The sequence below is a fragment of the Scyliorhinus torazame genome, chromosome 17 (genome assembly GCF_047496885.1).
Source record: "Scyliorhinus torazame isolate Kashiwa2021f chromosome 17, sScyTor2.1, whole genome shotgun sequence".
Lineage (NCBI taxonomy): Eukaryota > Metazoa > Chordata > Chondrichthyes > Carcharhiniformes > Scyliorhinidae > Scyliorhinus > Scyliorhinus torazame.
In genome coordinates, this window is record NC_092723.1 from 18,067,002 (window position 1) to 18,355,359 (window position 288,358).

A 288,358-nucleotide genomic window follows, 5' to 3' on the forward strand; every position below is an offset into this window, starting at 1 on the left:
GGAGGGCCCCCTCTGCCACTGAAAAACACGCGGCGGGTTGCGCAGAAAATCCCACCCCCCCGGTTTTCAAATCCCCCTATGGTCTCCCCCTGCCCCCATCTCTGTGAATTCCCCCAGCCCGACATCCCTGCAAGATCCCTGAACTCCTCCAATTCTAGCTTGCACATTCTCCATTCTAATTGCTCCATCGTTGATGGTCATACATTCAGCCGCCTGGACCCGAAGCTTTGAAATAGGCTGTATATAAATGTAAGTTGTCATTGCTGAATCAGCTTAATTATATCAGTTCAGATCAAAAAACATCTTGGCATTTGCAGGTAGAATTTCAAATCTGAAGCTGAGGTCAGGAATTTCCAGCTTTGGAAAGAAAGATCTTGCATTTATATAGTGCCTTCCACGTCCTCAAGCCATTCCAAAGCATTTCATTGCCACTCGTTATATTTTAAAGTTGTCACTCTTGCCACAGATGCAACGCAGCATTGAATTAGCACACAGCGAGACCCTGAAACTGCCAACAGATACATTGTCAGTTAATCTGATTTTTGTTGATGTTGGCCGAAGGGTGAATGTTGGCCAGCGCTTCAGCAGCTCTTTTGCGAATAGCACCGTGTGGACATTTATGTGCACACGGTCATGTTGATAGGACCTTGGTTTAATGTCTCACCTGAAACGCCTAATGGTGGGAATGCTGCACCCAATGATTCTGGGTCCAGAAAATTTTAACCTCAAGCGTTCTCTTAAAATGGCCTATTGTTAAAAATAGCCGCCTCTGGGCTGACTGTCTTGGCTCCAAATTTAACCAGCGACCCTCGGAGGTTCTTCCATGTGTACATCACATGATTGGCAGTATGTCGCTATTTCTCTGCTTCACCTCAACCATTTTCTACAGACCTATTATTATGGCACACTGACATTTCGCAACTGTTTTCCATGCTGATCGCAATATATCAACACCTCTCAAACGTACAACCCCCCCCCACCCTGAGAACGACAAGGGCAGCAGTTGTATGGGAACAACCACTACTGAATTCTCCCCTCAAAGTCACACGCCATCCTGACTTAGAACTATCTCACTGCTCCTTCATCATTATTGGGTCAAAATGTTGGAACTCGACTCGTTTTGCTCCCACTTTCCCCAATACTATGGCGAATAGGCTCTATGGGAGCACCATCTCCTCCCGAATTGTAACGGATCTGCAGATAAGGCCCTTCATCACCTTCTCAAGGGCAACTAATGACGGGCAATAAATATTTACTTTGCCAGAACAAACATTTTTGTAAACAAAAGTGACTTCCACCAATCACTTTGAGGGTGATGAGCATCTGGTTAAAAAGAAATCCTTCCAAACACTGGAGGCACATGAATGCCTCAGGAACATCAAGGAGTGGCGGAAACTATGATATTCATCAGGAATATAAATCATGAAGAGGTTGGGTCTGTTTTCTTGAGAAAGGCGTCTCCGGAGGAAATCACTGAGTATTCCAAGGTTATGAATGAAAACCAACAATTCATCGTCTTGTTGCATTGTTTGTGGCAATGAAAGGCTTTGAATTACAGGGAAATTAGAAACTACGAGTAAGGAGGTAAATATCAAGTGGATCAATTTCATCCAGGACAATTAGTTTGTTTAAATTGCTACGAGCGAGGGCTATTAAAGTGGGAAATTACATGTGGGTTAAAGGGCTAATTAGATGAAGAATAGGGTTGCCAACTCTGATTGGAAAACTAAAGGTTTCATCATAAGACCCTCCAACTACTCCGTCCTCACATAGACTCTACAATAAATACGTCGACCCTCATTGCTCCCACTTTCCCCATACCTATGGTGAATAAACTTCACTGTAAATGACTGGATGATTATTGACAATCAAACTGCCCCCCATCTCTAATTTTTGTTATGTCTATTTGCCGATGATTATTTCCCCCTTTTTTTCCTCACAGAGCCAATTAATCTTTTATCCCTGGGTCAGAATCCAAGATGAGCCAGGAGGGTTGACAACCTAGATAGGCAATGGGGAGATGATGGTTAGAGTTCAAGCTTATCAAAAAGTCTTATTTGAACCTAATGGCCTTCTCTTGCTCTGAAAAATAATTTAATCCTTCGCAAACAGCTGTACCAGCTTCAAATGTACTGCTGTGCGCTACCTCAGGTTGTCTCATTCTTTACATCCAATGACGTTCTTTTGCAGTGCAGTGGCCTGCTGTAATTTTCAGAAGCTCTGCAACCAATTTGCACATCACAAAATATCACAAACAGAAAAGACCAGGTACCTTTAAAAGCAATATTGGGTAAATAATAAATATTGCCCAGAAAGAACATCCCTGATCCTCTTTGAAATAATGCCTTGGGATCTTTAATACCTGCCTGGCAGGACAGCCGGGGTTTAATGTTTGATCTGAAAGACGGCGCATCTGAACAATGCAGCACTCCCTCAGTACTGCTTTGGAAGTGCCAGCCTCGATTAAAGTGGGATGTACACAAGTCGAGGGAGGAGCGCCACCCACTGACCAACAGCTGACACTGGTGTTAAAAAGAAGTTCAAATCGTGGGGTGGGGGGAAAATCGCAGTGCTATGTAACTCCCGGGTGAGTAATATTTAAATAATGGTTCAAATGAACTACCTGAAACAATTCCTCAAAAGGTCTGTGGATAATGTCTCGATCACCCTGACTTTCGAGGGAACTGAGAGGCAGAAACCACTGAATAATTGAAGTCAAATCTCCCTGGTATCAACATAAATAAAAAGGATTTTCCACCTTTCACTATCCCAAGTATAATCAGGTCAGAATACAGCAGGATTCTGGAAATTGAGAAAGAAAGGGGAACCTCAAAAACACCACAACCACCACAAGGTGTAGTAAGCAGAACAGGAGTTTAAATATAATCCATTCAATTTTTTTTTTAAAACCTCAATTTTTGTGAGTTTAAAAACTTTGTATTACACTGTGCAGGATTTGGGTTAACTTGTTACCGTCAGTTCCCTCAGGCAAAAAGGGACATATTAATTAAAAATTAATTATCAGGTGGTGCAAAAATAATACAACCAGAGCTTCAAGTACTTCACACAATTCATTTGAACAGCATTAATTGATACAAGTAGGGATCAAAACCTATCCCAAGGTAGGCAGTGTATAAGCCATTAACTACACCTTCCTTTTAACCATTTTGCTATCTTATCAGGAGTGGAGAGGGAGAATTTACTGCTCACCACGGTTAGCTCTAGAAATGGAGTATTTTTGTATATATATATATAAGCCTACTCTCAGTTAAAATGCAGCACAGTCACAAAGTGGAACTCCCTCTTCTTTACCCCCACTTCCCTCTAAGTGCTAAGTGCCCTCCATTATGCCAACGTGGCATGTTTTACCATGTGGAGAAGCATTTTCTTTAACGTCCTTCAGGAGCTCAGGACATCCCAGAGAGAAAAAGGCCAGAATTCTCTGGCCGCTGCCATTCACTTTCCCCGCCATCAGCGCATCCCCTCCTCCTTCCAGCCTACGGATTTCCCTGCAGCACAGGGTGGTTTCAATAGGAAATCCAATTGGCAAGTGGCGAGAGTATAGGATCCTGCCATCAGCGAGCGGTGCGCCGCTGAGAAGCAGGTGACTGGGGAACCGGAGAAACCAGCCCAAAGTAACTGTTGTAATGTCACCAGCTGATTGGCACACAGGAAGGTGCCAAAAAACAATGAGATAATGACCAGATCATTGGAGTTTTTTATAAAGCAATATTGGTTGAGAGATGAATATTTGCCAGGACACCATGGAGAACTCCCATTCCCTGTTTCAAAACTGTATCATCAGGATTTTTATGTACATCCAAGAAGGCAGCTGGGATCTTGCACTATCTAGCTCTTGACGCGTACGTCAGATTATCCACATAGGGACACAAGTGTCTTGTTATATCACAGAGACCATATGGTGTCATTAACTGGAGCTCCTTCAAAATTAATGATTTGTCGCCAATGCCTAGTTAATGTTAACTTATAAACGGCCAATTCCAGCTCGTTACATTCATATTTTTGATGACTTAAAGAAAAATAAATGGATACAGACCGTTTGAAACAAAATCCTTTGCCAATTTGGACTGTTCTATCAATGGAAGGTCAACAAATAACACTGGGAGCTTTAACTTCTTTGTTCTTTCAATATGCCAGATGACCTGACGTGTTCTCAGCTGGTTAGCATAAAGTCACACTGCACATAACCAATTATTGTGTTGCTGTTGGTAAAGTGTTCTAACGGTCAGAAGAATATTTTTCCTTTCCAGTGCATGGCAGCATTATTAATCATTCCAGGAAATAATGCAGGGTTGATGCTCTACCTTAACAATGTGACTTGACTCTCAGAGCATCCTTAAGAAATCAGTGTGACATTTCTTTTACCCCAAACCAGAATTTCTTGAAATGACTAGATATGCAATTGCTAATTTGTGCGCTCTAGACGTGCACCGGATAGGAAACGGTGTCTCAGATCCATTAGAGTTAGAGAAGATATCAGGAGAAAGATCATTGCATTAAGCTAGATTGGATTCCAACCTTGAACCAGAAAGGTGAGAGGGTAGTGTTCCAATTAACTACAGCACCCATACCAGATAAAAGTTATTTTAACTACACAATCCAGATCTCTGTTAAGTAAATGTTGGTCCATTGATTCTGGTGCATGTTATTTTCTCCTAGTCTCAGACGGTGATCAGAAACCTTAGTCCACAAGCAATGGAAACCAAAAAGAGGTTGAACTCAATGTGTCATTAGTAACAAACAAATGCAGGGACTTCAGTTATGTGGCAAGATCGGGCAAGCTGGGATTGTTCTCTTTAGAAGAGAGAAAGTCAAGTGGGGATTCAATAGAGTTCATAGAGTCATGGAGTTTTACACAAAGATGCCCTTCGGTCCATCGTGTCTATGCCGGCCATCAAACAACTATCTATTCTAATCCCATTTGCCAGCACTTGGTCTATAGCAGATGATCGAAAGCTCAACGCTTTTGAAAGGGCAGATGGGAAAAACTGTTTCGGCTGGCAGGAGATTCAGCAACCAGAGGACACAGATTGTAGAGGATTGGGAAAAGAACCAGAGGGAAGATGAGAAGATTTTTTAAAAAACAACAAGTTCTTATGATCTGGGAAGAACTGTCTGTAAGGTTGGAGGAAGCAGAATCTGAGTTAGCTATCAAAGAAAATTCGATATATTTTTGAAAAATAAACAACTTTGGAGGGCAATGGGAAAAGACAGCAGGAGAAGGGATGGGGAGTGCATGGAAAATTAATTGGTTAGCTATTTCAGGGAGTCAGTATAGGCACTATGGACCGAATGGCCTCCTGTGACATAGAATTCCAACAAATGAACCTGCTAAAAGGATAGGCCTTTGCCTTTGATAAGCAAAAATGAGTTTCAAGTGAATGAATTATGTATTACATACTAATATCACACAGTATAATTTCAACCCCTAAGTTCTTTGTCTGGCAGAGATGTAAATGCAATTTATGACCAAACACATTACACCTTTACATTGACTATGTAGTTAAACAGCACCTATATACACAATCCCTATAAATCACTAGTCAACCTGAAGGTATAAAGCATTAACAACTGTAGTGTCAACATGCTTTGACCGCTTAAAAATCCACAGATAGGTTTTCAGTAAATGGAGGTCAAACCATAATGAATGAGCCCTGTTTGATCAGTTAACTGTTCAGTAAAACATAGACGTCATAATGCATGGCTTTTTACACTGTACATATTAAAAAAAGATCAATAAACATGAACTTAAGACGTTTCCCTTTAGAAACTCAAGTGCCATAGATACATTAAATAAGAATGCCACTGTTGATGCTGATATTCAGTTTGCTCAATTACATCCAAGGAAAGAACATCCAAAGTGCTTTCCTTCCTGGTTTAAGGCTATCGAAGGCCACCCATCTTGGGTCAAGAAGATGGGAGATACCCAATACCCTGTCTTGCTAATGCTACCGGTTTACTGGCTGTTAGGAGGGATGGCATCAATGCTTGCATCAGATTAAGAGGAACTCTCCTTGGATATAAGGGTACCAACTCTGATTGGACAAAATTGCTGGAGGTTTCATCCTCACCTCCGATCTTGCTGCCCAGACAAACAACTCTTTGTTTTTAAAAAAAATGCATCTCCAATAGTTTTGGAACTAATAAACGAGTGTTTGAAGAAAACAATAAAAAATGATTTTTTTAAATAAAAACACTCCTAATTATTTTTGTATCCTCCCAAGCAGTGTTCAGAAGAATAATCTTTCATTCCTGAAGGCACCGGGACATTCCTGGAGGGTTGACAATCCCAGCTGGGTGGCAGCATCGATGAGTAGGAGGAACTTGACATAAAGCTGTTTTGGAGCTCTCAATTATCAACGACACCCAATTTCACACCATCGCAATTACATCTTTTGGTTTCCCGATCAATCTTTCAGTTCCATCCTGCGCTGCCTTCCATACTACATCCAAAAATATCTCCACAAAGCTCTCAGTGACGATGGTGACTAATTTTAACAACACTCTCTCATTACAGACTGCGGGGTCACCACCAGCATATTTATTTTCCCGTTGGTAGACAGCCACCCAGACGTGTCTTTCAGAGAGACATTTCTTTTAGAAATTTCCAAAATGTAAACGAGACACAAAGAAGTCTTTTTTTTTTTTAAAAGCTTGACTGCATTTTTCCTCCTCTGCTAGTGAGGCATTTGTTTTTAAGGATTCCGATGAGCTTCCACCTTAATTAAAGCGAATGGGCATTCATCGTCCTGTTCACATCCCGATGAAGTTTTGGAATTGGCTAAGAGGACAACCCTTGTCATGTGTTTCAGAGCTCTCCCCAAAGTTCTCTCCGCTTGTGCCGTGCTTTCACCTTCAGGAAAGATCCTGAATTCCTGGTCTATGGGATTGGGAAGTCAATATCTTGATCGACTCATTGTTGTACGCTTGCACGAACCGATGGAGACATTTATGCTTAACTGCGAAACAATGACCACCAATCAGAACAGGAATCAGCTTATAGAGGATTGAATGATTCTTTAAAAACGTGCCCAACTCACTTGCATTTGTTGAAAGTTAAGGAAGAGCTCTACGTTCGCTTAGGTTCAACTTCATTGCATTTATATTTCGGCAACTTGTTTCACTCTTAAATTCACTTGCCGCTGGTTTATGCTTGGCCATCTCGAATGCCCACATTGCCTTGCTCTATGCAACTTCACATGCTGCCAGATCTGTTCCACTGGCGAGAAACAGATGCAGCAATAATTCAAATCAAAAGATCTAACCACATCATTATCGTCGGAAAGTGCTTGAGTCCTTAAAACCTGTTTGATTAGGAATTATCAATTCCCACCAACGCCATTGTGCTGGCATCACCAGGTCCTGACTGTCTCTGGCCCGAGTTTGATTTTAGTTTGGTTGAGAATTGGGACAGAGCAGAATCTTCAATATTGATGGCACTTGCTTTGATATAGTGCTGGAACATCGCAAAAGTGCTTTTACACCATCAATTTCTTTATGAAGTGCAGCCACAGAACCTGTACAGGCAGATGAGGCAATTATTCCACATTTGTAGCATCTCACAAATGCCAATGAAAAAATGACCCGTTAATCCCTTTCTATTTGTAGCTGCTGTTCCTTGAGGGAGGAATGTTGGCCAGGAGACTGGACCAACAACATTCTCTTCTCCACACCATACCAACCTTTATGCCCATTTGAACCCCAATGTGCAGTCAGCACCTTGGTATATCATCCAGTTCCAAAACATAGTGACACTATCCCTATCAACAAGAATAATGATGTGGAGACGCCGGCGTTGGACTGGGGTGAGCACAGTAAGAAGTCTTACAACACCAGGTCAAAGTCAACAGGTTTGTTTCAAACACGAGCTTTCGGAGCACTGCTCCTTCCTCAGGTGACAAGAATAAGAACAAGAATAAGAAAGCAATCTTCAGCATATTAATCAAAGATTTAGATGGGAACAAGGCCTGGTTGTACGGATTGAGCCACTTGGGGGTTGAGGCTGGTGAGATGCTAGGATGCTGACCACTAAAAATGGAAAGTATTTACTTCTGTCAGCATGCACAATCCTTTTGATTGCAATGTGGCTAGGATTCAGAAAACGAACACAGTACCCAAATTGATCATGTACCATTAATAAATTTACAAAAAAAACACATTTCCTCTTTTAACTTTTAAAGCACCAGCCATGTATCTAACATGCAGTCATGACCCATTCAAGGTCCCACCTTGGTGGAAAGAGGTCTGGCGTGACATAACCATCTCCTCAACAAGAATAAAAGCAAATTACTGCGGATGCTGGAATCTGAAACCAAAGAGAGAATGCTGGAAAATCGCAGCAGGTCTGGCAGCATCTGTAGGGCGAGAAAAGAGCAAAAGTGTCCGAGTCCAGGTGGCCCTTTGTCAAAGCTATAAGACAGAGAAAGTAGGAAATATTTTACTGTGGAGTGAGAATGAAAGATGAATCATAGCCACAGAAACCCAGGGAAACCGGGTGCTAATGACCACAGAAACCAAGGGGGAAAGAGTGCTAATGGCAGTCCCCAGAGAGAACATTTGTTTCCCTGGGTTTCTGTGGCTATGGCTCATCTTTCATTCTCACTCCACAGTATAAATATTTCCCACTTTCTCTGTATTATGGCTTTGACAAAGGGTCCTCTGGACTCGAAACGTTAGCTCTTTTCTCTCCCTACAGATGCTGCCAGACCTGCTGAGATTTTCCAGCATTCTCTCTTTGGCCCCCAACAAGAAGACGGTTTGCTTTATCATCCCGCTGAGAATAGTTATATTGTGTGTGCAAAAGTCACACAAGATCCGTCTTTCTGTCAGTTAATAAATCAGCCCACACCCTATGAGAAAAACACAGACCAACAAAAGGAGATTCCACCCACCTAGTGTCAAATACAGCAACAGAAACGGTTGCTGAATTTCAAAGAGTGCTTCTTCCCTTTGTGGAAGAAATAAATGATTTCAATCGTTTTCATTGTTCACTTGCGCAAAAATTAACTTACCATCTCTTTTCAAAACATTGAACCTAAAATCTTGAACTCAAGGCATTTAAAATTCGTCTCATGATCAAGTGATTAGTCAGTGATTAAAGAGCGGCAGTGGGAATGACACCCTGGATATGGCGCAGTCGAACACAGAAGAAATGGCGAAGAACTACAGATAATTATTTGCTGATTTGAGATGGAGGGTTAAATAGACCGGAACTTCCTACATGGAAGGAAAGGTGCACTGACTCAGAGGTGGAAATAGGGTGATAGAGCAGAGGTACCTTTAAGCCTTTGGCCCTTTAAGCCTCCTCCTCCACCATTCGATAAGAACATGGCTGATTTGGCTGTGGTCTCAATTCCATCTTCCTGTCCGTCCCTCATAATCCTTGAATTGGAATTGGAGGGGTAGACGTAATGAAGAGGAGAGGAGGGATAAAAAAGATTGAATGGTGGGAGATGGAGGGCTAGGCAAAATTGGAGATGAAGTTAATGATGGCTACTGGAAAATAGATGAGGATTTCTTGATCAAAGCTACAATATCATGGGTTCAGTTGATAAATCGAATCCTTCAGCCTTGGCACAGCATCTTTACCCATCCGTTCTGAAGAGGCATTCATGAATTGCCCACACAGGCACAAGTACAGCACAGCCTGAAGCAATGGGCAGAAGGAACTCAGAGTGTGGTTCTACAAATGCATATCACAGACTTTGGGCAGGCCCCTTGTTGTCAGTTATAATTTGCAAGGGCAGACAATCCAAATAATGGAGAGGAGGCAGGTCCACACAGAGAAAGGGGAGGAGCAGACTGCACCAATGATTTGAAGTCTGGATGTATGGGTCCAACCTCCTGAAGTCGTTTGTGTGTCTGACCCTAGTTGAGCCTCAAGAATGATCATTTAGTGAGAAGCCGCTTTGAAAATTGTTGTTCACCACCTACAGAGGAGTTAAATCTGATAAGATTGATAAGAGTACACTGCGGTGTGACGTGAACTGTTCTTGGCCTTCCAGTTATCTGTAACCTTCAACCCTAAAACCCATTAATCAGTGAGTGTACAGAAGATAAAGGCAGCAACGCAGATCTAAACACAGGTCATCAGTGGCCCTGGAGATCATTTTTTCTGGCCAAACAGTAAGGTCCGTGTGGGTGCAGGGGCCCCAAACAACATGGAAATTCTGAGATGTGCAACAAGTTGTCCATCTTTTGTCACTTGCATTGATATCGCATTCAACCTTGTCAACAGTTTCTCGATTAAGCAAATTTAGTAAAATAAGTGGATTCCAAAAAAACCCAAATTTGGATCCTATTGTTGCTCTCCCATTCTCCAGCACCCCATGTTCTGGGCAGGACACTCGATCACTGCGACCAGAGATTAGACTCAACGACTTGGGGAGCAAAGATTTTGAATTAGACTGGTTGTCATTGCCACCGGTCTTCTTTATCTCTCTGATAGGAGCTCCCTTCGTAGCCTTGTTATGCAGCTATGGCCTTTTTGATACGTTAGGCCTTCTGAAGGTCTGGTGACAAGGAGGTTGGAGTCGATGAGCCATCCACACTTGACAATGGGATCTGCATGTGACTGTTGGCGATATTAGGGAACTGCGGGAAAAAAAAACAGTTTTCTTTTTAATTGAAACATATTTTGCTGCAACTCCTTTCTTAACTTTTCATCTTCTACTTACATTCATTTGGCACCTTGAACACAATAAAACAATCGCTTCACAAGAGCATAATTTGACACTGACTCGCATGATATGGAAACCATCTGTAAATGGATATTCTGTGAGTTAAAGGATCCTGGCATATTGACTGTCAGGGAAGTGACCTTCACACCTGAATCTGCACTCCAGGCAAGGGCAAATGGGATCTGGGACTCGCCTGACAGTGCTGCATTCCACTCAGTACTGCAAAGTTCAGGCTGATATCTCAATGCTGTACTGTGGGAGTTTTATGCTTATTCATTTTTGGGATGTGTGCATTGCTGGTAAGGCCAGCATTTACTGCTGATTGTCCTTGAGAAAGTTGCGATGAGCTAGCTTCCTGGGGCTTGCTAGGCCATTTCAGAGGCGGGTATGGGTCAACTCCATTGCTGTAGGCCGAGAGTCACATGTGGGCCAGAGGGTCGGGTAAATGCAACAAATCGTCTTTCCAGGTGAGTTTTTACAACAATGTGGTAATTTCATGGCCTCCATTACCAATACCATCTTTTTTTATTCCAGGTTTTGTTTAGTTAATTAATTAAAGTTAAATCCTCCAGCTCCCAGGAGAACTGAGCTGTGTCTCTGGATTACAAGTCCAGTAACATAACCACGATGCCCCACTGGAGCGTCAGTCTGGAATATATACTCAAGTCTCAGGGGTGGTTGGGCAGCACGGTGGCACAGCGGGTTAGCACTGCTGCCTCACGGCATCGAGGTCCCAGGTTCGATCCCGGCCCCGGGTCACTGTCCATGTGGAATTTGCACATTCTCCCCGTGTTTGCATGGGCTTCACCGCCACAACCCAAAGATGTGCAGGATAGGTGGATTGAACACGCTAAATTGCCCCATTATTGGTAAAAATGAATTGGGTACTCTAAATTTTGAAAAAAAGTCTCAGGAGTGCGACTTTAAAGCACAACTGAGTCGGAGGCAATAGTAAACCACAGCTAGCACCTTAGTCCAGCACTTTACACTCCACAGTTGATGCTACAAATTCCGGCTTTAATTGCTACCTCAGGTTCCGTGATGAAATGAAATGAAAATCGCTTATTGTCACAAGTAGGCTTCAAATGAAGTTACTGTGAAAAGCCCCCAGTCGCCAAATTCCGGCGCCTGTTCGGGGAATCGAACCGTGCTGCTGGCCTGCCTTGGTCAACTTTCAAAGCCAGCGATTTAGCCCTGTGCTAAACAGCACTCGGGTGAACAACTGACAAAACAACCAGAGATGAATGAAAGAGATTTACGCAAAGATGTGCCGTGATCCGGAATACACTCCCTGAACGGGTGGTGGAAGCAGATTCAATAATAACTTTCGAAAGGGAATTGCATAAATCCTTGAGAAGCAAAATTATTGCAGGGATATGGGGGCAGAGCTGACTGGCTAGTTCCCTCAGAGAGCCGGCACAGATATGATGAGTCAAATGGGCTCTTTCTGCGCTGCATTCTCCACATTGTGGTGTTCTTTGTGGTTCAGACCTGAGGATGGCTGGCGTAGTGTTCAGAAAGACTAGCTTTTATATTAAACAAAGCTATAGATTTATTGACACTACTTAATTGGATTCAACACTTACTCCTATATAATGAACAGCTGATAATAAACATACAATCTGCTCTCATCTACTTCTGATCTCTACACTCATACAATAACTATGATCTGCTCTCACTCACACCATCTTTCCTACAGTCTGTCTTCTATCCTTCAATACTCTCCCAGAAGGCATGGCATCAATGTCTTATATAGTTCTGCATCTAGCTCTCTCTAGTGGTTGATTTGGACACAACATTAACCCTTACATTTCTGTGTATTTATCAGAATGTCACACACATCAGCAGTTCAAATGCCTTATTTTCACACAAACCGAGTGCACGTTTGTTCAGCTCTCTTCTTTGTCAATAGATAGTGTGTTCAGCCTGTGTCGAAAGCTCTTGAGGCCCCTTGGTTTCTTCAAGCTTCAGAAGCTTTCAGAAAATACTTTGCCAAAAACAGAAACAGTTGTTGCCGCAGATTCATTCAGGCACTGATGCAATGTGTGGGTAGGAGTGGCACAATCCCCCAGTTTATGTGTGCCACCACCAAGTCCTCTAGTGTGGCTTAAAGTATTCAGACACCACACAAACCCAATTTCGAGAAGCAAAAGGGAAACATTCTAATTCACTGTGCCATCCCCCCTTGGCAACAGTTGGGGTCTCCTTCCCCCCCAGTAAACGGCCAATACTTACTTGAAATAAAGTGCTGGTTCCAGGAATTCGGGCAGGACTGAGCGAAGCCACAGGACTAAGGGTGCTCCAAAAATGGATGCTGGATAGTAATGGACTAGGAGTCAGTAAGAATGGAGTCTGAAACAGAAACAAAATCCACAAGATTAGAACTGGCTTTAACTACAGATAAAAGGACAAATTCACTGATCGAGCACTCCACAGGAGATGTCAGAAAGTACTTCTTCATACATAGGGACCTGGTAATCTGAAATTCTTTCTCTCAAAGACCCGAGGAGGGGAGAGGAGGGGGTGCAATTGAAAGTTTTCACGGCTGCGATTGATGGATTTTTATTGGATGAAGGGTTGGAAAGGGATACAGAGTAAATGTAGAGTCAGGCTGCAGATCGGCTATGTCAGGGTGATTAGAAATGATTTGTTTCCAGCGATTGACAGACCTAGATTAGGAGGAAACACAGAAATGTTACAGCACTGACGGAGGCCATTCAACCCATCTTTTCTACACCGGTCTCCCAATGAGCAATGCCCTTCGTGCTATTCGCCTGCCTTCTCCCCGTAACATTGCACATTCTTCCCTTTTAGCGAAATGACTAATTCCCTTTTGAATGCTTCAATTGAACCTGCCTCGACCACACTCTCAGGCAGTGCATCCCAGACCGTAACCACTCTCTGCTTGGAAAAACTTTTCTTTCTTTTAACAATTAATTTAAATCTGTGCCCTCGTCTCGATCCTTTAATGAGTGAGAACAATTCCTCTCTAATTATTCTCTATGGATCGTTCATGATTTTGAATACCTCTATCAAATCTCTTCTCCGCCTTCTTTGCTTCAAAGAATACAGTCTTAACGTCTCCAATCCACCGTCACAACTGAATTTTCTCATTCCTGGAACCATTCTCTGAATCTTTTCTGCGCTCTCTCCAATGCCTTCACATCCATCCTCATGTGTGGAACCCAGAACTGGATTCAATACCGCAGCTGAGGCCAAATGAGTGTCCGCTACAACTCCAATGCAACCTCCTTGCTTTGTATCCTATGTCCCTGTTGATAAAGCCCAGGATACTATGGCCATGATTCTCCAAGCCTGCGCCGGCTCGGAGAATCGGAGTTGCCGGCGAGACGGCCCGCGACATGATTCTCCGGCGAGCGGAGAATCGCCGCGCGCACGCGATTGATGCGGCGCCGGTTAGCAGCCGTTGAAAGACGCCCCTGCAGCGAAACTCCGCAGTCGGCCGGCCGAGTTTCCGCTGGCGTGGGTCACATATAGTTCCACCCGGCGGGAGCTCGGCGACGCGGCTGCAGTGGCCGTCCTGGTGGGGTGGGCGGGGATCAGTCTCCGGGGGAGGGGGTCTCCACGATGGCCAGGCCCACGATTGGGGGCCACCGATCGGTGGCCGCGCGCGATCTAGGGGGGGGGTGGCCTACCTTCTTCCACGCCACCCGCTGTGTGGCTCCGCCATGTTGCGCGGCGTCGGCGCGCAAGCAGTCGCCGCGTGCATGCGCGAACCCGTGGCTGGGCGCCTGCATGAACCCGCGGCGAGCAGTGCAGGGCCCCGTACGGCAGCTGGAGCAGCGCGGAGCACTCCAGCTGCCGTACGGGGCCCCCTGTGGGCAACAGAATCGCTGGGCCAGGCCCGTTGACGCTGCCGTGACACATTCCGGTGTTTACGCCGGCGTTAACACTTAGCCGCGTTTTCAGAGAATCCCAGCCTATATGTTCTATCAACTGCCCTCTCAACCTGTCCTGTCACCTTCAATGACTTATGTTCGTATACACCCATGTCCTTCTGCACCTACTTAAATTGTACCCTTTAATTTTTTTAATTTATTTGTTCATGGGATGTGGCTAGGCCAGCATTTATTTTCCATCCCTAATTGCCCTTGAGAAGGTGCCGGTGTGCCAATTCCGCTGCAGCCCATGCACTGTAGGTACATCCACAGTGCTGTCAGAGAGTTCCAGGGTGTTGATCCTGTGATATAGTTCCAATTGAGGATGGTGTGTGACTTTGAGGGGAATGTTCAGGTGATGGTGTTCCCATACATCTGCTGCCCTTGCCCTTGAGGTCATAAGAACATACACACAAACTAGGTCCAGGAGTAGGACACTTGGCCCCTCATGCCTGCTCTGCCATCACTGATCTGATTCTGGCCTCAACTTCCCATTCCATCTACCTTTGGCTCCCTCGTTAATCAGGAATCTATTTACCTCTGCCTTCAATATATTCAATGATCCTACTTTCGCTGCTTCCTGGGGAAGGGACCCCCAAAGATTCATACCCCTCTGACAGAAAAAAAACCCTTCATCTTAAATGGGAGATGCCTTATTTTTAAACTGTGTGCGCGAGTTCTAGTCTTTCCCACAAGGGGAAACATCGGGCCTGATCTTCCGGCCACACTGTGCTGGAAAAGGAGCTTGCCGTGGCGCAGCGCAGCCGATGAAAGCCAGGAGATCCCGCTCCCAGGATCAACCTGGTTCACAACGCCTCGAACAAATTCAACGCAATCTCGCACAACATCGCCTGGGGAATCCCACCCACAATGGGGGGGGGGGATCAGTATTTGGCAAATCTGCATTCAATCCCTTTGCTTCAGAGACCTCGGGCGAGTGCCGTTTGGTACTAGTCCCCGCAGAACAGCACATGTGGAGGTCTCTAAGGGGGTGGGAGGCCCCCAGCTGCATGCCCTTTGGGCAGGGTGGTGCCCTGGCACTGCTGGTGCCTCCTGGGTGCCCTGGCAGTGCCCTTTCCAGCTGGCAGTGCTACATGGATGCCACCCTGGTACGGCCAAGGTGCCCAGGTGGCATTGCCAGCTGTCAGGGGCACTGCCAGAATGCCAAGCTGGCGTTTTTTATGCACGCACCATCGGACCAGGATTGCCTGCTGTGGGTGCGAGGAGGGCTGGGGGGCCCTCCCATGTTGCAGTTTTGCAGTTGGGCTGTGGGGGGGGGGGGGGGGGGGGGGGGAAGGTCAGGATTTATTTTGTGGGCCTTGGAGATTGGGACGGCATTTAAAAATGGCATCCCGATCTCTCACTACAACGGGAAGCTCTCCGTTATAAAAAATGGGGCTATGTGTCACCTCGGCCATTCAGGCTCCTTATTCAAAGTGGGTTGGATAGCCATGTGTTTCCTGGTCCTGCGAGTGCCAGGAAACACGCGGCTAAAACAGCTCGCTCGGGGACTTGTTCCCTTTCTGTAAGATCCCCTCTCAATCTTCTAAACTCCAGTGGATATAGGCCCAACCTGTCCATCCTTTCCATGTGAGATAAACCCCACTCCCCCCCCATCCCAGCCCGACAATCCCAGGTTTCAGTTGAGTGAACCTTCTCTGGACTGCTTCTAACACATGTGTATCCTTTCTTAAATAAGGGGATGAAATCTGGACACAGTTTTCTAGTTGTGGTCTCGCCAACGCCCTATACAACAGGAGCAAAACATCTCTACTTTCCATTCCCCATGCAGTAAACAACAACATTCCATTTGCTGCACTAATCACTTGTCGTACCTGCATACTAGCCTTTTGTGATTCATGTACCAGGAGATCCCTCTGTACCTCAGAATTCTGCAATCTCTCTTCAATTAAATAATATGCTGCCTTCCTATTTCTCCTGCCAAATATGTCTTCCGTTACACTGTGGACTCTTATTTTGTGTAGTAGCCTTTGATGTGGCACCTTACTAAATGCCTTCTGGAAATCTAAGTACAGCACATCCACAGGTTCTTCTTTATCTATGTTGCTTGTCACTTCCTCAAAGAACTCCCATCAATTAGTCAACATGACTTCCCTTTCACAAAACCATGTTGGCTCTGCTTGATTGCATTGAGATTTTTTAAGTGCCCAACTATAACCTCTTTAATAATAGATTCCAGCAATCTAGGTAGGACAGATGATAGGTTTACTGGCTTGCAGTCTCCTGCTTTCTGTCTGCTTCCTTTCTTGAATAGAGGAGTCAGATTCGCTATTGTCCAATCTGCTGGGACCTTTCCAGAATCCAGGGAATTTAGGAAATTCTGATTGTAGGTTTGGTAGGTGCTGAGGAAAGAGTCATGATGAGTTGCTGTGGTGCATCATGTAGATGGTCCACACTACTGCCACTGTGTGTGTCAATGGTAGAGGGAGTGAATATTGAAGATGGTGTATCAGGTGCCAATCAAGAGGGCTGCTTTGTCTTGGATGGTGTTGAGCTTGAGTGTTGTTGGAACTGCACTCATCCAGGCAAGGGGAGAGTAGCATTTTTGCTAATTAGATTTTTACTAATGAGCTGTTTTTTATCGATGGTGAGAGGCTGCTCCCCCTAGCCGGGGAATTAAGAGTGGGCGACAATTTCAGAATAAGGGGTTGCGAATTTAGGACTGAGAGGAGGAGAAATCTCGGCAGGAATTCTCCGGCCATTTGCTGGTGGCGGGATTCTCTGGTCCCGTCAGAAGGTCCAGTCCGCCGGTTTCCCGCCAAAGAATGCGCAGCTGGGAGGCTGAAGAATCCCACTCATCTTCACTCAAAGGGTTGTGAATCTATTCTAATTGCCTACTCCAGGGGACTATGGATGTTCAGTCACTAAGTAGGCCGAATGGCCTCCTTCTGCACTGTATGTTCTATGTTCTAAGTAGATTCAAGACAGAGATTGATAATATTTTGGGATTAAGGGATATGGTAATCATGCAGGAACGTTGAGTTGGGATGTATGGAATCAGCCATGAGATGCATTGAATGAAGGACCAGGCTGAAGGGCAGTTTGGTTTACTCTTGCTCCTATTTCTTATATTCAATTAACAATGCTATCCTAATTAGAACTTTTAGGAGTTGGATCAGAAATTCCATTAAACTCAACAGGAAATAAACACTGTGGCTGAAGAAAGTTTTGGATGGCTGACCTGGGTTAAGTAGGCTGGTGTTAGTGATGTGGTTGGGAGGGAGGGACTTGGTAAAGCCAGAGGGCTTGGATCGCTGTTGGTAATGACCAATGCCGGAGTCAGTTCCAGCCCCTTCGGCTTCTTTGACCGACCCTTTTGATGCCTGGCTTCTGGATTATCCAACGACAGATCTTCTCCATCCGAGGACAGTTCCGGGGGCCGCGTCAGGTCGTCCGATGGGCTGGCGGCCAGCTCAGTCTCGACGATTAAGGTAGCGGGTGGATCCAAGGAGGAGGCTAAAATGGGCGAGCCAGGGCTCAAGGGTAGAGCTGTGGAGGGTGAGACAGAGGAGAGGGGCGGAGTGGCGGTAAAAGATGCTACGATGCTTGGCACAGACAGGGACTCTTCCATTAACTCCGGGTTGGGCGAGGTCACTGAGACTGAGGGCACCATTGCAGGTTCTATCACAGAGACTGGCGAGAGCCTTTTAGGTGGGTTGGTTACGAATTTAATGACGGTCACTGGTTCCTGATAAGGTGGCTTCTTCTTCTCCTCTGGCAACTTCTCGGCAGGGTTCTCGATTTTAATGGACTTAAAGATGTTCGGGTTGGTTTGCAATGAGTTCAAGGTGAAGGATGAGTAGAGCCCTGAGTGGATGTAATCGTTGCGGCTGGAGATCTTGGAGGATGATGCTGCTTTCTCCTGGCTGTGGTTCTCCTTATCCTTCTGTGGCCTATTCATTTCAGGGGAGCTGGTTTCCACCCCATTCTCAGCCGTGGCCACCATGTTGAGGTCCACGTTTAATATCTCCGGGTAGCACACAAACTTATACACAAATTTCTGGCCATTCACCTTTTTGATAATGTTCTGTGGATTGAACAAACAAAAAAAGCGGAATGAAAGAAAGAAATACGCACTCCTTAAACTCTCCCTCACCTTTCTAAGATGCATGCCTTTTCTTTTTGCATTACACCAGGACTCTGGATATAACTCAATCATTTGTAGAGTTTGGACGTTCTCCCCGTGTCAGCGTGGGTTTCCTCCGGGTGCTCGGGTTTCCTCCCACAGTCCAAAAATGTGCAGGTTAGGTGGATTGCCATGATCAATGCGCGGTTTATGGCGATCAGGCAGGGGAGTGGGCCTAGATAGAGTGCTCTTTCCGAGGGTCTGTGCAGACTTGATGGGCTGAATGGCCCTTCTTATGCACTGCAGGGATTCTATGGAACATTTGCATAGGAATTCCCAAGAGTAATTCTAGGGATATAAAACCTATGCACATAGGTGCAGGAGGAACCCCTCGAGTTATTTGTGCTTTCACAGAGATCGTGGCTGATCTGTATCTTAACTCCATCTATCAACCTTGGATCCCTGTCCTTTTATGCCCTTGGCTAAGAAAAAACTCACTTGGTCTCAGACCCACTTTTTGTGGGCTGAGAAATCTTACATTTCTGTCATGTTGTTACAATGATAGAGATACTGATCGCTGATAAGGGATTGTATAAACACTTTGCGGGCTCATTTATTTGCACTGGGCACGTGAGAACACTTGAATAAAGGCAGAAAACCTGAAGACATCAGGGCTGTGCTGTGCTCTGCTCCCAGGCAAAAGTGAAACTAAAACTGGATCAAACGACACACTTCCCTCCGCATGATGACCTGCTGCTGTGCCCTAAGTGCAATATTACAACAACCTGTACCATTTTTACCAACACTTGCAAAAAGAAAATGCTGTCTAACTTCTTTCCTGAGTGAAAACGGAAAGTGCTGGAAATACCCAGTAGGGTCACGCAGTGTCTGTGGAGAGAGTTAATGTGTCGAGCTGAATGTGACCCTTTTTCCAAAGAAGAGCTTCTACTGAGAACACTTCTTCTCATGAAGGGCTCATATTCAACCCAAAATGTTAACTCACGGATGCTGTCAGACCTGCTAAGCATTTCCTGCACTTTCTATCTTTATTTCAAATTTCCACACTATTTTGCTTTTATTCCCCCTTGAGTACTGATCTCTGACTTTAAGACTATCATCCTTTGTCTTAGAGTCTACCCAACTACAAAAATGTATCTCTATCTACGATCAAAAAACTTCAATCAAATCATCCCTTTGCTTCTATATTCGATGGAATACATGCCTAGTTTCTGAAATCTCTTCTCATAATCCGAGCCTTGGAGCCATGGCAACATCCAGTTCCATTGGAGGGATTAGGAACAGAATTTCATGGTTGTGGTGGGAGGACCTATCCAGCAACTGGAAAACCTATGCCATCCCTGCCGGGCCCAATATCGGGATGCCCGCTGGGATTAGGTCCTGGCCAGGCACTTAATTCCCTGTCATGGGGCTTCTTGGCTCCTATAAGGGAAACTTACCCACAGAATTCCTGGTGCGGGATGGTTGTCCTGCTCCTGAGAGCTGCCAGATAACCAGAGCCCATCAGCTCTCCGGTACCACAAGCATCGCCAGGAGTGGTGGTCACTGTTGGCATTGCAGCTTGGCATTGGCAGAGGACCAGAGATGAAGACCCAGTAATAAGGTGGGTGGGGTGGGAGTGCCGTGGCCAGACAGGGAGGCCCTTTGGTCTGGGGAGGGGGTTCAGTTTGAAAGGCAGTGGGGGTCTTATAGAAACATAGAATTTACAATGCAGGAGGTCATTCGGCCCGTCGAGTCTGCGCCGGTTCTTGGAAAGAGCACCCTACTTAAGCCCACGCATCCACCCTATCCTCGTAACCCAGTAACCCCACTGTGCTAAACCACACCATGGAGGTGTGGGCTTAAGTGCGGTGCTCTTTCCAAGAGCCGGTGCAGACTCGATGGGCCGAATGGCCTCCTTCTGCACTGTAAATTCTTTGATTCTATCCATCTAACCCGCACATCTTTGGACCGTGGGAGGAAACCGGAGCACTCGGAGGAAACCCACGCAGGTATGGGGAGAACGTGCAGACTCCGCACAGACAGTGACCCAAGCCAGCAATCGAACTCGGGACCCTGGAGCTGTGAAGCAACTGTGCTAACCACTATGCTACCGTGCTTCCCTGGGTTCCTCCATTCCCACAGGCTGTAAGGCGCAGAATGCCTGGCACAGAAGGACCCTCCTATCAGGCACCTACTCTACATGCCAGAGTAGTGCCAGAATGCTCTGGGTGCTTAGTTGTTGAGCATTTTCAGGACTGAGATCATTACATTTTTGGACACTAAGGGAATTAAAGGATGTGGGAATTGGGCAGGGAAGTGTAGTTGAAGTTGATCAGCCATTTTGAATGGCAGAGCATGTCGGAGGGACTGAATGGTCTACCGCTGTCCCTATTTGTTCACATGGTTTTAAGGAGAAGGGGGGGGGGGCATTTGTCTCGGACATTTGTAACACAGCAGCCAGTTTAAATAATAACCCGTACCTTGTCGTAATAGTATCGGAGCGCTCTACTCAGCTTATCATAATTCATGTTGGGTTTATTTTTGCGAAATCCCCACAGTTTGGCCACATCCTCAGCCTTGAGCAGCTTGAACTCGCCGTCATTCGATGTCCAACAGATCAGGTGGTCGTTCTTGGGCTCAAGAAGAAGTTGCAGCAGGAACTGCCACAGCGTGATGGTGCTGTCCATGCTTGACACTGCCACCTGCGGAGCAGGCAGGAGAGCTGGTTAAAGAGAAAGCTCTGACTCTAAGCACTATATCCTCTTAACATAGACTCCTCCCCCGCTTTTTCAGGACTGGGAGCTAAGAAGCAGCAACTGCATCTCCCATCTCAGTGCGAATGAGGGAGACCTGGCCAATGCAAGCAAAGAAGGTGGGCTGTAATTAACAATAATCAGAGTAAAATTTCGCCAGTTACATCTTCAGGTTCATTTATTAGTCCCCAGCCAGCACACTCAGCAATATGGCCTTTGAGATTTGTGCGTCTCCAGCCCAATGTGGAAATCTGCAGCCAGCAAACGTTCCCAAGGGTAAGAGAATGATCTCGTATTTATATTTCCACACGCTCAGGACATCGCAAAGCGTACACAGTCAATAAAGTACATTTGAAGTTGTGATGTAAGAAATGCAACAGCTGGGGGGATCCAGATAGCCAGGAGTTGGGGGACCCTACCTAAACTGAATCTGACGAGGTTGGTGGAGCAAATGGAGGAGGATTTCAAAAGATGGGACATGTTACCGCCCTCGCTGGCGGGTAGAGTGCAGTCGGTCAAAATGGTGGTCCTTCCGAGGTTTCTGTTTCAGTGCCTTCCCATCGTGATCACTAAGGCCTTTTTTAAGAGAGTAGGCAGGAGTATTATGGGGTTTGTGTGGGCGAAGAAGACCCCGAGAGTAAGGAGAGGGTTCCTGGAACACAGCAGGGACCGAGGAGGGTTGGCGCTGCCAAACCTGAGGAGCTACTACTGGGCAGCAAATGTGGCGAGTGGGTTATGGAGGGAGAGGGGGCGGCATGGAAGAGGATGGAGATGGCGTCCTGTAAAGGAACGGGCCTGGGGGCATTGGTGACGGCACCGCTGCAGCTCTCGCCGACAAAGTATACCACGGGCCCGGTGGTGGCGGCAACGCTAAGGATCTGGGGCCAGTGGAGATGGCACCGGGGTGCAATGGGAGCATCGGTGTGGTCCCCGATCAGGGGTAACCACCGGTTTGTCCCGGGGAAGATGGACGGGGGTTCCAGAGCTGGCATCGGGCGGGGATTGGAAGAATGGGGGACCTGTTCATCGACGGGACGTTTGCGAGCCTAGGGGCACTGGAGGAGAAGTTCGAGAGTTACCCCCGGGAAATGCCTTTAGATATATGCAGGTGAGGGCTTTTGTGAGGCGACAGGTGAGGGAATTCCCATTGCTCCCGGCACAAGAAGTTCAAGATAGGGTGATCTTGGGTGTATGGGTCGGGGAGGGCAAAGGTGTCGGAAATACACCAGGAGTTGAAAGAAGAGGGGGAAGCACTGGTAGAAGAGTTGAAGGTTAAATGGGAGGAGGAGCTGGGGGAGGAGATCGAGGAAGGTCTGTGGGCTGATGCCCTAGGTAGGGTTAATTCCTCCTCGTGTGCCAGGCTCAGCCTGATACAATTTAAGGTGGTCCACAGAGCTCACTTGACGGGGGCGAGGTTGAGTAGGTTCTTTGGGGTAGAGGACAGATGTGGAAGGTGTTCAGGGAGCCCGGCGAACCATGTCCATATGTTTTGGTCATGCCCGGCACTGGAAGGGTTCTGGAGAGGAGTGGCGGGAGCAATATCTCAGGTGGTGAAAGTCCGGGTCAAGCCAAGCTGGGGGCTAGCAATATTTGGAGTAGTGGACGAACCGGGAGTGCAGGAGGCGAAAGAGGCCGGCATTCTGGCCTTTGCGTCCCTAGTAGCCCGGCGAAGGATCTTGCTAATGTGGAAGGAGGCGAAGCCCCCCAGCCTGGAGGCCTGGATAAATGATATGGCTGGGTTCATAAAGTTGGAGAGGATTAAGTTCGCCTTGAGAGGGTCTGCGCAGGGGTTCTACAGGCGGTGGCAACCGTTCCTAGACTATCTCGCGGAGCGTTAAGAGGAAGGTCGGTCAGCAGCAGCAGCAACCTTGGGGGGCGGGGGGAGGGGTGGAGGGGACATCCTGGGAGCGGGGAGGGGAGGGGGGGGGGAAAGGGGGGACTGCCTGGGAGGGTGGATGAGCAAGAGATAACATGAAGGGTTGGGGAAACTGGCACGTACGGGTGAGGGCCAGTGTACAAAGCTGTGTAAATATATCATTTTGCCATGTACATATCTTGCTCTGCACGATTTCTCGGGTTTTTTTGTTACGGGGGTGGGGGGGTTGGTTCTTGTTTGTAAGGGAGAAAGATTGTGTTAAAAAACTTTAATAAATATATTTTTAAAAAACGAAATGCAACAGCTAATTTACGCACATCAAATAATGATAAGACCTGGGACGTCATTCTCCGACCCCCCACCGGGTCGGAGAATCGCCGGGGGCTGCCGTGAATCCCGCCCCTGCCGGTTGCTGAAGTCTCAGGTACCGGATATTCGGCGGGGGCGGGAATCGGGCCGCGCCGATTGGCGGGCCCCCCCCCGTTGGATTCTCCGGCCCGGATGGGCCGAAGTCCCGCCGATAAATTGCCTGTCCCGCCGGCGTGGATTAAACCACCTTTTGAACGGCGGAACCCTGGGGGGGGGGGGGGCGGCGCGGGGCGATCTGGCCCCGGGGGGTGCCCCCACGGTGGCCTGGCCCGCGATCGGGGCTCACCGATCCGCGGGCGGGCCTGTGACGTGGGGGCACTCTTTCCCTTCCGCCTCCGCCACGGTCTCCACCATGGCGGAGGCGGAAGAGACTCCCTCCACTGCGCATGCGTGGAAAACTGTCAGTGGCCGCTGACGCTCCCGCGCATGCGCTGCCCGGGGATGTCATTTCCGCGCCAGCTGGCGCGGCAACAAAGGCCGTTTCCGCCAGCTGGCGGGGCGGAAATTCCTCCGGCGCCGGCCTAGCCCCTCAATGTTGGGGCTCGGCCCCCAAAGATGCGGAGCATTCTGCACCTTTGGGGCGGCGCGATGCCCGTCTGATTGGCGCCGTTTTGGGCGCCAGTCGGTGGACATCGCGCCGTTTCGGGGGAATTTCGCACCAGATTCTTTTTTTAACGTTGTTGAATGAGGGAGTAATATTGGTGACTACACCGGGTGTACTCCCTGCTTTTCTTTGAATTCATGCCACAGGATCTTTCATTTCCCCCTGGGGCAAGAAAGGGGTAAACACAGAAGGTGCTGGAAAAAAAATCAGCAAGTCTGGCAGCATCTGTGGAGAGAGAAGGAGGGTTAACGTTTTGAAACAAGTATGGCTTTTCTTGACAATGCCTCGGGGGGCCTGCCTGAGAACCACAGCTTGCCCTTGCTGCCAACCCCACCCTCCCCCATGACCTTGCACCCATGAGCCTCCCCCTAGCATCATCCTCCTGTGGCCTGGGATCTAGCAACAATACCTCCTCGGTGGCTCTGCCGTTCAATGGAGCTGCCTGCTTCTAATTGGCTGGAAGCTCTCGGAAGGCGGGACAACCACTGACAGCATCCCGACAGGAAAGGTCCTCCGCTGTCCGGTTAAATGCCCGAGTGGCACTTAACTAAGGAAAGATAAACTAGCATTTCCAGCAGAGGCTGCGTTGTTAAGTATGTTCAAGGCCGAGATCGACAGATTTTTAATCAGTAAAGGAATTGAGGGTTAATGGGATAAGGTGGTAAAGTGGAGTTGAGGATTATTACCACAGAACCATAGAAAAGATACAGCACAGAACAGGGCCAATTGCCCCATTTTGTCCACGCTGACCCAAAGACACAGAGATGCCCTTTCTAATCCCATAATTGCATCCACTGCAATTCGCATACCGCTGCAACCGGTCCACATCAGACACCATTTCCCTGGCCCTACACTCATCCCGAGAGCATCTCGAAAACAAGGACTCCTACATCAGACTCCTATTTATTGACTACAGCTCCGCCTTCAACACCATAATCCCAGCCAAGCTCATATCAAAGCTCCAAAATATAGGACTTGGCTCCCCACTCTGCAACTGGATCCTCGATTTTCTGACCAACAGACCACAATCAGTAAGAATGAACAACAACACCTCCTCCACAATAGTCCTCAACACCGGCGCCCTGCAAGGCTGCATACTTAGCCCCCTACTCTACTCGCTGTACACACACGACTGCGTGGCAAAACTTGGTTCCAACTCCATCTACAAGTTTGCTGACGATACGACCACAGTGGGCCGGATCTCGAATAACGATGAGTCCGAATACAGGAGGGAGATAGAGAACCTAGTGGAGTGGTGTAGCGACAACAATCTCTCCCTCAATGCCAGCAAAACTAAAGAGCTGGTAATTGACTTCAGGAAGCAAAGTACTGTACATACCCCTGTCAGCATCAACGGGGCCGAGGTGGAGATGGTTAGCAGTTTCAAATTCCTAGGGGTGCACATCTCCAAAAGTCTGTCCTGGTCCACCCACGTCGACACTACCACCAAGAAAGCACAACAGCGCCTATACTTCCTCAGGAAAGTAAGGAAATTCGGCATGTCCACATTGACACTTACCAACTTTTACAGATGCACCATAGAAAGCATCCTATCTGGCTGCATCACAGCCTGGTATGGCAACTGCTTGGCCCAGGACCGCAAGAAACTTCAGAGAGTCGTGAACACCGCCCAGTCCATCACACAAACCTGCCTCCCATCCATTGACGCCATCTACACCTCCCGCTGCCTGGGGAAAGCGGGCAGCATAATCAAAGATCCCTCCCACCCGGCTTACTTGCTCTTCCAACTTCTTCCATCGGGCAGGAGATACAGAAGTCTGAGAACACGCACGAACAGACTCAAAAACAGCTTCTTCCCCACTGTCACCAGACTCCTAAATGACCCTCCTATGGACTGATTTCATTAACACTACACCCTGTATGCTTCATCCGATGCCAGTGCTTTTGTAGTTACATTGTATATGTTGTGTTGCCCTATTATGTATTTTCTTTTATTCCCTTTTCTTCTCATGTACTGAATGATCTGTTGAGTTGCTCGCAGAAAAATACTTTTCACTGTACCTCGGTACACGTGACAATAAACAAATCCAATCCAATCTTCCTGCACGACCCACATCCCTCCAGCTCACAGCACTTAAGCTGCAGATCCAGGTATGTTTTAAAAGAGTTTAGGGTCCCTGCCTCCACCTTCAACTCAGCAAATCCCAGGCACTCACCACCTTCTGCATAAAAAGATTTTTCCTCATGTCCTCTCTAATCTTCTGCCACTTAGCTTGAATCTATGACCCCTTGATTTTGAATTCTCTGCCAAAGGAAACAGGGCCGAGATTCTCCGACCCCCCGCCGGGTCGGAGAATCGCCGGGGGCTGGCGTGAATCCCGCCCCCGCTAGTTGCCGAATTCTCCGGCACCGGATATTCGGCGGGGGCAGGAATCGCGCCGCGCCAGTTGGCGGGCCCCCCCTCGCAATTCTCTGGCCCGGATGGGCCGAAGTCCCGCTGCTAAAACGCCTGTCCCGCCGGCGTAGATTAAACCACCTACCTTACCAGCGGGACAAGGCGGCGCGGGCGGGCTCCGGGGTCCTGGGGGGGGGGCGCGGGGCGATCTGGCCCCGGGGCCCACCGATCCGCGGGCGGGCCTGTGCCGTGGGGGCACTCTTTTCCTTCCGCCTTCGCCACGGCCTCCACCATGGCGGAGGCGGAAGAGACTCCCTCCACTGCGCATGCGCGGGAATGCCATCAGCGGCCGCTAACGCTCCCGTCCATGCACCCCCCGAAGATATCATTTCCGCGCCAGCTGGCAGGGCACCAAAGGCCTTTTCCGCCAGCTGGCGGGGCGGAAATTCGTCCGCCGCGGGCCTGGCCCCACAAGGTTAGGGCTCGGCCCCCCAAGTTGCGGAGCATTCCGCACCTTTGGGGCGGCGCGATGCCCGACTGATTTGCGCCGTTTTGGGCGCCAGTCGGCGGACATTGCGCCGATACCGGAGAATTCCGCCCATGTTCCCTCCTGTCGACTCTATCTACACCCCTCACAATTTGGTACACCTCAATCATGTCGCCTCTTAGCTTTCTCTGTTCCAAGGGGAAAAAAATCAGATGGGCATGATCGCATTGAATGGCAGAGCAGACACGATGGGCCGAATGGCCAGCTTGTGCTCCTATGCCTTCTGGTTTTAATTCAACGGGTCTTTCCTAAAAGAGGTGTCACAGGACTCTAGCTGGCTCTCTAGCCAGCAGACAAGAGCGCCGTTTCCTCCGTTCAATGCCACCTCACATGGACTGACTCATACCATTCGCCATGTCAAACCCTCCTGTTCAAGCCAAAATCCAAAGGGGAAAATACTGCTAACATTGGGAAGGTCAGGCAGCATCTGGTGGAGAAAGGAGAGTTCAGTCTATGTTGCAGGAGGAATTGAGCGAGACACAGCGGGCAGTGAAAAGAAAGGAGAATGCTTGTGGCAGAGGCAAAGAGAAAAGGCCATTGGAAAAAAGGTAAGAGTGATGGAGCTGGGAGATACACAGGATAGTGCGAGGGAGATGAAGTAAAGGAGGGAAACGGATTACGACAAAGAGAACGTGGTATTAGAGTACCTAGGTTGTTGTTTTTGACTGGCGCAGAGATGTTAGGCTGAAGGGCCTGCACTGAAGGCCTCTGTGACTATGCGGCTCGATATAAACAGAAAGTAACTGGAAAGAGAAAGTGCACTGGGGCCAAAAGAAAATTTAAAAATCACTGCTTGTTGCAAATCTGAAGCTCAAATAATAAACACTGGTAACAAAGATCAAGTCAGTCTGGGTCAGGAAGCGAAAAGACCAGTTGACATGTCATGTGGGACCTTTCGACAGATGCTATTTTAATTTAGGTTGCATTTCTTTGTGCTGCAAAATAGGGGAAGCCCTTCATGAAATGAAAAAAATGAAAATCGCTTATTGTCACAAGTAGGCTTCAAATGAAGTTACTGTGAAAAGCCCCTAGTCGCCACATTCCGGCACCTGTTCGGGGAGGCTGTTACGGGAATTGAACCGTGCTGCTGGCCTGCCTTGGTCTGCTTTCAAAGCCAGCAATTTAGCCCTGTGCTAAACAGCACATATGTCGATGCATTACAATGACAGTGCTGCACCTACAGCATGTTCCGTCCTAAATGCATGTGTGAAAATGAAGACCAGGATACTAAAACGATGATAGTGCAAAAGGGAATATGCCAATGAGAAAGTATAAATAAATAGTTCCCTCGCTGCTAAATCCAGATGCTTCCTTTAATAAGGACACGGGGAGTCCACACCGGGTCAAATAAGAAACAAAGTTTTATTTATATACAAGATAGATCCCTACCGGCTTCCTATTCTGGTCGGTGCAGTGCTAGCCGACCTATTATACATTGGCTAATTGAGGTACAGGGTCGATTTGCGTCCAGTCACAAACACACGGGGCAGTGATGGGCAAGGAGTCCATGAAATTCAGGACAGCAATAAATTTGTCTGCCGTAGGCGGCTTCGTGGATTCCATCTGCAGGGGAAGGCAGCTCAATGCATCAGCATGCGCAATCTAGGTCCCTGGGCGACGTTTGAAAGAGTATTCGTAAGCAACCCAGCGCTGAATCCACGCAGACGCGATTGGTGGAATCACCTCGTCTTCGCGGGAGAGGCCTAGAAGTGGCATGTGATCGGTGATGATAAAAAAATGGCGGCCATAGACATATTGATGAAATCGTTTACATGGAATATGACCGCCAGACCTTGTTTTTCGAACTAGGCACATATTCTCTTGGCAGCAGCCAGCCTCCTGGAGGCAAAAGTGATTGGATGGTCAGGGCCATCACTCATCTGATGGGACAGAACTTCTCCAATACCATACCGTGAAGCATCGAACGTGACGTATAGTGGCTTTAAAGAATCAAAATGTGTCAGCACTCTGGAAGAGAACAACCGCCACTTCACCTTTTTAAATACCGTATCCTGGACCTTGCCCCAAGCTCAAGGCTGCCGCTTCTTCAAGAGCAAACGGAGGGGGGGCTCGGACGGTAGCCAAATTTGGAATAAATCGGCCATAGTAATTTACTAGTCAAAGGAAAGGGTGAAGTTCCGTGGTGTGTCACGGAGCGCGGGCCAGTTTGATTGTCAGTACCTTCTCGGTGGCTCGCTCTGCACCCAGAGGCCATAGTCACAGCAACTTCGGTCAGGGCCACAGCGATACCACGTGAGGGGCGATGCCCCCAAACGTTCACTTCCAACCCTGGTATTTCTTCAATACCACGTTCCGTGCTTTGTTAGGACAGGGAGATCTGTGGCGCCTGCTGAAAAGTTAGGGGGACTTCACCCAAAAGCTGTTCCTGACTTTCCGTATTATTGATATCGCAGACCTAACAATCGCGGAACATATCAGACAAGACAGTTCCATACCCATAAAACTCGGCTATCTTCCATAGCTGAGATACAAACTCAGTGATGGACTCAGTGGTGGACCTCACTGCCGTATTAATCCGATATCTTTGAATGATTATTGACAGGGTTGGGTTAAACTGTTGCACCACAAGTGTTACGAGCTGGTTGAATGATTGCTTATCCGGCTTCTCTGGTACTTGAGACTCCGGATCACCCTGAAAGTAAGCGGTCAACAGTATGACTGCCTGGCGCTCGTTCTCTGTGATATTGTTGCCGTATTGGTTTCGGCGTAGATCCCGACTGGGCTCCTATCTGGTCGCTGCCTTACTGGCCAACCTTTTATAAATTGGTTAATTGAGATTCCCGCCCCTATCGGGGGAGCTAGTACTCTGCAAGGAGCACAGGAAAAATAAACATTCTCACCCCGTAGGTCCCGTGCTGGATATTACACCATCCAATGAATGTGCCAACTATAATGTATCATCATGGAGCAAACCATATCTGCCAAAGAACTGTGCGCAAACTACCTTGTCCAAACGTTTCTTGTTCAGTTAATTGATTTATTAGTTCCTTAATAATAATCTTTATAATAATAAACTTTATTGTCACAAGTAGGCTTACATTAACACTGCAATGAAGGTACTGTGAAAAGCCCCTCGTCGCCACATTCTGGCGTCTGTTTGGGTACACAGAGGGAGAATTCAGAATGTCCAATTCACCTAACAGCACGTCTGTCGGGGCTTGTGGGAGGAAACCGGAGCAGCCGGAGGAAACCCACACAGACGCGGGGAGAACGTGCAGACTCCACACAGACAGTGACCCAAGCCGGGAATTGAACCTGGGACCCTGGAGCTGTGAAGCAACAGTGCTAACCACTGTGCTACTGTGCCACCCCAGTAAATATTCTAAAATATTAGAACCTTCGGCTAATGTGGGGCTGGGCCATGGCGCTGGGTCTAAGAGTTAAATTAACTACTGACTGAGACGCATTTAGGCTGTGCGGAAACTTGGTCGATGAAACCTTTGACAGCTCCCAACTCACCACCTGAAACTTCCCAAACTTTTCCCCGCCAGTCTGATCAAGAAACCTTTGTGCAAGGTTGTTTCTTCAGAGCTTTTAAATAAACTTTTTTTAAAAATTCACCGAAGCTTCTGCTCGCCGCCGACCAGAAAGGGGTCAGGAATATTCGGGAACGCACCAGCAGGAAGTTGCAGAGTTTTATTTAATGCAGGTGGCTGCAATGCTGCCGTTCAGTCTCTAGATGGCGTTCAGTCATAATTCACAGAACCATAGAATGATGCAGCGGCAAGGAGGCCACTTAATCCAGCTTGCCTGTGCTGACTCTGTGAAAGAGTTGCTCAATTAACCCCTCTGCTCTTTTCCATAGTCATGCAAATTTTGTTCCCTTCAAGTAGTTCTCTTTGGAACGCTACTATCGAATCTGCTTCCACCACCCTTATGGGCAGCAAATTCTAGATCTCTCTCAGTAAAATTTCTCATGCCACCTCTGATTCTTTCACAAAGCATCTTAAATCTGTATCCTCTGGCTACCAACCCTTCTGCCTTTGGAAACAGGCAGAACTTGTGTGAAAGCCATTCACGATTTTGACCACCTCCATCAAATCATCTCCTAGCCTTCTCCGCTCCCGGCTCCCTCAATCTCTAATCTTGACTCGGACTGCGTTTTAACGCAAGCCAGCAGTTCTCCCCTGAGCTCACCATCAGTCAAAGGCCAGAGACAGAGGGTGGAATCTTCCGGAACCGCCAGGAATGGGAAGCATGGCAGGTGGGGAAACTTAGTTTAGAGAGGCCCAAAAAAAACAATCAGATTCCTGACAATGAGATGAACTTTAAATTCCTGAGAAATTAATTCTGAAAGGTGGGTCGAACTTGCCAACAAACAAAATTGGGAAGCCTTTGTGCACATATTTGCAAATCGTGCATGTTTGCTAAAAGGCCACCTCACCGGAATTAAGCTCCCCCTTCAAGTTTCCCGCCAGCCAGAGATGAGAACATTCACCGCTGCACATAAGTGGTTCGCATCTGGAGGGTTTGATTTCTTCCATGACTTTGACATGCTTAGCCCTTCTTGGGGACCTTCTTGAGTCTCTTGACTCAGACACGCTGCACGAAGGCTGGACACGGGGAGGCAGGGGAAGGACGGGGGACAGTTCGGGGAAGAAAGAGACTATCCGGAGCAGGGAAGAAGACAGCGAGGGAATGCAAGAGTGCAGCGACATGAGATGGAGGGTTGTTGGGTCCAGGGTCCCTGTGGTTGGGTGGAGGAGGGGGTAAGGGGAGGTGGGAGATAGATAGATCCCACAGGGCAGGGTCAGTGCATTCGACAGTGGATGCCCCCTGGGGCTGAACTGAGGGTACCGGGCAGTGGAGGGAATAGTGACAGTGAGCGAGGGAGTGGGATGAGGTGGGGTGGCAGGATGACCATCTGTTACGTTAATGAGTTACCATCACGAGTGTGGAGGGGGGGGGGGGGCGTTGTAAACAGATCTAACAGGTGTCCTGGATAACAGAAGGGGTCAGGGCGGGTTTGGGGATGGTATTGGGTGCAGACTCATAGAGGAGGGAAAGCATGTGAAGGTTGATGGTAACGGAAACGGGGGAGATTCAAGGGTGACGGACAGGAGAGGAATGATTTTATTGGGTGGATCAAGGGTGATGGAGAGAAGTTGATCAGTGAAAGGGAGAGGGTAGAATGTGGTGGAGTGAGTCTCGAGTTTCATGTGCATCATTCTCACCAATAAATGCAGTCACCATAAAGCTGTGACACCGAGTGGGAAATCTTTCTTGGCGGGTGGAGTTCAAGGTCAGCACAATTGGCGGACTAAAGGGAAACCCAAATAATTATGAGGCAACTGGATGAGAACCATGTTCAGTTGTGTTCTCCTCTCCATGGTGAAGCCCAGGTGGCAGCAGGTTTGTTCCAGACTCATGGGTCTTATAACATGGAGATCCCAACAAGGTCTGGAGCTGCTGTCCATTCTGTGCCATTTACATTAACTGCTTTCAGGGGCAGGGATGAAGTGGGGGGTGGGGGGGGGGGGGGGGGGGTGGAGGTGGAGGGCGGATACCTCCAAGGGGCATGACTGGAGGACGGTGGAAAACCTCTGACTTAAAACATCAAAGCTCCTGGGTAAATGGTCATGGCTGAAAAGGGTTCATGTGGTTAGTTTTGCCAAGGCAATGGTCCCTTTCTCGAGTCTCGAGGGTGGTGGAGGTATGGGGAATCGTGACAGAGGACGAGTTTGCACATGTGGCTATCATCAGCCCAGTCAAAGAGCAATGTCTTCATGTGCAGTCATGTATGAAGAAGAGGAATATACCTCTGGTCCTCCAGGATATCGTTCACCTGGAATTGGTGGGTTGGGGATGTCAAGTCGTAACAGAGGCCTAGGGTAGGCTTAGCAGTGGTATGGTGGCACGGAGATCGAGACAAACCAGACATTATTTTGTCTATTCTTTCATGGAATGTGGGTGTTGCTGGCTATGCTGGCATTTATTACCCATCCCTAATTTCCCTTGAGAACGTGCTGGTGAGTCGCCTCCTTGAACAGCTGCAGTCCATCTGGTGTAGGTACATCCACAGTGCTGTCAGGGAGGGAGTTCCAGGATTTTGACCCAGTGACAATGAAGGAACAGCGATATATTTCCAAGTCAGGATGGTGAGTGGCTTGGAGGGAAACTTGTAGGTGATGGTGTTCCCACTGTGTCTGCTGCCCTTGTCCTTCCAAATGGTTAAGGCCAAGCATTTGGAAGATGCTGTCGAAGGAAACTTGGTGAGTTTCTGCAGTGTATCTTGCAGATGGTACACATGGCTGCCACTGTGCATCAGTGGTGGAGAGAGTGAATGTCGAAGGTGGTGGATGGAGAGCTGGTCAAATGGACTGCTTTGTCCTGATGGTGTTGAGCTTCTGGAGTGTTAGGCCACACTTGGAGTATAGTGTTCAATTCTGGTCGCCACACTACCAGAAGGATGTGGAGGCTTTAGAGAGGGTGCAGAAGAGATTTACCAGGATGTTGCCTGGTATGGAGGGCATTAGCTATGAGGAGCGGTTGAATAAACTCGGTTTGTTCTCACTGGAACGACGGAGGTTAAGGGGCGACCTGATAGAGGTCTACAAAATTATGAGGGGCATAGACAGAGTGGATAGTCAGAGGCATTTCCCCAGGGTAGAGGGGTTGATTACTAGGGGGCATAGGTTTAAGGTGAGAGGGGCAAGGTTTAGAGTAGATGTACGAGGCAAGTTTTTTACACAGAGGGTAGTGGGTGCCTGGAACTCGCTACCGGAGGAGGTGGTGGAAGCAGGGACGATAGTGACACTTAAGGTGCATCTTGACAAATACATGAATAGGATGGGAATAGAGGGATACGGACCCAGGAAGTGTGGAAGATTTTAGTTTAGTCGGGCAGCATGGTCAGCACGGGCTTGGAGGGCCGAAGGGCCTGTTCCTGTGCTGTACTTTTCTTTGTTCTTTGTTGTTCTTTGTTTTTTTGGAGCTGCACTTATCCAGACAAGTGGTGAGTATTTCATCACACTCTTGACATGTTTTGGAGAATCAGGAGGTGAGTTACTCGCTGCAGGATTCTCTGACCTACTCTGGTAGGTACTGTATTGATATGGCTGGTCAAGTTCTGTTTCTGTCCAATGGTAACCGCCAGGATGTTGCTAGTGGGCAATTCAGTGATGGTAATGCCACTGAATGTCAAGGGGCATTGAATTCTTTCTTGTTGGAGATGGTCATTGTCTGGCACCTGTATAGCATGACTGCTACGTACCACTTATCAGCCCGAGCCTAAATGTTGTCCAGGTTTTGTTGCATAGGGGCATGGACTGCTTCAGTACCTGAGGAGTCGGGAATAGTGTTGAACATTTTGCAGTCATCAGCAAACATCCCCACTTCTGACCTTATGATGAAGGGAAGGCCATTGATGAAGCAGTTTGAAGATGGTTTGGCCTAGGACAAATGTCAAAGCCATATACAATGGTTTTACACCCAAGCCACCCATGTGCCTTGAAAGCATCTTTATCTTTCTTTGTCCACCACCACATCTAGAAGCAACCCTGACATTCACAGCTGAGCCAGAGGCAGCCTGCTGCCTGCTATGCCCTGTTGGCCGTGACCATTTTCATGGGCGTCCTCTCGTGGACCAAAGTCGAGAGGACTCTGCTCTGCTATGGGTCTTCTACTTAGGTGTGGATGCACCTCCCTCAGCCTGACTTGCTCTTACCAGGTGTAAACTGCACGCTTCATGTCTCTCACGCCCGAGTTACTGAAATTTGACATAAGTGGAGGCAGCTGCTGATTTATACGGGCGGAAGCCTCTCCAAAACACGCATGCACAAAACACGCCCCGCCTCAATTCCCATCCCTGTGAAAATGGTAGGTCCCATATTCCGGGTGGGATTTCTGTTTTTTTTGGCCTCCTCTGCCATTTTTGTAATGAAGGAGAGGCTCTCCATCATTGTAAGAATACAGGTACGGTCACAAAAGCACTGGAGGAAGAGTATCTTTCAATCAATTCAAAAATTCTCAGAAGACATTTGGCACTTGAAGAGTTAGAAGCCGGAATCCTCCGGCCGTTCGCCGGCAGCGGGATTCTCTGGTCCTGGCGGCAGCTCACCCCCGCCCGCGGGTTTGCCGGCTTCAGTGGGAATTCCCATTGACAGCGGCGGGAGCGGAAAATCCCGTCGCCAGCGAGCGTCGGGCCGCCAATAAGCACGCGGCTGGGAGGCCGGAGAATCTCGCCCAGTGTCTCAAAGGCACAATACAACATCCAAGCTAGGGCAGCAAAGGCAGCTGGTAGACATGACGAGCAAGCAAATTTACTGAAAGGTTCCTCACAATGGGATTAAGCAGGAAGGCTGCAGCGGATTTACAAGGCTATATCGAACAATAAAATAATCTCGGCTCCATTGTGTGACAAATCACAAGCAAACCCTGCAGGTGGCCTTTCGACTGAGAATGGCTTGAAGCATCTATGATTCATGGCCACAGACAAGGACTGATCGGTATCTAAACACACAGAAAGAACCTGCAATGATATAGCACCTTGCACGACTGCAGAATATCCCAAACTCTTTACAGCCAGTGAAGCATTTATTGAAATATAGCCATTGTATTGTAGGAAATCTGGCAGTGAATCTGAAGCTCCCGCAAGCAGCTGTGAGATACTAACCAGATAGCCCATCTATATTGATGTTGGCTGAGGGCTGAATATAGGTCCGGACACTGGGCAGAACTCCCCTTCAAAACAGAGCCGAGAGATATTTTACAGCTATCGAAGAGGCCAGATGGGGTCTCGGTTTAACATCTCATTCAAAAGGTTGGAGCTTTAAATAGGGCAGCTCTCCCTCTGTAGTGCCCTGTGCTTTCTGAATGTCTCTGCCCTTGAACCCACAATTTCCTGGCTGAGAGGTGCCTTCACTGAGCCTCAGCTAACAGCAAAACAATGTCAACAAACCAGGAAGGAGAGATTAGAGGCGAGATACTGTACATGCTCATCAGAATCAGCAGCATTCAGAAAAACTAGAATTTACCGTAAAAGCGAAACCAATGGTTGACCAAGGAAATTGAAGGTTTTTACAATAACCTCTTTTAGTGTTCCAACACACTGCACGGTCAATTCCAGCCCCACTTGCCCCTGAGACGCAACAAAAGTGAATTAACCAATAATTCTTAGAATAATGTCCCAACTATTTGGTCCTTGGCCGCCTACTAATTTACAGTCACCAGGTTTGTAAATGTATTAATAACAAGAACTGCAATGAAACATGCAGAAAATGCAACTGGTTAACTGTGATTTAATTCCTAATTCCCCATTTTAACTTGCCCCCCCACCCTCTACACATACACACCAGGCAGACAAACACAGAAGGGAGGAAAGGGATAAAAAAAACATAAATAAAAAGAGTGTCTTGTGTTCTGATGGTGGTTTTTACCACCTTATTCCTCTTCAAACCTTTCTTTCAGTTCTAGCCTTTTACCGTAGATTCATTCAGGTTTGTAGTTTCAGAAATACAACACTCACAGCCTTTCCGTAGAGAATACGGGGAGAGAGTAGGTTGTGTCTTTCTTTGCAGCCTGTAATGATTTCCCTGTAGATTCATTCATTCAGGTTCTCTGCAGCTTCAGAAATAAAACACTCACAACCTTTCTGGAAAGGGAGAGAAAGTATATCCTTGTATTTATGTGCCTAGGACTCAACTGCTCCCTCAGGTCTCTGAGAACTATCCCATTGGGATAAGATCCAATCACCACCTGTTACTGGGCAGAGTACGACCCTTTGGCCAATTCATTGGCCACCAGCCAATCAATCAAACTGAGTCCCACCCCATCTCCATCTCTGGTGTTGAAAAATCTGAAGCTCCTGTTCAAACTAGCAGGGACTGGCAGAGTGTTCGCTCCTGTAATTTCTCAATTCCTCATTCTCTTTGCTGCTTGACTTAAAGATGCATATCCCTTGGATCAAAAATGATAATGGCAAAATAAAAGAAAGGGGAAATAATGGAATAAACGAAGGGCCCTTACATAGGATACAGACTTTGACGTGGTTTCGGCTTGTTACTCAACTATAAAACTGATTAAAAAGCAAACATTGCCAAGGTTCAAAGTTAAAACCTTATTGCCAAGTTTGACTGCACAGGGCAAGAGCATTGCAACTCAGAGCAGGTTATAATTCACTAAGTCTAATGTAATTACTACTATCATCACCATTCTGAAACAAATTATCTGGTCTAATATGCTGGCGCAGTACCTGAGACTGTGCAGCACTGTTAAGGATGGCATTTTTTTGATGAAACGATCAACTAAAGCCTTGTCTGCCCACTTCAGGTGGATGCAGGAGGTCCCTTTGGTGCTCTTTTGAGGAAGAGCAGGGAGGTCCTCCTCAGAGTTGTAGCCAATAACCATCAACCAACCTTACAAAAGAAAGGTAATTTAGTCATTATCAGATGGCTGTTTGTGGGAGCTTGCTGTGCACAGGTTGCTGCTATGTCTTCCGACATTACAACAGTGTCAGCGTTTTAAAAGCACTTCACTGGCCATGCAAGATGTGACGTTGCGCTACCGCAGTGCAAATTCTTTGTACCGTTCGGTTCCAGATGACCATTATGGAAATGGTGGGCAAAGTTTTACGTCCTTTCTGTCCCCGGGGCGGGGCTGGAAATTGCAGCCAGCTGTTGAAACACCCATTGGCTTCCGCAGGACCGCAAAATGCCACTGGCGGGAGGGGCCGTAAAATTCAGCCCAGTGTAATAACACATTGGCGTGTGAAACATACCGGGTAAATTCTCCGTCTGTCTCCCTCGCCACGGGTTTCTCAGCGGTGCGCTGTCGCTGGCAGCGGGATTTTCCGTTTCAGCGGCCGGCCAATGGGATTTCCCATTGTAGCCACCCCACACCGCTGGGAAACCCGCGGGGCGGGGCATGCTGCCAGCGGAACAGAGAAGCCCGCCGGCAGAGAATTCACCCCACTGTGTCCACAATATCATTCAGTCTTTGCTCTGCTAGGTTTCTGCTAGCGATTGAGTGATGGCTGGATCCTATCAATTAATTGGCTTGGTTTATGCCAGGCGATTCACAAATCGGGCATCACACATTAAAAACAACCACAAATCCTGACCCAACACAGTATCCCTCCATTGCCTCTCTCCCCTCAAGAGAAGCTTCTAAAACCCCAACAAGGTTAAGGTTTCCTAGACTGACAGCTGAGTTGCATGATCAAATCCAGTCCCTATTTTCTGACTTACAAATGATCCTTTCTGTAAAAGTGTAAATAAAGAATAAAGGAGAGTTGAACAACCAATAGTTAAGTGCTTGGCTGGCACTCAAACATTCCTGTGCCTAAGGACAAATATCTGGCAACTGGTGGCTGTGAGCGTCACGCTGGTAACTTTGGTGTAAACATGACGAGACTAAATATAGAATGGGTACAAACCATCATGCTGTGGCATGCCAGGGAGAGTGTTGTGCCCTTGATCTTTGCCGTGCGTAAGATGGAACAAAGACGCTGAACCTTTCAGCAAATTTCTCAAATTAAAGTTTGATCGCACTGCTCCTGAAAGGAGTAACTCTGGGACTGTGTGTCCAGCCTCCCCCTTCCCCAGGGTTGTCAACTCCTCCAGGATTTTCCTGGAGTCCTCAGGAATTAAAGATTAATCTCCCAGTCACTGCTCACCCAAAATCCACAAAGATAAAATCAGGGGACATTTTTTAAAAGTGGTGCGTCCTTGAACACTTTTTTAAAAAAAAATTGAGATTTGGAAAACAAAGCTGTTTGAACGGTGGGACAGACATGCGAGAAATTTGCAGATATTTATAACCAATCCGAGTTGGCAACTCCACTCCTCCCTGATGGGGTGATTTCTGTTGTCCGTCTCATCTCACAAGAGGAAGAGCGCTCAACGCGGCTGCATGTTAACAATGCCCAGCAGGTGGAGTTTGTATGAGATCACTGCAAGGTGAGTCTTGTTTTAATTCATCGAATCATTGAAGTTTACAGCATAGAAAGATTGGGATTTGGATTTGTTTATTGTGACGTGTACCGAGGTACAGTGAAAAGTATTTTTCTGCGCGCAGTTCAAACAGATCATTTAGTACATGAAAAAACCCAACGTGATAGGGCAACACAATGTAAATACATAGACACTTTGCTACTATACGTGGCGGACCAGGCGGAGGGGATGCCAGAAATAATGCGGATACTTGGGGAGTTTGGGGATTTTTCAGGGTATAAATTGAACATGGGGAAAAGTGAGTTGTTTGTGGTGCATCCAGGGGAGCAGAGTAGAGAAATAGAGGACCTACCGTTGAGGAAGGTAACAAGGGACTTTCGTTACCTGGGGATCCAGATAGCTAAGAATTGGGGCACATTGCATAGGTTAAATTTAACGCGGTTGGTGGAACAGATGGAGGAGGATTTCAAGAGATGGGATATGGTATCCCTGTCAATGGCAGGGAGGGTGCAGGCGGTTAAGATGGTGGTCCTCCCGAGATTCCTCTTTGTGTTTCAGTGCCTCCCGGTGGTGATCACGAAGGCTTTTTTTAAAAGGATTGAAAAGAGCATCATGGGTTTTGTGTGGGCCGGGAAGACCCCGAGAGTGAGGAAGGGATTCTTACAGCGTAGCAGGGATAGGGGGGGGGCTGGCACTACCGAGCCTAAGTGAGTATTATTGGGCCGCTAATATTTCAATGGTGAGTAAGTGGATGGGAGAGGAGGAGGGAGCGGCGTGGAAGAGATTAGAGAGGGCGTCCTGTAGGGGGACTAGCCTACAGGCTATGGTGACAGCCCCATTGCCGAGGAACTACACCACAAGCCCGGTGGTGGTGGCTACACTGAAGATTTGGGGACAGTGGAGACGGCATAGGGGAAAGACTGGAGCCTTGGGGGGGTCCCCGATAAGAAACAACCATAGGTTTGCCCCGGGGGGAATGGATGGGGGATATGGAATGTGGCAAAGAGCAGGAATAACGCAACTGAAAGATCTGTTTGTGGATGGGAAGTTCACGAGTCTGGGAGCACTGACCGAGAAATATGGGTTGCCCCAAGGGAATGCATTCAGGTATGTGCAACTGAGGGCTTTTGCGAGGTAACAGGTGAGGGAATTCCCGCAGCTCCCGACACAAGAGGTGCAGGACAGAGTGATCTCAAAGACATGGGTGGGGGATGGTAAGGTGTCAGATATATATAGGGAAATGAGGGACGAAGGGGAGACTATGGTAGATGAACTAAAAGGGAAATGGGAAGAAGAGCTGGGGGAGGAGATCGAGGAGGGGCTGTGGGCAGATGCCCTAAGCAGGGTAAACTCGTCGTCCTCGTGTGCCAGGCTAAGCCTGATTCACTTTAAGGTATTACACAGGGCACATATGACTGGAGCACGGCTCAGTAAATTTTTTGGGGTGGAGGATAGGTGTGCGAGGTGCTCGAGAAGCCCAGCGAATCATACCCATATGTTTTGGTCATGCCCGGCACTACAGGGGTTTTGGATGGGGGTGACAAAGGTGCTTTCAAAAGTAGTAGGAGTCCGGGTCGAACCAAGCTGGGGGTTGGCTATATTTGGGGTTGCACAAGAGCCGGGAGTGCAGGAGGCGAGAGAGGCCGATGTTTTGTCCTTTGCGTCCCTAGTAGCCCGGCGCAGGATATTGCTAATGTGGAAAGAAGCCAAGCCCCCGGGGGTGGAGACCTGGATAAATGACATGGCGGGGTTTATAAAGCTAGAGCGGATTAAGTTCGTCCTAAGGGGGTCGGCTCAAGGGTTCACCAGGCGGTGGCAACCGTTCGTCGAATACCTCGCAGAAAGATAGACGGAATGGGAAAAAGAAGGCAGCAGCAGCAGCCCAGGATCGGGGGGGGGGGGGAGGAGGAACCAGAAGGACTCTCAGGGTTGTTAATATATACTGTATAGTATGTATAGGTCGTTGCTACAGATAATTATATATTGGACTGTTAAATTATATTTTTGGAGAGTGTTACTTGTGACAAGGCAGTTACCAATTAGGGCTAGTTTTCATTTTTGTTATTTATTATTTATTCATTTTTTGTTTATAAAATAGGTCATTGTTATTTGTGTTGTTATAATATTGTGTAAAGGATGCACAATGTACTGTGTTGGTTGACCAAAAATTTTCAATAAAATATTTAATTAAAAAAAAGTAAATACATAGACACAGAAATCAGATGAAGCCTGCAGGAGTGTAGTATCAGTCAGATCAAATATAAGAGGGTTATTTAGGAGTCTGCTAACAGCGGGGAAGAAGCTGTTTTTGAATCTGTTTGTGCGTATTCTCAGACTTTTCTCTCTCCTGCCCGATGGAAGAAGTTGGAAGAGTGAGTAAACCGGGTGGGAGGGGTCTTTGATTATGCTGCCCGCTTTCCCCAAGGCAGCGGGAGGTGTAGACAGAGTCAATCGATGGGAGGCAGGTTTGTGTGATCGACTGGGTGGTGTTTACGACTCTCTGAAGTTTCTTGCGGTCTTGGGCCGAGCAGTTGCCATACCAGGCTGTGATGCAACCAGATAGGATGCTTTCTATGGTGCACCTGTAAAAGTTGGTAAGAGTCAATGTGGACATGCCGAATTTCCTTAGTTTCCTGAGGAAGTACAAGCATTGTTGTGCTTTCTTGGCTGTAGCGTCGACGCGGGTGGACCAGGACAGATTGTTGGTGATGTGCACGCCTAGGAATTTGAAGCTGTCAACCATCTCCACCTCGGTCCTGTTGATGCAGACAGGGATGTGTACGATAATTTGCTTCCTGAAGTTAATGGCCAGCTCTTTAGTTTTGCTGGCATTGAGGGATAGATTGTTGTCGCTGCACCACTCCACTAGGTTCTCTATCTCCCTCCTGTATTCGGACTCGTCGATGTTTGAGGTCCGACCCACTACGGTCGTATCGTCAGCAAACATGTAGATGGAGTTGGAGTTCGGCCCATCGAGTCTGCACCTACCCTTGTAGGGAGCACCCTACTTAAGCCCACCCCTCCGCCCTATCCCCGTAACCTAGTACCCAGACCAACCCTTTTTGGACACTAAAGGCAATTTAGCATGGTCAATCCACCTAACCTGCACATCCTCTGGGCTGTGGGAGGAAACCGGAGCACCCGGAGGAAACCCCCGCACACACGGGGAGAACGTGCAGACTCCGCACAGACAGTGACCCAAGCCGGGAAAAGAACCTGGGACCCTGGAGCTTTGAAGCAACCGTGGTAACCAGTGTGCTATCGTGCCACCCTTGAATTGTAGTGGGTCTATGCATTCTGGAGTTGATGTGCCTCATGACCAACCTCTTGAAGCACCATTGTGTCCATCATTCCTGTCGACAAATTCAGCCTAATTGCACTTCTCCAGCTTTTGCTCCACTGCAGTGTAGGTTACGGCACTTCAGGTGCATATCGAAGTAACTTGCTAAATGTTATCAGGGTTTCTACCTCTATCACCCTTTCAGACAGTGTGTTCCACATCCCCACTATCCTCTAGATCAAAACAATTTCCCTCAAATCCCCCCTTACCCCAAATTTACTCCCCTTCGTTATGGATGCCTCGCACAAAGGGGAGCCAGCCTTCCTTTCCACTCTATCTAGACTCCTCATATACATAAACACGGACGTACAGGGAGCTTGATGTCAGTGTATGTGTCGTGTGTGTGACCTGCTCTCTGTCACCGCTTCTGGAGGAAAGACTCCATCGTTCATATTTAAAGGCTTTACTTCCAATACCTGGGGTGAAATTCTCCGGTATCGGCACGATGTCCGCCGGCTGCAGCCCAAAACGGCGCAAATGAGTCGGGCATCGCGCCGCCCCAAAGGTGCGGAATGCTCCGCATCTTGGGGGGCCGAGCCCCAATCTTAAGGGGCTCGGCCCGCGCCAGACTAATTTCCGCCCCACCAGCTGGCTGAAAAGGCCTTTGGTGCCCCGCCAGCTGGCGCGGAAATGACATCTCCGGGCGACGCATGCGCGGGAGCGTTAGCGACCGCTGACGGCATTCCCGCGCATGCACAGTGGAGGGAGTCTCTTCTGCCTCCGCCATGGTGGAGACCATGGCGAAGGCGGAAGGAAAAGAGTGCCCCCACGGCACAGGCCCGCTCGCGGATCGGTGGGCCCTGATCGCGGGCCAGGCCACCGTGGGGGTTCCCCCGGGGCCAGATCGCCTCCGCCCCCCCGCCAGGACCCCAGAGCCCGCCCGCGCCGCCTTGTCCCACCGGTAAGGTAGGTGGTTTAATCTACGCCGGCGGGACAGGCATTTTAGCAGCGGGACTTCGGCCCATCTGGCCCGGAGAATCGCGGGGGGGGTGGTGGGGGGCCCGCCAACCGGCGCGGAGCGATTCCCGCCCCACCGAATATCAGGTGCCGGAGAATTCGGCAACCGGCGGGGCGGGATTCACGCCAGCCCCCGGCGATTCTCCGACCCGGCGGGGGTCGGAGAATCTTTCCAAGCTTATGATGTTTTACTGCCTGAAAATTAAAGCAATTTCTGTTGAACATGCGCATCCTTACATTTACAAACAAACTTTGTGTTAAATATATTCCCAATTCTTTAGAAATTTATACAAGTAGAGAGAAAAGTACAATCTTGTTTTTACGTTACAAACTAAGGGCTGGATTCTCTGCAGCCCTGAGCCGAAATCGCTTTGGCGCAGGGCGGATAATCAACGTTCCCGCGATTCTCCGGTCCCTGTCACTAACCCTTACTGACGATTTCAGGGGCTCTGAGTCCCTCCACACTAATAAGATCCATCTCCAGGCTACCAAGAAGGCAAAACATCAGCCTCTCTCGCGCCCCCTGGACTCCTGGGTCTTCTGACACTCCAAAGATCGCCACCTCCGGACTAGGCGTCACCCTCGTTTTTAGCACCGTGGACATGACATCCGCAAATCCCTGCCAGAATCCCCTTAGCTTTGGACATGCCCAAAACATTTGGACATGATTTGCGGGCCCTCCTGCACACTTCACACACCTGTGCTCTATCCCAAAAAACCTGCTCATCCGGGCCACCGTCGGGTGTGCCCGGTGAACCTCCTTGAATTGTATCAGGCTGAGCCCGACACATGATGAGGACGTGTTGGCTCCGCTCAGAGTATCCTCCCACAGACCCGCCTCTAACTCCTTACCCAACTCATCCTCCCATTTACGCTTTAACTCCCGTATCTGAGTTCCCCCCCACTCCATAAGTTCTTTATAAGTTTCAGCTGTATTGACTGGCCTTGTTTGATCAGTATTCCTGGCTGACAAACCTGGCCCGGCCTCTCTCTCACTATCCAGGAGCAGCATCCACCCCAGTCACAGACGGCTGACCACTTCCCGACCCGTACTTCATGTGGTGGGAGTGCAAGCAGACGTCGGGCCGGCCTTTGAGCAGTTTGACCACGGAGCCGCAGGTCACATAGAGTTTTTTTTTCTCTACAGTGCAGAAGGAGGACATTCGGCCCATCGAGTCTGCGCCGGCTCTTGGAAAGAACACCCTACCCAAGGTCAACACCTCCACCCTATCCCCATAACCCAGTAACCCCACCCAACATTAAGGGCAATTTTGGACACTAAGGGCAATCTATCATGGCCAATCCACCTAACCTGCACATCGTTGGACTGTGGGAGGAAACCGGAACACCCGGAGGAAACCCACGCACACACGGGGAGGATGTACAGACTCCGCACAGACAGTGACCCAAGCCGGGAATCGAACCTGGGACCCTGGAGCTGTGAAGCATTTGTGCTATCCACAATGCTACCGTGCTGCCCACATACTGTCGATCGGTGGCGGGGGACGAGTCGAACATCGTGCAGAGGGTGAGACCAGAGTGGAGCTCCAAGCTGGGGCCACCACAGTTCGCACCACATTCCCACCTGGCCGCCCATCGGCTCTGTCACCAACCCCACACCACGAGTGCACGTGCGCTGACCAACATGCAGCCCAGCCTCGTGCCTCCCCCTCCCCTTGAATGCTGCAGCCAATCGGGGACTGACCACGGCCGGTATTCTTAAAAGTCGGTTGCGGCCGTTGGGAATTTCTTCCCACGATAGGAGATGCTGCGATCGAATGCTCCACCACCCTCCTGACACCCACCTGTGGGTCGCGACCCGGAGTTTGAAAAATCTAAATAATTTCATGATCATTATTATTAATAACAGTTTATTGTAAAGCAGAATTTAAAATCTCAAATTGCCTGGTGGGGATTTCATGTTTCTGAATTCATGTTTCTAGATTATTATTATGGGTCACTAGATTACAAATCTGTACTTAATTATACAGATTAGATTTAATTTAATACACTAAATTAGCTGGACTCAATTATGTAAAATTTAGAGGCCCGATGATGAGTGTTAACATGCCAGGCCTAGGGAAGGGGAAAAGATAAATCAGCCAGGGTTCCTGCTCCAAATCACAATCCAATAGTTTCCCTTGGAAAGCAAGATGGCTGGCCAGCCATTGACAACAGGCCCGGGCTGTGCTGCTGTATGTCCTCTCCGCTACGGTCTTGCTGACTTGCTGATGGCCACTTACTAGCGGAGTGGCTGAGAGCAACAGTGGCGGAGAATCCCCGCAGGAGTCAGCCACCTTCAGGGAGAAAGCTGAAAGTACAGGAAGGATATCGGAAGATTAAATAAGCAGAAGGTGTTGCCGCTGGCAAACGGGTCAGTAACCAGAGGAGACAGATGGAACATAATTGACAAAAGAACAAGAGGGACGATGAAGAAACATAATTTGAAACATTGATTGCACTGACTGAAAGATGATGAAAGTAGATTCACTAGTAATTTTCAAAAGACGACTGGATATATATTTGGAGTATTTATAGCACAAAAGGAGACCACCTGGCCCGTCGGTCAATGGAAACATTTGCAGGACCATGGGTAATGAGCAAAGGCTGATTTCTTATAAATGTTATACTTGGGACGCTGGTCAGGTCAACATTTATTGCCCATCCCTAAGTGCTCTCAAGAAGGTGCTGACGAGCCACTTCCTTGAACTACTGCGGTCCATATGGTGTAGGTACACCCACAGTGCAGTTAGGAAGGACAGTAAAGGTACGGTGTTACAGATACAAGTCAGAGCGGCAAGGTTGGTTAGAAAAGTTTGATCAGAGGGCTGGCACATGCCCGATGGACCGAGTGGCCTTGTTCTGTGCTGCAAGATTCTAGGATAGAACACAGAACGTACAGTGCAGAAGGAGGCCATTCGAGTCTGCAGCGGCCCACTTAAGCACTCATTTCCACCCTATCCCTGTAACCCAATGACCCCATCTAACCTTTTTGGACACTGAGGGCAATTTAGCGTGACCATTCCACCTAACCTGCGCATCTTTGGACTGTGGGAGGAAACTGGAGCACCCGGAGGAAACCCACGCAGACCCGGGGAGAACATGCAGACTCCGCACAGACAGTGACCCAGCGGGGAATCGAACCTGGGACCCTGGCGCTGTGAAGCCACAGTGCTAGCCACTTGTGCTACCGTGCTGCCCCACGGGGCATCTTGGCCCATCTGAAGCTGTACTGCACAGCAAGCTGCTCGGATTTTACTTTTTCTGGGGTCGGTGTATATTGATGGATGGATGCTGCACATCAAACTAACTCAACTCGCCATCCCTTTCCCTGCCTGCTCATCTCCCCATCCCTGAGGCAGCACATATCATGGACCAGTGCCAGAGCAGTTTCATATGCAAATACATGGAATGTTGGACAAAAGCAGATGGGACTTGTACAGACGAGCCTCTATATGAACTGGCAGCAGTTCAAGGTGAGAGAGAAGAAATCCTGTAGAGACAGGAACCAGTCGCTGTGTACTCACACTAAGCAATCTTGTTTGCAACACAAGAAAGTTAGGCCAGGAGAGGCAAGCCTCAACATAGGTTGCTACTACCCCAACGAATTGCATTTTCTCATTGTAGTTCCTTATTTTAATTAATAAACGCAAAACAGTGCAGGAAAAGAATAACTTGTTCACTGAGACACAGATCAATTGTGGTCTCCCCATTACCTTCTCCTTTTCCCAATCCTGCACCCCATTTGAAACAAAACAAAGAGATAAAGAGCGCAATTGAAAGGCCACGCAGCGCCCGAAAAGCTGCTTGCAGCAGGGGGGGCGTGGCTGATAGAAGCCGGGAGATCCCGCTCCCGAGATCTACCCAGCTCGCAATGTCTCGCAAGATCTAGCGAGACGTTGCGATGTAAATCCCGCCCTAAACGCGCTCGCCATGGGACCTTGTTCCCATTTAGTTAAATCCCACCCAAAATGTGATAGGGTCTTACAACATAGGAAGAGGCCATTCAACATATCATGCCTGTGCCAACCTTTTGAAAGAGCTATCTAATTAGTCCCACTCTCCCTTCTCTTTCCCCATAGCCCTGAAATTGTTTCCTTTTCAAGTACCGATCCGATTCCCTTTCCAAATGTAATACGGAATCACATTTGAATCCCTTTGTTATTGATGGCCATGCCTTCAGCTGCCTGAGCTCTGGAATTTCCTCCCTAAAACTCTCTGTCTCTTTCTCTTTCTTCAAAATGTTCCACAAAGTCCAAGCTTTTGGCCACCTATACAAACTTCTGCTTATAGGGCTCAATGTCAAATTGTGTTCGATAACACTCCTGTAAGATGTGAAATAAATGCAAATTGTTGTTGTTGAATCTGGCTTCACCTTTCAAGCATTGTAGCCCAGATCACAACTACTTAGCTCAACTTAGGAAAATGGTCTTGGAAATTTCTGTTCAATATCCCCTCCCTCCTTTCCCCAGTCACACAGCGAGTGGTTCGCGTCTGGAAGGCACTGCCTGCAAGTGTGATGGAAGCAGGTTCCATTGAGACATTCAAGAAGACATTAGATGATTATCAGAGTTGAAAAAAAATGTGCAGGGTTCCAGTGGAAGGGCAGGAGAATGCTCATTCAGAGAGCCGGTGCAGACCCGACGGGCCGAATGGCCTCCTTCTGCACCGTAACAAGTCTGTGAATCTGGGAGCTCCGAGCCCGCATCGACTGTGAGCCACAAACCCAGTGGCCCACCAATCTTTCACTTACAAACGCCTTTGCCAGTAAGATATGATTGAGATACTTGGGTGAAGGCCAATACTCACAGCACAAAACAGCAACAGACAAAAGATAAAAAGAGATTGGAATCTGACTGAATAAAGAAGTAATACTTGGCACAACGGCAAGTTTCCAATTTGAGAATATTGTTGGGGGAAGGGAAGCTGGAGTGGAATGAAGGGGGATGAGACTTAAGCTCTTGCAAAAGAAGAGTACCCAGAAAGTGAGACTGATCCTGACATCCATGATGAAAGTCCACAGGCTGGGATGAGAGCAGCAACAGTTTGGAGACAAGGAGAAACATTTTCATAGTATTACACAGTATTTCCAGCATAGCAACAGGCCATTTGGCCCAACTACTTTATGCCAGTACTTGTACTCAACGTGAACTTCTACTCATCCACCTTCATCGATGTATCCTTTCAAGAAACACTGGCCATAATCTTATTACTGGAATTGCAATCATACAATTGCCAAAATTTCCATCAGTGGTGGAACTACTTGCTTTCATATGTTAAATGATTTTTGTTCATCCATTCATGGAATGTGAGTTTCACTGGCAAGGCCAATATTTCCCTAGTTGTCCTGAAGAAGGTGGTGATGAGATTCTTTCTCGAATTGCTGAATTCTTGGGAACGCACAGTGCTGTTAAGGAAGGAGCTCCAAGGTTTTTACCCGGCGACCATGAACAAACAGCCAACGTACTTCCAAGTCAGGATGGTATGTGCCTAGAGGTGTTAGAGCGGCACGGTAGCATAGTGGGTCAGCACTGTTGCTTCACAGCGCCAGGTTCGATTCCCGGCTTGGGTCACTGTCTGTGTGGAGTCTGCACGTTCTCCCCGTGTCTGCGTGGGTTTCCTCCGGGTGCTCCGGTTTCCTCCCACAAGTCCCGAAAGACGTGCTGTTAGGTGAATTGGACATTCTGAATTCTCCCTCTGTACCCGAACAGGCTCCGGAGTGTGGCGACTAGGGGATTTTCACAGTAACTTCATTGCAGTGTTAATGTAAGCCTACTTATGACACTATTAAAGATTATAAAAACCAGAGGTGGAGGGATTTTGCATGTGGCACATTTTGTGTCTGTGAGAAATGATGGGGAGATGGATGGGGTACAGTGTGTGTGTGAGGGTGGGGAGTTGGATGGGGTACAGTGTGTGTGTGAGGGTGGGGAGTTGGATGGGGTACAGTGTGTGTGTGAGGGTGGCGAGTTGGATGGGGTACAGTGGGCGGGATTCTCCACTCGCGCGCCGAAGTGCCCACGCTGTCGTGAACGCCGTCAAGGTTCACGACGGCGCGAAACGGCCACGATCCCGACCGATTCAGGCCCCGACAATGGGCTAGGATCGGGGCCACGTCATCTACACGCGCCAGGCCTTGTCGCCGCGTAAAGGCAGCGCCGCATAGATGACGCGGCCGGCGCCGCATAACAGACGTCATCCGCGCATGCGCGGTTGCCGTCCTCTCTACGTCCGCCCCGCAAGATGATGGGGGACGGATCTTGCGGGACCGCGGAAGGAAGGAGGTCCTCCTTCAGAGAGGACGGCCCGACGATCGGTGGGCACCGATCGCGGGCCATGCCACATTTGAGGTACCCCCCCATGCAGGGTCCCCCCTCCCCCTCCCGCAGGCCGCCCCCCCCAGCGTTCCCACGCTGTTCCCGATGGCAGCGACCAGGTGTGGACGGCGCCGGGGGGAACCCGCCGTTTTGGCCTGGCCGCTCGGCCCATCCGGGCCTGAGAATAGCGGGGGTGCCGGAGAATCGCCATTTTGGGTGTCTCCGGCGATTCTCTGGCCTGCGGCCCGCGGAACCCGACCGGCCCTTCCCGCAGCTTGGGAGAATCGCAGGAGGGCGTCGGACCGGCGTCCCGGGAAATTTTGGCGGCCCAGGCGATTCTCCCAACCAGCGCGGGAGTGGAGACTCTCGCCCCCCGTGTGTGAGGGTGGGGAGTTGGATGGGGCACAGTGTGTGTGTGTGTGTGGGTGGGGAGGTGGATGGGGTACAGTGTGTGTGTGGGGGGGGGGGGAGTTGGATGGGGTACAGTGTGTGTGAGGGTGGGGAGTTGGATGGGGCACAGTGTGTGTGTGTGTGGGGGGGGGGGAGTTGGATGGGATACAGTGTGTGTGTGACAGTGGGGATTTAGATGGGAAACAGTGTGTGTGTGAGGGTGGGGAGCTGGATGGAGTACAGTGTGTGTGGGGGGGGGAGTTGGATGGGGTACAGTGTGTGTGAGGGTGGGGAGTTGGATGGGGTACAGTGTGTGTGTGACGGTGGGGATTTGGATGGGGAACAGTGTGTGTGTGAGGGTGGGGAGCTGGATGGAGTACAGTGTGTGTGGGGGGGGGAGTTGGATGGGGTACAGTGTGTGTGAGGGTGGGGAGTTGGATGGGGTACAGTGTGTGTGTGAGGGTGGGGATTTGGATGGGGTACAGTGTGTGTGTGAGGGTGGGGAGTTGGATGGGGTACAGTGTGTGTGAGGGTGGGGATTTGGATGGGGTACAGTGTGTGTGTGAGGGTGGGGAGTTGGATGGGGTACAGTGTGTGTGTGAGGGTGGGGATTTGGATGGGGTACAGTGTGTGTGTGAGGGTGGGGAGTTGGATGGGGTACAGTGTGTGTGAGGGTGGGGAGTTGGGTGGGGTACAGTGTGTGTGAGGGTGGGGAGTTGGATGGGGTACAGTGTGTGTGTGAGGGTGGGGAGGTGGATGGGCTACAGTGTGTGTGTGAGGGTGAGGAGTTGGACGGGGTACAGTGTGTGTGTGAGGGTGGGGAGTGGGATGGTGTACAGTGTGTATGTGAGGGTGGGGAGTGGGATGGGGTACAGTGTGTGTGTGAGGGTGGGGAGCTGGATGTGGTACAGTGTGTGTGAGGGTGGGGAGTTGGATGGGGTACAGTTTGTGTGTGAGGGTGGGGAGTTGGATGGGGCACAGTGTGTGTGAGGGTGGGGAGTTGGATGGGGTACAGTGTGTGTGTGAGGGTGGGGAGTTGGATGGGGCACAGTGTGTGTGAGGGTGGGGAGTTGGATGGGGCACAGTGTGTGTGTGAGGGTGGGGAGTTGGATGGGGCACAGTGTTTGTGAGGGTGGGGAGTTGGATGGGGTACAGTGTGTGTGTGGGGAGTTGGATGGGGTACAGTGTGTGTGAGGGTGGGGAGTGGGATGGGGTACAGTGTGTGTGAGGGTGGGGTGTTGGATGGGGCACAGTGTGTGTGTGAGGGTGGGGAGTTGGATGGGGTACAGTGTGTGTGTGAGGGTGGGGAGTGGGATGGGGTACAGTGTGTGTGTGAGGGTGGGGAGTTGGATGGGGTACAGTGTGTGTGTGAGGGTGGGGAGTGGGATGGGGTACAGTGTGTGTGTGAGGGTGGGGAGCGGGATGGGGCACATTGTGTGTGTGAGGGTGGGGAGTTGGATGGGGCACAGTGTGAGTGTGAGGGTGGGAGTTGGATGGGGTACAGTGTGTGTGAGGGTGGGGAGTTGGATGGGGTACAGTGTGTGTGTGAGGGTGGGGAGTGGGATTGGGTACAGTGTGTGTGTGAGGGTGGGGAGTGGGATGGGGCACAGTGTGTGTGAGGGTGGGAGTTGGATGGGGTACAGTGTGTGTGAGGGTGGGGAGTTGGATGGGGTACAGTGTGTGTGTGAGGGTGGGGAGTGGGATGGGGTACAGTATATGTGTGTGGGGGGGAGTTGGATGTGGTACAGTGTGTGTGTGGGTGGGGAGTGGGATGGGGTACAGTGTGTGTGTGGGGGGAGTTGGATGGGGTACAGTGTGTGTGAGGGTGGGGAGTTGGATGGGGTACAGTGTGAGTGTGAGGGTGGGAGTTGGATGGGGTACAGTGTGTGTGAGGGTGGGGAGTTGGATGGGGTACAGTGTGTGTGTGAGGGTGGGGAGTGGGATGGGGTACAGTATATGTGTGTGGGGGGGAGTTGGATGTGGTACAGTGTGTGTGTGGGTGGGGAGTGGGATGGGGTACAGTGTGTGTGTGGGGGGAGTTGGATGGGGTACAGTGTGTGTGTGAGGGTGGGGAGTTGGATGGGGTACAGTGTGAGTGTGAGGGTGGGAGTTGGATGGGGTACAGTGTGTGTGAGGGTGGGGAGTTGGATGGGGTACAGTGTGTGTGTGAGGGTGGGGAGTGGGATGGGGTACAGTATATGTGTGTGGGGGGGAGTTGGATGTGGTACAGTGTGTGTGTGGGTGGGGAGTGGGATGGGGTACAGTGTGTGTGTGGGGGGAGTTGGATGGGGTACAGTGTGTGTGTGAGCGTGGGGAGTTTGATGGGGTACAGTGTGTGCGAGGGTGGGTTGTTGGATGGGGTACAGTGTGTATGTGAGGGTGGGGAGTTGATGGGATACAGTGTGTGTGTGGGTGTGGGGAGTGGGATGGGGTACAGTGTGTGTGTGAGGGTGGGGAGGTGGATGGGGTACAATGTGTGTGTGCGGCTGTGGAGGTGGATGGGGTACAGTGTGAGTGTGAGGGTGGGGAGTTGAATGGGGTACAGTGTGAGTGTGAGGGTGGGGAGTTGGATGGGGTACAGTGTGTGTGTGAGGGTGGGGAGTTGGATGGGGTACAGTGTGTGTGTGAGGGTGGGGAGTTGGATGGGGTACAGTGTGTGTGTGAGGGTGGGGAGTTGGATGGGGTACAGTGTGTGTGAGGGTGGGGAGGTGGATGGGGTACAGTGTGTGCGTGAGGGTCGGGTGTTGGATGGGGTACAGTGTGAGTGTAAGTGTGGGGAGGTGGATGGGGTACAGTGTGTGTGTGCGTGTGGGGAGGTGGATGGGGTACAGTGTGAGTGTGAGGGTGGGGAGTTGGATGGGGTACAGTGTGAGTGTGGGGGTGGGGAGTTGGATGGGGTACAGTGTGTGTGTGAGGGTGGGGAGGCGGATGGGGTACAGTGTTTGCGTGAGGGTGGGGAGTTGTTTGGGGTACAGTGTGTGTGTGAGGGTGGGGAGTTGGATGGGGTACAGTGTGTGTGTGAGGGTGGGGAGGTGGATGGGGTACAGTGTGAGTGTGAGGGTGGGGAGTTGGATGGGGTACAGTGTGAGTGTGAGGGTGGGGAGGTGGATGGGGTACAGTGTGTGCGTGAGGGTGGGGAGGTGGATGGGGTACAGTGTGAGTGTGAGGGTGGGGAGTTGGATGGGGTACAGTGTGTGTGTGAGGGTGGGGAGGTGGATGGGGTACAGTGTGAGTGTGAGGGTGGGGAGGTGGATGGGGTACAGTGTGAGTGTGAGGGTGGGGAGTTGGATGGGGTACAGTGTGAGTGTGAGGGTGGGGAGGTGGATGGGGTACAGTGTGTGTGTGAGGGTGGGGTGGTGGATGGGGTACAGTGTGAGTGTGAGGGTGGGGAGTTGGATGGGGTACAGTGTGTGTGTGAGGGTGGGGAGGTGGATGGGGTACAGTGTGTGTGTGAGGGTGGGGAGTTGGATGGGGTACAGTGTGTGTGTGAGGGTGGGGAGGTGGATGGGGTACAGTGTGTGCGTGAGGGTGGGGAGGTGGATGGGGTACAGTGTCTCCCTCGAGTGATTCGAGTGCCTTTTGTAATGGAGGAGTAGTTTATTCTTGTTGAAGAATATTTTTCAGGTATCAGTGGTCTGTTGAAAATCCAAATATCATTTTGCTTGCTCTTTTTTTATAGGTTAAAATTCTGTCAACTGTGAATATAAAACTACTGAAAATGAACCAGGCTAACACAACCTTAATGTAAAAATACAACAGTTCTGTCGGTGCGTGCCACAGACCCTGTTAATTCTACACCCTCTAGTTGATTGTTTTTGCCTACAGCCCTTCATGTTCCTCTGTTTATTGTCTACAAGCAAAGGAATCTCTGTGTCTCAACATCAAAGTACTGAGGAACAACTTGTTCATACATGTAGGCCATGTCATGTAATCTACATCAGCATATCATGGTGCAATCACACAGACACTGATGGACAGGCAGTTGGACCAACCAGCACACACGTAACATCGCAGCCAATCACCAGTGAGAGCACACGCACTATAAAACAGGGAACACCACAGTTCCTGCTCATTCTACCAGGAGATAGCTCAGAGCACGGAGCTCACAGCGCGCCACTCAGATATAGACCATGTGCTGAGTGCCTCACTAAGATAGTGCTAGGGCTGGGTCCACAGGTTAGCTGGTGAAGCACGTACCCAAGCCAGTAGTTAGTTGTTACCGTTGGTTAGACAATAAAACAGAGTTGTACCATCTACAGCCGTGTTGGATCATTTGTGCATCAGAACACCCAACACGACAGGCCAGTCTTGTGATTCTGTTTTTTTTTAAAGAAGCTGCTGCTAATTTTCTAGATTACAACGTAGGGAATAGAGAATCCACCAATGTGGGTTAAAAGTTTGGCAGCTCAGGCTAGAGATTCCAGATAGCCCCATGGGCCGGTGAGCCATTGAAATGTCCATTCACATCAGCGGGACCAGAATATCCCGTTGGCGCAAAGGGCTGGAGAATTCCGGCCTTAAGAGTTCAGAGACAGATTACCTTGGGTGCCTCCGACCCTGGAAGGCACTGCGGATACGGAGCAAAGGCAAACAAATTGAGTTGAGATGCAGATTAACTGTAATTGAATTGAATTGCCAAGCACCTACCAAACATGCAACCTCCACCATCTAGACGTTACCTCCGCTGAGTTCCCCTCCTGATTTGGGTATCAATTGGTCATTCCTTCAGCGCCACTGAGTGAAACTTGGAACCCCCTCTATCTTTTAAAAAAAATATTTTTATTCAAAGTATTTCCAGGTTACAAAACACAAAGCGCCCATTTAAGACAAAACATACAAAAAATTGCCACAGTACAATAAAAACATCAATCCCCACCCCTCCCATCCCCGCTGAGTATTACCATTCCTTAAAGAAGGCCGTGAACAGCCTCCATCGCAAAAAGAACCCCTCCTCTAATCCTCTCATGGCAAATTCAATTTTCTCCAAATGAAGGAATTCTGCCAAGTCACTCGCCCACGCCCTGCCGCTTTAGACGGCTCCGGATCCCGTCCCATCCTAACAAGATCCGCCTCCGGGCTAACAGGGAGGCAAAGGCCAACACATCGGCTTCTCTCCCCGTCTGCACTCTCGGTCTTCTGACACACCGAATAATGCCACCCAGGGGCTCTGAACCGCCCTCAGCCCCCAGAACCTCCGACACAGACCCTGCAAATGGCTTCCAGAACTCCTCTGACTTCAGGGCCGGGATTCTCCCCTCCCCGGCGGGGCGGGGGGGTGCCGGCGGGATGGAGTGGCGGGAACCACTCTGGCGTCGGGCCGCCCCAAAGGTGCGGATTTCTCCGCACCTTTAGGGGCCAAGCCCTCACCGTGAGGGGCTAGGCTCGCGCCGGAGTGGTTTCCGCTCCACGGGCTGGCGTGGAAGGCCTTTGGTGCCACGCCAGCCGGGGCCCAAAGGACTTTGCTGGCCGGCGGAAGTCCGCACATGCATGGGAGCGTCAGCGGCTGCTGACGTCATCCCCGCGCATGCGCAGAGGGGGTGTCTCTTACGCGTCGGCCATGGTGAAGGCTGTGGCCGAGGTGGAGGGAAAAGAGTGACCCCACGGCACAGGCCCGCCCGCGGATCGGTGGGCCCCGATCACGGGCCAGGCCACGGTGGGGGCACCCCCCCGGGGGCAAGATCACGCCGTGCCCCACCCAGGAGCCCGGAGCCCGCCCCCGCCGCCTAGTCCCGCCGGTAAGAGAGGTGGTTTGATTCTCGCCAGTGGGACAGTCATTCCAGCAGTGGGACTTCGGCCCATCGTGGGCCGGAGAATCGCCGGGGGGGGGGGGGGGGGGGGCGCGCCGACCAGCGCGGCGCGATTCCCGCCCCCGCCGAATATCCGGCGCCAGAGAATTCGGCAACCGGCAGGGGCGGGATTCACGCTAGCCCCCGGCAATTCTCCGACCCGGCGGGGGGTCGGAGAATCCCGCCCCAGGCAAGCCCAAAACATATGGGTGTGATTGGCCGGACCCCTTAAGCACCGTCCGTATCGATCTTCTCCCCCGTCATGTGCGCTCTGTGCACCACTTTAAACTGAATGAGGCTGAGCCTCGCACACGAGGAGGTTGAATTTACCCAACGCAGGCCCTCACTCCATAACCCAGCCCCAAATATCCTAGCTCCTCCTCCCATTTCCACCTTATATCTTCCACTGATGACCACCCTTTCCATTAGATCCAATCCTCCCCCATCTCCTCCTCAGACAGAACATTTTCTGCAATAGCGGGGTGGCAACCTCAGAAACATAGCCACCTCCTTTCTGACAAAGGCCCGAATCTGCAGATATCGGAATCCGTTACCCCTTGGCAACTGGAACTCCTCCTCCTCTTCTCCCAACCCCGCAAACCTTCCCCACACGAACAAGTCCTAAAATACTCCATCCCCGCCTGCTCCCAGACCCTAGGGCATCGAGCCCGCCCTGCTGGGCCACAAATTGGTGTCCACAACAACCCAGCCTCCATCTTAAAATGTTGCCTGCACTGATTCCACGCTCTGAGTGATGAAACCACCACCGGGCTCGTGAATAGAAGAGGTGCCAATAACAGTGCCCTCAAACTCGGTCCCCTACATGAAGCCTCCTCCGTCTGCTCCCAGACTGACCTCTCTTCCACCACCCATCTCCTGACCTTCTCAACTTTTGCTGCCCAGTAAAAATTTAACAAGCTCGACAACGCCAACCCCCTTCTCTGCCTGTCTCTCTCCAAGAACCCCCTCCTATCCCGGGGCACCTTACCCGCCCATATAAACTCAGAAATCAGGGCTGCATGGTGGCACTGGCAGTGGTTAGTGCTGCCGCCTCACGGCACCGAGGTCCCAGGGTCGATCCCGGCTCTGGGCCACTGTCCGTGTGGAGTTTGCACATTCTCCCCGTATTTGTGTGGGTTTCGCCCCCACAACCCAAAGATGTGCAGGCTAGGTGGATTGATCACGCTAAATTGCCCCTTAATTGGAAAAAATGAATTGGGTACTCTTAAATTTTAAAAAAACCAAAACAAACAAACTCAGAAATCATCCTATTCATCCTTCCAAAAAAAGACTTGGGCACAAAAATCAGGAGATTCTGAAAAACAAACAAAAATTTAGGCAAGACCATCATCTTTACTATCTGGATCCTCCCCATCAGCAAAAGCAGTAGGACATCCCACCTCTTAAAGTCCTCCATCACCCCCCCATCAAGTTAGCCAAATTTAGTTACTGCAGTTGGGCCCAACTATGCGCCACCCATATACCCAAATGTCGAAAGCTCGACTTGACCAGCCGAAACGGCAACTTCTCTAAGCCCCTCTTCTGCACCGGAGCAATCACCAGGAACACCACGCTCTTTCCTACACTGAGCTCATCCTCTGAGAATGATCCAAACTCTGCCAATGCCCCCATAATCCTCTCCATACTCTTCACCAACACCACAGGTACACCCTCCAACCTCTCACTCACCATCACACACCTAGCTCCTGGATCCTCCACTCTACTGCGAGCTAAAAAGGTCACCTTTTTACTAATCACCACCACAACCCCCCCCCTCATCAACATACCTAACCCTGAATGAAACACATGCCCCAACCACCCTTTCCTCAACCCAGTCTGAACCGCCACCCTCAAGTGCATCTCTTGCATAAACACCACACCTGCCTTTAATCTTTTTAGGGGCGAAAACACGGGCCCACTTGAACGGCCCATTTAGTCCCCCAATATTCCAGGAGACTAGCCTGGTTGGATTGCTCCACACCACGCCCCCCACCCCACCCCCCCGCCACCCAGTTCAGCCATAGTCACCTTTCAATGGACTCCTGCAGGCCCCAGTCTCGCCACATCCCAGGCCCCCTCAAGATGGCAGCCGCTACCCCCCCTAACCAACTAAGCCACACCAATCCCTTCAACGCCAGCAACTCACCCTTCTCCCCAATCTCTCCCCATCCCAAACACAAAAACAAAATGTCCCATCCCCCCAGCCCACCCTCCACCCCCGAGCCATTAACAAAGAAAACCAATATCACCCAACACCTCAATCCCCCCTCCGTCTGCGACTCTTCCCCCCACCTCACGTCTGTTAACTAGCCTCCCTGCTAGCAGGATAGCCCTGACCCAAGGCAACTGACCCACTCCCCTTGCATAAAAGCATCCTTGCACCCCCCTTGCCCCACCCAATCCCAACGCCAATCCAAGATCTGCTTCCCCCCTCCCGCATTGCCCACCAAGTCAATGCATTATTTATTAGTAACCACAGTACCACCAACATGGGGAGGCGAGAAAGGTACAAAACTCTGCATGTACACAATTAATTGCACAGAGTAGGTAGCAAAAGCCAAACCAAACCAAACCACCTACATGAAAACATACAATTCTCCCTCCCTGAGTCTAACACCTCCAGTCCGTAGCGCAGATGAACCCAACCAACATTTAATTGCCTCAAACGTCCCCCAATCAGAGGTCCCTCAAAAAGCTGCTTGCCTCCTTCGGTGTGTTGAAACAATGCTCCTGTCCCCCACGCCTGACCCACAAACGAGCTGGGTACAGCACCCCAAACCACACCTTGTTCCTGTAGAGGGACGCCTTGACCCTGTTAAACCCCGCCCGCTGCTTGGACAGCTCCACTCCCAAGTCCTCGTAGATACGAACCGAAGGGCCTTCCCAGGTGAACTCCCATGTCTCCTTCGCCAACTTCAGAATCTTCTCCTTATCCAAGTACTGATGCAGCCTCACCATGATCACTCTCGGTAGCTCTCCCGCTTTCGGCCTCCTCCTATGTGCCGATCCACTTTAGGAGGGCAGTCAAAGACCTCCTCCCTCACCAACTGCCCAAACATCTTGGCCACATACATTGTGGCCCGTGTTCCCGATCCCTTCAGTCAGCCCGACGATCCTCAGATTCTGCCTCCTCGAACGATTCTCCAGGTCATCGACCTCCCTCAACCTTTTCTGACCCTCGGTAATCATCAGCATATCTGCCTCCAAAGAGACTCAAGGGTCCTCGTGGTCAGCCACCGCCTCCTCCCCCTTCTGAATCAACTCATTCTGTGCCTCCAGCCTCTGCTCCACTCTCTCCGGGGCAGCCCGAATCGGCTCTGCCACCTGGGCCAGATCGACTGAGGCGGCCTCCCTTTGCTGCTTGAACTCAGCCCCCAGGAATGCCACCAACTGCTCTGTTGACCATTGAGCAGGCACTGGCGCCATCTTTCCCCCAGCTGTCCCTTGGTCCGAATGTTGCCCCTTATTTGTCGCACTCCTTGTTTGGTAACTGCTCGACATCACCCACCAAAGGAGAATACCTTAATTGTTTAGATTCTCACTTTTTTCACCCACCAAAGCCCCGTCAACATGCACAAAGGATCAAATGATTCAACCTCAAGCAGGGGCTACCTTTTGTACGATCACTCACTCCATGGCCCCCCACCGGGAGCCGGAACTCCCTGTCTAACAGCACTCGGGTTGTACTTTCACCACATGAGCCTCAGCTAGTCAAGAAATTGGTCCACCACCACCTTCTGAAGGGCAACTTAGGGTGGGCAACAAATGAGACGTTTATGAGTGATGTCCTGTTTTGTATATGAGTAAAAAGAAAAGCAGGCTTGAGAGGCTGAATGCCCAGCATCAATTCAAAATATTTTAATGCTTGAGTGCTTCTTTCTTTTATTGATTCCAGGACTGTGTGAAATACACTAAGATCCTCCCACAAATGGGGGTAGTATTTGACTGTAGAAGTTTACTTGTTACTGTAATGTAGGGAACATGGCTGCCAATTTGAACATTCCCGGAGCAATTCATCAACCGTTAATGGGCTAGCACCGCGCCATGTGGGATATGGGCTGTTCCAATGAGAAATGGTGTTGGATATGCCGGGGTCGGGATTGACACTCGGGAGGCTGACAAGCTGCAGCCACATATTAGCACTGCGCTCCCCACACGCACTCACCCCAGCAAACAAGATGGCACTGGTTGCGCTGGAGCACGCTCATCCCGTTGATGGGTCGGCTGGGGCCAGAGGATACAGAGGGAGGTGGCCTGGGGGGCACCCATACCACCCATGGCACTAAGTTCACAGTAGGCAGTCAGCGGCGTGCGCAGCCGCATGGCTGCCTTGCCGGCTCCGGTGACCATGCTCGTCCACTCCGACCCCACCACCTGGCCGCTCCACGCTACTCCCCCGGCCCTGGCAGAAGCCCCCTGGCCAGCGTCACAACTGTCAGCACACTGTAGCGATGTCGGACACTTTTTGTATCCTCTCACTCAGAGGTCGTGGCGCCTATTTCCCGATTTTTGAAACCACAAGTGAAACCCGCCGCCGGTAATTCCTCCTGGTGGAGACAGAACATCGCAAAAGCCGCGGAGAATACCGGGTCAGGCCTGGTAATAATATGTGGAAGGCATTTACTGTACATGCGGAGTAGAACGTATTGACGCTTCTGTCGAAGCACCGGAGCATGGCATTCTGGCGGGTGCCCAACGCTGGCCATGATTTTGGCCTCACGGCCGATTCTCCATCCAAATGCCTTTCCCGATTTTGGAGCCAGCTGTTAGAGAATCCCACCCCAGATATTATACATCTGCATGAGAAGGCGCGCAATTTAACGTATCAACCAGAAGATGGCACCTCCAACAATGCACCGCTCTCTCGGTGCTCCACTGGAGGGTCAGCCTAGATTTTGCATCAAAATATCTGGAATGGGAGTTGAATCCACAACTTTTTTGTTATATTACAACAATGACAGCCCTGCCAAAGAACTTTATTGGCTGCAAACCACTTTAGGAGATCCCAAGGTCATGAAAGGTGCTACAGAAATACAAGTCTTTCCTTTTTTTCTGAACCAGAGGCAAGTGCGTTTCAACTAAGCCACAGATACATCTTGCATGAAAATCTAGTCCAACATGTGAGATCGAGAACTAGGCAGGCAAACATAGAGGCATGTGCTTGGGTAGTGTGACAGAGAGAGAGAGCGAGAGAGAGAGACACAGAGTGACTGAATGGGAGAGACAGACATAGAGGGTGTTACGTGCTGACAACGAGAGACAAATAGAGTGAGAGAGTGAGATATGCAAAAATAGAGAGCAAGAGAGATACTCAGATAGAGAGATACACACAAATAGACAGCACAGAAATCATAGAATCCCGACAATGCAGAAAGAGGCCATTCGGCCCATCGAATCTGCACCGACCCTTCGAAAGAGCACCCTACTTAGGCCAATTTCCCCGCCTCATCCCAGTAAACCCACTTAACCTTTGGACACTTAGGGGCAATTTAGCATGGCCAATCCACCAAATCGGCCCATCTTTGGGCTTGTGGGGGGGAAACCGGAGCACCCGGAGGAGACCCACGCAGACAAGGGGAGAACATGCAAGCTCCACACAGTCACCCGAGGTTGGAATTCGAACCCTGGCACCTGGTGCTGTGAGGCTGCAGTGCCAACTACTGTGCCACCATGCCGCCCCTATATGTGGCAGAGATTCACTATAGATAGTGAACTATATTTACGCGGATAGAGATACACAGAGATATAGTGAGAAATAGAGAGAGACAGACAGAAAATAAGAGTTGGGGCAGACAGTGTCACCCAGATTGGTGCTGTAATGTTTGTTATCGAGTCTAAATAGTTACCACACCTGCCTCTCTTGTTAATGACTGCTCATGTAAGCAGATTTATTTACGCAGCTGTATTGCTATTTATATATATTACCTACCATAGCTGAGCAAAATGCTATTCAATATTTTCCAGGAAATGCCATTCATTTGGAACATCCCTGTTGTTTATGAAGAGAAGCCAAGAGCCAGCAGTGTGTATTTTATTGTTTAGCTCTCATTCCTGGCCCGTTAACTAAGGGAATTGGGACCAGGTTGAGCGGATTAAAAAGGAAGAGCTCAGCGTTTTTGGGTTGTCAATGCTCCAGAACTGATGATCAATCTCTTGGACACTGCTATGAGCAGCGAAAACTGGAAGAGGCATTGAAAGAGATTGTGTTTTTCTTTCATTTTATTTGACGACCTTCGTTTATGTCACAAAACTATTGGAAATATTGGAAAATCCACTGTCTGGTTGGTCTGAGAAGGTGGGTATGCCTCAAGGGTGGTCAGGACCAATGGTTTTGATGGATCTGTGAGAGCATCTCCAGAAATACACTCGACCAGAGTTGGCAACCCTATCATAGAAGTAAATTTAACTTTTATCAGCTTAAATCAATATTGAGTCATGGTGAGTTGTGTACCCAAGTTACACTCAGCCTGAGTTTTTGCCTGGCTAGTAAAGATAAATCGACTCTTTTTCACTGTACCCACCCCAAAGTTCCTCACTTCCGCAGGTCAAAACTGATTGTTTTAACAGTTAAATGGTGCTGGAAAGTAATGCTAGTTATAAAACCTGGAGCTAACCATATAAATCACAATTGATGCAAACCACATTCAAAGACAACGGGCTGAATTTGCAGTCTTCCCACCAGCGGTGGGCAAACAAATGCTGTAGATATCAGGTGGACGGAGGATCCCATCGCTGACCAATGGCGAGATTGGGCAGCATGGTAGCACAGTGGTTATCACAGTTGCTTCACAGCTCCAGGGTCCCAGGTTTGATTCTTGGCTTGGGTACACCTTCTCCCCGTGTCTGCGTGGGTTTCCTCCGGGTGCTCCGGTTTCCTCCCACAGTCCAAAGATGTGCAGGTTAGGTGGATTGGCCATGATAAATTGCCCCTTAGTGTCCAAAACCATTGGGTGGGGTTACTGGGTTACGGGGATAGGGTGCTCTTTCCAAGGGCTGGGGCAGACTCGATGGGCCGAACGGCCTCCTTCTGCACTGTAAATTCTATGATCTCCACCGCCAGCAAACAAGCCGCAGGGAACAACATCTTTATTCAGAGCGGTAGAGGTGTTGAAAATCCCTCCAGGGTTCTCAAGAAAGAAGCCTATCCATGGAGGCCACATTAATCATCACATAACTCTAGGCATACCTGGCTCTGACTAAGAGTCACCCGGACTCGAAACGTTAGCTCCCCTCTCTCTTCACAGATGCTGCCAGACCTACTGAGATTGTTTCTGTTATTGTTTCAGGTTAAAGCAACCGTAGTAATTTGCGTTTATATAGGCATACCTGTAGGTCAATTAGAACCTAATCGCCCATGAGAATTTTCTTTAAATTAGAGGTTGCTGGTAAATCCTTGGATTCAGCTTAAATCATCAAAATCAGGAAAAACACCAGGGAATTATCGCCTTTCCATTTTGATAATTTTTGTTAACACTGAAGTGTTTTAAAGTATTATGGGTACCGTACATACTCTTGCACAATGTATAAATAGTTTAGTAGTAATACACTGTGTATGATGCTCTTAATGCATGGTCTTAGACTATTACTCTGACCCCTTCAGTGATCGACCTGGACTCACTTCCACTAATATATAACTCTGAATGCTCTCTGATGCATAACTGAATTTTAGAAGAGCAGATTGATTAAATTGGACTGCCGTATGTTCCCCACAGCTCAAGTGGAGGTACAACAGCAACAGTCACACACCCAGTATGTTTTGTCCAATGTCCGTAAGTGACATATTATTCATTAGGACGTACCTGGAAATTAAACCCCAGCTCCTCTGCTCATCACACGCCTTATTCTGCTCTTTGTGATCAACCATCAACAACAACAACAACTTACATTTATATAGCAAAATGTCTCAAGTCACTTTATGAGAGCTTTATCAAACAAAATTGACACTGAGCCTCATAAGGAGACAGTCTGATGACCCAAGATTTGGTCAGAGGTTGGCTTAGAGGGAGAGAGCGATAGAGAGGCAGAGCAATAGAGAGAGATAGAGAGGCAGAGCGATAGAAAGAGATAGAGAGGCAGAGAGATAGAGAGGAGGAGAGATAGAGAGGCGGAGAGATAGAGAGGCAGAGAGATAGAGAGGCAGAGAGATAGAGAGGCAGAGAGAGATAGAGAGGCAGAGAGAGATAGAAAGAGATAGAGGCAGAGGGGTGTAGGGAGGGAATTCCAGAGCTTCATTAACTAAAAGCATGGTTGCCAATTGTCAAGCGATTAAAATCTGAGATGGTCCAGAGGTCAAAATTGGAGGAGCGTCGAGATCTTGGGGGTTGTAGGGCTGGAAGGGGTCAAGAGATAGGGGGCGCATAGCCATGGTGGGATTTGAAAACAAAGATGAGAATTTTAAAATTGAGGCATTGCCGAACTGAAGATGGTCAGTAGACGCAGGAGTGATGAGTGAATGGGAACTCTGTGGAAGTTAGGATATAGGCAGCACGGTTTGAATGAGTTCAAGTTTACAGAGGGTAGAAGATGTGAAGTCGGGCAGGTGAGCGTTGAAGTAACCAAGGATAGAGATAACAGAGGTATGCATGAGAGTTTCAGCAGCATCCTCTGCCACGCAACACACACAAGCACAGACATATACGCATCGAGAGCAAATGAAGACGAACAGTGCTAGATTTGAGTGAATTCTTCCCTGCTAGCCGATATACAAGAATTGGCACAGAAACCTATGCTGGTGCAATCAATGCCAGATGTCGATACATTTTCAGATTGCGGATTGCACTGCATCCCGTTCCTATCAAAGCTTCACAGGGCAGCCAACTGGGCAATCACGGAAATCTGAAGGAATGGAGAGCAGCTGTAAATTTCCAAACTTTCCCCAAGATGACTTTATCCATTGAAAAGACCGGAGATGTTTTGAAATGATATCCCACTGACAGGATGCAAAACCCTCATCCTTGTGTACAGGCCTGGATTCAATGAAATACTGTATTTTTCCAAGTACACTCGGCAAAGACACACAGATCTGGAAAGTCCCAAGTACTGTGCCATTTCTGGGAGAGTTAATTCAGTGTTGTCCAATAGTAATTACTGGCTAGCCACAAGCATTAATTTTAGCAGATGTCTCACACAATGAAGGTAAATGTACTTCCCATGTGCATATTTACTGGATTTGACATGTGTATAATTTACTGAGCAAACATCTACCACAGTCAGAATCCAACGACATAATGCTCTCACGCACACACAAACACACACTTTTCGCACATTTGTTCAAATCCCCAACTAGCCACATGTGGCTAATTGGACCATGCTGAATTAATTAGGGTGGCATTAAAGACACTGCAATTAGCCTCAGGACATGTGATTCTTTTTTCAATTCATTCTCGGGGTGTGGACTCTCGTTGGCCGAGTGGCACAATTCAGAATCAACCAATGCTCCCATGGGACTGGAGTGGGGTCTGGGCCAGGCAGGGCAAGAATGGAGGATTTCCTAGCCCATTGGATAAAAGTGAAGCAGTTAGATTTCTATGACAATCCGAGAGTTTCATGTTTACTTTTACTGATACAACAACAATTTGCATTTGTAAGAGGGGATTCATGTAATAAACATTTCCAAAATGGTTCATGGGAGCCACGGTTAGACAGGATTCGACACCAAGCCACATAAATGAATATTACTGCATGTGACCAAAAAGCTTGGTCAGAGAGGTAGATTTTTACCAGAGGTATCATTTTTCGGACGGCTGAGGCCTTGCCTCCCCTCTCAGGGGGATATAAAAGTGGTCATGTCACTATTTTCAGAAAGAGCAGGGGAGCAATCAGGTTTCCTAGTGTCCAGGCCAATATTTGTCACTCAGTCAACATTAATAAAAGGGATAATTCGAGAGCTCGCTGTGTACAAATTGCCTTTTGGATTTTGAACGTTGCGACAGTTTCTACACTTCAAAATGTTCTTCATTGGATGTGAACGCCTCAGGAAGTCTCAAGGTGGTGAATGGTTCTATAGGTAAATGCAAGTCTTTCTGTTTTTATATCTCATGTCACTCCACTGTAGTAACGAGGTTGAATCCATTCCACACCAATTCCTCACATGATTTCCATATCTCAGCCCTGACATGGGGCACATTGGTCAAATGGGCTTTTCTACATGATAAGGGTTTCCGCCAATGTTCTCCCCCTCATGCACCAATGCCGTAAAGGTGAGAATTTTTTTTCTTAAGGTTCAGCCATCAAATTTTCTCGCCTATGTGCATGAGTCTTAAGAGTACAACCAGGATATTCAACCGTGTGAGCCTGGTTCTGGATTCCCTTGATGTCCATTCACTTTCCAGCTATGATAGAAACATAAGTTATTCAGCTCCTTGAGCCTCTTATGCCAGTCAATGAAATCATAACTTTTTGTTATTTGCTCATTTGGGTGTCACAATTAAGGTTGGCATTTATTGTCCATCCCTAACTGCCCTTGAGAAGGGGGCGGTTAGCCACCTTCTTGAACTGCTGCAGTCCATGTGGTGTAGGAACTCCCAACCATGGAAGAAATGCTTTTTTTCTTGCAATCTATGCCAGCAACCTTTTTAATCATGTCAAACATGAGATCAATGGATAGTGATCAGGAGCTGGAATTATTGTTGATTTTCTGATCCAGGGCCTCAAATGATTGGATCAGTCAGCTCAACACAGATAAGAAACTGACAATAGCTAGTACCCTAGGAATGTATCTCCTACAACCATCCTCCTTGGTACCCTGTGAGCTGGTCATGAATTTTAGTCTCCCCAATTCGGGTCAATCTACCACTGAACATTGAGTGGAAACACAAACTGACATCAAACACACAAGAAACTTTGAAGTATTTTTCAGTGCAATAGTTATTTTTAAATTTAAAAATTATATTCAGACATGCAAGACCCAGTCAATGGCATGTCGGCTGAAACAAGAATGGACAAAGGCAGGTAATCCCAAAGGTCATAGTAAATTTAAATCACCAGCTCGATACAATGGACTCATTCCACACAGCAAATCCCGGGGTACAGATGGCGAATTCACGTGCATTCTTCTGTTGCTTTACATGCATACTATACTCTGACACAATGGATGACAGGTTTCTTAGTAAGAAGTCTTACAACACCAGGTTAAAGTCCAACAGGTTTGTTTGGAATCACTAGCTTTCGGAGCATAGCTCCTTCATCAGGTGAGGAGTTTCTTAGTGATACTTTAATAATAATAGAACATAGAACATAGAACACGATGTTGTGCCGAACCGTTGTGCTAGATTAATCATAGATTATCATTGAATTTACAGTGCAGAAGGAGGCCATTCGGCCCCCTGAGTCTGCACCGGCTCTTGGAAAGAGCACCCTACCCAAACTCAACACCTCCACCCAACACTATGGGCAATTTTGGACACTAAGGGCAATTTAGCATGGCCAATCCACCTACCCTGCACATCTTTGGACTGTGGGAGGAAACCGGAGCACCCGGAGGAAAGCCACGCAGAAACGGGGAGGACGTGCAGACTCCGCACAGACAGTGACCCAAGCCGGAATCGAACCTGGGACCCTGGAGCTGTGAAGCAATTGTGCTATCCACAATGCTACCGTGCTGCTCTTAAGAACAAATAAATCTACACTATATCATTTTACCGTAATTCATGTACCTATCCAATAGCTGCTTGAAGGTCCCTAATGTTCCCGACTCAACTACTTCCACAGGCAGTGTCACATCCCCCCTATATCTTCCACCATTCACCTTAAATTTATGTCCCCTTGTAATGGTTTGTTCCACTCGGGGAAAAAGTCTCTGACTGTCTACTCTATCTATTCCCCTGATCATCTTATAAACATCTATCAAGTCGCCCCGCATCCTTCTCCGTTCTAATGAGAAAAGGCCTCGCACCCTCAACCTTTCCTCGTAAGACCTACTCTCCATTCCAGGTAACATCCTGGTAAATCTTCTTTGCACCTTTTCCAAAGCTTCCACATCCTTCCTAAAATGAGGTGACCAGAACTGTACACAGTACTCCAAATGTGGCCTTACCAAAGTTTTGTACAGCTGCATCATCACCTCACGGCTCTTAAATTCAATCCCTCTGTTAATGAACGCGAGCACACCATAGGCCTTCTTCACAGCTCTATCCACTTGAGTGGCAACTTTCAAAGATGTATGAACATAGACCCCAAGATCTCTCTGTCCTCCACATTGCCAAGAACTCTACCGTTAACCCTGTATTCCGCATTCATACTTGTCCTTCCAAAATGGACAACCTCACACTTTTCAGGGTTAAACTCCATCTGCCACTTCTCAGCCCAGCTCTGCATCCTATCTATGTCTCTTTGCAGCCGACAACAGCCCTCCTTACTATCCACAACTCCACCAATCTTCGTATCGTCTGCAAATTTACTGACCCACCCTTCAACTCCCTCATCCAAGTCATTAATGAAAATCACAAACAGCAGAGGACCCAGAACTGATCCCTGCGGTACTCCACTGGTAACTGGGATCCAGGCTGAATATTTGCCATCCACCACCACTCTCTGACTTCTATCGGTTAGCCAGTTCGTTATCCAACTGGCCAAATTTCCCACTATCCCATGCCTCCTTACTTTCTGTAGAAGCCTACCATGGGGAACCTTATCAAATGCCTTACTAAAATCCATGTACACTACATCCACTGCTTTACCTTCATCCACATGCTTGGTCACCTCCTCAAAGAATTCAATAAGATTTGTAAGGCAAGACCTACCCCTCACAAATCCGTGCTGACTATCCCTAATCAAGCAGTGTCTTTCCAGATGCTCAGAAATCCTATCCTTCAGTACCCTTTCCATTACTTTGCCTACCACCGAAGTAAGACTAACTGGCCTGTAATTCCCAGGGTTATCCCTAGTTCCTTTTTTGAACAGGGGCACGACATTCGCCACTCTCCAATCCCCTGGTACCACCCCTGTTGACAGTGAGGACGAAAAGATCATTGCCAACGGCTCTGCAATTTCATCTCTTGCTTCCCATAGAATCCTTGGATATATCCCGTCAGGCCCGGGGGACTTGTCTATCCCCAAGTTTTTCAAAATGCCCAACACATCTTCCTTCCTAACAAGTATTTCCTCGAGCTTACCAATCTGTTTCACACTGTCCTCTCCAACAATATCGCCCCTAAATACAGAAGAAAAGTACTCGTTCAAGACCTCTCCTATCTCTTCAGACTCAATACACAATCTCCCGCTACTGTCCTTGATCGGACCTACCCTCGCTCTAGTCATTCTCATATTTCTCACATATGTGTAAAAGGCCTTGGGGTTTTCCTTGATCCTACCCGCCAAAGATTGTTCATGCCCTCTCTTAGCTCTCCTAATCCCTTTCTTCAGTTCCCTCCTGGCTATCTTGTATCCCTCCAATGCCCTGTCTGAACCTTGTTTCCTCAGCCTTACATAAGTCTCCTTTTTCCTCTTAACAAGACATTCAACCTCTCTTGTCAACCATGGTTCCCTCACTCGACCATCTCTTCCCTGCCTGACAGGGACATACATATCAAGGACACGTAGTACCTGTTCCTTGAACAGGTTCCACATTTCACTTGTGTCCTTCCCTGACAGCCTATGTTCCCAACTTATGCACTTCAATTCTTGTCTGACAACATCGTATTTACCCTTCCCCCAATTGTAAACCTTGCCCTGTTGCACGCACCTATCCCTCTCCATTACTAAAGTGAAAGTCACAGAATTGTGGTCACTATCTCCAAAATGCTCTCCCACTAACAAATCTATCACTTGCCCTGGTTCATTACCAAGTACTAAATCCAATATTGCCCCTCCTCTGGTCGGACAATCTACATACTGTGTTAGAAAAGCTTCCTGGACACACTGCACAAACACCACCCCATCCAAACTATTTGATCTATAGAGTTTCCACTCAATATTTGGGAAGTTAAAGTCACCCATGACTACTACCCTGGGACTTCTGCACCTTTCCAAAATCTGTTTCCCAATCTGTTCCTCCACATCTCTGCTACTATTGGGGGGCCTATAGAAAACTCCTAACAAGGTGACTGCTCCTTTCCTATTTCTGACTTCAACCCATACTACCTCATTAGGGTGATACTCCTCGAACTGCCTTTCTGCAGCTGTTATACTACCTCTAATTAACAATGCCACCCCCCCACCTCTTTTACCACCCTCCCTAATCTTATTGAAACATCTATAACCATGGACCTCCAACAACCATTTCTGCCCCTCTTCTATCCAAGTTTCCGTGATGGCCAGCACATCATAGTCCCAAGTACCGATCCATGCCTTAAGTTCACCCACCTTATTCCTGATGCTTCTTGCGTTGAAGTATACACACTTCAACCCATCTCCGTGCCTGCAAGTACTCTCCTTTGTCAGTGTTCCCTTCCCCACTGCCTCATTACACGCTTTGGCGTCCTGAATATCGGCTACCTTAGTTGCTGGACTACAAATCCAGTTCTCATTCCCCTGCCAAATTAGTTTAAACCCTCCCGAAGAGTACTAGAAAACCTCCCTCCCAGGATATTGGTGCCCCTCTGGTTCAGATGCAACCCCTCCTGCTTGTACAGGTCCCACCTTCCCCAGAATGCGCTCCAAATACCTGAAGCCCTCCCTCCTACACCATTCCTGCAGCCACGTGTTCAACTGCACTCTCTCCCTATTCCTAGCCTCGCTATCACGTGGCACCGGCAACAAACCAGAGATAACAACTCTGTCTGTCCTGGCTTTTAACTTCCAGCCTAACTCCCTAAACTTGTTTATTACCTCCACACCCCTTTTCCTACCTATGTCGTTGGTACCAATGTGCACCACGACTTCTGGCTGCTCCCCCTCCCCCTTAAGGATCTTGAAGACACGATCCGAGACATCCCCAACCCTGGCACCCGGGAGGCAACATACCTTCCGGGAGTCTCGCTCGCGACCACAGAATCTCCTATCTATTCCCCTAACCATTGAATCTCCTACAACTATTGCTTTTCTATTCTCCCCCCTTCCCTTCTGAGCTCCAGAGCCAGACTCAGTGCCAGAGACCTGGCCGCTAGGGCCTTCCCCTGGTAGGTCATCCCCCCCAACAGCATCCAAAACGGTATACTTGTTTTGAAGGGGAACGGCCACGAGGGATCCCTGCACTGTCTGCCTGTTTGTTTTTTTCCCCCTGACTGTAACCCAGCTATTCTTGTCCTGTACCTTGTGTGTGGTTACCTCCCTGTAACTCTTCTCTATCACCCCCCCTGCCTCCCGGATGATCTGAAGTTCATCCAGCTTCAGCTCCAGTTCCCTAACACGGTCTTTGAGGAGTTGAAGTTGGGTGCACTTCCCGCAGGTATAGTCAGTGGGGACACCGGTGGTATCCCTCCACCCACATCCTACAGGAGGAGCATGCAACTGGCCTAGCCTCCATCCCCTCTTACCTATCAGAATATAGCTGCCCTGTAGACTAACTAGATCTGCACCCTGCGACTCTGCTCCCAGTCAGCTACACTTTCTGTAAACTCCTGGCTCTCTTCGCACTCTTTGCGGAAATGTCGGAAACAAAATGAAAGTAGCACCTTACTCCCTCCTCACCTAACTCCCTCGGTCACCAAACTCTTACTATAGCACTCAAATTCACCAAATTCAGCACTCTGTGCAAACAAAGTCTGCACTGTAGGGGATCACTTTTATACTGTGAATCTAGCCTCTGAAAACTGGCCTAATCCAATTAACTAATTAATAAGCTCCTGCTGCAAGTGCCTGCAAGTAGAAGCTTGTTTAAAGCTGATTGAAAATTCACCTTCTTCTAAACCAAACAGCAACTTTTAAGTTAATTAACTAAATAAAAGAAAGACTAAACTTTAGATAAAAATGAAGCCTTATACTCCCTCGGTCACCAAACTCTTACTATAGCACTCAAATGCACCAAATTCAGCACTCTGTGCAAACAAAGTCTGCACTGTAGGGGATCACTTTTATACTGTGAATCTAGCCTCTGAAAACTGGCCTAATCCAATTAACTAATTAACAAGCTCCAGCTGCAAGTGCCTACAAGTAGAAGCTTGTTTAAAGCTGATTGAAAATTCACCTTCTTCTAAACCAAACAGCAACTTTTAAGTTAATTAACTAAATAAAAGAAAGACTAAACTTTAGATAAAAATGAAGCCTTATACTCCCTCGGTCACCAAACTCTTACTATAGCACTCAAATGCACCAAATTCAGCACTCTGTGCAAATAATGTTTATTATTGTCACAAGTAGGCTTACATTGACACTGCAATGAAGTTACTGTGAAAATCCTTCTAGTCGCCACACTCCGGCGCCTGTTCGGGTACACAGAGGGAGAATTCAGAATGTCCAATTCACCAAACAAGCACGTCTTTCAGGACTCGTGGAAGGAAACCGGAGCACCCGGAGGAAACCCACGCAGACACGGGGTGAACATGCAGACTCCACACAGACAATGACCCAAGGCAGGAATCAAACCCAGGTTCCTGGCGCTGTGAAGCAACAGTGCTAACCATTGTACTACCGTGCTGCCCAGTGGTGAGATTAATTTTGGCTCTCCCCACCCCGATAAAGTGATGGAGTGAGAGCGGAAAATGGACAGCTGAAGAATGATAATAGAACACTGGCCCAGATTTTACAACCATAGGACTATAGAATTCCTATAGTGCAGAAGAAGGCCATTCAGCCCGTCGAGTCTGCACCGACCCTCTGAAAGAGCACCCTACCTAGGCCCACTCGCCCAGCCCATCTCCGAAACCCCACCTAACCTGCACATCTTTGGACACTAAGGAGCAAGTTAGCATGGCCAGTCCACGCATTTGCTCCATGCACCTATCCATTTGGATGAAGAAATAAAGGTTTATGAACATTGTGCACCAATATTAATGCACAAATGGGCAGCATGGTAGCACAGTGGTTAGCACAGTTACTTCACAGCTCCAGGGTCCCAGGTTTGATTCCTAGCTTGCGTCACTGTCTGTGCGGAGCCTGCACGTTCTCCCCGTGTCAGCGTGGGTTTCCTCCGGGTGCTCCAGTTTCTGCTCACAGCCCAAAGATGTGCAGGTTAGGTGGATTGGCCATGATAAATTGCCCTTAGTGTCCATGAAGGTTAGGTGGGGTTACTGGGTTGCAGGGATAGGTTGGAAGTGTGGGCTTAAATGGAGTGCTCTTTCCAAGGGCCGGTACAGACCCGTTGGGCCGAATGGCCTCCTTCTGCACTGTAAATTCTATGATTCTATGAAATCAATCAGCAACATGTAGCAAGGAAGAGATACCCAAATCGCCACAAATTGCTGACCAGTTACAGTCCAAAGAGGCGGCACTTGCGGTGGATTGGCCAGGCTAAAATTGCCCCTAGATGGGGTTACGGGGATAGGGTAGGGGATTGGGCCTACGTAGAGTGTTGTTTCAGAGGACTGGTGCAGACCAGATGGGCGAAATGGCCTCCTGAGCACTGTAAGGATTCTATGAATTTGCACTGCTGCACCGTTAACCTCGCAAAATAGCATCTTTGCCTCCCTGTGAGTTCCATGAAGTTGCTGCAAGTGAACATTAATTACCTCAAATGCAGCACAGAAATTTCAGTCCAGTAATTAAAAACACATGTCCCCTTTTAATAAAGTGCTAATTATTAATTACTGCCAGCCAAGCTCTCCTGCCCAGAAAGAGAATATTTGTAACTGTGAAGTCGCATTCCTCCAGGATTTGAACTTTCTGGGATGACTTTAAAAATAACTAAATTTTAGATGTAATTTTTCTTACTTTTCTGACTCGTTATTTTTCCTCATATTCTCAACGCAATCTCCCTACCCCACTCTTTATTTCTCTTTTTGAGTAACTGATTCAACTGGATTTCATCCTTCTGCACGGTAGCACAGTGGTTAGCACTGTTGCTTCACTGCACCAGGGTCCCAGGTTCGATTCCCAGCTTGGGTCACTGTCTCTGCGGAGTCTGCACGTTCTACCCGTGTCTGCGTGAGTTTCCTCCAGGCGCTCCGGTTTCCTCCCACAAGTCCCGAAAGACGTGCTTGTTCGGTGAATTGGACATTCTGAATTCTCCCTCTGTATACCCGAACAGGTGCCGAAGTGTGGCGACTAGGAGATTTTCAAAGTAACTTCATTGCAGTATTAATGTAAGCCTACTTGTGACACTAATAAAGATTATTATTATTCGCAGTCCTATGTTTATTTCTCAATCTTTCAACATCATTGATTGAGGAGCTAGACTGTTGGTTACATCATTACCAATGTCCCAATTTCCCACTGCACTCAGCATCTGAGAATTCCAGCAACATTATGGGCAGAAGATGGTTCAAACCCCAGATTAATGTTTCATCAGAAAGACAGCAACCGGGATTCTCCGTTCTCTGCCACCATGCTCGGGAATGCTCATCGGGCAGAGAATCTTGTGGCGGTGCAAAATTGGAATTTGCGCCAGGTGGCAAACAGATTGCGATTCTCCATGCCCGCCTCACCGGCCACAGTGAGTTTCCTGATGGCCCAGTCAGGCTTCCTGCCTCGACTCGGCGGGACCATGCAGATAGTTAATTGAAGCTATTTCACATGTCATGCCAGGCAGGACGCACCATTCACAGGCCAGGTGGGATGCTTTGCCCCCCCTACCCTTCCCCCCCCCAACTGAGAGTCCCATTGGCATGAATTGGTGCACGTATTGAGGAGCGTGCACCAGGCAGTTCAAAGCATTCAGCCGCCTAGCCCTGCACACTGACTTCAATGCTTCAAAAGGTAATGAAATTGATTGTGCGAAAACCACTTCAAAGGTTTCCACCACTTTGAAGGGATGACTTTTACCTTGATCTCACAGACTGTTAAGCTTGGCATTCTGACAGATTTTTAAAGGGTTTAAGGATACAGAAGGGATCACTTTCAATTTGTTAAGAGAAAACTTTATTTCTAACATACTGGCTGACTGTTTAAAGGGTTTAGGGGTGCAGATAAAAACAATTTCACTTTATTATGAGGGATGTGTATTTATGAGATAAAGTGACTGTCTAAATTGTAAAGTGGTACAGATGAGAACATATTCACTTTATTATGGGAAAACTTTAGCTTTTACATACTGAGTGACTGTTTAATGGTTTTAAAAGTAGCAGATAGGGAGAGCAGCCAAAGGAGCCCCATGCCAGGGAAGATCACTGACCTGAGCCCTTCTAGACCAGCACAAGCCCCCGACTCCCACCTCCCAGGAAGGAACCCCCAACACCCTGGTGGCTATTGTTTAGAGGGTACATACCGCCTTGCCATCCCTCAGGCTGCAAGGTGCCATCTTGGCACTGCCAAGGGACTGGGCCTGAATGGGGGGGGGGGGGGGTTGAAGGAGTGATTGGGGGGGCTTCTAAGGGGGGTCCTTGCCAGCGATTAGGGTGTGTGGGATAGGCTGCAGCAGCTCCCTCTTCAAGGGAGATTGAAGCACCCTTTAAAAATGGTGCTAGAATCTCAGGGGTGCGGGACCTGTCAGAGAGATTAAATCCCTCCCCTCCCAGTTGCAATGCGGACCCCGGCATGCCATGCAATGGCATGGTGAAGCTGATTTCCAAAAATATTATTCCAAGCGCCATGGAATGGCATATTGGGGGTACTCCAGGGCCAGTGGGGACCAGTCCTGATTCTCTGCTGTCGGAGGCATCCAGACTCCGGAACAGACAATCCCAGCCAGTATCTCTGATATTGTAGCATTCCCTCAGCACTGCTCTCCAGCTATATCCAGTTACCCCATCTCCAGCAAAATCAGGGCAATATTTCAGTGCCAGTCATGGGTGGCACACTTGTCTCTGAGTCAAGAGTTTTGCGCGGGACTGGATTCTCTGTTTTTGGGTCTATGTCCCTACGCCATCGTAAAAACGGTGGAGTTTCATGCCAAATAAAATTGCGGGAAAAGGCCCCATATTCGTAGCCCTGCAGGGGGCTAGCAGGGACCCGGAGCTTTTGCTGCAGATAAGGGCCCCTGCACTTCCGGGTCTGAGGCTGCGCATGCGCATGGCGGCGGCCTCCCGCGCCGCGCCGTGCTCCGGGCCGACTCAGACCGTGGAGCTGGACACTAACAATAGACCCCCTGATTGGGTTCTCTGCTCCGGTGCTGGCCGTGATTTCGGCGTCGGGGTGCGGAGAATCCAGCCCCTTGGGTACAAAATCCATGCCAGTGCTGAGGGACTGCTGCTGTCATCTTATTTCTCTTTTTGTGGAACCTTGCTGTGCATAAGTCAATTGCCACATTTTCTACAGTGCGCAGTGATGACATTCAAAATGAACTCATTGATCGGAACCGTGCTTTGCGACCTCCTGAGCATGTGAAAATTATGACATTGCCGTCAGCTCTGCCCTTCAACGAAGGGGCAAAAAAGCCGATTCATCATTGGAGCTAAGCCACTCCGGAGTGAAATCGAGAAGCAGAGTTCCACCCAAAGGAAAGTGGAGACCTGGATCTCTCTCCACCAAAAGGCTGTTGAGGCTGGGGGCCAATTGAAATGATGGCACAGTGGTTAGCACTTCTGCCTCACAGTGCCAGGGACCTGGGTTCAATTCCAGCCTTGGGTGACACTCTGGGTGGAGTTTGCACGTTCTCCCCGTGTCTGCGTGGGTTTGCTCCGGGTGCTCCGGTTTCCCCCCGCAGTCCAAAGATGTGCAGGTTAGGCGGATTGGCTAGGCTAAATTACCCCTTGGGGTCCAAAACGTTTGGTGGGGTTACTGGGATACGGTGGAGGCATGGGGTGCTCTTTTGAAGGGCCAGTGTAGACTCGATGGGCCAAATGGCCTCTTTCGGCACTGTAAATTGTATGTTGACATCTATGTAGAAAATCTATAGACTGAGGTTTGCTAGAAGCGTGTTCTGTAAGGGCATTGGGGGTAGGCTGTACCCAGTTGGCTGGACGGCGGGATTGTGATGCAGAGAGACGCCAGCAGCAGGGGTTCAATTCCCCTTACTGACTGAGGTTATCCATGAGGCGCCTTCTCAACCTTGCCCCTATTTCTGAGGTTAAATCACCACCAGTCACCTCTCTCTCTGTCTTAAAGGGGAGAGTGTTCTCTGGGACTGTGGTTCAGACAGATATTACACGTGTCATGGATGGCCACGTGGACAAACAAGTGGGGGCACAAGAGAGCTGGCATTCAGAGGAATTTGTTTGAGGCAGTGATGTCGAGGAAGCTCACATATTTTCGACAGGTGTTGTGAACAGGAGAGAAGTGTTTGGAAAAAGCGGTAATGTGAGGCAAAACATCTGGAAAATGTGCACATGGAAGATCAAGATGGCATGGGTGGATAATATCAGACTGTGTCGTGGCCTATCTATGGGACAGGGTGAGGGCACCGGAGAATATAAATCAGTGGAAAAAGATTGTTCATCGTGTGGCCAACCCTCAGGACGAGGACAGATGATAGACAGACAGATTAAGATATATGGAGCAAAGGTGGATAAATGGAAGTTGAGTTACAGATCAGCCATGATCGAACTGAAGGGCCAAGAAAGCTAACTGAATGACATGCTCCCTGTTGATAACCCATCTTCCTTTATTCTTCCTCTCATGCTTTTACAAGGAGAAAGCTGACTTGCACACAAATAAATACTAACAAATCATTGTCTGTGATAATTAACAGCCTTGAATCCATTCCTCTGATACTTTGTCTCAAGCTCCGAACCATTTACATTTGACTCTTCCTTTAATGCAACAACAGAGAAATGCCAGGCAGGCGGGTTAAACCGACAGCCATTCGTGGGGCAGAACCAGATAATTAACCTTTTGAGTGAGGGTTGTACTCAGTGAGATCGTGGCGGTGTTGTCCATGGCACCTGCAAAGCCACCCACTCTCTCAACGACAGCTCCAAGTTTCATTCTTACCGCTGTATAAATAACAGTGTTATTACTGTTAAAAATAATGAGTATGTGGGAGTGATTACAGTAAAGATAATCCAGCCTCCAGCTTTGCTCTCACTGTTTTCTGACAAGATTACTTTTGTCACTGCTTCCCAGCCACACCATCATTATCTTTTTTTTAAAAAAGCATTTTATTCATCTTGTATCAAAGTAGGTTACAGCAAATAAACACCTCGGGAAACATTCTTCCCAACAATCAACTATACAGTTTGAACAGATTTTTCTCCTTTTTCACCCCCACCCTCCCCATCAACAACCCCCCCCCCCCCCCTGCGATGAACAGCTCCTCAAACACGGTCGCAAACATCCCCCACCTTTTCTTAAACTCCCCTGCTGAGCCCCTTAACTCATACTTTATCTTCTCTAACCGCAGGAAGTCATACAGGTCACCCAACCAAGCTGCTACCCCCGGTGGCGATGCCGACCGTCACTCCAGCAAAATCCGTCGCTGTGCAATCAGAGAGGCGAAGGTCAAGACATCGGCCTTCCTCCTCTCCATGAGCTTCGGCTTCTCTGAAACCCCAAATATCGCCACCAAAGGGTCCGGGTCCACTCCCTCCTCCACTATCCTGGCTAAGACCGCGAACACTCCCGTCCAGAATCTTCCCAATTTTTCACAACCCCAAAACATGTGCGCATGATTCGCTGGCCCCCACCCACACCTCTCACACTCATCTGCTACCCCCTGAAAGAACCCACTCATTCTCGCCCGAGTCATATGCACCCTGTGCACCACCTCAAACTGTATCAGGCTCATCCTTACACACGAGGAGGTCCTGTTTACCCTTCGCAGTGCCTCACTCCATACTCCCAATTGATCCCCATTCCCAACTCTGCTTCCCATTTCTCCTTGATCTTCACCACCCGCTCACCTCCCTGCTCCCTCAGCCACTTATATATTCTTCCCTCCCCTTCCACATCCAGAAGCAGCAGTCGCTCCATCAGGGTGTATCCCGGCAATCTAGGGAACCCCTTCCAGACCTTTCGTGCAAAGTCCCTAACCTGTAGATACCTGAACTCACTACCCCTCGGCAGCTCTACCCTCTCCCTTAGCTCTTCCAGACTGGCGAACCCTCCAAATACAAATACCTCACCTTGACCAGCCCCACTTCCCTCCACCTCCTGTACACACTATCCATCCCCCCCCGGCTCAAACCCATGGTTCTCGCACAGCGGCGTTAAGCACCGACATCCCTTCCGCCCGAAAATGTCTCCTCAGCTGATTCCATATCTTCACCATGGACTGCACCACTGGGCTCCCTGAATACCTACTCGGAGCCATTGGCAATGCTGCCATCAGCATAGCCCTCAAACTAGACCTCTGTCAAGATTCCTCCTCCATCCTTACCCACTCTACCCCTTTTCCTTCCCACCACCGCCGCACCTTGTCCACATTCGCCGCCCAATAATAATGAAGCATGTTTGGCAACGCCAACCCCCCCTGCTGCCTCTGTAGCAGGGACCTACCCACCCTCGGCACCTTCCCCGCCCGTACAAAGTCAGAGATGATTGTGGCCACTTTCCAAAAAAAGGCCTTTGGTATAAAGATAGGGAGAGCCTGAAAGATAAACAAGAACCTTGGCAGAATATTCATTTTCACCACTTGGACCCTCCCCGCCAACGTTAAGTGCAGTGTATCCCACCTCTTAAGATCCTCCCTGGCCTCCTCCACCAGCTTCGTTAAGTTCCACTTATGGAGCCCCGTCCATTCCCTCGCTACCTGAATCCCCAAGTACCTAAACCTATCCTTCGCTACCGTAAATGGCATCCCCCCCTAAATTAGCCCGCTGTGCCAGCTCAATCACCAGGAATACCTCGCTTTTCCCTACATTCAGCTTGTATCCCGAGAACCCTCCAAACCTCCCCAACAGGCCCATAATCCTTCCCAAACTCTCCAACGGATTCCAAACATACAGCAAGAGGTCATCGGCATAGAGCGACACCCGATGCTACCCTCTGTCCCCTCATTATCCCCTGCCACTCTGACGACCCCCTGAGAGCCATCGCCAATGGCTCTATGGCCAGCGCAAACAGCAGCGGTGACAGCGGGCACCCCTGCCTCGTACCCCTGTGTAAGTCAAAGCTTCGTGAGCTCATGTCATTCGTCCTCACCCTCGCTCTTGGCGCCACATACAGCAACCGCACCCATGCCACAAATCTCAGCCCAAACCCAAACCTTCCCAAAACTTCGAACAAGTACCGCCACTCCACCCAATCAAATGCTTTCTCCGCGTCCATGGACACCACCACCTCCGGTACCAGAGCTCTCGACGGATTCATCACCTCATTCAACAGCCGTCTTATATTACTCATGAGCTGCCTGCCCTTCACGAAGCCTGTTTGATCTTCTGCAACCACCCCCGAGGACACAACCCTCCATCCTCCCCGCCAACAACTTAGCCAATACTTTCACATCCGTGTTCAATAGTGATATGGGTCTATACGACCCACATTCCACTGGAGCCTTCCCTTTTTTGGGGATTAGTGTGATTACTGCCTGCTTCATCGTCTCTGGCAATCCCCCTTCTCCAGTGCTTCATTAAACGCCCCCAACAGATGTGGTGCCACGTCCGCCGCAAATTCCTTATATAATTCTGCCGGGTACCCATCCGGCCCAGGGGCCTTCCCCGACTTCATACCCCTGATACTATCCAGCACCTCCCTCAGCCCCTGGGGCTCCTCCAACGCCTGCCTCTTTGCTTCCTCCACCTGGGGAAATTCCAGCTCGTCCAGAAACCGCCCCATGTCCCCCTCCTCTCCTCCTGGGTCTGCCTCATAAAGTTCCTGGTAATACTCTCTAAATGACTCATTTATCTTCCCTGGCTCTGACACCACATCCCCAGCCCCAGTCCGGATCTTCAATATTTCCCTGGACACAGCCTGCCTCCGCAGCTGGTGCGCCAGCGTGCGGCTCGCCTTCTCCCCATACTCGTATTGCACCCCTCTTGCCCTACGCAGTTGCCCTACCACCCTCCCCGTTGTCAGCCTGTCAAACTGCCCCTGCAACTATTTCCTCCTCGCCAATCCCTCCACGGTGGGCACCCTTGAATATTCCCTGTCCACCTCCACTATCTCGCTCACTAGACGGTCATGTTTCGCCCTCCTTTCCTTATTGAGATAATTTCTCCCCGGACCACTGCCTTCAGTGCTTCCCATTAAATGCCCGCCGACACCTCCCCATTCTGATTGAACGCCACATAATCCCTAATCGCCAACCGCACATTATCACAAAAACCTCCATCTGCCAACAACCCCGAGTCAATCCTCCACCCCGGCCTCTGCTCTCGTCGCGTACTGAACCGAATATCCAGCCAGTGGGGTGCATGGTCCGAGATAACTATCCCCGCATACTCTGCCCCCTCCACCCCAACCAAAATTTCCCGAGTCACTACAAAGTAACCAATCCTCGAATACACCTTATAGACGTGTGAAAAGAAGGAATACTCCCTTCCCCCTGGGTTCTGAAAGCGCCATAGATTCACCATACCCATCCTCTCCATAAACGCCACCCCCCCCCAAGCTCCCTTGCCATTCGTACCCTACCCATCGACCCGGGGCTCGATCTATCCACCCTCGGCTCCAGGACACAGTTAAAATCTCCTCCCATGATGAACTGGTACGTGGCCAAATCCGGGATTGCTGCCAGCAACCCCCTCATAAAACCCACATCTTCCCAATTTGGAGCATACACATTTACCAACACTACCGGTGCCCCTTCCAATACCCCACTTAAAATCACATATCGCCCACCTGGATCCCTCACCTCCTTCGCACTCACAAATCCCATTTATTTGCTCATTAAAATCGCCACACCCCTCGATTTCAAATCAAACCCCGAGTGAAAAACCTGCCCGACCCACCCCTTCCTTAACCTAACCTGCTCCTTCACACGGAGGTGTGTCTCCTGCAAAAAGACAACCCCCGCTTTCAAGCTCCTGAAGTGCGCGAACACCCCCGACCTTTAACCGGCCCATTCAGACCCTGGAGGGTCCACGTTACCAACCTTACCGGAGGATTGCGCCTCCAATCACCTCTACCGTCCGTCATCTTCCCCACTTAACACCTGCCCTTTTAATTCCACTCTGTACCTAGCCCATCCCAGATGGCCCCTTTCTTCGCCCTTGACCATGTCATCTCTCACCCCCTGCCGCGTCGCAGAAATCCCCCCACCTGCTTTTCCCCTTCCCCGTCTTCCCCCCCCACTTCCCATTTCCCCCCTCCCCCCTGCCACCCCTCTTGGCCTTCTCCCCCACCACCTCACTTCCGTTAGCCACACCATCATTATCATTCCTTTATGCGTTCCTCCTCCTTGTTGTTGTGCCTGGTGTGCGCCCTGTCTCAACTCCATTTCAGGGCTCCTGGGTGCCAATGTGCCAACTGAACTGAAGTTACCACCAACAGGTTAATAGCAAGGAACTGCTCCACAAAGTCTATTTTAACAAAACATACAACTCAAATGGTGAACTGTTCAAATGGCCTAAGTCACTGTTCCATGCTCCCCTACAACTCTGCTGTACTCTGTTCCCCATCCCCAAAACATTCTAGAGGGGAAGTGAGTGCCAACAGGTTATTTGCCTGCCAACCACAGCTCAGTTGGTAGCACTCTGCCTCTGAGCAACAAGGTTCTGGGTTCAAGTCCCACTTCCGGACTTTGAGTACAATAAACAAGGCTGACTCCGGGGTAATGCTGAGTGAGTGCTGCACTCTCAAAGTATGGAGCGTTAAACCGAGGCACTGTCTTCTTGCTCTCTCGGGTGGATGTAAATTATCCCAGGGTACTAATTTGAAAAATAACAGGGGCATTCTCCCTGCTGTCCTGGCCAATGTTTCTAACTCATCAATATCACAAGAAGGCGAGCACGGTGGCATAGTGGTTAGCACTGCTGCCTCACAAAACCAGGGACCCGGGTTCGAGTACAGCCTTGAGTGACTGCCTGTGAAATGAAAATCGCTTATTGTCACAAGCAGGCTTCAAATGAAGTTACTGTGAAAAGCCCCTAGTCGCCACATTCCGGCACCTGTTCGGGGAGGCTGGTACGGGAATTGAACCATGCGGCTGGCCTGCCTTGGTCTGCTTTCAAAGCCAGCGATTTAGCCCTGTGCTAAACCAGCCCCAGAGATGTGGAGATTGCACAATCCACATTCTCCCCGTGTCTGCCTGGGCGGTAGCACAGTGATTAGCACTGTTGCTTCACAGCGCCAGGGTCCCAGGCTTGGGTCACTGTCTGTGCGGAGTCTGCACGTTCTCCCCGTGTCTGCGTGGGTTTCCTCCGGTTGCTCCGGTTTCCTCCAACAAGTCCCGAAAGATGTACTGTTAAGTGAATTGGACTATTCTGAATTTTCCCTCAGTGTACCCGAACAGGTGGCGACTAGGGGCTTTTCACAGTAACTTCATTGCAGTGTTAATGTAAGCCTGCTTGTGATAATAAAGCTTATCATTATTCCGGGTGCTCATGTTTCCTCCCACAGTCCAAAAATGTGCAGGATTGGCCATGATCGTGGGAGTGAGCCGAGGTAGCGTGCTCTTTCGGAGGGTTGGTGCAGACTCAATGGGCCGAATGGCCTTGTGCATTGCAGGGATTCAGTCCATGCAGTCGAAAAACAGATTACGTGGTCATTATCAGATTGCTATTTATGGGAGCTTGCTGTGCGCAAAATTGACTGCTGCAATTCCGACATGACAACAAAGGCTACACATCAAAGTATTTTGTTGGCTGTAAAATGCTTTGAAACATCCAGTGGTCGTGAAAGGTGCTATAGAAATGCAAGTCGTCTCGTTCTATTCGACCGTGTGGATTTACAAAAACACAATTCTACTCTCATTCCCAGCTCCCCGCCCCCCCCCCCCCCCCCCCACACACACATACACTTCCCAGCAGCTTAACCGATCAGCAGCAGGAATCCTGGATGATGCCAAACCCTAGCCCAAGGCCAGTTATGTCAACTGTAAACACACACCCAGGTTGTGATCAGTTCCTTAAAGGGGGAACAAATCTCCCTCCTCCACAGCTGGAGGCGGGAAAGGGGGTGGTGGGGTTGCAGTAATAAAAATAACCAGGAAGCGATAGGATTAAATATAAAGCTTAATAACTGCAGATTCCACCCCGGGCCTATATGAAAGGCCCAGTGAGAGTGTACATAAGAGAGAGAGAAACAGACAGAGACAGTCTCTTCATTAAGTACAGCTCGCTTCTTTGAGCATTTATCTGCAATCCCGTTACTAATCCCCAATTACCCTCTGATTTTACATCACATTTTTTTTTGCTTGCATTCTAGTAGTCATTTGCCAAACCCCTTTTAATTAACTCCCCACCACCACATACAAGTCGACAGCTGGACTCGATTTCGCTACATCCGCTAGCTCGATACATTGTAAACCAATGATTTCCCCTCGATATAAAAAAACCTTGTTAGAAATGAAGCAATGACAAAAGGAAACGAAACAATGTTGCAAGTCAATAATACAAATGGATACAAATACCACTCACCCCCAACTCCAGCGAGCCTTGTCTCTCTCTACAAATCCCAGGGTCGGCAGCTCCAGGGTGATCATGCTATTAATGTTCAAATCAAATCAAAACAATGTCGTTCACAGTCACAGAAATCCTTCCCCTGGTCGCTTTACAGGAGCCTGGAGGAATGGAGAGGAAGGAGGGAGAGAGTGAGTAGGTGAGCGCTGCCTTTCCTCGCTGCCGTGTGAACCAGGAGCTGCTCCGCCCGGCGGCTCTCCCGCAAGTCTCCACCGATCACATTCATGTCTTGTCGATTTCCCCCCTTGTTAATTTCACGGGTGTTTCCTGCCACTTCGGGGTTTCCTCCGGCGGGGTGGGGGGTTCCTTCAGCCCGCGTCGGGGTCTATGTGCATGTGTGTGATCATCAGGACCCTCACCGCAGATTGTCTACCCCCACCTCTCCCCTAATCTCCAGCTCACACCCAGCTCCCCACCAGCAGCACCCCCGGGAGAGACAAGGAACCTCCGCAACCCCCTCCCTCGCTCATAATCGCCTTCTTGCGTGTTGCCTACCCCTCGATTTCTTTCCTCGCCACACTACTTTCCCCACCCCCCCACTCCCTCTGTCTCCCGATCGATTTCCTTTCAGTTTCTGGGAGCTGTCAGCTTATCTGCCGGTGTCCGCGCCGTCCTAGAGGGAGACACGTGTTTTACTCCACAGTTTGATGCAGCGGAACAGGTTAGGAATACATTCGCGGTGACATTGACCGAGCCAAAACCTAAACCACTGGCGTGATTGCCTCTGCCGTCTAGACGGAGGCGTTGTAGTACAGCACAAGACCTGGGGTTCTTTTGCTTGGAGCAAAAAACAAAGGGGCAATCTACTAGATCGAGATCTTTAAAATTACGAAGGGATTTGATTATACAGAATTGGATAAATATTGGAAGGAAAAAAAATACTGGGCTGAGGGGCAGCAAGGTAGGAGCAAAGAGGTCACACAGGCATGATGGGCTGAATGTCCTCTTCCTGTGATTTAAAAATAATCATTCTTGGAATGTAACTATCCCTGGCAATAAAGGCTGATCCTGCTCTTGACGAAGTGAGCTGCCCTCTTTAACTGCTGCAGCCCACGAAAATGTTGGTCCAATGTTGTGCCCTGAGGGAGGGAATCCCAGCATTTTGACCCTGTGACATTTGGCATTTAGTTCCAAGTCAGGATTGTGTGTGATTTGAAGGGAACTTGCAAATGATAGTTTTCCCATGCATCTACTGCCCTTGTCCTTCTAGGTGGGAGAGGCCTGGGATTTGGAAGGTGCTGTTGCTGTGGTACATCTTGTGGATGGTACTCGCTGCTGCAGCTGTGTGTCAGTGCTGAAGGGAGTGATTGTTTTAGTTTGGGGGGGGGGGGGGGTATGCAGTGCCGATCAAGCGGGCTGCTTTGTCTTGCATGGTGTCAAGTTCAAGTTTTGTTGGAGAGTATTCCACCACACTCCTGACGTGTGCTTTGTAGACGATGGCCAGGCTTTGGGGATTTAGAGGTGAGCTATTTGTTGGAGACATATCTCCAAATTTTTAGATGACATGTAGCTGGGTGAGAGGGTGAGCTGTGAAGAGGATGCAGCGATGTTCAGTGTTATTTGGGCAAGCTGGGTGAGTGGGCAAATGCATGGCAGATACAGTATAATATGGATAAATGTGAGGTATCCACTTTGGTAGCAAAAACGGGAAGGCAGATTATTATCTGGATGGCTATAGACTGAGAGAGGGGAATATACAACAAGACCTGGGTGTCCTCGTACACCCAGTCACTGAAGGTAAGCATGCAGGTGCAGCGGGTGGTAAAGAAGGCAAATGATATGTTGGCCTTCACAGCGGGAGGATTCGAGTACAGGAGCAGGGATATCTTGCTGCTGTTATACAGGCCTTGGTGAGGCCACACCTGGAATATTATGTGCAATTTTGGTCTCCTTATTTGAGGAAGGATGTTCAGCAAAGGTTTACCAGACTGATTCCTGGGATGGTAGGACTGACGTAGGAGGAGAGATTGAGTCGGTTAGAATTATATTTGCTGGCGTTCAGAAGAATGAGGGGGGTCTCATAGAAACCTATGAACCTATAACAGTACTACACAGAGTAGATGCCGGAAGGATTTTTCCGATGGTGGGGGTGTCAGAACCACGGATCACAGTCTAAAGATATGGGGTAAACCTTTTAGGACTGAGCTGGGGAGAAATTTCTTCACTCAGAGAGTGGTGAGCCGATGGAATTCACTACCACAGAAAGTAGTTGAGGCCAAAGCACTGTGTGGGATTCTCTGCTGGCGGGATTCTCCATTGCGCCGGCAGTTCACCCACACCCGCGGGTTTCCCGGCGGCGTGGGGTGGCCACAATGGGAAATCCCATTGGCAGGTGGCGGGAGCGGAGAATCCCACTGCCAGCGGGGGCACGCCGCTCCGGAATTTGTGGCTGGTGGACCAGAAAATACCGCCCTGTATGTTTTCAAGAAGGAGCTGGATATCCCTCTTGGGCTAAGGGCTATGGGCAGAGAGCGGGTTGAGGCTTTTGAGTTGGATGGTCAGCCATGATCATATTGAATGGCGGAGCAGACCAGAAGGGCTGAATGGCCTTCTCCTGCTCCTATTCTCTATGTTGCAGAATTCCCAGCTTCTGACCTCCTCTCGTCGCAAAAGTATATGGCTGGTCCAGTTCAGTTTCTGGTCAGTGGTAATCCCCAGGATGTTGATGGTGGGAATTTCAACAACGATAATGCCATTGTCTATCCGTGCTCTCCCAGACAAGAATAACACGGGAGAATTTAAGAAGAAGCTAGACAAGTATACAATGGAGAAAGGAATCGTTTGTTATATGAATAGTGTTAAATGAAGTAGGCTAGAGCATAGACACCAGCTTGGCCTGTTTCTGTGCTGCATGTTTTATGTAATTCTAAGTAAACTAACAAATAAAGAGGGCAGTCAAACCAGCCCGTTTAGCTTTGGAATGCTAATATAGAATGACAGCATTACAGCACAGTAGAAGGATGTGTGGTCATCGTGTTTGTACATGCCTTCTGCAAGAGCTACCTATTTATTTAAAATACTTGTATTTACATTGCACCTTTAGTGGAGGGGTTTAGAGGAAAATGAAATGAAAATCGCTTATTGTCACAAGTAGGCTTCAAATGAAGTTACTGTGAAAAGCCCCTAGTCGCCACATTCCGGCACCTGTTCGGGGAGGCTGTTACGGGAATCGAACCGTGCTGCTGGCCTGCCTTGGTCTGCTTGCAAAGCCAGTGATTTAACCCTGTGCTAAACAGCCCCTTCATATGTCATAAACATACGTTTTCAGAAGGCATTAAATCTTCCAGAGGAGGTGGAACATTGACTGAGAAGTGGTAGAGCAGTTCGAGTATGTTTGATCCGGGAATACTGTTCCAGTTTACTCTGGGTGAGATTTTCCCGGGAATCGGCAAAAGCCCCCCCCCCCCCCACCCACACACACACAGTGCCAGCGGGCAGTGCCATGCAGCAGTGCTGGGAGTAGTGCATGGGCATGACTCTCTTCCCCTTGAGCTGTGCACTCAGCGGAGCCCCCCTGGGAGACCTGCTCGCCAGGTGCACGCCTTGGGAGACCAGTCGTGATTGAAGCTGTTGTGCCCTCTAACCGATGTGGACGGATTTCTGTTGGGGTGGGGTGGGGTGGATGATTTAGGCTCAGGGACCCCGATAATTATATGTTAATGTATTCAAATGATGTTCCTGACGTCGAATCGTGCTAAAAGCGCCCCCCGTCATCGACGGGACGGGGAGCGGAACAATCGCAACACGCGTTTACCCGATGTAAAACATGGTTCTGCAGTTCCTGCGATATTTTAAGCTCCTGTCGCCAAACCCGCCCGATGCAATTGAGAGCGGAAAATCCCGCCCCCCCCGTCACTCTTTTTCAGTATCAGCCACGGATAGTAATTTTGTTTCTGAGTCAGAAATTTGTGCATTCAAGTCTCACTCCAGGAGCTGAGCATGAGAATTATAGCTGGCACTTCAGTCCCTGCTGCATTGATGGAGGTGCTAAAGTTTGGATAACATATTAAACCAAGGCCCTTAGGTGCAGGTAAAAGATCCTATTGGCACAATTCAATGGAGAGCTCGGTTGCCCTGGTCAATATTAATCACTCAACCAACAGCACTACAGCGGATTATCTTGCCAGAATCGTATTGCTGTGTGTGGGATCTTTCTGTGCACCAATTGGCTGCTATATTTCCTACATCACAACAGTGACCACATTTCAAAATATTTTAGGCCATAAAAGTTGCGATATAGCAGTCTCCCTTTCCTTCTTTATCCCACTGGTCGGTGGTTTAAGAAGGCCCACCGTCACTTTCCCAGGGCAATTAATGCTGGCCTTGCCAGACACCCCCACATCCTGAGAATGAAAATTAAAGAACCATAATGGAGCGAATGGCCTCCTGTTTTCATGCCTCCGCCATGGTTTGAAAACTCTCAACCTTTGTGAAAATTCCCTCAGAGTGTCAAGACTGTCCTTTGAAGGGTTATTTTCCAATTTTTTTCTCAGTGATAATCTTAGCAGTAAAGGCTGCATGAGTATTTGTAATAGTTGAAATTGTACTGCTAATAATTATGTGGATGACTGTTCGACGAGTATCATTTATACCCATGATAAATGTAACCGCAATGTTTGTGCGACTGATGGTTGTGCTAGTTTTGCTTGCACTAACGATAATTATACTATTAATGGCTATGTGGATGATGGTTATGTGGGCCATGGTGAGGTCAGTGGTACTGTTATTAATAGTTACATGAGTGATGATGGTATTAGTGATGGTTATTGGTGTTTGTGATTTGTTTGGTATTGTTGTTTCATGTTGTTTTCTCCTTAGATACCACATCTGCCGTGTAGGCTAATCAATCCCTAATGGTTCAGGCTGATCACAGGAGAGAAATTCAGAGCTGGGGAATACAGAGAGAGAGAGACATACTCATACAGGTCGAGGATGTCTATTGCACTCGGGATATTACCAAAGAATAAACATATATCTTGGGTTCAAAATTAAGATTTCACCTCATGTTGAACATTGCGGTGCTTTCTAAGCTATGTTTTTCTCATCATCACCTACATTGTCCTACAACAGCAGAAACCCTTTTCTTCCCACCTACTCCTCCTCTTTGTGGCAAACAAATGATCTCCTGCCATTACAGTGATCTCACAGCCACATGGGAGGACGGTTTCCCCCCATCTCACTTGGGTAGCAAGTTACTAGAGTGAAATCAGGAAGCACTTCTTCACACTATGGGTCGTGGAAATTCGCTACACGCTTTACAGCGTAAAGCCAGCTGAGTAAAGCCAGCTGCCAATTCGCTATCAGCCTGTTCCCTGCTACTGGCGTCAACTAGTTTCACCCTTGAGAATTTTTAGGAATAGAAAAAAAAAACATTTTGTTTTTGATATTCATTCCCATTGTGGTCTTCGCCAGCACTTACTGGCCACCCTCTCGTTACTCTTGAGTCTGCAATTCTTTGTTGTAGTTTGATACAGGCTCCAGTTTGAAATGAAGTGGTGGTGATGTGACTGAGAGTCGCACTGACAAACGTCTCTCCAGTAGAATACTACGGGTGTGATTGGGATTTCTCTTTTGACTTCTAATTGCTCACCGAGTATTTCTCATACCTAAGTTTTGTTGCTGTGTTACCTTTAATTAAAAAGGTACCTTACAATTCTGGTGACATATTGAAGCATGCAAAAAAAAAAAATCAACCCACACCGTTGTGGGACTAGAGTTACATAGAACATACAGTGCAGAAGGAGGCCATTCAGCCCATCGAGTCTGCACCGACCCATTTAAACCCTCACTTCCACCCTATCCCCGTAACCCCTCCTAACCTTTTGGACACTAAGGGGAATTTAGCATGGCCAATCCACCTAACCTGCACATCTTTGGACTGTGGGAGGAAACCGGAGCAGCCGGAGGAAACCCACGGAGACACGGGGAGAATGTGCAGACTCGGCACAGACAGTGACCCAGCGGGGAATCGAACCTGGGACCCTGGCGCTGTGAAGCCACAGTGCTAGCCACTTGTGCTACCGTGCTGCCCATGTCGACCACGAATGGATAAGGATGAAAATGTCCTTCCGAGCGGTGTTAGTAAACCAGTTGGGGCTTTAAGAATATTTTTGTTAATCAAAGCCTGATATTTCCAAGCTTTACTTCAATTGAATTTTAAATTTTAAATTGTCATGATCGTGTTTGACCTCACATTCTCTAGATTATGAGTCCAAGCCACAAGGCCTGACATCCCTGCCTCTGTAATGTTACAGCCTTTATTGTCACTAAATCCCCTTTATCTCGAGATACAAATTCTGATACTTTAAATAAAAGCAAAACCAACACAAATACCCAACCCTATCTTGTCAAGGGATAAATTAAGAAGAGTACTTTGGTGTGGCTTTTAAGACAATGATCTCAACTTCAAAAGAAACTCAAAGTTGTCAAATTCTAAATAACGCAGATAATTCTGTTGAAGCTGTCCTCAACATTTATCCCTTAAAGTGAGGAAATATGTACATCTGAAGTTTTTTGTCATAATCATGTACAGTATAGGACAGCTTCCTCTACCTTGCCTACCCCCCCCCCCGCCCCCCGCCCCCCATCGCTCCCCCCCCCCCATCGCTCGCTCCCCCCCCCCTCCAGACAACTTGTTTTAGCCCTGCTCTGACCCACAGGGAGGCCAGGACAATGTTCTTCCACTTCCATCATCAATTATTCTTTGGCTTTGCTGGGAGAAATTCCAAGTTGAGTGCCAAATTAGGTGTGGTTTTGTCGCCATTGGGGAAATGTGTTAAAACCGCCATCAGTCCAGGTATAATAGGGAGCTGAGAACCTGAGCTTCATGTGTTTTTGTAAGAATGCTTCTTTCCATAGCTGTAGAGTCTCAGTGCTATTACATAGTGACACGTGAGGGACCCACACTTCCTTGTCAGTAAACGTTAATGGAAAATCCAGTTCTTACAAATATGTAATGGCTTGGAGTCTCCATTTTGCAGCTGAGCTGACCGAGATGTCTTGACTGACATCGGTGAATATTTTTCACTTTCTTATGTAAGAGGTGCCATAAATTACTCAATAAACAGTGAGCGTAAGACATTGAGAGCAGAGAAACTCCCTTGCACACCCAGAACCATGAGAATCTTTCCAGGGTTACCTGTTGAAGCACAGTGGTTAGCACTGTGGCATCACAGCGCCAGGGTCCCAGGTTCGATTCCTGCCTGGGTGACTGTGCGGAGTCTGGAGTCTGAACGTTCTCCCGTGGCTGCGTGGGTTTCCTCTGGGTGCTCTGGTTTCCTCCCACAGTCCAAAGATGTGCAGGTTAGGTAGATTGACCATGCTAAATTGTCCTTCGTGCCCAAAAAAGGTTAAGTGAGGTTACTGAGTTACGGGAATGGGGTGGAGGTGTGGGCTTAGGTAGGGTGCTCTTTCCAAGGGTCGGTGCAGACTAGATGGGCCGAATGGCCTCCTTCTGCACTGTAAATTCTATGATTCTATGAAGCAGAAACTATGTCAATATTCAAGATTGAATTCCATAGATGAATGATGAAAAAGGGGATAAAGGAATACGGACAAAGGATGGTTAAATGTGATTAGAACTTTTTGTTCCCTTGGAGGGTGAGTTCTAATGGGGCAGGTTGAGCAAAATAGTCTATTACAATTTTCTAACTTCTATGTAGTTCTACTCAAATAAAGATTTCCACTCCCCTTTGTGTGAAGTGGTTCTTCCTCACATCATTCCTGAATGGCCAAACTTCAATCTCCCCCACCAGAGAAAAATAAATTCTTCATATCTACTCAATCAAAGAGATCTTGATGCACAGTGGGTAGCGTCCTTACCTCTGAGCCAGCAGCTCTGGATTTGATCCCCATCTCAGGAGTTCATGGCCAAGGAACCTTCAAATCCTGGCAACATTCCGGGGCAGCATGGTGGCGCAGTGGGTTAGCACTGCGGCCTCAAGGACGCTGAGGTCCCAGGTTCAATCCCGGCCCTGAGTCACTGTCCGTGTGGAGTTTGCACATTCTCCCTGTGTTTGCGTGGGTTTCGCCCCCACACAATGTGCAAGCTAGGTGGATTGGCGACACTAAATTGCCCCTTAATTGGAAAAGAAAAATGAATTGGGTACACTAAATTTAAAAAAAAAAAAATCCTGACAACATTCCAATGGCCGCCAGCATGAGAAGTAGAGATTATTAGTCAGCCCTGCTTGATGTGGAGTGGTGTGCCCTCAAGCTATAAGACAGACCAGCGACCTGTTCCAGGAATTACTAGCTATAGAAACAGATAAGTCTTTTTTTTTGTTCACATTTTAAAAAGTTTTAAAATAAATTTAGAGTACCCAATTTTCTTTTCCAATTAAGGGGCAATTTAGCGTGGCCAATCCACCTGCCCTGCACATCTTTGGGTTGTGGGGGTGAGATCCACGCAGACACGGGGGAGAATGTGCAAACTCCACACGGTCAGTGACCTGGGGCCGGGATCGAACCCGGGTCCTCAGCGCCGTAAGGCAGCAGTGCTGACCACTGTGCCACCGTGTCGCTCGAGATAAAAGTCTGCCTTAGAGCACCACGAGGTGCGGGAAGAGAATTGGAAACCACTCAAATCCTACAATCATCTTGAACCCCCCAAATAGATCACCCCTTAATTCTCTATCCTCAAGTGAATAAAAGCTGAGTTATGCAACATGTCCTCACAATATAACCCTTTTGGTCTTGGCATCATTCTGGTGAACCTGCACTGCACCCCCGCAAATGCTAACACATCCTCCCAATCTGCAGCACACAAAACTGAGCACTGTGCACAGTCCAAAGATGTGCAGGTTTGTTGGGTGCGCCCTGTTAAATTGCCCCTTAGTGTCCAAAGATGTGCAGGTTATGTAGGGTTATGGGGATAGGGTGGGGGAGTGGGCCTAAGTAGGGCGCTGGATCGGAGAGTTGGTGCAGACTCGATGAGCCGCATGGTCTACTTCTGTACTGTAGAGATTCAATGGAGCCTATGGATTCACAGTTACTCCAGGTAAGGTCTAACCAGAGATTCACTTTATATATTTTAGGAAGTCAGTTTAATATGTGTGATAGGGAAGGTTTTGACATAATTAAAGAGAAAATAGTAACTGCCCAGAGAGATCTCAGAAAGAAAATTAATACTTTAAAAATTTGATTAAGCTGTTTGAGGATGGGATGAGTAGGGGGAAAGTGCAGTGGATGTAGTGTACATGGACTTCCAGAAAACCTTTGACAAACTACCACACACATAGACTATGAAAGCAGAGTAAACAGGATTAGGGAGATTAGAAATAGAATAAAAAACTTGTTGGAAGGCAATAAATGATAAGCAGGTGTTAAGGGCAGTTTCTCAGAGCGCTTAGAAGTGGGAAGCGGTAACCCCCAGATTCTGTTCTGAGACTACTTCTCTTCAATGATATGGACACAGAGATTGAGGGAGTGGTGTCCACGTTTACGAACAATCCTAAACTAGGGGCGTAATAAATGATGCAGATGCCCAAATGTGCAGCATTATGGACACAGTACCATAGTAGTTCTTGGACTAATAATCCAGAGACGCAGATATGCTAGCATAGATCCAAATCCTACTACAGCAGCTGTGAAATTTAAATTAAGTTCATTAAATAAATCCAGGATTAATAAAAAGCTGATATCAATACTGGATTGTTGTAAAAACCCATCTGGTGCACTAACATGCTTTCGGAAAGGAAATGCACCATCATAACCCAGTCTGACCAATATGGGACTCCAGACCCACAGCGCCGCCCTCTGACGCAGTTTGCCATTCAGTTTTCAAGAAGGTGGCTTACCACCCTCACCTTCTCAAGAGCAATTAGGGATGGACAGCAAATATTGGCTCTACCAGCAATGCTTACATGCTGCGGACAAATAAAAAATAGACTTGAATGGAACAGTTTAAAAGAATAATCAACTCTCATCACGTGGGCTTCACTGGCAAAGATTGGCCATTTATTCCCCGTAGCTAGCTTTCATCGAAAAGAGGGTGTTGGACCTACTGTTAGAACCACGGAAGTACTGGTTTGATACAACTGAGTCGCTTGCTAGCCAATTCGGAGGTCAGTTAGCCGTGAACTGTGGGTAATGTGATAGTGCAGAGAAACATTTTGGGCTTCAGGTTTAGAAAACATTAAAACCAACGCATCAAATGAATAGAGACCATGGAGAATACTAACAGGATGCTAAAATGTATGGCAAGGGACACAAAGCACAAGAGTTAGGTTGCAGAGAACTGTGCAGTTTTGAGCTCCATGCTGTAGGAAAGGTGCCGAGGCAACAGCGAGAACGCAGCGCAGGTTAACTCCGATACCACAGCAAAACAATGTGGACGCTGGAAATCTGAAGTAGGAACAACAAAAAGCTAGAAAATCTCAGCAGGTCGGGCAGCATTTGCAGAGAGAAACAGAGTTAACAGGTCAATGAAGTAAGAACACAAGATATAGGAGAATAAAGTTCCCATGGCCCATCCAGCCTGCTCCACCATTCAATAGCTGATCTTGGGGTGCAACTCCATTTTCTTGCCTGCTGCCCATATCCCTTCATTCCCTGAGAGAACAAAAATTTGTCTGTCCCAGTCTTAAGTGTATTCAATGCTGGAACGTACACAAATCTCTGCGGTAGAAAATCCCAAAGATAGTCAACCCTTCGAGTGAAGTAATTTCTCCTCATCTCAGTCCTAAATGGTCGGCCACTTATCCTTCGTCTAAATGCCCTCATTAGCGAGATTCCTCAAACAGTGGGAACAATCTCTCATCATCTACCCTATCAAGCCCCGGGAGGATTTTGCACGTTTCAATGCGACCGCCTCTAATTTTTTGAGACTTCAGCAAACATATGTCCAATTTAACTAGCGTCTCATCATAAGGCAACCCCTTCATCCAGGGACCAATTTAATGAACCTGCATTGTACCACCTCCAACACACATCTGTCCTTTCTTTAAAAATAAATTTAGAGTACCCAATTAATTTTTTCCAATTAAGGGGCAATTTAGCATGGCCAATCCACCTGGCGTGCACATCTTTTGGGTTGTGGGGGCGAAACCCACGCAAACACGGGGAGAATGTGCAAACTCCACATGGACAGTGACCCAGAGCCGGGATGGAACTTGGCACCTTGGCGCCGTGAGGCAACAGGGCTAACCCACTGTGCCACCCTGCTGCCACGTCTGTCCGTTCTTAAATGTGGTCGACATAAAAGGGGAAATAGAAGAAATTTAAAAGAAAGGGAGAACATCATTCGCCTTTCGAGATCGCATGATGTCCCAAATCGTCTTACAGCCAATTAAGTCCTTTTAAGGGTGAGTCACTTTTGTTATGCAGGACATTCAACAGTCAAATTGTGCACAGCAAGCTCCCACACGCAGCAAAGTGATAATGCCCAGATCATTTCTCTGTGCTTTGTCGATTGAGGGAAAAAATATTAGCCAGGACCCAGGGTGAGCTCCTCTGCCGCTCTTCAAAATAGTGCAGTGGGATCTTTTACATCCATCTGAGAGGGCAAATGTGGCCTCAGTTTAATGTCTCATCCGAAAGATGGCACCTCTGACAATGCAGCACTCCCTCAGTACTGCACTTGGAAAGTCAGCCCAGATTCTTGTGCTCAAAGTTCTAGAATGGATCTTAAACACACAATCCAGTCAGAGGATTGCAATGTGGCTGAACATACTACTGAGGTTAGCGATTGAAGCAATGTGCACGTCAAAATTTAAGAATAGATTAACTAGGAAGTTGAAGAAAAGGATAATAAAGGGATATTGGGGACAGAGTAGTCAATTTGAATTAGGATACTGCTCATGTAAACACCAACATGATTATTTGGTCCAAACTGCCTCATTCTGTAATTCTCATGTAATTTTATAATGACCATCTGAACCTGAGATGGGATTACAGCCTTGAAATCTCTCAGAAGCATCTGTTAGGGCTTAAATTCTTTGCAGCTGCATTGTGGTTTTGTACTGTTTTCTGCTCAGGGATGGTTCTGGCAAGAATTCTTGGCTGGATGCCCTGAAATACAATGATTGATTCTGTGAGCACACAGCAATTAATGACAGTGATGTCAGGTAGGTGATCGGCCTCAGTTGATTTCTTGGAATAGCACAGCTAGCGCAAGGCACATGTACAAGTAGGGAGTCTGTTTCTGCATGCAACAAGACCTGGACAACATTTAGGATTCGGCTGATGAGTGGCAGGTAAGGCTTGCACCACACCAAGCACCAGGTAATGGCCAATTCTATTGAGAGTCTAAGCAATGTCACTGTGGCATCAGCCTCGCAGTATCCCGCACCATCGACATCCGGGAAGGGATGGGTTGGGGGAGGGGGGGGGGGGGGGGGGGGGGGGTCACCATGGATGGACCAGAAACTCAAGTGGGTGAGTCACATCACTATTTGGGCGACATAAGCAGGTCAGAGACTATGTATTATGTGGTGGGTAGCTCAGCTCCTGACTGCCCAAAGCCATCAACAACTCACAAGCTCAAGAGTGTGATGGAATACTCTCCACTTGTCTGGATGAGTAGAGCTCCAACTACAGTCCAGAAGCTCGACACTATCACGGACAAAGCAATCTGTTTGATTGCCACCCCATCCACCACCCTAGACATTAATTCCCTCCTTCACCGACTCACTGTGGCAGCACTGTGTACTATCCGCAAGGTGCACTGCAGCAACTCACCAAGGCTCCTTCAACAGCATCTTGCAAACCTATAACCTCGACCACCTAGAAGAACAAGGTCAATAGATACATGGGAACAACACCACCAAATGCAAGTTCCTCTCCAAGTCACTCAGCAGCCTGATTTGGAAATATATCGCCATTCCTTCACTGTCGCTGGGTCAAAATCCTGCAACACCCTCCCTGACAGCACTGTGGGTGCACCTACACCACATGGACTGCAATGGCTCAAGAAGGCAGCACACTGCACCTTTTCAAGGGCAATTAGAGATGGGCGGCAAATGTTGGCCTAGCCAGGGACACTCACACCCCATGAATGATTACATTTTTAAAAAACACTGTCTATGGCAAAGTCCAAGGCGCAACATTGGGTGATGCGGGTAAGCAGATGGATTTGGAACAATTGTGTTCTGAGACATTTCTTTGTTGCAGCAAGAAATTCTTACTCCTGACTTAAATCCTCTTGCAATGAAGGCTTGCTGCAGTTGCAAGCTTGCCTTCAATGACTGGTGTACTAGGACACCCAGGTCCCCTTGTACATCCACATTTCCCAATCTATCTCCATTCACTTAATAATCTGCAACTCTGTTTCTCTGTCCGAAGTGGATAACTTCACATTTGATCCATGTTATACTGCATCTGCCATGTATTTGCCCATTCACACAACTTGTCTCAATAACCTTGAAGCCTCTGAACATCATCCTCACCACTCACAATTCCACCTAGTTTTGTGTCATCAAAGCAAACTTGGAAATATTACAAATCCAAATCGTTTATATATATTGTGAATAGCTGGGGTCCAAGCACTGATCCCTGTGGTACTCCACTAGTCACTAACTTCCATTCTGAAAAAGACCCATTTATTCCTACCCTCTGTTTTCTGTCTGCTAATTCTCAATCCATGCCAGTATATTACCCCCAATCCACGTGCTTTAATTTTGCACACTAGCTCCTTATGTGGGAATTTATCAAAAGCTTTCTGAAGAATCAAATACACTACATCCACTGGTCCTCCCTTATCTAGTCTACAATTACACCCTCAAAAAACTCCAGTAGGTTTGTCAAACATGATTCCCCTTTCATAAATCCACATTGACTTTGTCTAATCCCATTGATATTTTCCAAGTGTCACGTTATCACATCCTTTAAAACAGACTCCAGCACTTTCCCAATTCCTGATGTTAGGCTAACCGGTCTATAATTCCTTGTTTTTGCCCCCCCCCCCCCCCCCCCCTCCTCCTTTTTTAAATGGTGGGGTTACATTTGCCACTCTCCAATCTGCTGGGACTGTTCCAGAATGCACATAATTTTGGAAGATAACAACCAACTCATCCATTATTTCCAATGCCCATGCACCTGTCCTAATATCGCTGTGTGTGGTTCGGTGCTAAATGTTGTTTCATTTTGCTCCTGTGAAATTACTTGCGATGTTTTAATTATGCTAAAAATGCTATCTGAATGCAAGCTGTTGTTGATACAAAACGACTCCTCAATATTAAACAGCTCAATGTCATGATCAAAGACCCAAATGGGAAAATGAACTTTCATCCCAGAAGCCATATTTTTATTGCTTGATTTGCCCCAGCAGTGTTTGGGAGATGAATATATAATTCCAGGAGTCTCCAGGGCAACCCTAGAGGGTTGGCAACACTACCATAAGTATAGATGTCTATTCAATAAAATAGTTTCATTTGCAAAATCACAAGATTATAAAATTTAACTTCTTGAATAAGGATTGACTAAAAATGAGTGTTGAGAGAGGGAGTGCTGGGACAGTCAACAACACTAGGTGCAATTCAGAATTGTTTTATCCAGCAGGGCTTAGTTAAAATCTGGGTATTCCTTTCTGAGGCTGAGAAGTTACCCGAGGTCTTCCAGATTATGAAAGACTTCAATAACATAGACATTAAATGGTTCAGTTTCTTGGAGCTGCGGGTTGGAAGGGAGCTGGGGGGTATGGCCAAAATCTGAGGGGGGTGGTGGTGTGCATAAAGATATGCAGTGGGCTGGCAGCACGGTGGCGCAGTGGATTAGCCCTGCTGCCTCATGGTGCCGAAGTCCCAGGTTCGATCCCGGCTCTGGGTCACTATCTGTGTGGAGTTTGCACATTCTCCCTGTGTTTGCGTGGGTTTCGCCCCCACAGCCCAAAAGTGTGGATTGGCCACGCTAAATTGCCCCTTAATTGGAAAAATGAATTGGGTACTCGAAATTTATAAAGAAAGAAATATGCAGCGGAATTCTCCGTTGACGGGATAATCTGGTCGGATGGCCACACTGGGAAACTCCTTTGGCCGGCTGTGGGAACGGAGAATCCCACTGCTGGCTGGTGCGTGCCGTGCGGGAAAACGTGCCTTATGGACCGGAGAATCCCATCCGTGCTAATCACTAACCGTCACCCACCTCCTTACGGAATGTGCCTTTGGAAAGGAGGTCTGGAAAGGAATTGCAATGGTTTTTGTCGAGGTTCAGCCTGAGCAGCTCCGTAACGGAGGACTCTGCGTTCTGTGGGCTCTTCACAGGAACAGACACCAAGAGAACCATTAATTGCTGCTGGAGAACCGGAAATTCGGTCAAAGACACTGGGCGGCGAGTTTTCTGGTGGCAATGGTGGCTTGCTGCTGGCTGCCGGCAGGATTGACCAGTCCCGCTAATGTCTACGGCGCTTTGCATGGCTCGCCCATCCTGCCGCCAAGGAGCCCGCCGCGCAGCCATCTTCGGCTGGGCCGGAAGATCACTCCGGCAGGAAGGGCTGGAAAATCCCATCCGTTGTCTGGTTTGTCCGAGGCTTGCTGACCTTCCAGTGACTGGGTGTGGCAGGCTGGCACATTCTCAGCTCCAAGGCCACACGCTGAGGGACGTACTACAGCTTGCGGCAGCTGCCACAGAGGTTCAATGGGGAAAGGCCGCAGTCTGAGCCCCTCCCCAGCAAGAGTGCACCGGGAGACTGGAACCCATTTGAAACCTCGGGTCACATACACGAGAGAATGTTTGACATGAAATGTAAATGTACATTGTAAATTTAACCTGTAATTGTAAGTGTGGTGAGGCACATTGGAGTGTCACATACTGTATGGAAAATAAAAGTGCTGTATTGTAGTTTATCATATCAAAATGAACTGTAAAGTAATATACATTTACAGGTAATATATGTTTACAAATGTTAGGAATAAAGTATTTGTTTTGAAAAACAAAATCTAATAGATTCAACAGGGAATTCAGGAGAAATATCTTTACCCGGTGAGTAGTGAGAATATGGAATATCGCCACCTCAAGGAGTAGCTGAGATAAGTAGCATAGATGCATTTAATATGAAGTTGGATAGACAGGCGAGAGAGAAAAGAAAGGTTATGTTGATGGGGTTAGATGAAAAGGGGTGGGACGAGCATAAACGCTGTCATAGGCCATTTGATATTATTGGCCCCCTCCGTTGTAAATTCCACGTTATTTGTGCACTGAAATCGGAAAGAGGAGCTGCTCAACGTGAGGGGCAGAACCAGACATTTTTATCCTTCATTCTTGGCCTACAGTCCAAGAACCAAAGTGTAGAAGGACACGTAACAACATTGTGTTTCGGGAACTGGTTTAGCAGTTGGGCTGGTTTAGCACACTGGGCTAAAGCGCTGGCTTTTAAAGCAGACCAAGGCAGGCCAGCAGCACGGTTCAATTCCCGTACCAGCCTCCCCGAACTGGCTCCGGAATGTGGCGACTAGGGACTTTTCACAGTAACTTCATTTGAAGCCTACTTGTGGCAATAAGCGATTTTCATTTCAGGATGAAGCGAACGTGATCATTGGCAGTGTCTTATCCTCAGATGCACTTCTCTGGGATATTTTCAGTCATTGCCACACTCTAGTGGTTAATCAGAGAATGACAGAAGGCATTATACACTTGGAAACAAGTTAGTGCTAAAACTATTACAAAATGATGAAGGACGAAGGAAACTGGATGCTAAATAAATTGGCATTCACACGGAGGTGTTGCACTGTGTCATATCTATAGTACTCCAGAGGCCTGAGGACGAAATCCAAGCTAATATTCTCATTGTAGTTCTGAAAGAGTGCTGCACTGTCAGAGGGGTTAGGGAAGCGTGGTTAGCACTGTTGTTTCACAGCACCAGGAACCTGGGTTTGATTCCCGGCTTGGGTCACTGTCTGAGCAGATTCTGCATGTTCTCCCCGTGTCTGCGTGGGTTTCCTCCGGGTGCTCCGGTTTCATCCCACAAGTCACAAAAGACGTGCTTATTAGGTGAATCGGACAGTCAGAATTCTCCCTCAATGTACCCGGACAGGCGCCGGAATGTGGCGACTAGGGACTTTTCACAGTAAGTTCATATACCTACTCGTGACACTAATAAAGATTATTATGATTAGATGCCATCGTTTGGATGAAATGTTAGGCTATGCCTCGTCTGCCCTCTCAGGTGCACATAAAAGATCCTATAGAACTATTTTTAAGAAGAGCAGGAAAGTCATCCCCAGTGTCCTTGCCAATATTTATCCCTCAACCAACACCAGTGAAACAAGGGCCTGAGTTTTCAGGATGGCGAGCGATTGGTGCCTGCCATCCCGCATCAGTGGGGAACGCATCCCTGTCGACCCTGGCAGGCGCGCTGCCATTTTACACTCAATTGATTGGCATCGGACGGGACTTCCTTTTGCCCTTGGACTGAGGTCCCGCCTTGGATTGGCCGACAGCTCTCGAGCCCCAGCACCGCAGTGGCCAAAAGAGTTACTGCAGCACTGTGCCCTCGGTGCAAGTCCCGGGACCGCACTTCAAGGGGCAGGTGGTTCGGAGGGGGCCGGTCTTGGTGTCATGGGTTAGGCAGGGAGAGGGGAGGGAGGGCTGGAGTCAATTGTTAGAATCATAGAATTTACAGTGCAGAAGGAGGCCATTCGGCCCATCAAGTCTGCACCGGCTCTTGGAAAGTGCACCCTACCCAAGCCCACACCTCCACCCTATCCCCATAATCCCACCCAACACTAAGGGCAATTTTGGACACTAAGGGCAGTTTAGCATGGCCAATCCACCTAACCCGCACATTTTTGGACTGTGGGAGGAAACCAGAGCAAACCCACGCACACACGGGGAGAACGTGCAGACTCCGCACTGACAGCGACCCAAGCCGGGAATCGAACCTGGGACCCTGGAGCTGTGAAGCAATTGTGCTGACCACTATGCTACCGTGCTGCCCAAGTCCTCAAGTCCCTGAGGGGAGGACGTCCAAATCTGAAGGGGCCTTTAGATTGAGCTTGGGGTGGCCACAATGAGAAATGGAGGATCCCGCTGCTGGCGAGGGCGCGCCGTGCAGGAAAATGCGGCTGGCGGACTGGAGAACCCCGCCCTAGATCTTTACAACAGGCAGCTGGCTGAATTATTAATGGGTTTGTTGTTTAGCAAGTTGGTGGGTCGGCTGTGTCCAAGGTGGGGTGAATTTCTGCAGGGGTTCAACTGTCAGGATGCAACATGGGTGGAGGGTGGGTAGAAAGTCATAAACCAGGTATATACGTGAGAGAGATTCATCACTCTCCGTCCCCTAACTCTTTCATTCTGCTCACCATATCCTGCTGAATTATATCGGCCTTTGCTAACCAGACGGGGAAATCATGGCAATAACGAGCTCAGAGGAGTTACCATGTCTGACATCAGCATAAACTGAGCCACCACTAACTGGCCTGTCCTTGGGTAACTGCCGTGAAATTAAATATCCCATAATCAATACTTTCTATAATTGTTACAATAAGCACAAAATTTATTTTGCTGCAGAACTCATATCACACAACAGAGGGCGCTGGTGTACAGACGAACAAATTATTTCCTTTGTAATTTAAGAGTTTAGTTTTAATTTGGTGGAAAGTGGGGAGCAGTGATATAATTTCCTTCCTTGAAGACACAGGTGCTTGTATTGGTGTATGTTTTTTTAGATTTATTGATTTAAAAAATGTTTTCCTTTCTCAAAGTTACACAGCCAATGTGCAGAGTGGACAGGGCAAGCCCCTCATCCACCGCTTTCGCTTGCTCCAAAACAACAATTCAGTTCACCATCCCCAGATCCAAGCTGACAGGCCCAAGCTGCTGATCTTGGGGGCGATTCTCCGATATTGAGGCCACGTGTTCGCGCCGTCGTGAAACGCCATCGCAGGGCCCGGACACAACCTATTCTGGCCACCACAGAGGGCCAGCACGGCGCTGGAGCGGTTCACGCCAAAGAAGAATCGCCAAATGGACGCCGCACCATCCTGCGCATGCGCGGGGAATGTCTTACGCACGCCGGCCCCTCACCAACATGGAGCCGGTGTTCTGGGCCGCGCGCGGAAGGAGGTAGGCCCGGGCGGGGGGGGGGGGGGGGAAGAGGCCGGCCCTCTGATCGGTGGGCCCCGATCGCGGGCCAGATTGGAAGCCACCCCGGTGAAGGAGCCCCCCGCCACAGGCCCCCCCCCCCCCCCCCCCCCCCCCCCCCAGCGTTCCCGCAGAGTTCCCGCCGGCAGCGACCAGAGGTGGACGGCGCCGGCGGGAACCTTTCGTGTCGTAGCGGCCGCTCGGCCCCTCCGGTCGGAAAATCGCCGCTCGCCGGTTCTCCGAGCGGCCCGGTGCGAATCGCGCGTCGCTGGTTTCCGGGGGGGTGGGAGAATCGTGTGCGGGGGTCGGGGAGGCGTGGTGCGATTCGTGCGGCACCCCGGGGATTCTCCCACCCCGGCGTGGGGGGGGGGGGGGAGAATAGCGCCCCTTATGCTTGAACTTAGCCAAAGGTCGAGCAGTGGTACATGTGTACCCTCTAATAATAATAATAATCTTTATTGTCACAAGTAGGCTTACATGAACACTGCAATGACGTTACCATTAAAAGCCCCGAGTTGCCACATTCCAGCGTCTGTTCGGGTAGACAGAGGGAGAATTCAGAATGTCCAAATTACCTAACAGCACGTCTATCGGGACTTGTGGGAGGAAACCGGAGCAGCCGGAGGAAACCCACGCAGACACGGGGAGAACGTGCAGACTCCGCACAGACAGTGACCCAAGCCAGGAATCGAACCTGGGACCCTGGTGCTGTGAAGCAACAGTGCTAACCACTGAGCTGCTGTGCAGGGACTTGCATTCTTGTCACTCTTTCACAACCTGGATATTCCAAAACACTCCAGCCAAAAGTACTTTCCACCATTGTAATTTTGTTCACTTTCACAAACAGTGACTGTATCATAAGGACCGAGGACCAGGAGGAGGCCTTTCAGCCCCTTTAGCCCTGTGGCCGAATGGTCAATGGCCTGAAAAGCTAGGCTAGATATAGAATTGGACAACCTAACTTAACAGCGGCCAACAGCTTGTGCCGCCAGACCTGATGGGACTTCGGCCTAATAAACGGAAATACTGATCATAGGTGAACAAGGGCGAGTCTGAACCTGTCCTGAAAATTGGGACCCTGAGGTAGTTGACTGGCCAAATAAGGATTTGCTTTTGCTTATCGGCCAGTATCGATCAGACTCACAGGCACCTCAGTTCCAGCATTGGATTGGATTGGATTGGATTTGTTTATTGTCACGTGTACCGAGGTACAGTGAAAAGTATTTTTCTGCGAGCAGCTCAACAGATCATTCAGTACATGAGAAGAAAAGGGAATAAAAGAAAATACATAATAGGGCAACACAACATATACAATGTAACTACAAAAGCACTGGCATCGGATGAAGCATACAGGGTGTAGTGTTAATGAAATCAGTCCATAAGAGGGTCATTTAGGAATCTGGTGACAGTGGGGAAGAAGCTGTTTTTGAGTCTGTTTGTGCGTGTTCTCAGACTTCTGTATCTCCTGCCCGATGGAACAAGTTGGAAGAGTGAGTAAGCCGGGTGGGAGGGATCTTTGATTATGCTGCCCGCTTTCCCCAGGCAGCGGGAGGTGTAGATGGAGTCAATGGATGGGAGGCAGGTTCGTGTGATGGACTGGGCGGTGTTCACGTCTCTCTGAAGTTTCTTGCGGTCCTGGGCCGAGCAGTTGCCATACCAGGCTGTGATGCAGTCTGATAGGATGCTTTCTATGGTGCATCCGTAAAAGTTGGTAAGTCAATGTGGACATGCCGAATTTTCTTAGTTTCCTGAGGAAGTATAGGCGCTGTTGTGCTTTCTTGGTGGTAGCGTCGACGTGGGTGGACCAGGACAGATTTTTGGAGATGTGCACCCCTAGGAATTTGAAACTGCTAACCATCTCCACCTCGGCCCCGTTGATGCTGACAGGGGTGTGTGCAGTACTTTGCTTCCTGAAGTCAATTACCAGCTCTTTAGTTTTGCTGGCATTGAGGGAGAGATCAGCCAGACTGAACCAGATATGGAAAGGGCTACGCGCGCTCCGTACACCTGAGAATGGACCTTTCAGGGGTCTTCTGGTGCCTTCCATATATAGGATCGGCAATCTCATTGGATGCTGCGACCTCCCGATCCCACAGCAAAAATAAGAACAGTACGAAGTCTTGCAACACCAGGTTAAAGTCCAACAGGTTTGTTTCGATGTCACTGGCTTTCGGAGTGCTGCTCCTTCCTCAGGTGAGGGATTCACCTGAGGAAGGAGCAGCGCTCCGAAAGCCAGTGACATCGAAACAAACCTGTTGGACTTTAACCTGGTGTTGTAAGACTTCGTACTGTGCTCACCCCAGTCCAACGCCGGCATCTCCACATCATGGCTACCAAAAATAAGAAGGCAGACCATTATCTGAATGACCATAAATTAGGAGAGGGGAATGTGCAATGGGACCTGGGTGTCCTCGTTCACCAGTCACTGAAGGTAAGCATGCAGGTACAGTAGGTGGTAAAGAAGGCCAATGATATGCTGTCCATCATAGCGGGAGGATTCGAGTTCAGGAGCAGGGATGTCTTGCTGCAATTAGACAGGTGAGGCCACACCTGGAATATTGTGTGCAGTTTTGGTCTCCTTATCTGAGGAAGGACATTTTTGTTGTAGAGGGAGTGCAGCGAAGGTTTACCAGGCTGATTCTTGGGATAGCGGGACTGACGTACGAGGCGAGATTGAGTCGGTTAGGATTGTATTCGCTGGAGTTCAGAAGAACGAGAGGGGATCTCTGAGAAACCTATAAAATTCTAACAGGGCTAGACAGAGTCGACACAGAAAGGATGTTCCCGATGGTGGGGGTGTCCAGTACCAGGGGTCGCAGTCTGAGGGTACGGGGGAGACCATTTAGGACAGAGATGAGGAGGAATTTATTCAACCAGAGAGCGGTGAGCCTGTGGGAATCATTACGACAGGAAGTAGTCGAGGCCAAAACATTGTCAGCGGGATTCTTCGTCAGCGTGATCCTCCGTTTAGTTGGCAGCGGACTCACGCCCGCGGATTTCCCGACAGCAAGGGGTGCCCACAATGGGAAACACCATTGACCGGCTGCTGGGACAGAAAACCCTGCTGCCGGTGGGGGCACACTGCACCAGAAAATGGGCGTGGTGGGACGGGGAATCCCGCCCTGTATGTTTTCAAGAAGCAGTTAGATATAGCACTTGGGACAAAGGGGATCAAAGGATATGGGGAAGAAGAATGGTTTAGGCAATTGAGTTGGATGATTAGCCATGATCATAATGATTGGAGGAGCGGGCTCGAAGGGCTGAATGGCCTCCTCCTGCTCCTATTTTCTATGTAAGCTGTTGATTAGAAGCCAGAGAACATTCCAGAAGGGCGTGAAAGAGAGAAGGGAGGGGGTATGAGAAGAAACACCTGGAAGCCATCCCCAGCGAAAACTCCACCCTGAGTGAAGACCCCACCCCAATTGAAGACTCCACCCCGGTGATGATGGAAGAGGGCATGTGAGACTAACCTTTGTGAAGAAGACCCTGAGCTCAGAGGCAAGGTAATCAGAATCGGCAGAGCTCAGCGAAGAGTGGTACCCAGCGGTTAGCCTGGCCAAGCTCAGCTGCGCGGATAGTATCAGACTCTCAGATAGACAGTACTGATAAGTGATGATTGAGGATTAAGAGCTCTTACTAATAGAGTTTGGATAATAAGATTCTGCAATAAAATCAGGTTGAGCCACGAATCCACTCTTTTGTTCGCCTCAGGAGTAATGGCACCTGGTAAACGGGGTTTAGTACAAACTGGTCGAAGTGTCATTGTTTCAGGCAACAGCCCGTTTTGTCATTCAATGAGATCAGGACTGAGTTGCAGCTTCAAAGCATCCGTAAAATCCTAACAATGCAGGAGGCCTTTTTGCCCATTGCGTCCTCACCGGCACTCTGAAAGAGCACCCGACCTAGGCCTAATCCCCCGCCCTTATAATAATAATAATAATCACTTATTGTCACAAGTGGGCTTCAATGAAGTTACTGTGAAAAGCCCCAAGTCGCCACATTCCGACGCCTGTTCGGGGAGGCCGGTACGGGAATTGAACCCGCGCTGCTGGACTTGTTCTGCATTACAAACCAGCTGTCTAGCCCACTGTGCTAAACCAGCCCCTTTCCCTGACACCTCATCTAACCTACACATCTTTGGACACTAAAGGGCAATTTAGCAAGGCCAATATAGCTAACTTGCACATAGAATCCCTTCAATACAGAAGGAGGCCATTCGGCCCATTGAGTCAGCACGACTCTCTGAAAGAGCACCCTACCGAGACCCATGCCCCCACACAATCCCCATCACCTAATAACCCCACCTAAACTTTTTCGAAATGAAGAACAATTTAGCATGGCCAATCTACCTAACCTCCACCTCTTTGGACTGTGAGAGGAAACCCACACAAACTCAGGTAGAGTGTGCAATCCCCACACAGAGAGTGACCCAAGGCCAGAATTGCACCCTGGTCCCGGACGCTGTGAGGCAGCAGTGCTAGCCACTGTGCCACCCAGAATGATCTCCGAGAGGAATGGGGTCAGAGATGCGAATGGCCTGAGACGCATCATTTGGAGCACTCCTGCACCATGACAGCAAAGAGATTGGAAGTGAATACAATAGGATCCTTGATTCTTGGAAGATAGATGAGTGCCCTGGCCAGTACGGGAGTCGAACCTGCAGCCTTAGCGTTATTAGCACCGCACTCTAACCATCTGAGCTAACCGGCCAGAGATTACAATTCCACCATCTGCCATGGTGGGATTCAAACTTGGGTCCCCAGAGCAGTACCTGAGTCTCAAGATTATTAGTCCAGCGACATAGAACATAGAACATACAGTGCAGAAGGAGGCCATTCGGCCCATCGAGTCTGCACCGACCCACTTAAGCTCTCACTTCCACCCTATCCCCATAACCCAATAATCCCTCCCAACCTTTTTTGGACATTAAGGGCAATTTAGCATAGCCAATCCACCTAACCTGCACGTCTTTGGACTGTGGGAGGAAACCGGAGCACCCGGAGGAAACCCACGCAGACACGGGGAGAACATGCAGACTCCACACAGACAGTGACCCAGCGAGGAATTGAACCTGGGACCCTGGCGCTGTGAAGCCACAATGCTATCCACTGTGCTACCGTGCTGCCCTATACAATACCACTCCGCCACCAGATTCATTCCCTACTACGCCACCACCTCCTCTCTTTGTTGGATCTATATCCGTGTGGAAATATCTGGTAACATTCTGGTCAATCTCTTTCCAAGGCGTTCTGATTCAGAATGAACAATGAAAGGGCTCAGCCTCAGCTTAGTGGTAGCATTCCAGCCTTCTGAATCAGCAGGTCAGGAGTTCCATTCCAGAAATTTGTGTATTTAAATGTATTTATATTATTTTACAGGACATGGGTGTTGCTGGCTAGGCCACCATAAGTTGCCCATCCCTAAAGGTGGTGGTGAGTCGCCTTCTTGAACCACTGCAGTCCACATGGCGTAGGCACACCCACAGTGCTGTTAGGGAGTGACAGGACTTTGACGCAATGAGAGTGAAGGAATGATGATATATTTCCAAGTCAGGATGGTGAGTGACTTGGAGGGGAGCTTGCAGGTGGTGGTGTTCCCATGTATCTGCGGCCCTTGTCCTTGTAGGTGGTAAAGATTAGGGAGACTGGGGTTTGGAAGATGCTGTAGAAGGAGCCTTGGTGAGTTGCTGCAGTGCACCTTGTGGCTGGTACACACGGCTGCCACTGAGCATCAGTGGTGGAGGGAGCGAATGTTGGCAGGTGGGGGATGGGGTGCCAATCAGGCAGGTTGCTTTGCCCTGGATGGTGTCGAGCATTTTGAGTGTTGTTGGAACCACATTTATCCAGGCAAGAAGAGAGTATTCCATCACACTCCTGACTTGTGCCTTGTAGATAGTGGACAGGCTTAAGGGAGTCAAGGGGTGAGTTATTCCTCGCAGAATTCCCAACCTCTGGTCTGCTCTTGTAGCCACAGTGTTTATATGACTGGTCCCATTCCAGTTTCTGACCAATGGTAACGCTTTCAATATGTTGATAGTGGGGGATTCAGTGGTGGTAATGCCATTGAATGTCAAGGGATGGCCGTTAGATTCTCTATTTTTGGAGATGGTCATTGCCTGCCAATGCTGCGGGCAGCACACAGTGGTTAGCACTGTGGCTTCACAGTGCCAGGGACCCAGGTTCAATTCCTGGCTTGGGTCACTGTCTGTGCGGAGTCTCCACGTTCTCCCCGTGTCTGCATGGGTTTCCTCCGGGTGCTCCGGTTTCCTCTCAAGTTTCGAAAGATGTGCTTGTTAGGCAATTTTGATATTCTGAATTCTCCCTCTGTGTACCCGAACGGGCGCCGGAATGTGACGACTAGGGGCTTTTCACAGTAACTTCATTGCAGTGTTAATGTAGGCCCACTTGTGACAATAAAAATGGTGGGGCAAATGCCACATGTTACTGAGCAAACCAAGCTGAATATTGTCTCAAGTTTTGCTGCTTCATTTTGTGAAGAGTCACGAATGGCACGGAACACCGTGAAATCATCTGTGAACATCCCCACTTCTGACCTTATGATGGACAGAAGGTCACTGGTGAAGCAGCTGAAAAAGGTTGGGCCTAGAACACTGCTACCCTGAGGAACTCCTGCATCGATAATTGTGTGGGCAGCTAAAATTCCCAGTGTAATTTGTGGAGGTTGCGCTCTTCCCATAGTTTCCTATTTTAGCCTGCTGGGGTGTACAATCTGCAAATAGGGTTCCACGGATATCATCAAAGCCTAAATACTATTTGAACCAGAGATCTGTGCGGACCAAACCAGTGGTGTGAGCCAAAACTGGAAGAGACCATGAAAGCTTAAGAGTTAAAAAAAATAATTTAGAGTACCCAATTCATTTCTTTTTCCAATTAAGAGGGCAATTTAGCGTGGCCAATCCACCTACCCTGCACATATTTGGGTTGTGGGGGTGAGACCCATGCGGACACAGGGGAGGGGAAATGTGCAAACTCCACACGGGAAAGCTGAACAAAGCTGACATTCTTTGAGGGATCAGGAGAAAGAACTAAATTTGGGGGTTGCCCCAGCATCTTCCCATCCTCCCCATCCCAGCCATAGGAGGTGACTGAACCCACCTTAACCCGGGGCTTGCTACCACTGTGCATTCGGCTTCTTCCCACCAGCAGTTGCCCTTCCTACCAGGAAGACGGAAGACTGATCACAGAGGTGAGGCCAGAGCATCAAAGCCTCCTCGGCTTCAAGCTGCCGAAGCCAGGACAGTTTTACTGCTCTTCTCAGCCCCTCTCCGCTGCATCGCTTGATCATTGCCATTCACAGGTGCTTGCTGTGAGCATACTGGCTGTTGCGTTTTCCTCCATTGCAACGGTAGCATTGTGGATAGCACAATTGCTTCACAGCTTCAGGTTCTCAGGTTCGATTCCGGCTTGGGTCACTGTCTGTGCGGAGTCTGCACATACTCCCCGTGTGTGCGAGGGTTTTCTCTGGGTGCTCCGGTTTCCTCCCACAGTCCAAAGATGTGCAGGTTAGGTGGATTGGCCATGATAAATTGCCCTTAGTGTCCAAAATTGCCCTTAGTGTTGGGTGGGGTTACTGGGTTATGGGGATAGGGTGGAGGTGTTGACCTTGGGTAGGGTGCTCTTTCCAAGAGCTGGTGCAGACTCAATGGGCCGAATGGCCTCCTTCTGCACTGTAAATTCTATGATAAGCTATGATGATAACAGCGGTTCAAAAATAAATGTCGTTAACTGTACCTGTTTTGGGATGTTCTGCGGTTGTGAAAGGTGCAGCATAAGTGAAATTTCTTTCTTTCCGGGAATCAGTGGAATGATAAAGGCTACGGTAAGAAAATGAAGAATAGCAGGAAACTGGTCCCAAAGTCTGACCCATGTATTGGTAAATTTTCACATTAATATGGAAACTTTTTCCAACATTTCTCCCCCTCCCCACCATCCTCTCCCCTAGGGTTAGTTCCTCCATTCAAGCTGGGGGAGGGGTGGACGAGTCAATTCACAGAATCACAGAACGGTTACGGTGCATTAGGCCCATTATGTCTGGATTAATGCCATTCCTCTACACATTGTTCCAAACAAGTCATCTGATGCCCCGATTGAACCTGCCTCCACCACACCTCCAGGCAGTGCATTCCAGGCCCGAACCACTCATTGTGTGAAAAAGCTTTGCTTCTTTTGCAAATCACTTTCAATCTGTGCCCTCTCGTTCTTGATCCTTTAACGAGCGCGAACAGTTTCTCCCGATCTGCACTGTCCAGCCCCCTCATGATTATCTCCCAGGGAGAACAATCCCAATCTCTCCAACCTAATCGCATAACTGTAGTTTCTCATCCCTCGAACCATTCTTGTAAACCTCTTCTGTACTCTCTCCAATGTGTTCGCCTCCTTCTTATAGTGTGGTGCCCAGAACTATATATCATATTCCAGCCGAGGTCTAACTAGTATCTTGCATACGTTCAGCATAACCTCTTTGCTCTTGTACGCTATGCCCCTATTAATAAAGCCCAGAATATTTTTACGTTTTATTAACTGTTCTCTCCACCTGTCCTGCCATTTCCAATGATCTATGCACATCTACACCTAGGTCCCTCTGCTCCTGAATACGTTAAGAATTTTACCCCTTATATTGTCTCCCCATGTTCGTCCTACACTTGTGTTTTGTTTGTGATCCCTGCAGAGGTTTCCGATGGCAATTCTTAGGACCAGATGCGAGGGAGCACGCTAAATGGTCTAAGAAAGGGACAACTTCTGAAGCCATAATTGGGTTTCATTATATTTAATTGATCAATTACATGGCAGGCAAAGATTAAAGAACAGATACATAAATTGAAAACTTGTTTCATTGAGTTTTTTGAGCATCTAATTGACCATCTTCTCGCCCTTTATATTGTCAGTCTAACAGGTCTAGCTAATGTGAATAATGTTAGCATTTCTAATGGTGATTATGTTGGGGTTTTGAATGATACCCTTGTCACCTTTTGTAATGGTGGGTATTTTAGTATTTTGAATGACTACCTTGTTGGCATTTTCAATTGTGATGTTATTAACATCCTTAACATCAATCTTGTTGGAGTTTTGACAAGCAATTCTGTTGGGTTTTCTTGTGGCAATTTGGTTGGGGTACAGAGCGGCAATCCTGTTGGGCTTTTGGATGGTGATCCTGTTGGAACTTTGACCCGCCCTACCGTTGGGCTTTTGAATGGCAATCTTATTGGGATTTTGATCTGTGGCAGTGTAAGGAATTTTAATGATGTTATTTGGATTTCTAATGCCCATTCTGTTTTGGCTTCTCCCTGTAGTTGCTGAAGAACTTCTAATGGCAACTGTATTTGGATTTCTACTGCTGAGCGTCAACGATTTCTTTGGGGGAGTCACCCATGGACCTCTAGTGGTTGTCATCAAAGGATTTTGAATGCTGGTTGTCCTTGACATGAGCATTGCCCAGGGATTCTGACTGATGGTTGATGAAGGTCTTTCAGTGATGTTTGACCTTGGTTTTTTCATTACAGTAACCAAAGGGCTGCTGGTGGATTTACGAGGTCTCTTAGTGGCAGTCAGCCAAGTGCCACGAGTGGGAATCACAGAAGATTTCCTGACAAGAGTTGGCCTTGACATTTTATCAGTGTTTCTAGCAATAGCTGTCCCAGGATTGTGAGAGGCAATTGCTGCAGGGTTTCCCGCGATGTCTGACTCAAGGTTCTTGGTTACGATTTTCCAAAGCCTTTTGGCCAAATTTTGTCTAAAAAAGCCCCTGTGAGTTACCTTGGGATGTTTTACTTTGTTAAAGGTGCGCGATAAATGCAAGTTGTTGTTGCTGGGGGTGAACACAAAAGGGTATTTATCGGTTTTAGTCGAATGGCTTTTATTGGCAAATACCCCTTGATTTATAGGCATTGTTGCCCGAGGACCTCTAGGGGTCGCTACCTTATGGCTCTTGGCAATATTTCCCAAAGCAGTGAGATATTTTTCATCGGCACGCAGCAATCTCTTTGCATCAACAATTAAAGGGATCGTGCACCTGTGGTGGTGCTCCATCCCATCAGGTTGGATATTGAGGTTTTCTAGCTCTATTGGGTCCAGGTCAATCCCAATAATCTCACTCATATAGTTGCCGGTATCCGTGTCAACTGGAAGAGATGCAACAAAAAAGTTGGTTCATCACAACAGCAAAAACATGGAAAATGTCTTCATAAAACCTATTCTTAACTAAGGAAAACTCGAGATGCACCTTGGTTAGACTACACTTGGGAGTACTGCGCACATCTCTGGTCTCAATTTTACAAAAGGACATAAAGGTACTGCAGGTGGTGCAAATAAGATTCACAAGGATGATAGCAGAGTTGAAAAAAATCTGTTAATCAGGAAAATTCACTGAGGAAAAGAGGTGCGATTTCGGACAAGACTTCCAAAAAGATTGGGGAAACGTTTGCTGGACTAGACATAGAAATCAAATGAAGGGGAGGTGGGAGACTGAAATTGGTAACAATAATTGTAAGGTAGTCACTAATAAATTCAAAAGGGAATTCAGGAGAAACATCTGGACCCAGTGAGTGATGAGATTGTTGAACTCGATTATCACAAGGAGTAATTGAGACAAATATCTAGCTTCACCTTAAATACATCGATGCGAAACACATGGAAAGAACCAGGAGGATGTGCTGACAGTGTATTAACAGCCCCCTTCAGTTTATCCTATGTGGAACATAAATTTTGTTGGGATGAATGGCCTCCTCTTGCTTTGTAAATTCCTTGTGCTACATCAAGTTTAAGATCATATTTCATTAATAAATGAATCAACAAAGCCGGGTTACTGGATCTGTAACTGCAACTTATTCATAGAATCAGTCACAGGGGGAGGAATTCAGCACAATGTATCTGCTTTGGCTCTTTTAAAAAATAAATTCAGAGTATCCAATTCTTTCCCCCCCCCCCCAAATTAAGAAGCAATTTAGCTTGGCTAATCCACCTACCCTGCACATCTTTTTGTGTTGTGTGGGTGAGACCCACGCAGCCATGGGTAGAATGTGAAAGCTCCACACGGACAGTGACCTGCTTTAGCTATTTCAAAAAGCAATTCAGTCAGTCCCAATCCCCTGCTCTTGCATTTTTTTCTCCTTCAAGCATTTATCCAATTTCCTTTTAAAGACCACCATTGAATCGGTGTCCACCACCCTATCAGGCCGTGCATTCTATATCCTAACCATTATATTAACTAGAGCAACTTTCATAGAATCATAGAAATTACAGTGCAGAAGGAGGCCATTCGGCCCATCGAGTCTGCACCGGCTCTTGGAGAAGAGCACCCTCCCCAAGGTCAACACCTCCACACCCTATCCCCATAACCCAGTAACCCCACCCAACACTAAGGGCAATTTTGGACATTAAGGGCAATTTATCGTGGCCAATCCACCTAACCTGCACATCTTTGGACTGCGGGAGGAAACCGGAGCACCCGGAGGAAACCCACGCACACACGGGGAGGATGTGCAGACTCCGCACAGACAGTGACCCAAGCCGGAATCGAACCTGGGACCCTGGAGCTGTGAAGCAATTGTGCTATCCACTATGCTACCGTGCTTTCTTGGCAACACAGAGCATTCAGTCAAATTACACAGTTTTTAATGGGACACTCTTTCGCACTTTAAGTCTGTTTTGAATAGCTGTGCATTTGTGGAAAGTGGCGCATTGTTTAAGGATCATCATATTTTCAGCCATTCCCATCTTGTTTCAGGTTGCTGCTCTGTGTGGTTCTCTAGTGGGAAACCATGCACCTTTTTGCTAGCCATTGGAGACAAGAAGATGTTGTGATAATTGTTATGCATCTCATCCTGCATGGCACACACAATCTGATTGGTAGACATTGTTGTAAACCTGTAAGTCGGTGAGGTTATGTTTATTGTATACATCACTATAGGGTAAATTATACAATATATGATTCATGTGATTCAGACTTAGTCTGAGGAAATTCTCCAGCTTTGATTACACAAGAGTATATATTCCAGTGGTATTTCACCTTTCGAGTCAGTGTGCAGATAGACACAAAATGGGAACACATTAACAGAGGAGCAGAGAGGATTATTAATGCACTGAGAAGGTGCAAACCTTGAGTGTGTGCCAAGTAAATAATTATAGTGGTCAGGTAAACCTCTCAATACATGGTAAATGCACTTTTACCCTAGGTGAGTCAACTGACCACAGTTAACTTGACAAATTGTTTAATGTCTTTAGCTTTACATCTGCCAGGCTGGGTCAGGGAGTTGGGCAATTCATCAACGTAGAGAGATCAGCATGTGATTCAACTTGTGTTGAAAAAGTGCCTTTAACAGAGCAAAATGCCCCAAGGTATTAGAACACAAATTTGACCAGGGCAATGCAAGGAGATATTAGGAAAATTTGACCAGGGCAATGCAAGGAGATATTAGGAAAATTTGACCAGAGCAATGCAAGGAGATATTAGGAAAATTTGACGAGAGCAATGCAAGGAGATATTAGGACCAAAGCTTGGTCAAATAGGTACATTTTAAGGAACATTTTGAGGGAGAAGAGAGATGGCAAGATCTAGAAAGGGAATACTGAAGCTTAGTGCCAAGGCATCTGAAAGCACGGTTAAGAATGATAAAAATTGGGAATGAGCAAACGGCCAAATCTGGAGCGGTGCAGAGGCTCTGGAGAGTTTTTGGGCTGAAGGTGGTTTCAGAGACAGGGAGGTGCAAGACCATGGAGATGTTCTGAACGCAAGGATGAGAATTTTAATACTGAGGTTGCTGGACTAGGAGCCTAATGTCGGTCAATGTGCCAGAGAGTGATGGGTTAAGAGGACTTGGTGCAAGTTAGGATATAGGCAGCAGAGTTTTCTTTGATGTCCGAGCCATTATTTCAAATGAGCTGAAGCTGCATTAACACCGGAAGCATAGTGTCTGCTGGAGGTTGGGAAAGGACTATTGTAAGGTGAGAGCTCGGGGAGTTCAAATGCATAGGAGGGTGTTAAAGAGGGAGAGAGAGTTAGGGGAGTCATACTATATTATGACTCCATTTGCAGAGGAGTTTTGTTAAAACTGTCTCCTACCAAAGGTTTGAAAAACGTTGCCCATCTTAAACCAATGTCCCTGGTGACTTGCTCTCCTCCGTCCTGCGTTATATAGGTCTGACACCACACAGCAATTCAAGTATTATTCAGAAAACTGCAGAAAAAAAATTACAACCAGAATAAGTATTGTGAAGATGTCTTGTTTATATCATCATGTTATTTGTGAATGTAGAAAATTACGTGGCAAAGATTTTGTTTTTGTTTGAGGAGGGAGATGATTGAATGTTCCCTTTTGTTCACACAAGTGGAAAGTACATTGTGTCATTTATATCTTTAAGTTGGACATTTTTGATCCAAAAATATAATACAGTGGTCCTTTAAAAATAAAATGTCCCAAATCACATTTTATGAACAATGCCCATTTTTGGTATTAAGATAAAGGGTGGGTAGGGCGGCACGGTGGCGCAGTGATTAGCACTGCTGCCTTACAGCGCCGAGGACTCGGGTTCGATCCCGGCCCCGGGTCACTGTCCATGTGGAGTTTGCATATTCTGCCGGTGTCTGCGTGGGCCTCGCCCCCACAACCCAAACATTTTGCAGGGTAGATTGGCCACACTAAATTGTCCTTAATTGGAAAAAAAAATGATAAAGAGAGGGTGGGTAATTGCTGAAAGAACCAAAGGCAAATGGAGGAGAATATTGGTATGCAGCGAGTTGTTAGAACCTAGGATGCGTCAGCTGATAGGGCAATAAAAGGCGATCCAGTAATAACTTGCAAAAGGGAATTATCTCTACTCCTTGACAACCCATTGCTCAGAGTAAAAGGAATTCTGCTGGCTGTCAGGCCAGTGCGAAACATACTGCGTGAAACAGGCTGCCCATGGTTCAAAGATCACTCTCCTTTGGCCAGTTCAGAGAAACAAGGGGACTAGTTTATTAGCTATGGCTAAGACTCCAAATCATCTTTGTGAGGCCTTGCGGCCACTAATCCGTGTCCCGCCATGCTGTAATATTCCAGTAGGCTGCATTCACTAAATTCCCGAGGAACATGGGAATATTAAGAACAAAAGAGGCCATTCAGCCCCTCAAGCACGTTCTGCTCCACAATTAGATCTTGGTGGCTCTGTACCTCAGCTCCATTCACCAATCGTTGTTCCTTAACAAAGGTGTGCAGGTTATGTGGATTGGCCATGCCAAAAGTTCCCGTTAGTGTCCAAAGATGTTCAGGTTAGATGGGGTGACAGGATAGGGCGGGGGAGTGGTCCTAGGTAGGGTACTCTTTCAGAGGGGGTTGGTGCAGACTTGATGGGCTGAATGGCCACTTTCTGCACTGTAGGGATTCTATGGTTCTAACACTGGATACCCCTGCCTAACAGTGTTCCTTCTGTCTCATTGATGAATATTCCAATGGTCTCCCAGCATTCACAGCCTTTATGTGGATAGTTTTAGATTTTTACTGCTCTTTGTGTGAAGAAGTGTTAACTTCAGTTGTACACATCATGCAGTGTAAAAAATTCAACAAAGTAGCCCCCCCCCCCCCGATAACTTAGTGAGTTGATGCAACACCAACACAGACCCCGTCCCAATTTGCGGTCTGTGGAAAATTAGCCAAACACGCTTGCTTTAGCTGTTTAGGCACAGCTATTGGATTCCCAGGGGCGGCACGGTGGCGCAGTGGTTAGTACTGGTGCCTCACGGCCCCGAGGACTCGGGTTCGATCCCAGCCATCTGTCACTGTCCAAGTGGAGTTTGCACATTCTCCCAGTGGCTGCGTGGGCCTCGCCCCCACAACCCAAAAAGATGTGCAGGGTAGGTGGATTGGCCACACTAAATTGCCCCTTAATTGGAAAAAAGAATTGGGTACTGTAAATTTAAAAAAAAACTTTAAAAAAGCTATAGGATTCCCACACGTTTAATTAGTTGAAACAGCCAGTGGTTTTCCCCCGGGGTAGTGAGTAGGAATACCTATTTGCTGCCTGCTGGACTAGTGAAGGGAAATAGTCATTGGAATTCACTGAACAGTGAGACCAATCCGTTGGATTCTCCTTGGACTACTGAGTGGGAATGTTTCTGGACTTCCTCAGAACTAATGGGCAGGAACATGAGCCTGGGTTTCGGGAAAGGATCAGATTTCGCAGTGATGCTGTCCAACAGTTGAACAACTTTTCTGACATACACTGCCCTGCAAAAAATGGCAGCTGAGCAAAGTCCATAGGTTGTGATTCAACGGGAAATAAACAGAGTCCCATTTTGTGTGCATTTAGCGGGATATTTCGCGGCACCTGCGCCGGGAATGACCCCTCTTTCAAATGGGCCTCTTTTTTGGGGGAGTCTCGGCGAAGAACGCCCCCCCCCCCCCCCCCGTTGAGGCCACACTTACCTCGCTTCCTGCACTGACGAGCTGAGCACGTCAGTGTAGGAAGAGATCGGGCTGCCATTTTAAAATGCTGCCCCAATCTCTTGACCCCCCCTTGGACTAGCCACCGTGGCCTACAGACCCCCCCCCCCACCATTGCCCCAACTTGCCCGTTTTGGGGTGGGGGTCCTCATGCCCACTCCTCACCCCACCTAATATGGGCACGGCACCCCCTGCCCCCATCATTGGTTCGGGCAACCTGGCACTGCCACCCAGGCACCCCAGTAGTGTCAAGGTGACAATGCCAAGATGCCCGGGTGGCAGCGGGAGTGCCAGGGTGCTACCCTGCCCAGAGCTTGACCACCTGAGGATCTCCCAGGTGCCGTTATGCCAGGTCCACGTTTGTGGCTCCCAGGCGCAAGCATTCAGTCAGTGAGCATAACGGCTCACTTAAATATGTAAATCTGGATCGCGCTCATCCTGCAGCTTAAACATAGGAAAGGATCACAATATCTCACAGCCTCTTAACTGGAAAACATTAAACGAGATCCCCATATTATAAATGTTGTATATTTAAAACAAATTCAAACTTATTCATAAAGCAGCACTGTACCTGTAAAAGTAACTACGAGGGACTCAGAGGAAGGCTGAGGGTCTGGATCTCACTCATGCACAGAATTTAAAGACAAATATGGCTCCTCCCCTCAAAAATTGATTCATTGTCTTAGCGTCCAACCAGACCATTAGAAGCAACCCACAAAACACAATTTAGACTGGCAGAGGAATGTGCTGTGCGTGGGAAGGTAGGTCGTTTGTGCAGTACCTCACTAATCACTACCAGTGTGTACAGGATGTTTCTAAATCGGTAATGAAAACATTCCTTGAAGAAAGAATGTTAGCAAGGCACATGCCACTAATTTTTACAAACAACCCTCCTCTGCATGTGCTATTTGCGTTGGCTGGGGGCCCAGAGATGGAAGATTGCAAGAGACTAGATATTGTTCATGAAACTAGCGGATGGCTGCCTTGTCCATCATTATAACACACGTGTGTATTTTAAATATCAGGTACTACCCTTAGTGCAGTGGGTAGCTTTCTCACTTCAGAGTCATGAGGTTATGGGTACAAGTCCCATTCCATAGACGTGAGCAGAAAAAAATTGACTGAAACTCTCAGTGTGGTACTGAGGGAGTGTGACACTTTTGGAGGTACCAGGTTCAGAATGAGATGTTAGATGCCTTTTCAGGTGGATGTAAAAAAAAAATCTCTCGTCACTCGTTAAAGAAAAGGCAGTTCATCCTATTTACCCCTCAATTAATGCTAAAAAAATAATTTAGTCATTATCACGTCGCTTTGTGGAACTTTGTGAAAATGAGTTGCTATGTTTTCCTTCATTACAACACTGATAGCTTCAGATGTACTTCTAATTTCTGAACTGTGCTTCGGAAAATACTGCGGTTATGAAAGTTACCATATAAATGCAAGTCAAACTTTTTTCCTTCAATAGTCAGGGGGCAGCACGGTGGCGCAGTGGTTAGCCCTGCTGCCTCACAGCGGCGAGTTTCCAGGTTTGATCCCGGCTCTGGGTCACTGTCCGTGTGAGCTTACACATTCTCCCCCTATTTCCGTGGGTTTCACCCCCACAACCCGAAGATGTGTAGGGTAGGTGGATTGGCCACGCTAAATTGCCCCTTAATCGGAAAGAATGAATTGGAAAGAAATATTTGAGTCAGACTTGGTTTTCTCCTATTAAGTACATTTGGCTCTCGATATTTTCTAAGATTGTGTTAATATTTTCTAAGATGTGGAGATGACAGCGTTGGACTGGGGTGGGCACAGTAAGAAGTCTCACAACACCAGGTTAAAGTCCAACAGGTTTATTTGAAATCACAAGCTTTCGGAGCGTAGCACCGGCCCAGTCCAGCGCTGGCATCTCCACATCATGGCTATCAACACCACCACAAACCACTGGCTCTAAGTGGAGAGGATCTCAAGGAACATCACGCATATTGACACAAACACCAAGTTTCGACAAAGATGCAAGAAAGCGGGCAATAGCCCGAAGACTTCACCTGATGAAGGAGCTGCGCTCTGAAAACTTGTGATTTCAAATAAACCTGTTGGACTTTAACCTGGTGTTGCGATATTTTCTAAGATTGTGTTGACTCTGTGACTACAAAGGAACAGATAAACTATTGCATTGGGAATTTTTAAAAAAACCTTTCAAATTCTAAACTTGGAAGAAAGGCAAGAGCTTGGCTTTCTGTTTCCTTGTTCTCATCACTTCTTCCCCATGTACCCCAATGGTAGGACCTTAGCACACACTTCCCAGACAGCTAACATCAACACTGCATGCAGTACTTGAACAACATTATTCAAGGAAAAGAAAAATCCAATGCCCAAGTTAATCACAATTCTTCAGAAGTTGTTTCATAGTTCCAGAGTTTTGGTGACGAAACTTTCCCCCACCCTATTAAAGTTCTCATTGTAGAACACACAGTTCTGAGGTGATAGACTAACATTGTTTTCATTTGCTCTGAAGGTTAATTGAAACCAGAGGATCAGTTTTAATTCCAGGAGATGTCAATTCTGGGAACAGTCAGCACAATGTCCATTTCGAGCCTCTGGACACAATGGCCAGATTACGCAATTGTGCTTGCTTCACCAAATACTGGAGAGGCTTTAGTGACACAATTGACTTTGTGGTTCCTTCGTTTGTCTATAATTGGAGGGTGGGCCGTACAAATCTGTGACGTGTACCTTTGCTACTCATTTTGGGGATAGGCTTCCTTTTGGGACCAATGGAAAGACCTCTAAACAATGGAGAGAAGGTGATTCATCACCACCTCCTCAAAGGCAGCTAGGGATGAGCAATAAATGCCAGTCTTGCCATAGACACCCACGCACCATGACTGTTTAAAGAAAATCAATGAAATGATGATTGTTTTTAAAAATAAAACAATTTACATAAGTCAAGGGATCAAATCTTCATGAAACCGTATTAATAATTAGAATGGTCCTGGTCCAGTAAGCATAATGGTGCCAGACACTTGAGAATCATATAAGAAGTAAGTAACTGCTGAGATAGCACATTCTTATCAAAATATCCTCTGGTGGGCTCTCTGGTGGGGGAAGTTTCTGCAATGGAGGTTTCTGGTGGGGGGTGGTGGAGTCCGGTCACCTGCATACTGTTGGGGTGGGGTGGGGGCGGGAAACCCAGAAAATTCCGTGGTGGGGAGTTGAAGTGGAATTGCATTGCCAGGTTGGGGGGGGGGGGGGGGGGGGGGGGGTGGAACATGACAGCCACAGGACTTCACTATCAGGCCACCCGGTCAAAATGGCGGAGCGATCGCAGGATTTGCGAGGGACCCCTCGCAATCCCTACCATGCATAAATTTGCTTACCTTTTAATGCAACAGGTGAGCCTGCTTGGTCCTCACGATTTCACTCTAATCAGGTTCGCAGGAGGAGACGGCAATGTGAATATCAGGTGCAGAGCTCAATCAGTTCCTGCTTGCTGAGTTCACCTTTGTGAGGACAGAAAATCCAACCCCACACATGTAGGTCATTGTGAAGGGCAATAGTAACAAAATGCTTATTTTACTCAACACTGGACACTCCTCTGAGACGCTACTGTAGAGCGCTGACAGCCATTGTGGCGTGTCTTTAATTGTCAGTCACAGGCGAGGTCCAGAAGTTCAATCTCTTCATTTGGAGTCAGCTGTAAGTTAATAATTGACTCTGGGGTTTCAAACTCAAAAGGATTTTTCACCAACCTCTTCTCTTTGAAAATCTGAAATTTCTCTTCTGGAATGTAGTGACAAAAAGTGCTGATCAGCACAGCCAGATGCGTGAGAATAAGGCTTGTCTGTCTATTGACAGTTAAAATTCCCTTACTAACACTGTTGTCTTTGAAGTGTTGTAGCAGTGTGGGGAACACGTAGTAGTTTGACTTTGTACTCGCACTTGGTAAACTTTCCCTGACTTCTGGAAAGCATCTGTTTTTTCACAGTGGCAAAAGCAATAATCATCCTTCCCTTGCAATTTGAGTTTCAGTTTGTTTAGAATTGTAAAGATGTCTGCAAGGTAAGACATGATTCGTATCCAACTCACATTTTCCAGCGCTTCCTGCATATAACACACATGGGGTTTGCATCCTGATTTGCACTTGCACAATTAAAAAAGCCACGCATCAAGAAATCATCTTTATACCGCTTTGTTTCTGATTTCAGTTTCTTCCTAGTATGCTGTTCGCCAGAGACCCAGGAACTCTGTATACAGCTCACAGAAACACTGCTTTGTCCTGCTGTGGACTCTCCTGTGCAGCTCTCTCCAGAGATTCAATTGTGAAATCTTGGCCTGCTTGGTCCTCTCTTCCTCAGGACAAAATGATCCATCGTCAATTCTTCACAATCCTGTTGCCTTCCTTGCTGGCCGCTAGAAAATGGAAGAATCTCTCCTCCCATGATTTTGCACCAAAAGCACCAGATATGCAGGGCACTTGGCGTTAGTGTACATGCTGGGTGCGTGGCCTGCTCTATGTCGTCACGTCTGGCAGGGAGACTGTATAGTTTGCATTTAAAGGCTGGCTGTGGCCAGCATTCCAAAACTTAAAACCGGGCACAGCCGTCGGGCGTTTTTCCCGCGACCAGGAATGCTGCGACCCATCGCTCCGCGATCCTGCATGCAACCCACCTGCGGGTCGTGACCCACAGTTTGAAAAACCCTGGCCTCGTCTAGGTTGACCAGAATCTGCTTGCATTTGTGGAAAAATTTAAAACCCATTGGAGTTTATTGTTGCAATCTTTCAACATAAATATTGTGCATACTCCTGGAAAGGACAATATCATTGCGGATGCATTGTCACGAGTTTAAGTGCTGATAAGCAGCAATGTAAGATTGGGGGAATGCATGTAGTAGATGAATGGATGTATGGTTTGTGTTTTGTCACATACCTTGCAATAAAACATCCTCGCAGTGACGATTCATTCCTCTAAGGGGGAGGTATGGTAGAGTTCTTCCTGTTTGTTTCTTTTGTTCCCATTTTTATTATTTTGGTCTGTGGACTCAGAATTGGACTGTGTCTTTTAAGCAGAAGTCTTAAAGTTGAACAGCCGGTTTGCCAGGACACCGTCTTCCCTGGCTCTGTGTTTGGAAAGGGGAAGCCAGACTCCTCGGCAGGGAGTGGATCTTAGGAAACAGGTTGTGGAGGTAATCGGTTTGATGGGTTAACTAGCAGCCAGTGGGTATGCCCGGGCCAGTATTCTGCCTGACAATGGTCAGTGATTGGTTCCTTACTTGATGCTTTCTGAGAGAACTTTGCTGAAGTGTAAAGACCTTGGAAGTGAAAGGGACACTCACTCTGTCACCCCTGCTTGCTGAGGTGAAAGAAGTGCTTTATTGTTCTGAAAGCAGTGAGTGCCTGGCACATCCTTTGCTGTGTCCCTGAAATAACGATGAGTTTGCAGAGAAAGTAGACAACGGGGCCAGAGAAAACCATCTCAATCCTAGAAGGAAGTAGTACTAAAAGGAAAGCCTGAACTTCAGAAAGACATTGACTAAAAGTCATCCCAGTGCATCAAATGTCCTTGTTCTTTTATTTTTGTTAATATTTTCTTTCCCTTTCACCTCAGTGTTTTGTGTATAAGAGAGAGTGAGATGGGTTGGGGGGGGGGGGGGGTTGGGAAAGGAGTAGTAGAAAGTTACATTTTCTGTTCATTTAATTATAATATTGTACATGATAAAACGTTACTTGTGTTAAAGTTACAAACCTGATGACTGCAGTTTATTGGGCTCAACCAAGGACATTGGGTATTTTATTTTTTTAAAATCTTACATTTTTTTCCAATTAAGGGGCAATTTAGCGTGGTCAATCTACCTACCCTGCACATGTTTGGGTTGTGGGGGTGAGACCCACGCAGACACGGGGAGATGGGATCGAACCCGGGTTCTCGGCACCATGAGGCAGCAGTGCTAACCACTGCGCCGCCTGACCTCAGGTATTCTAAATAAAATCTAATTTCACCTGCGCTGTTACTCCGGTTCAAGTGGGGCAGGAATTGACCGCACACTAGCCCAGGGTGTTGTGACAATCTGTTCTACACCGCTTGTGCTGCAGGTTTCAAATTGGGCTCTCAGTGCGTAATAACTCACAGGAAGATCCCAGGGCTCCACTGATTCAAAGATTTAGTGATTACCATCACAACACTGCTGTTGCCAAATACGAACGAGAATCATTTAATCAATAACAACAATTTTGTTTTCGGGCAGCCAACCTATCATTTGGAAGCTAAGGCAGATCCCTAAAAGTGCATTCAACTTTGCTGGAGGCTCCTTGACTTTGAAAGCCACTGGTCATAATGACATATATTCGACTGGAAATTTTTTTCCATTCTTGATTTCCACAGTTTGCTAAGTCTCAAACGTCTGTGGTCTGTATTATGACAATTGCTACGTGATTATTTGGAGATCATGTTCATTCAACAGAGGAAGGGCCACTCTATATTTTTTTCAAACTGCACTGTGATTACTGTACAAAGTTCCTGTTTATTCAGTCCCCTTTCACAGCATGTCAGTGTTCAATTGCAACAGTTTCTAGAATTGTTTAATTCGGAGTATGGAAATCATTTCTGTTAATAAATATAAATAAGTGGGGGAAAAATATGTAAAAACCTCCATTATTTTATTAGAAATCACATGAATCACTCGTATTTCCAATATAGATTGATTTTGAAGTCTTGGTTTTCAGACTGTTTCTTGATGTATGTAAAATGGGATATCTATTGAGTGAATAGATATTGTTAGCTGGAAGGCCAGCTCACTGCAGCATGGACTGTTTAAGGAGTAGGAATCTGCAATAACTAATGTTATTTGACTGGGCAACAAATATATTAACACAAATGTGTTTTCTCCAAAACATTGGAGACAAAATCTGGGGGCAAGTCATTTTCCATGTATGCTAGCATATCTCTTGGCGGCAGTTCATCCAACAACTCTGACAGAATGGAGAAAGTAAAGACTTGCAAGTGCAGAGCAATTTTCACGACTATGGATGTCCCACCTTATGGATGTCTCATTCACGACTATGGATGTCCCACCAAATGTCAGTTGAAAGGAATTCAGGACCGGCATGTTCCTGTGAGGAAAAAGGATAAATATGGCAAATTTCGGGAACCTTGGATAACGAGAGATATTGTAGGCCTCGTCAAAAAGAAAAAGGAGGCATTTGTCAGGGCTAGAAGGCTGGTAACAGACAAAGCCTGTGTGGAATATAAGGAAAGTAGGAAGGAACTTAAGCAAGGAGTCAGGAGGGCTAAAAGGGGTCACGAAAAACCATTGGCAAATAGGGTTAAGGAAAATCCCAAGGCTTTTACACGTACATAAAAAGCAAGAGGGTAGCCAGAGAAAGGGTTGGCCCACTGAAGAACATGGGAGGGAATCTGTGTGGAGCCAAAGGAAATGGGCGAGGTACTAAATGAATACTTTGCATCAGTATTCACCAAAGAGAAGGAATTGGTGGATGTTGAGTCTGGATAAGGGTGTTGAGTCTGGAGAAGGGTGTGTAGATAGCCTGGGTCACATTGAGGTCCCCAAAGACGAGGTGTTGGGCATCTTGAAAAATATTAAGGTGGATAAGTCCCCAGGGCCTGATGGGATCTACCCTAGAATACTGAAGGAGGCAAGAGAGGAAATTGCTGAGGCTTTGACAGAAATCTTTGGATCCTCACTTTCTTCAGGTGATGTCCCGGAGGACTGGAGAATAGCCAATGTTGTTTAAGAAGGGTAGCAAGGATAATCCAGAGAACCACAGGTCGGTGAGCCTTACATCAGTGGTAGGGAAATTACTGGAGAGAATTCTTCGAGACAGGATCTACTCCCATTTGGAAGCAAATGGTCCTATTAGCGAGAGGCAGCACGGTTTTGTGACGGGGAGGTCGTGTCTCACTAACTTGATAAGAGTTTTTCGAGGAGGTCACAAAGATGATTGATGCAGGTAGGGCAGTGGATGTTGTCTATAAGGACTTCAGGAAGGCCTTTGACAAGGTCCTTCATGGCAGACTGGTACAAAAGGTGAAGTCACTCGGGATCAGAGATGAGCTGGCAAGATGAATACAGAAGTGGCTAGGTCGTAGAAGGCAGAGAGTAGCAATGGAAGGGTGCTTTTCTGATTGGAGGGATGTGACTAGTGGTGTTCTGCAGGGATCAGTGCTGGGACCTTTGCAGTTCATAGTATATATAAATGATTTGGAAGAAAATGTAACTGGTCTGATTAGTAAGTTTGCGGACGCCACGAAGGTTGGTGGAATTGCGGATAGCGATGAGGACAGTCAGAGAATACAGCAGGATTTAGATCATTTGGAGACTTGGGTGGCGAGATGGCAGATGGTGTTTAATCAGGACAAATGTGAGGTAATGCATTTTGGAAGGTCGAATACAGGTAGGGAATATACAGTAAATGTTAGAACCCTCAAGAGTATTGACAGTCAGAGAGATCTAGGTGTACAGGTCCACAGGTCACTGAAAGAGGCAACACAGGTGGAGAAGGTAGTCAAGAAGGCATACGGCATGTTTGCCTTCATTGGCCGGGGCATTGAGTATAAAATTTGGCAAGTCATGTTGCAGCTGTATAGAACCTTAGTTAGGCCATACTTGGAGTATAGTGTTCAATTCTGGTCATCATACTACCAGAAGGATGTGGAGGCTTTAAAGAGGGTGCAGAAGAGATTTACCAGGATATTGCCTGGTATAGAGGGCATTAGCTATGAGGCGAGGTTGAATAAACATGTTCTCACTGGAACGAAGAAGGTTGTGGGGCGATCTGATAGAAAATTAAGAGGGGCATAGACAGAGTGGATCGTCAGAGACTTTTTCCCAGGGCAGAGGGGTCAATTACTAGGGGGCATAGGTTTAAGGTGCGGGGGGGCATGGTTTAGAGGAGATGTACGAGGCAAGTTTTTTTTTCTTTCTTTATACAGAGGGTAGTGCGTGCCTGTAACTCGCTGCCGGAGGAGGTGGTGGAAGCAGGGACGATAGTGACATTCAAGGGCATGTCAGGGGCTGTTTAGCACAGGGCTAAATCGCTGGCTTTGAAGGCAGGCCAGCAGCACGGTTCAATTCCCGTACCAGCCTCCCTGAACAGGCGCCGGAATGTGGCGACTAGGGGCTTTTCACAGTAACTTCATTGAAGCCTACTCGTGACAATAAGCGATTTTCATTTCATTTCATTTTTCATTTCATCTTGACAAATACATGAATAGGATGGGAATGGAGGGATACAGACCCCGGAAGTGTAGAAGATTTTAGTTTCGACGGGCAGCACGCTCGGCGCAGGCTTGGAGGGCCGAAGGGCCTGTTCCTGTGCTGTACTTTTCTTTGTTCTTACAATTAATTAATTTTGAAGCACACTATTATAACGTGGACAAATATGGCAGCCAATTTGTGCACAGTAACGTGATAAAGGCCAGATAATCTATTTTTTGTAATGTTGGTTGTTGGATCAATATTGTCTGCTAGAAAGAAGTCCCCTTCTCTTATTTGAAAGAGTGCTTTAAGGGGCGTGATTCAATGGAATAAAATCCATGACCAGTTCTGGGCGTGTTTAGCGGGTGTTCCTCGACAGCTGCAGTGTCGAGAAAGATCCTACTATTCAGTGGCACCTTGCCTATTTTTTTTGGCCTGGGGGTTTCCCTCTGCTGAGGCCTCATTTTAGTCATTGGGCACCATTTTGTCTGACTACCCTAATCGTCAACCCCCCCCCCCCCCCTTTCAGCCCCCTCCCAGGGTGCCCAGGTGGCAGTGCCAGGATGCCAGTGCCAAGGTGCCAAACTTCCCTGTCCCCGAACACACGGATGTCGCTAATGGCCTGGGAAAACCGCCCCCCCCCCTCCCCCCCTCCCCCAGGTGCTTTTGCTGCTGGTCCACATTTGTGGAAACCAGTACCAACAGCACCCTGCCGTGGTCTCCCAGGTCAATAGGTCCCGGGCACCGAGAGAATCTCATATGCATTAATGAGCCCAGTGAGGCGAGATTCAGATCATTATGTCTCGGGAGACTCCGTTAAATATTACAAGACGTTTTGAGCGCTGCAAATCTTGCGAGAGGCCTCTTGAGAGATTCGGTGACCTCATCCTGACACCAAGTCAGGCGTGACGAGGCCCAAGGTCTTTATTGTCCACTTGGGAGGGAAGACTTGGTTTAGTGTCTCATTTTAAAATGTGCATTTCTGACAAAGGAGCACTCCCTCAATATGGTGCTGGAATGTGCGCTTAGAATTTGTGCCCAAGTCTCTGGCATGTGACTTGAAGATGACCTTCTAATTTCAGAGGTAAGTGTGTACCAGCTATCAAGAAGCTGGTAAAATGTAATCTGCTTTTTTGACTGGGAGATTTAGTGAAGGGAACATGACAATCATTAAAGCGTTGGATATGGATTTTAAGAAAAAAAAACATTCAATATTTAAAAGGAAAGCATTTTAATTTTTACTTACAAGCCCAAACCCTCTGCTCAAGGCACTGAAGCAAGAGTTGCTCTTGATCATTGTTGAAGAGAACAACAAACATTTTAAAGAAGTGTTTTATCAAAAGCCAGGAGAAAATTAATTGCAGAAAATGTTTGCAGGCATGCACAAGGAGGGAAATTCTAAAATTGCTATCACAGCAAATTGGGAAATTGAATTAATTAATTGATGATTTGCAGGTTGGCACCACAAAAGTAATCATGAAAGCTATTAAACTGTTGTAAAACAATCAATCAACTTTTGCATTCATTTGTTTCTGGGAAGGATCCACCACTTTGGATTTGGATCTGTCTGTAAACCCCTCAGATAGTTAGATGACTGAATGTTTGCACAGGCATAAATAAGTGTGCTGCAAATGGAGTATTGCTAATGAAGATCACATCCTGCTGATAAACATCTGTTAAAAAAATGACACATCAACAAATGGATTGAAATCTGCATTCAAGCAGAGGCAGGAGCAAAGATCTGTGCAAAATCAATTTTTCTACCTTTATTACCTGGGCAAGGAAAATGTTTAAGGTTTACTAAAGGCTTCCAGAAACAAGAGATTACAGTTTATGTGTAAAAGTTAATTCAGGATAATTCTGACAGAACTCAAAAGGTTAGAGACACTACCTTCACTTGGAACTGGTTCGGCTGTCGTTGTCCTAGGTAGGGAAAACAATCCTTGTGGTTCATACAGGTCCAGAGGTGGCACCAGTTTTTCTTAATGATCTATTTCAAGCATATTCACTGCTTATACATTTCGATGCAAACTATTGCACATAGGACCCCAGTAAAGTTACTAAATCACCCAGCTGGTACTGAATGTGTGTATCGCACATGTGGATGTACAACGTGTACACTGCTGAAAAAAAGTTCATGTTCCTGAAGATGACAGAGGGTAACCTTGAGGGACAGGTTTATGCACATAGAGCATCATAGATCAGAGGCATAATAAAGCTCCTTTTGCTCAACAGTAAAATCCCACTGCAGAGTAAAGAATTTTCCCCCATGCTAACCTTTGAGAGTGCAAATTGTGCAGTTTTGTCACGTATGATTACACCTACTAGGAATTAAACTAAGGTTGCTCAGACTCATTTCTTGCAAAATTCATCACAGCAGGGACTTGTACTGTGTTTAAAGCTTGAATCCAAAAGAGAGACTCATGCCTATTGCCCTGCACCTCTTGAAAAAGTTAGCAATTCTCTCGTTGAATCTGAATAGGCTTCCAGAAATTGAGATACAAGGCCGTAAATCAGACATTAAGGGTGGCATTTAATGGAGGTGATGAACAGCCAACGAGAGCCCCATGCCACCTCATTTGGCTAAGAGTTGCTGCATTAAGCGCCACATGGTGAGTTTTCCCTTGAATCAAGGATCCCAGGGTGGGGGATCATCCACCGAAAGCTGCTGGCTGTTCTGCACCCAGCCAAAGCCATGATTATCGATGGACCCAGTGAGTGATATCAGGAAGGTGGTCATGGGGGACGTGTGTGGGGGGGAGGGGGGGTTGAGAGCAAGGGGCAGGTGAGTGGTTCTCACGGGGCACCAATCACGGTGTCAGGTCCCTCGATTAAGTACCTTTAAATGACGAACACCTCCCCCCCCCCCCCCCAAAGCCTGCAAGCAAAAACTAAATTGTTTGCGGTTTGAGAGCCCCACGTGGCGAATCCCCTACCATTCACTGGGTAAATACCAGCAGCAGTGGGTCAATTGGTGGCAGTGCTGGTTGGCCATCCATGGACTTAAATCAGGGTGGAGGTGGCTCCTCACCAACCACCCTCCTGCCTGAATAGGTACATGTCCACTACCAAAGTCTCCACAGGAGAGGGCATTGAATTCCGCCATGTGTTTGAAATCAATGGTCTTTCCCCCCTTCATCTCCCACAACAACTCAACATCTATGCCCTCTGATGTTGTGGCGTTAACCATGTCATATAATGACTTTTCAGCAGCTTGCTCCACCTTGATCACTCACCAAAATTGAGTTGTAGACAAGGTGGTCTCGGGTTGACTTCCCAATTCTGGTGTGTTAGCGGAACTCAGCTATGTTAGGAAATGTCGCTGGTCTGATTAATCTACGGACAACACAAAGATTGGTGGAGTTGCGGAGAGTGAAGAGGATTGTCAGAGGATACAGCAGGATATAGATCGGTTCTGGGCAGCATGGTGGTGCAGTGGTTAGCACTGCTGCCTCATGGTGTAGAGGACCTGGGTTCGATCTCAGCCCCAGGTCACTGCCGTGTGGAGATTGCACATTTCTCCCCGTGTCAGCGTGGATCTCTCCTTCACAACCCATAAAGATGTGCAGGGTAGGTGAATTGGCCTCGCTAAATTGCCCCTTAATTGGAAATAAAACGATTGGGTACTCTAAATTTATAGAAAAAAATGATATAAATCGATTAGAGACTTGGGCGAAGAAATGGCAGTTGGAGTTTAATCTGGACAAATGTGAAGTAATGCATTTGTGGAAGGTCTAATACAGATGGGAATTACACAGTAAATGGCAGAACCCTTGACAGGCAGAGTGATTTGGGCTTACAGGTCCACAAATCACTGAAAGTGGCAACGTAGGTGGATAAGCTAGTCAAGAAGGCACGGCATCCTTGCCTTCATCAATCGGGGCATTGAGTATAAAAATTGGCAAGTCATGCTGCAGCTGTACAGAATCTTAGTTAGGCCACATTTGCAATATTGCGTACAATTCTGGTCAACACACTACCAGAAGGGTGTGGAAGCTCTGGAGTGGATACAGAAGAGGTTTACCAGGATGTCGCCTGGTTTGGAGGGTATTAGCTATGTGGAGAGATTGGATGAACTCGGATTGTTTTCACTGGAACGACGAAGGTTGAGGTGCGACCTGATAGAGGTTCACAAAATTATGAGTGGCATGGACAGAGTGGATAGTCAGATACTTTTTCCCAGGGTGGAAACATCAATTATGAGGGGGACATAGGTATAAGGAGGGGAAAGTTCAGAGATATGGGAGGCAAGTTTCTTTTTTTTTTTATACAGAGGGTGGGGAGTGCCTGAAATGTGCTTCCGGTGGTGGTGGTGGGGGGGGGGGGGGGGGTAGTGGAAGCATATACCATAGCCACGATTATAAGGCATCTTGATGAGTCCATGAATAGGCTAGGAAGAGGGATACGGACCCCAGAAGTGCAGAGGGTTTTAGTTTAGAATGGTATCATGATCAGTGCTTGGAGGGCCTGTCCTCTGCTGTACTGTTCTTTGTACATCACAACAGAGAAATCGATACTCAAGCTTGTTTATTGAAGGGCTGATGTGCTTTTACCAATTACCAGTATGCTTGAGAATAGCATTCATTTACCTATATTTGTTGACTTGATGCTGAAACAAAGATATAACACAAGATTTCTTGGTAAGAATTTTGTTTTTATTGTGATTAATGGAAATTACCATCATATGTGATATGTACTTTCTACAATTTTTAAAATTTACAACGTGCAGATTCAAAAGGCACTTAAAAGTTGCATTTTGAATGAGTTGAAGTTTCTCAGAAGTATGAACAAAAGCAGCAGCTTTGGATTTAGAGGTTTGTTAATGAATACAAAAAGGAATCACTCATTTACATGCATTTTTAGTTGTACAGTGCATAGAATGTCTGAAAAAATACTGACTCCACTGTATGAAACTAAAAGTTTTATAGATTATGAACTATTAAAAATATATTGTCACATACAATTTTGTTTTTTTACAAGAACATGAATTGGTCCAATGGATTATGCTGTAAGGTGGAAGCACTGCACAAGACCAGATTGTATTGCGAGTTAGTAATATAATAAATCTGGAAGCTATGTTAAAACACAATTTATTTCAAAATAACAATGAGGAAGCAGTGATGATTCATATTAAGTGCAGCTGACACACTGATTTGTCATCACCATACAGACGTCCAGGTTTTTTGCTTCATCTCACCCCAGCATCAAGATGTTCTCCCCTACATTTTGGAAAGTGTGGCTTTTTTGATCTATTATGGGTGGATCAGCTCTCTTTTGTATCACCCAAATTGCTACTGTCAGCTTAAGCCAACAGTTCCTGACCCAATTCTATCTTCAGCTGTTACACACACGCTAACGTGCCTACACACACCCACCAAGGAATGCTGATTAGTGAACAGGAGTGCAAAGCCCAGATGGTAAACCATCCCATCAGAAGGACTGCAGCACCCAAAATTCAATCAGCTAATTCAGTAGACATCAAATATCAGACATGGGTTCATATGGCACAGGCACTCTTTCTCTAAATTGACAGATAAAAAATTCTAGCAATACACCATTTAGGATTTTTTTCAACACATAGAAGAGGTCAAAAAGATTCCTATTTTAATGATCATTCACAAATAATGGTGGAATCTGCAAGGTTGCAGAGTTTCAGAGTCAAGAATTGCTAAATATTCTAGTTGTCAAGAGTCAGCTGTTTGTGGCAAGCAAACCTTGGTATCAGCAGTTTGTAAGTTTACAACAAGAATAATCACATATAAGAACTCTGCAAGTGCCTCAAGATTTATTTTCTGAATGGTGAAAAACCATGAAATTAATATCTTGATTTATTTAGTAAATTAAGACCAGAAAAGTTAATACACCCCCCCCCCCCTCAATACACTAGAACACACTGCCTGGGAGGGTGTTTGAGGCGGGTTGCTTCACAACCTTTAAAAAGTACCTGGATGAGCACTTGGGAGCCTATGGGCCAAGTGCTGGCAAATGAGATTAGGATTGGTAGATCAGGTGCCTTTCATGAGGCGGTGCAGACACGATGGGCCGAACGGCCTTTTCTGCACTGTATTTTTCTGTGATTCAAAGCACGGGGATTGTTCTGATTTATATTTGGCAAAACCTGTAAATCTAGCTTTCCGAAAGCCACAGAAGCTATAGTAGAATTAGATACAAAGCAACCTGTAATAAATAAAAACATCTGGTACATTTCAGACAGCGTTTGATGCTGTGGTTTACTGTATGTCTTAGTGCTAATGCCTTTATGTACATCTTGTATGTCAGTTGAGTTTGTTGTAGTTGAGATTAGGACAGATTGGTCTGGTTAAATGGATGAGGTTGATTAAACTACTCTTGGCACCCCAAGAAGATACAGCTACTGGTAATCTTTTGTACTACAAAGAAGAGTACACACTTCTCCACACCCCCACTCCTATCCGTATCCCTATCTACAGCTCAGAAAAACAAGCTACTAAAGGATGGGAAGAACATAGAGATTAAAATGTGCCGAAAACTCATCTGGAATCATTATATACCTTAAGATAATATACATCAAACATGTAATTTGTTTGTTAGCCTTTCGTTCGTTAATATAAATGTTTATTTACCTACTGCCCAATGACTACATGACACATATAAAGTATATATAACTACATGTAGAAAAATGCATAATTCCAGCTGCAGTGTGACGTATCTCATTCTGGCATGTTAATTTTACCAAAAATCAAGCGTTTAATATTAGTCTGGCTGAACAGTTCACATGTAAAACAAGAAGTCATTCTGTTTAAACATTTTACAATAGAGCTTAGATCAGTTAAAAAAAAATCTAGCAAGAGGAGTTTTCTTGGCAAATCTCAGCAACAATGATCTAAGGAATAACATTATGGCCTGAAGTGGCTGACTGCCAAGGCGGAGGAGGTGAGAGAAGTACATTTGAAGGTTTACATACCTCAAGTTTGTCCAAGTCTATCCAGATTTTCTCATACAACAGCGATTTCAGTAGAATACTATATAGCATTAAGCTACAAGATTTTTAGACCAGATTTAATCTGCTCTCAGTAGTCTGCCACAGATTTCTAATACAGTGAAATTAACATTTAAGTTTAAGGTCATCAGTCAAGTTCAGTGGCTGCTCTTGTGAATCATTTAAAAATCAAGGGAGGTGTAGTTCATGTTTAATATTACAGTTTCTCCTACAAATGAACTTGAAGCAATCTGTAATTGTTAAATAATGAAAGAAAGTAATTAGATTTGCAAGAATCAGAAGATCCCTAGCTTTGCAGATAGCAAAGGCAATCCTAGTTGTGTAGACATTATTTAGCACATTGTTAGATTTAGTTAGTTGGCAGATTGGTCTCAAATTTTAGACTTCCATGAACAATTTATAATGAGTTTGGGAGTTACTGATTGGATCAATTTCATGGGGTCACCTCAACTGTTACAACATTTCAGCATTTCTGGACTCCATGATAAATTTATAAACCTATCCATATAGAGTAATTTTTAATTTAAAAATAAGTGATGCAGTACTTGCAGCCCTATATGAGATAAAGTGTGCAAGACTTGCCATCCACATTCAAAGAACAAAACAGCATAGGAACAGGCCCTCGAAGCCTGATGATACCACCCTTCAATCCAACTAAAAACAGTACAAAGTGACTGTGTGAACTCTTTCCTGATTGAACACAAACTTTGAACCCTTGAGAAATGGCTGCACAAGGCACCGAATTACACATCCAAACAGATTTCTCCAACTCTTGTATTCAAGCAGATTCTTCTCAATTGGACAAAAAAAGTGTTAAAAAGGCACAGCATCATTTGGGTTGTTTTATAATTAGTGTGTGCATTGAAAAACTTTGGAACCCATTAAATTGTTATGAAAAACATCTATCAAGCACTATTAAGGAATTTGATTATTTAGTATAGTACAGTTCCTGGTGAAATTTGTTGCAAAAAACAGGGAAAACTCCTGTATTATAATACTCTATTCGGATTCTACGTCACTATCACCATAACTCTCACACCATCTTATTGCAATATCACAGAAGTGACAAAACTGAAAATATTTTCTTATGAAATAAACCATAGATTACACATGTATCGAAATGTAATACATTCGGTGGTACATTTAAGGCAACAATTAAAATTATTTATTCTGCCATACTCCCTAAATAGCTTTGAGAAAGTCATCTGGACTCGAAACGTTAGCTTCCTTTTCTCTCCACAAATGCTGTCAGACCTGCTGAGATTGTCCAGCATTTTCTGTTTTTGGCCCTAAATAGCAAAACTTGCACTTCAGCTATGCAAAATCAGAAGTGTTCAACTGAATCACTATGCTGCAACTCATTGCCTGCATATTATAAATATGAATGTTCACTTTACTGTACTATACAGACCACATATTCCCCACATCAGTTACTGATTAATACGCCCATCAGTTTGAAACCATTGTATCAGAATTGATAGTCCTTCAGTGTGGACATCAATATTTACAACATGGAGCAGACTTCCATTTCTCACTCGAAATTCATTCTACATGATCATCACTTTGTAAGAAAGATTTCCTGAGATTCGTCCTAAATTCACCCGTCCCTGAAGTGGATTTGAAGTGCGGGGGGGGCCAATGGGGATCCTGCCATCTTCACACCTCTGCCCTGATTCAAGTTCGTGGTTAGGGTCTCATCCCGCTACCTCTGGTATTCAACAGCAGGTGGGGCAGTCAGACATGATGCGGAGGTTAAGGTGAGCATCGCTCTGCCCTCACTGCAAGTCATCATCACGCACCTGCAGCGTCCGGTGAGTCACTTTAGCGTCCTGCCCATGAATGGAGTGACCATATTGATGACCTTCCCATAGTAGTGAGAAGATGAGACACCCAATGTTGGGAGATGTCTTCACACAATAGTCCTGGTCGTCATCAAACCGAGAATGAATGAGTGTGCCCCAAGCCCTGTGCCCCATGCGGGCCCTAGCCATCACCCAAGGTCCTTCCTCCTCTGTGGGTTGACGGTCCGCTGCCTTCCTTGACATCCTCCTGACCCGAGGTGTGGCGCTCCTCTATGTCCTCCTAGAGGCACCGGAACCGTGTCTTGAGCAGTCTAATCACCTAATCGACCAACGCATACATTGATGTACGAGCCTCATTGTGGTGAGTCTCAGCGGGTGTTTGTAGCCTCTGCACTGGCGTCATCGGTCACCTACTGAGTGGCTACCTTTTGTCCCTGAGGAGCCATCACTCCAGCCGCTGCTCGCCCTCAAAAACGGTTCGGATCTGTGAGTGCCCCAAGATGTAACTATCATGGACACTCCATGGGAAATGGGTACTCAATAGCATGATGCGCTGCGTGGTCACAGACAAGCTAGATATTGAGGGAATGGTATTCCTTCGGTTCAAAAATGGCGGCCTATGCTGCCATGGGGAACGCAGAGCCACGGGAGTGCAGCCGATGGCACCTTGCACCTAGGGAATTCCTGCTATGCGGGCAAAGCCCATTTCCTTGACGCATGGCTCACCTGGTCCCAGTCCAAGTTGATGTACATATAGGCCCTTGCAAATAACACATCTGTGACATCCCTTATGCATTGCTGACTGGGTATGCCACACAGGTCGCCCGGGCAACCCTGAAATGAGCCATTGGTGCAGAAGTTCAGGGCGACAGTAACTTTCAGGGCCACAGGCAATGAACGACCTCCCAGTCCATACGGTGGCAACTCTTGCGTCACCCGAGACAAGTGGTCCACTGTCTCCTGGGACAGATGCAATCTTCTCCAGCATTGGACCGTTGACATCTGGAGATAGGAAGTTCGACATTGGAACATCCAATACTGGTAGGATCTCCTGCGAGACTCCACCATCTGTAGCCCTGCTCCCTGAAGATCAACAGGCCCTGCCTCCCCCTCCTCTGCAGGTCTTGGCCGCGTACCGCAGCGCACCGGTATGTCACTGCTGGTGTTCGATTGTAATCAAATAAATGAGTGTATTCAATGGACCTGTGTTCTAATCTCACGGGGGAAACAAAGATGCTGCCCCCACTCCCCCCCCCCCTCATCCACTGAACGAGGTGACTGATGAGTGAATTCACCACAATGCCTTGCGTTGAGGACTACATCTGCATCATCTCTCTGTTATGGAGACGCATGAGCCTTGGAGTTCAATGCCTGGGGGCTAGAATTCCAACTATTTTGATTGAACCAAATAAGCTAAATTTAATAACCTGAGGGACAAATTAAAAGAGGCTGGCCCGAAAGGGACACTGCCTTGAACAAAATGAATTTTAAGCATCAGATTAAAATGTGATGAAGAGGGTCAATAAAGTACCCTCGTCCTTGCGGGCGCAAAACGCCTCGATGGTCTTTGTGGACACCATATGCTCCCTCTCCAGAGACACCTGGCCACGAATGTAGATGCGGTAGAGGGGCGGACAGTCGGGTTGGACGAACCCCTCGGTCGCCCGCGCCTGGACCTGTTAATGGAGAGTTTGGCCAGGCCCATGAGCAGGTTCACAAGGAGGTCCTCCTCCCTCCCTGCCCATCTCGGCACAGGGTGAGGGGACAGGCTTCCAAAGGGTTAAAAATTGGGTGCCAATCAGTGGTGCCCTCATGCATTGAAATGCTGACTAAGTTGGCACAATTGACTCGTCATTGAAGGGTCAGGGACCTGATTAGGCAACTGCTTTCCCCTTGTAACAGGTGAGGCACACCTGATGCATGTGAAGACTTGAATTAGCATGTCAAATTCATCCTTGGAGGGCACCCCATTTCCCCCAACTCTCAAAGGATGTGAATTCAACAAGCCTTCCAACTTGAACAGCCAGTCACCTATACACTAATCTTGGACAAGCTGGCCTTCATAACCAGTGGCCTTGAACATCTATACACCTCTTGCCCTCTGGCTTCAAAGTGCTGCCTGAGTAAGGGAGTTCATGCTCCCTCCTCACCCACCCTCCTGGCCATGTGTCTTCAGGTTTCATAAGGATGGAAAACACCCCTTGTCAAGAGTGCCCCCGCTTTGCCCATGCTGCCTGGCTTCTAAGAAGACTCCACCCAGGGACCTCAGTCATTCCCTGTGCTGAGCCTGTGGATTCACCTCCTCCTACCCACTTTCCAGCTGCCACTCTGGAAGGGCAGTCGTTCAGCGGTTATATCATCGCAAGCCCAGTAAAAAAAGGCATGAAAGTGTTGCCTGCATACCGGCCGCCTGACCCTTTTAAATGTAGAGGCTCACAGCTATGATAGGCTGCTAAGGCCTACGAGTCAACCTCCTTCTCCAGTCCCAGGTTGAACCTATCTGGGTCTCCAGCATCCTCACCACTGTTCCCCTCTACAAGTCGCACCCTGGATAGTGATAGTGACCTGAGTATTCATCTCCGGTATCCCTTTCGGAGGGGAGGTCAGCAGGTTCTCATTTTTGTACAGCTGTGTCGACCGATGAATATTCAGTGGGGGGCGAGAGAAAGAATTCCAGCGGGAGGACCCATTAATATGCTAAAATGCATTTAAATGAGGTTCCCGATCTTCCGTGCTGGTGAATTTCTCGTTACGCTACCAGTGAGGGGCTTGGAAAATCACGGTTTCCTGATTCTCGCCTTATGTTCCGCCCACATCGCCGTTCAATTGCGTTAAGAGGGTCAAAATTCCACCCTTAGCCTGAGAGTTGTGGACTCGGACATTTACATACATAGTGAGTGGAGCTACGTTCTCGTGGCAGCTAATTGTATGTTCGAGGAGGATATTAAAGTAATGGGGACACAGAAGGAATGTTAAAGAATATTATATGTGTTAATGTCACATTTTGCTGCAAAATAGGGTTTTGCATTGTAATTTACTTAAATCCCACTATTTATGAATTATTGTGGCCAGCTTCACTGTTAGAGCTATATCAGTATTTACCTCCATCATTAAACTGTTTTTCATGCTTCCACGTTACACTGGGTGAATTTGTAGTTTATTGTACGTTTTCCAACCTACTGACCAGTTCCTTGTTGACAGGAGCTCAACCTCTTTCGGCTCTATTTCCATTGGCTACTCTCTTCATCAGTGGAAGATTTTTTTACTTGTTTCTAGAGGTTTACTAATTAAGTGACTTTTAATCAGTAATTTCCGAGCCATGCTTTCTTTCTCATCTACCAAACATCACACCCCCAAATAGAGTTCCTTTTCGAGTTGGTGAGGGCATCAGTTTGGTTCAGTTGGCGATTAAGTTGTAGGTTTGAGACGCTCCACTAAGAGTTCAAGTTACTAATTTGATCTGAAATTTTGGACATTAGTGGGAGACTGCTGCATTGCTAGTGGTGCAATTCATTGCATGAAACAGGAATCCACTTCAGGTAAATATTAAAAGACTCTATATTTGAAGTGCAAGAGCTGCGAGTGACGAGTATTCTTCCTGTACCAAAAATTAACAGAACATTTATTTTATCGATTGGGTGTGGAAAAATGGCTGCCTTAATATAAAATTCACTGCACTTCAAGGTAGCTCAATGAATCTGAACACCTTTGAGACATATCTGCAAGGCACAGTAGGATGCAATAAATTTTCCAAATATTTCATTCTGAATTGCATAATGTCCTTCACATGGCTCCCCAGTTCGGACTTTGGCAGGAACTAGGAGAAAATTGTGACTCGGATCAAGTACAAAAAAATAACTTTTCGTTGGAACCTACAAACCAAATGATTGACATTCGACAGTAATATATTTTCTGTAACTATCTAATTTATGTTAAAATGGCCAATACCACAGAGCTTTAAACATTTAGTAAATGCAAATTAATACCAAACTTAAAGTACACTATTTAAGATAAAATTAGTTAAAAAATGGGTAAATTTTGGTTTATCCATATCATTCGCAGCTATGGTTGCAAAGATTAATTACTTTCCTGCAAGGGAAAATGAAAGCAATAAGGCAATGTGTCCTGGGACACTATCATGAAGCTTCAACCTCATTGTATAGAAAGTTAAGAAATTCAAGAACAATCTCTTGCAGCCTTTTGACCAACGGAAAAGTGCATGGTATAGGAAGACCCCAAGCAGCTAGATGTACTGTAAATGTTTTTTTTGCTGGGGGATCCTGAAAGAAGTTCAGAATGGGTGTTAAGAAATGCATTTTTACAAATTCAATGAAAAAAAGACAGCCATTATATCTTTTTACCTTGTATGTATAATATGCTTTGAACATACTATTGATTCATTGCTCGTCATCCTCTTGCCTTGTTTCGTTAGGTTAGAAGCTGGTGATTTATTTTAAACAGGCCACTGATAGATTTTGCATCTGTTACTGCTATATACGATTGCTCAAAACCTGTATGGCAAAAATTTGTCACTGGACGTAGCCAGTAACTGAATGTGATGCATTGTCCAGTGGGTGTAAACGATATTGTTTTGATCACTGTGCAACCATCTCAACTTTATTACTTACAAATTAAGGAACCGTTTGCATCTGCCATGATGCCTGAAATATTAACCGCACCATCTAATACCACAATGCAGATACTTGACAATTAAGAAATCAAATTGAAGGAATGCAGTATCAAGAGACAAACAACAGAGCACAAATTACTAATAGTCTAAATCCCAGGTGTGAAATAAACACTTCACCACTGACCCTTTAGAAGCACTCCCTAGATAACTACATAGATAATGTAATTTAAAAGAAAACTTAATTCAAGCCTCCAGGGAGCACATCATACTGCACTTAAAGTCCTTGAATGGAGTCATATGTCAGATATAAAGAAAATACATTCCTTCACCACTACCAGATATTGCAATATAATTGTTGAGTCGCTGAGCTATATCATAGTCATGAGACAGGACAAAACAAATCCGGTGCCCTTTATGTTGGATGGAAGAGGTTCTTCAGATCTTTTACTGTTTTATCCAAATCCACTCAATTTATTGTTACAACATCAATGTAGTCATCAGAAGATTGTCGTAGCAGCCAATAACGGGTTTGGGCTCCCAAATGCATCTAACTATGTTTGCTAATTATGTCTTTCCCATGCGTTATAACCTCCTCCCCCTCCCTTTTCCAATTTGTGCCAGTTTTGCCACGTGTATCAACACAATTACAACTCAAGTCTAAGGCAGTAAAAACAAATAGAATAGTCGTAGTCATTGGTTTATGCTGAATGAATGAATCAAACTTTCTCGTACATGTTTTAGAATTTCTATCTGTTTCAACAAATTAATTTTGTGATACTTTTGATAATTATGACTCAATAAGAAAGTGTTTTATTATATGGGATTTCAGGATGTTGCTTTTACACAACATACTGTTATTCTTCCCACGTAAGCCTTAAACCAGTGGCCTTGACATTAGTACTAAAGGTCATATATAAAACATTCATTAACATGAACAGAAACACAAGAATCTAAAATAATTTCTGAAGTTGAAAAAAATAATGTATAGCAAGCCAGATATTGTACAAATACAAAATGTCCTATAAATAAATAATAAACTGTGATGCAATTAAGAAACTTCATATATCTGCAATCGAGAAAGAAAAGCATAACTCACATTTCATTTCTAGACAGATTAACTATTAGTTGGTAGAAGTATATCAATCTCTTTACTGGATGGCGTAATCAAACTGTTGTTCATGCCACAGGTGTTTGGCAAGTCCACTGTGGTGACACAAATATCTGTGGAGACTGTTGAAAGCTTCAGGGAAGCTGTAGGATTTGGCTCATTAGGCACTGTTCCCACTAGTATTGTACCCTTAGTCCCTTCTTCAGAGCCCATTGCTGAGTCTGGTTCCAAAGAAGATTTAGATGCAACTTCCTCATGACTCCCTGTTTCATGCCAGTTAAAAAAACGTTGCGGTTGAACAGAATTGGAAACACTTGGCTCGCTTTTAGCAGAGAGTGCACTGTCTGCAGCTGTTCGACTGAGCGGGTGCGGCGATGCAGGTGATTGTGCAAGGCCTGGCTTTTTAGGAGGAATGGGCGGAGGATTTCCTCGGTCCACTCTTGATATTGTTGGTGATTTTATCCCAGGTGCTAATGGACCTTGGGGACTTGAGACCTTGCTAGAGGTTGGTGACTGATTGGCATCACCAGTTGGTGTTTTTGGGGAACTACCCAACTGTCGATAGTCAGTACCAAAGGGGGAATTATTTGCAGTTTTAAGAGTTCCTGGCTGGCCTGTGAACCTAGAAAGGACTTGGGTGACAGTATTTCGAGCCAACTGTTTCGCAGCTGAACTATCTGAGGTAGTGGGCGACAGATCCCTTGGGGGAGGACTCTGTAAGACACCGGTTTGCTGATCTTGCTCTGCTTGAGCTTGGAATTTAAATCGAGCAGCGTGAAACCTTTGATTTAGCCCAGCCTGGTATGATGACTGGAAGCTGCTGCTGGGGCTTGTCGAACTAGTGAGTCGCTTAGTCAACACAGGCGATGAGCATGGCGAAGACGATACCGAGGAGGCAGCTGAAGAGTTTACGGTGTTGCAAGGAGAAAGTGAGGTTCCACCTGTGAAATGAGGCGCAGCACAAGAGGCCACATTAGCACTTCCATTTTCAACAATGTGCCCCAGAGGCGGAGAAGCTAGTTTGTTTTCGGCTGAGAAAAGACTAAAAGCTCCATTCTCGTCAGTAGATTGACCATCACCATTATTAACCATAAATGTAGTGCAATGTCCATTTAATTGTGGAACAAATGCAGCTGGTGTTGATGATGAGCAATGTCTCTCGTTTACATCACTTCCATTTGACACTTTCACATGAGAGCAATCAGTTTGGCATGAAGGGGGCACCGACTTGCTTTTATTAGGCCCATCCTCTACTGGAAGGGTTCCTGGTGATTTTGGTTCATTTGCTGATACTTTATTGGAGTTTTCTGTTCCATTTCTAAGCTCTTCAATAAGTTGCTTCAGATGTGCCACTTCCTCATTGAGGGCCCGTGCCCGGTTTTCTTCCCGGTTTAGCCTTGCCCGCAGCTGCTCCTTCTCAGTGTCAAACTCGGAGAGCTGTTTCTCCATTTGGGCCTCCCTTTGTAAGGCCCGCCTCTTCTCGGTGGCCAACTCCTCTCCCTGTTCGCCGCTTCTGGCCATCTCTTCCTCCAGCTTTAATTTCAACTCTGCAATTTTCTGCACTTCCTCTGCTGCCTTATTGGTTGCTTTCTTGCATTCTTTCATCAGAACGGTGGTTAGCTGTTTGTGCCGTGTGCGTTCCTCCTCCAGCTGCGTAGACAGCTTCTTTTGCTCCTTTTCCACCTTCTTCACCTGCGACTTTTCAAATTCCAGCTGAAAGGGTGAATTTTGGGGCAGAAGCAGAACAAAAATGTAAATATTATATTTCAATAACTTAACTGCATTCCTCCCAATGAAAAGTACGCATCATTCATATTTAAATTGGCACCGTTAGTAGAAGTCCTGCATCACTGCCAGGAATGAAGTTCAAAGCAAGCAGTGTATAGCCTTTCTGCTACTTATCACAAGGCCTCTGTTGAAAATACATTCACAGCTGTATCGTTTTGCTCATCTGCAGCTGACCCCATTTCACAGGCAGCTTGAGACTTTGACAGCTGCCACAGACTAAGATAGAGGAAGGCAGAAACAGCTGGGTGAGAGGGTTTGGTACAACACAAATTAAAGTGTAGTATGGTTTTTTTAAATTAAAAAAACATGTAGCAGCTTAGAAGGAAAAATCTGTCTCCCTCAAGATGTTTCACATTTTGCTGTTTCATGCTCGATGCACCATTTGTGGTTACCATAAGACATAGGAGCGGAAGTAAGGCCATTTGGCCCATCGAGTCCACTCCGCCATCCAATCATGACTGATTTCAACTCCATTTACCCGCTCTCTCTCCATAGCCCTTAATTCCTCGAGAAATCAAGAATTTATCAACTTCTGTCTTAAAGACACTCAACGTCCCGGCCTCCACCGCCCTCTGTGGCAATGAATTCCAGACCCACCACTCTGGCTGAAGAAATTTCTCCTCATCTCTGTTCTAAAGTGACTCCCTTTTATTCTAAGGCTGTGCCCCCGGGTCCTAGTCTCCCCTGCTAATGGAAACAACTTCCCTACATCCACCCTATCTAAGCCAATCATTATCTTGTAAGTTTCTATTAGATCTCCCCTCAACCTCCTAAACTCCAATGAATATAATCCCAGGATCCTCAGACGTTCATCGTATGTTAGGCCTACCATTCCTGGGATCATCCGTGTGAATCTCCGCTGGACCCGCTCCAGTGCCAGTATGTCCTTCCTGAGGTGTGGGGCCCAAAATTGCTCGCAGTATTCTAAATGGGGCCTAACTAATGCTTTATAAAGCGATCTGCTGATCGACTTTTGAAACCAGAGCTGGGCATCTTGATTTTAAAATTGAATATTTATAAGGAAGAATAATATGTAATGAAGTGGTAATGAATCTTTAACAAAGCTTTAAAGCAGTATTCAACGCTGGTCATGGTAATACAAGCAGAGAAGGCACCTGCTAGATACAACATGAGAAGAATTAGGCACACGGCAGACTGACAAAAGTTTAGTTCTCGGTTGCATGATGAGCACATAATTAATAGGGATGCACAATGCTCTTTCCCCTGATCCTGAACATATTATTTTACACATCATTAACAACCAAAACAAGTTCATCCTTTCGCCTTTTAATGCTCCCTGAAAATGCATGTGTTCTGGCAGCTAAATTCACACATGGATAACACAGTAATATTAAAATTACATTTTGGAACGGCTACGAAATCTGAATAAATCTATAAATGGGTTGGTTCAGCACCAATGACAACTAGAGAAATTACTTCATCAATTCCACTGAAAGGGTAAAGCAATATTGCACAGACCATGGGCTGCATCACACCAGCAGGTGTCTCAACATCAACCCAGCTCACAAAAGGTTCAGCGTGGAGGCGTTTCTCTCCTTACTCAATGAATAATCAGCTGTCCCATGGCAGATTCCCAGACTCTTAGAACTGTTAGTTGCATAGCAACTAGCTTGAGCGCCAAAACAATTACATCACGCAGCTTCGTGGCATAGCTAATAAGATGCACATAACATCCAGCAGATTTCAGCAAAGAATGGTTTTGTGGAGCAAAGGTTTTCTTCAGGGATATATTTTTGGAGAGTTCTGATTTTTTCAAAAGCAGAAACACTATCAAATCTGAACGATGATGTCTGCTTAAAAGTAGCTCCTCTTTGTTAAAAAAAAAATCAACAGCTATCTGAAGATCTCTGCCCTCCCTCCACTTTTCTCTTCAAACACCTCCACATCTATATAACCATCTACTGAAAGATGCGAGTGTGGGCCCCTGGGGAACTTGCCCTTCAATTCCTCTTTCCATCAATAATCCTTGCAGCAAACTTGTGTTTATATAGCACTCGTAACGTAGTAAAACAGCCCAAGGCTCATCACAGCAGTGTTACAAAACAAAACAAGTAGATATTAGGACAGATGACTAAACGTTTGGTTAAAGAGGTAGATTTTAAGAAGAGTCTTAAAGGAGGACAGAGATGTAGGGAGGCTGGGAGATTTAGGGAGAGAATTCCAGAGCTTAATGCTTTGGCAGCTGAAGCCACTGCAGCATTTAAAATTGGACATGCACAAGTGGTCGCAGAATGCCTCACTTTCACAAAGCCTAAGACTAATTCTTGATCACTCATTAAAGGTGCACGTGCAGTGAAAGTTGGTTATTGGGAAAACAAATCATGTTTTAGGTTAAATTGCAAAGACCATCAAGTATAAAACTATTATTCAGGCTACAAATGGCTTTGGTACATCTACACAAATAACTGTGCCCAGCTCATATTGATAAAGGATGTTGTGCCTCTCGAGATGATGTAAAAGAGCATAACTAGAATGACATCTGGCCTAATGGTTTGTAGCAAGAGTTGGAACTATCTATAGAAACACCGGCTTAAGGACTTCAGGTAGGTGGCCATGGAGTGAGCGGTCACACGTTTGGTGGCTCCTGCTCAAGGCTGATTTTTTCGGTCTTTTCCCCACCCGAAGGGCGAATATATTAGTGCAAGAGTGTCTGTGGAAGGTTTTGCTCCTCTGCTGTGGCTGGTGGATGGATCCACAAACTAGGAGTGGGGCAAGAAGAAAAGAGCTGCTGGAACAGGAGAGTGTTCGTGGTGCTCCACAGGACAAGATGGTAGATGGCAAGGGTGTCGCCCTGCCCACCCAGTGGTTAATGGGGCAGCTAATAGAGTTCCGAAATGGAAAGTTCTGTCAGCAGAGGAAGGAGGACCTGGAAGACCTGGCCAAAGTGATGGAACCGATTAAGTCAGAGATCGAGAGGGGAGCAGAGGCTGGAGTCCCAGAGCCAGGCGATCTAGATAGTGGATGAGGCGGTGGGGGAGCACGAGGAGCAGTTGGTTGAGGTGGGGGTAATGCAGGAGACCCAAAAGAGGCTGAAGGAGAAGGTGGAGGATCTAGAGAATCGCAGCAGAAGACAAAATCTGAAGATCGTGGGAATCCCTGAAGTCATCAAAGATTCAGAGGCCAGCACGTACCTGGACAAAATGTTGGAGAAGCTCATGGGGAAGAGGACCTTTGACCTGCCCCTAGAGGTCAACCGAGCACATAGGGCGCTGATGAGGAGGCCGCAGGTGGGGGAGCAGTCAAGGGCAATGGGCGATAAGGAGAAGATTCTCCAATGGAAGAGCCAGACTCGGAAATGCACCTGGAAGGGAACGAGCTGCAGGCGTAGAACGAACCTGGGAGCAGGACTGGCGAAGGAGGAGGACCGGGTCTAACCGGGTCAAGGCTGCACTCTTTAAAAAGGGGGTGAAGTGCAGAGTATGGTACCCGGTCGGCCTTTGGGTGACTTTACAGAAGCGGGAGTACTATTTCAGCATGCCAGAACAGGCGATGGGAGTTCATGAGACAATGGACTGGGAAGAGAGTGAGGACATTGAACTGGAGGAATTTGCATGTGTGTTTGCTTGTTTTTGAAAAGATTTTTCTTTAAAGAATCTTTGATGGCGGTTTTTCTGGAGTGAGTTTTTCAGAGGGCACAGGGGGCAACATCGATTGTGAGTGTACCTTTAGTTGCTCTTTAGGGGGGTATGGATTGTGGGTGGCAGGGAAGTTGGATGGGGGCCACCATGCTAGCTGAGAGGGCTGGTTAACGGGAGTGAAGTGGGGGTTTGTCGGGAGGTAGGCGCGGGGGGTGGAAGAGATGGGGCTGATGTTTTGTTTAAGGGTGGGGGGAGGGCAGGGTTGCTGACAAGGGTGTGGTTGATGTGGCACAGTTCATAGAATCCCTACAGTGCAGAAGGAGGCCATTCGGCCAATCGGATCTACACCGCCCCTCTGAAAGAACACACTCTCCCCTAAGCCCATTTTTGGGACAGCGGCTGGCCCAAAAAAGGGATATGGCTGATCGGCAGGAGAGGGGGCGGGCTGAACGAGGCTGGTCACGTGAGGGGGCTGAATGGGCCGGTCAAACGGTCACGTGTGTTCATGCACCTGAGGAATCTGAAGGCGGACGTGCCTTTTTGACGCACTTATTAAAGATGGGGGACAAGACAAAGTTGAGGAAAGGATGGGTTGCGCAGGTGCTCCACTTAGGACTGAACATGAAGACGAGGGGGGTGGCGGTGTCGGTGAATAAGCAGGTGGCGTTCAAGGTTGGGAAAATTGTGGCAGACTCAGGGGGAGGTTCGTAATGGTGACTGGGAGGCTGGAGGGGTTGCTAGTGGTCCTGGTAAACATTTATGCCCCAAATGATGTAAATTTCACAAGGTGGATGTTGGGGAAGATTCCAGACTTGGACTCGTACCGGTTACCGGATGATCAAGGGTGGGGGAGATTTTAATATGGTTATAGAACTGAGCTTGGACTAATCGAGCCCGAGCTCGGTGAAGGCAGTGGCGAAGGAGCTGAAGGGGTTTATGGAGCACATGGGGAGGTGTGGATCCGTGGAGGTTCCGGAGACCGAGGGTGAAGGAATTTTCATACTTCTCCCACGTGCACCGGGTGTACATCCGGATTGACTTTTTCGTGCTCAATAAGGCATTGCCGGCGGTGGTGGTTATCTCGGAGTATTGGGCAATCGTGGTCTCTGACCACATGCCGCATTGGGCGGATTTGCAAGTGGACCAGGGGAGGGGGGCAGTGGATGCTGGATGTGGGCGGATGAGGTAGTGTGTGAGCGGGCACGGGTCGCCATTCGGGGATACGGGGGAGGTCATGGCTAGAACGCTATTGGAAGCGTTCAAGGCGATGGTTAGGGGGTGTGGGTGAGCGACCTTGGCAGAATCCCCGAGGCTGGAGAGGGTCTGATGAGTTCACGCGGAGGTGGAAGCCGTTTATTGATTTCTTTAAGGAGGTTTGAGGGGTAGGCAAGGGGGGGGGGTATTGGGTGAGCAGGCGGGGGGAAAGAGAGGGTGTTGGTCGTTTAGAATGTTGGTTCGCTGTTTTTCTGCTTTTGTTTCTTCACATGAAATTGCCTTGAATAAAATATATATTTTTTAAAACAGACTTGGGGGAGATTTGACGGAAGTTTTTTAAAACAAGATTTAATTCAATTCGATTGGGTAGGCTATTTGAGATGGATATGAATATAAAATTAGAGTAGAAAAGTTTAAATTTGACACCAAGTAGTATTTTCTTTCAGTGGTTCTCATCGTTCTCAGACCGTGGGCGGCGCGGTGGCACAGTGGTTAGCACTGCTGCAGGTTTCTGACTGATTCCAGTCCTTCGAAGGAAAATTTGATGATCTCCAGGATGAAAAAAACATTTCCAATTCACAGGGAAAGTTGCTATTCAATTGTAATTGTTATTATTATGAATTGTGAGGGATTACCAATAACTATGGTCTCATAGAGCTTCGCTTGACTGCCCAAAAGTCAGGGAAATTTATTTTTAACAAAACATTTCCTGAATTTTCCACAAGGTCTTTTTTATCCCCGCTCTATATCTTTGTTGTTAAAGATTTAATCAATACTGATTATGGTCATATCATGTCTAAATGGGTTTGGGTGCCATTTTGTGTGTTTATATGTTATGGATTTATCCAGATTATAAACTTGCCTTAAACTTCTCAAATCCAATATGTAGGTAACAACCCTTAGTGTATGAAAGTCAGCAACAAAGCAATTATAAATGCAGAAGCAAAATTTACAGAACCAGGACATGTCCTTGCATTTATATCACCAGTCTATTTAAAAGGTTCCTTAGAGCCATATTGGACTCGAAAACATCAACCCCTGTTTCTCTCTCCACAGTTGCTGCCAGATCTGCTGAGGTTTTTCCAGCTCTTTGTTTTTATTTAAAAGCTTGACATCCTACCCAATCCTGAGCTTCCATGTGCTCCTTCGAGAACAACTACTACTCCACTACGTTGTTCGCCTCCACCTACCTGCTCTGAAATGCTCAATCATGACTTTCATCTCCAAGTCAGAATATACCAAAAGCTGTCCTGTCCAGTTTCCTATCTTCCAAGCACTGTAAATTTCAGCTCATCCAAAACCGCTGCTGTCCTCATCCTATCTTACCACATCAAGTGTTGCTCATCCATTACCCGTGTCCTTGCTGACCAATTAGATCCTGGTCATCCAATGGTGCTGATGCAAAATGATAATCTTCATGACCTCTCTTCCTCTCTATTTCCAAAACTTGCTCTAGCCTTAATTGAGCCCTACAGAACTCTGTCCTCATGTTTTCGGCCTTGTGCATCCCTTCCACACACGGCCCCACAACTGCCCTCAGCTACCTGGGAACCACACTCTAGAATTATTTTCCGAAATCCCTTTGCCTCTTCAATTCCCTCTCCTTTCCTCCATTTATATCCTTTTTAAAATCCACCTCATCTTTTAGTGACCCTCGGAATATCGTAGCACAGTGGTTATCACTGTTGCCTCAGAGCGCCAGGGACCCGAGTTCGATTCCCGGCTTGGGTCACTGACTGTGCAGAGTCTGTACGTTCTTCCCCTGTCTGTGTGGGTTTCCTCCGGGTGCTCTGGTTTCCTCCCACAAGTCCCGAAAGATGTGCTTGTCAGGTGAATTGGACATTCTGAATTCTCCCTCAGTGTACCCGAACAGGCGCCGGAGTGTGGCGACTAGGGGATTTTCACAGTAACTTCATTGCAGTGTTAATGTAAGCCTACTTGTGACGCTAATAAAGATTATTATTACCGACCTCTTTGGCTTGATGGCCAATTATTAAGTGCTTGGGACATTTTTCATGTTAAAAGCGCTATATAAATATAAATTTGAGTCTGTGCCATAGTGAAGTTCCTTGACCTGTTTTTGATATCTGTTGAACAACATCCCATATCTAAATTATCCTTACTTTGCCAGATATCTTGAGGCATAATTTGGCTCAGTGTAGCAAATCTATAAAGATGGATTGAATAGAGCTGTCCAGATTTACCCTTCAGATAGTCACACGGGTGAAATGCTGTTTTTGTGGAACAACATTACTGCCGTAACATACAAGACTTTGTTGGTTGGAGAGGGGAAAAGCAACAACCGGAATCCAAAAGCACCAAGTGATTAGGAAAGCAAATAGAATGTTAGCCTTTATTGTAAGTGAGATAGAACATAAAAGGAGGAACGTCTTGCTAAAACTGTACACGGTGGTAGAAACATACAAAATAGGAGTAGGAGGAGGCCAATTGGTCCTTCAAGCCTGCTCTGCTATCCATTATGATCATGGCTGATCATCCAACTCGGTAGCCTAATCCATAGGTGAGACCTCACCTAGGAGTCAGTTTGGATCTTACTTAAGGAGGGATGTAATTGCATTGAAAGCAGTTCAGGGAATGTTCACTAAGCTTGTTCTGGATAATGGGATTGGTTTAGGAGGAACGTTTGAGCAGGTTGGGCCTGTACTCATTGGAGGTCATAAGATTAAGAAGCAATTTTACGGAAACATACAAGGTTCAGAGAAAGCTTAACAGGGTAGATGCCAGGAGGATATTTCCCTTAGTGGGGGGATCTAGAATTAGGGGACGCAGTTCAAAATAAGGGCCTCCTATTAAAAGATGGAGATGAGGAAACATTTATTCTCTCAAGAGGCTCATTAGTCTTTGGAATTCTATTCCACAGAGAGCCGTGGAGGCTGAGTAATTGAATATATCCAAGGCCGAGTTAGACAGGTTTTTAAGCTGCAAGGGAGTCAAGCGTTATGGGCAACAACCAGTAAAGTAGAATTAAGGCCACGATCAGATCAGCCATGATTTTATTCACTGGTGCAGCAGGCTTGAGGCTCCAAAATGGCTGACTGCTCCCATTTCTTCTGATCTGTAATTAGGTCAGCCTCAATCAATAGAAAGCCATTAGGTTTAAATGCTAACAGAAACATAAAATGCTGCAGGTCAGGCAGTATCTGTGGGGAAGTGGAACACAATGAACGTTCTGTTCCGATGGGGCCCCAGGGGTTCCCCTCTTCAGGCTCTCCCAAGCGCCTTACAGAATCCCCTCTCTTCTAGGAACCCCCCATCACCCCCCCACCCCTCCCCAACCTCCCAGATTCCACTCCTTACCTGCTCTGCATTCCCCCACTTTTCAAACCTCCCTCCCCACCCTCATTTCATGGACATGGCCCCCCTTGCCAATGCCACCCTGGCACGTAGGCAGTGCCAGGCTGGCAGTGCCAAGGTGCCCACGTTCAGGGGGGAAGGCCAGGGAACCAACCTGCACTTACCCTCCGGAAGACCCCCCCAAGGTGCCGTTCCGCGTCCACGTTGTTGTGGACCAACACTGATCTGTGCCCGGCTGGGGAGTCTGAAGAATCGAGGCATGCCGGTGGCTCCCACGCAGGTAAGCCATCAGTAGGTTTACGACCTACTTCCGCGAGCGTCATTCGGTCCTGCCCATTTGGGGCGGGATTCCGACTCCAATGTCTCGCAGGACTTCGGAGAATCCCGGGAGGCGTGGAGCCTGTTGAGAGACTCGCTGGAAGTCTTTCCGGCATTCTCTGGCCGTGTTGCGCTCAAGCGAGAGCACACGTGGCCGTGGAACCGCGCTCATAGTGTGTGAATCTTCTCTTCTCAAAAATACAGTGCTCATCGAGTCTGCACCAACTCTGAAAGAGCACTCCACTCCAGCACCCTCCCCACCCTATCCCAATACCCATTAACATAGCCTACACATCTTTGGACACTAACGGGCAATTTAGCATGGCTAATCCCCTAACCTGCACATCCTTGGACTGTGGGAGGAAACCAGAGCACCTGGACGAAACCCACACAGACACAGGGAGAACGTACAAACTCAGCACAGACAGTCACCCAAGTCCAGAATTGACAGCACGGTAGCACAGTTGCTTCACAGCTCCAGGGTCCCAGGTTAGATTCCCAGTTTGGATCAATGTCTAGTGGAGTCTGAACGTTCTCCCTGCGTCTGCGTCGGTTTCCTCCGGTTTCCTCCTACAGTCCAAAGATGTGCAGGTTACGTGGATTGGCTATTCTAAATTGCCCTTAGTGTCCAAAAAAAGGTTAAGTGGGGTTATGGGGACAGGGTGGAGGTGTCGGGATAGGGTTGAGATGTGGGCTTTGGTAGGGTGTTCTTTCCAAGGGCCGGTGCAGACTCGATGGGCCGAATGGCCTTCTTCTGCACTGTAAATTCTATGAACCTGGGTCCCTGGCGCTGTGAGGCAGCAGAGCTAACCACTATTTGTTTGAACAGGATTCATACAAAGGAGACACACAAGCAAAAATTCTTCATACCTGTTGAGTGAGTCGCTCACGTTCTTTCTCCAACATGTAGGTCACATCATCCCCTTCAGCTGTGTCCTGGGCATGTCTTCGCCTCTCTTCTTCTAGGTCCAGAATAACCTATAAAAAAGCAACCACCTCAATCATCATAAAAAACAGAGCTCTTGAAAACCATCCAGATGCATTGTTTTTCTGAAATATGCTCGTTAACTATGTCAGAAACTTTTGAGTTTACAATTTTACATAGCATTTTTACAGTACAAGAGGGACGACACATGGGAAATTGTATCCGTGCTGGCTGTCTGCAAGAACTTATCTAGTCCCACTCCCTGGGCATGATGTAGCCGGCCATTTAGCTGCAGGCACATATTCTGTAACAGCTGTTAAATATAAGAGAGGTCAAACATGGGATTTCCAATCGCGATCTTCCCAGACCCTGGCCAATGACGCAATCAGATTCAAGCCCAGGAAGGGCACACACCCGATTAACATGAATTTGAATCTATCACCCTATACCTAGCGTGGTTAATGTCACATATTGGGGCAGCACGGTAGCATTGTGGATAGCACAATTGCTTCACAGCTCCAGGGTCCCAGGTTCGATTCCTGGCTTGGGTCACTGTCTGTGCGGAGTCTGCACATCCTCCCAGTGTCCGCGTGGGTTTCCTCCAGGTGCTCCGGTTTCCTCCCACAGTCCAAAGATGTGCAGGTTAGGTAGATTGGCCATGATAAATTGCCCTTAGTGTCCAAAATTGCCCTTAGTGTTGGGTGGGAGTGTTGACCTTGGGTAGGGTGCTCTTTCCAAGAGCCGGTGCAGACACGATGGGCTGAATGGCCTCCTTCTGCACTGTAAATTCTATGATAATCTATGATATTCAGCCCTATTCAAATCTTCTCACCCACCAGGCATGATGCCACGCCGGTGCAAATTACTACTGCATTTTAAAAAGGTGAAGCAGGTGCCATGACCTCAGCGAAGGAGGTGAACACCATGGAGTCCAAGGGGACAGAGCCCACTGGCCAGCTCCAGAGGTGAGAGGGGAGGAAAAAGAGAGGCTTTGGGGGGTAGGGGGGGGGGGGGCAAAGAGGAGGAGTCTAGGGCGAGAGAGCTGTCTGGGGCTTAAATGGCAGGGGGTCACAGTGGCGTGAATAGTTCTGCGTTCTGCTATCTATGTTGTATGACTAGCTTTTAGTGTTCTTTAAGTCTGCTCTCTGTAGAATAGTACGAAGTCTTACAACACCAGGTTAAAGTCCAACAGGTTTGTTTCGATGTCACTAGCTTTCGGAGCGCTGCTCCTTCCTCAGGTGAATGAAGAGGTCTGTTCCTCTTCATCCTCTTCACAGACCTCTTCATTCACCTGAGGAAGGAGCAGCGCTCCGAAAGCTAGTGACATCGAAACAAACCTGTTGGACTTTAACCTGGTGTTGTAAGACTTCGTACTGTGCTCACCCCAGTCCAACGCCGGCATCTCCACATCTGTAGAATATGAATTGGGGGTGTGGCGAGAGTCAAAAAGCTGGACCTAATGGGCTGGGTGGATGAGGCCCCGAAAGAGAAAGCAACATGGTGCGCACCCTGGTGTAGCTGTCCAGGAGGCATGAGGTATGAGAGCAATGAGATCTTGGAATTATACAGCCCGAGTAAGAAAGGTGCCTATTAGCTCTGCGTCTCCCTGAAGCAGAAAGCAATTGTGCCCCCTAAGATTCCAAAGACTCGTGCTCGTCACACGACTTGGCCATCAAGGGTTAACCCATAGCAACGTCAGCTCCTCACAGTCCCTTTAATCACATTTTATTTTCATGGGTTTTGATTTTGTTTAAGGCAGTATCCCTTTAAGGGCTCCCCTTTTATTTTGTCCCTCAGTTCTTTTAATTTAGTTTTACACAAAATAGTTTAAAATCAAAGAATAGGATGAATAGTCATGGTTCAGGGCTCAATGCTTGGTTGCACAAGATCAAGAGGCTGGACTTGCATCACTGCCAGGACCCCAATGCCTGCCAGTCAGGGTCCATTAGCTGCCAAGGCAGACATAACCATCCAACTGATCCTGGCCATTCGGGATTAAAGTGCATATAACCGTCCTGTCAGAGGGTATATTGTTTCCCGTATCTCCTCCACAGCATCCAACATACGAGTGAGGGCCCCCACGAGAACCGTGGTGCAGGTTTCCTCGCTGCCATCCTTCTGGCTTGAATGATTGCAAGTGTTGTGGAGCCTTTTAATTGCAGAGCCCTCTTGATTGAAGTGCTCAGATCACCCACGGGGTGGGCAATCAGACGTTTTGTGCCTTAGGCGCAGCATTTTCAAGTGGGGGGGTAAAAAATGTTTATACGCGCTTTAAAGTTGCCGTCCAGATCGGTTGCCGGTTAGAATTGCACTGATTTCCGTGACGACATTGACACGTTGCCAATTTTTGGGAAAATTCCGCCCCCCGTCTTTTTCCTGTAGCCTTGAAATGTTTCCCCTTGATAATTATCCAATTCCCTTCTAAAAGCCTAGATTGAATCTGTCTCCAACACAATCTCAATCTGTGCATTCCACATCCTAACTATTTCAGCATAATAAAGGTTTTCCTCGTGTCACCTTTACTTCTTTTGATATTTACCTTAAATCAGTGGTTTCTGTTTCTGGACTCTTCTATAAGCAAGAATATGTTTCTCCTTATCAACTCTGTTCAGATCCCACATGATTATGAACAGCTTCTTAAATCTCCTCTCAATCTTCTCTTTCACCAAGGGGAGAACAACCTCAGCTTCTCCAATCTACTTAGGTAACTGAAGATAGTCATCCCTGGAGCTACTCGTTAATTTTTTCGCTAATTCCTTCACATCCTTCCTAAAAGTGTGCTGCCCAGATTGGACACAATATTTCAGATGGGGCCAAACCATATTTTATACAAGTTTATTTCATCTGAAACGTTGATTCCGCAATTTTCTCTCTACCATGTTTCTTAAAATGTCAAATTCACACACACCCTATGGTGATGAGTGGAAAGAAGTGTTTTGTTTTCATAAAATAGTACCTTTCATGGCCTCAGGACATCCCAAAGCACGTTACAGCTAACAATGTACTTTTAAAGTGTCATCACTGCTATAACATAGGAAGCACAGCAATCAATATGTGCACAGCAAGGTCCCACAAACAGCACTTTGACAACGATGGGATAACGTTGCGTTGTTGGTTCGTAATGAACATAGAACATAGAAAATACAGCACAGAACAGGCCCTTCGGCCCACGATGTTGTGCCGAACCTTTGTCCTAGATTAATCATAGATTATCATTGAATTTACAGTGCAGAAGGAGGCCATTCGGCCCTTTGAGTCTGCACTGGCTCTTGGAAAGAGCAGCCTACCCAAACCCAACACCTCCACCCAACACCAAGGGCAATTTTGGACATTAAGGGCAATTTATCATTGGCCAATTCACCTAACCTGCACATCTTTGGACCGTGGGAGGAAACCGGAGCACCCGGAGGAAACCCACGCAGACACGGGGAGGACGCGCAGACTCCGCACAGACAGCGACCCAAGCCGGAATCGAACCTGGGACCCTGGAGCTGTGAAGCATTGTGCTATCCACAATGCTACCGTGCTGCCCTTAAGAACAAATAAATCTACACTATATCATTTTACCGTAATCCATGTACCTATCCAATAGCTGCTTGAAGGTCCCTAATGTTTCCGACTCAACTACTTCCACAGGCAGTGCATTCCATGCCCCCACTACTCTCTGGGTAAAGAACCTACCTCTGATATCCCTCCTATATCTTCCACCTTTCACCTTAAATTTATGTCCCCTTGTAATGGTTTGTTCCACCCGGGGAAAAAGTCTCTGGCTGTCTACTCTATCTATTCCCCTGATCATCTTATAAACCTCTATCAAGTCGCCCCTCATCCTTCTCCGTTCTAATGAGAAAAGGCCAAGCACCCTCAACCTTTCCTCGTAAGACCTACTCTCCATTCCAGGCAACATCCTGGTAAATCTTCTTTGCACCTTTTCCAAAGCTTCCACATCCTTCCTAAAATGAGGCGACCAGAACTGTACACAGTACTCCAAATGTGGCCTTACCAAAGTTTTGTACAGCTGCATCATCACCTCACGGCTCTTAAATTCAATCCCTCTGTTAATGAACGCGAGCACACCATAGGCCTTCTTCACAGCTCTATCCACTTGAGTGGCAACTTTCAAAGATGTATGAACATAGACCCCAAGATCTCTCTGCTCCTCCACATTGCCAAGAACTCTACCGTTAACCCTGTATTCCGCATTCATATTTGTCCTTCCAAAATGGACAACCTCACACTTTTCAGGGTTAAACTCCATCTGCCACTTCTCAGCCCAGCTTTGCATCCTATCTATGTCTCTTTGCAGCCGACAACAGAACTCCTCACTATCCACAACTCCACCAATCTTCGTATCGTCTGCAAATTTACTGACCCACCCTTCAACTCCCTCATCCAAATCATTAATGAAGATCACAAACAGCAGAGGACCCAGAACTGATCCCTGCGGTACGCCACTGGTAACTGGGATCCAGGCTGACTATTTACCATCCACCACCACTCTCTGACTTCTATCGGTTAGCCAGTTCGTTATCCAACTGGCCAAATTTCCCACTATCCCATGCCTCCTTACTTTCTGCATAAGCCTACCATGGGGAACCTTATCAAATGCCTTACTAAAATCCATGTACACTACATCCACTGATTTACCTTCATCCACATGCTTGGTCACCTCCTCAAAGAATTCAATAAGACTTGTAAGGCAAGACCTACCCCTCACAAATCCGTGCTGACTATCCCTAATCAAGCAGTGTCTTTCCAGATGCTCAGAAATCCTATCCTTCAGTACCCTTTCCATTACTTTGCCTACCACCGAAGTAAGACTAACTGGCCTGTAATTCCCAGGGTTATCCCTCGTCCCTTTTTTGAACAGGGGCACGACATTCGCCACTCTCCAATCCCCTGGTACCACCCCTGTTGACAGCGAGGACGAAAAGATCATTGCCAACGGCTCTGCAATTTCATCTCTTGCTTCCCATAGAATCCTTGGATATATCCCGTCAGGCCCGGGGGACTTGTCTATCCTCAAGTTTTTCAAAATGCCCAACACATCTTCCTTCCTAACAAGTATTTCCTCGAGCTTACCAATCTGTTTCACACTGTCCTCTCCAACAACATCGCCCCTCTCATTTGTAAATACAGAAGAAAAGTACTCGTTCAAGACCTCTCCTATCTCTTCAGACTCAATACACAATCTCCCGCTACTGTCCTTGATCGGTCCTACCCTCGCTCTCGTCATTCTCATATTTCTCACATAGGTGTAAAAGGCCTTGGGGTTTTCCTTGATCCTACCCGCCAAAGATTGTTCATGCCCTCTCTCAGCTCTCCTAATCCCTTTCTTCAGTTCCCTCCTGGCTATCTTGTATCCCTCCAATGCCCTTTCTGAACCTCGTTTCCTCAGCCTTACATAAGTCTCCTTTTTCCTCTTAACAAGACATTCAACCTCTGTCAACCATGGTTCCCTCACTCGACCATCTCTTCCCTGCCTGACAGGGATAGAGAGGGAATGGAATGGGGCCGGATCGAGAGGGAATGGAGTGGGGACGGTAGAGAGGGGAATGGAGTGGGGACGGTTAGAGAGGGAATGGAGTGGGGACGGATAGAGAGAGAATGGAGTGGGGACGGATAGAGAGAGAATGGAGTGGGGACGGCAGAAGAGAGAATGGAGTGGGGACGGATAGAGAGAGACTGGAGTGGGGACGGATAGAGCGGAAATGGAGTGGGGACGGATAGAGCGGGAATGGAGTGGGGACGGATAGAGAGAGAATGGAGTGGCGACGGATAGAGAGGGAATGGAGTGGGGATGATAGAGATAAAATGGAGTGGGGATGGATAGAGAGGGAATGGAGTGGGGACCGATAGAGAGCGAATGGAGAGGGGACGGATAGAGAGGGAATGTAGTGGGGACGGATAGAGAGGGAATGGAGTGGGGACGGATAGAGAGGGAATGGAGTTGGGACCGATAGAGAGAGAATGGAGTGGGGACCGATAGAGAGAGAATGGAGTGGGGACGGATAGAGAGAGAATGGAGTGGGGACGGATAGAGAGAGAATGGAGTGGGGACGGATAGAGAGGGAATGGAGTGGGGACGGATAGAGTGGGAATGGAGTGGGGACGGATAGAGAGGGAATGGAGTGGGGCCGGATAGAGAGGGAATGGAGTGGGGCCGGATAGAGAGAGAATGGAGTGGGGACGGATAGAGAGGGAATGGAGTGGGGACGGATAGAGAGGGAATGGAGTGGGGACGGATAGAGAGGGAATGGAGTGGGGACGGATAGAGAGGGAATGGAGTGGGGACGGATAGAGAGGGGAATGGAGTGGGGACGGTTAGAGAGGGAATGGAGTGGGGACGGATAGAGAGAGAATGGAGTGGGGACGGATAGAGAGAGAATGGAGTGGGGACGGCAGAAGAGAGAATGGAGTGGGGACGGATAGAGAGAGACTGGAGTAGGGATGGATAGAGCGGGAATGGAGTGCGGACGGATAGAGAGGGAATGGAGTGGGGACGGATAGAGAGGGAATGGAGTGGGGACGGATAGAGCGAGAATGGAGTGGGGACGGACAGAGAGAGAATGGAGTGGGGACAGCAGGAGAGACAATGGAGTGGGGACGGATAGAGAGAGAATGGAGTGGGGACGGATAAAGATAAAATGGAGTGGGAACAGATAGAGAGGGAATGGAGTGGGGACGGATAGATAGAGAATGGAGTGGGAGAATGATTCTTTTAAATTAGACATCTGTGGGGCCCTTTGCTTTTAAGTTTTTATGCAAATTTAGAAGGCGTCCTCAAGTTAGCAATCATGTATAATTTAATTGTGACTGGAGTCAGATCCAGTCACATGCTTGTGTTTAGCAGTTTGCATTGAAATTCTCCTTTTCACCTCCCCGCCAGTGCTGAGAAACGATGAGAAACAAGCACTACAAGTTAATTTTTCCAAGGTCTGATGTAGGAGCATAGTTCCTCTTACTCAGCCCCAGTGTATCTCAGTAAGACTCTGCTGCATCAGTGTAGCATTTTTCTATTTCCCACACTAGCCACTTTCTCTGACAGAATTTGCCTTTGAGTGCTAACTGGGTCCAGATTTCCTTAAAGCCAGCAGTTGTTTATCACATCAGTTTTAAGGCCAGGTTCCAGCGATGAAAGGCCAGTGTCTAAATTACTGCGACATCCTTCCCATGCTCATCTTCCTTTGCCTAAAGTATCCCTCAAAAGGAGCTGAGCTCCATAACTACTCTCGTTGTCAGCTTGTGCTACAACCCTGCATGCAATTAAAAATCGAAGTTTAAAAAAAACCAACTAATTTTCATTCAACAAATATTCCTACAGCCCTCAGTATTGGTGGAGCTGAGCAGATCTCAGCTGGGCTATTCCGGACACAAGTAACGGTGACCTAGGCAATAGACTTTCTGAGATTGCAACATTTCTGCTCACCCAAAAAAGTTAAAAATACAAATTACAATCAAAATTTAAAGAAAATACTCAATTTAACCATTTCTCACTTTGGGTTATGGCATTATGAAATGTACATATGAACTATTGTGTAAGCATTCAGAAGCTGTGCTCAACATTATTCTATGGAAATAGTCAAAGAGCATTTAAAGGGAATAAGAGTTCAGAATACATATCATTAGTGCCATTTAACTTTCTTAAAATACACCCATCAGATGACAACTTGTGTCAGATAATACCAGGCTAAAACAAGTCTAGTATTTAAGCTTTCAATAATGTTTTCAAAATAATAATGTTTCCAAAATAAAACCAGTTACGAGTGGTAATGGTCATAGACGATTCTAATCTGAATGTGCTGGTGGGGATGGTGAAGAGTCCAAGGTTCTGTCCGAGACCTATCACAGTGAGATCACAACCTAAAATACATCAGTGGAAGATCTGAGAATGAGCCAAAAACCATCACCACAAAGGAGAGGATGGAATCAAGGAAGCCACATTCAGCCAACTAGCCTCCGTGAACATCCTCAAAGATGATCCAATAGTCTGGGCATCAGTCTAGGAGCAGGCTGCCTGTTTTTCTTCTTGGCTGCAGAATAATTAATTCTATTCAAGTACTCTGAAAATTAAGTGGTGTGGGGAAACTGAGTTAACACGCAGCCAGTTGCTGACCAGTGAGGTCATCCAAGAAAGATAGATCAGAGAATGTTGTAAATGGTGAGAAGTTAAGAATGTGGAGGCGCAGAGAAATTTAAGGATCCCAGTACAAAAGGTCACGAAAAGCTAGTGCAGAAGTGCAAAAAATAATTGCACAGGCAAATGGAATTAAGTTTTTTTAATGTCAAGGTGGCTAAAATACAAAGGGGTAAAAGTTTTGTCAGTTATATGAAACTCTAGTTAAGACTCCATTTACAGTATTGTGTTCAGTTCTGCACCTTCAGGAAGGATAGAAGATGGTTAAGCACAGATTCACCAGATTAACAACTGGGTTAAAACATTTTTTTCTGCATTTATTGGATGTTGGCAATGCTGGCAAGGTCATCATGAATTGCTCTCGAGACGTTGATGGTGAACTGCCTCCTTAAACTGTTGCAATCTGTGTGCTGTATTACGTCCACAATGCTGTTAGGTAGGGAGCTCCAGGATTTTGATGCAATGACGATGAAAGAACAATTACATCTTTTTGAGTCAGGACGAGTGTGTGACTTGGAAGGGGAACCTGCAGGAGTTGGTGTTTCTACGAGCCAGCTGCCCTTCTTCCAGGTAGAAGATGCTAAAAACTAGGTTGGTTAGAACAGGCCTGTATTCCTTGATCATAGATTAAGGGATGATCTAAATGAGGTGTGTAGTCGGGGACTTCAAACTTCAAATTAAAGCTATGTTGTTCAGGGCTCATATTATGAATCTTAGAAATATGGAACTAACCTCCCACCGCTCCCCAACACTCCCTCACCCAAAACATCATTCCCAAAAGTTTGAGACTAGGTCAATAAGAAAATATAAAAATGCGCCACGGGTACGTATAGCTTACAGAACCAACATGGGTAAATGGAGTTAAGATACAAATGAGCCATGATTTAACTGAATGGGAGAACAGGATCGAGGGACTGAATAACATAGTCATGACCCTGTGCTCGACTCTGGAGTCATTTTGTGGATGTAGGGGAGATCTTATGTAATAGCAGATGGATAGACTACTGAGACTTTGATTTGGCACAGGGCTAAATCGCTGGCTTTTAAAGCAGACCAAGGCAGGCCAGCAGCACGGTTCAATTCCCGTACCAGCCTCCCCGAACAGGCGCCGGAATGTGGCGACTAGGGGCTTTTCACAGTAACTTCATTTGAAGCCTACTTGTGACAATAAGCGATTTTCATTTCATTTCTTCAGCCCACGGCTGAACAGATATCTTGGAAACTCTGACTACGGCCTTCAAAAGTAATAAATATAGAACATGCATCTTTACTAGGTTAATTAAAAAGGAAAGAACATTGGTCTACCATCTTCCCATAATATATATTCTGAATCACAATGACTGCAGATATTTAAACTTCAGTGGGAAGTCTATCTAGAGATGTACTTCACCCCATTAGCATTGGCAATAGCTTGATTCACAGATAACTAAATGCCTGATTTAACATACGAGTATACATTTAGTGCTGTCCTTTGGGATTAATTCACATTGCACAATTGAGATCTTCACTTAGTCAGCATTTTGCAGTTAATGATGATATCTTTTAGCTTGTACTATTTACAGTGAATGCATGATTAATTTCATTTATGGGAGAACAGCCATGAGGACTTCAATATATTATTAAAGTGGAATTTTCTATTGCAACTATTGACTTGAACTTACAGTTACTGCAAATTCATGAACAGTTATTGCAAAGAGCCCATCTACAAAAATCAGTGCGGCACCCTTCTACGTTCTGGAATTGTAAAAGTTAGATTGACTTAATGATGTTTATATTATCAAAACACGAAAAAAAACCATACAAAACTCATGGCTACACATGAAGAGGTACACAGATTACTAGAATTACACAGAAGGCATGGACGTTTTCTTGGTGTCCTGGCCAATATTTATCACTTAACAAACAACAGTAAAATAAAATCTCATTTGCTGCTGGTAAATTCAGTTTCCTGTCACGATATCATAACAATGATCACCCTTAAAAAGTACTTCATTGTTGTGAATTACTTTGGGATGTCACAAGGTCATGGATGACACTACATCAACACAAGTCAATTGTTTCTTTTGTACAATGGAGAATTCAACCATGTGACTCTATGCTGATTTTGATTCTTCAATGTGCTACCCAGCAGACAGACTCTTCAATGGATATTTGGGATGGGGGGGGGGGCACTATAGCAAATATCTAGGCCTGGATTTTCACGTTTGGAATGACTTGGGAGTCCTTTAAATGGTGAGCACTCCTGATTCCTGACCCCATTCCCAGGTTGTTTGATTTTCCAGAGTGTCTTCAAAAGGTGTGGCCTGGATCCTGCCAAAAGCCCGCATCTGGTTCTCTCAATCTGACTAACTCCATTGTGGAGGTAGGATAGGCGTGTCCTACTCGTCCTCTGCATTTTTCATGGAGCCAGGCCAAGTTTGTAAAGAGTCAAGATTCAGCGCCCCTCAGAGGATTTGTGAATCCTGTCTGCATGTGATGACCTTTTAAAAGGCATTTCAAACTGTCCTCCAAAGATCCTGTCTTTGTGGGCACTTTCTCTCGAAGCGGCGGGCTGAGCTGGGAATTTTCCTGACTCCCACTAACCACCGTAAGGATGAAAATCCAGGCACTAGTTTATGGTTCATGTGTTTTAGAATATAACTTGTAGTTTTTAAATAAACATTTTATCTGTAGAAAATAGGGTGAATGTATGCAAACAAGTTAGGAATTATGCCTTATGCACCATCAGAATGGAAAAGATAAGAGCTGTAAAACAGCAGGTGGAGAAACTTGTAACAGTGCGTGACATAACTTATGAAACAGAAAATGAAATGGAACCAGAAAGGAGAATCATAGGAAATTTAACTCTCCTTGATTTTAAGGAAACAAAACTTTATAGAATATAACCGTAGAGTACACAACAGGCCCTTCGGCCCATCAAGCCTGCACCAACGAAGACTGAAATTGGTTGAGGCTATATAAAGTGATGCAAGACCAACTGATCCGGATCGGTTTAGACCTGGGTGTGGTTGCACTATGGCTAAAGTAAATGATAGTTAGCCTGGGCCTGTGCTGTAAGTAGAAGGAAAAAACTAACTTCATCATTCACTGTGTGGAATGTGCGTGTGGCTAAATCTCAGTTTGAATTTTGTAAGGGAACATAAGTTGGAAGATTGCCTACTCTGAAGTTAGTGGAAGAATCTACAGTGGATCTCACAATGTCTTGTGGTAAAGAAATAAACTAGCGAGTATTGGAAAAGTAACCAGAAAAGGGAACGGAGGCATCTGCTGAAGCGATGGTAAATGAAGGCTTTACCTCTGACAACAGCTGGACTGGAGGAGAATTAAAAGTAGTCTCCCAAGCAATGACATATTTATGGATGGTCCCTATAGAAGGCGGGACCTCTCCGTCTGGTTGCGGGGGCCGTCCTGGTTGGGGGGGGGCCTCCACGGTGGCCAGGTCCGCGATCAGGGGCAACTGATTGGCGGGCGGGCTAACTCAAGGGGGGGCCTATGTTCCTCCGTGCCCGCCCCCTGTAGGGCTCCGCCATGTTGCGTGGGGGCCGGAGCGGAGACGGCAACCCACAAGCATGCACGGACCTGCGCCGGCCGTGGCGCACATGCACAGACCCGCGCCAGCTGTGCTGGGGCATGTATCAGCAGCTGGAGCTGCGTGAACCGCTCCAATGCCATGCTGGCCTCTTGTGCGGCGCAGGGTCGTTGCTCCTAGTGGCCAGATGACGCCGTCGTAAAACACTCCGGCGTTTACAACGGCGTCAACACTTAGCCCTATTATCGGAGAACCCCGTCCATGGTTTTTCACTTCCGAAGTTCCCCAAACAATGACATCCTGATTAAGAGTGAATCTTTATCACAGAAGAAGAGAAAGTGTAGGCGGAAATTTCAAAGATGATTCATCCCATCCTTATTGTTGCTTTCTGGCAAACCTGAATAGTGACACAGGTTAAATGACTGGGAACAATATATTTGCTTGCTTCGTGGCTCATGACAGAGAGATGTACCAAGAAAACAGAAGGAGAGGAAATCATGAATCTGCAGACTTTCAATTCTAAAGCAAACTATTGTGTTCAATTAGCAAATGTCTTTTGTTAATTTGCGCTTCAATTTGATCTAATATTAGATTTAGTATCAGAAACAGAATGCTAACAGAAGGATGTGAAATCAAAGCAGCTACAGCACAAGAGGTTGCTTTTCAGCTAGTTACAGGGTAACTATAAGAGGGACTGGGAAGAAGCAGTCAGTGCAGGGATCCCCTGCGGTCGTACCCCTGAGAAACAAGTATACCGCTTTGGATACTTGGGGGGGGGGGGGGGGGAAAGGGGACGACTTACCAGGGGTAAGCCATGGGGTACGGGCCTCTGGCACGGAGTCTGTCCCTGTTGCTCAGAAGGGAAGGGGAGGGAAGAGGAGCAGGGCATTAGTAATTGGGGACTAGTCAGGGGCACAGATAGGAGATTTTGTGGGAGTGTGAGAGACTCTCGTTTGGTATGTTGCCTCCCAGGTGCAAGGGTACGTGATGTCTCGGATCGTGTTTTCCGGGTCCTTAAGGGGAGGGGGAGCAGCCCCAAGTCGTGGTCCACATTGGCACTAACGACATAGGTAGGAAAGGGGACAAGGATGTCAGGCAGGCTTTCAGGGAGCTAGGATGGAAGCTCAGAACTAGAACAAACAGAGTTGTTATCTCTGGGTTGTTGCCCGTGCCACATGATAATGAGATGAGGAATAGGGAGAGAGAGCAATTAAACACGTGGCTACAGGGATGGTGCAGGCGGGAGGGATTCAGATTTCTGGATAACTGGGGCTCTTTCTGGGGAAGGTGGGACCTCTACAGACAGGATGGTCTACATCTGAACCTGAGGGGCACAAATATCCTGGGGGGGAGATTTGTTAGTGCTCTCTGGGGGGGGGGGTTTAAACTAATGCAGCAGGGGCATGGGAACCTGGATTGTAATTTTAGGGTATGGGAGAATGAGAGTATAGAGGTCAGGAGCACAGATTTGACGTCGCAGGAGGGGGCCAGTGTGCAGGTAGGTGGTTTGAAGTGTGTCTACTTCAATGCCAGGAGTATACGAAATAAGGTAGGGGAACTGGCAGCATGGGTTGGTACCTGGGACTTCGATGTTGTGGCCATTTCGGAGACATGGATAGAGCAGGGACAGGAATGGATGTTGCAGGTTCCGGGGTTTAAGTGTTTTAGTAAGCTCAGAGAAGGAGGCAAAAGAGGGGGAGGTGTGGCGCTGCTAGTCAAGAGCAGTATTACGGTGGCGGAGAGGATGCTAGATGGGGACTCATCTTCCGAGGTAGTATGGGCTGAGGTTAGAAACAGGAAAGGAGAGGTCACCCTGTTGGGAGCTTTCTATAGGCCTCCAAATAGTTCTAGGGATGTAGAGGAAAGGATGGCGAGGATGATCCTGGATAAGAGCGAAAGTAACAGGGTAGTTATTATGGGAGATTTTAACTTTCCAAATATTGACTGGAAAAGATATAGTTCGAGTACATTAGATGGGTCGTTTTTTGTACAGTGTGTGCAGGACGGTTTCCTGACACAATATGTTGACAGGCCAACAAGAAGCGAGGCCACGTTGGATTTGGTTTTGGGTAATGAACCTGGCCAGGTGTTGGATTTGGAGGTAGGAGAGCACTTTGGGGACAGTGACCACAATTCGGTGACGGTTACGCTAGTGATGGAAAGGGATAAGTATACACCGCAGGGCAAGAGTTATAGCTGGGGGAAGGGCAATTATGATGCCATTAGACGTGACTTGGGGGGGGATAGGTTGGAGAAGTAGACTGCAAGTGTTGGGCACACTGGATAAGTGGAGCTTGTGCAAGGATCAACTACTGCGTGTTCTTGATAAGTACGTACCGGTCAGGCAGGGAGGAAGGCTTAGAGCGAGGGAACCGTGGTTTACCAAAGAAGTGGAATCTCTTGTTAAGAGGAAGAAGGAGGCCTATGTGAAGATGAGGTGTGAAGTTTCAGTTGGGGCGATGGATAGTTACAAGTAGCGAGGAAGGATCTAAAGAGAGAGCTAAGACAAGCAAGGAGGGGACATGAGAAGTATTTGGCAGGTAGGATCAAGGAAAACCCAAAAGCTTTCTATAGGTATGTCAGGAATAAGCGAATGACTAGGGCAAGAGTATGACCAGTCAAGGACAGGGATGGGAAGTTGTGTGTGGAGTCTCAAGAGATAGGCGAGATACTAAATGAATATTTTTCGTCAGTATTCACTCAGGAAAAAGATAATGTTGTGGAGGAGAATGCGGAGACCCAGGCTATTAGAATAGATGGCATTGAGGTACGTAGGGAAGAGGTGTTGGCAATTCTGGACAGGCTGAAAATAGATAAGTCCCCGGGGCCTGATGGTATTTATCCTAGGATTCTCTGGGAGGCCAGGGAAGAGATTGCTGGACCTTTGGCTTTGATTTTTATGTCATCATTGGCTACAGGAATAGTGCCAGAGGACTGGAGGATAGCAAATGTGGTCCCTTTGTTCAAAAAGGGGAGCAGAGACAACCCCGGCAACTATAGACCGGTGAGCCTCACGTCTGTAGTGGGTAAAGTCTTGGAGGGGATTATAAGAGACAAGATTTATAATCATCTAGATAGGAATAATATGATCAGGGATAGTCAGCATGGCTTTGTAAAGGGTAGGTCATGCCTCACAAACCTTATCGAGTTCTTTGAGAAGGTGACTGAACAGGTAGACGAGGGTAGAGCAGTTGATGTGGTGTATATGGATTTCAGTAAAGCGTTTGATAAGGTTCCCCACGGTAGGCTATTGCAGAAAGTACAGAGGCTGGGGATTGAGGGTGATTTAGAGATGTGGATCAGAAATTGGCTAGCTGAAAGAAGACAGAGGGTGGTGGTTGATGGGAAATGTTCAGAATGGAGTTCAGTTACAAGTGGCATACCACAAGGATCTGTTCTGGGGCCGTTGCTGTTTGTCATTTTTATCAATGACCTAGAGGAAGGCGCAGAAGGGTGGGTGAGTAAATTTGCAGACGACACTAAAGTCGGTGGTGTTGTCGACAGTGAGGAAGGATGTAGCAGGTTACAGAGGGACATAGATAAGCTGCAGTGCTGGGCTGAAAGGTGGCAAATGGAGTTTAATGTAGAGAAGTGTGAGGTGATTCACTTTGGAAGGAATAACAGGAATGCGGAATATTTGGCTAGTGATAAAGTTCTTGGAAGTGTGGATGAGCAGAGGGATCTAGGTGTCCATGTACATAGATCCCTGAAAGTTGCCACCCAGGTTGATAGGGTTGTGAAGAAGGCCTATGGAGCGTTGGCCTTTATTGGTAGAGGGATTGAGTTCCGGAGTCAGGAGGTCATGTTGCAGCTGTACAAAACTCTGGTACGGCCGCATTTGGAGTATTGCGTACAGTTCTGGTCACCACATTATAGGAAGGACGTGGAGGCTTTGGAGCGGGTGCAGAGGAGATTTACCAGGATGTTGCCTGGTATGGAGGGAAAATCTTTATGAGGAAAGGCTGATGGACTTGAGGTTGTTTTCGTTGGGGAGAAGAAGGTTAAGAGGAGACTTAATAGAGGCATACAAAATGATCAGGGGGTTAGATAGCGTGGACAGTGAGAGCCTTCTCCCGTGGATGGAAATGGCTGGCACGAGGGGACATAGCTTTAAACTGAGGGGTAATAGATATAGGACAAAGGTCAGAGGTAGGTTCTTTACGCAAAGAGTGGTGAGGCTGTAGAATGCCCTACCGGCAACAGTAGTGAACTCGCCAACATTGAGGGCATTTAAAAGTTTATTGGATAAGCATATGGATGATAATGGCATAGTGTAGGTTAGATGGCTTTTGTTTCGGTGCAACATCGTGGGCCGAAGGGCCTGTACTGCGCTGTATCGTTCTATGTTCTACATGGTCCTCTATCAAGACCAACCGTGCTTACTGCAATGCCCCGGTTTTTGTGTGTAACCCTCTAAGTTCTTCAAAATGTTCTTAATGCTAAAAACGAGGTACATGCAATGCAACATTTTACAATACCTTTCGGTGTCTGCTCTCTGCAGCAGCCAACTGAGATACCATTCGTTCTTGCATTGTCTTGCACTGTGTCATCACTACTTTGAGCACTGACAGCGGGTTGGTGCATACAGGTTGCTTGTCACCATGATTTCCATCTCTGATCGACTCACAATCCCTCTGCAGAGCAAGGAATGGGTCACTGATGTCATATTTTCCATAGCGCTCTTGGATAAAACGATCTCTGTGCTGTGCCTGCAACCAAATCCAGGTAACATTTAGAATTTTAAAATGTTAGTTTGACCCCGACTTTAATGCTATTCCACATGAACACTTGCCATCAGGATATTAATATATTTTTTTAATTGAAAAAGAAAATAAATCAGAAAATATAGGACTAGAGAGCCCATGCATCAGAGAGCCCTAGTTAAAAAAAGCTCTCTCTCACTGTCCCATTTCCATAAATATCTATCCAAGCCTCAACATTTTTTCATGAGCCTTGTGAGCCTGTTCTGCCATTCAATTAGATCTTTCTAATCTATGATCTAACTCAATATACCTTATACCTGCCGTTGCTCCATATCTCTTAATCTCAGTTTAAAATCTACAATCGATTGAGCAGCAATTGTCATGTGCAGAGGACAAGACCGTTGAATCTCACAAGAGGTCTCGTGCGAGATTTCCGACGCTTGAAGCGTCTTGTGAGATTCAACAGAATCCTGCCTGACAACGCAATCTGCGATCAGCATATTTAAATGAGCCGTACATTTAAATGTACGTTTACCGGTTTCACCCGGGACTCAACGGTTGCGCCCATGAGATCGCTCCATTTAGTACTAGTCCAGACAAACGTGGACCAGGCATAACGGAATTGATGGGGTGGGAGGGGGCGTCTGCCAGGCCATTGGAGACCCAAGGGTGGTCGAGGACAGGGCAGGGTGGCACCTGGTACTCCCCCTGGCATCTGGGCACCTTGGCACTAGCAGCCTGACTCTGCCAGTGTCCGGGTGGCACTGCCAGGGGTCAGACCCAGGGAAGTGGGGGGCAGTAAAGGATCAGGGCAGCCTTCCAAAATGGAGCTTCGATCTGCGAGGAGTCTTTCCTGCTGGCGAGCTATGTTTCTCGGTGCTGCAGGCACTGAGAAACACTCCTGCTAAACGTTCCATTCAACGGACTTCAACTCAAGTCTGCTGAATCGTGCCCAAGAGTTACAAACTGTTTCTTTAATCCTGTCTCTCTAAATACGACAAGTCCCAGCACATAATTTCAAAATTCTTGTCCTTGCCTTCAAATGTCAATATCAAATGATCTCTTCCTGTCTTTTCTAACCCGAGACTACTTTCCGTTTGTTCTCACTGCAATGGTGATTGCTTGTTCATTCACTCGCCTTTTTCCATTGGAATTCTCAATCTAGTTGTCATTTGCCTTGTTGCCTCTCTGCTGACTTAAATAGCCATCCTTAAAATCCTCTCCTTTGGTCATCTCTTCAACTTCCTGTGCTTGCCATTCAGTGCCACACTTTAAAAGGCAAATGTTGTGCTAAATCAAATCCAGGCCTGTTTGAACAGCACCACTCTGAATAGCTCCATCGGCAAGAGCAAAATCTATTTCGTGACATTGTGGTTAATTTGGAACCAATTGCTTCACTCTAAAAGAAGCATGTGCTACAATGAAATCATAGCAGAAAATGTTGGAAACACTCCGATCAGGCAGCATCTGGGATGAGAGGTCAATGACCTTTTAACAGAACTTAATTAGAATGTGATACAGTGCGCCAATTGTCACATTAAGCTTGAGCGCACCATTTGCTATCTTCCAAGAATGCAAGAGAAAATTAAAAATACTAACAATCTGTAACTTATCTCTTTGGTTAGTGCTAGTTTTTTGCTGAATTTTTATCTTGGTTTCTTGTTTTGTTCCCGTGTTGCAAGTGAATGCCAGTGAGACGTAGATATATTTAGCATAATTAAGGTGCACTTAAAGTCACTGCCAGACATCCAGCTTTACAAACAAGCATAATTGTACACTGTTTTGGAATTTGAAGGGAACATTGTAGACTTTCCTGCTTTAAGGTAGATTTGACTATTTACATAACCCGTTGGTTGGGATTGTGATAATGTGACAAATGCTATAAATATAAGGTTTTGGTGACGAGCGGATTGAGGTAGTGCAGAGACAGACAATATGTCAAGGGTAGAAGTCACCTCAGGGATGTGGTGAATTTAGAGTTGGAAGTTGATAAGATATGAGCATGACATTAGTTGGTTCAGCCTGAGATAGTGGTTGCAAAGATGATGCTTGCGGTGTGCAAGAATGGCTGCAGAGGAGTGGCATTCGGAGAAGATTAAAAATGCGGAGCTCTTACAAGGTAAATACAACTAGCAGTATCCAGAACAGATGGTTATAAAACATTCAGTATGACACAAACCAGAAAGTGCTACTGAAATGTAAAGGGTTTTTAATTGCACTGCCTCCTTGGTCAATAGGGCATGACACAAACAGCTTCACAAACAATATTTTAGGCAATAATCTTTTCTTCTAAAAGCAATCATTCATAACTGCCTTTATTTTTCGAAGACTAATTTAGAGAGTGCATAACTTTTAACAATTTTGCAGGACAATCTGAAAAATAGAGAGAAAGACAGGATTTTGTGTTGTGTTAGAAAACATGATGATAACTCTTGTATTACCTCAATTCCTATCATTATCAGTGGAATTGAATCATAACTGAATGGGTCCACACTTCAGTTTTATTCTGCTGCTATGTATGCTTTATTTTGATTACTTGTCCCCCAAATTATATAGTTTCAATCTCTGCATCACCATGTAGTCTCATCACCTAAAATTCTCGTAGCCGAGACTCGTTTCCTCTCCACTATTTACTGTGATTAGAATCGCCACTGGAATATAAAGCACTTGTATCACTTATTCCAACCTTCCGTCACCAAAAAAACAATGAAAAGGCTGTTCAACCGACTGTTAATTACGGTAGTTTCAATCTTCTCGGGATTCTGTCCTAACCATTTATATGCTTGCATTGCACAACACTGGATCTGCATTGTCAGCTGAAGTTCCAGTTGGAATTTGCACCCTTTATGTTGTAGGGTGGATTCCATAGGAGAACAACAGAAGGCAAAATATGCACAGACAAGTTTATTGTTTTCACTGTTTATGACTATATTTGGCTGTTGCACCTTCTCACATTGTTGCGTTTTAATATGTTGTTGCTGATAGCAGCTCCACTATCAAGTTTATCACATTTTCTCATTAGAGGCAGCCTGGAAAAGAATTGGTTTTAATTTATTGAACAAAAAGCAAAATACTGTATATGCTACTTATCTGGACGTGAAACAGAGAATGCTGGAAACACTCAGTGGCTTCTGGAGAAGGAAACAAGGAATTTTCAGGTGGAATCCTTAGTGAAACTGGTTTAGATCATGCCCACTGCAAATCGGTCACTCCAGAGGACAATGTGAGCATTTGTCATAAGTGGCTGCTAACTCATTTGGCCAAGGTGTGCTGATTACTCAAACTTACTATGTACAGGGAAAGCAAATGATAAAAGATATTTAGGCTGTGGTTCCTGGTGCTATAGCAACTGCCCCACAATATAAATGGAGTAATTTTCACTACAGAGCTATAATTCTGCAGCACAGATATCAGATGAGTGCCTAATGGTGAAAAGATAATGAACAGCAGTTTCATCTCCACACTGTCCTATCCAAATAGTTCCAAAATGCCCGGCAGTCTACACATTAAATACTCTTGTATCCACTATATGGATTCCTTCTACATAATTGTTACAACATGGGAAAAAAAAAATTCCTAAAACACCAGCCGATGCTTTTTAAAATAAAATGGTAGGGTACTGGAATTTGGTCATGGAAAATAATTCAGGGTTTTGGTTGTAGTTATCAGATTATGGCTTTTTCAAAAATGCATTCTTGCATGAGCCAAAAACTAAAAGCATAGCAATATTCCAGGACAAATAAAATCCATATAAATTCCATTGGGCACAATTACAGGGCTGTAAATTATGAAGGAAAGCTAATGAGCCAGAAATTTGCACTTCACAGTGGATTTTAGCCAGCAACAAATACACTCACTCAGGCTCATAACAACCTGTAATACTGCTCCCGGTGGAGAAATAAACATGCGATTACAATCATAGTGGTCATCTACCACCCAATTTAGTGTTCCTGCCGCATACAACACCTTTGAGGCAACTCTTCCAAATCTCTATTGTTTTAATATTTAAAAGCTGAAGAGAAAGAGCAAGTTAGAAATAAAATATGGTAGTCTGCTTTATCTGCAAATTAAAGCATACCCAATTTCAGATCAGATTTTATCACTATAAGCATGAGTGCAATGTCTGTAGGGGGGTTATCTATAATACCCATGATGGTAAAACAGTAAATTAAATATATGTCGCTAGCATTCACAAGACAGCACCATTCTGCATATTATTTTATACTTAAACATAAAATTCATACAAACTTGAAATCTACTACCACTGCTCTCATTCCAATTAAGTAGCAGTACAAGGAACAAGAGAAAACATGAAACAGACCGTAAATCATTAATTTCATTTGTTAATTTTTCATGTTCAGTAGTAAGTGATCTTGTACAGAAGTATTTGGGTCAGGCAGGGAATGAGTTTCCATATTGGATTTTCAGATTCATTCCAACAGTGCAGAATTCAAAAAAACTAATCCCTTCTTATTCTCTCCAATTACATTCAGTCATTAGTCAAAGCAATGCACCCTTCAATATAAACTGCTAATACAGAAATAGCATATTTCTCAGTTATCTGAACTAAAGAATGCTGCTTATCTGACGGCACGGGCCTCCTAAACCCGGCACTGCTTTTTAAAATTTGGATGTCCAATGTAGCTTTTTGTTTAGGTTGAGTTACAGAACAAATTCATCAACAGACTGCGATACATAGAACAGTGGAGGCAGCATGCAATTATCAAGCTAAGTGATCCCACAGTCAGAAGATCAGATCTACTTCTGCAATCCTGTCTCGTCCAGTCGTGAATGGTGGTGAACAATTAAATAACTACAGGTTGAGCACAGTTTATTCAAAATTCCGAAATTTGAAAAGTTCTGAAATCCGCACTTTTTTTTGAGCTCTGCAATCATGTTTCTAGTAAAAAATAACATGGTGTTCACCCAAGATCCGCTAGCTATGCGACGTTTCACAACTATACCTATACAGGTATTCCAAACTTCGAAAAATTCCGGAATCAGAGCTATGCTCGGCCCCAAGCGCTTCGAATAAGGGATGCTCAACCTATAACAGGAGGAGAAGGGTTCAGAAATATCCCCATCCTCAATGATGGGCAAGTCTCGCACACCAGTGCGAAAGAAACAGCCAAATCATTTCCAACCATCTTCAAGCAGACATGCCGAGTGGATTATCAGTCTTGGCCTCCTCTGGAAGTTCCCAGCATCACAGTGCTGCAAAGGTTATGGGGCCCAAACAACATTCTGGCAACAGTGCTGAAGACTCGTGCTCCAGAACTAGCGCCGGCCCTTGCCAGACTGTTCCTGTGCAGCTACAACACTGGCATCTACCCAGCAATGAAGATTCATTCCATGACTAAGCTGATGACTTATCTGCAGCAATTATTCCTTGTTGAAAATATTTGCATGGTATTGGACTAAAGTCGATTTGTCATTTCCTTCACATTTGGGTTTGGTCAATAAAAACATTCTCTTCACTAATCTATCCTGTCTGAAATCCATCACTTTCTATTTATTAAGGATTCTGGGGGTGCTATACCTCAGCAATGAAACAAAAATAAATGACAAAATGAAATGAAAATCGCTTACTGTCACAAGTAGGCTTCAAATGAAGTTACTGTGAAAAGCCCCTAGTCGCCACATTCCAGCGCCTGTTCGGGAAGGGTGGTACGGGAGTCTTCCAGTTTAAAAAGGATTAACATTCGAATCTCCATTTGCTCTGCTCACAGAAACTTAATAGAAGCCATTATTTTCTAAGGAACATTACATCATATGAAGTAGGCAGAATTTAACTGAACCCACTGGAGTGGGCATGATTCTGGGGGTTGGGTCGAGACAATCTCGGGAAAGGAACTAAATCTTGGCCAATTTCTTATTCAGTTGCTTGTAGGAGTGGTTTTGTATATCATTTTAAGGATAGAAAAATCTAATTCATATTGCATAAACATTGTGCGAGTTCATACATAGGTCAGTTCACTAGTTCCTGACACTTTGGCTTGAGTAATGTCTATTGGTGGACAACATAGGAACAAAAGTAAGTCATTCAGCGTGATAATACAGTGCTGATGCATTATTCAATTAGATCATAGATCAGTTCTGTTGCCTTGCTTGCTCGCAGCTAGAAAATAGAGAAATCTCTCCTCCGTGATTTCACGCCAAAAGCACGGACGTATGTCAGTGTGACGTCAGTGTACATGCTGGGTGCGTGACCTGCTCTCTGCTGCCCCTTCTGGCGGGAAGATTGCATTGTTCGCATTTAAAACCAGTCGTGGCTAGCATTCTCAATTTAAAAGCTGGTCGCAGCCGTTGGGCGGTTGCAGCAGTTGGGCGCTTCTCCCGCGATCAGGAACGCCCCAACCATTGCTCTGCGACCCTCCCGACACTTACCCGTGGGTCGCGATCTGCAGTTTGAAAAATCGGTCATAGATAAGTTACCTCAACTCCAGTTAGCTTCCATAAACCTCATCTCTCAATATAGTACACCAATGACGGCATTGAAAATTTCATTCTATCTACCATTCTGAGCCTTAGGGTGGGAAGGTGAAGGGAAATTTCTACTCTGCTTTGTGTGAAAAACATGCTTCCTGATTTCACTCCTAAGTTGCCGAACTCAAATTTTAACAACCCAGCATTGGAGGAGATAGCTTTTCTGTAGGGGTCCTATTGAATCCCATTGCCAATTAAAGATCTCAATTAAATTATCTGTTAACTATGTAAATACGAAGCAAGTCTTTGCAAACTGGTCTGACAAACTGCACTGTCTTTGTGAGGTTTTATACCCAAAATCGAATGCAGTACATGAGATGAGGGTTTTAAAAATTCATTTGCAGGATGTGGGAGTCGCTGGTTAGGCCAACATTTATTGCCCATCCCTAGTTGCCCTTCAGTAGGTGGTGGGGAGTTGCCTTCTTGAACCGCTGCAGTCCTTGAGGTGTAGGTACACCCACTGTGCTGCTAGGGAGGGAGTTCCAAGATGTTGCCCCAGCAACAGTGAAGGAGCGGCGATATATTTCCAAGTCAGGGTGGTGAGTGACTTGGAGGAGAACCTTCAGGTGGTGGGGTTCCCAGGTGTCTGCTGCTCTTGTCCTTCTAGGTGGTAGTGGGTTTAGAAGAAGGTGTTGTCTAAGGAACCTTGATGAGTTACTGCAGTGCATCTTGCAGATGGTAGACATGGCTGCCACTGTTCGCCGGTGGTGGAGGGTTTGAATGTTTGTGGATGGGGGAGCAATCAAGCTGGCTACTTTGTCCTGGATGGTGTCGAGTTTCATGAGTGTTGTGGGAGCTGCACTTATCGAGGTAAGGGGAGAGCATTCCATTACACTCCTGACTTGTGCCTTGTAGATTGTGGATAGGTTTTGGGGGGGGGGGGGGGGGGGGGGGGGTCAGGAGGGGAGTTACTTATTGTAGGATCCCTAGCCTTTGACCTGCCCTGGTAGCCATATTATTAATGTGGCTACTCCAGTTTAGTTTCTGATCAATGGTAACCCCCAGGATGTTGATTGTGGGGATTCAGTAATGGTAATGCCACTGAATGTCAAGGGGCGGTGGTTAGTTCCTCTGTTGTAGGAGATGGTCATTGCCTGGCACTTGTCAGCCCAAGCCTGGATATTGCCCAGGTCTTGCTGCATTTGGAGATGGACTGCTTCATTATCTGAGGAGTCGCGAATTGTGCAGTCATCCGCAAACATCCCCACTGCTGACCTGATCATGGAAGGGAGGTCATTGATGAAGCAGCTGAAGATGGTTGTGCCTAGGACACAACCCTGAGAAACTCCTGTAGTGATGTCCTGGAGTTGAGATGATTAACCTCCAATCCCCACAATCCTCTTCCTTTGTGCCAGGTATGACTCCAACCAGCGGAGAGCCCCCCCCCCCCCCCCCCCCAACTCCCAGTGACTCCAGTTTTGTTAGGGCTCCTTGATGCCATACTTGGTCAAATGCTGCCTGGATGCCAAGGGCAGTCACTCTCACCACACCTCTGGCATTCAGGACTTTTGTCCATGTTTGAACCAAGGCTGTACTGAGGTCAGAAGCTGAGTGACCCTGGCCGAACGCAAATTGAGGGTCCATGAGCAGGTTATTGCTGAGTAAGTGCTGCTTGCTAGCACTGTTGATGACTCCTTCCATCACTTTGCTGATGATGGAGTAGATTGAAGGCGGTAATTGGCTGGGTTGGTTTTGTCTTATTCCTATGTACAGGACACATGTGGGCAATTTTCCACATTGCTGGTTAGATGCCAGTGTTGTAGCTGTACTGGAACAGCTTGGCTAGGGATGCGCAAGTTCAGTACTATTGCTGGGACATTGTCAGGCCCATAGCCTTTGCAGTATCTATTGCATTCAGCTCTTTCTTGATATCGCGCGGAGTGAATCATATTGGTTGAAGACTGACATCTGTGATGCTTGGGACCTCCAGAGGAGACCAAGATGGATCATCCACTTGGTACTTCTGGCTAAAGATTGTTGCGAATGTCTCAGCCTTGTCTTTTGCACAAATGTGCTGGGCACCTCCATCATTGAGGATGTGCATATTTGTAGAGCCTCCTCCTCCAGTGAGTTGTTTAGTTGTCCACCACCATTCACGGCTGAATGTGGCAGGACTACAGAGCTTAGATCTGAAGTGTTCGTTGTGGAATCGCTTAGCTCGGTCTATTACTTGCTGCTTATGCTGTTTGGCACACACGTAGCCCTGTGTTGTAGTTTCACCAGGTCAACATCAAGGTATTCAAGGTTCTATTCAGTAAAACATAATTTTCTTACTTTTGCAATCCAACTACCCTTTTGAGATGAAGGTCAATATTCTATTAGCATTCTGTACCCGTGCGCTAGATTTTGGTGATCAGTGCACATTCACCCAAATTCACAGTTTATAGTCTCTCATGAAGAAAATACTTCTTGGGTCCAGTTACAAATCTACTTCCCACTTGAATTCCCCTGGCTCTTCCCTTCTTGAACTTTTGCCCTTTGCCTACTTAATTCTTTTTCCACACAAATAAAAATTAAAGCACACATTTAAAATCAAACTGTACACACACCAATTGTTTCAGGAAACAGCTGTAAATTGAAATGACTTATCGGCCAGAATGGCGAGACCTTCATCCAAACATGGTGAAAAGATGAAAACAAAGTGATGACAAGCCGAAGCTCAATTTGCGAGTTTCACCAGTGCAGGTGTACGGCATGGAATGCTGCACTCTTCTACAAAAGAGATAAAAATCTAAATTTCTAGGGGAAAGATTCTGTAATCTAGAGCATCAATCTTTTAACTGTACTCAGAGCGCCACTCTCCTTGCGAAATCAAACTCATGATATTCTTCAGATCAAGGGTTTAATCGGCGCTTACTACTGTTTTATTCTTTCAAAGTTTGCCATTACAGCATCACATTTCTGTTTGGCACTCCCTTAAAAAGTGTTCACATGTGCCAGTAAACAAAACAAAGAAAGCTCAGTCCAGAGTTTCCTCCTATTCATTATGTAGTCTACACAGCAGCAAGATATGCAGCCGCTCCCATTTTTGTGGCTCCTACAGTCACTGACCTTTGTAAGTGTGATTGAAATACTGAAAAGAATTTTCTCTTGGTTAGGTGTGCTCATGTGAAAAGCCAGAAACAGGAAGAGGGGAGGGAAACAAATATTCTTACCCAACAACATCTCCAAAAGCCAACATGAATTAGATTGCATAATGCACATTTGCTCTGTAAAGATTTTCTGTATGGCCTTTGTTTGCATCTTTAAATCTCTGCACCAATATTGTATTTTACAGGGGTGCACCATCACAGCAAACACTCAAATCCATGCTGTTAACTCGACCGATGTTCAAGAATACAGGAAATAATGGAATCTGGAAGATCGCTTTAAAGAATGCGCAACAAATGCTTCCTCTCACCTTCATTTTCCTTCTCTGTAAGTGTACACCAGTGGTTAATATAACAATGTCAACATAACCAGAAAAAACATTGTAGAGCCATACCATTCATTAATCCAAACTGTATGTTGATATGTTCACTATAAAACTCATTGAATGGAACATGCGGGTAACCAGGTGCATATTATTCTTCTTGGCTACTATTAATGTTTATTGGACAGCTTGGTAGACAACTAGGATCTTACTTTACTCCTCACATATGGTAACAAAGAGACAGTTTCTAAATCAATAAATTTACTATCTTGTGGCAATGGTATCGCCAATTCCCTAACCATCAGCTAGAGCGACAGTAAAAAAAATTTAATCAAATTTATGACAATCACCACTTGGTCACATCAGCCCTTGATACTAATTAATTGCACTGCTTTAACACTGCATCTATTGCTTAATACTTAAAACTGAATGTTTTAAAATTATTTGGGGAGCATAAGTCTTTAAAGCAGTCATCAAGCTACCTTGATTTACAATACTTTAAATAAGGATGTCTGCCAAACTTAAGATGTAATTTTAATCTTTAGCCTGAGCATTCTGCAAGGTTAAGCAGAATGTATTTCAGTTTTTGAAAGCTTGCTACCAGACTGTATTGAATGTTTATCATCGACTCATGTTCTGAGAATGCATCTTTAGAAAGGCATCAATTCAGTTTTAGCGTAATCACTGTCTAAAATCTACTTTACTTCTGACCAAGTATATTTTGTAGTAATGCACGGGCTGATGTCTGGCATTAATCCAAAAGTGGAGAACAGGAGTAGGCATTTTTGTGGATAATTGAATTTCTAACAACTTAAAGCTGCTTGCACTACAATTATAGTGAAGAATGCGTTCTAGAAAATAGCACCAGGCGGTCATTTACAGTACATGAAAAGACACTGTATTCCACATTTCTTCATTCGATGCAAACCACATTAGTTTGAAGGTATGCACTTCTAGACAATCCTACAATAGTAAGCAAAGTGACATATAAACATACATATATGGAATTATGGACAGGAAAAGATCAGTTGGTCCATCAAGCATATCATGAAAGTAAGATTTGCATTTATGTTTCATCTTTCATGACATCAGGAGGTTCCAAAGTGCTTTACAGCCAATTAAGCACTTCTGAAATGCATTCACTGAAGCAATGCAGGAAATGCAGCAGCCAATTTGCGTACAGCAAGCTCCCACAAACAGAAATATATTAACAATCACATCAGCCATTTTTAGTAAAACTGTTTGACAGATAAATATTGGCCTTCACTGTTCCTCATTGGCACCATGGGATATGTTATGTTCACTTTAGAGGGAAGACAGTGCCTTGTTTAACTTCTCATTCGAAAGCTGGCACTTCTGACAATATATTACATCCTCAATGTGCATAATTAGAACTGATTTTTGTTTGTGGTCCTGGAGTGGGACTCGAGCTCAGAACTGACTCGAGCTCAGAACCTTGCAACTTGGAGGTGAGAATGCTACCAAAATTTAGAGTATAATGTTTCATTTTGGTCTCCTCACATGGCAGAACAGTGTCCTGGAAAAAGGTCCAAACGAAGGCTGCCAGAATGATGCATATTCCTAAGATTGTTAACTTATCAAGGATAGTCTAAAAAAAGTGCTTTATTTTTTAAATTAGTGTTGAGGTGATGAGATTGTGATTTAAAAAAATTAAAATAACGAAAGGAATCACTTCTGGTCGCACACAAGGTGGCTCCTGCTTGGAGGCATTGGTTTTGGCCCTTTATGCCCGGTTAATGGGTGCTTTTGTTGAGATTGGCGAGGGTTGAATTGTCCTCGAAAGTGGAATGTCAGCGGATTACCACACCCACCACAAATTGAATAAGGTGGTGGCTCCAGAGGTGGAGGATCTGTGTGGCGCTGTAACAGAAAGCATGGCGGAGCCAGGAGCTACGTCATCACCCACCCCACTCTCTGTGGAGCAGCTGATGGTGTTGACCAAGGGAGAGTTCCGGCATCCTCACCGAGAGATATCAAGAGGATTACTCCAAGCAGTAGCCCTTCTTTGTGAGACTTTGGAACGGGTGGAGAAAGGCCTGGAATCACAAGGTGTGACGATCTGTGACGTGGAAAGAGAGGTAACGGATCACTGTGATCGGATTGTGGAGTTGGAGGCAGAGGTGGCGATGTTAGGAGCGACCTGTAAGGAGTTGAAAGTGAGGGTGGACAATCAGGGGAATATGTCCAGGTGGCAGAATTTTAAGAATTGTGGGCCTGAGGGAGCGAGTGCCATGGTTTATGTTGTGAATATGTTTGCGAAACTGGTTGAAGAGGTCTATGAGCGAGCGCTCTGGATATGGACCGGGCACACCAGTCGCTATGACAGAGGCCGAGAGTTGGGAAGTCACCGCGTGCAGTGATAATCTAAATGCATAAATACCAGGAGAAGGAAAAAATTCTGAGATGGACGAGGACAATGAGAGACTGATAGTGCGGCAATTGGCTGGGTTGGATTTGTCCTGTTTCTTGTGTACATGACACATCTGGGCAATTTTCCACATTGCCTGGTGGATGTCAGTGTTGTAGCTGTACTGGGACATCTTGGCTTGGTGGTGTGCACATTCTGGAGCACAAGTCTTCAGTACTGATGCTGGAATATTTACAGGGCCCATAACCGTTGCAGTATCCAGTGCCTTCAGCCGTTTCTTGATATCACATTGAGTGAATTGTATTGGCTGAAGACTGACATCTGTGATGCTGGGGACCTCCGGAGGAGACCAAGGTGGATCATCCACTCGGCACTTCTGGCTGAAGATTGTTGCGAATGTCTCAGCCTTGTCTTTTGCACAAATGTGCTGGGCTCCTCCATCATTGAGGATGGGGATATTTGTGGAGCCTCCTCCTCCAGGGAGTTGTTTAATTGTCCACCACCATTCATGGCTGGATGTGGCAGGACTACAGAGCTTAGATTTGATGTGTTCGCTGTGGAATACTTGCTGCTTATGCTGTTTGGCACACAAGTTGTCCTGTGTTGTAGCTTCATCAGGTTGACAGTTCATTTTTCAGTGTGCCTGGTGTTGTTCCTGGCATGCTCTCCTGCACTCTTCATTGAACCAGGGTTGAGTCCCTGGCTTGAGGATAATGGTAGTGTGTGACTGGGCATTGTAAGGGGAGGCAGGGATCATAGATTCTCACTGCGGATAACTTGCTGCTGTACTTTATGAATTTGTTGGAGTGTATGGTTAAGATAATGGACATATTGGGGAAGTTTGGCACTTTTTCGGAATACTAATTGAACGTGACAAAAAGTGAAGGGTTTCCAGAGAAAGCCCAGGGGAGCAGTGCTAATTTTGAGTGCAATATCATTCAAACTGGCCAGAGGCAGGTTTAGATATTTGAGTATTCTACGATTGGGCCATGACGCACAAATGGAATTTGGCCAGTTTGATGGAGGGGGTGAAAGGGGATTTGAAGAGGTGGGATGCCCTCCCTCTGTCACTGGTGGGGAGGGTACAGATGATCAAGATGAATGTCCTTCCGAGGTTTCTGTTTGTTTTTCAGTCCCTCCCGACATTTCCGCCAAAGGCAGGCGCTCTTCCGAAATGCAGACAGATCAATTTCGACATTTGTATGGGCAGACAAGATGCAGTGAATTCGGAGGCTTTTTTTTTTAATGGGCGGAGTGGGTGCAGGTGGAGGCTTTGTGCGCAAGTGTGCCTAGGGCCCCCTCCCAATCTCCCTGGTTAAGTACACTGTGAGCCCGGTGGTGACATCATGCCTAAGGTTTGGAACTAGTCGAGATGCCACTTTGGCATGGGGGGGGGGGGTATATCACTACTGGCACCAATATGTAGGAATCACAGATTCCCTCCTGCGGAGATAGGTGTGACGTATAGGCATTGGCAGACGGAAGGGGTGAAGCGGGTTAAGTATCTGTTCAGGGAAGGGAGGTTCGCAAGCAAGATAAGAGTTACCAAAGGGGAGTGGGTTCAAGTATATGCAGGTAAGGGGCTTTGTGCGGCATGGTCACCCTCGTTCCCTCAGCTGCCAGAACATAAGGGCTGGTTTAGTACAGTGGGCTAAACAGCTGGCTTGTATTGCAGAACAATGCCAGCAGCGCGGGTTCAATTCCCGTACCAGCCTCCCCGAACAGATGCCGGAATGTGGCGACTAGGAGCTTTTCACAGTAACTTCATTGAAGTTTACTTGTGACAATAAGCGATTATTATTATACCTTGCTGGACGGGTTGTTAACACAGGACGAGCTGGGGAATGGGAAGATTGTAGACATTCAAGGGTGGTTGGTGGATCTGGAGAAGGCGTCAATTGAAGAGGTAAAGTATAAGTGAGAGGAAGAATGAAGAGTGGAATTGGGACGGGAAATCGGGAGTGAAATTATGCACAGATGAATGCAACATCATCCTGTACTGGGATAAGCCTGGTACAGTTTAAAGCGGTGCTTAGGGTTCATATGACGCAGGCTCATATGAGCGGGTTTTCTCTCCTCACAGGTAGAGGATAAGTGCGAGAGATGTGAAGGGGGGCCAGCAAATCATGTCCATATGTTTTGGTCATGTCCGAGATCAGTGGGTGTTTGGAGTATTGTCGGAGATAGTGGGGGCGAGGATGTCTCCGTGCCCGTTGGTGGCAATCTTTGGCGTGTCGGAGCTACTGGAGGGCATGCTATTGTGACCTTAGCCACTCTGATTGCCCGGCGGCAAATTCTATTGGGGTGGAGGTCGGCGGAGCCACCGAGCATGGCAGCATGGTAGGGCAATGTGGTGGAATTTCTTATGTTGGAAAACATTAATTTCACTCGGGGTAGAGGAGTGGGTCTTCATAAGATGGATGGGGTTTCTTGTCCCTATTCAAGGACTTGTTTGACACCAGCAGGTGGGGGAAAGAGAGGAGTGGGGTGGGGGGGGGGGGGGGGTGAGGGTGTTAAGGGTAGAAAACGGGAGGGGGGGGGGGAAATGGCACACTGTTTGGGCTGTGTTATGTTTTTGAAAGTTTGTGATTTGTGTACTTTGGTTTGGAATAAAATATTGGTTACTTGAGCTGAAGAAGAATAAACAGAATAGGGACATGACACAAAAGCAAAGCTGGGTTAGATACCAGGAAGTATTTATTTTTACAAAGTATTATCAACCTCCAGAATAAATTCAAAAACACAGGAAGTATGGATCTAACAGGGGAATCGAAAGGCAGCTGGCCGAGTTCCTTAGAATCAATGGGAGATGAAAGCAAGCTGAATTAATTCTATCAGTTATCAGTCCTAGAGCTTACATGATTGCCTCTGGGGATTCAAGAAGAATTTCCAGAGGTCCTCCACCATCAGTGCAAATTGCTCCTTCTGTTGTACAATAAATGAACAGAATGGATTCATTCGCCTTATTGTGCCCTTTATTTCCGGTTTGTATTGCATAAAGTGGAAGGCAAGGTCCAGCAGCTTTGTGGGCGAGATAAAATTACGACCAATAGCCTAATGAACATGCAGTCAGACTGAAGCTTACATGCTTATACTTGGCAATAAATTCTCCTCTCCCCTCCAATTTGTCAGACAAATTCCCACAATTTCTGCCATGCTGCGCGCTGGAGTGTCACTTTTTTGTGATTCAGATGTAATCAAATACAATTCAGGACCCACACCACCAACACCATTCCATCAATGCAAGATGATGGATTTGGATTTGTCACGTGTACTGAGGTACAGTGAAAAGTATTGTTCTGCGTAGAGTCCAGACAGATCTATCCATACATGAAAAACATAGGACATGTAATAAATACACAAAGTAAATACATAGATAGCAGGTGAAGCATACGGAGTGTCGTGCTACTCAGTAGAGAAGATGCATGGAGAGATTAGTTCAGTCCATAAGATGGTCATTCAGGAGTCTGGTAACAGTGGGAAAGAAGCTGTTTTTGACTCTATTAGCGCTTATTCTCCAGAATTTTGTATCTCCTGCCTAATGGAAGAGAGAATAACCCGGGTGGGAGGGGTCGTTGATTATGCTGCCTGCTTTCCCAAGGCAGCGGGAGGTGTAGATAGAGTCAATGGATGGGAGGTGGCTTCGCGTGATGGACTGGGCTGCTGGGCTGTGTTCACGACTCTCTGTAGTTTCTTACGATCTTGGGCTGAGCAGTTGCCATACCAGGCTGTGATGCAGCCAGATAGGATGCTTTCTATGGTGCATCTGTAAAAATTGGTATGTGGACATGCCAAATTTCCTTAAGTTTCGTCGGCGTGGGTGGACCAGGACAGATAGTTGGCGATGTGCACACCTAGGAACTTGAAGCTGTCAACCATCTCCACCTCAATACCATTGATTGATGCAGACGGGCATGTACGACACTTTGCTTCCTGAGTCAATGACCAGCTCCTTAGTTTTGCTGACGTTAAGGGAGAGATTGTTGTAGTTACACCATGCCACTAGGTTCTCCATCACCCTCCTGTACTCTGACTCATCATTGTTTGAGATCCGACACAAGATGGCACAAAAAAAAATGTATTGGTGACAGGATAATTTCAGATGGTACATTTTTGATGATGATTGAAGAGATAGATTCTGCTGCATGTTCCACAGAAGAAGTGGTTTTCAGGAGGTATTGTGCAGTGCTGGCATCTGTTATCAACTTGCTGGTTTTCGGTGTTGCATCTGCTATCAACTTGCTGTAGCCACTGATCGTCATGGTGGCAAGCACTGACCCACTGGCAATGTTGCCATTTCCTTCTGTTATTGGCTAGTTTCTCCCATGTGGGAAAAATTATGTTTTAGGACATTGATGTCATGTTTTCAAGCATCCTTGAAGCAAAGCTTTGGGTATCGAGCTGGCCTTCTGGCTTTGGATACATCCCGATACAGAGTATCCTTGGGACTGGATCCTTACAAAGTTTTTAAAGTCTGGGAAGACATACATATGCCTAAAACTGTGCTGGTGTCTTTTATGAAATGAAATGAAAATCACAAGTAGGCTTCAAATGAAGTTATTGTGAAAAGCCCCTAGTCGCCACATTCCGGCGCCTGTTCAGGGAGGCTGGTACAGGAATTGAACAGTGCTGCTGGCCTGCCTTGGTCGGCTTTAAAAGCCAGCGATTTAGCCCTGTGCTAAACTAGCCCCTCAGAAAAGGATGGCGAACTTGTCTTACATTTTCCCCCAAAGTTAATGAACTTGCCTCTATTTGATGAGTGGTTGCATATTGGGCGATTTGCCTTCAGCAAAACCACCACATTCATGATTTTGCCCTTCCACAAAATGCAGCAAGTGTGCTGCAGAATACGAAGATGAAAATTGTTGAGTGTCTTTTCTTGATAGCTCCAAGTTGTCCATGCTTCACAGCTGCACAAAGTACCCAGAACACAAGTCTCATAAACTAACTACTTGGTCCTAAGGGTCAGCTTGTTTTTCCTCACAGGAGTTGGCCAAAAGTGGTAGCTGCTTCCCTTATGGATGTATCGAGGTGTGCATCAAAATTCAGATTGTGTCAAAACTCAGCCAATCCTGAATATTTTACCAAAGTTCATTGTGTGCGCACATAGGCGTGAATGTGGAAATAGGGAAGAGAACACAAGAGTGAAGTGAAATACCTTTGCCACAGATTATTTTGGAAAATGAAATCCACCTGTAAACAGAAATCCCAAATAGTCAGTTTCACGATTAGTTGCTAAACGATACTATCCGTCAAGATTGACATTCAGATTGGCTTCCGACTTAACTAAACGACAGTCCTGATGAGACTCCGACAATCAAATAAATAGTATTATGCTATATGCAAAAAGAAACTTTATAAGATTAAAGACAATTTCCTGGAAAATATAATCTGCTTTCAAGAGGAACATTTTTATGTTCTACTTTCTTATGTAAGGGCCCTTCCAGTTAATTCCATTACTTCCCATTTCTTTTACTTTGTGGGTATAATTTTGACCCAAGGATATTTAATGGACATATACCTTTAAGTTGAGCAGAGGAAGTGAGCAACTCAAAAGTTGAAAATGGTACGGAGGTTTAGCTTCTGAACAGAAAAATTCAACTTTTTGGCAGAAGAGACCGGAGGGATTCGGTTGGGTTGGCTAGCGGCCAATGAATTGGCAAAAGGCTGCTTCTGCCCGGCGATAGGCAGTGGTTAGGTCCTACCCGAGTTGGATGGTTTTCAGAAGACGCAGGAAGTGGCAGTCATATCCTGGACCCTGAGAGGAATAGCTATGAGTGTCTCTCTCTCTTTACTCCTCTCTCTCTCCAGAAAAACTGCCAAACTGTGGATTTCTGAACTTGCAGAGAACCTGAATGATATACAGTGAAAACCATTACAGACTGGAAACAAAAGCCTAGATTGAAGAAGTGTGTACTGGAAGATGTCCATCTGAAACAAAGGCTCTTATCCTTTCACTTCCATTATTAGTTTTACATCCCTTCTTTCCTCAGTGTTGGTTTGTCGGTCTTGTGTGGGTGTGTAGAGGGTGGGGAGAAGGGAGGAATTAGGAATTAGGCAATGGTTAACCAGTTGTATTTGCTGCCTATTTAATTATAGTTATTGTCATTAATAAAAATTAATTGTGTTTAAATTTACAAACCTGCCTATTGGGCGGCCAAAGACCAGAGACGTTGGGTATTTTCTAAGAATTAATTGCTAATTTTAATTGTGCCGTGACTCCGGGTCAAGTGGGTCTGGAATTGAGTGCACAATAGCCCAGGGGGTCTTAACACTTAGGATATCCCAGGTTAACATTACATCTCTGAAGCAGGTAGGTCCCAGGAGCTTCAAATCTGTGGGGGATATCAATGGTTTTTGCTTGGCATCCCCATAAATGTCACTACAAAGCAGTAGCTAAGCATTAGTATATTTTGGACAAAATCCCCGCAATGGGGAGAGAGAGAGAGAGATGGGGGTGAGAAAAATAGTTGCTGAACCACAGACATGGATTATTATAATATGGTTATGACACCATAACATACTTCAAAAACAGTCTTGAAAACTCATCATGTATGTGATCTCTGCTGTAATCACCAGTGTAATCCTTTTGTGCAGTCTGTCTAGACAGCTTAATAAATGTTTGGGCATGAATAGGATAGATTCATTCACTAAATAGAAACTACATGGCATGACATATATAGTGGCAAGTAGGTGGTGAGACACCAAAGAGACAAATCTGACCACAAGGCTATAGCACTTCAATCTTGTTTAGAATTGTGCAAGTGGGGTGGAATAAACAGAGATAAGGTTTCTACATTTTTAAGGTATTGGATGTAATGGAAAACATGGTGAGCATTTACAAGGTTTCACTATATTTCAGTTGCTTAGAATTCCCAGAAGCTTCACAATTGTTAGAGTGAATGCTTTAGCCCAAAATCAACTAGCATGCAACAATATTTTATATTTTCATTAGATACTTATAAATATAAATGGTTTTCCGTGGTAGTTTTCACAGTGGGTTGGATTGTTTTTTTTAAAAAGGGAAAAACTATACTATGTAACGCACCAATACATTATCGTTCTGGCAGTGTGAAAGAAGCTACCATTATGGGGAAATGTAAAATGTTAAGTGCACAAAATATTATTCATGTATTTGAAAAAAAAACTGGATCAGAAAGGAGAAATATAAGATGACATCAGGTATTCACTGCCACACAACAGCTGCTTTGCAATATGCACTGACACACATTAATGAATATTTACAGATAATCCGAGGATATTTTTTGGATCTAGATCGAGAGACCAATGTAACCTTTTCTTTTTTATCATGACATATGCACTTGTTAGAAATGTTAGAATGGTTTGAGAAGAGTGTTGAAGAAGTGTTTTTGATGGCGTACCATCATGCAGGATAACTCTGGTGAAATTGCAAATAGTAATGATTTTTAAAATTCATCTACGGGATGAGGGTGTCGCTGACATGGTCAGCATTTACTGTACATCTCCAATTGCCCTTGAGAAGATTCCAGAGCATGATTTTACAGCACAAAGCAATGATCAAATGTCTGGGGGATATTAGTTTGAGAAAGGCATAAAGCCTCATTATAACTGCAGATATTGCGCAGGTCAAGGACACACAGCCTGAGTGAGAGAGATACAGACCGAGTGAGAATTTGGTGCAGTGAGGTAATTCGGTGAAGAGTGGGAGAAGGTGCTTTTTCCCTACTGTTTTGTTCTCTCTATTTCTTCGGGCCTAATTTCGGGAGCCGTTCGGAGGAGGAGGAGCAGTCTCTGTGAGTATAACAACCTAACGGAAACTTCCTGTTTTCCAGTTTTTTCCCCAAAAGTGACGTCAGAGGGAAGCTGTGATCTGAGTGGTTGATAGCAAATCTGCTCCAAATTTTAAAAAAACACAGCTAAACTCATAAACTTAAATTAAACTAATTAATTAATTAGTGATGGCTGGTCAGGTGATGTGCTTGAGCTGCTTGATGTGGGAGCTGGCAGATCCCATTGAGAGCTGCAGCGACCACATCTGCAGTAAGTGTTGGCTGCTCGAAGAGCTCCAGCTCTGAGTTGATGAGCTGGAGTCTGAGCTTCAAACATTGAGGCACATCTGGGAGGGGGAGACGTACCTGGACACTGTTTCAGGAGGCAGTCACACCTGTCAGAGTAAGTAGTTTAAATCCTGCCAGTGGCCAGGGACAGCAGGGTGTGACTGCAAGTCAGGCAGGTAAAGGGAACCAGCAGTCAGGAACTCAGGAGCCTCAGCCCTTGACTCTGTCCAACAGGTATGAGGCACTTGCTCCCTGTGTGGATGGCGAACAGGGCTGCAGGAAGGATGAGTCAGCTGACCAAGGCACCATGGTTCAGCAGGCCATTCAAGGGAGGGAGTAAATAGGCAAGTTGTAGTTGTAGGGGATTCTATTATCAGGGGGATAGATAGTATCCTTTGTGAGCAGGATAAAGAGTCCCGCATGGTATGTTGCCTGCCCGGTCTAGGGTGCGGGACATCTCTGACCGGCTTGAAAGGATACTGGAGAGAGGGGGGGGGGAGGATCCAGTTGTTGTGGTCCATGTCGGTACCAACAACATAGGCAAGTCTAGGAAAGAGGACCTGTTTCGAGATTATAAAGAGCTAGGATTCAAATTAAAAAACAGGTCCTCAAGGGTCATAATCTCCGGATTACTGCCCGAGCCACGTGCAAATTGGCATAGGGAGGCAAGAATCAGGGAAGTTAACACGTGGCTGAAAGAGTGGTGTGGGAAAGAGGGGTTCCTTTTCATGGGACACTGGCATCAGTTTTGGGACAGGGGGGACCTATACCGTTGGGATGGTCTCCACCTGAACCGAGCTGGGACCAGTGTTATGGCGAAAAGAATAAATAGGGTGGTCAATAGGACTTTAAACTAAAGATTGGGGGGGAAGGGAAAGTCAGGGAACCAAGAGGTGAAGTAATCAGTGGGAAGCGTAGCTGCTTAGGTATACAAAAAAGCACGAAAAGACAAAACTCAGGAGAGGTTACGATAGTCCCCATCCCACAAAATATGACACAGTGTATGGAAAGGCTCAGTAAACCAAGGTCCACCACACTAAGAAAACAAAAAGGGACGGTCAATAGAGAATTAAAGGTGCTATATTTAAATGCGCGCAGTGTACGGAAGAAGGTAGATGAGCTTGTGACCCAGGTTGTGACTGGCAGGTACGATGTGGTAGGCATCACAGAGACATGGTTGCAGGGGGTTCAGGACTGGCATTTAAACATCCAGGGATTCACAACCTATCGAAAAGACAGGGAGGTGGGCAGAGTTGCCTTGTTAATTAGGAATGAAATTAAATCAATAGCACTAAACGACATAGAGTCAGATGATGTGGAGTTTGTGTGGGTAGAGTTGAGGAACCACAAAGGCAAAAAAAAACCATAATGGGAGTTACGTACAGGCCTCCTAACAGTGGTCAGGACCGGGGGCACAAAATGCACCAGGAAATAGAAAGTGCATGTCAGAAAGGCAAGGTCACAGTGATCATGGGGGACTTCAATATGCAGGTGGACTGGGTAAATAATGCTGCCAGTGGACCCAAGGAAAGGGAATTCATTGAATGTTTACAGGAGGGCTTTTTGGAACAGCTTGTGATGGAGCCCACGAGGGAACAGGCCATTCTGGACTTAGTGTTATGTAATGAGCCAGACTTGATTAAAGATCTTAAAGTAAGGGAGCACTTAGGAGGCAGTGATCATAATATGGTAGAATTCAATCTCCAATTTGAAAGAAAGAAGGTAGAATCAGATGTAAAGGTGTTACAGGTAAATAAAGGTAACTACAGGGGCATGAGGGAGGAACTGACGAAAATCGACTGGGAGCAGAGCCTAGTGGGAAAGACAGTAGAACAGCAATGGCAGGAGTTTCTGGGAGTAATTGAGGACACAGTGCAGAGGTTCATCCCAAAGAAAAGAAAGGTTATTAGAGGGGGGGATTAGGCAGCCATGGCTGACAAAGGAAGTTAGGGAATGCATCAAAGCAAAAGAGAAAGCCTATAATGTGGCAAAGAGTAGTGGGAAGTCAGAAGATTGGGAAGGCTACAAAAACAAACAGAAGATAACAAAGAGAGAAATAAGGAAAGAGAGGATCAAATATGAAGGTAGGCTAGCCAGTAACATTAGGAATGATAGTAAAAGTTTCTTTAAATACATTAACAAACGGGAGGCAAAAGTTGACATTGGGCCGCTCCAAAATGACGCTGGTAATTTTGTGATGGGAGACAAGGAAATAGCTGAGGAACTAAATAAGTACTTTGCGTCAGTCTTCACAGTAGAAGACATGAGTAATATCGCACCAATTCCGGAGAGTCAGGGGGCAGAGTTGAATATGGTAGCCATCACAAAGGAGAAAGTGCTAGAGAAACTAAGGTCTAAAAATTGATAAATCTCCGGGCCCAGATGGACTACATCCTAGAGTTCTGAAGGAGAAGGCTGAAGAAATAGTGGAGGCGTTAGTTATGAACTTTCAAAAGTCACTGGAGTCCGGGAAAGTCCCAGAGGATTGGAAAATCGCTGTTGTAACCCCCCTGTTCAAGAAGGGAACAAGGAAAAAGATGGAAAATTATAGGCCAATTAGCCTAACCTCAGTTGTTGGCAAGATTCTAGAATCCATTGTTAAGGATGAGATTTCTAAATTCTTGGAAGTGCAGGGTCAGATTAGGACAAGTCAGCATGGATTTAGTAAGGGGAGGTCGTGCCTGATAAACCTGTTAGAGTTCTTTGAAGAGATAACAAATAGGTTAGACCAAGGAGAGCCAATGGATGTTATCTATCTTGACTTCCAAAAGGCCTTTGATAAGGTGTCTCACGGGAGACTGCTGAGTAAAATAAGGGCCCATGGTATTCGAGGCAAGGTACTAACATGGATTGACGATTGGCTGTCAGGCAGAAGGCAGAGAGTTGGGATAAAAGGTTATTTTTCGGAATGGCAACCGGTGACGAGTGGTGTCCCGCAGGGTTCAGTGTTGGGACCACAGCTGTTCTCTTTATATATTAACGATCTAGATGACAGGACTGGGGGCATTCTGGCTAAGTTTGCCGATGATACAAAGATAGGTGGAGGGGCAGGTAGTATGGAGGAGGTGGGGAGGCTGCAGAAAGATTTAGACAGTTTAGGAGAGTGGTCCAAGAAATGGCTGATGAAATTCAACGTGGGCAAGTGCGAGGTCTTGCACTTTGGAAAAAAGAATAGAGGCATGGACTATTTTCTAAACGGTGACAAAATTCATAATGCTGAAGTGCAAAGGGACTTGGGAGTACTAGTCCAGGATTCTCTAAAGGTAAACTTGCAGGTTGAGTCCGAAATTAAGAAATCAAATGCAATGTTGTCATTCATCTCAAGAGGCTTGGAATATAAAAGCAGGGATGTACTTCTGAAGCTTTATAAAGCATTAGTTAGGCCCCATTTAGAATACTGTGAGCAATTTTGGGCCCCACACCTCAGGAAGGACATACTGGCACTGGAGCGGGTCCAGCGGAGATTCACACGGATGATCCCGGGAATGGTAGGCCTAACATACGATGAACGTCTGAGGATCCTGGGATTATATTCATTGGAGTTTAGGAGGTTGAGGGGAGATCTAATAGAAACTTACAAGATAATGAATGGCTTAGATAGGGTGGATGTAGGGAAGTTGTTTCCATTAGCAGGGGAGACTAGGACCCGGGGGCACAGCCTTAGAATAAAAGGGAGTCACTTTAGAACAGAGATGAGGAGAAATTTCTTCAGCCAGAGTGGTGGGTCTGTGGAATTCATTGCCACAGAGGGCGGTGGAGGCCGGGACGTTGAGTGTCTTTAAGACAGAAGTTGATAAATTCTTGATTTCTCGAGGAATTAAGGGCTATGGAGAGAGAGCGGGTAAATGGAGTTGAAATCAGCCATGATTGAATGGCGGAGTGGACTCGATGGGCCGAATGGCCTTACGTCCGCTCCTATGTCTTATGGTCTTATATAAGATCACTGTGGAATTGGGGAATAAAATACAGAAATAAAATTGTAGAATCCCTCAAAAGAAAAATCTATAATTTAATCCTGGTGTACTACCAAAATGCTTCCTAAACAAAGCCCCTGTAAATGAAGAATCTTAACTATGGTTTTTATAGATAAAGCAAAAAAAGATAGCCACTCCAAATGTTCCTTTTGTTTATTTTATTTTATTCCAAACATTGCAAAATAATTCCACAAATATATTTAAAAAACTCATATTACAGTTTGTCATTTTTTTCTTGCAGGCTATAACCCCAGACCACCCCCTCAACCCCTCGAACATATTCCCCCTCCACCCCGCCCCCCAACCGTTAGGAACAAACAGATCCTTAAAGACAGCGATGACTGGCCTCCACCTAGAGTAAAACCCTTCTTCTGACCCCCTAAGAGCATATTTGATTTTTTTTCTAGCCGCAGAAATTCTGCCACATCCCCCAACCATGCAAAGACCCTAGATAGCACTGATAACCTCCATTCAAGCAGGATTTGTTGCTGCGCAATCAGAGAGGCGAAGGCCAAGACATCAGCCCTCTTCCCTTCTCAGCCCTCTTCCCTTCTAGAAGCTCCAGCAAATCTGACACCGCAAAAATCACCATCAATGAGCAAGGCACCAATCTTCACCCACACGATTGCCGACAAGGTCTGAAAGACCAATGCCCAGAACTCAACCAATTTGGGGCAGGACCAGAACGTACGAGAGTGGTTCGCTGGCCCCCTTCAATGCCTTTCACACCAATCCTCCACATCGGGGAAGAATCCACGCTTTTAGTCATGTGTGCCCTATGTACAACTTTAAATTGTATCAGACTCAGCCTGGTGTAGGAGGAAGTCAAATTTATCCCATACAATATCTCACTCCAGGGCCCTCTGTCCAGTATCAAGCCCAATTCTTCTTCTCACTTCCCCTTCATTTATTCTAGGAGAGCCTCCCCACCTCCAGCAACCACCCATATATTTCCAGAGGGCATCTCACCTCTTCCCTCCACCAGACTAGCCAAGTTCAATTTGTGCAGCGAGGCCCAATCATGAGCCACCCGAATCCCTAGATACCTGAATTTTGTCTTGGCCAGTTTGAACGGCAGCTTTTCCAGCCAGCTTGAATGGCAGCTTTTCCAGCCAGCTTGAACGGCAGCTTTTCCAGCCAGCTTGAACGGCAGCTTTTCCAGCCAGCTTGAACGGCAGCTTTTCCAGCCAGCTTGAATGGCAGCTTTTCCAGCCAGCTTGAATGGCAGCTTTTCCAGCCAGCTTGAATGGCAGCTTTTCCAGCCAGCTTGAATGGCAGCTTTTCCAAATCGTCTCTTCTACCCAGGGGGTTTACTGGAAATACTTCACTCTTGGTCTGGTTAAGTTTGCACCCCGAGAAGGATCCTCAACAGCCCCATTATTTTCCCCACACATTATAGAGGGTCTGAGACGTACAACAACTGGTCTTCCGCTTATAGAGACACCCTATGCTCCCTCAATACCTCTCCATTCATTCGACAACCTAAGTGCGATGGCCAGGGTTCAATTGCTCTCGCAAACAACATCAGGGATAATGGGCATGTCTGCTTGATACCTCTGTATGGCCAGAAATATCCAAAACTCACAGCATTAGTCCAGAAACTCACCGTGGGAGCAGTCTTACCCATAAGATAATGTTGGCCCAAGTCCAGGTGCCTTTCCTGATTGTATGGAGCTGATACACTCCATGACCTCCTCCAGCCCAAAAGGCACCTCCCACCCCTGTCACCTCCCCACTTCCGGGAAGTCCAACCCATCTAAAAATTGTTCCCTCTGAGCGTTCCAAATTTTACAGCCCCGAACTTCACTTGCTTTATTTCCACTAAATATCACTTTATCACCTCCACCAAAACGCCCGTTTACTGGGTAAAAAGGGCCAAAAACGAGTCTCCAAACTGGAGCCACCTTGTGTGCGACCGATCAGCTCGTGGCCACCATCCCAAGTTTCCAAATGTTCCCTTTATTAATAGGGCCCAAGCAGGTTGATGAAGCCAAAACCAAGACACATAGCTTTTAATATTGAGAGCGTATTGACTTATTCAGTCTCTCAGCCGGCCTCCCACACAACCAGTGTCCCAGTTACCTCCTATTTATGTGCTCAAAGACAATTAATGCCATCACTTATTTCTATTAATTGTAAACAATGTAATGAATGAGATATTAACAACTTTTCCTTTTACTAAAACAACTTTACAACCATTTCCCGAATGGTCAACTCAAGTTTCAATATTGACAAAGACACAAGGCAAATACTTGGCTTGCCAAATCTCGCCTTCTTTGGACGAATAGCGAGAACCCAAGAATAAATCGCTGAGTTTCTTAATAGCCAATATTAAAAACAGATTTCAACTACTGATGCAAGTTAGAATTAATTCATGTCTAGGATGTCTGATCTGGCTTTAAACTAGCTTTCTGCTTGCAAATTATAATAAATTGAAGCAAAACTTTGTTGAGTACAACAAAAAAGCCACAGGGCTAGATTCTCCGTCGGCGGGATTCTCAGTTTTGCCGGCGGCCGGGGGTTTAACGACGGCGTGGGGCTGCCCCACAATGACCCCCATTGACTGGCCGGTGTAACGGAGAATCCCGCCGACAGGTCGGGGCAGAAAAGTGGCGTGGCGGAGAATCCCGCCCATAGTATTTCAGAGATCAACATAATAAATTCAGGCTAAACTGTCACAGATTTCTCATATGGTTTAAAGTTGTTTCCCCTGTCCAGGTATTTTTGCAATTGGCCTGATGAGTACAAGATGAAAAGCTTAGACAGAAATGCCTTTTTTCAGAAGTTATTTCAAGGCAGATGGTAAGTACCGAGCTGTCCAAATCCCAAAGGAAAAAAGCTTCTAGAATGGTTTTGCAATTTGTGCATTATGAGGTGGTTTTCCAAAATCAGGAAGTAACTTCTCAGACCACTTAAGTGAAATATCTATTAAAATAAAGAAATTTTAAAAACTACACCTAGGCCAAGAAAGTGAAATATTTATTAAAATAAAGACATTTTAAAAACACTTAAGCCAAGAACACCATGACATAGTTAACAGTACTTTTTAATCCTTCACAAGCACATCTTGGCTTAAATAACTTGAGCTAAACTTCTCTGTAAGTGGCAACAGTCCTGATAGATTTTTTAATCTATAAAATTTCAGTAACTTTACCACACAAAGCCCTACGATAATCAGGAAACCCATACTGACAAACTGGAGGCCTCAGATTCCTCACACACTCTTCAGGAACTAATTGCATATATAGCATTGATATCTGTTTGGAAACAGATCAGCTAGTTCACTACAGCACAGTGGATAAAGCAGGAGGAAGGCAAAGAAATGGAAGGCACCAAGAAATCTTTAATATGTCAGAAACAAGAAAGCAAACTTGCAGTGCCATGCCGATTGCACATTAAATTCAAAGGGTGAGCTTTTCCTGCATTGATTTTTAATCAATCAACATCCAGAGAGAAGCAATTGTATGTTTCATTAAACTTAGTTTTAGCAAGAAACTTCCTCCTCCGAAGCAGAAAATTGGAAGCTGCATAATGGTATATTTCTCATGCCACATTAATTCTGTATAGGACTGAAATAAATGAATAGCTTGGTGAATTCCTCAAATGACAGTAAGTTGATAAGCATTTGCCTTTAAAAAAAAAGGGATAACTAAATCAACTGTTTCAAGCTGATGACTCAACACAAAAAGAGTTGTATTATTTGCAAATGAGGATATCAATAACACCTTTAATATAGAAAAAGATTTGAGCGTAATTAGAAATAAATGGATGCCTAACTAAAAGGAGGGGTAGCCAAAGGCTTGGTAAAAATGATGCATTTTGAGAAAGTCATAAGTGGCGAGGGAGATGAAGTTGGAGGTGCTTAGGCAGGGAATCTCAGAGGATGGGGCCTAGTCACTGTCAAGTACGATGGGGTAGGGGTAGCAATGCACTGAAGACCAGAATCCAAGGGCGAGAGAGCTGGGCAAGACCATGAAGGGAATTCAGCAAGAGGATGAGCATTTTAAAATTGCAGGCATAGAAGGAACCACCTTTTTGGAATTGTACTCAGCCAAATACAGAGATGAAGAGTAAACAAGATTTGGTGTTAAAAGGATACAGGCAACAGAGCTTTGGATTAATTAAGTTTATAGAGGATGGATGAGAGACTAGCCAAGAAAGCATCAGCAATATTCAAGTCCGAAGGCAACAAAGGTGTGAACGAGGGCTTCATCAACAGATAGTCTGATATTGTGGCAGGAAGCGATGTCATGGACCATGAAACCAGGCAGCCTTTGGGTCATACTCTTAGTATTGGAAAAAGACACTAAGGTCTCAAATAATCTGATTCACCCTGAAGCAAAGGCCAGGAAGGAAGATTGAATTAATGGCTAAATTATGAAGCGTGTGGCAGGGCTGAAGATGACAGTAGCTTTGGTCTTCTTAAAGGAAATTATAGATCAGCCAAAACCCAATATAGACTAGGAAATATATAAAAAGACCCCTTGGTACCGTTCTCTAGTTTCTTCGTAAAGTACAAAGGGAATGCACATATTGGGCACGATCCACCGGCTGTGTTACGCTCTTGCTAGAGTGCGGTGCAGCCAGTGAATACAGCATAGGCTTCTCGCGGGCTTCCCAGCTGTCTTCATGCCTCGCGGAACCCACCCAAGTCCTGTGAGGCATCTGAGTCAGGATTCCACCCACTAGGGGCAGGACGCATGCCGAAGCCAAGTTAAAACAGATTCCGATGAGCTCACCCGGGTTCCACCGGCATTGCAGGATCCACCGGCCTCTCCAGGGAGGCTGCAGCTGGGTGTTGTTCAGCACTGGTCCACACAAACATGAACCAGGAGGAATGACACCCAGCGGGTCTCCCAAGCCATCAGAGACCCCTGGGTAGTCAGGGTCAGTACAGGGTGGCCCACTGGCCCTACCCTGTAATGTGCACACCTTGGCACTGCCACCCTGGCACAAAGGTGCCCAGGTGGCATTGCCAAGCAGGCAGGAGCACTGCCCGAGTGCCAGGGCATCAGTGCCAAGACTCCGGGGCAGAGGGCCATGCCCATGAAAGAAGGATGTGCATTGAAGGTAAGTAAGGACCTCTGGAAGGCTGGGACGAGTGGGAATCCTTGAAGGGGAGGGGCTTGTATGTGGGTGTGGAGGGCCCTGAAGAGGGGGTCCCCCAGGGACCCCATAGCGGGGTGTCCTTACTTGGGAGAGGTGTGGGGTAACGCCCATGTGTGTGGGGGGTGACATTTCCCATGGGTGGGGGCATAAGCTCACTTTGAGATCGGTGCACCCTTTCAAAATGGCGGCCTGATTTCAGCATTCAGCTCCCCAATGCTGAAAAAAATTTGAAGTGTGGCTGAACTGGTGAGAAACTCCCCAGTGCCCCAAAAAGTGACTAAGTGTCATTGAATAGCAGTGGGGAACTCGCTGGCTCCTGAAACCTCCGCCACAAATTAACTTTGGGAGAATTGCGTCCATTATCTGAATTCACATGAGAGCAAATATAGGATACAAACAGAAATTGAGATGGCTATATACGACAAATGGTTGTGGTCATCTGGTTTGTTTTCTGCACAGCAAACCTCTCCCAGAATAATAACTTACTGCGGGAATCTCATTTTGACCCAATTCTTACAAAAATGGAGAGTTCACCATCACATTTAGCTAAACATGTAGTCATGAACTACAAACACTACGATAGTCATGGCGTAAAACAGGAGGTAGACCCACTTTGTTCTTAACAGAAACTACAAAACAGAAATCACACATCATACAATGTGACTGCACATCAAGATGAATTACTACACATTTAAGAACTTTCTGTGCTAAGCTTTCGGAACATGACTTGAGAGTTAGAGCAGATGTTGGTGTGCAGTGAAAAACCATTGCTTTGCTAACATAACAAAATCTAAACATGTAATTTATAAATTAGCAAAAAAAACAAGATGCAAAATTGCACAGTCAAGTCACACAATCGCAGAATTGTTAAGAGTGCAGAAGGAAGCCATTTAGCATATCATGTTTACACCAGCTCTCCAAATGAGCTATTCCCTTAGTGTAATTTAGCCTCGTTGTCAAATTGTTACAAGGGATTCCTGTAGAGATCAGCAGAACATGCCACTAGCTAAATCAAAGAAACTTCCATGTACACCTATTTTTATCCTTCAGTCATTCCTTAAGGCATTATATGAAGGTACTTTGTTGATAAGTTACAGTATTAACTTAGTTACAGTATTAACTTACAAAATTGCATGGTGGAACTCTGAATGCATATTTAAAGCATTAATAATATTCTTGCTCTTGGCTGTTAAATTTTAACCTCTTGTTACTTCCTCATACAAAAGGGAAAACCAGAAATTCTGGACATACTCAATAGATCAGTGGTGAGAAATAGAGTTAACAGACAGATTTTGCAGGTCCTCACTGGAGGATTTGCAGTGGGGTGGGCCGGTATAATTCTCTGCTGACCTTCCAGCCAACCGTGTGCCCAGTGTGGAGCTGGTTTAGCACAGTGGGCTAAACAGCTGGCTTGTAATGCAGGACAAGGCCAGCAGCATGGGTTCAATTCCCGTACCGGCCTCCCCGAACAGGCGCCGGAATATGGTGACTAGGGGCTTTTCACAGTAACTTCATTGAAACCTACTTGTGACAATAAGCTATCATTATTATTATTCCCTCACATGACCTGTTTGGAATTTTGCTGGGAGGACTAAAAGAAATAGAAAGAGAGAGAAAATAAACTACAAAGACAAACTAGTGAGGGATATAAAAACCATATACTGTGGTAGGTAACCAGAGCATCCGGAGGAAACCCACGCAGACATGGGGAGAACAGAAAATGAATCTGGGGAGATAGTTATGGGGAACAAAGAAATGGCAGAGGAGTTAAACAGATATCCTACATCAGTCTTTACGGTAGATCCTACTTCGAATATGCCATTAATACTGAAGAATACGGGGGAAGAATTAAATACCATCACCACCACTAGAGAAGTAGTGTTAGACAGACTAATGGGGCTAAAGGCAGGTAGGTGCCCTGGCCTTGATGGCTTGCATCCTAGGATCCTAAAAGAAGTAGCAACAGAGATAGTGAATGCATTGGTTGTAATTTTCTAAAACTCCTTGCATTATGGGGCAATGGCGAAGGATTTAAAAACTACCAATGTGACACCCCTATTCAAAAAAAGGAGCGAGGCAAAAAGTGGTTAACTGTAGGTCGATTAGCCGATGACTGGAATCAACTATAAAGGAAGTAATAGTGGCACATTTGGAAAATCATAAATCTAATCAAGCAAAGACAGCATGGTTTCATGAAAGGGAAATCGCTTCTGACTAATTTATTAGAGTTTATCGAGGAAGTCTCAACCCAAATGGATAGAGGGGAACAAGTTCATGTGTTTTTGGACTTCCAGAAGGCGTCCGACAAGGTACCTCACAAAAGGATAAGTCATCAGAGCCCATGGTGTTGGATGTTGTATATTGGCATGGGTAGATATTTGGCTATTGTTGGCAAACCGCTAGTGGGGGAAAAGGGGTTCTTTTTCAGGTTGGCGACCTGTAATCAGTGGGGTTCCACAGTGCTGGGACCGCAACTTTTTATAATATATATTAATGACTTGCAGGAAGGAAGTGAGTGTACTGTAGTCAAATTTGCAAACAACACAAAAATAGGCGGAAAGGCAAGTTGTGAGAGGTTTCGACACAATTTCGAAAGAGATATCAATAGGTTCATTGGCAAAAAGTTGGCAAATGGAGTATAATGTGGGAAAAATGTGAAGTTGTTGATTTTGGAAGGGAGAACAAAGGAACATAGTAGTATTGGAGTGGAGAAAAAACGCAGAACACTGCAACACAAAGGGACTGGAGATACTTGTACTCGAAACGCAGAAAGCCAGCACACAGATGCAGCAGGTAACCAGGAAGGCAAATGGAACGTTGGTCCTTATTTTCAAGGGGGTCAGAGTGCAGTAGGGAAGTCTTGATACAACTGCAGAAGGTATTGGTGAGACCACATCTGGAGTACAGTGAGCAGTTAAGGAAATATATTATTTCATTGGAGGCAGTTCAGAGAAGAAGGTGTGGAGGAATTGATTGTCTTAGGAGCAAAATTTAAACAGGTTGGGGCTCTACTCATTGGAATTTAGAAGAATGAGGTGATCTCATTGAATCATATAGTATTCTTAAGGGGCTTGACAGGGTAAATGCTGAGAGGATGTTTCCCATCGTGAGTGTCTCGGACCAGAGGGAATAGTCTCAGAATTTAAGACTGAGATGAAGAGGGATTTCTTCTCTTGAGGGTTGAGATTCTTTGGAACTCCTTGCCATAGGGAGCTGTGGGGGCAGAGTCCCTGTGTATATTTAAGGCTGAGGCAGATAGATTCTTGGATCAGTAAGGGAATCAAGGGTTGCAAGGAAAGGGCAGGACTGTGGACATGAAGATCAACCATGATCCTATTGATTGGCAGAGCAGGCTCGAGGGGCCAAACAGCCTACTCCTGTTCCTACTTCTTATAGTCTTATCGATGCCCTTGTCCCAACCAAGGGCCTTAAATGGCTACTTACGGTCTGCTTCCTGCAGTACTGCAATTTTGAGGCCAGTGGGAGGTGGTCAGGGACAGGACAGAGGTCTAGTAGGGAAGCAACAAGACGGAGGGGGTAAACTTCTTGTGGTCCCAGCAGTAGCCCCTGATCCTGGTGGTGCTAGTGGGACTACAAGACTACCAGCCAATCAGATTGGTCAGCAGCTGAGGTGGGTTTCCTCTCAAGTAAGGTGCGGATGTACCTTCCCCAGCCAATCAATGTTCCACAGAGCTTGAAATCACTGCAGGGCTGCCAACAAAAGTGGAGATGCATTCTGCGCTGATCTTTTTTGGTGCCTGGTGGGAAACACCTCCATGTGAAAAATTTTGCCTAACCAACGTTTCAGATATTTTCATCATAGCCTTGGGCACAGTACACTTCTATATGGAAATATCGAAACCCCATGGCACATAGGAAAGCCATTCAACCTATGTGCCCATGCCATGTTTAACAATTTCTACATTCCAGCTGTAAATTAGAAAATGTTTTATAACTTGATGAAATAAATATTACATATGGATCTGCACTGATCTGAAGAGAGAGTTAGCCACTTAGTATGCATTTTGGATCGCAAGTCCCAAGTGTATGCTATACGAGTAGCCACCTTCAAATGGAAAGTAATGGGTACATTAATAGAAAGTTTGACTCGTAACAATATATCTTCTTTGTGTTGGAAGGTAACTAGTCTCTACTACACTGAAACCACCAAGACTTTAAGCAAAAGAGCAAATGGAAATTTCAAGCGGTTGAACATTTCAATACACGTGCCAGACTCCTGCCTTTTCCACTTAATCCTGCATATTATCATGGAATTTACAGTGCAGAAGGAGGCCATTCGGCCCATCGAGTCTGCACCGGCTCTTGGAAAGAGCACCCTACCCAAGGTCCACACCTCCACTCTATCCCCATAACCCAGCAACCCCACCCAACACTAAGGGCAATTTTGGACACTAAGGGCAATTTATCATGGCCAATCCACCTAACCTGTACATCTTTGGATTGTGGGAGGAAACCGGAGCACCCGGAGGAAACCCACGCACACACGGGGAGGATGTGCAGACTCCGCACAGAAAGTGACCCAAGCCGGAGTCAAACCTGGGACCCTGGAGCTGTGAAGCAATGGTGCTATCCACAATGCTGCCGTGCTGTCCTATTCAACCATCTAAATAAAGCTCTCTTAAATGCCTTGATTGAACCACATTTCCAGGTAGTACATTCCAGACCTGAACCACTCGCTGGGCAAGAAGATTTTCTCATATTGGATTAGCTTATTTTCCAAATCACATCAATCTGTCCATCCCGGGCAGGATTTTGAACATCTTCAGTAAACCACCACTTAGCCTTGCTTTCACTAAGGAAAACAGTCCCAACTTCTCCAATCCATCTTCATAACTGGAACCATTCTTATGAATCTCTCCTGCACTCTGTCGCCAGTGTGCTCGCATCCTTCCCAAAGTGTAGCATCCAGAACTGTACACAATTCTACAGCTAAGATCTAACTAGTTTCTCATACAAATTCAGCATAACCTTCTTGCTTTTGTACTCTATGTCACTATCAAAAAAGCCTAGGATACTGTATGCTTTATTAACTGCTTTCTTCACCTGTCCTGCCATCTTTAATGACCTATGCCCAGGTCCTTCTGCTCCATTAAAAAAATAATAACTCACAGGATGAGGGCATCACTGGCTAGGCCAGTATTTATTGCTGATCCATAATTTCCCTTGAGAAGGTGGTGGTGAGCTGCTTTCTTAAACCACTGCAGTCCATGCTATGTAGGTACACCCACAGTGCTGTTTTGGGGATGGGGGGAGGAATGAGGAGAGCAAGTGAGAGTGAAATATCCAGGAGATTTGATCTAGTGGCAGTGAAGCAACAGTGATATACTTCCAAGTCAGGATGGTGAGTGGTGTGGCGGGGAATTTCCAAGTGGTGGGATTCCCATGTGTCTGCTGCCCTTATGTTTTTAGATTGCAGTGTCATGGGTTTGGAAGGTGCTGTCTTAGGAAGCTTAGTGAGTTCCTGTAGTGCATCTTGTGCGGCAGTGGTGGAATGTGTTAATTTTTAAAAATTAATCTACTGGTTGTGGGTGTTGCTGGCTGGGCCAACATTTATTACTTATCCCCAGTTGCCAATTCAGAAGGTGGCGGTGAGCTACCTTCTTGAACCGCTGCAGTCCATGTGGTGTGGGCACACACACAGTGCTGTTGGGGAGGGAGTTCCATGATTTGGCCCAGCGATAGTGAAGGAATGGCGATATATTTCCAAGTCATGATGGTGAGTGACTTTAGGGGAACCTGCACGTGGCGGTGTCCCCATGTTTCTGCTGCCCTTGTCCTTCTAGATGGTAGTGGTTGTGGGTTTGAAAGGTGCTGTCTAAGGAACCTTGGAGAGTCCTTGCAGTACATCTTGTAGATGGTACATACGGCTGCCACTTTCGTCGATGATGGAGGGATTGAATGTTTTTGGAAGGGGTAGCAATCAAGAGGTCTACTTTGTGCTGGGTGGTGTTGAGCTTGAATGTTGTTGGAGCTGCACTGATCCAGGCAAATAGAGAGTATTCAATTATACTCCTGATTGGTGTCTTGTAGATAGGGCTTTGGGGAGTCAGGAGGAGTTACTCACCGCAGGATTCCCTAGCTATTGACCTGTTCTGGTAGCCACAGTGCTTATATGGCTAGTCCAGTTCAGTTTCTGGTCAATGGTAACCCCCAGGGTGACCGTCTTGTGTGGAGTTTGCACTTTCTCCCCATGTCTGTGTGGGTTGCCTCCGGGCGCTCTGGTTTTCTTCCACAGTCCAAAGAAGTGCAGGATAAGTGGATTGGCCATGCTAAATTGCCCCTCAGTATCCAAATGTGTTTAGGTTAGGTGGGCTTATGGGGTTACGGGGATAGGGTGGGTGAGTGGGCCTAGGCAGAGTGCTCTTTCAGAGGATAGGTGCAGAATCGATGGGCCAAATGGTCTCCTTCTGCACTGTAGAAATTCTATGGTTCTAAGTGGATTGTAATCAGCCGCAGATTACAAACTTTATATGGTAAGTGAATCCAGAATGAGCCATCAACTTTATATGGCAACACATCAAATACAGCACAGCAGGTTTTAGCGCCAGCTATCATCCAAATCCTGAAGATTTACCTTCAGTGATAACTGCCCGGATTTATTGCAAGACATCTCATATTCTGCATACCTAAATAACTATAAAACAAATACCATCCCCAACTTAGCCTGTAGATCTCTATCACATGAAATCTTAGATTTTCCCATAATCACTTAATCTCTGTAACAGCAAGTTTTATTGTAGAAATATGTACCTCATACGAGGAGCTCAAAATTCCTCTTGATTGCCACATAATAAATATTACAAATGGTGTTTCCTATTTGCTTCAGTCATTTCCTTATGCTGCATTAAACAAAGAAATCTGCTGGGAACAGACACTTCCTTGCAGTGTCATCCTGAAATAGGACTTTTTTTCATGACTTCATAGTACATTAGCCATCTGTGCTCCTGACCAGTGAGCACCAGTTAGGTTGTCAGCTCTGGGATATTGGGAAAGGGAAATAACAGGCATATTTAAAATAAGTTGCTTTCGGATAGATTTGCGGCTCTTGACAAAAAGTTAATTATATTAACAATGCACAAACACATCCCACGGACAACAGCACATAACACTGGAGAAAGGGATGACAGTACATATACATTTAGGATTGAATGCCAATTAAGATGCATACATTTACCTTGCAACAAGCTGAAATATCCAACAATTTTATGTGAGAAATAAAATCTGTGCCACTTACTTGCAATGCTTCAATCACTACATCTCTTGCTTCAAGTTCTCCTTCAAGCACACTGAAGAACATCAGCAATTCTGGCTTGCTGAGATTTTCCAGATTCATTTTTGCTCTGAAAAACAAAAGATACACCAACTAACTATGGTCATTAGCTCAGTTCTACCCCCCCCCCTTAGTTTTACCTAATGTGTGGTTTAACAAACTGTACAGAGTATTGCAGAGAGCATGAGCGTCCAATAGCTTGATCTTTCAAGAAGGCAATTTTCTTTTAACGCTCAGAGCACTGCCTCTAAAACCACATTTTTTAGCTTAATTGTTTGTTCAATTCTCTCAATTGTGATCTTCCCATTTAGACCATATATAGAAATTATAAATCTTCAGAATGCCATGATTTTTGTTCTCACCTGTCCTGGTGTCATCAAGCTATACTGACTCCCTGTGCCTTGGAAGATCGACACTAAAACACTCGTCTTTACCTGAAAATCCAGACATCGCCTCAACCTTTCCTGCTTCTGCAATCTCCTCCAACAATTAGCCATCCTGTGCATATGATCTGCTCCAGTGACACTGACCTAGTTTTTAGTCCCTTCCCAAACACAACACACTCCTTTAGCCACCAAGGTTTGTGCATTTCAGCAAAACGCTTCCTGCTCACTAAAGAAGCTTGCTGGCAATTCTGCCCTTTGCACAAGCATCGGCGTAATGTCCTTTAATTTAATTGGAGCTTTCTGTCCATGGTTTATTTTCCCTTTCTTTCCTTCACAGCATGAGATTAAAATTATATTTGATAAGGGCTTCCTAGTCTGTAAATTGCACATTCATTAAAACCATACATAGATACAATTTACAGTGCAGAAGGAGGCCATTCAGCCCATCAAGTCTGCACTGGCCCTTGAAAGAGCATCCTACTTAAGCCCATGCCTTCACCTCATACCCATAACACCACCTAACCTTTCAGACCCCAAGGGGCAATTTAGCATGGCCAATCCACCTAGTCTGCACATTGGTTAACTAATATTTTTTACCGATAAGAGTTAACTATGGAATCCAGTATTAAAATTTGGAAAGCAAGTCATTTTTAAAAATAAAAGCACGTTTCTCCCAACATGTCAGTGCTCTCAAGCACCTTCATCAGTGGTGTACAAGCTTATGCAGTCAGTATTGGGATGTTATTTGATCTTGGCCCAATGACTGTTTTAAAAATTAATTCATGGCATGTGGGCATCGCCACCATGTATTACCTATCCCTTTTTGTTCAAAAGTGCAGTGGCAAGCAGTCTCCTTGAACAGATGGAGTCCATGTGCTGAAGTTACTTTGATGTTGCCATGAGATAGGGAGTTCTCAGGGTTTAACCTATCGGCGATGAAGGAACATTAATATATTTCCAAGTCAGGATGATTTATGATTAGGAGGGGTGCTTGCAAACTCCTCTGTTTGTGTGATTCAATTATAAAACATTTGCTTTACCAACTGAGTTGGCGTGGTGGGAGTACAGGGAATGACAGCCTAACCTTTGAAGACTATTGTGAAAATGAGACTTGAGCAAGATAGACATATAATATTAACAATCATCTTTATTAGTGTCACAAGTAGGCTTACATTAACACTGCAATGAAGTTACTGCAAAAATCCCCTAGTCACCACACTCCGGCGCCTGTTTGGGTACACAGAGGGAGAATCCAGAATGCCCAATTCACCTAATAAGCACATCATTCGGGACTTGTGGGAGGAAACCGGAGCACCCGGAGGAAACCCACGCAGACACGAGGAGAATTTGCAGACTCTGCATAGACAGTGACCCAAGCCGGGAATCAAACCCGTATCCCTGGCGCCGTGAAGCAACAGTGCTAGCCACTGTGCTGCCGTGCCGCCCAGGTGGACTTCCACAGAAACACGTGCAGCTCGATAGGAGGGTCAAAAATCATAAACAATAAACAGCACCAGCACAAAAGGCACTGTCAAATTATTTTTCCTGAAATACCAAAAACAAGAGGTGTAATTTATATAACATATCATAATTGAAATTTACGATATATACTTGGCTCTTTACTAAATATGAAGCATTATACCAGTACACAAATTTTAAAAAGTAATATCCATTAGCTTTGTTATGGCAGTACTGGGCATACCGAATGGGCTACTGCTGTACTTCAAAAAAAACTCCAAAAAGGTTAATTTCTTTGAGCTAACATTTAAAATTGGTTAAGCACAATTGAACGCTTTTAACCTTTGCTTCAGCAATAGTTTTTTTGATGAAAAGCTATAGAAGTTTACTCCTGGGGAGCACGTACACCAATCATCAGTCGTGCCCCAAAAGTATAGTTCCTGATGAATAAAATGTTCTTGTAAACCAGATAGCTTGGGTTTTTTAAATTTGTAGAGAAGGGGCATTGTAAATGGGACTTTGTACATCTTTACACTGCCTGGACATAGTCCATTTATTACCAGACAATAAAATATGAAAATCAGAACAAAAACCAACTCACTAATTGAACAGACAATGTCCCTTCTCTACATATTGATGTAATTAAAAACGTGAAAAACAAGTTATTATTGTGCAAGATCATTGGGTAGTTGAGATGTCACACTATTGCGTTGCAAGAATGTGGAATTAAATCAAGATGGGGCATTTGCAGTAGTACATAGAGGAACTGTGGTTTTCTAAATAATATTTCTAATCATATATTCACTTTCCCTGCTTATACCAAGTTATTTACTGAACAAGGGCATAATTTAAAAATTGATTGAGTGATTCTTCAATTTAGTTTGGATTACTCTGCCCAAACTCATGAGGCAAACTAAATCAGTCAGCTATCACAAAGTCGAAAGAACATACCTACCTTTCCAGCAAGCTATCATCCAAAAAGTTTGATTCATTGAGGTCTGTTAATTTTTACCGTTTTTAGTTGAAACACCAAGGGCTAACAGTCGGATTGTGTCAGTTTTTGGGCATAGGGATTGCGATGTGTGATTTCTCTGTGCCCGCTTGACATGATGCAACAGCTGCTTGCTCACTTCCTTGATTGCAGCACTAAAGCAGTGCGGACCGGCTGCATGCTCAGTAGGGAGCCCAGGTGCGAAAACCAGAATACGACTCTTAAAAGAATAGTACATTCTAGCTGCAGTAGTTGGCGGAATGGTCTTGAGAAAGAATTTCTGGGAAGTGAAAAACGTGTAAGCATCAGGCAGAGAAAGGCTCCCAGGTAGGTTCTCTGATGCAGTGGGGTCAACCTTAATCTAGGAGATGGAAAAGAAGAGAGAGGCCATGTTTCCACAGGGGACTCAGTCAGGGCATACTTTGCAAAAGCAATCTCCACGGAGATCAATTTGAGCATTGTTGCCGGAAAGACCTGTCCACAGTGCTGCAAAAGGTTTATAGACCTCATTAAATTGACCATGTTCTGTGAGCGCATCTTCAAAAGCCACCTCTTATCCATTCCATCACACCAACAAATTAGCTCAGAGCTCAGTCCACCAAGCTCTCATCACACCTGGATTCATGCCCAATGTATTCCACCTCAGCCTATCACCCTCTACTCGATGCTGCAAGTCTCACACCAACAGAAAAGAAAGCCAAAAGCACCTCAAGTCCTATGCTAATGCTTTTAAATAATTCCACTGCTGGACTCAAAGGTCTTGAAATTGAGCTCTGAAGCATTTACCAAGTCCGTGCTACAAATGGCAGTTGATCCACTTTCAAAGTAACCTGTATAGCATTTTGTAATTGGAATGGGGTGCTAGTGCAGGGGTAGCCATACCCGTGCTGGAACCATACAAAGTGGGAAGATCATAGTGTCACTCAGTGCCTAATGCTGGCACCAAACCTGCTATTTTCAACATCTCCCAGGTTCTAGTAAACATCTTCTGCTAAACACTGAGGATGATGGCTTTTGAAGATGCATTCACTGATCTTGACCATTTTTATGAGGTCTTTAAACCTCTTGCTGCACTACGTTCAGGTCCTTGAAGAGGGAATGGGGAAGCAGTGTGTTTGCATGTTGTCTGCACCTCTTTGCAAAGCAATAGTGTAACATCTCTTTTTACCATCTTTAGACTTGGCAAATGCTTCGGAGTCAATTTTGTGACCCCAGAGTCTCAAGATTGTGTGCCAGTATTAATGAAGACTCTGCTCTGTAAGAATGGAACAGTTTACTACTTATTAAAATGTTAGATCTACCATGCACAGAATTTCATAGTGCAGGAGGCCATTTGGCCCATCGAGTCTGCACCGGCCCTTGGAAAGAGCACCCTACCCAAGCCCACACCTCCCCGTAGCCCCACTTAACCTTGCATCACTACATCAATTCAATGAAAAATTATTCAAGCTCAATAGCTGAGAACGAGAGGGCACAGGTTTAAGGTAATTGGCAAAAGCAGCAATGGAGACAATAAGGAGAAATGTTTTCATGCAATGAATGATTAAGATCTGCACTCTGCTGTCTGAGATTTTGGTGGAGGTAATAATAATCTTTATTAGTGCCACAAGTAGGTTAACACTGCAATGAAGTTACTGTGAAAATCCCCTAGTCACCACACTACAGTGCCTGTTCGGGTACACGGAGGGAGAACGTGCAGACTCCAGAGACAGTGACCCAAACTGGGTATCGAATCCAGGTCTCTGGCGCTGTGAAACAAGTGTGAGTGAATGTGTACCTGCATTGCTAATTTTCCTTTACAGTACAATAGAGTTTTGGTTTAGCAGGAATCCTGTTGGTCAAATGCAGAAATCAGTGGCACAAACAAACTGCTGGTGAAACTGTGGTTATTAGAAATTATGAAAATACCTCTCTATACAATTAATCAAATGGCTTAATTGCTAGGTTTCAGAGGTAACACTGTGGCACGATGCCATGAAATAATAGAACAGGAACGTACAACTTAATGTTCCATTCCCAGTCATGGGAAGAGAATGAATGGGAAATGAAAAAAAATGTGGCTAATGGATTTATGCAACTTTAAACATTTCACGCCAAAGTTTAAACTTTTTGCATGCCAAGCAAAGGGTTTACAACGGAATGTCTTTTAGAGATATCATGTTAACCTTCTTCCCTTATACTGAGAGTAACTGAATTTGTTCTGAGATATACACTTCTCTACACAATTTGGAAAAAAACACAAATAAATTTCTGCTTTGCACATACTCAAATTTCCTGTAGTTCTGCTTACAGGTTGTCCAGCACCTTGAAGCACATTTTTGGATGGACAGGTGCCAGCATTGCCTCATTGGTAATGTTTTTTGCTCAAATCCAAAGGTCACAGATTTATGCCCTACTCTGGAAACAAGAGTAACATTGTCTGGGGCTGACACCCAAGTATAGAACTAAGGGAGTGCTGCATTGGTGGAGGTGTAGATTTTCAGATTAAATTTCAGAAAGTTTATTTGATGATTTAAATGGTTTTAAAAATATAGTTTGGACTCTTTTTATCTGCTGCTTGCATCTCGATTAATATTTGTAGATAGTCCACCTAGTGCTCATATGACATAGATTATTACAATGTGCTACAGGTGCTGCGGTTCCTTTACAAGAGGTGCAAAATGAGTTTGAACAGTTGGCACCTTACATCTACATAGACTTTGTCATCGGTTACAACTCTCCAACTTAACTGAAGGACCAAACATCTGGGAACCACACACAACTGAAGCTCAGGCCTCCACGCAGGAAACTACTTAGAAGCAGTTCTAACATATAGTGGATAGATTTAATGGTTTTTCCAGAATTATGTAATTTAAAAATATATATTATGGGACAAATCCAAGTTTTTACTTGCATGTGACTGGATGTTTGCAGAAACAACAGGGAAAATCCTGAGCAATACAATGGATGGCTTTGTAGTGCTTGCTGATTTATTAGTAGTAGGTTTAAAAAATTTCGGCCATTTCAATGGTCGATTTTATGGCTATATGTTTCTATTTTCCTAGCTTGTGTAATTAATAGTTGGTTCAAATATTCCATTAAATAGGCGTGAATCAATCAACATATTTAAGCAATTGGCCATTATATACGAGGCATTTATAATATTTTGGTCCTGCAAATGTGCATCACAACCTGTTCAGATTTTGAATTGATATTATAAGTACCCAGTGAGGTGAGAACCAGGTAGGTGACTTGGCCAACTGATAATCCTGCTTAGGACCAAATTAAAGTTACTGCAAAATCTCCTCCGAGATAGCGCTTTCAAGCACGACTTGTAAACAGCCTGTCCAAATGAGAGACCCATGTAAAGGTCCACAGAACCATCAGATATTCTGTGGCTATGGATGAATTAAATTAAGATGCAAGGCTATTTTCTGGTATAGTACTTTTTCCAATTAAAAGAACTTTTAAAGAAATGTATACTTCTATTGAACTCTTCTTCAGCGATCACTCACTAACAATTATGATTGTCCCCCTAAGAAACTCCATGTTATTGGTCATGGGTTCTGTGGGCCCTGGCATGACTGATGAGCCCAATCCGACAGCCGCATTTACGGCCGCACACTTGGCAGGTGTTTCCGGGAGGTGGGATTGGTCCTGACATTCTAGATCGCTAATATTCCTTTCTCAGGCTCCTTTTCCAGGTCTCCTCTTCCCATTGGGTGTCCTCGAAGAATTGTGTCCCTTCAATCAGGAGGTTCCTCCAAGTAGGTCTCTTCTGTGCAAGGGTCTTCCAAACATTGACATCTATGTTGCATTTCTTGAGAGTATCTTTGAAGTGCTTCCTTTGTCCTCCTCTTTTTTGGGAACCTTCCTTGACCTGGGCGTAGATTTTCTTTGGCAGTCAGGACTCTGACATCCGATACCCAGCCCAAGGTTCACCAGACTGAATCCTGGGATGAGAGGATTATCCTACGAGGAGCGACTGAGTAGACGGAGTCTAAATTCTCTGGTATTGAAACAAAGTAATGATGTCATTGAAAAGAAGTTTCATGGGGAAGATTCTGAGAGGATGTTTTGCCTTCTGGGGGGTCTAGAACTAAGGGGCCACAGGCTCAGAATAAGGGATTAGTCATTTAGGTCCGAGATGAGGAGAAATGTCTTCAAATGGTTGTCGATCTTTGGAATTCTCTACCCCAAGGGCTGAGGACAGTCAATTGTTATTAAAGATAGGGTTACATTGATTTTTGAATACTAAGGGAATTATGGGATGAAGAGAATCAATCACATTGCAGGAAGACCAAGTCATGACCATACTGAATGATGAAGCAAGCTAAAAGAGCCAAATGATCTATTCACGCACATGTCTATTTAGTGCTCTCCAAGATATCTGTGCTTCTCAAATCGCTCTACCACTAGTGTCTAGGCACAAGCTCTGAAATTCTCTCTCTGCACCTCTCTATCTCACTGCTCTTCTTTAAAACGCTCCTTAAAAGCAACCTGTTTAACTAAGCTTTTGATCAACCAACCTATTATCTCCGTATTTGGCTTCTGTTCCTCTGAAGCACCCGAGGATGCTTTATTATGTTAAAGAGGCTGGATGAATATAATCTGTTAATGTCCTTGTATACTTCCCCATCATATTCTTTTTTAAACTTAATATTTTTGGAGGATTTCTGCTTTGCAGGGTGCAAATTCTCAGTTCCTCCACCCGCTGTTTTTCTCAGTTTACCACTTCTTCTTCTGCAAATCGATGTCCTGTTGTAAGGTTCACAGCTAATTGGAACTTAATGAACAGCTTTTATGTTAGTTTCATGTGAGAAGGCAGCTGGGATACAATTGCATGGAGATAAAAGCTGCATGTGCTCCAGTACCAAAGTTTGCAAGATGACACAGAAATTGCTAAACACATTACAGCAAAGGCAAAAAAATAAAATCAATGAAACTAGTAGTCATAAGACCATAAGACATAGGAGCAGAATTAGGCCACTCCGCCAATTGAGTCTGCTCTGCCATTCAATCATGGCTGATATGTCCTCATTCCCATTTTCCTGCCTTCTCCCCATAACCCCCGATCCACTTACTAATCAAGAACTTATCAATCTCGGTCTTAAAGATACTCACTGATTTGGCCTCAACAGCCTTCTGCGGCCTCCACAGCCTTCTAGTCAAATAACCGAGCCATGTGGCATCACAGGCAATGTCCCTAGTTTGGGACAACAGTAGCAGGATTAATAAAAATACAAATCATAGTTGGGCCCAATGATGTCACTGGGGCCCCTATCTACATATTAAAAAAGAGAGCCCATCAACTTTGGGTTGGAATCCTCGACACCTGCAGTTTAAAACGGCAACATTCAGAATTGGATGGGTTAAGTTTCCTCCGTCATTTTAACTGTAGCCCCCTGACCCATCCGGGTTTCTGTTGGTGGGTTTGAAATATCCCTCCACCAACCATCACTCCCTCCACTGCCAACTAACCCCCCCATCAACCACACCCTCTTTACCGCCAACTAACCCCTCACCCCCACCCCACCCGATCAGTTAATCAATCAGTTGTGTGCAAACTTCTAGAATCCATAATTCAAGATAAAAGTAAGGAACATGTAAAAAAGCAAAAGTCAGCATAGATTTAATGGCAAGTTATGCACTAGCAATTTTTAAAGTAATTAATTGGATAAAAAAAGGGAATACAGCAGTAATAAAGATATTTGGATTTTCAAGAGGCATTCAATTAGGTATCGAATAACAGGCTCATTAGAAAAATATAAATTGAAAAGAGGAAATCTTGCAGCACAGACAGGAAGTTGGGTGATTGACAGGAAACAGATTCAGGATAATTGAGCGTTACTGGCATTACAGAAGGGTTGTAAGCTGGGAACCCCAGGAATCAGTGTGCTGTTTTGTCCAAAACTTATATTTGATCTTGGATATAAGGAATGGAATTTCGAAATTTACTGACAACTCAAAAGAGGAGATTGGACAAAAACAGTGAGAGAAATGAAAATGATTTATGGCCAAGGCAGATAGGTTAGTGGATAGGCGGACAAGTAGCAGCTGCAATTTAATACGGATGAGGTAATACATTTTATGAAGAAAATCTATGAATAGCAGTATATACTCAAAAGGAACTAAAGAAGAGGGATGACAGAGAAATTTGAGTCCAAATACATAACCCTTTGAAGTGTAAACATTGGGAGATAAAACCTTAACAAAAAGACAATAGCATTTTGAGTTCATAGCACATGGAGGGCAATAAACTTATGCAAAAGACTAGTTGGGCCATAGTGGTGTGTTCGGTTTCGACACCCCATTATAGATATGCCATTAAAGAGAAAATGCGGCATTCACTCACCAAGACGATTCCAGAGATGCGAGACCATAATTGTGGAAAAGACTTGAGAATTGTTTTAAATTATGACGGGTTTGATAAGGAGTGAAAAGAAAATCCTAGTTCTTTCCTTGACTCTAATTGGGTATCAGTGGTGAGGAATTGATTTAAAATTATTACTGAGGAGATATTCAGAGAAACATTTTTCACACAGAAAAAGAATGTTTAGCCACAGAGTGGTTGAGACACAGGTCATAACATTTTTAAATGGCGAATATTCAAAACAAGAGGAAAATGCACTGAACTCTGGAGATTGCCAAGGCTATCTAATCCCATCATCTCAAAGAATCAAAAACGATCATTGCGCACATGGCGCAGTGCTGAGGAGGCAACAAGCAGCGTTTATATATGTGCTGCTAATCGGCATGAACATATCAGAGCAATTTAAAAGGAGGAGTGAACATTGAGCAGAAAAGGGGGTTGCGGGTGAGAAAGAACAGAGATTGGGCGCTGACCAAGGGATGGCCGTTTTGAAAACTTTTGAGAGCAAGGAGAAAGATAGCAATAGAGAGAAAGTTTAGTACAGAATCTAAAGAGTAGGAAGATACTGTTGGTAAGACTGACATGGAAAAAGCACAAGAGGAGTCAAATCAACCCATTTTTGAGAGTTCAGAGATTTTGCTCAAGAAATTGCCCAAAAAAAGGCTGATTAACCAGGGCACGGGAAGACAATGGAACATGGGGTGATAAGTTGAAAGTACTTTGTACAGGGGGTGATTTCAGCTGCAGAGTTGTGAATTATTCTTAAATTATAGAAAGAGGATATATTTGAGAAAGTTTTACTTAGGGTGATGATGGCATGTATAGTACTGGAGGATGATGCAGAGTGTCCTATTTTTATTCTTTTATGGGATGTAGGTGTCACTATTTTCAAATTGTGTGTCGGGGGGAAACTGAAGTGACATCACAGAAAAGCTGTGACCTGAGTGGCTGGTTGGGATTCTAACCTAAATTTAAAAAAAAAAATAAAAAATTTGAGTATTTGGGAACTAATTAAACATAATAACTTAATTATAATTTAGAGGATATCTAAGCCAGAGATCGGAGAGTATTATAGTTAGCTATCGCATTTCTATTAGAAATCTAGTGCTAGGAAACAGATAGTTGACAGTAACTTTGCAATTTAAAAAAAAAAGTATTAAAAAAAAAAAGACAAATTTTAATTAATTGACGCAATGTCAGTTAGAGGGGTGCTGTGCTCTGACTGTGAGATGTGGCAGGTCTGGGAGGCTTCCAGCGTCCCGGATGGCTTCATCTGCAGAAAGTGTACCCAACTGCAGCTCCTCACAGACCGCATGGTTCGGTTGGAGCAGCAATTGGATGCACTTAGGAGCATGCAGGTGGCGGAAAGCGTCATAGATCGCAGTTATGTAAATGTGGTCACACCCAAGGTGCAGGCAGAGAAATGGGTGACCACCAGAAAGGGCAGGCAGTCAGTGCAGGAATCCCCTGTGGTTGTCCCCCTCTCGAACAGATATACCCCTTTGGATACTGTCGGGGGGGGGATAGCCTATCAGGGGAAAACAGCAGCAGCCAGAGCAGTGGCACCACGGCTGGCTCTGATGTTCAGAAGGGAGGGTCAAAGCGCAGAAGAGTAATAGTAATAGGGGACTCTATAGTCAGGGGCACAGATAGGCGCTTCTGTGGACGTGAAAGAGACTCCAGGATGGTATGTTGCCTCCCTGGTGCCAGGGTCCAGGATGTCTCCGAACGGGTAGAGGGAATCCTGAAGGGGGAGGGCAAACAGGCAGAGGTCGTTGTACATATTGGTACTAACGACATAGGCAGGAAGGGGCATGAGGTCCTGCAGCAGGAGTTCAGGGAGCTAGGCAGAAAGTTAAAAGACAGGACCTCGAGGGTTGTAATCTCGGGATTACTCCCTGTGCCACGTGCCAGTGAGGCTAGAAATAGGAAGATAGAGCAGACAAACACGTGGCTAAACAGCTGGTGTAGGAGGGAGGGTTTCCGTTATCTGGACCACTGGGAGCTCTTCCGGGGCAGGTGTGACCTGTATAAGATGGACGGGTTGCATCTAAACCGGAGAGGCATTAATATCCTGGCCGCGAGGTTTGCTAGTGTCACACGGGAGGGTTTAAACTAGTATGGCAGGGGGGTGGGCACGGGAGCAATAGGTCAGAAGGTGAGAGCATTGAGGGAGAACTAGGGAATAGGGACAGTGTGGCTCTGAGGCAGAGCAGACGGGGAGAAGTTGCTGAACACAGCGGGTCTGGTGGCCTGAAGTGCATATGTTTTAATGCAAGGAGCATTACGGGTAAGGCAGATGAACTTAGAGCTTGGATTACTACTTGGAACTATGATGTTGTTGCCATTACAGAGACCTGGTTGAGGGAAGGGCAGGATTGGCAGCTAAACGTTCCAGGATTTAGATGTTTCAGGCGGGATAGAGGGGGATGTAAAAGGGGAGGCGGAGTTGCGCTACTTGTTCGGGAGAATATCATAGCTATACTGCGAGAGGACACCTCAGAGGGCAGTGAGGCTATATGGGTAGAGATCAGGAATAAGAAGGGTGCAGTCACAATGTTGGGGGTATACTACAGGCCTCCCAACAGCCAGCGGGAGATAGAGGAGCAGATAGGTAGACAGATTTTGGAAAAGAGTAAAAACAACAGGGTTGTGGTGATGGGAGACTTCAACTTCCCCAATATTGACTGGGACTCACTTAGTGCCAGGGGCTTAGACGGGGCGGAGTTTGTAAGGAGCATCCAGGAGGGCTTCTTCAAACAATATGTAAACAGTCCAGCTAGGGAAGGGGCGGTACTGGACCTGGTATTGGGGAATGAGCCCGGCCAGGTGGTAGATGTTTCAGTCGGGGAGCATTTTGGTAACAGTGACCACAATTCAGTAAGTTTTAAAGTACTGGTGGACAAGGATAAGAGTGGTCTGAGGATGAATGTGCTAAATTGGGGGAAGGCTAATTATAACAATATTAGGCGAGAACTGAAGAACATAGATTGGGGGCGGATGTTTGAGGGCAAATCAACATCTGACATGTGGGAGGCTTTCAAGTGTCAGTTGAAAGGAATACAGGACAGGCATGTTCCTGTGAGGAAGAAAGATAAATACGGCAATTTTCGGAACCTTGGATGACGAGTGATATTGTAGGCCTCGTCAAAAAGAAAAAGGAGGCATTTGTCAGGGCTAAAAGGCTGGGAACAGACGAAGCCTGTGTGGCATATAAGGAAAGTAGGAAGGAACTTAAGCAAGGAGTCAGGAGGGCTAGAAGGGGTCACGAAAAGTCATTGGCAAATAGGGTTAAGGAAAATCCCAAGGCTTTTTACACGTACATAAAAAGCAAGAGGGTAGCCAGGGAAAGGGTTGGCCCACTGAAGGATAGGCAAGGGAATCTATGTGCGGAGCCAGAGGAAATGGGCGAGGTACTAAATGAATACTTTGCATCAGTATTCACCAAAGAGAAGGAATTGGTAGATGTTGAGTCTGGAGAAGGGGGTGTAGATAGCCTGGGTCACATTGTGATCCAAAAAGACGAGGTGTTGGGTGTCTTAAAAAATATTAAGGTAGATAAGTCCCCAGGGCCTGATGGGATCTACCCCAGAATACTGAAGGAGGCTGGAGAGGAAATTGCTGTGGCCTTGACAGAAATCTTTGGATCCTCGCTGTCTTCAGGGGATGTCCCGGAGGACTGGAGAATAGCCAATGTTGTTCCTCTGTTTAAGAAGGGTAGCAAGGATAATCCCGGGAACTACAGGCCGGTGAGCCTTACTTCAGTGGTAGGGAAATTACTGGAGAGAATTCTTCGAGACAGGATCTACTCCCATTTGGAAGCAAATGGACGTATTAGTGAGAGGCAGCACGGTTTTGTGAAGGGGAGGTCGTGTCTCACTAACTTGATAGAGTTTTTCGAGGAGGTCACTAAGATGATTGATGCAGGTAGGGCAGTAGATGTTGTCTATATGGACTTCAGTAAGGCCTTTGACAAGGTCCCTCATGGTAGACTAGTACAAAAGGTGAAGTCACACGGGATCAGGGGTGAACTGGCAAGGTGGATACAGAACTGGCTAGGCCATAGAAGGCAGAGGGTAGCAATGGAGGGATGCTTTTCTAATTGGAGGGCTGTGACCAGTGGTGTTCCACAGGGATCAATGTTGGGACCTTTGCTGTTTGTAGTATATATAAATGATTTGGAGGAAAATGTAACTGGTCTGATTAGTAAGTTTGCAGACGACACAAAGGTTGGTGGAATTGCGGATAGCGATGAGGACTGTCTGAGGATACAGCAGGATTTAGATTGTCTGGAGACTTGGGCGGAGAGATGGCAGATGGAGTTTAATCCGGACAAATGTGAGGTAATGCATTTTGGAAGGTCTAATGCAGTTAGGGAATATACAGTGAATGGTAGAACCCTCAAGAGTATTGAAAGTCAAAGAGATCTAGGAGTACAGGTCCACAGGTCATTGAAAGGGGCAACACAGGTGGAGAAGGTAGTCAAGAAGGCATACGGCATGCTTGCCTTCATTGGCCGGGGCATTGAGTATAAGAATTGGCAAGTCATGTTGCAGCTGTATAGAACCTTAGTTAGGCCACACTTGGAGTATAGTGTTCAATTCTGGTCGCCACACTACCAGAAGGCTTTAGAGAGTGTGCAGAAGAGATTTACCAGAATGTTGCCTGGTATGGAGGGCATAAGCTATGAGGAGCGATTGAATAAACTCGGTTTGTTCTCACTGGAACGAAGGAGGTTGAGGGGCGACCTGATAGAGGTATACAAAATTATGAGGGGCATAGACAGAGTGGATAGTCAGAGGCTTTTCCCCAGGGTAGAGGGGTCAATTACTAGTGGGCATAGGTTTAAGGTGAGAGGGGCAAGGTTTAGAGTAGATGTACGAGGCAAGTTTTTTACGCAGAGGGTAGTGGGTGCCTGGAACTCGCTACCGGAGGAGGTAGTGGAAGCAGGGACGATAGGGACATTTAAGGGGCATCTTGACAAATATATGAATAGGATGGGAATAGAAGGATACGGACCCAGGAAGTGTAGAAGATTGTAGTTTAGTCGGGCAGTATGGTCGGCACGGGCTTGGAGGGCCGAAGGGCCTGTTCCTGTGCTGTACATTTCTTTGTTCTTTGTTTATTAAGAGCAGCATTTATTGCCCATTCCCAATTGCCCTCGAGCTTGTGCTGTTATAAAAGCTCAAGAGAATCAAAACAGAAATTTATTTTCTGCCGAAAGAAAAAACTACTACACGGCATACAGCGGAAGGGTCAGACGGGACTGCTGATCATGCAGGTCCTAATCCAGACCGGCTTTTAGGAGGTGATTTCTATGAACCCCAGTTGATGGGCATCCGCCCATTAGCAGGGGGAGCTCGTACCCCCAGGGGTCTCGTGAGAGTTATTACAGGTCGTGAGCCACGGTTTTGAACCTCTGGGTCCATGGATACCCACAGTGCCGTTAGGCAAGGTCATGTAGCTTTGGCTCATCCAGAATTTGATATTAGATGGGCAGCTTGATGAGTGCAGCAACAACACTAAAAAAGTAAAGTTGGGCATTACTGACATGCAACAGATTCTCATGTTTATGAAGGATCTTGCTGAAGCTTATGATGTAGATATTGAATAGGAGGGTATTAAACATAAAGCTTTGGGACACACCAAAAGTGACCATGTAGCAACAGAGACAGATAGGAGTGGAAGCAAATAAATGGCACACAGCAGTGTATCCAGAATAAAAGGAAGGGATCTGGAATGTAACAGTCAAATTGAAAGCAACATAGAGGCAGTGCTGGACAGTGGCAGGTAGTTACACAGAATCTCACAGGCAGCATTGACCAGGGTAGTCTAGTTGTTATCGTGGGCTCTGAACTAGGTGCAACAATCCATTTATATTTATTTTTTAAAATTTAAAAACCGTAAATCACAGAATTCTTTTGGAAAATATTAGAGCAGATACTTCTAAAAGTCATCCCACATTTCACATGCAGAAATGTTTTATTTCGTTCAGCGGATGTGGACATCCCAGGCTGGGCCAGCATTTAATGCCCATCCCTAATTGTCCTTGAATAGAGTGGCTTGCTAGGTCATTTCAGAGGGCATTTAAGAGTCAACCACATTGCTGTAGACCAGACCATGCAAGGTCCCTAAAGTACCTTAAGTACGATATGGAGCTATGTACCGGGTGCAGGAAGGTGGGATTAGAAAGGTCACTTGGTTATCCTTTCTGATGGAACATTTTCACCTGAGGGGTATATATCTTAGCACAGTAGAATAGTGGCTAGAACCTGTGGCTGCACAGCGCCAGGGTCCCAGGTTCGATTCCCGGCTTGGGTCACTGTCTATGCAGAGTCTGCACGTTGTTCTCCCTATGTCTGCGTGGATTTCCTCCCACAAGTCCCGAAAGACGCGCTGTTAGGTAATTTGGACATTCTGAATTCTCCCTCGGTGTACCGGAATAGACGCCAGAATGTGGCGATGAGAGGTTTTTCACAGTAACTTAATTGCAGTGTTAATGTAAGCCTACTTGTGACAAGAAAAGATTATTAGTCTGCGCTGTAACTTTCTATGATTGTAATGGACATTAGTGAACAAGATGGGTTTTTGCAACAATTGACAATGGTTTCATGGTCGTTATTAGACTTTTAATTCCAGATTTTGTTTATCTGCCTGGTAGGATTCGAACCCGGTTCCCAGAGCATCATCCTGTGTCTCTGGATTACTAGTCCAGTGACAATACCACTATGCCACCACCTCCCTGCTTTCAAAAGGAACACTTAGCATTTTTACACTTCAGAAATTGCTCTGATGTTCGGAGAACAACATCCATTGTACACTCTGTTCTAAATATCCCCATCAGGTGCCAGACACTATGACACTGCTGCGCTCCAGTATATAAATGTGGAAATCTAACCGTTTAATAAACTGTAAATACAGGGGAAACCAGCTGCCCTGGTTTACTTCACGACAAGGAAAGTCTCATAAACAGCAGTTTCCTTGACTCTGGCTTTTGACATTTCCTTAACATGAGGCTGTTAATACCAAGATGTCCAGTTGATGGAGGGGAAACTTCACAATTCCTGAATGGGAAGTGCATTTAGTGCATAAATTCTCAAATTATAGTGATGCCGATTGTTAAGATTACTCTCCGAGACAACTTGGTCGCTGTAAATATATACTTCCCCTCAAGATATTTATTGCCCTATTATTCCAAAGAATGTTGACCATGAGGGCTGGTTAAGAATTAGTATATTAACAAAAGGACTAGAAAATGCAACAATTGACGAGCAAGCACTAAAGTTACTTTCGAGCTTTGATGAGCTGAAACTCAGCTTGCAAACAACAACATGCTTAATCCCTCCATTTCAGATCATTGTTCCTTTCTCTGCTTTCCTGCCACATTGATCTTTTGTGACCCTCGTGCAGCTGTTCCCTACTGAACAGAACAGCTCTTTGTCTCTTCTTTGTAAATGTGGAGTTTATCACTTTCCAGACTTAATTTCTTCTGCTTCAAGTAAATTTTCATGAAAGTGACAAGTTAATTAGGCATGTTCAATCAAAATCCAATAGCCTGATATTGCAAAATTTACTTAAAATAAAAACCTTTCAGCATAAGGTTTCAATTATAACGATTTTTCACATCAGCACTTAGAATATCATACCAGTACATTTTAAACTCGTAATTTTTAAAACAAGATTAAAATGTATAAATTAACTATTAAATGGCAACTCAACCATTACATTTAGATTAACACAATAATATACTGAGTTGTAAAGTTACACAGCAATAATTCACTCTGAACGACATTAACTAGTGAACTTTAGGTATACGGATACAACATTTCCTGATTTAGTTAATGTCAAGACATGCAATGAAGAGTGTTTCTTAAAAAAAGCAGCTTTGTTCAGAGTGAAAGCTCTTTTTGGCACAGGGAAGGAAATGAGGAAATCCAACTTTGTCATATTTGGAATTTGGAGATCTTCCAAATGTGTGGGCATTTCTTGATGCTGGAACGCATGAGATGATGCTGATGCATCAAGGAGAACTAAATAAAGGAATGCGTGTTGTATATTACGTACAAGCTCACTCAAAAAAGCTTTACAAAAACTCTTGTGCCTTGACTATCTGTGGACTGTGTAATTCTCAAAATATCATGGATTGAGAGTTCCACAGATTTCATGCATTTGTAAATCATGTATTCAATAACCTGCCAGTGAGCATTAAGTTTAAATATAGTTTTAACATACATTCGTCTGGACCACTAAATTGTGGAGTATCTTTTAAAATGTCTTGTGTCTTTATGCAAAGTGGAAATTCTTCCCCACAGATTCATCATGGAAAAGCATTTCTGAGGAAATAAAATTAAAAGTGATGGCTGGATAGGGACACTGGAGAGAGAAAGAGAGCGTGGCTCCAAATCAGGCAAACAAAGGCACTGGAATTTATTAGCAGCTTGGTTTGCAGACTCTCAAAAGATGGCCACTTTCACATGCATCACACACCCAGATGAGCAAATAAAAGCCACAATGGTGTCATTGCCACAGGCCACCAGATTTGGATGTTGAAATGCCACTCATTAACGAACCACTCATGAAAAGTGCAAGCATACACAGTCATGTAATCATTTTGGCTTTCGGCTCGACAGTTTGAGTAAAAGGTCAATTACAATGGCCCAGAATTTGCTAAAATGGGGAATCTGGCAACACGTGCGAGTGTTGGGTCATATTCTTCACCACTCAGCTACAATAATTTTTGCCGTCACAAATGGACAATAGCACGACGAGGCCATCGGGGTATCTAGGGTCTTGGTGCATGACACATGTAATAGTCTATCTCCTTAACCAATGGAATCTAACGATAGAGAGAACGAATGGCAGAAAAGGAACTAGAAGAAATTAAAGTGAAGCAGTTACAGTCAAAAAATAGACTGAAAGAATTAATTAATAATCTTTACTGTCACAACTAGGCTTACATTAACACTGCAATGAAGTTACTGTGAAAAGCCCCTAGTCGCCACATTCCGGCGCCTTTTCGGGTACACAGAGGGAGGGAGAATTCAGAACGTCCAAATTATCTAACAGCACGTCTTTCGGGATGTGGAGGAAACCCACATAGACACAGGGAGAACGTGCAGACTTCACACAGACAGTGACCCAAGCCTGAATCGAACCTGGGACCCTGGAGCTGTGAAGCAACAGTGCTAACCACTGTGCTACCGTGCCGCCCAAAAGGCTGGATTCAGGAAGTGCAAGATGGGCAGAAAGGAAAAGCAAGGAAAATGTGTAAAAATCTATTGTTTAAAAATATAGGGAGGTGAGGCCAAGAAGTGATTTGAAAACAAGGATGAGAACTTGAGATTAAGGCTTGACCAGGAGTCAATGGGAGGAGCCCTACATAGGTCCTTCGGGTACACCAGAGGCAATGAGAATTTATTCAAGTGATTGAATAGGAATGGAACCAGGCAAGTAAGCACAGTCCCACACAGCTGGACGATGGTGGAGATGATTGCAGGGCAACCATGTCAAAGGCTACAGATAGACCAAGAAGGGGGGGGGCCTTTGCCACAATCACCAGGATGTCATCTGTTGGAGTTGTTATTTGAGAGCTGAAATGTCAGGAGATAGACAGTTATTAACACAGAAAGACTGACAGTCTAGGTTAATTCAAACTTCTTGCACTGTCAGGCTTAGCTGCATTTCCATGAACAGCATTCAACTATACAATTAGTACCCACTGATTAAACAGGAGTATTATGACAAAAAATAATTCAAGTGCACTGAATAAAACAAAAAGTATATTAATCATAACTTTTTGACTTCAGAAAAGCTATAGATGGTTAGTCTTTCAAAAATTGATCTTACTTCAAATGTATATTCATGAGCTTGTTATAGCAGCAGTGTGATTCACATACAACATTACATAGTATGACAGCAAAGCACAACTTGTAATAAATATGGGCATGTGAATAATTATATGGAGAACAGACCTTGAGGATTATATGCAACAAAAAGAACTAAGAACTGAGGCTCAGTATAATTCAGAGTATTAGCTAACCTTCAAGTGCAATTGTAAATCAGATCAGCAAATTAAGAATTTAAAAAGGAATCATCAAAATAATTTGCTCTCAACAAAACATAGGGATATCCACTTTCTTTCTGAAATTAATGATCTTCTAAACAAACTGCAACACACAGCATTAAAATGTGTTATTTGGGACACTTGCCCCTAAACTGTAACATAGCAACAAAATGAAACTCTCTTTAAAATTTTGTTTTAAAAACTATTATTTCTACGCACTTAAAACAAAAATAGGGAACTCTACAAACTATGTTAGATATAAAAGGATAGAACTTGTACTTCTGCACTCAAATTTATATATTCTCTTTCATGCTTTTAGGATGATCAAAGAACATCACTTCTAATTAATTACCTTTGAAGTACAAGATAATAAGAACTTGCATTTATATACTATCTTTCATGACCTTAGAACTTCTCACAACAGATTAACAATTAAATACCTTTGAGGTTGCTATAATTCTGGAAACTGCAGCCAGCTTGTGCACAGCACACCCCACAAGCAACAATGTGAGAATGGCTAAACCTACTGCATTTTAGTGACTTGATTGCTGGGCAAATATTGGCCCAGGGTATTGGGGAGGACTGCCCTGCTCTTCTTTAAGATAGCACCGCATGGATCTTCCACATCCTGCCAAGATGGTAGAAGGTTTAAATTCTCACACCACAAGAACACAGCACAATAACTAGAAGAAGTAGGCCACCAGGCCCTTCAAGCCTGGCCCGCCATTCAAATATGATCATGGTTGATCTCGGCCAGTCCCGCAGTCTAACATCTCGTCCAATGGACAGCACCTCCAACAGCGCAGCACTCTCTCAACACTTCACTGGAAACACCCATCTGGGCGAGAGGCTCAAATCATCTGCATTGTTGCACAGATGCTGGTAAATAGAATCGTAGAATCCCAACAGTGCAGAATGAGATCATTCAGTCCATCGAATCTGCACCGATCTGTGTCCCACCCTATCCCATAACTTAACCTTCACATCCCCGCCTGGACACTAAAGGGGCTTTTCAGCACGGCCAATCCATCTACCCCATCTTTGGGCTGTGGGAGGAAACTGGAGAATCCGAGGGAGGAGACCCACGCAGACACGGGGACAACCAATTTGCACACAGCGAGGTCCCACAAGGAGGCAAATCAGATCAATGCCCAGTCGGCTCGCCTCCCTTGCCTGCCAGCCAAGAGTTTGGGGAGCGAACCTCACCGCCTTTCCCCAAATGAAAACCCTTTTTTTTGGGGGGGGGGGGGGATGAGGTTTGGTGGTCGACCTTAGATAACTCTCTGCTTCATGTCCTGCAATGATGTGCCAGACTGGGTGGGTTGGAGCTTCACCGCTCGAGTGCAGTCTTGGAAGTTCCTTTGGCTGCTTAAAGGAGTGAAGGAAGTGCGAGATCCCCTCATGGTGCAACTGCCCCAAATTCCACTCAAGAGAGAGTGTGGGGAGGGAGGTGGGAGGAAAATCAAGTCGAAGAAAAGATCTGAGCAGGAGTGCCTGCTCACTTTTTGTTTTTGAGGGAAACCTATTTCAAACTTGACAGTCCCTTTCCCAATTAAGACTAGAGTCCTTCCAACTGGAGGGGGGGGGGGGGGGGGGGGGGGAAGCAAGACCCAGGGAATTTTGTGTCCCCCCCCCCAAACGAACAGTGGGATTTTGGCACAGGAAGATTCCACCGCGATTGACAATTTTTATCCTCTTGGTGCAGAGTGCCCGGAGCCAAGTCCCCATCCGTCAGCCAGCCCGTCCCCGCACGCTTTAATAAACTCGCCTCGGTTACCGAATGGAAAAGGAAAAAAATATATAGAAAATCCGCGGAAGAAATTTAAATTTAAATTCAGGGGGGGCGGAAATCGTGAGAGAAAAAAAAATTACCTCAGGAAAAAAAAAATCCATAAAATTCATCAAACGTTTGCCGTGATATTGAGGGGAGACGCGTTATTAGGCACGGGCAGTACTTACATTTGATGTTTTTTTTTTTCTCTCTCCGTCCTCCTGTCCTCGCCTCCCCGGAGCCGGCTGCGAAATCTCAGCTTCTCTTCTCTTTTCTTTCCCCTCCTCTCACTTTTTTTTCCCCCCCCCACTCGGCCCGCCTCCATCGGCCGGCGCGTCGTCACCGCCGCTGGATTGCTGACTGACAGCCACCCCGGCCCAATACCGGGCCGGGCCGGCTGTGCCTCCCGGCCAATGGCGTGCGGGTAGGTGAGGTTTTGCCCCTCCCCTTGCCCGCCTCCTCCTCCTCCTCCTCCTCCTCCTCCTCCACCTCGGCCGTCGGTACGGTGCTGCGCGTGCGCAGAGGCTCCCCTCTCCTTCCCTGCCCGGGTGATGGGGCCGGGCCTCCGCATCCCCTTTGTCTCCCTCCCAGTCGTGCGCGCGCCTTTGGTCCTGCGTGACGGCACTTCCGGTGGGCGGGGCCGCTGGCGCCTCCTACCCTCCCTCCTTCAAGGATGTAAACTTTCGACCTGACTGTATCCAACTCTGGAGATTGAGGTCAGGTCGTTCCTTCTCTTACACACACGGTGTATGTATTGGATACTCAAGTAATTTTTGCAATGTTAATCTTTTGCTTCAATGTTAATGATTTGCACTGGGCAGGGACAATGTTGAAGGAACAGCTTTATGTGCAAGAACAACGACTTGCATTTATTTAGCACCTTTTAATGCAGTTTAAAAATCCCCAAGGCACTTAGATCAAGTTTTCTTAAAGGGAGCTTTTGACATCTCGAGGAACTCCCTGGAATGCTTCGTAAGGGAGAGCTGCTCAGGAAATGAAGGCATTTAGTTGGTGCTATTTTAAATGTGACAGCACGGTGGTTAGCACTGTTGCCTCACAACGCCAGGAACCCGGGTTCAATTCCTGCTTCAGGTGACTGTGTGGCGTTTGCACTTTCTCTCCCCGTGTCTACGTGGGTTTCCTCCGGGTGCTCCGGTTTCCTCTCTCAGTCCAAAGGTGTGCAGGTTAGTTGGATAGGCCATGCTAAATTGCCGCTAAGTGTCTATTTTACTGGGTGATGGAGTGGGGGCGTGAGTACCTAGGTAGGGTGTTCTGTCAGAGGTCGGATGTGCTGAACAGCCTCCTTCTACACTAGGGATTCTTATGTTCTGTGTTTTTGATAGTCACTTTGTAAACCAGTAGCAAGTTGGGACGTTAGAGGCGTAGGGAATATCAATGGCAGAGGAGGGGTATTTGTAATTATTTCCCGATTGACCGCTCTGGTATTGTAGCCGACAATGAGCAGCAATCCAAGTTTTACTGTTTACTCTTTATTTGGATGCCTTAAAAGAAAAGCTGAAGATAAAGATGATCAGACTTTTTAAACTGGCCGATGAATGGCTTGGAATGTTGTACTTTGAAGAAATAAACGTCAGATAATATGGAATGTTAGGTAAATTTATTTTGGGTAAACTCACAGTGAAATATATTTTAGCAGGAGTCCAAACCAGCTGGCAGAACAACATGGTTAACTCCCTTGCAACAATGTGAATTCACCAATGAGGAATACAGAGAATTAAAACGATTGTAATCTATGGTTCTTGCACAGCACACAGTGCTACCCCTGATAATTAGAACAGCAATCAGATAAAATAATGCTAAGCCTCAAGTCTTGTTATCTTACTGAACTTTGACTAAGCAAAAATGACCAATGTGATCCTTACCAAGGTTCTACATTTCGGGGGGGAAAATTAAAAATAAAATTTCTTTGAAATTTGAAAGGGAATCCTCATTATAATAGTCATTTTAACAAATCTTGATTATTAAGTAGGGGTAGTCTGTTATTGATCCAATGAACATCTCCATAAACATTAATTGTACAACCCCAAAAATTCATTATAAATACCTCAACCCAAATTCAAATAATTTCAGATTCTTTAGTCAGTTTAGGTTGGCTTCAGATCTGTTTAGAGTCTCACACTCAGTTTAAGGTAATTTTACTTTAATCTTTAGATTTGCTTCTTTTAAAAATATTGTATTTGTAATGTGAAGTTTAAATTTTGGCTCCTGTATTAGAAATAAGAGCGAGCTAACTTCTCTTCTTGTACTTTATCTAGAGTGGCGATTTGTGCTTTGCATATAACTATCAAATTGCACCTTTTCGAATTGCAATAAATCTGTGGGTACTTAAATGTGTAACATTGTCTCATTTAGCCTTTGTCAAAGACTCATGACCTTAAATCCCCTGTTTCCTCACGGTGAGGGAATATTTCCTGAGGAGTTTTACAATTTCTGGGAAAATTTCAATCTAGCTTAAAAACTTGTTGTAGATAAATCTCTATCAGGAATGCTCCCCCAACTGAGGTTTGGGTTGGACTTAGGAAACCCATTTGCGTGTCTTTGAGTCTGGATCCCTCAAGCTGAGGGGAGTTCAGCACCAGGCCAGTAATCTACGATTGTAATACACCCACAGTGCTACATTAAAGGTGCTATGCAGGTTATCAGCGAGGTTTAAACACCTTATGTGCCAGAACACACACTGATATTCTGCCCAATACAACGAGGGTCAGCCCACCAAAATGGAAACTAGATTTAAAAAGCTACTTTGCCACTCGCTATACTGCCTCATGATCTCGAGGGATTGAACGTTATATCAATCCATTCCCTGTCCCATTCTTATCCTGCTGCTGCTCTGGGTGGGGGGCTTGCAGAGTAAGCCTGGATGGTGAGTGCCTGTCATGTGCTGTGACTGGCAGGATTCAAAGTGCCTTCCAGTGCCGAGGTGGCAGAGAGTTACTATACTTAAGAGTAGGTGATTCATTGGTAGAATTGAGCATTGCGAGATCCTGCTTGGATGCCTATTAAATATGGGCGGCACGGTAGCACAGTGGTTAGCTCCAGGGCCCCAGGTTCGATTCCCGGCTTGAGTCACTGTTTGTGCGGAGTCTGCACGTTCTCTCCGTGTCTGCATGGGTTTCCTCCGGGTGCTCCGGTTCCTTCCCACAGTCCAAAGATGTGCAGGTTAGGTGGATTGGCCACGCTAAATTGCCCCTTAGTGTCCAAAAAAGGTTAGGCTGGGTTAGGGGATGGGGTGAAGGTGTGAGCTTAAGTAGGGTGCTCTTTCCAGGGTCCAGTGCAGACTCGATGGGCTGAATGGCCTCCTTCTGCACTGTAAATTCTATGGTTGTATGAAATAGTCTTTCCCCAAATTCTGGCCTCTTGCGCATCCCCCATTTTAATTGTTCCATCGTTGGTGGTTGTGCTTTCAGCTACCAGGACTCTAAATCCGAGAATCCTTCCCTGAATCTCTCCACCTCTCCATTTATCTCTCTCTCCTCCTTTAAGACGCTCCTTAAAACCCTACCTCTGGACCAAACCTTTGCTCACCTGTCCCAATGTCTCCTGCGGTTTGGTTTCAGGTTTTGTTTCCTGACGCTCCTGCAAAGCGCCTCTGGACATTTTAGTACTTTACAGGTGTTTGATAAATGTTGTTTCGTTTCTTCCCTGTAAAGAGTTCAATTTAAAAACAAATAACCCTTTGATGCATGAGACATTTATGATCGATTTATGAGACATTTTTATGCATGTGGTAAAGCTTTCCTCCTGGGAGAGATCCTATGATACAGTTTATGCCCCTCGTCACCGGGGTGACCTTTTAGTTATTGGGTCACCTTCGCTCATAAGAACATGCAAACAGGATTTTGTGACCTCTCCACAAAGTGTTTTGCGTATTTATCCCGCAAGGCAGCAAGCTTGTAAACTGACCCTATTAATAGGAGTGTGCAGCTCCCAAAGGCAGCATTCTACTATTTTACGCGGTGCACGCTGCTTTATAGCTGAAGATGTATCGCCACTTAAGTGGGCAGGCTGCGATTCTGGAAAATGCTGTGTTGTGACCATCTGCTTTGCAAACTCCACGGAAAGGTAAAGTCGCCACAGTCCCAGAGGACCGTAGGCTGCTTCCCCCTTTGATTTAACCTGAGGATCACCACCAGGCGGGGCGGCCTTCATGGTTAACCGCAGCCGGTGCGGGAATTGAACCCGAGCTGTTGGCCTCTCTTTGCATCATTCCAAACCGGCTGTCCAGACAACTGCCCCCCCCCCCCCTCCCCCCACCCCCCTCATCTGCTATGTAACAGAGGTGAAGAAAACACAATCTTTCAGGACCTGCTGAAAAGAAAGGACTTGCATTCGTATAGTGCCTGTCACAACCCAAGGATTTCCCAAAGGGGTTTACTGCAAATTTTGAACTGTAGCCATTGTAATGTTGAAAAGCATGGCAGCCGCCTTCAGCCCAGCAAGCTCCCACAAACGTTTATGAGATAATGACAGACAATCCTGAGTTGGTGAGCAATTGAATGTTGGCCAGGACACCGGGGACAGTTCCCATGCTGATCTTTTCTGGATCTTTTGTGTCAGCCTGAGAGGGAAGACAGTTTAAGATCTCGTACATGTGCGTTGATGTCTCTGGACAGTGCAGCGCTCCCTCAGTACCACACCAGGAGTGTTAGCAAGAATGTTAACAAGTCCTTAAGTAGGGTTCGAACCCCTGACCTTCAGACCAGGAGGTGAGAGTGCGACCCACTGAGCCACGGCTACTGCCAGCACTCAAATGTCGGTGCACGGGGGTGTGGTGGAGCAAAGTAAAGTCTCCACACCGCCTCCAAAAGGATCAGTAAGCAAGTGATGAGCCCAGTTAGCAGTAAGCAGGACAGCCGCTCAAGGTAAAAGCAAAGGGCTACAGAGTCTGGAATCGGAAACAAAAATGGAAAGTGCGGGAAAAAAACCCACAGGTTTGGCAGCATCTGTAAAAAGTTAATGTTTCCAGTCCGATGTCTCTTCAGAACTAGAGAGCGGAGAAAATGTGTTGGATTATACGCTGTACAAGAAGGGGTGGGACCAAGTGGAACTCCGAGAGACTGCAACAAACACGTAGCAAAACGTAATCGCCCGCAGCTTCCTCAGAGTGGCAATCACCAGCAAGCTGCCACTCCCGGCGGCCTCGCCCAACTTCACTTGGGCTGGGTGAGACCGGAGCAGCGAAGCACGCCTCCCTGGCAACATTGTCGCCGAGTAACTGAGGCGCAGAGAGAGGTAGAACCCGCCCTCCACTTTCTACGACACCGTTTAAAGGGACTATTTAAAGGTAAGTGGGGAGAGGGGTGGAGGGGAGAGGTTGGTCTGGGGACGGAAGGGGGCAGGGGTGGGGTCTGGAAGGAGGGTTTGGACCAGGTCGCACTCGGCTGGGGTTGGGGAGTCGGGGGGGGGGGGTCAGGCTGTGGTGCGGGAATGGGGTTTTGTGTCGGGAACGGGTTGAGGGGTCAGTGGTCGCGTCAGGGGTTGTGTGGTGGGACCCCTTGGGGGAGGGGTCGGTTGTGTGGGGGAGCGTGGGATGATCACACTGGGTCACACCAGGGGGGAATTGGAATGGGGATTCCAGTCGGGAGAGTGGTCGGGGTGTCGTGTCGGAGTGGTGTGGTGGGTCCCCTGGGGGTGGGGAGGGTCGGTGGTATTGGAGAGTATCCTGTGTGAGGCAGGGTCTGGATGTTTAAATAGTTACTCTGGAGTTTGAAGTGATTCTTCTCACTCAGAGTTAAGGTAAAACTATCAGAACCATCCAAAGTGGTTAGCACTGTTGCTTCACAGCACCAGGGTCCCAGGTTCGATACCCGGCCTGGGTCACTGTCTGTGTGGAGTCTGCACGTTCTCCCCGTGTCTGCGTGGGTTTCCGCCGGGTGCTCCGGTTTCCTCCCACAAGTCCCGATAGACGTGCTTGTTAGGTAAATTGGACATCCTGAATTCTCCCTCTGTGTACCCGAACAGGTGGCGGAGTGTGGCGACTAGGGGCTTTTCACAGTAACTTCATTGCAGTGTTAATGTAAGCCTACTTGTGACAATAAAGATTATTATTATAAGTTGGCGATTTAAATCGCTTTGTCGGGTGGTTCACAACCCAGCGCAATTGTCCAGAGGAAGTTAGCGCTTCTGGCCAATTGCCGGGTAAACCTTTACGTGGGAACTTAGAGAGATTCCCCAGCGCATGATTGGGCTACCCCCTAAATATGACGCAAGGGAACCTGGAAGTTATGGGCCATTAACAAGTGGCCTGGTGGGGGAAGGGGGAGCTTTTTGCACAGGAGAAACCAGGAGTGATAACGTGACCAAGGGGAGCAATGGTGCAAGACAAAAGATGGCAATGGGGCGAGTGAAGAGCCAGCAATGTCCAGACAGAAAAATCATTACCAGTAACTACTGTCTGGAAACCTGGGATGGGGCTGATGAGCTGAAATTGTTGAACTTGGTGTTGATTTTGGAAGGCGGTAAAGTGCCTAACTGCAAGATTAGAAACAACATCTCATCCTGTTTGAAACCCATTACATCTCTTAACTTTTGCCAGTGCTGACGCAGGGTCACTGAGCTGAAACACGAGCTCAGTTTCTCTATCCACAGCTGCTGCCGGGTTGGCTGAGAATCTCCAGCGTTTTCTGTCTTAGTTTAGTTTTCCTTCCCTGATGGACATTAGCAACAGAGGTGTGGTGGCATGTATTAGGGATATTACGGTACCCTGTAATGCCGAGAGGCTATTGGTGGATAGACGCTGGGTCCCGATTGGATCAGCCGCCTACTGGCTCCACCCAGTAAGGCGGAGTATAAGAGCCCGGGTTCTCCCAGCAGCCACATTCTGTAACTGTGCTGCTGGGGAACAAGTCTGCGTAATAAAGCCATCTATTGACTCCATCTCTTCTCGTCTCGTGAGTGATTGATCATGCTACAAGAGGCAAAAGTGCTGGCTGACCATCTCTATTTTACCTTTTGCGAATCACCGACTGCTGCCTTTAAAACTGACGCTTGGGTTTGAGAAAGGGTGTTTGACAGCAGAGTGGAGCTTGCCCAGGCACTGAATCCACAAATGAAGCGTGGGGAACCATTGCCCTCTACTGGAGAAGTTCAGCCTAGTGCATTGAAATCTGCAGTGCAGAAGAAACAGGAATGAATGGACAGAATAAGGCTGGAGAAATACAGTGTGCATCCCTGTGAAGAAACAGTCTGCACTTGTAGCCTTATCACAATTCAACGTTTGTGTCATCCTTGTCCCTGGCTGAATTCTCTCTTTCCCCATTGCCCCATGATTAGCGGCCTTGCTGCTGTTTGGCATTCCCTCTGCCTGTCCCTTTTATTCCATTTTTCTTATTGAAAACTGCATGAAAGCTCATCATTTTGACCCAAGATACCAAAATGCTGAAGGATATAAACTTTAAGCAGGGTGTCGCGGGGGGCATGAGGCAGAGTTGCAAGTTTTAGTTTGTGACAGCAGCCAACGCGTTAACACCCTCAACAACATCGCTTTCAGTAATGCGAAAGAAAAATGCAGTGAGCTCTGCACATTATAAACAAGAACAGAAGATGCTGGGAAAAACTCGGCAGGGCAGTGTGATGATAAGTAGATTGTCATCTGTGTTATCATCTGGATGTAAATAATAATAAGTGTATGACTATTGTAGTTCCAGCATCCGACCACCAGGTGGTGTGAGTATGCAGTCACGTGACCCAGGCACATCCATGTGTTCTGGGAAAAGGTGTTAGTAAGGAGTTGGTAACAGTCTCTTATTACAGTAGCTCTGCAGTATCTTAGTGTAAGTTAGTGTTCGACCATTATTTCCAACTGTGTTAATCTTGGATATTTTTGTAATTCGTTAGCGTAGTGTTAGTAATAAATAACTTTGTTTGTAAAACAAAGTCTCTTTGTTCCCACTACAATATCAAGATTCAACATCAGCCCAGTCAAAGAACATTACAGGCGGCACAGTGGTTAGCACTGCTGCTTCACAGAGCCAGGGATCCGGGTTCAATTCCGGCCTTGGGTGACTGTCTGTGTGGATTTTGCATGATCTCCGGGTGCTGCGGTTTCCTCCCACAATCCAAAGATGTGCGGGTTAGGTGGATCGGCCTGATCAATACGTGGGGGTGACGAGGATAGGAAGGAGGGAGTGGGCCTAGTTCGAGTGCTCTTCTGGAGGGTGGGTGTAAACCCAATGAGCCGAATCGCCACCTGCTGTGTAGGGGTTCTATGGATTCTGTTCTATGGATTCTATAGACCTGGCAGTGTCTGTGGAGAAGAGAAACCGAGTTAACGTTGTGAATCGGAAGTAACTCTTCTGATCATTTTTAATTGCAGGTCCCAGGCTAGTGTCACTTCTCCACGTTATTCGCATTTGCTGAACTCTGGGTGTGGTGAGGGATGAAGATCTGTTTATTCTTCTGATTGGGCATAGGTGAAGTGAAAAATGTTGAACTAGTTTGTGCACCTTCGGTGAACCTTCTGGAACGATGATTTTCCCAGCTACCCCTCAAGCCCGCTCCCCGTGTTGCTGATTTGATGGGTGTCTATTCTTTTCCAGCTAAATGTCCGGCAGGATGAAATCCGCATCTGTCGAAGTTACCACCATCAACAACAGTGAGGGTCTGTCTCTCACCGATCCCAGGTAGGTTGTGTGTGGGCTGGAAGCAGAGCAGACTCAGTGGGTTGAATGGCCTACTCAAAGTCACTGCTTTCGTTAGCTTTCCTGTCATGTCTGGGATGTACTTGCTTTTTGACGATCTCAGCGCTGACCCCTTTTAATCCCCATTTTTCACAACGACAGGTTGCCGGGGGGGGGGGGGAGTTGATCGAACCTCCAGACGAGACTGTTGCTGCAGATATTGCATCTCTCCTCTTTACCACCCTACTCCCACACCTTCCTTCTTGCCACCCGTCATTCTCGCACTGCCCCCTTTTTCCTTTTTAGGGTGACACGGTAGCACAGTGGTTAGCACTGCTGCTTCACGGCGTCAGGGTCCCGGGTTTGATTCCCGGCTTGGGTCACCGTCTGTGCGGAGTCTGCACGTTCTCCCCGTGTCTGCGGGGATTTCCTCCGGGTGCTCCGGTTTCCTCCCACAGGTCCGGAAAGACGTGCTTGTTAGGTAATTCGGATATTCTGAATTCTCCCTCTGTGTACCCGAACAGGCGCCGGAGTGTGGCGACTGATCATAAGAACATAAGAACTAGGAGCAGGAGTAGGCCATCTGGCCCGTCGAGCCTGCTCCACCATTCAATGAGATCATGGCTGATCTTTTGTGGACTCAGCTCCACTTTCCGTCCCGAACACCATAACCCTGAATCCCTTTATTCTTCAAAAAACTATCTATCTTTATCTTAAAAACATTTAATGAAGGAGCCTCTACTGCTTCACTGGGCAAGGAATTCCATAGATTCACAACCCTTTGGGTGAAGAAGTTCCTCCTAAACGCAGTCCTAAATCTACTTCCCCTTATTTTGAGGCTATGCCCCCTAGTTCTGCTTTCACCCGCCAGTGGAAACAACCTGCCCGCATCTATCCTATCTATTCCCTTCATAATTTTATATGTTTCTATAAGATCCCCCCCCCCCCCCATCCTTCTAAATTCCAACGAGTACAGTCCCAGTCTACTCAACCTCTCCTCATAATCCAATCCCTTCAGCTCTGGGATTAACCTAGTGAATCTCCTCTGCACACCCTCCAGTGCCAGTATGTCCTTTCTCAAGTAAGGAGACCAAAACTGAACACAATACTCCAGGTGTCGCCTCACTAACACCTTATACAATTGCAGCTTAACTTCCATAGTCCTTAAACTCCATCCCTCTAGCAATGAAGGACAAAATTCCATTTGCCTACTTAATCACCTGTTGCACCTGTAAACCAACTTTTAGCGACTCATGCACTAGCACACCCCGATCTCTCCGTACAGCAGCATGTTTTAATATTTTATTTAAATAATAATCCCTTTTGCTGTTATTCCTACCAAAATGGATAACCTCACATTTGTCAACATTGTGTTCCATCTGCCAGACCCTAGCCCATTCACTTAACCTATCCAAATCCCTCTGCAGACTTCCAGTATCCTCTGCACTTTTTGCTTTACCACTCATCTTAGTGTCATCTGCAAACTTGGACACATTGCCCTTGGTCCCCAACTCCAAATCATCTATATCAATTGTGGGCCCAACACTGATCCCGGAGGGTCACCACTAGCTACTGATTGCCAACCAGAGAAACACCCATTAATCCCCACTCTTTGCTTTCTATTAATTAACCAATCCTCTATCCATGTGACTACTTTACTCTTAACGCCATGCATCTTTATCTTATGCAGCAACCTTTTGTGTGGCACCTTGTCAAAGGCTTTCTGGAAATCCACAGCTATACCACATCCATTGGCTCCCAATTATCTACCGCACTGGTAATGTCCTCAAAAAATTCCACTAAATTAGTTAGGCACGACCTGCCCTTTATGAACCCATGCTGTGTCTGCCCAATGGGACACTTTCCACCCAGATGCCTCGCTATTTCTTCCTTAACGATAGATTCCAGCATCTTCCCTACCACCGAAGTTAAGCTCACTGGCCTATAATTACCCGCTTTCTGCCTACCTCCTTTTTTTAAACAGTGGTGTCACGATTGCTAATTTCCAATCCGCCGGGACCACCCCAGAGTCTAGTAAATTTTGGTAAATTATCACTAGTGCATTTGCAATCTCCCCAGCCATCTCTTTTAGCACTCTGGGATGCATTCCATAAGGGCTAGGAAACTTGTCTACCTTTAGCCCCATTAGCTTGCCTATCACTACCTCCTTACATAAGCAATCACTACCTCCTTAGTGATAACAATCCTCACCTGTCATAGCCTCATTTCTATCAGTCACTGGCATGTTATTTGTGTCTTCCACTGTGAAGACCGACCCAAAAACCTGTTCAGTTCCTCAGCCATTTCCTCATCTCCCATTATTAAGTCTCCCTTCTCATCCTTGAAAGGGCTAATATTTACCTTAGCCACTCTTTATTGTTTTATATATTTGTAGAAACGTTTACTATCTGTTTTTAAATTCTGAGCAAGTTTACTCTCATAATCTATCTTACTCTTTATAGCTTTTTTAGTAGCTTTCTGTTGCCCCCTAAAGATTTCCCAGTTCTCTAGTCTCCCACTAATCTTTGCCACTTTGTATGCTTTTTCCTTCAATTTGATACTCTCCCTTATTTCCTTAGATATCCATGGTCGATTTTCCCTTTTTCTATCATCCTTCCTTTTTGTTGGTATAAACCTTTGCTGAGCACTGTGAAAAATCGCTTGGAAGGTTCTCCACTGTTCCTCAACTGTTTCACCATAAAGTATTTGCTCCCAGTCTACCTTAGCTAGTTCTTCTCTCAGCCCATTGTAATCTCCTTTGTTTAAGCACAAAATACTAGTGTTTGATTTTTACCTTCACACCCTCCATCTGTATTTTAAATTCCACCATATTGTGATCGCTCCTTCTAAGAGGATCCCGAACTATGAGATCATGAATCAATCCTGTCTCATTACACAGGACCAGATCTAGGACCGCTTGTTCCCTCGTAGGTTCCATTACATACTGTTCTAGGAAACTATCGCGGATACATTCTATAAACTCCTCCTCAAGGCTACCTTGACCGACCTGGTTGAACCAATCGACATGTAGATTAAAATCCCCCATGAGAACTGCTGTACCATTGCTACATGCATCAGTTATTTCTTTGTTTATTGCCTGCCCCACCATAATCCTATTTGGTGGCCTATAGACTACTCCATATCAGTGACTTTTTCGCCTTACTATTCCTGATTTCCACCCAAATGGATTATCCTTATCCTCCATAGCACCGATGTCATCCCTTACTATTGCCCGGATATCATCCTTCAATAACAGAGCTACAATTACCTCCCTTACCATCCACTCTGTCCTTCCAAATAGTTTGATACCCTCGCATATTTAATTCCCAGTCGTGACCATCCTTTAACCATGTTCAATAATAGCCACTAAATCATAGTCATTCACGGTGATTTGCGCCATCAACTCATTTACCCTTATTCGAATACTACGAGCATTCAGGTAAAGTACACTTATGTTGGCTTTTTTACCTCTGTTTTGAATCTTATCACCTCGATCAGTAACTGCTCCTAAGTTATATTTCCTCTTAACTTTTCTCCTAATTTTCCTTGTCGTTGAACCCATATCTTCATGTAACAACCTGCCGTGTCACTTACCAGTAATGTTTTTTACTTCCTGTTTTATTCCTTTTTGTATTACTGGGCCTATTCATTGAGCTCCCCTCAGTCACTGTACCTTGTACTGTCACCCTTTTTGATTTTTGACTATGGCTTCTCTGCCTTACACGTTCCCCCTTACTGACTTTTGTTTCTGTCCCTGTTTTACTACCTTCCAACTTCCTGCATCGGTTCCCATCCCCTGCCACATTAGTTTTAAATCCTCCCCAACAGCTCTAGCAAACAACCCCCCGAGGACATTGTTTCCAGTCCTGTCCAGGTGCATTTGAATCCCTCCCTCTTGCACCATCTCCCCCCCCCTCTCCCCCCCCCTCTCCCCCCCCCCTCTCCCCCCCCCCTCTCCCCCCCCTCTCTCCCCCCCCTCTCTCCCCCCCCTCTCTCCCCCCTCTCTTCCCCCCCCTCTCTCCCCCCCTCTCTCCCCCCCCCTCTCTCCTCGCCCCCCCTCTCTCCCCCCCCTCTCTCCCCCCCCTCTCTCCCCCCCCTCTCCTCCCCCCCCTCTCTCTCCCCCCCCTCTCTCCCCCCCCTCTCTCCCCCCCTCTCTCCCCCCCTCTCTCCCCCCCCTCTCTCCCCCCCCTCTCTCCCCCCCCTCTCTCCCCCCCCTCCTCCCCCCCCCTCTCTCCCCCCCCCTCTCTCCCCCCCCCTCTCTCCCCCCCCTCTCCTCCCCCCCTCTCTCCCCCCCCTCTCTCCCCCCCCTCTCTCCCCCCCCTCTCTCCCCCCCCTCTCTCCCCCCCCCTCTCTCCCCCCCCCTCTCTCCCCCCCCTCTCTCCCCCCCCTCTCTCCCCCCCCTCTCTCCCCCCCCTCTCTCCCCCCCCTCTCTCCCCCCCCTCTCTCCCCCCCTCTCTCCCCCCCCTCTCTCCCCCCCCTCTCTCTCCCCCCCCTCTCTCTCCCCCCCCTCTCTCTCCCCCCCCCCCCCTCTCTCTCCCTCCTCCCCCCCCCCCCTCTCCCCCCCCTCTCTCTCCCCCCCCCCCTCTCTCTCCCTCTCCCCCCCCCCCCCTCTCTCTCCCTCTCCCCCCCCCCCCCCTCTCCCCCCCCTCTCCCCCCCCCCCCCTCTCCCCCCCCCCCCTCTCCCCCCCCCCCTCCCCCCCCCCCTCTCCCCCCCCCCCCTCTCCCCCCCCCCCTCTCTCCCCCCCCCCTCTCTCCCCCCCCCCTCTCCCCCTCCCCCCCCCCCTCTCCCCCTCCCCCCCCCTCTCCCCCTCCCCCCCCCCCCCTCTCCCCCCCCCCTTCTCCCCCCCCCCCTCTCTCCCCCCCCCCCCTCTCCCCCCCCCCTCTCTCCCCCCCCCCTCTCCCCCCCCCCCCCTCTTCCCCCCCCCCCCCCTCTCCCCCCCCCCCCCCTCTCCCCCCCCCCCCCCCCCCCCCCTCCCCCCCCCCCTCTCCCCCCCCCCCCTCTCACCCCCCCCCCTCTCCCCCCCCCCCCTCTCCCCCCCCCCCCTCTCCCCCCCCCCCCTCTCCCCCCCCCCCCCCCCCCCTCCCCCCCCCCTCCCCCCCCCCCCCTCCCCCCCCCCCCTCTCCCCCCCCCCCTCTCCACCCCCCCCCCTTCTCCCCCCCCCCCCCTCTCCCCCCCCCCCCTCTCCCCCCCCCCCCCTCTCCCCCCCCCCCCTCTCCCCCCCCCCCCTCTCCCCCCCCCCCCTCTCCCCCCCCCCCCCTCTCCCCCCCCCCCCTCTCCCCCCCCCCCTCTCCCCCCCCCCCCTCTCCCCCCCCCCCCTCTCCCCCCCCTCTCCCCCCCCCCCCCTCTCCCCCCCCCCTCTCCCCCCCCCCTCTCCCCCCCTCCTCTCCCCCCCCCCCCTCTCCCCCCCCCCCTCCCCCCCCCCCTCTCCCCCCCTCCTCCCCCCCCCCCCCCTCTCCCCCCCCCACTCCTCTCCCCCCCCCCCTCCCCCCCCCCCCCCCCCTCTCCCCCCCCCTCTCCTCCTCCCCCCCTCCCCCCCCCCCCAGCCGCTCCGAGACATCCTTGACCCTTGCACCAGGGAGGCAACATACCATCCTGGAGCCTCGATTGAGTCCGAAGAACCGCCTGTCCTATTCCCCTTATGATTGAGTCCCCTATCACTATAGCCCTGCCATTCTTCTTCCTGCCCAACTGCGCAGCAGAACCAGCCACGGTGCCATGAACCTGGCTGCTGGCTGCCTTCCCCTGGTGAGCCATCTCTCGCAGGGAGATGACCGCAGGGGACACCTGCATTGCCTTCCTACTCTTGCTCTGTCTTTTGGTCACCCATTTTCTAGCTCCCTCTGTAACTTTCACCTGCGTGTGACAACTCTCCAAACGTGCTAACCACGACGTCCTCAGCATCGCGGATGCTCCAAAGTGTGTCCATCCGCAGCTCCAGAGCCGTCAAGCGGTCTAACGGGAGCTGCAACTGGACACACTTCTTGCATGTGAAGGAGCCAGGGACAGTGGACGTGTCCCTGAGCTCCCACATCGCACACGAGGAGCATGACACGGGTCTGGGATCTCCTGCCATGTATTAAACCTTGGGTAAACTTCTACAACTCCAATTCCAAAAAACGAAAGAAAAAATAAATAAATTAGGTCTGGCTGTGTCTTCTCTGGCTCACTGGGAGAACTCGCAGGGAGTGAGTTACAAGTTGCTCTTTTTAAATTGGCTGAGTTGAGTCCCCTCCCCCACCTGCTTTTAGATCAAAGTAGATTAAGGTGACTGACACTTAACTGCCAACCAGTTATGTGAGTGGGTGGGGCAGCCCTTGTTAACCTACACTGCACAATTCTAGATTAATTTAAACTCCTGAAATTTAAAAGGAACAGTCTTACCGATTGGATTGGATTCAATCCAATGCCTATTACAGACCCTGGCTACTTTACCATATTGGATGGGCTATGTCCTGGTTCAATTCCCCATAGCGTTGACCAACTGTAGGTCTGTGCTGCCTTGAAGTTATAATAAATGATAGATTTGTCACTTAGGGGGGATGGGCAAAAAGGAGGTGGCATCGCACTCTTAATAAGGGAGTAATTTAGTAAGTTAGTAAGGGAGGAGCTGTTTATAAGCCATCAAAGAGTAGTAGTAACGGAGGGCATGGTATTAGGAAATTAGAGATGCATGTAGCATGGGTGACACAGTAATAATGGAGGACTTCAATTTACATATAGACTGGGTCTACATGTATAACTAATCAGCAGTAATGCTCCGGAGGTTGACTTCCTGAAGCATGTACGAGGTGGGTTTCTAGAACAGAACGTTGAAGAATGAACCAAGGATAGGGTAATGAGAAGGGGCTAATTAATGACCTGCTGTAAAGGAGCCTTTGGCTGCGTGACCATAATATGATAGAATTTCACGTTACGTTTGAACGCGGTCTAGTTCATTCTGAAACTAAGAACTTAAATCTGAACAAGGTAAGTTTTCAAGGTATGAGGGGGAAGTTAGCTTTGGTGGATTGGGAAAATACATGAAAAGGTTTGACGGTAGACAGGCAATGGATAGTATTTAAAGAAATGCCACTTGGTCTACACCGGGTGGCCCGGTGGCACAGTGGATAACATTGCTGCCTCACAACGCCAGGGTCCCGGGTGCAATTCCCGCCTCAGGCGACTGTCTGTGTGGAGTCTGCACGGTCTCCCCCTCTCTGCCTGGGCTTCCTCCGGGTGCTCCAGTTTCCTCCCACAATCCAGAGATGTGCAGGTTAGGTGGATTGGACACGCTAAGTTGCCCCTTAGTGTCCAAAGGGTTAGGTGTGGTTACGGGGATAGGGCAGGGGTGTGGGTCTAGGTAGGCTGTTCTTTCAGAGGGTCGGTGCAGACCCGATGGGCCAAATGGCCTCCTTCTGCACTGTAGGGATTCTATGAATAGCTTCCATGAGATATGCATTCCTGTAAGGCATGAACACCCAAAGGGAAATAAAGTCAACCTTGGATCACAAGGTAGATTGCGTCAGATCAAAGAAAGTGGCTTATAAAGAAAAAGTAGGAAGCCTGAGGATTGGGAACAATTTAGAACCCAGCAAAGGAGGACTAAGAAACTGATTGGGAAAGGGAAAAGAGAACATGAGTGAAAATTAGCAAGGAACATAAAGACAGATTGTTAAAGCTTCTTAGACAGGTTAAGTGAATGAGCAAGAAGATGGCAGATGGAATATAATGTGAATAAGTGTAAAGTTATTCGCTTTGTTAGCAAAAACAGAAAGACAGAATATTCCTTAAAATTCCTTTTTCGCTAAAAGGTGGTGAATGTTTGGAATTTGCTACCTCACAGAGCGATGGAAGCTCAATCATTGAGCATAGTTAAGACCGAATTCAATACATTTCTGGATTAGTGAGACCAAGGGATATGGGGATAGCACGGGAAAGTGGCATTGAGGTAGATAATCAGCTGTGATCTAATTGAATAGCAGAGCAGGTTAAACGGCCTACTCCTGTTCCTGGGTCAATTTCTTTTGTGGACTAACCATTTTCATTAAATACTGTTCGTTTCGCAGGGTGTTTCTTGATGGTAATTCTACCTCCAGGAAGCCGGCAGCTCTTGCTCCGAATGCGATAGGCGTGAGCTTGTACAGCACTAACCCAGGCGAGATTCTGTGTGCCGGAGTCCTGAGCTACCAGTTGGGGGCCTATTATTTTGGGGTGATGTTTGAGAACCCCGTGGTAGTTGGAGAGCTGATCCAGATGCTCGGCTTGTACGTGACGGTGGATCCTGCGGAGAGGGATGAATTCTATGCCATAATCAAAAGCAGGGACCCGTCTGCAGTTCTGCAACGCCTGGCACTTTTTGGACTAGAACAGGAGCAAGGCATCTCGGTCCACCTCGGCAATGTGGAAATCAAGGCAACCATGACCCAAGGCACCGACTGCCACGTTCAAGTTACCGTCAATGGTGCAACTGCCTAACGTGACCTCCGACCACTGCTTTTCAACCAGATTCCTTGCGTGTTGGTGCCAACGAGCTCTTTTGCGAAAAGTTACACCAAAGTCAAAATGCTTGTTGCTCTTGGAAGCTCGCAGGTTGGTTTTATGCCCAATCATGCGGTGCATTTGCAACTCACAACATGTCCATTTCCCCCCTATTGCCACTGTGCCCGCTGACTAACATTGGCCCCTGTCTGACACTGCCTTTATTTGAAATTCTCACCCCAGTTTTCAAACCCCTCTGTGGTCTCGCACCTCCCTCTCTTGGTAGCCTCCTCCAACCCTCCCAGAGTCTCTGCGGACCTACTTTGTCATATGGAATAGGAGGAAGTTAGCTTGGGGACATTTGACTCTTTGTACATCGCACATTGCTTTATTGAGAGCAGCTTATATCGCAGAGCATTTAGTTCATGTCTGGTTTATTCTCAGTGGGGCAACATTAAATGCCTAAATTGTATTCCTTGTTACTGACTTTACAAAATTGTTTTGTCAGAATTGGTGACTGCTTTTTGCAGGTTTCAATGAGTGGGGGCATATCATATTTTACTGAATTGGGTTCGATAGTCCGTGTTGTTTTTTACGCCCTCTTCCCTCCCTCTCTCCTGATTAATGCAGAGGTGTATTTCCGTGGGCTGCTATCTGTCCAGCTGGTGATCCTCTATGTCCTCAACTTTGCACTCCTCCCATACAGTTGTCATGGATGTGTACCAAAGCTCTGTCCTTTTTCCCCACTACCTTGTCTGCACCCTTCACCTCCCAGTGGTTGGTAACATCTGTACAGCTTCCACCTGTACAGGCAGCAGCCACATTGGGGGATACATGTACCCACTTTGTAGAATGTCTGTCTTGGGAGTAAAATTAGTTTACAACACAATAATAATTAGCACTGCACACTGACCCAATTTCCTATTTAGCAATGACAGTGGCACGACATTAATTATTTCACATGGGGGAGAAAAAATAGGAAGGCAATCAGCATCACTATCAACATTCTTATGGGCTACCATTGACCAGAAACTGAATTCATATAAATACTGTGGCTAGAAGAGCAGGTCAGAGGCTGGGAATTTGACAGCGAGCACCTCGCCTCCTGACTCTCCAAAGCCTGTCCACCATCTACAAGGCACAAGTCGGGGGTGTGATGGAATACTTTCCACTTGCCCGGCTGCGTGTAACTCCAGCAACATCCAAGAAGCTCGACACCATCCAGGACAAAGCCCATTTGATTGGCACCCCATCCATCATCTTAAATGGTCACTCCCTGCACCACCAATGCGCAGTGGCATCTGTGTGTGCCATCTGCAAGGTCCACGCAACAACTCACTAAAGCTCCTTTGGCAGCACCTTGCAAACACACTCCTTCTACCACCTCAAATTGACAAATGTAACAGATGCATGGGAGCACAACTGCCTGCAGATTCCCCTCCCTGAATCTCTCACCACCCCAACTGGGAAATATATCACCGTCCCTTCACTGTCGCTGGGCCAAAATCCTGCAACTCCCTCCCTAACAGCACTGTGCGTGTACCTACACTACATGGACGGCAGCGGTTCAAGAAGGCAGCTCACCACCACCACCTCGAGGACAATTAAAGATGAGCAACAAATGTGACATCCACATTGCGTGAAAGAATAAATCATGTTTAAAAAATGAAGTGATTAAACTCAGGTAATTCAGATTGTTCTGTGGAGTGATTTCAGCATTCTATTGCATTACATCTCTGAAAAACGTCCGGGTTTTTTTTTTTTTGATCCATAATAAAAATGTTCTGGGAGGTTTAGCCAGGGAATTTGGGGGTTACATTTGTCATAGCTTTTGTGACAAGAGGGCATGTTGGTCTGTTGGCTTAATGGGGAGCAAGTTGAATAACAAATGTTTCAGTTGCTGTAGAATATTCCCAGCAGCACAGCATTGAACAGTGAAGTTAAACTGCACTCCCTTGTTTACTGTGAGAAGATTACACCTTTCTCGGTCAAATAAAACAAAGGATACCTTCCTCATGGCTCGATCTCCCATGTTGTTACACACCAGCCGACACGCGAGCTTGTTTTCAGGTGGAACCGCATCGCTATTGTTACAGTCATTTCTTTTGATTTTGTATTTCCATTATTGCATATTTCTATGTTCAGATTTCTAATGGCAACTGCCCATGTAAACTTCTCAGACTCTAGTTGCTATTGCTGTGAGCCGTGCCTCCCTCCCGGCGGAGTACAGAATTGACCCTGTTTTATGATGAAGATGTCATACTATAATGCTGCGTATCTTGCAAATAAAAAATTTTGTCTGTGAATTTAACTGTGCTTGTGCTTTGACAATGGCATCTTTTAATGGAGCCCAGTTTAAACCAGAATCATTGGGATGCAAGTCTTGGATCACAAAAGCTAAACCTCTCCGAGTATGTATTGTTGGAAATTCCAATGTGTAACCTGATATGTTCAGAAAAGTCTATCACTCCCCTTTCCAAACATGGTAGAAATTAGATTGAGATAATGGCCGGGATTCTTCAAAATCGGGGCCAAGTGTTGACGCCGGTGTAAACACCGGAGTGTTTCACGCCGGCGTTAACAGGCCTCTTGGCCCAGCGATTCCGTGGCCCACGGGCCCAGCACGGCGCCAGAGTGTTCCACGCAGCTCCGGCTGCCGATACGGGGCCCTGCACTCTCGGCCACGGGTCCGCACATGCATGGGTCCGTGCAACATGGCGGATCCACAATGCGGGCCGGCGCAAAAGAAGGTAGGGCCCCCCCCCGCCCCAGATCATGCGCGCCCGCCAATCGGTGGGCCCCGATCGCGGGCCCGGCTGTCGTGAAGGCTCCCCCCCCCCCCCCGGAGACTGATACCCCGCACCCCCCACCAGGACGGCTACCGCGATGCCGAGCTCCCGCTGGGTGGAACCATACGTGAACCACGCCAGCGGGAACTCGGCCGGTTGACCGTGGAGAATCGTCGCGGGGGCCTCTTTCAATGGCCCCGACCAGCGCCGCGTTGACCACGCGCGTGTGACTGCCGCCGATTCTCCGGCCTCCCGGAGGTTCGCGTCACGCCGCCGGACCCGATCGCGGGTCTGAGGCCCCATTCTCCGCCCCTGCGCCGAGCGCGATTTTGGCTCTGAGAATCCTGGCCAACATGTCTAAAGGCCCTGATTACCCAATAAAGTCCAGGTTGATACCACCCCATGTTGCTCAATCCAGAATTTATTACTACTTAACTAGCTAAGTCAAGACTACAGTGTGAGTGTCAATACTTCCTCCTAGTTCGTGTTGTCAGACTTGAGATACATTAACTAATTATATTTGATTTGCCAGAATCAGAATTGTCACCAAAGTTAAGGGTGTTAAAATAATTGGATATTTAATGGGATTTGAGTCATGGGCACAACACTAATTTAAGTATCTCTATATCACTACATTAGTTGGCTTGTATTGGGAACTCAATGACCGGAAGAACAGGATGGTTCAACAACTCTGGGTTTAGCTTCTATGTTCAGCTTCTCACTGATTCCTATAAGGGATAGGCCTCTGTGGGAAAACAAAATATAATACAGCCTCTTGAAAGAGATTGGCTGCTGTTTGGACACTCCCTTTCTGGGATTTGTCTGGCTTCATGTTAGGATGCCTGTGAGACAGATTATCGCCCATTATCATTATCTTCTCTCTGATATTTTATACGTAGCAATTAAAACATATATTTAGGTTCTAATATGGACAAGGATATATACGACACATGGCATTTAAGTGGGGTTGGGGATAATAAATACCTGAGGATTCATATATCTTACAGTTTTAGTTGAGATTCAGATTGTTTATATATTGGATAATAGGTACCGGGGGAGGTAATGATTATGAAGGTGGTTTTAATGTGACATTACTGTCTGGTTCAGTTAGACTGCACACTTTGTACCTTGTCAAATTTTACTTGCTGTTAATTTCAATGGTGAGAAACGGATGGTTGAACCCAACCATTACTTTTTTTTATTCGTTCAGAGGATAATGGGCTTGGCTGGCTTGGCCAATATTTATTGCTCATCCCTGACTGCCCTTGAGAAGGTGCTGATGAACTTCCTCCTCGACCCGCTGCTGTTTGTGTGGTGTAGGGAGGGAGTTTCAGCATTTTGAGTTAGTGAAGGAACAGCAACGTTGTTTGCGTTTCCCCTTGAACAGGGAGTGGCGCCGAAATGTCTGGGACTGTCACGGTTGCTCGAGTACCAGTCCTTTGTTTTGGTGAAGATGGGTCATCAAATGCTAATCGGCCCCATTAAAATGCTAATTGGTCGGAGTTTTGATACCGTCTGGAGTTGTTTACAAATATGCATTTCAGGCTCTGAGCCTGCCTGAGTCTTGGCTTGTCCATTTTACCCTCTAGGCTTTGCGAGTTTCTCTGTACCTAGTTGGAAGTGGCCATCCCAGATGGCTACAAAAGCCAAGAAGACAAAAGCAGTCTGACTAGAGGGAGGGAAATTGTGCTCCAGTTTTAGCAGGAATGGTGTATGGGTAATGATGCCTTTCATTCACATGGCATTTTGAACTAAAGTTACGACATGGACCACATTCACCTCTTGGATTTAAGTGGGAAGAGAGAATTAGCAGATTGCTTTTCAGGAGGTAAACATTTACCCCACCCTTCATAGTTGTCGATATCTCAATAGTACCAGGGGGATTGGGGCTGTTGGAGGGCAGTATGCTGTAATGCTGTAGACACGGGCAAGTATTTAACATTTTCATAGCCGATTGCCCATTTGGGATTTACATGCACCAGGCAGCCATCGGTCGCAGCTCTCAGGAGACCCATGGATATATGGTAGCACGGGGGCCGGTTTAGCTCAGTTGGCTGGACGACTGGTTCATGATGCAGAGTGAGGCCAGCAGCGCGGGTACAGTTCCCGTATCAGCTCCTCCCCACCTTCTGAGGGCAATTAGCGATGGCTTTGCTGGTCAAAATTATTAAAAATATGATACAACTATGATCATTGATAACCTCCTGCTTAAACCTTCAGACTTAAAATGCTAAGAAGCTTTTTAAAGATGTTTTATTTTCATTGCTGGGACTGAAATATTCAATGTCCTCTTACCGTTGAAATAAACGAGGATGTCATTGCAAGAGCTCTTTAAAAAGGTAAAAAGGATGGGAATAGAGCGATACGGACACCGGAAGTACAGAAGATTTTAGTTTAGACGGGCAGCATGGCCGGCGCAGGCTTGGAGAGCCGAAGGGCCTGTTCCTGTGCGTGGTGAATGTATTGCATTAACCATTCACCATATATGTAACTGTATCACGCTGTTGCCCATGAGGACTCCACCTATGGACCATTGTAAGGTATACTACTTGTGATGTATCATGTTGGTGCCTTTGTGGGCTCTGCCCCTGGCTCCTCCCCTTGAGGGGAGGTATAAAGAGCAGTAGCCCTGTAGGCGGCTCCCAGTAGCAGACTAGTCGCAGGCAGGCACTGTTCTAGTCGATTAAAGCCACAATTTACTTCTACTCCTTGTTTTGTGTGAATTGATGGTCGCATCACTGTGCTGTACTTATCTTTTTTGGGAGTGGGCAGCGCATTTTTAAAATCATTCGTACTTGGGATGTGAGCATTGCTGGAAAACCCAGCATTCCTCATTGTCCTGAGGTTTGATGAAACGGAGTGACTTACCCGGCCCCCAGAGAATAGTAAGGGGTGAATCACATGGGTGAGAGACTGGAGGCATGTATGGACCAGGCCCGTTAAAAATGGCCTGTTTCCTTCCCCCAAGAGCTCAATGAACCAGTTGAGTTTGCAACAAGAATGTGACAATTGGTACCAGTTCCAAACTATTTTGTTGAACAAAATTCAAACTCTCAAACTGCGAAGGTGGGAATTGAACGAACGTTTCTGATTATTAACGCAGGCCTCTGGATTACTAGTTTAATAATATAACTATTGCGCTACCATGCGATCCGATGCTAATCTTAACCAGCAATGATCTGGCTGGCTCACTGAATGAAAAAAACAGCCATCTGAAGTTGGTGAAGAAAGTTTGGAGGTCTGTTGATGTGTGGGCTGCAGAAACTTCGAGATACGTATCTACCGGGCCTGACGGGATATATCCAAGGATTCTATGGGAAGCAAGAGATGAAATTGCAGAGCCGTTGGCAATGATCTTTTCGTCCAGTGAGTTGTCCTCACTGTCAACAGGGGTGGTACCAGGGGATTGGAGAGTGGTGAATGTCGTGCCCCTGTTCAAAAAAGGGACTAGGGATAACCCTGGGAATTACAGGCCAGTTAGTCTTACTTCGGTGGTAGGCAAAGTCATGGAAAGGGTACTGAAGGATAGGATTTCTGAGCATCTGGAAAGACACTGCTTGATTGGGGATAGTCAGCACGGATTTGTGAGGGGTAGGTCTTGCCTTACAAGTCTTATTGAATTCTTTGAGGAGGTGACCAAGCATGTGGATGAAGGTAAAGCAGTGGCTGTAGTGTACATGGATTTTAGTAAGGCATTTGATAAGGTTCCCCATGGTAGGCTTCTGCAGAAAGTAAGGAGGCATGGGATAGTGGGAAATTTGGCCAGTTGGATAATGAACTGGCTAACCGATAGAAGTCAGAGAGTGGTGGTGGATGGCAAATATTCAGCCTGGATCCCAGTTACCAGTGACGTACCGCAGGGATCAGTTCTGGGTCCTCTGCTGTTTGTGATCTTCATTAATGACTTGGATGAGGGAGTTGAAGGGTGGGTCAGTAAATTTGCAGACGATACGAAGATTGGTGGAGTTGTGGATAGTGAGGAGTTCTGTTGTCGGCTGCAAAGAGACATAGATAGGATGCAGAGCTGGGCTGAGAAGTGGCAGATGGAGTTTAACCCTGAAAAGTGTGAGGTTGTCCATTTTGGAAGGACAAGTATGAATGCGGAATACAGGGTTAACGGTAGAGTTCTTGGCAATGTGGAGCAGCAAAGAGATCTTGGGGTCTATGTTCATGCATCTTTGAAAGTTGCCACTCAAGTGGATAGAGCTGTGAAGAAGGCCTATGGTGTGCTAGCGTTCAAGAGAGATTGAATTTAAGAGCAGTGAGGTGATGATGAGGTGAGGTAAGGCCACATTTGGAGTACTGTGTACAGTTCTGGTCGTCTCATTTTAGGAAGGATGTGGAAGCTTTGGAAAAGGTGCAAAGGAGATTTACCAGGATGTTGCCTGAAATGGAGAGTAGGTCTTACGAGGAAAGGTTGAGGGTGCTAAGCCTTTTCTCATTAGAATGGAGAAGGATGAGGGGCGACTTGATAGAGGTTTATAAGATGATCAGGGGAATAGATAGAGTTGACAGTTAGAGACTTTTTCCCCGGGTGGAACAAACCATTACAAGGGGACATAAATTTAAGGTGAATGGTAGAAGATATAGGGGGGATGTCAGAGGTAGGTTCTTTACCCAGAGAGTAGTGGGGGCATGGAATACACTGCCTGTGGAAGTAGTTGAGTCGGAAACATTAGGGACCTTCAAGCGGCTATTGGATAGGTACATGGATTACGGTAAAATAATATAGTGTAGATTTATTTGTTCTTAAGGGCAGCACGGTAGCATTGTGGATAGCACAATTGCTTCACAGCTCCAGGGTCCCAGGTTTAATTCCGGCTTGGGTCACTGTGCGGAGTCTGCACATCCTCCCCGTGTCTGCGTGAGTTTCCTCCGGGTGCTCCAGTTTCCTCCCACAGTCCAAAGATGTGCAGGTTAGGTGGATTGGCCATGATAAATTGCCCTTAGTGTCCAAAATTGCCCTTAGTGTTGGGTGGAGGTGTTGACTTTGGGTAGGCTGCTCTTTCCAAGAGCCAGTGCAGACTCAATGGGCCGAATAGCCTCCTTCTGCACTGTAAATTCAATGATAATCTATGATTAATCTAGGACAAATGTTCGGCACAACATCGTGGGCCGAAGGGCCTGTTCTGTGCTGTATTTTTCTATGTTCTACTGTGCTGGGAGGCTCTTGCATCTACAGCTGCAGTCCAGGATATTGTGTGTAATATTTTAGATAAGATTATGATGCAAACAAAAATACATTTTCCATTTAATTAATGCCCCGCAGAATAATCTTATCGTGGTTCGTAACATGTCAGCAGCAGTGACGTGTTCAGGAAATCTCCTGAAGTGGTCTGAATTATTTGTGTACACACGCACAAGTCTAGCAACATTTATCTAGCACCTTTGTTGTAAAACATCCAAATGCCCGTCACCATTTATCAAACAAAGGTTTTACATCAAGCCACATAAGAAATGAGCAAAGACGCGGGATTCTCCGCTGGCGGGATGCTCCATTTTGCTGGCGCCCGGAGTTTCCGAAGGCGTGGGGCTGCCCCACAATGGGAAACCCACGCACACACAGGCAGAAGGTGAAGACTCGTGTGACCCAAGCCGGGAAATCGAAACTGGGACCCTGGAGCTGAGAAGCAACAGTGCTAATCACTGTGCTACCGTGCTGCCCACTATTGAAGGAGAGAGAAGAGGTGGAGAGGCTTAGGGAAGGAATTCCAGAGTTTAAGGCCAAGGTTGGTTGTGGGGAACTAGGTGGGAAGGAGGAGTTCTCGTAAAAGGCTTTAAAGACAGGAGCAGGTCATTCAGCCCTTCGAGCCTGCCCCACCTTTCAATTAGATCATGGCCGAACTGTACCTCAACTCCATTCACCCAACTTTTATGCACCCAAATCTTGCTGATTAATCCTTTTAGGCCTGGTGTTATTGGTTGCGTTGTTAGTTTATGGTGAGGAAAGATTAAATACATCCTCCAGGCGCACCCTGGGGGAAAGTTGATGTTTTGACTTTGTGCTCTTCAGTGCCCCACTCTAGCCATTTAATGTAATTAGATATCGAGCATAGTAGCCGTTTTAGCTCTGTTAGCTGGGCGGCTGGTTCATGATGCAGGGTGAGGCCAGCAGCGCGGGTTCAGTTCCCGTACCGAGATGCACTGCAGACACTGACCAAGTTTTCTTCGGTAGACGTTCTCAACCATGATCTCCAGCATCTAGAAGGACAAGGGTAGCCGGTGCATGGGAGCACCAGCCCAATGGACATACATCATCTTTTCCTTAATCCTCATTGGACCAAGCTCCTTGAACCTACTGCCTGACAGCACTGTAGGAGCACCTTCACCACATGGACTGCAGCGGTTCAAGAAATCAGCTCCTCACTACCTTCTGAGGGCAATTAGCGATGGCCTTGCTGGCGATGACCCTGTCCTGAAAAAGTATTGAAAGTAAGATACAACTATGATCATTGATAACCTCCTGCTTCCAACCCACACACTAAAAAGGACCTAAAAATGCTTGGTCGCTTTTCTTAAAAGATGGTTTATCTTCATGAGTTAAGTCTATAAAGAGTCGGGAAGCCAAACGGTAGGATGAATGTCGATTTATTCATGGTCATAAGAATCTGCCCTAAGGCAGCTAATAGGCACACAATACAAGTCCTGTTGTGACAACCAACATGCTGGTATCTGTACAGGCCGGCCTTTATACTGGGCTATTTTGAGCCTGAGCTGGACGGGTCTCCACCCATTAGCGGGTAACTTAAATTCCACCAGTCCCACAGGGAGGTCAATTTGGGTATCCCTGTCGTAGGGGTTATTACAAGGTCAAACGGCGACATTGGCTAAGATTTTTCTGGGAAAGTAATAGTGATTCTAATAAGGTTTATATTCTCGCACCGCTATTCAGCCTCCCTGGCCCAGAAAGTAGCAATTAGGACTGTGGATTCTCATTCTTACGGGTAGTAAATTGTTGTTTGAGAATTTCTTGAAATTTTAAATGCAACTTTACTTTCCTAGTTTTCCTTTCTGTCTCTTTTTTTCTCCCTACCCACAATGCAACATTTCTTTCCCTCTCTTTGTTTCTCTTTCAGTATCTGATTTCAGTCTACTTCACCCCACCTCTCGATCATTCCTCTGTTTCATTGTCAATCCTTAAAAATTACAGTTGAACACTGTTGGTCCTGCCACACACTGTGGCCCCAGAAGCCCCATTGCCTTCCCCACACTTCCAGCAACTTGAAAGGCAAAACATTTTCAAACTGAAGGGTAGCAGGTGCCCTAGAGCACCAGCCCAACAGACATTCTAACTAACCAGAGATAATCATGCCATGTCTCGCTTCAACCAAATTCTGTACTCGTGTGAAAGATTCTGTGAGGTCCTGCAAAGTTCAGGAAGTGGAGACCAGGTGGGAATTTTAAACTGCGTTACCACAGTAGCACCAGCAGAGTGCAGTGTAATCTGAAGTTTCAATCACCATGAACAACATCAAAGATAGCCAAGGTCCACAGTCGAGTCATAAGTTAGTCGAAACCAGAGCTGCAACAACAGTAAATGATGTGCTGTTCCCTCCGCAGTGATTTCCACTTATGATTTCTGTAACACAGATGCCTGTTGAGCTCGGGTTTCCACGGTTACAAGGCTAGCTGGCAGGGCCTGAAATAAATTACAGGTTTAATTTCCTTTTTAGCTTAGTGTGAGGCTCCTTTGGCTTATCGTCCCTCCTTGTGGTCACCCCGAGGTCCTACCGCCATAACCCCCCCCCCCAATCTAATAAGAAGTTGTACCACCACCTCATTGCTGATCTTTGATGATCCGATTATGCAGCAAGGAACAAAGTCGGGCTGGGTTATATCTTCCCTCTTCATATACAAAAGATAAATGGCAACTGAAGCACACCTGTCACATTAAAGCACATTAACATTGATGAAAAGAAGTTTCTAAAACAAATCCTCACTGTCGGATTACCTGTCCACGTTTCTTGCAAGGCTCCCAGGAGCTTGCCAGGTAGCCTGAGAGCTTTTAAAGGCTTTAGGAGCAAGAATGAAAATGTGGGCAGACAAACATGCCAGGCCCAGAAAGATACTTGGCATTGTTGCCTTTAATTTAGTAATCTTTAGTGTCACAAGTAGGCTTAAATGAACACTGCAATGAAGTTACTGTGAAAAGTCCCTCGTCGCCACACTCCGGCGCCTGTTCGGGTACAGAGGGGAAATTCAGAATGTCCAAATTACCTAACAAGCGCGTCTTTCGGGACTTGTGGGAAGAAATTGGAGCACCCGGAGGAAACCCACGCAGACACTGGGAGAACGTGCAGACTCCCCACAGACAGTGACCCAAGACTGGAATCGAACCTGGGACCCCGGAGCTATGAAGCAACGGTGCTAACCACTGTGCCGCCCGATACCTTTGCCGGGTGAACCTCTGAAAGTGAAATTCAGTGGCCCCTATAAGGTTTTTTGGAGCCTGAGTAAGGTGTCTTCCCGAATAGCTACTCGAGACCATAGGAAGAAGGACCTAGAAATGTTGCAGAAAATATCATCACCAGGAAGAAGATAGAAAGGAACCAGAGTATCAGGTGGTAGAAGCAGTGGAAGGGAACAGAGAGAGTAAAAGTGAGGCAGGGGAAGAGGTTGACAGTTCCTGATTCTCCTGTGGTCATACCCGAACATTTAGATACTGAGTTTGCATACTTAGAAGAAGAGCAACAAAAAGATCTTGTAAGACTACTGCAAGAGCATAAGAACATTTGTTAGGACACACTAGGATGCACTACATTAACTGAACATGATGTACAAGCAGAAGGCTAAGTTAAAACAGCCTGCTTGCCAGGACATCGTGTTCCCAAGTTTTGTATTTTGGAAAGAAGAAGCCGAACTCCTCGGCACTGAGTGCATCTTAGGAACCAGGTTGTGTCGGGAGTCGGTTCGATTGGCTAACTGGCAACTTGTGGGTTTCCAGGGATGGTGTTCTGCCTGAAAGCAGTCAGTGATTGGTTCCTGTGTGATGTTTTCTGAGAGAACTTAATAGAAGTGCTGTGACTTTGGAAGTGAAAGGAACGCTCACACTCTCTGTCTCTTTCTTTCTTCTTTCTGAAGTGAAGAACTGCTCTATAGTTCTGAAAGCAGTGAGTGTCTTGGCACACCCTTTGGTGTGAACCTGAAGTGATGCTGAGTCAGCAGAGATGGTAGACAATCGTGCCAGAGAAAACCAGCTCCAGCTTAGAAGGAAAAGGTACCAAAACGAAAGCATGAACTTCAGAAAGACATTGTCTGGAAGTCATCCCAGTGCATCCGGATCATTATCCTTTTCTTTTTATTTATATTTTCTCCCCTTTTCAACCAACTTTGGTTCCAACTCCATCTACAAGTTTGCTGACGACACGACCATAGTGGGCCGGATCTCCAACAACAACGAGTCAGAATACAGAAGGGAGATAGAAAACCTAGTGGAGTGGTGTAACAACAACAATCTCTCCCTCAATGTCAGCAAAACTAAAGAGCTGGTCATTGACTTCAGGAAGCAAAGTACTGTACACACCCTTGTTAGCATCAATGGGGCCGAGGTGGAGATGGTTAGCAGTTTCAAATTCCTAGGGGTGCACATCTCCAAAAATCTGTCCTGGTCCACCCACGTCAACGCTACGACCAAGAAAGCACAACAGCGCCTATACTTCCTCAAGAAACTAAGAGGAATTCAGCATATCCACACTGACTCTTACAAACTTTTACAGATGCACCATAGGAAGCATCCTATCGGGCTGCATCACAGCCTGGTATGGCAGCTGCTCGGCCCAAGACTGCAAGAAACTTCAGAGAGTCGTGAACACAGCCCAGTCCATCACACGAACCTGCCCCCCCATCCATTGACTCTATCTGCGCCTCCCGCTGCCTTGGGAAAGCGGGCAGCATAATCAAAGACCCCTCCCACCCGGCTTACTCACTCTTCCAACTTCTTCCATCGGGCAGGTGATACAAAAGTCTAAGAACACGCACAAACAGACTCAAGAACAGCTTCTACCCTGCTGTTACCAGACTCCTAATCGACCCTCTAATGGAGTGACCTGATTAATACTACACTCCTGTATGCTTCACCCGATGCCGGTGTCTATGTATTTACATTGTGTACCTTGTGTTGTCCTTTTATGTATTTTCTTTTCATGTACTAAATGATCTGTTTAAGCTGCTTGCAGAAAAATACTTTTCACTTTACCTCGGTACGCGTGACAATAAATAAATCCAATCCAACCACCCTTTTTCCTCTACGTTGTTTGCCTGTGTGTGTAGCGAGTGGGCAAAGTTAGAATGGGGAGTTGAGAAAGGGGTAGTAAATATTCTGTCCGTTTAATTATAATACTGTACATAATAAAAGGCTACTTATGTTTTAAAGTTACAAACCTGGTGATTGTAGTTTATTGGGCTCAACCAAGGACCTCTGGTATTTTAAATAAAATTAAAGTTCACCTGTGTTGCGACGCCTAGTCAAGTGCGGCTGGATATTATCATAGGTTTGCACTGAGTGTTGCATTTGAGTGCTATCGTGAGAGTTTGGTGACTGAGGGATATTAAGGGGTCACTTTTATCTAAAGTCTAGTCTTTCTTTTATTTAGTTAATTAACTTAAAAGTTGCTGTTTGTTTTAAAAGAAGGTGAATTTTCAATCAGCTTTAAACAAAGGTTCTACTTGTAACTACTTGCAGCTGGAGCTTGTTAATTAGTTTATTGGATTAGGCCAGTTTTCAGAGGCTAGAGTCACAGTATAAAGGTAAGCCAACTACAGTGCAGACTTTGTTTGCACTGAGTGCTGAATTTGGGTGCATTTGAATGCTATAGTGAGAGTTTAGTGACTGAGGGAGTGCTGAATTTGGGTGCATTTGAGTGCTATAGTGAGAGTTTGGTGACTGAGGGAGTGCTGAATTGGCGTTCATTTGAGTGCTATAGTAAGAGTTTGGTGACTGAGGGAGTTAGGTGAGGAGGGAATAAGGTGCTCCTTTCATTTCATTTCCTACATTTTCTCAAAGAGCGTGAAGGGAGCCGGGAGTTTACAGAGAGTGTAGTTGACTGGGAGCAGAGTCGGAGGGCGGAGTTCCAGTTGGTCCACAGGGCAGCTATATTCTGTAAGGTAAGAGGGGATGGAGGCTAGGGCAGGTGCATGCTCCTCCTGTAGGATGTGGGTGGTGAGGGATACCACCGGTGTCCCCGCTGACTATACCTGCGGGAAGTGCACCCAACTCCAGCTCCTCAGAGGCCATGTTAGGGAACTGGAGCTTGAGTTGGATGAACTTCGGATCATCCGGGAGGCAGAGGGGGTGATAGAGAAGAGTTACAGGGAGGTAGCCACACCCAAGGCACAGGATAAGAGTAGTTGGGTTACAGTCAGGGGAAGGAAAACGAACGGGCAGACAATGCAGGGATCCCTCGTGGCCGTTCCCCTTCAAAACAATTATACCATTTTGGATGCTTTTAGGGGGGGATGACCTGACGGGGGAAGGCCCTAGCGGCCAGGTCTCTGGCACTGAGTCTGTCTCTGTGGCTCAGAAGGGAAGGGGGGAGAATAGGAAAGCAATGGTGATAGGAGACTCAGTGGACAGGGGAATAGATAGGAGATTCTGTGGTCATGAGCGAGAGTCCCGGGAGGTATGTTGCCTCCCGGGTGCCAGGGCCAGGAATGTCCCTGATCGCTTCTACAGGATTACAGGATTCTTAAGGGGGAGGGGGAGCACCCAGAAGTCATGGTGCACATAGTCACCAACGACATAGCTAAGAAAAGGGATGAGGATCTAAAAAGCGATTTTAGGGAGTTAGTTTGGAAGCTAAAGAGCAGTACAAGCAGAGTAGTGATCTCAGGATTGCTACCGGTGCCACGTGCAAGTGAGGCAAGGAACAGAGAGCGAGTGTAGCTGAACACGTGGCTACAGGGCTGGTGCAGGAGAGAAGACTTCAGATATGTGGATCATTGGGATATCTTCTGGGGAAGGTGGGACCTGTACATGAAGGACGGATTGCACCTAAACTGGAGGGGCACCAATATCCTGGGTGGGAGGTTTGCTAGAACTCTTTGGGAGGGTTTAAACTAGTTTGGCAGGGGGATGGGGCCCAGAGCTATGGATCAGAGGATAGGGTAGCTGTTGAACAGGCAGAAATAGTATGCAGCAAGCCTGTGAGGAAGGATAGCCAGTTGATAGGGCAAAGTTGCACTCAGTGGAATGAGTTAAAGTGTGTCTGTTTCAATGCAAGGAGTGTCAGGAATAAGGGAGATGAACTTGGAGCATGGATCAGTACTTGGAACTACGATGTTGTGGCCATTACGGAGACATAGATTTCACAGGGGCAGGAATGGTTGTTAGATGTTCCGGGGTTTAGATGTTTTCAGAAGGATAGTGAGAGAGGTAAAAGAGGAGGAGGAGTGGCACTGTTAATTAGGGACTGCACCACAGCTGCAGAAAAGGAGGTAGTTGAGGAGGGTTTGTCTACTGAGTGAGTATGGATGGAAGTCAGAAACAAGAAAGGAGCAGTCACTCTATTGGGAGTTTTCTATAGACCCCCCAATAGCAGCAGAGAGATAGAGGAACAGACTGAGCGGCAGATCTTGGAAAAGTGCAGAAGTATCAGAGTTGTTGTCATGGGTGACTTCAACTTCCCTAATATTGACTGGAACCTCCTTAGTGCAAATGGTTTGAATGGAGCAGATTTTGTCAGGTGTGTACAGGAAGGATTCCTGACTCAATATGTAGATAGGCCGACTAGGGGGGAGGCCATATTGGACTTTGTGCTCGGCAACGAACCAGGCCAGGTATCAGATGTCTCGGTGGGAGAGCATTTCGATGACAGTGACCACAACTCCTTGACCTTTACCATAGTCATGGAGAGGGATAGGAACACACAGTATGGGAACGTATTTAATTGGGGGAGGGGAAATGATACTGCTATTAGACAGGAACTGAGGAGCATAAAGTGGGAACAGTTGTTCTTGGGGAAATGCACAACAGTAATGTGGGGATTGTTTAATGTGCACTTGCTGCGAGCGTTGAATAGTTTTGTCCCACTGAGACGAGGAAGGAATGGTAAGGTGAAGGAGCCTTGGATGACAAGAGAAGTGGAGTTTCTAGTCAAGAGGAAGAAGGAAGCTTACGTAAGGTTGAGGAAGCAAGGATCTGACTCGGCTCTAGAGGGTTACAAGGTAGCCAGGAAGAAACTCAAAAATGGACTGAGGAGAGCTAGAAGGGGGCATGAAAAAGCCCTGGTGGCAAGGATTAGGGAAAACCCCAAGGCGTTCTACACTTATGTAAGAAATAAGAGGATGATCAGAATGAGAGTAGGGCCGATCATGGATAGTGGAGGGAACTTGTGCCTAGAGTCTGAAGAGATGGGGAGGCCCTAAATGAATACTTTGCTTCAGTATTCACTAGAGAGAGGGACTTTGTTGCCCATGAGAACAGTGTGCACCAGGTTAATAGACTCAAACAGGTTGATATTAAGAAGGAGGATGTGCTGGTAATTTTGAAAAGCATCAGGATAGATAAGTCCCCTGTGCCTGACGGGATATACCCAAGGTTACTACGGGAGGCGAGGGAAGAGATTGCTGCGCCGTTGGCGATGATCTTTGCGTCCTCACTCTCCACTGGAGTAGTTCCGGATGATTGGAGGGAGGCGAATGTTGTTCCCCTATTCAAGAAAGGGAATAGGGAAATCCCTGGGAATTACAGACCCATCAGTCTTACGTCTGTGGTGAGCAAAATATTGGAAAGGATTCTGAGAGATAGGATTTATGATTATTTAGAAAAATATAGTTTGATTAAAGATAGTCAGCATGGCTTTGTGAGGGGCAGGTCATGCTTCACAAGCCTCATTGAATTATTTGAGGATGTGACGACCCACATTGATGAATGTCGGGCAATGGATGTGGTGTATATGGATTTCAGTAAGGCATTTGATAAGGTTCCCCATGGTAGGCTCATTCAGAAAGTTAGGGGGCATGGGATACAGGGAAATTTGGCTGTCTGAATACAGAATTGGCTGGCTGAAAGAAGACAGCGAGTGGTAGTGGATGGGAAGTATTCCGCCTGGAGGTCGGTGACCAGTTGTGTCCCACAAGGATCTGTTCTGGGACCTCTGCTCGTTGTGGTTTTTATAAATGACTTGGATGAGGAAGTGGAAGGTTGGGTTAATAAGTTTGCCGATGACACGAAGGTTGGGGGAGTTGTAAATAGTGTTAAGGGTTGTTGCAGGTTGCAACAGGACATTGACAGGATGCAGAGCTGGTCTGAGAAGTGGCAGATGGAGTTCAACCATGATAAATGTGAAGTGATTCATTTTGTAAGGTCGAATTTGAATGCTGAATACAGGGTTAAAGACAGGATTCTTGGAAGTGTGGAGGAACAGAGGGATCTTGGGGTTCATGTAGGGGCTGGTTTAGCACACTGGGCTAAATTGCTGGCTTTTAAAGCAGACCAAGGCAGGCCAGCAGCACGGTTCAATTTCCGTACCATCCTCCCCGAACAGGCGCCGGAATGTGGCGACTAGGGGCTTTTCACAGTAACTTCATTGAAGCCTACTCGTGACAATAAGCGATTTCCATTTCATTTTCGATTTTCATTTCACTTAGAATATTGTGTCCAGTTCTGGTTGCCTCATTATAGGAAGGATGTGGATGCTTTGGAGAGGGTACAGAGGAGATTTACCAGGATGCTGCCTGGACTGGAGGGCATGTCTTATGAAGAAAGGTTGAGGGAGCTAGGGCTTTTCTCACTAGAGCGAAGAAGGCAGAGAGGTGACTTGATAGAGGTGTACAAGGTGATGAGAGGCATGGATAGAGTGGATAGCCAGAGACTTTTCCCCAGGGTGGGCTGTCACGAGGGGGACATAATTTTAAGGTGATTGGAGGAAGGTATAGGGGAGATGTCAGAGATAGGTTCTTTACACAGAGAGTGGTGGGTGTGTGAAATGCACTGCCAGCAGAGGTGGTGGAGTCAGAGTCATTAGGGACATTAAAAAATATATATATTCTTGGGATTTGGGCATCAATGGCTGGGCCTGCATTTATTGGCCATCTCTAATTTCCTTTGAGAAGTTGGTGGCTTCTTGAACTGCTGTAGTCCATGTGGTGTAGGTACATCCACAGTGCTGCTAGGGAGGGGTTCCAGGATGTTAACCCAGCGACAGTGAAGGAACGGTGATACATTTCCAAGTCAGGATGGTGCGTTATTTGAAGGGTAACCTCCAGGTGATGGCTTTCCTAGGTATCTTCTGCCCTTGTCTTTCTAGATAGTATCAATCATGGGCGTGGGAGGTGCTGCCTCAGGAGCCTTGGTGAGTTCCTTCCGTGCATCTTGCACATAGTACACACGGTTGCCACTGTTCATCAGTGGTGGGGGAAGTGAATGTTTGTGGATGGATGGCAATCAAGTGGACTGCTTTGTCCTTGATGGTGTCAAGCCTCTTGACATTGTTGGAGCTGCACTCATCCTGCCAAGTGAAGAGTATTCTATCACACTCCTGACATGTGCCTTGTGGATGGTGGAAAGGCTTTGGAGAGTCAAGAGGTGGATTACTCACCGCAGGGTTCCTCTGACCTACTCTTAAAGCTACAGTATTTGTATGGCTAGTCTTGTTGAGTTTGTGATCAATGGTAACCCCAGGATGCTAATCGAGGCTTCAGCGATGATAATGTAATTGAATATCAAGGGATGATTGTTAGATTCTCTTTTATTGAAGATGATCATTGCCTGGCATGTACGACACCAATGTAACTTGACAACTCAAACTTGGATATTGTCCAAGCTGCATTTAGACATGGACTGTCTAAGTATCTGGGGAGATGTGAATAGTGTTGGACATTGTCCAATTATCAGCGAACATCCTCAATTCTTACCTTATGATGGAAGGAAGGTCATTGATGAAGCATTGGTCATTGGGCAGCACGGTAGCATAGTGGTTAGCACAATTGCTTCACAGCTCCAGGGTGCCAGGTTTGATTCCCGGCTTGGGTCACTGTCTGTGCGGAGTCTGCACGTTCTCCCCGCGTGTGCGTGGGCTTCCTCCGGGTGCTCCGGTTTCCTCCCACAGTCCAAAGATGTGCAGGTTAGGTGGATTGGCCATGCTAAATTGCCCATAGTGTCCAAAATTGCCCTTCGTGTTGGGCGGGTTACTGGGATATGGGGATAGGGTGGAGGTGTGGGCTTGGCTATTGAATGAAATCGGGTGCTCTTTCCAAGAGCCGGTGCAGACTCGATGGGCCAAATGGCCTCCTTCTGCACTGTAAATTCTATGATTCTATAAAGCAGCTGCAGATGGTTGGGCCTCGGATATTACCCTGAGGAACTCAAGATCTCTTGAGGAGACCTTCACGACATCTTCAAATGGTGCCCATGGGACCTTTAATACCCACCAGTGTTTGTGGAACAAGCAGTCAGGACCTCGGTTTGGTATGTCATCTGGATTAATGCCGTTCTGATCATGTAGCAGTGTCTGAGTACTGCCTGTCCGGGGAATAATTCGAGCTCATCAACGGATATGGAGGAAAGGCAGATTAATAGAGTTGAGTTGCACATCAGCCTTAGTCTATTTGGATAATGGACAGGCTCAAGAGGCTTAACAAGCTCCTTTTCTTAATGTTTAAATGCTTCCTAAAACTGTCATATGCCCCTGGCCAGTAGAGAGCTAAAGGAATGAGGCCTAGCCCCCCAGATGGACTTGCTGCCGCTATTAGGCTGCCTGTCTGGAAATTTCACTGGTCAGTCGGCAAATAGTCAACGTCCAGTCTTGTGTAAAATTTGAGAGGGAGAGCGTTTTGGAGAAGTCAACCTTGACAAGATGAGGCATGGAGAATAGGCCTTAGTGTCTGTGTAAGGATTGACAGCAGGGGATTAAAGCCAGTGACCCTGGTGATGGGCCATACTTGGCAACTTGAAAGTCTTCTCAGGGTTGAGAAAGATACCAAGTTGTGCAAATGTGGGTTCAGTCTCAGTAGGCAACTGATGGAGAAGGTGTTGGGTATGCATGGCATCAGAAGGTCAAACAAACCATTAAAAGAGGCCATGGTATCAGAAATGGACATGAGCCCATGGCCCTTGGACTCTGGGGTAGTGGTGAGGTTGCTCAACCAAGAGGGCATCTGGTGGTAACGGATCAGGCATCTTTGTGGTCCGTGGGATTCCAGGGTGGAGGAGTAGAGAGGAAGTCAGCACCTTCGGCAAGCAAGAGGCAGGTAATTGGCCAAATGGAAAAATCTCAAAACAAAAGATCACTTGGTGCTATCTAACTTCAATAATGCGGAAAAGGGTGGCAATTAGCAATGAGCACCCATTCCCCCTACAAGACCATAAGACATAGGAGCAGAATTAGGCCACTCAGCCCATCGAGTCTGCTCCGCCATTCAATCATGGCTGATATTTTTCTCATCTCCATTCTCCTGCCTTCTCCCCATAACCCCTGATCCCCTTATTAGTCAAGAACCTATCGATCTCTGCCTTAAAGACACTCAGTGATTTGGCCTCCACAGCCTTCTGCGGCAAAGAGTTCCACAGATTCACCATCCTGTGGCTGAAGAAATTCCTCCTCATCTCTGTTTTAAGGATCGCCCCTTTAGTCTGAGATTGTGCCCTCTGGTTAAAGTTTTTCCTACTCATGGAAACATCCTCTCCACATCCACTCTATCCAGGCCTCCCAGTATCCTGTAAGTTTCAATAAGATCCCCCCTTATCCTTCTAAACTCTAATGAGTACAGACCAAGAGTCCTCAACTGTTCCTCATACGACAAATTCTTCATTCCAGGATCATTCTTGTGAACCTCCTCTAGACCCTTTCCAAGACCAGCACATTCTTCCTTAGATATGGGGCCCAAAAATGCTCCCCGTACTCCAAATGGGGTCTGACCAGAGCTTTATACAGCCTCAGAACTACATCCCTGCTCTTGTATTCTAGCCCTCTCGACATGAATGCTAACATTGCATTTGCCTTCCTAACTGCCGACTTAATCGGCGTGTTAACCGTAAGAGAATCTTGAACAATGAATCCCAAGTCCCTTTGTGCTTCTGATTTCCTAAGCACGTCCCCATTTAGAAAATAGTCTATGCCTCCATTCCTCCTTCCAAAATGCATAACCTCACACTTTTCCACATTGTATTCCTTCTGCCACTTATTTGCCCGCTCTCCTAGCCTGTCCAGGTCCTTCTGCAGCCCTCCTGCTTCCTCAATACTACCTGTCCCTTGGCATATCTTTATAGTACAAATAATAATCATTTGAGATGTGATATCCTTGCATTTATCGTGATGAAAAGCTGAAGATGAAAAGCTTCGACAACATGCTTTTCTCGAATCCACATGATAAGAAAAGAAAAATTGAGTCTTCAATTGAAGTAATGACATTTGAGCATTTTTGAGGTTGCAGTGACTTTGATGGTTAATTGAGTTAAACTTTGTGCAAGGCAACTGGTGAGTTCTCCAGTGTATTAACTTTTATTGGCCACAAACAAATGAAATGTTTGAAATATTTTGCTGGGGACTGGTGTAATTTTTTTTATTGGATTGTAAACTCCTTTGTCGGAACATGCTTCGCTCTCTCTTTAATGGATCCTTTCAGTTCTTGATTGCTTGTGTACATTCAGCCAATGCATACAGCATCTGTTCATTGAGAAATGAAGCCTGTCCCACATCAGCATGATAAGGTGGCAAATGGAACCAAGCCAAGGCAATAGAAAAAAAAACCCAAAAGCGAACACAAGAACTATCTATGAGAAGGTGCCAGCCAGGGCTCAGTCTGGAGCACTCTTGCCTCTGTGCCAGAAGCCTCATTCCCAAAATTTAAGCGCATAATCCCAGGATGGGACTCAAATCGTTTGGGACTCGAGGCATTTTGGGGTTAGAGCTGGGACGTTCCCCATTATGCCCCAAGACCAAGTAATTACAGCGCCAGTGTTTAAATGATTAGCAAAGTCTCGATAGACTTTTAACACATTGTTAAAAATTCATCCCTCTGGGCCCTTTTGTAACTGGGAGGTGAACGGCTATTGGCTTCGTCTAGGTTTAGCATGAAATTGTTTTAAAGGAATTAGCAAGTGTCAGAATGATTACTTTGCAGCACAAAATTATAATGTTTAGCACCTCGAGCTCCAGATTGTTTGGATTAAGCCACTAAATCTTGGCGGGGTATAAGAGCCTTGGATGAGCAGCTTTGACAACAGGCACGCAGAGCAGATTGACAGCGCTATTTCACTCTCTGACTGAGTCAACTGCATCCATGGACGTCCCCCTGCCCCAGTGTCACACTCTGAGCCCAGCTTAACTTTCCCATTTTTTTTCCCAAAGTTGTTTTCCCCACCAACATCAGCCACCTCTCCTTTTTCTTTTATTGATGTGATGAACTAGGTTCCCAGTTTTTAATTTAATTCACGGAATGTCGGTGTCACATAAAATTTATCACCCAGCTTTGGAGAAAGTGGCAGTGGGCCATTTTCTGGAACCTCTGCAGTCAGTGTGATGTACGTACTCCCACAGTGCTGTTAGCTGGAGAATTCCAGGATTTTGACCCGGCGACAGTGAAGGAACGCTGGCGATATGATGTAAGGATGGTCTGTGTTTGAAGAGGTACCTCCAGCTTATAGTGTTCGATGCATCTGCTGCCCTTGTTCTTCTTGGTGGCAGAGGTCAAGCATTTAGAAGGTGCTGCCGATAAAGCCATGGCAGGTTGCTGCAATGCATCTGGAAGATGGTACATGTTGCTGCCACTGTGCACCAGCGGTGGAGCAAGTGAATGTTTCAAGCGGTGAGTCGGATGGACTTCTTTGGCCTGGATGGTGTGGAGCTTCTTTAGTATTTTAGGAGCTGCACCCATCTATTTAAGTGGAGAGTATTCCATCACACTGCTGTGAGTCCCTCACTCTCACTGTGAATTGTTTTTCTTGTTTATGGTGGGGTGAGTGTGTCAAAGATGGAACTAACATTGACGGATGGCGGTGGGAGAAGGGGGGGGGTGCGGTTTGGGGGTCCTTGATGCAGCAGAGAGGCAACTTTATTCCACCTTGCTAATCACGTCACACTCAAGTCAGCAGTACCATTCTGATTGGGAATTTAAAGGTTAAGTTCAGCAAATTATTAACAGTCAGTATTGGCCGAGTCCTAATGTACAAAATTAGCCAACCTCACAGTAATTGGAATAGGCCATGACCCCTGGCCCTGTCTCCTTTCCATCAGATCCGACATTGCGGCAAAATGTTAACGATTCCCATTGCTTAATACCACTTGGACTGTTACAATCACAGATGGGGCGTGAAGGTTAATCGAGATATTCAAAATTAGGAGGAGATTTGTTAGAACAAGTAGGGAGAACCCGTTTCCTCCGGCAAGTGGATCAGTGACATGTAACAGTGGGGCACTGATAATGTCACTGGACAGTAATCCAGGAGCCCAGGCTGATTCTCCGGGGACATAGGTTCAAATCCCACCATGATAGCTGGTGACCATGGAAAATATTCTTGATTGCCATAAAAAACCCATTCAAAACAAAATATGCCATCCTTTCCTTGTCTGTGTCACACCAGACACACAGCAGGTCCACAACAATATGGTTGACTCTTAACTGCCCTCTGAAATGGTCCAGCAAGCCAGAGGCAATTAAGGATGAGCAACAATTGTTGGCTTTGCCAGTGACACCCACGTCCCATCAAAGAAAAAAAAAAGTGTCCACCAATTTGAAATAATTTGAAAAATGAGTGTTGTTATGAGCTGGAACACAGCGTTTGAAAAGCTGAGAGAGTCCGATTCCTATAGCATGTACTCGAAGAGGACTCATTGACAGACTTGTGGGGACTAACTCTTCCAAAGAGCTAGCACAGGTGAATGGCCTCCTCCCGTTCTGGACGGGTTCTGTGAGATTGTAATGCCGGAGATATCAGTCGGATGAAGTAACATCTGTGGAAAGAGAGGAAAGCAGACAAGTTAATATTCAGGATGTGGCCTCCGAACTAAACAGGTGATTTTTTTTTTTTTGCTACATTGGGGGAAATTTTGCACCCGCCATCAGCAAGAACGGTGCAGCGGGGGCGAAATCCCGCGAGAAGCAGGAAACGGGATTTTGGGCCGGCGGGATCTTGTTTCCCGATTTCCCCCGTCCCTCGCCGGTGACGTAACGAGGTTCACATCAACAAAGGGCAAGAACCTTGGGCAGGATTCTCCGTCGGCCGACGCGGGAATCTGGAAACACCATTGGGTGGAAATGCGCCATCAGCCGAAAATCAAGGTTGGCGCCAGGGCGCCAAATGGAATGCCATGCTCCGGTCCCTCGACAGTGGCGTGAATGTGTTCTATGCCACACGCTGGTGTGAGCCTGCGGATTGTACTGTAAAGGCCGTTGGCATATCATTAATGGGACCTTCTGCGATGCTCCGCCTCAGCCAGGGAGCCATGAGGTTGAGCACACCGCTGACTGCTGACATAGAACAGGTCGGTTGGGTGCTCCACCCCCCCAGGTAACCCCTGGCCCCAGCCGGCCCAGCAACAGGATGGGCATGCTCCAATGCAATCAGTGCCATCATCTTGGCTGGGATCAGGGTCATCATGCTTTGGAACTGAGCAATTTCACCTAGGCGTTGGTGCTAGACCATCACTCCAGGACCGGCGGCAATTTTGTTGCCGTGAGAGTCCACCAAGTCAGTACCGCGTCAACACTTAGTCTCTCAAACGGTAAATTCCGCCCCTCATTTTAGTGTACTTACATACATTTTTATATAATTCGCGACCCCCACCCACCACATGACCGCCCCTCACTGAATATTCAAACGGTGCGGATATGGCACAACGTCAGCGAGGTTCACAGCAACTATTTATAAACGTGAATCAACCGAGGGAGACCCCCTCCCCCGGCCGCAAAGGTAAGCATAGCCCCCAGGGTGAGAGGGTCGTGCCCAGGTAGTGCACTGGTACTGCCCCGTTGACTCTGGGTGGCACGGTCTGGTTTGGCAGTGCCAATCTGTGCTGGGGTCAGTGCGAGGGCTGGACCCTCTGAGGAGCCCCATTGGGGCGGGATTCACATTACGTTGTTGGGGGTGGAGGACCCCATAATCGTGTGTGGGTGTTGGGGGGGGGGGGGGCTCTGTGCTAATCAGGGCACTGTGCAGTGGGCCTGGCCAGCTCGATCAGGCCTTGCCCCACCCCAGTGATGGCCTGACCCACGCCCACCGAGACCCTCAAAATCTGGACGAGAAACTCGAGCCTGACACTGAGCAAATACTGGAAAGTTCCACCGCTGTGCTTTCAGTTTCATTTTTCACTGGCTACCTTGTCTAGCCATTTTTATTGCAAGAGGCAATTGCATATTTCCAGTGGAATCTTTATCAAACTGGTGAGAGTATGTGCTTCTCGCTGTGTTTTTGGGCTCAGCACGATTCATTTCCCGGGGTTAACTTCTGTGCGTCTATGTGAAATAAGTATTGTTTCAATGTTTGTAATTTGTCTCGCTGTAATAAGACCAAACACTATTCATTTTGATGGGATTGCAAACTGTCCTATTATGTAAAATAAACAACTCCATTATTTCAATGGTTTTGTAATCTCTCTCATTATAATGAACGCTATTCGTTTTGATGGCCTAGTAATCACTCTCACTGTATGAAATGAAGAGCCCTGCACAATATCTGCATAATACTGCGGATGCTGGATATTAAAAAAAAAAACCAGAACATGCTGAAAATGTTCCGAGTGCGTGGGGCTGCATCTTTGGGAGGAGATGAGACAAACCGAGTTAAGGTAGACCACCTTTCATCAGAAGCTGAGGCTCGGATCTGCAGCACAAAGCAGAAACTCCTTGATAAAAAGTCTCACTGACAAGCAACACTCATGTCGACGACGATAAAGACGATTCGAGAAAAATAATCCGGTGATGGTGGCTGGTAACTAAAGTAACTTGGGAGATGCAGCACACAAAGCAAACATGCATTTTTGCTTCAGGAGTGCAACCTCAGAGGTTAACCCCCCCCCCCCCCCCCCCAAAACCTTTGGTTCTTTTTGGCCTGGTTAGGTTAATAATAATAATATTTATTAGTGTCACAAGTAAGCTTACATTAACACTGCAACAAAGTTACTGTGAAAATCCCCGAGTCGGCACACTCCGGCGCCTGCTTGGGTACACGGAGGGAGAACTCAGAATGTCCAATTCACCTAACAAGCACGTCTTTCAGGGCTTGTGGGAGGAAACCGGAGCACCCGGAGGAAACCCACGCAGACACGGGGGAGACCGAGCAGACTCGGCACAGACAGTGACCCAAGCCGGGAATCGAACCCGGGCCCCTAGCCCTGTGAAGCAACAGTGTTAACCATCTGCCAGCCGGTTAGAAGTGGGGCTTTAGTGTGAGCCACCAGAGGGGAGGAAGAGATACACGAAAATCAGCAAAAACAAAAGGAAACATAGCTAGAGATAGCTATTTATATAGCGCCTCCGTGCCCAAACATTCCAGGAAGGCAACCTCTGAGAAAAGAAATAGGGCATAAGGGCATTTAAAACAGAGTTCATGAACTCTGTTTTCACAGAAACGTTAGACTGAAGGAAGGGGTGATGGGGAGCAGCACCTGATCAACAACCCGATCACTGCGAGTGGTACCAAGATGCACTGATCAAACAAAGGGCTTTTTCATCCTCTCTCAACTCATTTTTTGAGAAGGCGTCCTTCCATATTGCATGCCTCCTACCAAAATAAACAAAACCCTTCAGTGTATTTTGATGCAAAGTGGATATTTCCCAGGTGCCATTTGAATGGCTGCCTTGTGGGTCCAATTAATAAAGGCCCTTGCATTTCATGATATCAAAGCTAAGCTGTCATTCATTTCTCTCTCCTTCTCCTCAGCACTTAAGCTTGTTCGTTCCGGTAAATGCAATGTTTACAGCTCTTTCATCCCAAGGGCGAACTGGACGTGCCATTTATAAATAAACATGAATTAGAGGGGAAGCAAATTAAGATCCTTCATGATTCAGATAAACCTGCTTAAAGTGATGCCTGTTTGGGAGATAGCGAGGGTCCCACACGCGCATCAGTGTCACACCCCTTTTCAAAGAGTGGAATTGAGTACTGAACATGCAAACAGAGGTGCTAAACTGGGGGAAGGCAAACTATGATAACATTGGACAGGATTTTAAGAATTTGGATTGGGTGCGGCTGTTGGATAGTAAATCAACATCGGACATGTGGGAGTCTTTCAAGCGACAGTTGGTTAGGATTCAGGAAAGTCACGTTCCTGAGAGAATGAAGGACAAGTATGGGAAGTTTAGGGATCCTTGGGTAACGAGGGATATTGAGAACCTCGTCAAAAAGAAAAAGGAGACTTTTGCACGATCTCGAAGGGTGGGGACAGTCAAAACCCTTGAGGAGTATAAAGAAAGCAGGAAGGTACTGAAGCAGGAAATTAGAAGGGCTAGGAGAAAAATCTCCTCTGTAAAGATCATATGATCATACTTGGCAAGTAGGATTAAAGTGGCTCCCAAAGCTTTTTATTCATATGTAAAAAGCAAGAGGGTAGCCAGGGAAAGGATTGGATCACTTAAGGACAGTGCGGGCATTCTATGTGTTGAGCCAGAGGAAATGGGCGAGGTACTAAATGAGTACTTTCATTTAGTGACCACTAAAGAAAGGGACAGTCTGGATCATGTTAACATCGAAAAGGAGGTGGTATTGGGTCTTTTAAAAGATATTAAGGCAGATAAGTCTCCTGGGCTAGATGGGATTTATCCCAGAATACTGAGGGAAGCAAGGGATAAAATTGCTGGGGCCTTGACTGACATCTTTGTATCCTCATTGGCAACAGGTGAGATCCCAGAAGACTGGAGAATGGCTGATGTGGTACCGCTGTTGAAGAAAGGTAGCAGGGAAAATCCTGGAAACTATAGGCCGGTGAGCCTCACGTCAGTAGCAGGTAAATTATTGGAGAGAATTCTCAGGGACAGGATTTATACCCATTTGGAAACAAATGGACTCATAAGCGATAGTGTGATGAATGATATCTGTATACACATGTACCTTTAATGTGTAGGCCCCTTTAAGACCGGGTTTGGAACCCTGGGGGACTCCGCCCCCAGGAAGTCGTATATAAGGTTACGTTCAGTAGGCAGCGTGTAGTGAGCACGCTTCTCGGCAGCTGTCTGGTTCTCTGGTAATTAAAGCCTTTGTATTATCAAACTCCTCTCCTGAGTCATAATTGAGGGTATCTCAGACAGCATGAGTTTGTGAAGGGGAGGTCGTGCCTCACTAACTTGATTGAGTTTTTTGAGGAGGTGACAAAGATGATTGATGAGGGGAGGATGGTGGATGTTGTTTACATGGACTTCAGTAAAGCCTTTGACAAGGTGCCTCATGGCAGACTGGTGCAAAAGGTGAAGTTACACGGGATCAGAGGTGAGGTGGTAAGATGGATACAGAACTGGCTCGGTCACAGAAGGCAAAGGGTAGCAGTAGAAGGGTGTTTTTCTGAATGCAAGGTTGTGACTAGTGGTGTTCCACAGGGATCGGTGCTTGGGTCTCTGTTCTTTGTGGTGTACATAAACGATTTGGAGGAAAATGTAGCCGGTCTGATTAGTAAGTTTGCGGATGACACCAAGGTTGGTGGAGTGGCAGATAGTGTTGAGGATTGTCAGAAGATACAGCAGGACATAGATAGGTTGGAGACTTGGGCAGAGAAATGGCAAATGGAGTTTAATCCGGACAAATGTGAGGTACTGCATTTTGGTAGGTCTAATATAGAGGGGAAATATACCGTAAATGGTAAAACTCTTAGGAATATAGAAAGTCAGAGAGATCTGGGCGTGCGGGTCCACCGATCTTTGAAGGTAGCAACACAAGTGGACAAGGTAGTCAAGAAAGCTTACGGAATGCTTGCCTTCATTGGATGGGGCATAGAGTATAAAAACTGACAAGTCATGCTACAGTTGTACAGAACCTTGGTAAGGCCACACTTGGAATATTGCACACAATTCTGGTTGCCACACTACCAGAAGGATGTGGAGGCTTTGGAGAGGGTGCTGAGGAGGTTTACCAGGTGTTGCCTGCCTGGAGGGTGTTAGCTATGTGGAGAGGCTGAATAGACTTGGGCTGTTTTCATTAGAACGACGGAGGTTGAGGGGTGACCTGATAGCAGATTATGAGGGGCATGGATAGAGTGGATGGGCAGGCACTCTTTCCCAGGGTGGAAGGGTCAGTCATCAGGGTACATAGGTTTAAGGTCCGTGGGGCAATGTTTAGAGGAGATGTATGAGGCAGGATTTTTACACAGAGGGTGGTAAGTGCCTGGAACGCGTTGCCAGGGGAGGTTGTGGAAGCAGATACATTAACGGCGTTCAAAAGGCATCTTGACAAACACATGGATAGGATGGGTATAGAGGGATATGACATAAGGAAGTGCTCAGGGTTTTGGCAAAGGTTGGTATCATGACCGGTACAGGTTTGGAGGGCCGAAGGGCCCCTTCCTGTGCTGGATTGTTTTTTGTAATGCTCATTCACACTCTGTGAAATCATACATGTGTATAGCGTGTTGTTTCCTCCAGTCACAGGGACTTAACAATGAAAGTAAGTTAAATTGTTGATTTATGTTACTTTTTGCACCTTGCTCCATACTAACGTCTTCCTCTCCAAGTCCTGCATCCACTTTCAGGCTCCAGCCTCTGTTGGTAATGTTTCCAATATTACCATTTGAACCTCCCCCGGACCCATTTTCTGTTTCTTTGGTGACTGTCCGTGAGATAATGGTTTGTGCCGTGGTGGTCAGCTTGGTGCGAAGCATTGCCTGGTGCGGTGAGGAGCCCCACTCTGGCATGGAAGTCTCTTCTGGATTTGCTGCAGGCGAAGACATTGAGTGGGAAGATGCACCATTTCCTGGTCCCTGCTTTCTCTGGCTCCTCTTCTGGGCCAGTTGAGTTTCCTGTTTCTGCTGGCCTCCTCCAATGCCCTTTCAAAAAGCCAGCCAGAGGTCGGCTGTCAATGACTGCTGTACGGGCCCTTCCTGATGATTTCTTATTGCCCCTTTCTTTATTTTTGCCATTATCATTTTTGATCCATGGATGTTTAATGGAGATGTACCTTTAAGTCGTCCTACTGGAGTGGAATGATTTTCAGAGACCTAAGGAAAGCAGAGTTGAGACCTGGACACACAGGAACAAGGACCTCTCCTCTCCTCTACTCTCACTCTCACTCTCTCTCTCCAGAAAGGCTGTGAGTTGGTGTATTTCTGAACCTACAAAGAATCTGAATGAGTGAATCTACAGCGAAACCATTACAGGCTGCAAACAGAGACCTGGACCTGAAAGCTTCCTTTGTAGGAAGGTCTGCTTCAAGACATCCATCAGAAATAAATACATTTTTCCTTTTATTTATTATTTTCACTGCTTGCTTCCCCTCTGTGTCTGACACTGTCTTCCAGCTGGCAGTATTAAATGTCCGCCATCTTAGGACCTTACTTGCACGTATCCTTGTGGCAGAGGTATGTACGCCTAAGAGGTTATGACCCAGTGGCCCGTTCACCACACAGGAAATCTTAGCATATACAGCCGTCATCCAGCCGATGAATGTGACCAAGTTAGTGCAAACGTTGGTTTAGCAATCAGTGCATGCTGATGGAATTAGCACGCTCCAGTTTTACAACATCCTGGGCAACGGCACGGTCAATTCCAGCCCCAGTCATCCCCGAGTCACAAACTGAATTAACCAATAATACTCATAAAAATACCTGAATTCTTTGGCCCTTGGCTGCCCAATAATTACAGTCACCAGGTTTGTAAATGTAAACACAATTACCGTTTATTTATAACAAGGAAAATGATGAAATATGTAGCAGATACAGTTGGTTAAATATTAATAAGTACCTAACTCCTACTTTAACTTGTCTCCCCACCCTCTACACACATACATACACACCAGACAGACAAACACAGAGGGGTAGGAAAGGGGAAAAAACATAAATGAACGAGAAAGAGGTTTTCCTTCAGGTGATGGTTCCTAGTATGCTTTCTCCACAGTGAGCTTGTAGATTACAATCATTGTGTTGCAGCCCATATTGGTTTTCCTGCAGTTTTCAAAAGCACTGCAGTCACACCTCTCCTGGACGAGAAGAGACTTTGTTTCCTCAAACCTTTCTTTCAGTTCATGGTTCATCTTCAGGCCTCTGCAGTGTAGAAAAAAATACTTACAGCCAGCAGGCTTTCTGGAGAAAACCTTGCTTCTCATCAAACTGGGCCTTCAGCTCAAGATTCACACTCAGTCTTCTAGCTTTCTGCAGAGGATTGGCAACAGCTTTCTGGAGCGAGTTAGCCGATTCTGGTCTTTGCTTGCACAGCCTGTAATGGTTCTCATGTAAATAGATTCATTCAGCTCCCAGCCAGTCCAGAGACACAGCCTTTCTGGAGAATAACGCAGGGAAGAGGAAGTGGTCTCCACTCAGGAGTCAAACTGAAAACCTTGTGACTCTGAAAACATTCCAGTGGGATCAAATCCAATCACCACCTGTCACCAGGCAGAGCACAGCCTTTTGGGCCATCAGCCAAATCAATCAAATCGAGACCCAGCCAATCTCTGCCATAGGTGCCAGTCAATCTATACACCAATTTAAACCAACAGTATTCTGCTTGAATTAAAGGCACAGGCCACTTCTCCCTTCTGCTTGAATTAAAGCTACAGGCTGCCTGAAAGACACACACCCATAAATCATCCATGGATCAAAAATGTAACAGCAGAACTAAAAGAAAGGAGAAATAAGGGAATAAACAGGAAGGACCCTTGCACTAGGACCTCTGAGTTGGTGACATGGTCCTGCCACGAGATGCTGATTATATGTCTGAGACAGTGAATGAGAAACAGTTCGGCTGTTTCTCCTGTCGAGCACATGTTTCCAGCTCTTACCACTACAGAGGAGTGCGCTGAAGGCACAGATTAGTAAACACGCAGTTTGGCGTCCTCAGTCAGGTTGCTGTTGTTCCACACTCTCTTACCCAGCTTGTTGCTCTACACTCTCTTATTCAGCTTGGGTGTAACAGCTGGAAGTTCTGTGATGCCTGTGTTGAATTCTGCATCAAGTGACAGATTGCTGATGATTGTGGAGCCCAGATGTGTGAAGATATCATGTTGGCATCATATTGCCAATGCTGATAGATGTCGGTATGGCAACACCCTGGAACAGGACATTTGTCTTCCTGATGATGATGGCCAAACCAATTGAAGGCGTTCCTTGGTTCCTTGGAAAGCTACTGTGGCATCATGAACATAGAGCAAATCTCTGGTGAGGACTTGGTGCACGTTTGTCTTGGGTCTCAGGCGAGCAAGGCTGAGTAGTTTTCCATCAGTTCTGGTATGTATATGGACCCCCTCTGTAGATGATCTGAAGACATAAGATAGCAGCAAAGAGAAGAATATACCAAAGACTACCAGTGTCAAAAGCCAACCATGTTTGACTCCACTATGGATCTCAAAGGGTTCTTATGTTGTCCCATCAGAGCTGACCTGATCCGTCATGTCATGGAGAGAGGAGATCACATGTGGTGGCAGTGGTGTAGTGGTATTGCCACTGGACTAGTAATCCAGAGACCCAGGGTAATGCGTTGGGGTCCCAGGTTCGAATCTCACTATGGCAGATGATAAGAGTTGAATTCAATAAAAATCTGGAATTAAAAGTCTAATGATGACCATGAAACCATTCCTGATTGTCATAAAGTCCATCTGCTTCACTAATGTCCTTCAGGGAAGGAAGTCTGCCGTCCTTAAATGGTCTGGCACAAGAAAACATCGAGCAACCACAGCAGGCAGCCATTACCATCTTCCCTTTGCCTTTGATCTCTCTTATCAGAGACCCTCCCTTTCATTCCTTCCACCCTCCTCCCTCTCCTTACTTCTGTATTGGCGTTAAAGCTCTTACAACTCTAACTGTTCCATGAAAGCTTCCTGATCGAAATGGTTAACTCTGTTTTTCTCTCTTCACAGATGCTTCCTGACCTGCTGAATATTGCCAGCATATTTTATTTGGTTTCAGATTTCCAAGGTACAATATTCTGTTCCAAGTGAAATGAATGTTTACTGGGTAACAATTCTTTAAACCACATGTTAAAAATTAAGAATATAAGGGGTGATTTTGACTGTGGGTGGAAGTTTTAAAAAACATTCATTTGCGGGACGTGGATATGGAAAAACAGATTTTAAAAAAAGACAATCAAAATGGTTTCATGGCCATCGTTAGGCTTTAAATTCCAGATTTTTTAATGAATTCTGATTCCACCGTCTGCTGTGGTGGGATTCGAAACCGGGCCCCCAGAGCATTATCCTGGGTCCAGATCCCAGGCAGTATCCATGTCAGATGGGAAAACATCTGGACATCACTGGAATTGGGAGCTGGGTAGGAGCAGGATTCTGGCCAGTCAGGGACCTGAATAAATGGTCCCCACTCCTCAGGTAAGCAAAACACAATTAATAAAGTTCGGGGGTCAAAGGAATAGGTTGGGAAGTGAGAGAAGAGGTCAAGTGGTTGGGAGGGGTTAAGGTTTCCTTGTGCAGCCCAGGGCACCTCTTCTGAGCTAAAGAGAGGAAATGCTGGTACTGCTCCTCCCTAATCACCATTGGTATATGTTGAAAGGATTTGCAAGTCGATACTCAACCTGTTTTGCCAGATTAGGAACACACTTTCTTTGACCATCAAGTCCTGGGGTGGGACTTGAACCGGGAGCTTCCAGCTCAGAGGCAGTGATATTACCACTGTCCAGTGAAATCAGTGCATTAAATTGAATGATGTACATTCGTCTAATAATAATAATCTTTATTATTGTCACAAGTAGGCTTACATTAACACTGCAATGAAGTTACTGTGAAAAGCCCCTAGTCGCCACATTCCGGCGCCTGTTCGGATACACGGAGGGAGAATTCAGGATGTCCAAATTACCTAACAGCACGCCTTTTTTGGGACTTGAGGGAGGAAACCGGAGCACCATGAGGAAACCCACGCAGATACGGGTAGAACGTGCAGACTCCGCACAGATAACGACCCAAGCTGGGCATCGAATCTGGGACCCTGGCGATGTGAAGCCATAGTGCTAACCACTTTGCTGCCGTGCTATGTGTTTGGGGCCTTGGGAAGGGAAGGGAACTAGTACATGGGCTTCAGGATAAAATGGCAGTCAGGCCACATGGGATTAGGCAAGTGTCCCTTCGACTTAAAATTACATCCCACATGGAGGTTGCCGAATTAGTTCAGGTTAGTCCCAGAAGCCACTTAGTCAACTAAAATCAGCCTCTTCCCTGTTTTGTAACATAGAGCAGGATTTTTTGACCCCCGCCCCATCCCCCACCTGGTAGGCTATAATGATCCCACTGAACTGAATAGAGATTTAAATGGCTCATCGCACCCTCCACGGGGCCCGCTGTGGTGGGACTGAATAACCTTCGCCATCATGTTTTCTCAACTGCCGAACTCTTCAATTCCCTCAGCCTTTCCTTCCTATTATAGTCTATAGGCTGTCAGAAGCAAGTTTGGTGTCATCAAATCTGTGTTTCTAGTTTGCTTAAAAAAAAGGAACAAAAAGAAAGAGTTGCATTTATATAGCACCTTTCATAATCTCAGTGCTTCCCAAAGCACTTTACAAACAATAAAATATTTTTGAAGTTTAGTCACTGTTGTAAGGGACACTGCAAGCAACATGCGGTAGAGATCAGATAGTCTGTTTTGGTGAATTTGATTGAGGGGTAAATATTGGCCAGCACACCGTGAAGAACTCTCCTGGTCTTCTTCTAAATGGTTCCATGGGGTCTTTCACAAACACCTTTGTGAGAAGATGGAAGACTTGGCTTAACATTTCATCTTAACATCAAATTAATCGAGCACCGCTAGGATTGATGGCTTCATTATCCATAACTTCTGCTTGTACCCTTAATCAATTTATTTAATTAAACTCCTGTTTCCCAGCATTTTACAGATTGAATTTAGCAATTTCCAACCTCCTCCTTTTTAATTGTGTAAGTGAAAGAAGCTGCATTTGTAAAGTTCTGTTCATGGTCTCGGGGCATCTCAAAGCACTTTACGGCCAATGATGTACTTTGAAATGTAGTCACTGGTGTAATCAGGAAACAAGGCACTCAATTTGTTCACAGCACGATCCCATAAACTGTAAATGCTTGATTAGGGATAGTCAGCACGGATTTGTGAGGGGTAGGTCTTGCCTAACAAATCTTATTGAATTCTTTGAGGAGGTGACCAAGCATGTGGATGAAGGTAAAGCAGTGGATGTAGTGTACATGGATTTTAGTAAGGCATTTGATAAAGTTCCCCATGGTAGGCTTATGCAGAAAGTAAGGAGGCATGGGATAGTGGGAAATTTGGCCAGTTGGATAACAAACTGGCTAACCGATAGAAGTCAGAGAGTGGTGGTGGATGGCAAATATTCAGCCTGGATCCCAGTTACCAGTGGCGTACCGCAGGGATCAGTTCTGGGTCCTCTGCTGTTTGTGATTTTCATTAATGACTTGGATGAGGGAGTTGAAGGGTGGGTCAGTAAATTTGCAGACGATACAAAGATTGGTGGAGTTGTGGATAGTAAGGAGGGCTGTTGTCGGCTGCAAAGAGACATAGATAGGATGCAGAGCTGGGCTGAGAAGTGGCAGATGGAGTTTAACCCTGAAAAGTGTGAGGTTGTCCATTTTGGAAGGACAAATATGAATGCGGAATACAGGGTTAACGGTAGAGTTCTTGGCAATGTGGAGGAGCAGAGAGATCTTGGGGTCTATGTTCATACATCTTTGAAAGTTGCCACTCAAGTGGATAGAGCTGTGAAGAAGGCCTATGGTGTGCTCGCGTTCATTAACAGAGGGATTGAATTTAAGAGCCGTGAGGTGATGATGCAGCTGTACAAAACTTTGGTAAGGCCACATTTGGAGTACTGTGTACAGTTCTGGTCGCCTCATTTTAGGAAGGATGTGGAAGCTCTGGAAAAGGTGCAAAGAAGATTTACCAGGATGTTGCCTGGAATGGAGAGTAGGTCTTACGAGGAAAGGTTGAGGGTGCTAGGCCTTTTCTCATTAGAGCGGAGAAGGATGAGGGGCGACTTGATAGAGGTTTATAAGATGATCAGGGGTATAGATAGAGTAGACAGTCAGAGACTTTTTCCCCGGGTGGAACACACCATTACAAGGGGACATAAATTTAAGGTGAAAGGTGGAAGATATAGGAGGGATATCAGAGGTAGGTTCTTTACCCAGAGAGTAGTGGGGGCATGGAATGCACTGCCTGTGGAAGTAGTTGAGTCGGAAACATTAGGGACCTTCAAGCAGCTATTGGATAGGTACATGGATTACGGTAAAATGATATAGTGTAGATTTATTTGTTCTTAAGGGCAGCACGGTAGCATTGTGCATAGCACAATTGCTTCACAGCTCCATGGTCCCAGGTTCGATTCCGGATTGGGTCATTGTCTGTGCGGAGTCTGCACGTCCTCCCCGTGTCTGCGTGGGTTTCCTCCGGGTGCTCCGGTTTCCTCCCACAGTCCAAAGATGTGCGGGTTAGGTGAATTGGCCAATGATAAATTGCCCTTAATGTCCAAATTGCCCTTGGTGTTGGGTGGAGGTGTTGAGTTTGGGTAGGGTGCTCTTTCCAAGAGCCGGTGCAGACTCAAAGGGCCGAATGGCCTCCTTCTGCACTGTAAATTCAATGATAATCTATGATTAATCTAGGACAAAGGTTCGGCACAACATCGTGGGCCGAAGGGCCTGTTCTGTGCTGTATTTTCTGTGTTCTGTGTTCTGTGTACTCCTCAAGCAGACAATTTCCTTTAGTGATGTTGGTTGATGGGACACATATTGGTCAGGGAACCTGGGATGGCCTGGGATACCACCCCATTCTTTCTCAAGATCGTGCCATGGGATCTTTTGTATCCACCTGAGAGGGTAGACGGCGTTTAGCATCTCACCCAAAAGACAACTCCCTTGACAGCGCAGCACTCGTCCAAAACTCCTCTGCAGTGCCCGCCTGGATGGTGTGCTTCGAAATGGGACTTGAACCGACAATGTTCTGATTCTGTGGCTATTACGCTGTCTGCCTCTTTCACTGAAGGCCTTCCACCATATTTTATATGTCAAATTACCCTGTAAATTATTTAATTACTCTAGTTAGACTGTTATTGACAGGGATGAGGGGCGGGATTCTCTCAGCCCTGGGCCGTGCCGGAGAATCCCCGCGACCAGGTCACGCCGCCCCGTTGCCGGCACGCGATTCACCGCAGAGCAGAGAATCGGCGCCATTGGCACCGGCGTGGTTGGCCCGCCTCCGGTCGCGGGCCGTTTTAGGCGCCCCCCCCCCCCCGCGCGATTCTCCGGCCCAGATGGCCGTAAGAAAAAACACGAGTCCCACCGGCGCCATTCTAACCTGCTCTGAGCCGGCAGGACCTCTGCTTTGAAGGGTCGGGTGGCGGGCCTGTGGGGGGGGGGGAGGGGGGGGTCCGACCCCGGGTGGGGGGCCTCCGATGTGGCCTGGCCCATGATCGGGGTCCACCGATCGGCGAGCCGGCCTCTCTGGCTGGGGGCCTCCTTTCCTACACGCCGGCCCCTGTAGCCCTGCGCCATGTTGCGTCGGGTCGGCGCGTTGAAGGAGGCCATTGCCCATGCGCGGATCCCGCGGCGCACAGTGCGCTCCAGCGCTGTGCTGGCCCCCTGTACGGGCCAGAATTAGTCCTGGCAGCGGCCCATTCACGCCATCGTAAAACACAACGGTGTTTACGATGGTGTGGACACTCTGCCGCGGGATTAGAGAAACCCACCCCATATTATCGAGATTTGGTTTCTAGTATCCTTTAACACTTTAAAGTAATTGTCTGCAGTTAAATCAGTTGATGATTAGGCTTGAGTGGTGTCAACAAGACAAGGCGAGGTAAAATATTTCTCTCATCAAACCCAGATGATTCTAGTTAGTGGCTCTGATTGACAGTTGTTGGGATGGAGAGGGAAGCTGTGTTATTCCCCTGAATGTACCACTGCTGGTTTAACTAATAATTCTGACTCATCTTAAGCTGTTGAAGAGAAAATATTATTCCCTCTAGAAGGTGCACTTGAAATAAATTAGTGACTCAGATTCATTTGAAGCCGTATCAGAGGGAGAGCAGCTTGCCAATACTTAATGCGGTTAGTCGCCCTGACAGTCCCAATGAATATTAAAGCAGCATTGGCGTCTGGTGACCATCTCCCACAACCATTTGTAGGTTTTAAGCAAATGGTGTGTGTAATGAGGTGATAGCCTTGCAACGTGCAGAAATTGTCACAAAGACACATTTACAGGTGGTAAGCATGGCAGAACATTATTTTTTATTTCTCTGGATTAGAGAGGGAGTGATCTGATGGAGGTCTTTTAAGATTATGGAAGGGTTTGCTAGGCTCGATGTGGAGAAGGTGGTTCCACCCCTGCCCCCCCCTCCCTGCTCTCATTTCAGTTCAGCATACACAGCCAGCATCCTGGTAACTAGGGTTTAAGATATACTGATAAATCCAACAGGGAATTCCAAAGGACCAATAAATCCTAATATGGAATTCCACAGTAACCTCTTTACCAAGAGAGAAGTGGAAATGTTGCACTCACTACCAGAGGAGTATTGAGGTGAATGCCGTCGATACCTTTGAGAAAAACCTTCATTTATCTAGCCTCGGGATGTCCCGAAGTGCTTTACAGCCAATGAAATACTTTTAAAATGTAGTTACTCTTACAATGTAAGAAAAACAGTTGCCAATTTGAGCACAGCAAGTTCCCACAAACAGTAATGAGGTAAAGGACAAGATAGCCTTTCTAGTGATGTTAATTGAGAGATAAGTATTGTCCAGAACTCCCCTACTTGCCAGGATCCCAGGTTTGATTCCTGCTTGGGTCACTGTCTGTGCGGAGTCTGCATGTCCTCCCTGTGTCTGCGTGGGTTTCCTCAGGGTGCTCTGGCTTCCTCCCACAAGTCCCTAAAGACGTGCTGTTAGGAGAATTGGGCATTCGGAATTCTCCCTCAGTGTACCCGAACAGGCGCCTGAGTGTGTAATAAATCATTTAAAGCTTTAACTACAAGTGTTCTTGCAATAAATCAGGCCATCCGACAAGAACATTACACCACATCTGCCTTGTGAATTTGATGCAGAGGGACATTTATTTTGTACCTAACACCATGCTTGTCTGGAAATGTGTGACACAACTGTGCAGAAGGAACTTTATTCAGTTTCTAATTCATGCTATATTTTCTGTGGGAGTATTCGAGAGGAAGCTTTACTCCATATCAAACTAATACAACATGTTTGTGGGCATTTACTGTGCACAAACTAGTGCTGCTTTTCCTGCATTGTGACAGCACCTACACTTCAAAAGTATTTCATTAGCGGTAAAGCACTTAGCGGCAACCCAAACCAAAGGACACAATATAAATTAAAGTTCTTTCTTTTCTAAAATGTATCTACTATTCACCCTATTCACCTCAACTACTCATGGCAGCAAGTTCCACATTCTCACCACTTGATGGGGAAAGAAGTTGCTCCTGAATTTTCTATTTGATTTATAAGTAACTATCTTATATTTATGGCCCTTAGTTCTGGTCTCGCCCACAGGTACAACCACTTTCTCTATGTCTAGCTTCTCAAACCATTTCATAATCTTAAAAGACCTCCATGGCTCACCCCTTTTTCTTTTCCAGAGTCAAAAGTTAATGTTCCACAATGGGTACCACCTGCAAAATTGTCTTTGAGGCATGTTTGAGCATCGCAAGACTTACCTCATTGCACACGTCACGAAGAACAAGGAGAGCCACAAAGCTCAATTTCCCACCGTGATACAAACACGACAACATGAGCATTTTGTGAGGCACCCTCAGTAAGTGTCGGCGGCCTGGGTGGATTTTCCTCAACCATATCACACCCGTCGCCTCAACTGCTCTCCAAATCTGGATTGCTGATCAATTCCTATTGTCTCCATTGCCCGCCCCACTAATTCCCCCAAATTGTCTCAGGTTGTTACCTTTTTTCCCCTTCTTTGAATGCTGCCTAAAATTCAATTTTGTTGCCTGTTCTTCCAATTTCAAACTTCTTCTTGTTTTTCCCTATCCCGTGCTCATCATCATTCTTTGCAGCCTTCTGAAACACCCAGGCGCCGCCATTAATTTGAGAAGCGTTATTGAAATATGGTATCTTCCAGCATCAGGGTTGATGTGTGTGGAATTAACCAATCTAGCAGGGGGACGGTACAAAGAAAAGAAAAATGTTGCCACAATAAAGATCAAAGAAAAGTTAATGAGTTATTATTCTGGACCTGTATGATTTTCTTTTTTTTAATATGTATCCTGTAATCCCTAGTCTAGACATTGACCTTCCCCTGTGTATTAAGCATTTGTTTATTTGGCACTGGATCAGTTGAATTGGTTTGAGCTATTGCTATTCGCTTTTATTATTTTATTTTACAACAACTACCGCAGTTGCTAAATAATAGAAGATGCTTCAGAAAAATAAAACCAAGCAGATAAATATGCATGATCTCAGGGATGGAAAGAGAGAGGCGGAAAGTCTGAAACTAAAAGAGAATTCGCTGGAAATGTCCATACATTCACCGTCAGCGAAAGGAAATCACAAGTTAAAGCCTTGAGTAGAGACTCTTTGTTGCACATGAGCAATTTGTACTGAGGAATGAAGTGATGCACGGTAGCACAGTGGTCAGCACAATTGCTTCACAGCTCCAGGGTCCCAGGTTTGATTCCCGGCTTGGGTCACTGTCTGTGCGGAGTCTGCACGTTCACCCCGTGTGTGCGTGGGTTTCCTCCGGGTGCTCCGGTTCCTCCCACAGTCCAAAGATGTGCAGGTTAGGTGGATTGGCCATGCTAAATTGCCCGTAGTGTCCAAAATTGTCCTTAGTGTTGGGTGGGGTTACTGGGTTATGGGGATAGGGTGGAGGTGTGGGCTTGGGTAGGGTGCTCTTTCAAAGAACCGGTGCAGACTTGATGGGCCGAATGGCCTTTTTCTGCACTGTAAATTATATGATTCTATGAAGATATCACACAAAAAATCCTGCTTTTCTTTACACCCACAAGGAGCTGATAATTCTATCACCCATCTCTGACAACTAAGGACTTGAGTCTCTCTCTGAGAAAGAGATGGCATGTTTTGCTGGAGTAAACCTGCCAGGAGAATAATACAGAATGGAGGCCACTTGGGTCATCTTGCCGTGCCCAGTCTTTGAAAGAGCTATCCAGTTTGTCACACAATCATCTGCTCGTTCCTAAGTTCGCTGCAAATGTTCCTGATGTTTTCAAGTATTTATCCAATTCCCATTTGAATGTTCCTAATGAAACTGCTTGCACCAGCTTTTCAGGCATGGCATTCCAGATCATAGCAGCGCTCGGAGCAAAAAGACTCTCCTCTTTTTGTCCTCTGGTCCTTTTGTCAATCATCTTAATTCTGCAACCTCTGGTTACTAACCCTCGTGCCGGTGGAAACAACCTCTCCCGATCCACTCCCCTTCATCACATTGAGCACCTCGATTCAATCTTGAGTGGATGACTTGTGATGTATCATCTGTGCCTCTGAGCCAGAGGGTCCTGATGGCCATAGACCTGATGGCCATGGACCTGATGGCCATGGACTTAATGGCCATGGACCTGATGGCCATGAACCTGATGGCCATGGACTTAATGGCCATGGACCTGATGGCATGGACCTGATGGCCATGGACATAATGGCCATGTACCTGATGGCCATGGACCTGATGGCCATGGACCTGATTACCATGGACTTAATGTCCATGGACTTGATGGCCATGGACCTGATGGCCATGGACCTGATGACCATGGACTTGATGGCCATGGACCTGATGGCCATGGACCTGATGGCCATGGACCTGATGGCCATGGACTTGATGGCCATGGACCTGATGGCCATGGACCTGATGGCCATGGACCTGATGGCCATGGACTTGATGGCCATGGACCTGATGGCCATGGACTTAATGGCCATGGACCTGATGGCCATGGACCTGATGGCCATGGACCTGATGGCCATGGACTTAATGGCCATGGGCCTGATAGCCATGGACCTGATGGCCATGGACCTGATGGCCATGGACTTGATGGCCATGGACCTGATGGCCATGGACCTGATGGCCATGGACCTGATGGGCATGGACCTGATGGCCATGGACCTGATGGCCATGGACTTGATGGCCATGGACCTGATGGCCATGGACCTGATAGCCATGGACAATGCATTCATAAAGCCTCCAAACAGGTTCGGCATCAACATTTAAATCTTTCGAACACACGCTAATGGCAGGCGGTAAGAGTGGGAGAGATTTCTGGTCAGCCATGTGAAAGTTGGAGTCTCCACCACCTCTAACCGTTGCTCCGGACAACAAAAATTGGAGTCCTTAATTGGCTGCTGGGCTCAGTTGTCTAGGTATCAGATTGGTACCAGCAGCATGAGGTTTTAACCCTGTTGAGGTGGATTTGGGACCTGCCTACTTCCCCGACCTGCGGTGGGGGACGTGGTGCTGGGCATCAGACATGCCTTTGGGCGGAGAAGAAGAAGATTAATTCTAACATTGACCTTCTCTGCATCACTTTCAATAAGACTAAGGGAATTCTCCCCGATGTCCTGATGAATATTTATCTCTCTACCAAATTACATAACAACAGATTATATGGGGGTGGATACTCCAATGCCGGTGTTGGGATTTCCGATATTGCAGAGAATGGAGTGTCAAGGGAAAAATCTGTTTGGCACCAGCGCCAAACACGTTGCGATGCTTCAATCCCCCATCAGCGGCCTCAGTGGACTATCTGTCCCGCGCCAGCAGGAGGATGCAAATCGGTGATTTGTTTCAATTTGATGAATGGGCTGGTAGCGTGAATCTCCAGCCCTCCCGGTATGTGCCAACACCCACAGTGGGAAATCCTTCAGATGGGCTTTGGTACAAGTTTGCCCAAGCCTGTCCCTGACACAGTAGACCCTGAGGTGTCTCAAGGGGGTCAGTGCTTAACTTGAGGTGCCTTCCAAAGTCCATCGAAAGGCCCCCTCCCCGACAATGCAAATTCTGTCCCCCACTGACAAATAAAGGCATGCTCCACCTCACCACAGGGGACACGGGTCACCTCCCCAACACCACACACAAACATGAGGGTGACCTGACCCCCCCCTCACTGACACACCTCATCAACCGTCCCTCATCAGACCCCCCTTCAGAGACCCCCATCAGTGACCCCCAACGCAGACCCCCATTAGTCACCCCTGTCTGATAGCTGAAGAGCAGTCCAGGCAATAGAGTGATAAATCACTACATTCCCACTTACTCCTCCTAACATCTGCTGCTGTGGACAAAGTTTAAAGCAACGGCTGTTACAAGTGTCAGAGGCTCCCTTGAAAGCCAAGTACACTTAGGGATTCAAGTCCATTGACAACTTTGAAATGCAAGTATTTACTTCAATTTCACACATCAATACATTGCATTAGCCACTGATTGACAGTTTTATTACTCCAGAGGCAGGTGCTGGTGGATTGTTTATCTATCTTCCCTTCACGCTTGAATGCTCAAATATCCTGCTACGATGCTAATCTCAATGTTTATCAACACTCTTGCTTTGATTGACAGCGCCTATCACATCAAAAGCAGCTAAGTGTTTTCTGCTGTGAATAAAAGGAAGTGAAAGCAGTTAGCTGCGTGCGTGCTGCGGGATGTGTGACCCGTTATTCCACGGTGGGGTGGGGGGAGGAATTTCCCTACTTGTCAGTGAGTGGAATCTGGTGAGCTCTCCCCCATTGGATTGGATTGGATTGGATTTG

General features: G+C 46.5%; 3 protein-coding genes and 2 long non-coding RNA genes across 6 annotated transcripts; 2 read left to right on the forward strand and 3 right to left on the reverse strand.

Annotated features, from left to right (window-relative positions):
* Positions 1-8,718: 8,718 nt before the first annotated feature.
* Positions 8,719-84,949, reverse strand: elk4 (ETS transcription factor ELK4). Its single transcript, XM_072480143.1, has 5 exons — positions 84,258-84,949; positions 21,167-21,388; positions 17,802-18,647; positions 12,936-13,052; positions 8,719-10,614 (listed from the first exon to the last, which is right to left on the reverse strand). The coding sequence occupies exons 2-5, from the start codon at positions 21,371-21,373 to the stop codon at positions 10,516-10,518; spliced, it is 1,269 nt and encodes a 422-aa protein (XP_072336244.1). The 5' UTR covers positions 21,374-21,388; positions 84,258-84,949; the 3' UTR covers positions 8,719-10,515.
* LOC140393759 (uncharacterized) lies at positions 38,832-63,458 on the forward strand. The gene is made up of 2 exons (XR_011935727.1): positions 38,832-39,109; positions 61,858-63,458. It is a non-coding gene; the product is annotated as an uncharacterized lncRNA (long non-coding RNA).
* Positions 84,950-112,084: 27,135 nt separating the features above from the next.
* LOC140393755 (uncharacterized) lies at positions 112,085-122,402 on the reverse strand. 2 transcript variants are annotated; one of them, XM_072480140.1, is made up of 3 exons: positions 122,112-122,402; positions 116,391-116,505; positions 112,085-113,451 (listed from the first exon to the last, which is right to left on the reverse strand). In XM_072480140.1, the coding sequence occupies exons 2-3, from the start codon at positions 116,413-116,415 to the stop codon at positions 112,229-112,231; spliced, it is 1,248 nt and encodes a 415-aa protein (XP_072336241.1). In that variant the 5' UTR covers positions 116,416-116,505; positions 122,112-122,402; the 3' UTR covers positions 112,085-112,228. The 2 variants fall into 2 exon arrangements, with proteins under 2 accessions (XP_072336241.1, XP_072336242.1); XM_072480141.1 differs by lacking the exon at positions 122,112-122,402 and adding an exon at positions 119,321-119,391.
* A 241-nt stretch (positions 122,403-122,643) lies between these two features.
* LOC140393756 (uncharacterized) lies at positions 122,644-123,688 on the forward strand. Its single transcript, XR_011935726.1, has 2 exons — positions 122,644-122,793; positions 122,940-123,688. It is a non-coding gene; the product is annotated as an uncharacterized lncRNA (long non-coding RNA).
* An 8,892-nt stretch (positions 123,689-132,580) lies between these two features.
* cttnbp2nlb (CTTNBP2 N-terminal like b) lies at positions 132,581-228,016 on the reverse strand. Its single transcript, XM_072480142.1, has 5 exons — positions 227,905-228,016; positions 206,660-206,765; positions 169,771-170,001; positions 153,572-153,679; positions 132,581-144,179 (listed from the first exon to the last, which is right to left on the reverse strand). Exons 2-5 carry the CDS (start codon positions 206,756-206,758, stop codon positions 142,473-142,475), a joined length of 2,145 nt encoding a protein of 714 aa, XP_072336243.1. The 5' UTR covers positions 206,759-206,765; positions 227,905-228,016; the 3' UTR covers positions 132,581-142,472.
* Positions 228,017-288,358: the final 60,342 nt, after the last annotated feature.

What these genes read in the sequence shown, in the direction of transcription:
- elk4 (XM_072480143.1), bottom strand. Translation starts at nt 21,373, where the DNA reads ATGGACAGCACCATCACGCTGTGGCAGTTCCTGCTGCAACTTCTTCTT. An exon ending in TCCGATACTATTACGACAAG is followed by an intron (nt 18,648 to 21,166) that starts GTACGGGTTATT and finishes TTCAATCCACAG; the next exon opens with AACATTATCAAAAAGGTGAA. An exon ending in CACCAGCCTACTTAACCCAG is followed by an intron (nt 13,053 to 17,801) that starts GTCAGCCATCCA and finishes TTTCTGTTTCAG; the next exon opens with ACTCCATTCTTACTGACTCC.
- LOC140393755 (XM_072480140.1), bottom strand. Translation starts at nt 116,415, where the DNA reads ATGGGCAACGTTTTTCAAACCTTTG. An exon ending in CAACGTTTTTCAAACCTTTG is followed by an intron (nt 113,452 to 116,390) that starts GTAGGAGACAGT and finishes CATCTCTTCCAG; the next exon opens with TTGACACGGATACCGGCAAC.
- cttnbp2nlb (XM_072480142.1), bottom strand. Translation starts at nt 206,758, where the DNA reads ATGAATCTGGAAAATCTCAGCAAGCCAGAATTGCTGATGTTCTTCAGT. An exon ending in CAGAGAGCAGACACCGAAAG is followed by an intron (nt 153,680 to 169,770) that starts GTATTGTAAAAT and finishes GCTTTTTTATAG; the next exon opens with GTTATTCTGGACCTAGAAGA. An exon ending in GTGAGCGACTCACTCAACAG is followed by an intron (nt 144,180 to 153,571) that starts GTATGAAGAATT and finishes TCACCCTTTCAG; the next exon opens with CTGGAATTTGAAAAGTCGCA.